The sequence below is a fragment of the Spermophilus citellus genome, assembly GCF_964194105.1.
Source record: "Spermophilus citellus genome assembly, chromosome: 17".
Classification (NCBI taxonomy): domain Eukaryota; kingdom Metazoa; phylum Chordata; class Mammalia; order Rodentia; family Sciuridae; genus Spermophilus; species Spermophilus citellus.
In genome coordinates this window covers 32,847,423-33,107,673 of record NC_138199.1, presented here as the reverse complement: position 1 = coordinate 33,107,673, position 260,251 = coordinate 32,847,423, and the positions used below count along the sequence as shown (strand labels likewise).

General features: G+C 50.0%; 1 protein-coding gene across 3 annotated transcripts; it reads left to right on the top strand.

Moving 5' to 3' along the window:
- The first annotated feature begins 71,013 nt into the window (after window positions 1–71,013).
- LOC308636239 (kinase suppressor of Ras 1-like) lies at window positions 71,014–225,695 on the top strand. 3 transcript variants are annotated; one of them, XM_081271607.1, is made up of 21 exons: window positions 71,016–71,498; window positions 149,727–149,867; window positions 181,964–182,111; window positions 186,173–186,632; window positions 188,994–189,045; window positions 191,226–191,326; window positions 193,691–193,774; window positions 194,881–194,942; window positions 195,045–195,151; window positions 197,987–198,155; window positions 200,444–200,485; window positions 202,562–202,616; window positions 203,354–203,402; window positions 204,165–204,544; window positions 206,327–206,423; window positions 209,368–209,501; window positions 210,158–210,289; window positions 211,354–211,489; window positions 217,384–217,517; window positions 220,828–220,908; window positions 222,773–225,695. In XM_081271607.1, exons 1-21 carry the CDS (start codon window positions 71,292–71,294, stop codon window positions 222,849–222,851), a joined length of 2,850 nt encoding a protein of 949 aa, XP_081127733.1. In that variant the 5' UTR covers window positions 71,016–71,291; the 3' UTR covers window positions 222,852–225,695. The 3 variants fall into 3 exon arrangements, with proteins under 3 accessions (XP_081127734.1, XP_081127735.1, XP_081127733.1); XM_081271608.1 differs by lacking the exons at window positions 188,994–189,045; window positions 220,828–220,908 and having other exon boundaries at window positions 71,014–71,498; window positions 191,237–191,326; XM_081271609.1 differs by lacking the exons at window positions 188,994–189,045; window positions 200,444–200,485; window positions 220,828–220,908 and having other exon boundaries at window positions 71,015–71,498; window positions 191,237–191,326.
- The last annotated feature ends 34,556 nt before the right edge of the window (window positions 225,696–260,251 follow it).

Sequence of the window (260,251 nt, the reverse complement as noted above, 5' to 3'; positions counted from 1 at the left end):
TGAGCCACATCCCCAGCCCCAAGGCCCTGGGTTTAATCCTCAGCACTGCAAACCAAACCAAACACAAAAACAAAACCAACACCAATGGGTCTTGGACTTCCATAGCAGGATGGTTTCACGCCATCCATAGACTTTATTTAGGTGAGCACCTACTGAGTATTAGGTATGTGCTAAACACTGGGGACGCCAAGACATGGAAGCAGTGACCTTCACAGTTCACAGTGCATGCCTCTGTGCTTTTCCATCCCTGGGGAAGTGCATGGACTTTTTTTTGGTAGCACTTGGTCATCCATTTCTCCCAGCAGTCTCTGGTTTCCTTCCCCATTATCTGCCTTCTGCAAGTGCAACCTTGGAGAGTCAGAGAAACTTGCTTTCTCATCATGGAGTCCAAAAGGGTCTCTTTAGGTGCTCTGTGCCACCATTCTTCCTCTCTCTGCCCACTGAGACCAAAGCCTGGACTCCTTCCTGTTCTGGGCCAGGTGTTGTGAGTACATTTACCTGGAGGAGGAGAGACAAGCAAACAGTAAGTGCTTAAAGTGTGAGAAATATTGTGGAAGCTCATGAAACAATGAAGGAAGAAGTTCGCTTCACCTGGGGGGAGGAGGGGACCTGCAAGGCCCATCACCTAAGCAGCCTGGGAAGCCACAGTGAAGGAGGCTACTGAGTGACCACGTGGAGCAGAGCTGCCTCTGTCTCTATGCACAGTGGTGCCTCCAAGGTGAGGCAGCTGTACTCTATTGCCCTCTTTTTTTTAAAAATATTTATTTTGTAGTTTTAGATGGACACAATATCTTTGTTTTATATTTTTGTGGTGCTGAGGATCGAACCCAGTGCCTCATGCATGCTAGGCGAGCACTTTACCACTGAGCCACGACCCCAGCCCCTCTATTCCCCTCTTATATTCCTGTAAATGTGTTTTATTTTTTAAATTTTTAAAATTTGTTTGTCCATTGCTATACTGGCTGTAGAACCCAAGGCCTTGAGTGTGCTAGGCAAGTTCTCTGCCACTGAGCTATAGCCCTGAACCCCTTGTATCTCCGCCCTCCCCCCCCCCACCCCAGTACTGGGGATTGAACCCAACCCCTTTTAAAAAATGTTGACACAGAATTTTGCTAAAGAGCCCAGGCTACCCTAGAAAATGTGATCTTCCTGCCTCAGTCTCCCAAGGAGTGGGATTGTGTACCACTGTATCCAGTAAAGGGCTTGTGTGTGTGGTGCAGGGATGGAATCCAGGGCCTCATACATGCTGGGCAAGTGCTCTACCACTGAATTATGTTCAGGGCCTGTATCTGGTTTTGATAATTATTTGTACTTTTCTGACTTTGTCAGACTTTAGTTATCAGCATGCCTTCCCCACTTACCTCCTCTTCTAAGTTGAAGTTTTCAATTTGCTGTAGGTTAGGAGGTCAGATCATCGTTTCTTACAATAGCAAGTAAAGGAAAAGTAAATAGGTTCTAAGGGGAACCTGAGAAGATCTCTTATGATCTTGTGCAGGAACTTGGGGGTATTGATACTTCTTTTTTTGATACTGGGGATTGAACCCAAGGGTGCTTAACCACTGAGCCACATGCCTAGCCCTTTTGTTATATTTTATTTAAAGACAGGCTGTCTCTGAGTTGCTTGCTAAATTTCTGAGGCTGGCCTTGAACTTGAGATCCTCCTGCTTCAGCCTCCAGAGATGCTAAGATTACATTTGTGTGCCACCATGCTGCCTGGCTATGGATAATATCTTCAAGTTCTTTTTAACTCTCTTCTTGATTTTTCCTATTTGCTTGACATTAGAGTTGCTGAAAAGTAACCTCAGAATAAGTGAGTTGGGACTGCTTTCTCTTTTGAGAAAAAAAAAATTTATCCCAATCAATGTAATTTTTCATATAATTTGTAGAAGAAATACTCCTGTTTGATTATGAGGTGCCATTCTAAACTCCACTTTAAAAAAATTTTTAGAGGGTTTTTTTGTTTGTTTTGTTTTGTACTGGGGTTTGAATCTAGGGTCTTACACATGAACATTCTACCATTGAGCTACACCCCTAGCCCTTTTTAATTTTCTATTTTGAGATGGGGTTCCACTAAGTTGCCCAGGCTGACCTCAAACTTGAGATCCTCCTGCCTCAGCCTCCCTAGTAGCTGAGATTACAGACATGTGCCACTGTGCTCAGTGATGCCTTTACATGTAATATTTACACTTTTATATGAAAATTACCATCCAATGGAATTAATTCTTCTTTCATTTTGTGCAGTTAAAAAATTTTCAACACATGTATAGACTTGTGTGATCACCACCACAACCAGGGTACAGAACAACTCCTAAAACTCCTTGTTCTCTCCCTTTATAAAAACAACCCCCACACCAGCCTCACCCCTGGCCATCATTGATCAGTTTTCCATCTGCTCTAGTTTTGTCTTTTCAAGAATAGATGGAGAGGGCTGGGGATGTGGCTCAAGTGGTAGCGCGCTCGCCTGGCATGCGTGAGGCCCCGGTTCGATCCTCAGCACCACATACCAACAAAGATGTTGTGTCCGCCGAGAACTAAAAAAAAAAAATAAATACTAAAAATTCTCTCTCTCTCTCCTCTCTCACTCTCTCTTAAAAAAAATAAATAAATATTAAAAATTCTCTCTCTCTCTCCTCTCTCACTCTCTCTTTAAAAAAAAAAAGAATAGATGGAATAATACAGCATATTATATTTTTAAGATTGGATCCATTCTGCAATTTGAAACAATATGACCCCGATGGCTTCAGAGACACTTTGGAGAGGAACTTGTCAACATCTAGTAAAAGCTAAGAATGTTGCAGGCATTGTGAGCCAGCAACCAGGTTCCTAGAAAGATCCCACACGTTTGCTTAAGGAACAAGTATAAGAATTTTTGGTGTATATGTGTGGTGGGGGGAGCGGGTGTACTGGGAATTGAACCCAGGGGCACTCTACCACTGGGCTACACTCCTAGCCCATTTTCAAATATATTTGAGATGGTTTCTCACTAAATTGACAGGCTGGCCTTGAACTTGCAGTTCCTCCTGCCCCAGCCTCCTGAACCACTGGACCTATAGACATGTGCTAAGGCACCAAGCAGGAGGTCTTTATATATTCAGGCTACTAACTCCTTGTCAGATAAATGCTTAACACCCACATTCTGTGGGTTGCCATTTCAGTGTTGATGGTGTCCTTTGAAACACACCTTGGGGAAGATTTTAAAGGGCAGGTAGAAGTCAGCCAACCTTGGAGGCAGTGGGGTGAGGGGAAGGTGTTTCAGTCAAAAGAAAGTCCTGTACGTGGAGGGAGATTCAGCAAAAGTCAAGTAGATGCCTCTGGCTACCGAGCGAGTGGAGGGAGGAAGAAGTGAGGCGAGGCAGGCGAGGCTGGAGGAACCGCATAACAAGAGGGCTTGTCACAGGACGCGCTGGACTTCATCTAGAGTGTCGCCTCCCCAAAGAGCTGTCAGGGGTTTCCTGCTTCAGCGTTACCTACCAGAAGTTGTTCAAATGCAAATTCATGCTGGGATTTACAGAATCCGCATCTCCGGGGCGGGACCCAACGATCTGGTTTTAATAAACCAGCGCTGTGCTAAGGGCACTGGGGAGCCCCTGGGGGGTCCCGCTAAGGTTTTGGAAAAATCACTGGTTGGACAGATGACCTGGGTGCCCCGAGCTTGCCTCCGCCCCTATGCTCGTCCAGCCACCCTGTCCCCACCCGACCCAGCCGGAGTTCTGGCCTCCGCGGTTCCCTCGGTGCCCACCCTGCGCCGGCCTCCTTCCCACGGGGTGAGGGGGGGGTCTCGGGTCCCAGGCGCGGAGGGCACCGGCAGCTGCAGCCTGGCCCACATTCCTCTCACTTCCCGCCATTGTCCCGGGTTCCTGTGGCCTCGTCCCCACACTCGCTTCAGGCCGCCCCCCAGCCTCGTGGAGTGGTGACTCATTTCCTTTCTCTCTAGTGACATAATCCTGCCCCCAGCAGCGCCCGGCGCGCTCGGCGACCCGCTCCCCCTCTGGCCCGCTCCGGGTCTTCGTGGCGCTTCTCGGCAGGCAGGGGGCGCCAGAGCCCGCCGCGCCACCCACCGGACCCAGCCCCGGAGCCGCCTCGGAACCGCTCTCGCGCCGGGAGCTGGGGACTCCGAGCAGCGCGGGCGCGGAGGGGGAAACTGAGGTCTGGGATAAGGGGATGTGCCTTGACCCTGGAGTGCGACCCCCGGCTCCCCAGCACATAGGGCTGGTCCTCCAGACCCGATGGCCTCCCTCTGCATTCTCGCCCAGGTTTCTGGGAATCTGGGAAACTGTCCAGCCTGGAAATTTCAGATATTTCCCAAGTCTTAGAGCCACCCGAGGAATGCGCTCCTTTAGGACACGTGAAGGAGGGATGCGAAGGTCACACAGTGAACTGGACCTCAAGCCACCGATGTCCTCACCTACCCCATGCTGCCCGATAATAAATACAAAGGACTTAACCCAGTGTCTGACGCTGGAGTTATTATTATTATTATTTTTAATATTATTTAAATTGTAGTTGGACACAATACCTTTATTTATTCATTTTTTATGTGGTGCTGAGGATCGAACCCAGGGCCTCGCGAGCGCTCTACCACTGAGCCACAACCGCAGCCCTCCCTCCCACCCCTGAGTTTTTATTATTGCTACACCAAATAATCAAACCTCTGGGTTTCCTCATTGTGATAGCATTACAGCTCAGAGCTGTTCGATGCTGGGTCCCCGATAAACTACATCCCACCAGAACTCAGGCTCCAAGAAGACAGGGATTCTGTCCATTGTTTGCCCTTCTCTGTGCACTACCTCATCTATAGCACCTAGACAGGGCCAGAATCGAATAAATACTTGCTGAATGAATGAATGTTAGCTATTATTATTGCCGAGACTGATTTCACTCTAGGATTTCAGGCTTGAAGGACTGGGGGCAGGGGGAAGACTGCCTTAGGGATGCAGAATGCTGAGGTTTGAATATAGTTTGAATATAGTTTTTTGTGTCCTCCAGGGTTCCACGTGTTGAGATTTAATCTTCATTGAGAGGTTTTAAGAGGCTGAGGCTGGCCTCAAACTTTTTTTTTTTTTTTTTTGAGATGGACACAATATCTTTATTAATTTATTTATGTTTTATGCGGTGCTAAGGATGGAACCCAGTACCTCACAAGTGTAAGGCAAGTGCTTTACCACTGAGCTATAACTGCAGCCCCAAACTTAAATATATATATATATATATATATATATATATATATATATATATATATATTTAGTTGTAGTTGGACACAATACCTTTATTTGGTCCCAATAGCCAGCTTGACCCATTTATTTTTATGTGGTGCTGAAGATGGAACCCAGCGCTGGCATGTGCTAGGTGAGTGCTCTATTGCTGAGCCACAACCCCAGCCCCTCAAAATTTTAATTCTCTTGCCTCAGCCTCCCAAGTCCCATGCACCATCATACCCAGCTTGTGATGATATATTGTCCTTAAAGAAAAAGGGGACAGCCCCTGAATGTCCCTGAATGCCCCTTTTCTGCTCCCCCAAATCTAGCCAAGTTAAGAGAAGAATGAGAGCAAGTCTGGGCCAGAATGTCTAGACACACATTATCTTGAAGGACACTGGATTTCTCTTATGCACAATGGAACTAGGACAAATTAGATTCATCTGTAGAAAGCTACTTTCTTGCATGTATACCAGGACAATTGCTCTTGGGATGCTGGTCACACAAGCTTATGTTGATGATGTCACTGCTTCTGCAGCCTAACAGATAAAACCCCTCTGTTAATGGAGACTGGCACAGAACTGAGGGAACTGTGGAAAAGAAATGTGTCACTCATTAGCCAGACACCACTGGACAAAATGCTGGGAAGAAGAAGAGGCACTGATTGGCAAAGCACAGTGAGGGAGAGAGGTGCTATCTGTTCATCATATCTCCATAAATCTTTATTTATGTCTTGTATGTCATCTCTAGGCACTTTCTTTTAAATTTTTTTATTTGTTCTTTTTAATTATACATGATAGTAGAATGTATTTTGACATATCTTACATGGAGTATAACTTCCCATTTTTGTGGCTGTGCATGATGTAGAGTTACACTGATTGTGTATTCATATATAAATGTAGGAAAGTTATGTCCGATTCATTCTACTGTCTTTGCTACGCCCAACTCCCTCCCTTCCCTTCATTTGCCTTTGTCTAATCCAATGAACTTCTATTCTTCCCTCTCTCTCCTTATTGTGAGTTAGTATCCACATATCAGAGAGAATATTCAGCCTTTGGTTTGGGGGAATTGGCTTATTTCACTTAGCATGATAGTCTCCAGTTCCATCCACTTACCATCAAATGCCATAATTTCATTCTTCTTTATGAGCAAATAATATTCTGCTCTGTATCCGTACCACATTTTCTTTATCCATTCATCTGTTGAAGGGCACCTAGGTTGGTTCCATAGCTTAGCTATTGTGAATTGAGCTGCTATAAATATTGATGTGATCTAGGCACTTTCTTTGGGCTTTAGCAACCTATATCACTGTCCTAGCAGGACTGGGGCTATGGCTGTGACAGGTGACTAGAGGTGGGGTCTTCTGGAGGTGATGGGACTAGATAAGGTCTTCAGAGTGGAGCCTTAGAATTAAAGTTGAGGCCTGGGGATGTGGCTCAAGCGGTAGCGCGCTCGCCTGGCATGCGTGCGGCCCGAGTTCGATCCTCAGCACCACATACCAACAAAGATGTTGTGTCCGCTGAGAACTAAAAAATAAATATTAAAAAAAAAATAATTAAAGTTGAGAGGATTCCTGAAAAGAACGTCAAATATTGAAAGGACCTGCTAGGATCTTGGGCAGCACCATTAACTTCTCAAATCTCAGTTTACTCACCTTTAACATGAAGAAGGTGGAAAAAGGCTTCTCCAACACCTACTGGCAGGTCCTGTGGACCTTCCTAGGGTAGAAGAACTTTGAAAGCCATGAATGCTGTAGGTCAGCTCTCAGCTCCAACTCTCCAAATTAACTGAGGCCTTCCACCCCTTGTGGCCCCAGTCCTGGCAGGGGTTCTGTCCAGCCAGCAGTGGTGGGCCTCAGAGCTGACAAACCCATTGAGAATCCCAGCTCCTCCATTTGCTCGATTTGTGACATTGAGAAGTCTGAGAGGCACAGTTTCCTAACCCCAGAATGAGGACAATACCAGCTACTTTGCAGCATTGCTGGGCCAATGGAATGTGACCCCAGAAACAAGGTACTTGTATTTATGTCGTAGGTGGCTTCGTAAATGATATCTGTAGCACTTAGAACGGAGTCTGGCACATAGTAAGTGCTATAGAAAGTTTGCTAGATAAATAACTAATGAGATGTGTAGATAGATGAGAACATACACATAAATAGATGTGTGAATGGACTTGGACATATAGAGGTAGCTCTTTCCTCCTTGGTCTTGCCTCTTTTGAAAACTCTGCCAACTTCTTTGCTTCCCAGTCCTGGACCCAATTTCCTCTGGCCACACTGGTATATTCAAGGTTTGGGGAATATACAGATGGTTCTTATTCACAAAGAAGTTGAAAACATTGAAAGAGATGACCTCCGAGGTCCACACCAGCTCAAACTGCCCGCTCAGCTGTCTTAGAATCTCCTGTGTGTTGGCATCTTTTAGACGTCTGCTCAAGTGAAGTCCTATTTTTGTCTTCCTCACGGCACCAGAAGAGGTGATAGGGACTCAACAATGGAATTTACAAAAAGGAACTGGAGGGACCATGGAAAGTGTTGGGGTTTCCCCATCTAAGTCCTAGTCCATCTGTCATGGGCCCTGAGGTCACATCATAATAATTGCCCTTACTTATTGGATGACCCTGTGTGCCAGGGGCTGACACACCTTATCTAGTGCCACAATCCCATTAGTTTGCCTTAAATTCCCATTTGACAGCAGAGGAGACTGAGGTTGGATGGGTGAGGTGACTTGCCCAAGGTCACATAGCCAGCCAGCCACTGCTGAGTCTGGGATTCCAGACTGATGTGAAACTCCAAAGCCATGGCCGCTAGACTCTGGTCTCCAGACGATCTCCATGGGGAGAGCGAGGCCTGGGGCTTCTCCTGCATGGAGCTCAGTCCAGACTGATGGACCAAGCAGGGAGTGGAGAGTCCCTTTTGTACTTGTCTCCCCCGTGCTCTCTGCAACTGAAGGGCTTTGAAGTATGTGATGAAATTTGTAGCAGGGCTTCCATATCCTACAATTAGTGGTCTCAGTAATCAGCTTGACCCATGCTGGAGCCTCATGCCTGCAGGCCTGGTGTTTGGGAAGACACATGTGAAGTGGGAAGAGGGAGGACGTGCCGGCACTCTCCAGGAGGACTGAGGCCTGTGTTAGTGCTATGGCCTCTGCTCTCGCTGATGCACGGGTCCTGTAGGACAGCTGGCAGTCTGTTGAGACGCTAAAGGCACACCTGGCCCAGGAGTCCCAGAAGCTGAAAGAGGATCCGGGCAAGGCAGAGCAGCTGAAGGCTTGGCTGTGGCCCCACAGCAACAGGAGGAGCTGCAGGTAGGTGACAATCTGTTAGGTACGAAAGTGCCCATCTCGGTGTTCTTAACATTGCAAAACAAAACAAGCACACCAGTCAGCGATGGCTGTGTGCTCAATTACTCCCAAACCCAGCAGATTAAAGCAACATACATTTTTTTTCCCCTCTCATAGTTTCTATGGATCAGGAATCTGGAAATGGTGCACTTCTGGCTCAGGGTCTCTCCTGAGGTTGTTACCAGAGTCATCAGACAAAAGTCTCAGTTCTGGGGATCCCAACAGACCCGTCCTAAGATGCCAATCAAAGAGATGAGCAGTGGTGAGAGGCAAGAAATCAGCTTCAATCAGCGTAGCCATGCACAGAACAAATAGAGAGGTGCAGTGACTAAAGTTCTGTCTTCAAGGGGCAGACAGAAACTTCAAGGTTTTTATAGAAAAGAGGAACAAAGGTAACTGTTGGGGACTGGTATGGCAGGGAAGTTTGCATGGCTGGCAGAGTAGGTCATCTTGGTCAGGTCACGGTCTGGTTGATCATTATCGCAGGACTGGTTCTGTGAATCTCTGGGAAGGTCATCGTGGCCCGAGGGGTCGGATCAAGGGGTCGATTAGGTTCCCACAGGAGATGATTGCTTCTGTGCAGGGGGCAGTCTCCAGTTCTGCCATGGGGTAATTGCCCCCATTTCAGGAGTGCAGTCTCATCAGGGGGTGGTTTCCCTGCCTTTGCATGAGGATACTTTCAGTCCCTTGCATCAAGATGCTTATCAATCAGACCTGTGGTTCCTGGAATACAAGGAAACTGCAGAAGAAAAAGGCTCAGAAGGAAAAAAAAAAAGTTAAAAGAGGTGAAAGGAAAGCCAGGCGTGGTGGTGTGCTCCTGTAATCCCAGAGGCTCGGGAGGCTGGTACGGAAGGATCGAGAGTTCAAAGCCAGCCTCAGCAACTAAGTGAGGCCCCAGGCAAATTAGTAAGACCCTGTCTCTAAATAAAATATTTTAAAAGGCTGAGGATATGGCTCAGTGGTTAAGCACCCCTGGGTTCAATCCCTGGTACCAAAAAAAAAAAAAAAAAAAAAACAGGCAAAAAGAGTCAGAGAGGAACAAAATGTAGTCGGTCAGGTCAGCCACTGGGCCCTGCTTCAAAGTTACAGTCCCGGAGTCTGTTAGGCCGGCATTTATCTGAAGACTGATTGGCCAGGTATGGACACACACCTGATAGGCCCAGCTACTTGGGAGGCTGAGGCAGGAGCATCATTTAAACCCAGGAGTTCAGGACCAGCCTGGGCATCAGAGTGAGACCCCACCTCATAAAACCAAAACGGCTTGTGACTGGAGAATCACTTCCAAGATGGGTCAGTCATATAGCAAGTGGCAAGAATCTTTAATTCCTCCACAAGGCCGCTGGAATATCCTTGAGACATGTCAGCTGATTTCCCCCAGAACAAGTGAGCTAAGAGAAAGCAAGGCAAGGAGCCATGACTTCTTTATGAACTGGCCTTGGTCACCACCATCCAGGATTTCCGCCATAGCTTAATTTTTCTGCACTTCATCCCTGTTCCCTGTGGAGGGAGCTGTGTAAGACGGGAATATCAGGAGGCGGGCTCCGTGGGGCCAACCTGGAGACTGACTGGTTGCTCTGAGGGTCAGAGGGCTGCTCCAGAGTCCAGAGGCCCCAGGGACCTTTACCAGGCAGGCTTGCCTTCCCAATAAGTCTGAGAGCTCTTCAAGTTCACGGACAGGCTCCCGTGCCTGGCTTCTCCCGGAGTCCACAGTACCCTGCTGCTTCAGCACATGCACGTGGAAATTCAAGAGGCATCTCCAACTAACCCCTGCAATACTGAACTTCTGGATTCACCCCCTACCTCCTCCTCCTGTACTCCTCCTATCTCAGGAAGTGGCGGCTGGAACCTTCCAGCTACTCTGGTCCAAATATCATTGCTTTTTTCTTGGTCTCATTTTCATGACCAATCCATTAGCAAATCCTGTTAAGTCCACTTTCAAAATATATCTGGAGTCTCTAATTCTCTCCACCTCTGCTGCCACATTATCTCTTGCTTGGTCACTGCAATTTGGTTGCCTCCTTTACTGGTCCCCCGGCTTCTCTTGCTCCTTAGAGTCTGTGTCCACTCAGCAGCTGCAGGGACGGTGTTAAAAGCATAAAGGTCCTGCCTTTCCTCTGCCCTCAGCCCTGCAATGGCTCCCACCAACTCAGACTAAAAGCCGATCTTTAGGATGCCCTGCAAGCCCTGCGTCACCGGTCCCGCAGCGCTCCCCCTCCCAGCCCTGGCTGATCTCCTCTGTCCCTGTTCTGCATGATTCCCCTGCTCCAGCGCCACGCCACCTCAGCACCGGTGTTGTTCCCTCTATCTGGAATCTCTCCCCTCAGAGACACCAAGGCTCACACTCTCACTCCAGGCTTAATCTCAAATGTCAACTGCTCAGTGAGGTGGCCTTTCCCTTCCCCCTATTGAACCCAACAACCTTCACCGCAGCCCTACCTGCCTTCCTTGGTTTATTTTATTCCTTGATTTATTTTTCCCCCATTGCTACATGATTTGCTTATCTGTTTGCTCGATCTCCGCTTCCCCACCTGAAATGTGCATCTGTCGAGAGCTGGGATTATTGTCTGATTTGCTCATAGTCATGTCCCCAGGGCCAAGGGAGAGGCTGGCAGGTGCTTGGAAAATATTTGTTGAATGATCATCAGGTCCTCAAGACCAATTTTTGAAAGAATAAGTAAAGGGTAGTCATGGGTAATGTTTTACTGCCCAGGTATGTGGTGTTAAATGAGTCACTTCACCTCCCTGAGCCTGGGATCTGCATGACCGGACACAAGTTCATCCTAAAGGATACTGTTATCTAAGACCAGTTTTTCCTCCTCAGTAAAATGGGGACAATCACCGTAAATATTCTAAAAGCATTGTTATAAACGACATGGGCTAAGGGACCAGCCCAGTGCCTGGTGCCTAGACGGTGGTCACAGAAAGGAAGTCACCTTCTCCTCATGCTTCCTGCTCTGGTATGGTCCAACTGCATATCCAAGGCTGTTGGCCACCTGGGATTCTCCCAGAACTTGGGAGTCAGGGGAGGCTCCCAGGGTGTCCCGTCTACTTATAGACTTTCCTGTAGAGGAAGGGGGCTCAGAGGATGCTTCACCTTCTGTGATAGCAGCTCCTGAGCAATGGTCTATCACCTGTTTGCCAAATTACAGAAATCACTCTTTTATCTGGACACACCTTGTAGATAAGCTCATTCAGAGGCTGGTGGCCAAGGACCGGATGGGACCTAGAGACAAGATCTTTCTGTTTGGCCTGCACCACATTTTGAAAACAACAGTATCTGAATTCATCTAGACATTTTAGGAAATCTCCAAACCACAGACCCCCACCTCTCCCGATTGCCTCTCACCCAGCCAGAATAAAGCATTTGCTTTATTTGCCTGAACCCCTGAGCGGGTCACCTTTACATTGCACAGGATGAGACTCAGAGGAGTCCACTCTTTGAGAAGTCACCCCAGACTCTGGCTACAGGGATGGTTTTGGATCTCTGGCCAGGCAGCCATTAAGAACATGATAGCACTGGGCACAGTGGTACACACACCTGTAGTCCCAGCTACGTGGGAGGCTGAGGCAGGAGGATCACTGGAGCCCCATTTAGGACCAGTCTGGTCAACATAGTGAGACTCTATCCCCAAATTAAAAAAAAAAGATCTGGGGATGTAGCTCAATGGTAAAGTCCCCCTGGGTTCAATTCTTAGTACCCAAATAATAAAATTTAAATGAATGAATGAATGAACACAATAGCTTCTACCATACAAAACCTCGGGGCCACTTCCAGCCCCTTCACTTTGATTCTTGACACCCCCCCCCCCCCCCCCGCTATTGTTCATAGTCACTTCCTAATTACACGCACCTAGTTGTCCAAGGAAGGGAAGGGGTTGTTGTCTCTGCCTGTCAGAGTCCTGCTGCTTTAAGAGCCCACCCCCTCTGTTGGGCGCATGTCAGCCCACACGGAAGAGGAACCCTGGACCAGCTGTGTGGGAGACTCATCTCGACCCCACCCCTGACCACAGAATCACACCCAGTTTCTGCTTGTTCTGTTTTTGGTTGTTATAAATTTTATTATGATACAATGCACACGCCCCCCACCCCTGGGAAAGTCATAAATAAACCATTTTCAAAGTGAATACACTTATGTAAACAGCACCCAGATCAAGAAAGAGGGTATAACTGGGTGTGGTGGCACAAGCCTGTAACCCCAGTGACTTGGGAGGCTGCAGCAGGAGGATTGCAAGTTCAACGCCAGTCTCAGCAATTTAGTGAGACCCTGTCTCAAAATAAAAAGGAATTATAAACAGCTCCCTGCCCCATCCCTCTTTAGTCTCTCTTACCAGGATGACTCTTTTTCTGACTCTGTTGCGATTAACTTCCCTGCTTCGTACTTTATATTCACATAATAATGTAATATATACTCTTTTCAATCTGACTTCTTTTACTTAATGCTATGATTGTGATATTTATTCACATTGTGGTTTATTAATTCTCATTGTTGCATAATATTCCACGATATAAACAGGCCACAATTTATTTATTCATTCTAAATGAGTGTTGGTGGACACTGGGGTTGTTACCATGAGGCAGGAGGATGGCAAGTTGGAGGTCAGTCTCAGCAATTTAGTGAGACCCTCACAATATAATTTAAAAGGTTGGGGATGTAGCTCCATGGCAAAGCACTTCTGGGTTTAATTCCTAGAAGGAGAAGAAGAATAGTGTAGTGCTTTGGGGCTGGGGTATAGCTTAGTGGTAGACCTCCTGCCTTCCAGGCGGGAGGCCCTGGGTTCCAATCCCAGCACCAAAGCACAGTGCTTTTGTGAACATTCTTTTGTCTAGGGAACCGTTTGTGCCCATCGACATCGGATGTGGACCTAGATGTGCAGTTGCTGAGTCATGAGCAAGGCGCATGCTCACCTTCAGTAGACACTCGCCATTTTCCACCACCATCACCTTTCTGTCCAGCTCTCTGGCTGGTGGATTGATTGCTCCATTTGTGGCCACGCGCTCCACCCGCTGCCCCAGCTCCCTCTGTTTGGGGTGTATTCTGGAGAACCAGCCTCTCAGCCCCTTGACTCTGGCCCTGTAGTCTTGATCAAGTTTTGTCCTGAGTCTTGCAGCCCTGTGAAGTCCTCTCAGCTGTGCATGAGGACCCCCTCCCAGGAGGAGCACTCTCCCCCGAAGACCACAGCACCCAGACAGGTGAGTGGGCGCCCTCTTCCAAAGCCCTCAGGGGCCTTCCATGGCTACTCTTACTTTGTAGCCACCTGAGGACCCTTCTCAGTTTAGCACGCTCAAAACATTGGGTAGACATAAAAAGTAAACCTAAATGCCCAAACTATAAAACCCTTAGAAGAAAACCCAGGGGGAAATCTTCATGATCTTAAGTTTGGCAAGTTTCTTGGATATGACACCAAAAAACACAAGCAAACAGAGAAAAAATAGTGTATCGATTGTACTTCATCAAGATGGAAGATGTTCATGCTTCAAAGACTTTCAGCCATCAGGATAGTGAAAAGAGAACCCACAGAATGGGAGGAAATATTTGGGAATCATAGCTTTGCTATGGGACTGTGTCTAGAAGCTGGAAGATATGGCAAGTGCTCTCCTCTAGGGACGTTAGAGGGGGTGTGTCCTGGGCAGCACCTTGATTTCCGACTTCTGGCCTCCAGAACGTGGGAGGATAGAGTTCTGTTGTTTGAAGCCACCCATTTGTGGTGATTTGTTATGGTGGCCTGAGGAAATGAACACAGGAGGGTTACAATGATAATGCTGCAAAAAAAATTTTGTTCTTTTTGCAGTACTGGGGATTGAACTCAGGGGCACTCTCCCCTGAGCTACACTCACTCTTTTTAAATATTTTTTGTTGAGACAGGGTCTCACTTTGTTGCCCAGACTGGCCTCCCGAGTAGCTGGGATTACAGGGACAACCAGCAGAATTTATGGACTTTCTCCAACTCCAATCCCCCCTGCCTCTGCGTGGCAGCCTCTGCCAAAGTCCCCTGTTTCCTTACTCCCCGTCTCCCAAAGGACGTCCACCCACCTTTTCCACCTCCTTGCTCTTTTTCACAGTGGCTGTTTCTTCCCGTGGAGACCCAGCCAGAGTCCTGGTGGCTCTGGTGTCCACCATCAAGCCCCGGAGTTGGGGGCTGAGACAGCTTTCCTGGGCCTTGGGAGGAGGGGGATAACGTGAATGCCTATTTTTGCTCTTTCCTGTGCAGGTCCTGGGAATGGCTATGCAGTTCTCCCAGCTGTCCTGGACCCCTCCCTCTCTCTCCTTCCTAATGGCTACTCTAACACTGTTTCACCTTCCAGATAATCCTGGAACCGGCCTGCTTCCCTCCTTCCCATTGCTCCTCCTTGGGTTGAGGTCACAGGGCAAGGGCTACACCTCTGGGCACTGCCAACCCTCAGCCACGGAGAGAGACTTCCCAACAAGGCAGGGTCAGCAGGCCCTGCGCTAGCCCTGCCCCCTCAGGGCCCTCCTCTGCTCTGGGGCCAAGTTGGGCTTTAATATGACTTAGAAGGGTTCCTGCTCTGCCCTCCAGCCTCCTGGGCCATGCAGCCTGGGCTGGCTCCTCTCAATCCATTCTCCCCCCCCCCCCCCCAAGGTTCCTCCACATCACCCTGCCATCACACGGGCTGCTTCCTCTTCCCCAGACCCTCTCCCACCCGTCTGGTCACCCAGCCCACTCTTGTATCCTCAGCAAGCACTTCCTCAGAGAAGCCTGGTGTGACCCTCTGAGTCAGGGTTAGCTATTCCTGCCCTGTGTCCCTCCGGCTCCTGTTAATCTCCATGGTAACTCTATCACCCACTATTTTATGACTGCTGGGGCTTCAGAGGGTGGTTTCCACGTGCTGCTCCTGTTCATCACTGAACTTTTGACTGCCAAGCCCTGGCACATGCTAGGTATTCAACGAATATTGCTAACTCAATTATTCAGCTAATCAGGGAGGTAGGAAGGGATAGTATCCACACTTTAGGATAAGGGTAGAGGTGGAGGAAGAAGAGGTAAGATGAGCTTTATTGGAATATATTCTCCATCAGCATTTATTAAGAATCTTAGTGAGCTGGGTACCGTGGTGTATGCCTGTAATCTCAGTGGTTTCAGGGCTCGGCAGGAGGATTGTAAGTTCAAAGCCAGTGTCAGCCACTTAGCGAGGCCCTGAACAACTTGGCAAAAGCCTGTTTCAAAATAAAATCTATGGGGGTGGGGTTGTGGCTCAGTGGTGGAGCGCTTGCCTAGCACGTGCGAGGCCCTGGGTTCGATCCTCAGCACCATCTAAAGATAAATAAATAAAATAAAGGTATTGTGTCCAACTACAACTAAAAAAAAAAAAAAAAAAAGATAAAATATAACCAGGGCTGGGGATGTGGCTCAGTGGTTAAACACCCATGGGTTAATCCCCAGTACTAAACAAACCAACAATCAAAAACCTTAGCAGGGGCACTGGAAATTAAAATGAAGTAAATTAAATTCCATGAGTGTATGATTATGTCAAAATGAACCAGTTATTATGATTAGCTACAATATATTATTAAAATTTTTTTAAAAACCTTACAAGCTTTAGGGGAACTTATATCCTTTAGGGGGGCATTGGCAGATGATATTAATTGCGCAATTCTTTGACTCCCCGGATGGGTCAGCTACTAAGACAACATATGAGTAAGACAGTCCCTGTCCTCAAAAAAGCTCACAAGCTCATGATCTAATCTGTTGAATCCTGCAGTTGGCCACTAGAATGAGCATTATTTAGGTGGGTTGATCAGGATATTTTTATTCCAAGTAACACAAGACCCAATGGAGCAGGCTGGAGAATACAAAGAAGACTGAAAAGTCAGCAGGGGTAGATCTGGTTTGTGTGTGTTGGGGGTGGGGTGGTTCCTGGGGATTGTACCAGGCAGGGCCTTGTACATGCTAGACAAGCGCTCTACCACTGAGCTACCTCCCAGCCCTTTTCATTTTTTTGAGACAGGATCTTGCTAAGTTGCTGAGGCTGACCTCAAACTTGTGATCCTCCAGCCTCAGCCTCCTGAGTCACTAGAATGGACACCCACAGGGCTTTCGTTAAGTCCCAAGGTGCAGACACTCTGACAAAGGAAAGAGCTGCACCCTGCCTTGAGAGATTTCCTCTCTCTCTTTTCCTTTCTTTCAAGAAAATTTCCTGTCCTTCCCAGTCACTCCGGTCTTTGCCAAGGATCCTCTGGGCTTCAGACTGAGTTGCTGCTTGAAAGATGAGATCAGCTCAGCAGCCCCGAAGTGTCTTGCAGAGCGGGGGCTGGGACCCGCCCAGGGATCACCATAAGTGGCCGGGACAGGCCTCTCTCCTTCCTCTGCCCACACGGCCCGGCCTCCTGCAGGCTGGCGCACAGACAGAGCAGCAGCCGGGAAAAGCACGAGACAGTCTGGTGACCCAGAACGACCCAGGTTTCCCGTCTGGGGCTCTGTCCCTGAGCCTGGGGCCTCTCAGCCTTCACAGGGCCCGGGGTCCAGTTTTCCTGTGGGCTCTGCCCTGCCCTCCCTCCCATCCTGGGCATAGACAGCCTCCTCCCTGGACACAGAACCCAAGCAGCTTCTTCCTGCTGAGCTAGTTTGCATCTGGTCTGGGATTGAATTGTGTCATCCCACCAAAAGATGCATCCAAGTCTCAACCACACTAGTGAAGCTAGGGACTTAGTAATATTATTAAGTTACAACGAGATTATAGCAAGTGAGGTTGGACCCTACGTCGAGGAATAGCGTCCTGATAGGAAGAGGGAAACTGGAACACACAGAGGGAAGAGGATAAGAAGGCCCCGACACACTGGGAGAAGGTCAAGTGAAGCTGAAGGCAGAGATTGGAGGGTGTGTCCTCCTAGCCAAGGACTGTCAAGGACTGTCCACAAGCCTTCTTTCCCAGAGCCTTTAGGAGAGCATGGCCCTGCCAACACTTCGGTTTTGGACTCCTAGACTCTGAATTTTTGTGTTCGAGCCACCCAGTTGATGGTACTTCCTCATGGCAGCCCTAACAAGAAAGATACGAGTAGAAAGAGAGTTAACAAAGGGTCTGGTAGCAGGGAACCATGGAAAGATCCAGACAGTCGTGAGTTGAGAGACGTGGCTCATTCTCTCCTTAGCTGTGTGACTTGGGCAGGTTACCTCACCTCTCTGAGCCTGAGTTTCTGTGTAGTGATTGTCAGTACATATTAGGATCTGTCTAGGGCCTTTGGCTGAGAGGATGCATGTCATCTTCGAGCACTTGAAGGCTGTCAGGAGGACAAAGCATTCACTCTATTCTGTGCACCTCAGGGGAGAAGAAAAACGGAGGAAGAACAGGCCCACATCAGGGCAGAGCTTCCTGTCAGTGAGACCTGCTCAGCAGTGGCCAGGAAAGGTAATGAGCTCCCCGTGACCAGGGGAGATGGCAAAGACTGAAGGATTGAGTGAATGTTGTGACAAAGTTGCCCACCACCCAGGGGGACTCTCTTCTATTACAGTGCTAGGATTTAACCCTGAATTAGGCCCATTTTCTTTCCTTCTTTTTGGTATTGGGATTGAACCCAGGGGTCTTAAACACTGAGCCACATCCCCAGCCCTTTTAATATTTTATTTAGAGACGCGGTCTCTCTGAGTTGCTTAGGGCCTCGCAAAGTTTCTGAGGCTGGCTTTGAACCTGAGATCCTCCTGCCTCAGCCTCCTGAAAGGTTCATTTTCTTAACTGTTGGCTTCATCTTTCCTATCTGTTAAATGGGGTGGGTGGAGATTTGTGAATATTCAATGTGTGAGGTCTTTTCTTCTCTAAAGTTTTCTTTTTTCTTGTGAAACTCTTCATGTCTTGACATCCTCTAGTTTCTCCTAGGGTCATGGGAAGGTTGGTTACTTGGAATCTGGAACAAGGTTTCCTAAATAAACTATGTTGGAATTTTCAGATATCTCTCTCTCTCTCTCTCTCTCTCTCTCTCTTAATTATTTAGTTGCTTTAATTTTTTTTTAGTTGTTGATGAACCTTTTTTTTATGTATTCATATGTGGTGCTGAGAATCGAACCCAGGGCCTCACACATGCGAGACAGGTGTTTACCACTGAGCTCCTCAGATCTCCTTTAGAAATTCACAATTCACCAGAGGCCAAGACCAAAGCTCTAACTGCCTCCCCCAATCTCTGAAGCCTTAATGGGGACCCCTTGGCTGGGGTCCCATTAATGTGACTGACCCACCATCTTGCCCATCATCTCCCCTTCCTGTGTCACTTGGAGACCAACTGCCCGAGTTTGCCAGGAATGAAGGGATTTCAGTGTTAAAACCAGGGTCTGTGCTGAGTCCCGGGCAAGCTGGGATGCGTCTGTCACTCTACTTGGTGATGAGCCCAAAGCAGAGGCTCCAGAGGGGCTTAGGCAGATTTGGGCATAGCACATGGGTCTGCAAGCAAAAGCTAAGGAACTGACTTTTGCCACTGAGTGACATAAGGAGACGCAGGTAGTTCAAGGCCCAGGGACAAGTACAGTCTGGGCTTACAGAGATGCGACTTAGGCTGGATGTGCCTGTCCAGGAAGCCCACGGGGCCAGCAGCATCACAAGGCTCAGCATCTTCAGGACATCATGAGTCTAAACAGGCACCCACCTTCCTGGAGCTCCCACAGCATGGCGGGAGAGCAGCCCTGCCCTCAACTTCTCCAGGGAGGTCAGGGAGGAGGTGAGTGCAAGAGCTGGGGACATACCTCCAGGTGCTCCTAGAAAGAGCTGGGAGAGAGCACAGATAGCCAGACGGCTCTGCAGGGTGCCCACTGGGCAGCAGCCAGGGAATGGAGGGATGCCTGTTGGTACAGCCTGGCTGGAGCCTTGGTCCCTGGAGGCCTGGGGAGGCTTGGTTCCCACAGCAGCCTCTCCAGCCTCTGAGGGAAGACACAGGCCCTCTCCCTTGACCTTTGTTCAGCCCCCACTTCTAGGCTGTCTGGAGTCCCAAGGCACCTGCTGCCCTGATGTCTCTGCAATGCTTCTGGACTTCTCTCTGCCCACTGCTAGGCCAGTACTGGTCCCATTCTCTCTCCGCCAAGCAACTGCCTGGCTCTCGACCCCTCCCCACCAGCCTCTTCCCCAACCTTCCTCCCGTTACATGCCAAGCTGCAGCCACTGTGCAGCCCCTGCCTGTCCCCTGAAGAGTCAAGGGAGACCTCTATGCTGCCTTCTCTGGATTAATTTGAAAATTCTTTAGATTCCCCCACCTCAACTTACTTATTCTTTCTGCCCACTTTTAGTGGTTTCTCTAGGGATTACAATGCATATCCTTAGATTTTCATAGTCTACTTGGAGGTAATAATGCATCATTTCACGTTCTATTTTCCACCATTTACCATTGTCCCCACTTACTGTCCCCTGTTCTTTATGCTGGTCACCACATGTGTTATAGCTACCAACTTTATAAACTCCATAGGACAGTGTTAGAAATCTCTCTTTTCTCCTCCTCCTCCTCCTCCTCCTCCTCCTCCTCCTCCTCTCTCTGTCTCTCTAGGTACCGGGGATTGAACCCAGGGGCACTCTGTTACTGATCCATATCCCCAGCCCTGTTTTGTACTTTATGTAGAGACAGGGTCTCCCTGAGTTGCTTAGTGCCTCACCATTGCTGAGGTTGGCTTTGAACTCAGAATCCTCCTGCCTCAGCCTCCTGAGTTTCCAGAATTACCAGCATGTACCACCACACCCAGCTTCTGGAGACAGCTTCACCTTGAACTTTGAATTTCTCAACAGCTGCTAACTGTGCTCACTGAGAGAAATCCCCAATCCTGGCTTCCCCTAGAACTCTGTAGGCATTCCAAGCTGGGCTCTTGTAGACATCTGATTTTGTGGATGACAGGATATTCTTAGATTTTCAGGTAATGACTCTAGCAACACCTATACCTTGTTGAAGACCCAGTTTGGACAGAGCCTTCCTATTTATTTATTTATTTATTTATTTATTTTTGATGTTAGGCGGGGGATCACATCCAGGGCCATGAGCAGGTTAGGCAGGTGCTCTACCCCTGAGCCACACCCCTAGTCACTGTCCCTTCTTTTCAGTGTGACTATCTTGATCATTCACTGGTTCTTCAGCTGTTGCCTTCAGGTGGCTCCTTCGAGGTCTCTCGTGTGGAGTCTTGTTCCTTGAGCTCTGGTATTGACTCGTCACAGTCAGATTGTGTTCCAAACCTGTGTGGAGAAAGTGGAACCAAGATGGTGGCTGGAAGAGAGGGAGCGAGAACATTTCTAAAGATCTTCATTCCTTTTTGAAGATTTGGGCCTTCATGTGACATCATTTCCCAGTTGCCTGAAGAACTCTCTTTGACGCATCTTATAATGCAGGACAAATGGACAAATTCTTAGTTTCTTAGTTTTTCTCCTGATGTCTTTATTATTTCTTATTCTCCTTTTTCTTCAAACCAGGATTGATCCGAGGAGCACTTAACCACTGAACCACATTCCCTTTTTATATTTTATTTTGAGACAGGGTCTCACTGGGTTGCTTAGAGCCTCATATTCATTTTTTTAAAAAATTTTTATTTTATTTATTTTTATGCAGTTCTAAGGATTGAATCCAGTGCCTCACACAAGCTAGGCAAGTGCTCTGCCACTAAACCCTCTGCCCCACCCCCTCATCTTCATTTTTGAAGAGTAGTTTCTTCTTCAAAATATTATTTTATTTCATATTTTCCATAGAAAAGATAGCTCCAACTAGGAAAAAAAAAAAACCCAAAACAAAACAGAATTTCTTTCATCACTTTGAAGATATTGTTCCACTATCCTCTGGCCTCCATAGTTTTTGATGAGAAGTTTGCAGTCAATTGAATTCTTGATGCTGTGTATGGAGAGTGTTATTTTTCTCTGGCTGCTTTCAGAAAGATTTTATTTTCTTTTTTTTTAATTTTTAGTTTTTAGTTTTAGATTGACACAATATATTTATTTTATTTTTATGTGGTGCTGTTGATTGAACCCAGTGCCTCATGCATGCTAGGCGAGCGCTCTACCACTGAGCTGCAACCCCAGCCCCTCAAGATTTTCTTTGCTCTTCAGGTATCAGTTTGATTTGATATGCTTTGGTATAGTATTCTTTAAATTTATTCTGCTTGAAGTTTAGTGAGCTTCTTGAAATTTTTAAAAATTGATGTCTTTCATCAAATTTGGGAAATATTTGGCCATTCCCCCCCCCCCCAAAACATTTTACCCTGCCTCATTCTTTTCCTCAACTTCTAGAACTTCAATTACATGTGTGTCATGACTTAGAATATTGTCCTTTTGGCCCCTGAGATGCTATTTGATTTGCTTGCTTGTTTTTTGCTCTGTTCTTCAGATTGAATAGTTTCTGTTCATCTGGTTTCAAGTTCACAGAATAGTTTCTTTTTTAAAAAATTTATGTTAGATGTTGATGAACCTTTATTTTTTATTCATTTATTTATATGCAGTTCTGAGAATTGAACCCAGTGCCTCACACATGCGAGGCAAGTGCTCTACCACTGAGCCACAACCCAGCCCCACACAGAATAGCTTCTATTCCCCTATATTCTGTTATTCAATTTATCCCACAAATTTTTCTTCCTGAACTGAGATTCTAAAGGATATTATATATTTCTGTTCTTGAATTTCCATTTGTTTTTTCCTATACCCCACTCCCAATTGTGCTACAATTTAGTTCTTTAAAAAAAGCATTTTTTATTTCTCCAATAAAATTTCCTTCCTATCTTTTCACTCATTCCTGGTCAGAAGGCTCTAATTTTAATAAAGTCCAACTTGTGTTCTTTTTTTTCCCCCCTAGATCATCCTTTTTGTGTGGTACATAAAAACTCATCACCAAAACCAAGGTCTCGTTAATTTTCTCCCATGCTATCTTCTAGAAGTTTCATCAGTTTTGTATTGTACACTTAGGTCTGTGGCCCACTTTGATTTAGTGGCCCATTTTGACTTAGGTTTTTTTTTTTCCCCCACACTGGAAATTGAACTCAGGGGCACTCGACCACTGAGTCACATCCCCAGTCCTATTTCGTATTTTATTTAGGGACAGGTTCTCAGTGAGTTGCTTAGCACCTTACTTTTGCTGAGGTTGGCTTTGAACTTGCCATCCTCTTGTTTCAGCCTCCCGAGCTGCTGGGATTACAGGTGTGCGTCACCGTGCTTGGCTTGATTTAGTTTTTATAAAAGAAATAATATCTGTGCCTAGAGTCACTTTCTCTTTTTTTCTCCCACATATGCAGATTCAGTTGTTGACCATTGTTTGTTGAATGGATTATCTTTTTCTCCATTGAATCCACTGTGTTTTTTGTGTAAGTCTACTACTTCTGGACTCTTGTTCTGGGCCATTGATCTGTGTGTCCGTCTCTCTGCTGATACCACGACGTCTTGATGACTGTAACTTTATGTAACTCTGGAAGCAGGTAGTGCCATGCCTTCAACTTCATTTTTTTTTTTTTAGTGTTTTCATTTTTGGAAGATTATTAATTATTGATTCAATTTCCTTCATAGATATTGGCCTATTCAGTTTATCTCTTTCTTGTGTGAGTTTTAGTAGCTTATATCTTTTAAGGAACTGGCTCATTTCATTTGGATTTTCAAATTTCTGGTTATAACCATTTATAATATTTCTTTGTCCTTTTAATGACCATGGGCTTAATATTGATAGTCCTAATTTTATTTCTGATATGAATAAACTGTGTCTTCTTTCTTTCGTTTCTTGGTTAGCCTGGCTGTTGGTTCATAGTTTTTGGTTTTTTTTTTTTTTTGGTGCTAGGATACAAACCAGGGCCTCATGCATTCTGGGCAAGTGCTTAACAACTAGGCTACATCCTCAGTTCAGTCTATAAGTTTTATTGATATTTACTTATTTATTAGTATTGGGGATTAAACTGGGGCTCTCTACCACTTAGCTATATCCCTAGCCCTTTAAATTTTTCTTCTTTATTTATTTGGAGACAGGATCTCAACAAGTCACCTAGGCTGGCCTCCAATTAGTGATCCTCCTGCCTAAGCCTCCTGAGTAGCTGGAATCACAGGTGTGTGCCATCATGCTTAGCTTATTGATCTTTTCTAAAGAAAAAAGTTTGAGCTTCATTTATCTTCTGTTTTCAGATCTTTATTGTTTCTTTTCTTCTACTTGTTCTAGGCTGAAGTTATCTTCCTTACTTACTTCTTTTTGTTCAGTGTTGGGGACTGAGCCCAGGGCCTCACACATGCTGGGCAATTGCTCTACCACTGAGCCATTTCCCTCACCCTGTCCTTCTTTCTATAGTTTCCAAGGTAGAAACTTAGAATTTTGATTTTAGAACTTCCCCTTTTTTCCCCTAATATATGCATTCAATGGTATAAATTTCCTCCTAAGTACAGCTTTCAAGATATCCAACAAATTTTGAAAATGTGTTTTCTTTCTTTTTTTTTTTTTTTTTTTTTTGCACTGGGGATTGAGCTCAGGGGCTCTTGACCACTGAGCCATCTCCCCAGCCCTATTTTGTATTTTATTTAGAGACAGGGTCTCCCTGAGTTGCTTAGTGCCTCGCTTTTACTGAGGCTGGCTTTGAACTCGCCATCTTCCTGTCTCAGCCTCCTGAGCTGCTGGTTTTACAGGCATGTACCACTGCTCCTGGCAGGATCAGAGATTTGGGGAAGAACTTATGTACGGGATCCAGAGCACCCCCCCCCCCTGTCTTTGGCTCTCTTCTATAGGGTTCAGTGTTTCATTTTCCAGGGGGCTGCTCTAAATTTTGTCCTCTAATTCTTTAGTTAGGAAGACTATAGGTTTCTTACCTGTGCTGCACAGAAGGTGCCCCAACCTCAAGATCAGGGCCATAAAACAAAACAAAAAAAAAAAAAAACGGGTCACTCAGTGGTAGAGCACTTGCCTAGCAAGAGCCAGGCTCTGAGTTGGGTCCCTAGCACTGGGGGAAAAAAAGGAACTCATTACACACCATTCCTTTCCTGTAAGTGCCAACTCTCATCCGGAGCCTGTTTACTGTTGTTCATTTTTTACTGCCTTGAGGGCTTTCTTTCTTCTTTCTTTTAAAATTTTATTTTGTCAAGAGTTGTCATCTGCCAGGCATGGTGGCACACACCTATAAACCCAGCTACTCAGGAGGCTGAGGCAGGAGGATCAAAAGTTCAAGGCCAGCCTCAGCAACTCAGCGAGATCCTGTCTCAGAATAAAAAATAAAAAGGGCTGGGGATGCGGCTCAGTGTCTAAGCACCCCTGGGTTCAATCCCAGTGAAGTGGCACCCCCTTTCTCCACTGAAAAGTCTTAATTGGGCCTCTCCAGAAATCTTCACCATGGCTGATTTTAGGACTGTCAGGAAAAGAGTCTCTGCAGAAGAGTTCAATGTAGATAAACTTCCTATTTTCATGTCGCCCTGTTTACTTGGCCACTGGCCAAGAAGATACCAGCACTCCAGGTGCTGGACACCCCCTTACTAGTTTTTCAGAAACGTATCCAGTATAATACTTTGAAGAAATGTGCAAACAAGGCCTCTGGCCTTGAGCTGGGCTTCACAGAGATGTCTACATTTTTAAGAGAAGTTACCAATTAGGCTCCATGGAAACAGCTGGGAGGGGAGGAAAGAAAGGGGAGAAGAAGCTCTCCCCTCTCAGGTGTTGTCCTTGAAGAGTTAACTTGCACAGAACAGTGAAAGAAAAAGCTGCTTTTATGTGAACTTCTGCAGACTGTGAACTTCTGAGCCCCTCCCCTTACACGCTGGGTATAAAACTCTGAAACTACCTGAATTCGGGGTTCAGGGGATTGATTGAGTACAGCAAAAGCTGTGCCCTCTGAACCTGGCTGCAGCCAAATAAAACTGTTTCCTGCTGTCTTCGGTGCCTGGCCTCGTTTGTTCCTATAACACCAGTACCAAAAATAAATACATAAATAAAAGAAAATAAAGAAAGATTAAATGAGGCAGGTCATGTGAAATTCAGAGGACGGGGGGCTCGACGGACAGTAAGCGTTCATTCAGTGAGACCTGGTGGGGGGGTGTTTCTGCTCTGAGTTGGGGGTGGTCACAGAGGTTGACGGTACAAGGGGACTGGAAACTGCTGGAGAGGTTGGCTCCTTGGGATGTCAGGCTGTTAGGTGGCCTTCTTCTGCCATTTCAACCCCTATGGCAGGTCAGTCCAGCATGGAGGGAGCAGGTCTGTTCTGTGGGTCAGGAAACCAAGCCCAGAGGCCTTTGGCTCTCCTGAGATCTGTAGTACAGGCCGACTCCCCTGGCCAGCTCCCCTGGCCCTGCCTCCCTTCCACCCTGCTGAAGTGCCCATTCCCCTGCAAGGAACCCTGGACAGCAGGCACGGGCACAGGTCGGGGTCAAAAGGGGTGCTGTGAGCCCAGGAGGGTGAATAAAGGGGAGTTTTCTGTTTTTATTTTTCTCTGGTAGGCAGAACAGTTTTCTAGAAGGCACACAAAGAGAGGAGGGAGGGCACTTAAGGAAGAAGAGAAGTGGGGGGGAGGGGGAGGGGTGGGGAGGGTGGGGGAGGGGAGGGGTGGGAGGAGGGGGAGGGGTGCCATGCTGGGATCAGGCAGTTCTGTTTCTGATTTGGAGGTGGATGTGGGCCAGCAGCCAGCACAGCAGCTGCCAGTCCCTCTTGGGGAGCTGGCACCACATTGCGACAGAATGAGAAGGCAGGGAGGGGTTCTGGGGGCCTTGCCAAGGCAAGGCCTGCCTATTGGGCCCTGATCACTTATCCTTTTTTTCCCATGTGTTTAGCGTTCCCAAACCTCCTCTTAGACAGCCTAAGGTTCTCTTTTTCACAGAGGGAGATCAAGAGGCTCAGAGAGGGTGGACTAGGAACCCGAAGAAGCTCAGCTTTGCAGAGCTGGGAGGCTCCTCACCATCCACGCAGCTGCCTCTGGCATCCCAAGGTGTGGCCTGGGCTGGTGTGGGGGACTCAGGGAGCCCCCTGAATGTGCTCTCTCAGTGTCATTTCTCCTACCCCACATGCCAGGCTCTCCCTGGAACCCATCACGCATCCCAGAGCATCCTAGACTGTGCACCAATTCCAGGGGAAACCAGTGAACAAGTGAGGTACCTTCCCACCCCCCAGAGCTCCAGGCTAGCGGGTCCCTGGGGAGACTGCTGGGGGGGTACATTAAATCCCCCCCCCAGCTTCCACACAGTGCACCAGCTCTGAGAGCAGTGAGGAGTGTGACCTCTACCCCCAGCTGTGCCTGTGTCACTCCCCGGCCACTGGAGGTGGGGCCAGGTGCTTTGAGGGCCGTGCTGGGGCTTTCTCAGACCCTGCCTTCTGGCAGGGAGGAACCACAGCTCTGTCCGCCCCTCAGTGTCTTCTGGGCTCCCCGATTGATCAAGATGGCCTCCAGGGCCACCATTTCTCTCCCTTTCTGCTCAGCTGTGTGGGGAAGACCCATCTGCCTCTCGGGGACCATGTCTTGATGTTGCCCCAAAGCCTCCTGGAGGCCGTGCCTCACCCCCGTTGCAGGAGGTTCTGGGTCCATCCGAGGGCACCTTCTCCCTGTGAGCCTCCACAGTACTCCCACATGCCAGACTTTCTGTGGCCATCAGGTTCCAACTGGGACTGCTTCTGCCCTTGCCCTAAATCAGGCAGCGGAAGTGGGTATTTCCAGCTGAACATGAAGCCGAGGCTCTTCCTCAAGTTGATCCCCTTTCCAGGGGACAAACCTTGGAAAAAAGTGAGGAAGAGGAGAGGTCAAAGGGGTGTCCACCTCCATGCTGGGGGAGCCCCTCAAACACTCTCTGAGTCCTAGCTGGGGAGGCAGCTCAGTGGTAGAGTGCTTGTCTAGCAGGCTGAGGCTCCGGGTTCCATCCCAAGCACTTAAAACAAACAAACAAATAAATAAACAACTAAACCCCACCTTTCTCAGTTCTGAGAGTTGGCCCTGGGGTGGGACTTATTTTCTGTATTTGACAAAGGAATAAATGATACTCAGAGAGGTTAAGCAACAGACCCAAGGGTACACAGCTAAGAAAGAGCAGATCTGGGGTTCTAGCACTAGTTCTCCCGGCCCTGCACCACAGTGCGGTGGTTTCTGGTTCTCCCACCACCTTCGCTGAAGCCTGAGGACAGACGTGCCGGCCTCCCCCTGGAACTCCTCCACCTCTCATCTCCCTAAGTTGTTGAACATGGCTCTTCATCTGTTCTACTTCCTTCAGACAGTCAGGGCCCCTCCCCCCTAGTGCTAAAGGAGTTCAAAAAAGCAGCACAGCCCTTGAGGTCACACACAGGCTGGGACCCCATGGTCCAGGTGACTCCCAAAGGGAGTTCTAAGGCTTCTCACAGAACCATGTGGCCTGAGCTACAGAGATTCTGGACGGTGACCAAAGAGAGCCAGGCACTGGGAAAGCAAGCCAGAGAGGGTCTGGAAGATGAAAGGGCCTGAGGGGCGCCAGGGCCACAGGGCTGCCCACATGATTGGGAGGCCAGATTTCTCACCACCCATCCCGTTCCAGCCACGGGCTGCTTTAAGCCAGGGTTATAAATAGCTGGGAATAGAAATGTTGGGTCCAGAGCAGAATTCTTCAGCTTGCTCCTGGGCTGGGAAAAGTGAAGTCGGAGCAGGGGAGGGGGTGGCTGGTCTGGAACCAGGCTTAGCGTTTTCTAGAAAGATCCGTCTCCTCCAGGAACAGCTGTGAGAGATTTGGGTTGTGAGCTGCCCCCCGGGGTGAGCTAGCAGAGGGCCCTGGGGTTCACACCCACCCTGCTCTGGGTACCGAGGGTCTCTGACTCCATCCTGGTTGCTCATGGATCATTCTTCAGGGCTGGGGATGCTCTGCTAGGGTGTTGGGCACTGGGCACATCATGATGCCATCACTCCGCAAGTGGCCATCACACCAGGAAGCATCCTCAGCACTTGATATATAGTGCTGTTGTTGTGTTGTGATTGTAACATCAACAGGGACACAATATCAGTAGCTACAATTTCTTGAGCATTTTTGATGCTTCAGGCACTGGCTTAGGCTCTACAGATTACCATCACCAACACCACCACCCTAATCAGGCTGTCATTTCTAGTTCCTAGTTCCTTGACACCTACTAGGTGACACCTAGTTCCTTGACGCCTATAGGAGACTCTTATATTGTCTAGTTTAACTTAGTTGTTTTTATATTTTTTGTTGGTACCAGGGGTTGAACCCAGGGTACTCTAACAGTGAGCCACATCCCCAGCCCTTTTAACTTATTTTTTTTTTTTTAATTTTGATACAGTTTCACTAAGTGGCTGGGGCTGGCCTCGAACGTGTGATCCTCCTGTCTCAGCTTCCCATGTAGCTGGGATGGCATGCATTTGCAACCGTGCCTGGTTGAACTTAGTTTTTATATTTGTTTCACAAAAAGAGAGATCCTTACTCCCATTATATAGATGAGGAATCAGAGGCACACGGATTAAGTGACTTCTAGAAGTCGCGTGCCTAGTAGGAAACCGATGGGGATTTGAACTCAGGTCTCTGACCCTAAAACCTTAGCTCTTCCCAACATCCTTTCCCGATGGAGAATGGATGATGGAACGAACCAGTGAGGAAAGGACCCTGTGTTTGTCCAAGGTGATGTGTGGGATTTTTCAGGCCCTGAAAGGTCAAGTGGGAGGTTCAAGGTCACGGTGTCCACGGTAAGGTGAGGAGTCCTATCGGCTGGCTCTCTCGCGGTTCCCTCACAAACCTGGCTCCTGAGCTGCCCCGTTTTTTGGCAACTGTCCCGCCCTTACTCATGCCTGAGATGATGGTAGGTTCCGATTTCCATGCCGACTCCTTTCCCACCCTTCAGGGAGCCTGGCGGGGTGCCCAGGCCCGGGCCCTGCCCCTCTCCAGGCAAGCAGCTAACAGCCACCAGCTGCCAGTTACCGATGGCCCGTTTATTATCTCCTTAGAGCTGAGGGCTCTCCAGATCCTGCTGGGCAAGTAGGTGTCCTTGGAGGCCTCAAGGCTGCTGGGGACCTTGGACCTCCCCACCCAGGGCTTCCTGGGACCATTGAGGATGAGTACTATGGTGTGGGGACAGCTTTGTGGCCTTGTGTATGGTATGGGGTGTACCCACCATCAAACCCAGGATGGTCCACCGCTGAGCTACACCCCGTCTTCTTTTATTTTTATTTTGAGACAGAGTCTCACTAAGTTGCTGAGTTGTTGTTGTGTTGCAATCCTCCTGCCTCGGCCTCCTGAGTGGCGGTGACATTAGGACAGAGCCACCTAGCCCCCCCCCCGAGGTCCAGTTTTTGCCCATTTCCCTAGTGGGGAGGTTGGGGAGCTGGCCCCCTGGTCTGCACTGTTTCCTGGGCTCTTAGCTGAGCAGCCCGCCAGGACCCACGACCAACCGTCCTACCCCTTTTTCTGCCTGGATGGGGGGTGGAGGCCGGGGCCTCCTGGGCTCCTGCTAGACTCCCTGAAGGGCGGGACATGGGTTGGCAAGGAAACGAGAGGGTGCTGTTAATCTGAGCCTGAGTGAGGGTGAAATTGGTGCCAAAAGTTTCTGCCCAAAGCATCAGAGCAACAAGGAAATTTGTGAGAGAAAGTCTGTGCTGAAAGCCTCGGAGGCAGGGGGTCTCTGAAGCAGGTCATCGCCGCTGGGCAGGGGTTCCCTGGTGGCAGGTGAGAGAAACCCGACTCAGGGTTGTTTAAGGGAAAAAAAACAAACCCAGGAATTTGTTGGCTCACAGGACTCAAAAGGGCAGGCCACTGCATGGGGGAGGCACCAGGGCTCAAGCCTGCTTCTCTCTGTATGTCACCTTCCATGACAAAGTCCCCCGCTCAGTATCCACACCCCACTTCCTCTTTAATAATCGAACCTCTTTAAGGTTGAGGGATGGCAATGGGCCCATTTACATTTTATAGAGGAATGGCCAATGACATAGACATGGAAACCTTCGAGTGGGGTTTCTAGAATGTTCTTTCTACCTGGAATGTGGGCTCGAGGATTGGTGCTGAGGCAACCATCTTGGGACTCAGAGACTCATCTTGGGCTAAGAGAATCCCAAAGAACTTAGCCAACCCAGGCAATGCCAGCTTCTGGAATTGGTTCCATGTGGAAAGCCACTGTGGTCAAGCCTGCTGCTTGTGGCTAAACTCAGTTTTCCACGGACACACCCTCCCTCTTTGCGATTGTTTTTTTTTTTTTAACTGTCAGTGCTGTCCAACAGCACTGGACTCCCCTCAACTGGACTCAGTTCCTTCGAGCTTTTGACCAGAAAGGAAAAAGAATGTCTCTCCCTGTTCTAACTGGAACACCTAGGGAAGGACTCTGGCCCAGCTTGGACCCATGCACCACTCCCTGGGTGCCAAGGAGACTGGGAAGCAAGGTCCTCCGATTGGCTAAGCCTGGGTCACATGGCCTCCCTGGGGACCCAGCAAATGGGGGTCTGTTGCAGAAGAAGAGAGGAAGGGGATGCTGGGAGAACAAAAGAGAGTTATCAGAGCTGCCACCACTCTGACCACCATGTCAACACTACCCCCAGAGGCTATCGGGACACGGCTTCTGCCCAAAACAAGGTCCACACATCCACCTTGTGGGCTGATGACTATTGAATGATGAAATCCGAGATATCAGGTGCCCACTCCCTGGCCGGGCACATCGATAATGTCCTTCAGAGGAGAGAGGGGGAGTGGCGTGCCCGGGGCTGAGCTATCTGATTGCACATGCAATCCTCCTGGGAAGAAATGTGCAGATTCTCAGGCAGGCTTCTCGGGAAATCAAATCCTATGTCAATCATTTGATATTTGAATTCAAAATGTTTCTTCTCGGTTGAGCTGTCTAGCCATAAATCAGCTGTGGGCACATTGTGTAGGTCTTTGAATCTGGTGACATCTAAATGGATGATGTTTTTGTTCTAGTCGATCTGGTACAAGTATGCGCTGGAGGTTTTGTTCATCTGACTAAAGGGACAGGTATGACTTGTCACGCTCATAGATCTTGGTCTCTGTCTACTAAGGGCCTCTTTCTCTCTGTGCGGGAGTCCATCTGTCCATATGGGGACTCCAGTTGCCCTCATCCTCACATTCAGTATTGTCGATTCTTCTACATTTTACCTTCTAATGGATGTGCCCTGGTGTTTTGTTTCCTGGTCACCATGACCCATTCATAAATAATCAATTTAATGGGACAGAACGTTGGGTTTCTTTTCTCTTTCTCTCTCTCTTTATTTTTTTTGTACCAGGGATTGAACCCAGGGCCACTCGACCACTGAGTCACATCCCCAGCCCTGTTTTGTATTTTATTTAGAAACAGTATCTCACCGAGTTGCTTAGTGCCTCACTTTTGCTGAGGCTGGCTTTGAACTTGAGATCCTCCTGTCTCAGCCTCCCAAGCCACTAGGATCACAGGCGTGTGCCACCGTGCCTGGCTTGGCTACTTTTGTAATAAAACCATTTAAATATAGATAATTGTAAAATGTCTATAAATATACTAAAAACCATTGAATGGAACATCTTAAGAGCATGAATCGTGTGGTACGTGAATTCTATCTCAATAAAGTCTCCCCTCAAAAGCCAATCCTCAAGGAGCTTTGAAATGGTGTTCTAAGGAATTTACTTGGGAAACAAAGATCTAAGTCAGGCCAACTGGGTTCCCCCTGGTGGCCTGGAGGACAAGATTCTCGATTCTCTTCTGGCCCTGGAAGGATTTTTCCTTAATGAAGTCAACAAGATTTCCTTCACCAAGAGGGCCAGAGTCACAGTAAGTGCCCTGCATGACGGCAGTCTCTTTTGACAGACACAGGGACAGAGCCAGGCCTGGGTAAGTGAGGGGCACGTTTTTATCCTCGTTTACCTGTGCACATTGCAGGTCATGAGCACGTGGACATGCTGAGCTCCTCAGACCTGGGCAGCGAGGACAGACCCTTTGGTGCCCCTTTCCACCCTGGGGCCTAGCAGCAGGGCTGGCCCTCCCGGGTGGTACCCTCTGTCCTGGCCAAGGGAGTCAGTCACAAATAGCACAGTCTGGGACACCAGTTGGGAAGCCAGATGGGAATGTCTGGAGCTTGGGGAGGAGCAGGCACCGCTTTGTTCCCAGCCCTGCTGTCTTTCTGGGTGACCTTGGGTGCGGCGATTGGTCTTTCTGGTCCTCCGCATCCTGCTTTGGAAAAGTAGAAGCAGGTTTCTGCTCTTCTCCCTCCATGAAGCCTCTGGGGGAATTCAGCTGGAGACTGTCCAGGTTGGAAGGGACTTGGGTGCTGGAATCTGTTCTCCACTCTCCCAACCAAGTGACCTACTTAAAGCCCCCCAGGGCCAGCAGGCTCACTACCTCCCGTTTCCCAGCTGGGCAGCTGTGGCTGGGGCTATCAGCAGGCCCTTCCTCATATTGGATTGATTTCCATAAAGTCCTCTCCTTGGTCTTAGTTCCTGCTCCTCTTGGGCCTTGTGACTAACCCTTCTGCTATGGGACCCTACAGACCCATTTCATTTGGCCCTCTGTCTTCCCAAGGAGCCCCCAGGTGACCCCACTCAGGCAGCCTGCACATTGCTGCCTGGTTTGGGGCCACATCTGCACCATTCCAGCCCCAGGCTCCTGGCCTGGCCCTCACCTCCCTGGCCAGGGCATCTGCCCCTCTCAGGAGCAATCCCTAGTCACCTGGGAATGCCATCCTCCTTAGGTGGATAGGTGTACATAGGTGGCACCCTTGTCCACCTGGTTCCATGTCCTGATGGTCATGAAGTCCCCTCAGATGAAGTCCCCAAGATGCCTAGGATGTGTGACCTCACCAGGTCCTTCCTCTTGGTCCTCAGGCCCAAGCCTTCACTGTGTGTCACTGTGTGACATCTTGGGCTGCTGCAATGCCAAGCCACCCATTCTGCTAGCTGCCTGGTGAACCCTCCCCGGCTTCCATAAAGGTCCCTCAGCTCCTACCTGGCCCCAGGAGGCCCCGCTTGCCCCACTGTGGCTGGCGCTCCTGGTTGGGAGGGGGTTTGTCCCAGCCTCAGCATCCACATCCAGCACAGGCACAGTGGACAGGGTCCCAGGTCCTTGAGGATGGGTGACCATGCCCGTTCATCTCTGTGTCCATATCTGCTGGTGAACCCCAGATCCACCTACACCCTCCAGGAGTACAGCACGTCCAACTGGCCCTCAGACAGGCTGACCCCCACAGGAGCAGGCGGGACAGAGGGGCATTCCCTGTCTCTCCTGCTAGAAACCACCTTCGATCCATGCCCACCTGTCTGAGGTCCTGGAGAAAGCAATCCCTCGTCACCTGGAAATGCCATCCTCCTTAGGTGGGTAGGTGTACATAGGTGGCACCCTTGTCCACCTGGTTCCATGTCCTGATGGCCATGAAGTCCCATCAGATGAAGTCCCCAAGACGCCTAGGCTGTGTGACCTCACCAGGTCCTTCCTCTTGGTCCTCAGGTCCAAGCCTTCATTTCCTTGTCTGTGTGAAGAGAAGCTGGGGTCTGCCACCCCAGGCTCCCTCACCCTGCCTGCATGGCCCTGCTCCACTGAGGGTCCCAGCCCACCACGGTCCCCGGACGTCCCGCACACGCTGCTGCCTGGGTGAGTCACCGTACCGCGGTGTGTTTATTAGGACGGCAGGAGCTCATTTGCCAACTTTGGAGGCACGGGAGCTGGCTAAGTTTAGAACAAGCCATGAGCGAGAGTGAGGACGCTGTGTTCCCTCTCCTTCTGGCAGAAGAGGGGCCCTGAGCTATTCTTTTCATCCTTAGCTTCGTTTACCACTCGATCTGCCTTCTCCCAACACAACGCCTCTGTAATTAAGGGGGAACACCCCCAGCCAGGTGAAGGCTGGAAAGCAGCCCATCACTGGGACGTTGTAAGGCATAACAAAGGCTCTGGAAAAAAAATAAGATGTAGGTGTGCTTCAGCGGGTGCCCGTGGATGGGATCATGGGGTGCAGGGGCCTCCTGATGGTTCTTGTGTTTTTCTAAGGAAAAAGTGGCTGTGGCTTTTATTGGATTCCTGAATGTGGTTCTCGACTCCTCCCTCAAAGCCGTCCGTCTGAGATGGAATAGGAAATGTTTACCTTGAACCTGCGTGGCGGGGTCCTCCTGAGCTTTGGGGGTTTTCAGGATTAGGTGTTAGAGCCCTCTTGGGGTTTGCATTGGAAACAGAGACCCAGAACCTGGATCAGGCTGGGTGTGCTCCCTGCAAAATCAGACACTGACTGGGTTCAACTTAGGTATGGAAGGGCTGAGTGGTGCTCCTCCCTCCTGTCCCCTTTGTTTGGTCCATGCGCAGTGATTTGCTATTTCCCATCCTGGAGGATGTGCCTGCCAGACTTTAAATCAGGTGCTGCTGCTGCTGCTGTTGGCTGCCTTCAATTAACAGAGCTCCTCCCTGTCCACCACCTTGAGCTCCTAAGTCCTGTAAACTTGAGACGCTTGGTCTTGGCATGAAAATTGGTGAGTGCAGCTGAGGTCTCAGGTCCCTGGTCTGCTGTCACAAGACAAGTGATGTGTTCAGACAAGTGATGTCTACAGCACCCCCGGGGCCTGCTGCCCCGCCCCACAAGGTAAATAGAAAGTTATGTGTATCCTGCCCTAAGCCTCCAGGGTGTGAAATCAGGAGAGGGCAGAGTTCACCTGGCTGGCATCCAACAGTGGTCAGCAAATTCGTTCCTAAGCTAACAATTCTGCCTTCTGTTGTATAGTCTGGCCATTTAACCGATGGCTGCTGTCTGTCTTAAGGGTCATTTGGGATCCAAAGGCTCAGACTCAAGATTGAGATCAGTTACTTGCAGTGTGATCTCTGGGAAGGCACTAAACCATTCGAAACTAAATTTTTTTTTCCAATTTAAAAAATAAAGGGAAGATAATAAATCTCTGCTTACACCCCTAGAGAAGGGTTTGGGAGACAAAAGAACCAGATGTTTATTGACTACTGTGTGTCAGGCCTTCTGTTTATAATCATTGTCCTTTTTTAAACTTTACAGTCTCCAAAAGTCTCCCAGAATTGCTGCAAGAGTCCACTGAGAACCAGAATTCCACAGCCTTCTATGGAGCACTTTACTCTAGGCAAAGGGGACACAGCGGTGAACAAAACAAAGGTCCCCGTCCTGGTGGAGGTGACATCCTAGTAAGAGAGACAGATACTAAGCAAGTGAATATGACCAAAGTCAGGATGGGAGTGGGGATGAGGGCGATGAAGGAAAGTAAGGTGGAAGTGGGCTGGGGGTGTGGCTCAGTGGTGGAGCACTTGCCTAGCGTGTGCAAGGCCCTGGGATTAGCCCCAGCACTGCTAAATAAATAAATAGGAAAGAGAGAAGGGAGTGTATCCTTTTTTTTAACACCTGGACAGGGATTTGACACACTGTTTTTTTGCACACTGTTCTGTGATAGGGTCATGTATCGGAAGTGAATCAAGAAAGTGAAGGATACGAGGTACAGTGGCACAGACCTGTAACCCCTGGTGCTAGGGAGGTTGAGGTAGGAGGATCACAAGTTGGAGGCCAGCCTCAGCAACTTAACGAGACCCTGTCTCAAAATAAAAATAATAAAAAGGACTGGGGATGTAGCTCAGGGATAGAGCACCCAAGGTTCAATCCTCAGTACTGAAGGAAAAAAGAAAGAAAGAAAAGAAAGTGAAAGAGCAAGCCAGCCTCTGGGAGAAGAGAATTGCAGACAGCACAATGGCCCTGAGATGGGAACACATCTGGTTTATTTGAGGAATGGTGAGCAGTCCGTGGGGCTATGGCAGAGGGACCCTGGGAAAAAAAAAAACGATAGGAAGTCAGGGCAAAGTAGAGACGTGGGGGCTTAAGGACCACGGATATATAAATGTATTGCAGTTGTTACAACAAAACAAAAAACCCTAAATGTATTGCAACTAGTGAAGCACTGTGTACATGGGTGCATATTTCCATTCATATGTCTTTCAGAATGTGGAGTCTTTTACTTTTTAAAAATGTATATTCTTTTTTTTATAGAAGTATATTTTGCATACAGTAAAACACTACAGATTATAAAAATGCCATCCAGTGAAACCACCATCCAAATCAAGGTCCAGAACACTTCTATTGCCCCAGGAAGTTCCCTGTACCCTTTCCAGTTGATGTCCCCCTTCCCAGAGGCAAACGTTGTTCTGATTTCTATCACCAAAGATAACTTTCCCTATTGCACTTTGTGTAAATGAAATATAATGTGTTATTTTGTGTAAGTTTCTTTCACTCAACAGCAAACATCAATTTCTTTTTTTTTTTTTTTTTTGGTAGGGGGATTGAACCCAGGGGTGCTTAACCACTGAGCAACATTCCAAGACCTTTTTATTTTTTATTTTGAGACAGGGTCTCACTAAATTTCTGAGGCCTTGCTAAGTTTCTGAGGTTGGCCTTGAACTTGCCTCAATCTCCTGGGTCTCTGGGACTACAGGTGTATGCCTAGCATCAAACATTTGAAGATTCATCCAGGTTGTCACATATAGCTTTAACTCAGTCTTTTTCATTTTTAAAAAAATATTTATTTTTTTAGTTGTAGTTGGGCACAATACCTTTATTTTATTTATTTTTTATGTGGTGCTGAGGATCGAACCCAGGGCCTCACACATGCTAGGCCAGTACTCTACTGCTGAGCCACAACCCTAGCCCCAATCTTTTTCGTTTTTGAGTAGCATTTCGTCGCCCAACACTTGCAATAGTCAATCTTTTAACTTTTAGTCATGCTGAATGATAGGAAGTGCAGTGCTGTGGTTTTAATTTGCATTTCCCCAGGACTAAAGATATTAAGTTCCTTTTCATCTCTTTATTGGTCATTCACATAACATTTTTGGGAAATGTCTGTTTAAATGTTTGGACCATTTACAATGAGGATTGTTTATCTTTTTATTATCTATTGTGGGAGCTCTTTCTGTGTTCTGGATATGAGTCCTTTTGACAGATGTATCTCATGAATATTTTCTCCCAATCTCCCAGTAAAAAAGTAAAATGCTGTGCATTTTTTCTTGCAAATTGTGTCTTTTGACACAATTCGGACCCAGGGGTGCTTTACCACTGTACTATATATATCCCCAGCCCTTTTTTATTTTTTATTTTTGAGACAGGGTCTTGGTAAGTTGCTTAGGGTCTAAGTTGCTGAGGCTGGTATTAAACTTGCAATCCTCCTGCCTCAGCCTCCTGAGTTGCTGGGATTACAGGTGGGCACCACCACACCTGGCTTGATGTTAAATTTTGATGATACAAATTCACTCATTTTTTTAATGGGTAATACTTTAGTGTCCTGCCTGAAGAAATCCTTGGCTACCCCAAAGTCCAGGGATATTTTCCTATGTTTTCTTTTAGAAGCTTTGTAATTTTATCCTTTTTACATATAGGTGTGTGATTCATCTTGAATTATTATTATTTGTGTGTGTGTGTGTGTGTGTGTGTGTGTGTGTGTGTGTGTGTGTGTATGGTGTGAGATAGGGTCAAGGTTCACTTTTCCTCCATTCAGACATCTATTTGTAGAACGCGGAAGTCTTTCCAATTGGATCTCACAGAAAAATTCTCTCACAAAAGTTATGCTCAACACTCTCTCTCCCAGGACCTTCTCTCTCTCTATCTGCCTCAGCCTCCCAAGGTGACATGATGAGGCTGTAAGAGACAAACCCCAGACTGAGAAAAGGAATGTCAGCAACACCAGTTGCCCATCTGTCATTTCATGCAGCCTTTATCTTTCCTCATTGCCCAGCCTGCACTTCACTTCCCAGGGTCAGAGCTAAGGAGGGTAAAGACAAATGGGAAACAAAGCATGGAGCAGGGTGAGTAAAACACAGAAGCAAGGGTTGAGGAAGTCCCCATGGGGCTGACTGAGGGCGGGTTGGAAACTGGCTGATTCTTTGGGCCCTACGACAGTTTGAATGTTTGTGTGTCCACCCCCAAAATTCATGTTGAAACTCTAATGTCATGGTATCAAGAAGTGGGGCCTTTAGGAGGTGATTGGGCCATGGAATTAGCAACCTTATAAAAAGGTTGGAGGGAACTCACTGGGTGCCTCTTGCCCTTCTGCCTTCTACCATGTGAGAACACAGTGTTCACCCTTCTGCCACCTGAAGATGCAGAAAGAAGCTCCTCACCAGGCACCAAATGCCAATGACTTGATTTAGAATTTCCCACCTCCAGAACAGTGAGAAAACAAATTTCTGTTCTTTATAAATTACTCAGTCTCAGGTATTTTGTTATAGCAGCACAGGCAGACTAAGACAGGCTTTCAGCAGAAATCCTAACTTCTACCTTCTGTCTATATTTTTTGACTTGTAGAGACTGAAAAAATTAAGTCTCAGAATTGATCAGTGGGCTGGTGAGACAACCCTTCCTCTCACAAGGCCAGAATACCCTCAGCAGCTGCATTGTGATCAGAACTTACTTATGTTGTCTTATTCCCTGGATTCACCATACCACCTCAGGAGCGCCATACATAGCCTCCTTGATTTCACAAAAATACTGATGCCTGTAATCCCAGCACCTTGGGAGGCTGAGGCAGGAGGATCATGAGTTCAAAGCCAGCCTCAGCAACTAAGCATCTAAGCAACTCAGTGAGACCTGTCTCTAAATAAAATATTAAAAAAGGCTGGGGATGTGGCTCAGTGGTTAAGCACCCAAGGGTTCCATCTTTGGCGCGCGCACACACACATGAATACTGAGGACCCTGGATGTTGAGTTTGCTTCCCAGGACCTCCCAGTTCCCACATGGGGTGTTTGGATTCTCTTTCTCACCCTTTCCTCCTCTCCAGCTCATTTCCCCTGTGGTCCAGCTCCTCCAAACCATTGCTGCTGAAGCAATCACTGTACAGTCACAGTCTTCCCTCCTGAGGACCTCGCAAGCAAGCAAAAAAGATGCATGTGAGCATTCCCATTGCCCATTTTCCAAAAACAACCGAAAATGCCTGTGAAACAAAGAGCTTTTCAGGCGCAACTCAAGAATTTGTTTATATCACATAAAATCCAGTTCAAAGCCACTTCAGCACGTGAGAACATCTGGACATTCCTTCAGACTTCGCTGATGCAACCAGCCCTCGCTGTTCTGGACTGGGGGGGGGGGGGGAGTCCAAGTCCAGGCCACTGGCATTTGGTGTCTAGTGAGGGCCTTCTGTCTGCATCCTCAGGAGGCAGAAGGGTGAACACCGTGTTCTCACATGGTAGAAGGCAGAAGGGCAAGAGGCACCCTGCTAGGTCCCTCCATCCCTTTTATAAGGTTGCTAACTCCACGGCCCAATCACCTTCTAAAGGCCCTACCTCTTAACATTGCTGCAGTAGGGACTTGAGTCACCTTTGGTGACTAAAGAATCACCAGGCCTTTTGTACAGTGCCATACCTTTGCCATGTGGTGCCTTCTGCCCTTAAAGTCTGCTCCCTCGTCCATGTCTTCCTGGCTCCCACAGCTGAGTGCCCTCGTCTGTCTTTCCACAGCCCCTTTGTCCAAACCTCAGTTTCCAGCATCTCTTGGACTCTATTCTTATGTCCCCATTCCCTGTTAGTCATGAGTCCTCGAGACCAGGACCGGTTGTCTTTCACTTCTGTGTCTCTAGTCCCTATCACAGTGTCTGTGCAGTTCGCCCTCCCTAACTGCTTAGTATTAAAAGGATGGGTCAAAGAAGGTGCCAGAAGTATGGAGACACTAGCTGAGTCAGTTTGGAACTTCCTAGAGCGAGAGCTCAAGGAACAGCCCCTAGGTGTTTGCAAGACAGTACCTCAGGCTCTTTGCGAGCCATGTGGTGCCTCCGTTTCCTCACCTGAAGAAAATAGAATAAAAATAGCAACTACTTGGTGGAGACAGTGTAAGGATTGACCGTGTCAGCCCAGGGAAAGCCCTGAGCTCTTTCTGGCATGTTTCATACACAATGAATTTTTATAACCGTTGTAATCATTGTCGCTATCATGATTTATAATGATAGTATCTTGCTTTCATGTCAAGGCCACAGGGTGCTAGGCTGCAGCCCAACTGGCCAACCACAGAGGATGCTCATCCCTGGTACCTTGTTCTCCAGCCAACCTAGAGAGGCACCTGGGCCGGGCAAGGCAGAGGGGAAGGCGAGAGGGACATGAGGGGCTGGCGGCTAATGCGGAGAGTTGCTGAGTGGCCTGGACAAGTTGGGTGAACTGATACTGTCTCACCTGAATGGGGGGAACGGGGAGACCTATGGATAGGACACCCAAGGGCCCACTGGGTGGTGCAATGGCCTCAGAGCTGGACATCGGCAGGCCACAGGTCAGCATTCCTTAGTCTTTCATCAGAACCAGGACTAATTGGTGACTTTTAGTGTTTCAGTACCCCACATAACCCTGGGACCAAGGTCTGTGAATATAGAACTTCCCCTACTCCTTGTTGGGATTTTTTTCCCTAATTTTTTTTTTTCTTCTGCAGTGCTGGGGATTGAACCAGGGCCTCAGCCCTGGGGTTGTTTTCTTAAAGTCGATTACTAAGAAGTAAAATTAGGGCTGGGGCTATAGCTCAGTTGGTAGAGTGCTGGTCTTGCATGCACAAGACCCTGGGTTCAATCCCCAGCACCCCCCCCCCCCAAAAAAAAGTAGAATTACTTCTTGAGTCAAAAGTTGAATACTTTTAAAAAACAAAATTATTTTTCAAAAGTTACTAATAATAGTGTAACCTAAATGGAATCAACAGCTGTGATTTTTTTTTAAAATCTTTCCTAAATTCTTTTCTTTAGGAAATTGTTATTCTTCAGGCCAACTAATCCTGGTGGGCTGTCCCTCCAGCTACCCATTCCTGACCCAGGAATGGTCACACCACCCAAACTGAGACCCAAATAGGCCCAAGTAGGGCTGATCACAATCCTTTTGGGCATGTATGCCTGTATGTATGTTCCTGTTTCCCCAAATGGCTGATCTCCTTCCCTCCCTCCTGCCCTCCCTCCCTCTCTTCCTTCCTTTTTATTTATTTTACTGGGCATTGAACTCAGGGGTGTTTTACCACTGAGCCACATCCCCAGTCCTTTCTATTTTCTATTTTGAGACAGGGTTTTGTTAAATTGCTTAGGGCCTTGCTAGGTTATCTGGACTGGCCTTAAACTTGGTATTCTCCTGTTTCAATCTCCCAAGTCGCTGTGATTATAGGTGTGAGCCACCACACCGGGCAATGGATGATGTTTCTTTTTGAATAGATTCAGATTATACCTCTTTGGAATGTCACTTATGCGCAGTGTGATCTTCTCATTATCCTAGCAGGTGGCACCATTTTGACTTGCCCCATTACTAGGATGTTCATCTTGTCACTTGATTAAGGTGAGGTCAGCCAGTCTTCTCTTTTTTCTCCTTTGTAATTAATTTTTTTTTTTTTTTGTGTGTGTGTGTATGTGGAGTTACTTTGAGAGAATACAAATATCCTATTTCTCATTAAGCGCTCAATTTATGTGTTCACTTATTTAATTGTATCACTGTGGACTATTGCTTCCTATTTTGGCCAATGGATTCTAATCTATTTCTCTTATTAGTTATTTTGATGCTCAAATTTCCCTATATTAAGCTAGTCTTCAAGCCAGTTTTTGTGTCCTTTTGACATGTTCCATTCTTCTTTAAGAACGTCCTTGCTTTCTGGTTTAGTAAGATATTTTGGGTTCATTTTGCACCTTCCTGGGCTCAGCTTTGGAATCAGCCATTTCTCTAAGTCATCTTAGTTCCTTTTAGCATGGAGTTGCACTTAGAAGCCCAGGTCTAGACTCTAGGTGTGCTTATTGTGATTAGGGGGCACACTCCATCTCTGTCTATCACATTCTGAGTTCACATCCTTTTGGGAGTTCTATCATGGACTTCAGAACAGAGAGTCTCTTTCTGGAATTGCAACTTCTAAGCTCAGGTAACCCTGAAGCTATGGAAGAATCTTAGCTCCACAGATGAATGAAGCCAAGCAAAGGCAAGAGGATCCAAGAGGTAGAGAGACACGGGGTCTCATGACACCATTAGATCTGGCCATGCCTGAATAACTTGCATATCTTGGTTCCATTGGCCAATATGTTTCTTTCTGGTCTAAAGATAATATGAATTGGGTCCCTTGCAATTGAAGGATCCCTAATCAACATACTAAGCTAACCAGTGAGGAGGCTGCATCTTGATGTGATAAGATATGGGCTTTAGCTTCTAGATTTGTTCCCCTCCAGTGCAGGATGGTGGGGAGTTGATCTCTGTCTGGCTCCTTGTCTACAAGGAGCAACTACACCATTACCTGAGTCTCTAGGGTCCCCTGTTGTTCCACATGGATATCTCTTGCTTTGCTGCTAGTCTCTCCTGAAATGAAGTTGTACCGCTGGGCATGGTGGCGCATGCCTGTAATCCTAGCTATATGGGAGGCTGAGGGAAGAGGATCACAATTTGAGACCTGCTCTAGTAATTTATGGAGACCCTGTGTCAAAGGAAAAGAAAAGGAGACATAACTTCATGGTATAGGCGAGTTCAATCCCCAGAATTGGAGATCAAAAAGAGAGAGAAAGAGACAGAGAGAGAGAGAGAGAGAGAGAAAGAGAGAAAGAGAGAGAGAGAGAGAGAGAGAGAGAGAGAGAGAGAGAGAGAGAGAGAGAGAGAAATGTGATGAAGTGTGGGGAGAAGAACAGTATTGGCTCCTCCATGGGTCTGTCCCAACATGGCCAATGGCCAACCCTCGATGTCCCATGGCAGTCCGCGGGCTGCAGTGGTCAGCCCCAGCCTTACCGAAGACTTGGCAGTTGGAGGAGGAAACCGCAAGTTTGGAAGAATGACTTTAAAACCACGACTGCTCCAAGTGGGACCCTTGCCACAGCTCCCACCCCAGGCTCCCTGGTGGCCTCTTTCCTCTCTAGGTAGCTGCCTTTGCCTTCTCCCCAGATCAGGAGGTAAACCTCGAACCCCTCTGCTTGATCCGCACCCTCTGCCCTTCAACTTCCTATTTTCCTAGGATAACTAGTTGAGGGGCTGGCCGTTCTCGACAGAAAACACAACTTGGTACTGGGAATACCGTTTAGGATAGAGCAATTGCCTGGCATGCTGGGGGCCTCGGTTTAATCCCCTGCACAGGGTGTTGGGGGCAGGAAGGAAGGAAGGAAGGAAGGAGGGAGGGAGGGAGAGAGGGAAGAAAGACAAAATCAAAGGAAGGAAGGAAGAAAGAGAGAGAGAGAAAGAAAGAAGCAAAATAGGCTGTCTCCCAGATGATCTACGAGAACCCAAGTGTCTGCAAACATGAGCCAAAGCCCGGGGCCTTCCTCATGGAATGACCCTGGTGGCTCAGCACTCTCCGCCCCATCCTGAAGGTTTCCAGGCCCAACAGGACATGAAGAGCCCTCAGCATCCTCCCTGTTATTATGGGGCTGATGTCCTGGGGGACGCTCCTGGATGCCCCTGGACTACCTCCATGCTACACCTACACACTCACAGGCGCCCATACGGTTTTCTCCTCCAAAGCAATGATTTTAAGGGCGCGCAGTCATATCTGTGTACTGGGGGGGGGGGAGCCTGTCCCTAAAGATAACACCAAGAGCAAAATTCCCATCTGAGCCCATCCAAGGCAGCCATTCGGGGCTGGTCCTGGTGGGTGGGTCTCAGCCCTGGGAAGCTTTGAAGTGAGGGTTTTGCCCTAAGAAAGTGACCAAGGCCTCAGACGAATGTCTGGACAAAGTTAAAGGTCCAAGCCCCTGGGCTTCCTGTCCCCTCCCTTCCTCCTCTCTCTAGGGACCCTGGCGAGTAGACAGTTGTCCCCAGCTCAGCTGGGAGGATACCGAGGGGGTGAAGAGGTCTTGCTCTCCAGGGCACCAGGATGGAGCCTCTGTCTTGTCCTCATCACACCTGCAAAAGGTGAGCCGGGCCCCCAGGAAGGGCTGGTCTGATTCTCAGATGCCCACGGAGGCCCTGGAAGAACGAAGCCTCCTACCTGTGCCTCTGGAAAGAAGCCAGATGTCAACTCCATAGGTTGGAATGAAGTCACTCAAGGTCACACAGCTAGTGACAGGCTGAGCCTTTAGTTGGGCCAGCAGCCTCCATAAACTATTTGTGGGGTCTGCAAGTCTCATCCACCCAGACCTGGCTCCCCTATTCTTGCCCTCCAGAATAGGATAGGATAGACAAGCTTCTTGTCTATCCTAAGTCTCTCTTGCTGTCTCTCCCACTTTGTTCCTTAACGCCATGCAGAAGCACTCCTCTGGCAATGTTAGGCCCTCCACACCACAGCCTTCTCTCTGTCCCTGTGCAAGCGAGAAGTCCATCCTCCAGGCTGGGAGTTTAGATAAAACCTTCATTCCAAGCCTCTCCCTGATATCACCTGTGTTTTGCTATTTACAACTGTCACACACCTTTGTAACTAAGTGTTCTCAGCAGATCTACGAAAGTCGCAGAACTCTACCTGTTCTCTCCATCTCCTCTGCTCCGCATCCCACAGGCTCCCTCTGTGGTCACTTCCCCTAGAGACAACGGCTTCCATCAGCCCAGGACAATGAGAAGAACACAAGTTCTCTGGGCACCGACCAACTCTGTGGCTCTGTGGGAGTCTCTGTCCCTCTCTGAGCCCCAGTTTCCTTCTGAGTCTTTGTGCATTGGCTGCTTTTAAGGACCGATTGGGATGTTTCTTTCCCTGTGAAGACATTTGTGTCCTGAGGGAGGGCTCTGTGTGGAGTGTCAGGCCCTGTATCCTGCGAGGCTCTGCAGCTTTCCATGAAGCAGGTAAGGTGTCCCCCGCACGTGCCTGACACACACTGGGTGTTCAAGAAACGGGTGGCCCTCCTCCCTCTCCAGTCTGGAAACCATCTCTTTATATTTATTTCCCTGGAAAATTTCCCATTCCTCTGCAGTTTCCCAGGAACAAGCAGTCTCTGGGGTAGTTCTGCAGATCAGCACACTGCTCTGCAGATGGCAGGCCTGAGATCAGAGAAGCACAATACGGGTACAAAGGCACATGGCGAGCCCGTGGGTGGCGGACAAGAAGGCCCCACGCTGAGCTGTGGGCTCTGCTTCCCTTCCCCTCCCTGTACCCTCTGTCCTGCTTGGACAGATCTGGGCTTGCTTAGCTCCCCACCCCCCATCCTCTCCATACAGGTGTGTGGACTTCTCTCCAACTGTACCTGCTCAAATAAAAAAGGGACCTTACTAACTTGTGCATCCGACAAGTCCAAGGACGGTGCAGGCATGACTGGGTCCCGAGCTCAAACAAGGTCTGCAGGTGGTGGCCGTCTTATGTTTTTCTGCTGCCCTCTCTCTGTTGATTCGAATCCACAGCTCGCCTTCTTCCTGCAGTGAGAATTCTCATGTTGCCCAGTTTTGTTTCCAAATCACTTAGCACCTCAGTGGAGAAGATCACCTCTCCCAGTGGATTCAGTTCAAAAATCTAGAGAAGACTCTGATTGGTCTGCCCGGTCCTGTGCGTGTTCCTCAACCAATCCCTGTGGGTGTGGGTGTGGGCCTTTTAACAGGGCCCTGCACCTGCCCTGGAGCTGGGGGAAGGGGGAGGGGGATGGAGGTGGGGGCAGCTCATCAGCACCACCCTGAATGAACACCCCTCACCCTGGGAAGAAGGTTGTGCTGCCGGCAAGGGGAGGACTGTGGGCTGGACAGAGACAAGCAGGGGTGGTCCTCCCTCCAGTGGCCTGACTTCCCAAGTCTCAGGACCATACCCAGAGTTGCTGGCAGGACCTCCATCTCTTGTTCAGAGAGGCTGCAGGGAGGAAAGAGCATGGTTATTGGAGTCAGGTAAATCTGTGTGCAGACTGTCGTTCTGCTGCTTATTAAGCTGTGTGGGACTGATGACATTATTAATTCCATTATTATTATTAATGTGACTCTGATCACATTCCTTAACCTGTCAAAACTCAGTTTCTGACTGGGTGTGGCATCTCACACCTATAATCTCAGTGACTTGAGAGGGGCCAGAGGACAGCAAATTGGAGGCCAGCCTTAGCAACTTAGGGAGGCCCTAAACAGTGTAGCAACATCCTCTCTCAAAATAAAAAATAAAAAGTGCTGGAATGTGGCTCAGTGGTTAAGTGCCCTTGGCTTCAATCCCTGGTACCAAAACAAAACAAAACAGAACTCCAACCAACCAACCAACCAAACAAACAAAAATCCCATTTCTCCATGTGTGAAATCCAGATAACTGTCTCTACTTCACAGAGCACCATGAGGATGAACCCCGTCAACAGAAGGGGTCATTCATCAGCTCTGATCTCTTGGCCTTGATTCCTGACCTCCAGCTGGACTTCTGGGTCTCAGCTCCTGGGCCCACATGGGGTCTGTCTGACCTTGGATCCCACCTGCCCAACCTGGGGGTGAGGGGTGGCACTCACGGCGGGCGGGGGCTCATTCTGCTGAAGTAGCAGCAGGTGTCGCTGGGAGACGTCGATTTTTGTTTGTTTATTTTTTCCCTCTTGATGCAGAGTGTGCAGTTTTCACAGTGTCACGGAACAAATAGAACCTTGACATATGGGGGCCTTTATTTATGTGCCTGGTTTAATTAATCATGCTTCGGTTTCCGCCGTCTTTCTCTTACCAAGAATGCTATTTTCCTCAGGGATCTCCTTCCTTCCTTCCTCTCTCCCTCCCTCCCTTCCTCCCTCCCTTTCTTCCTTTGCCCTCACTCCTTCTTTCTAGAAACACTCCCCCCGTCCTCACGGTGCCAGGCTCTGGGCTGGGTGCGGGGGTCTGGAAGGGAACAAGGTGCACACAGCCCCTCCCTCCATAGGACAGATGCTAGATGGCCGTCACTTAGGGACAACTGGAGTGAATGCTGCCAAGGAGGAACAAACCAAGCTCCAAGAGGGCAGGTGGCCTCGCCTGGGGTCTCCAGAGGGCTTCCTGGGAGAGGAGGCCTCGAGGCCTGGCTGGAGTTACCTGTGGAGGGACCGATGGAGTCAAATGAAGTGGGAGTTCCCACAGCGAAGACGGTGTGAGGGGCTTGAAGGGAAGGGGATGGGAACCTTCTAGAAGAAGGCAGGGCCAGCCTGTCTAGAGGGAACAGGGCACTCGGGAGAGCAGCTAGGAGGCCCCCAGGGGTCAGATCATGCAGGACCTGAAGGCCATACTAAGGCTTTTGGCCTTCATTCTGCAGCAGCCAGACTCCAGACGGCACTGTGAGGTAGAAGTGGGGACTCTCCCCAGGAGGTGGCACCCAGAGGTATCTTGCTTGTCATTTCCAGCTTGATGAGAACTATCCACTGCTTGTCACAGAGCAGAGTGTCATGGCCCGGCCAGCTCACGGCATGGGTTGCCAGCATGCCCTCTGCTTTCTCTGGTCTTTGCCTCTGGCCAACTGACCCATCATCCCTGCTGGTCCCTTGTCCTGTTCAGCTCAACTCCCTGCTTGGCCCCTGCTGTCTGTGTGCGCCCCACCCCCACCCCGGGTGCTCAGGCTTCACTAGGGAGCTTGGGGGGGGGGGTCGCCGCTTGTCCCAGCTCTGCACTGCTTCACGGGGCCTGAGTCAGGGCCCTCTTACGTTCTCTCTGGGTCCTACAGAACCTTGACTTTCCCAAGCACCCTTTTGTTCCAGATGCTTCTACCAGAATCATTGACCGTCCAGATAACATCTGCTCTCTCCAAGGCCTTGTAAATAGTTTTCTTTGGAGGCAGGAACTGCTGAGAAAAACAGCTGTCTGGAAGGGCCAGTCATCTCACGGAGTGTTTACTGGAAGACGGTCACTACCCGCCAGGCCTGTGCTGGGCCCTTGGAGTGCCCGATGAACGCGGCTGGGTCCCTGTTCTCCAGTGCTCACAGTTTGGGAGAAATCGTGGTGGGAAATGGCCACACAGATGTGCACGGTGTCATGAGAGGAATGATGTGAGGGTGTAAGTTTTCTGGAAAGTCAGAGGAGGAGCCTGATTCAGCCTGGGGAAGCCGAGAAGGCTGCTTGGGGGAGGTGTCCCATGGCTCAAGCTCTGGAGGATTCACAGGAGTCAACCAGGCTGGGTCAGGAGGAGGAAAGAGACCCAGGCAGAGAATTGGCTTGAGCCAGAGGTTGCCTGGTGCACTTGGGGAGCTGTGAGGAGTTGTGGGAGACTGTGGGTAACGATGTCTCTGTGGCCTGGAGCCTCCCAGATGGGAGGATTCTCCGTAGGCTAGAGACAGCAGGCACCTCAGGGGGCACCTGAGCTCTGTTCTGGGCCTTCCCTTCTGTGCCCTCTGAACTTTCCCTGCAGCCCTGTGGCCCAGGGGTCACCTTCCTTTCTGAACTATGTCCAAGCAGGAAGGACTCAGCCCCATCCCCAGCCCTACTTCGTATTTTATTTAGAGACAGGGAGGGTCTCACTGAGTTGCTTAGTTCCTTGCTTTTGCTGAGGCTGGCTTTGAACCCACGATCCTCCTGCCTCAGCCTCCAGAGCCTCTGGGATTACAGGTGTGAACCAGGGTGCCCGGCAAGATTTAGAGCTCTGGATGTGTAACCTGTACTGGAGCCCACAAGTCTCAAAGGAAACACATAAGGGACACTTAAAGACTTGTTCTCTTGTTTCTTTTTCTTTTCTTTCTTTTTTTTTAAACTCATGGTCTCCCTAAGTTGCCCAGACTTGAACTCTCAATGTTCATAACTGGGATTGCAGGCATTCACTACCACACCCGACTGAAACTCATTCTTTTTTTTTTTTTTTTTTTTTTTTAAAGTATAAAAACAAAACACAAGGTACAGCCAGGAGCAGTGGTGGCACATGCCTGTAATCCCAGCGACTGGGGGGCAAGACTTTGTCTCAAAACAAAAAATAAAAAGGGCTGGGGATGCATCTCAATGGTAAAGCACCCCTGAGTCCAATCCCCAGTCCCACAAAAACAAACAGAAATCAGAAAGAAAGGTACAACTAAACATGCATTAATGCAGAATCTGGAAGATGTCACACCATGAGGTCATCAGCTTGGATTTAGCTGAGGAGGAGGGAATGGTGGGTATTCTTTATCTCCTTCTTAAAATTTATCTGTTCTTTCTGAGTTTATGTAATTGGCAGGGACTACTTTTGTGATTAGAAATAGTTAAAGGTATGGGAAGCTTTTTTTTTTTTTTTTTTTTTTCGGTACTGGGGTTTAAACCCAAGGGTACTTAACCCCTGAGTCACTTCCCCAGTCCTTTTTTATTTTTTATTTAGAGACAGGGTCTCAGTAAGTTGCTAAGGCTGGCCTCAAACTTTTGATCCTCCTGCCTCAGGCTCCAGAATGACTGGGATTATAGGCGTGTACCCCCACACCCAGAATGAGAAACATTTTGTAGAAAAAAAGCATAAAAAGCAAATGACATCTATAATAAAAATCTTAGCTTTTTAATAGAACATGCAGAGAAGAAACATGGAAAAGAAATGCACTAGAACGCGAAGAGCAGTTGTCTCCGAGGACTAGTTATTAGGGGACCCACCTTTTCCTGGCTATAATTTTTTAATGTTCCAATCCAGATTTTAATGTATTACCATGAATCTGTTCCATAAATGGCCTCCTAATTTGTCTCCAGATTTCGACCTGACCCACACAAAGGTTTCCCATGGCATTTGTGCTGGAGAAAGCACGAAATCTCCAAAAAAAGTCTCCATTTTCTGTACCTGGTTAAATTTTATTCATCAGTACTTAAGATCCCCTCAATTTCTTTACAGAAAATTTCTGGGTTTTGTTTTGTTTTGTACTGAAGATGGAACCCAGGGGTGCTCTCTACCACTGAGCTACATCCCCATCCTTTCTATTTTTGATTTTTTAAATTTTGGGTCAGGGTCTCAATAAATTGCTGAGGCTGGCCTCAAACTCGTGATCCTCCTGCCTCAGCCTCCCCAGTTACTGGGATTACAGGCGTGCACCTCAGTGCTTGACCTAGAGAAAACTTCTTTCGTGGCTGCTGTAATGTGCCACCCAGACGTCCATTTATTCCAGGACCAGGATCTTTATTTCTCAGCTGCTAGGAGGGCCAAAGTTTGACATTCAAGGAGAATTTCCCTGTGGGAAATGTCCTGGCTGAAAGGAGCTGCCTGGGGACAGTCTATCCCATTTCCTGGTCCATTGGACTGGTAATAAAGGGCAGACTCCTAGCATCGCTAACTTTGAAGAGTCATCTGCCTGAGCTCCGTGTGGGCTTGACCAAGACCTTTGTGGTAGCTACAGTGCACCTCTCTGGGCACTGTACCCAGCTGCCTTCACTCTGCCACCAGGGCTGGTCCTGGGAGCTCTTCCCAAGACACCTCCCTACCCACTGACACCCGACCTCATAAGCCAGGCAGCCTCCCAAGCACATGCTCTTCCCTTTGTAAGTTGTACATCCTCCCCAGGAGTCTGGCCCACATCGGCCTCCTCCATCAGCGGAGGCAGCACAGGGTGGGAGGCCTATCTGAGCAGGGCTGCCTTCCGCCATGCCCACGTGCTGTTTAGAAATCCTTGGTTGAGAGAACAAACAAGTTTATCAACCGTCTAATCCTATCCCTTAGGAGGTCTTCGACTTGACTTAGGACCGTGGGTTGCCTCGTGGGTTCACTCAGTAAATATTTACAAAGGAAAAACTGGATCCCTACCTCTTAACATCAAATCATTCCAGAGGGGTCAAAGATGTTTGTGTGTCAGAAAATAAAAGCAAGAAAGTTCTAGAAAAGAGACCAGTAAGTTTTAGAAAATGATGTTGGAATATTAAGAGCCTTTATAAGCAACGACACCCAGGATGCCACCACAGAAAAAAATCCCAAACCTTTATAAAACAAACCCATCAGGAGCATTGGTGACCCCTACATAAGACAGGAAGCTAACGATCTAATACACCAAGAACCCCTACAAGTCGAAAACTTCAAAAATCCTACAGAAAAATGATCAAACAACATGAAAAAATGACAAGAAACATTATTTATAGCCTATGAAATTCAAAATAAAACAATGATCAATATCATTTGTCTATCAAAAGTGGGGAGTGAGTTAAAAATGACTGATTGGACCCAGTCTTGGCAAGGGTGTGGTTAGATAAGGGATTGCACTCACACCTGTCTGCAAAAATTATCTTGAGCTCTTTAGACAACCATTGGCAATATCTGTTAAACTAAAAACATCCATTGTTTTTTGAGTCCACGATCTTAATTCTAGGAATTTGTCCAAGGGCCTGAGTTCATACAGAATGTGCCAAGTGGAGCATCACCACCTTATAATTCCAAAAAAAGAAATGGGGGTGCTTATCCATGGGGCTTGGTTCGATAAATTGTGAGGGATCCTTAGGACACAATTCCTACACATGCATTTTAAAGAGCGAGGCCCCTCTCTACGTGCTGACATGCACTGGATGCACATTGGTACTATGTATATGTTCTCTATGTACATGGAGAGATGGCCAGATTGAAGGTTGTTGGCATAGGGAAGCTGGAGGCAGGCTAAGTAGAGGTGGGGCATCCTATCTGTATGAGTCTGTTTTCTGTGACTGTAATGAAATTCTTGAGGCTAAATAACTTATAAAGAAAAGAGGTTTACTTAACTTACATGTGTTAAGAGAAAAAAAAACCATGGTGTAAAGTAGACATTTCCCATTTTGGTGGGGGAGGGAAATATGAAGGCATGTGTGCATGTGACAGGGAGTGTGTTAGCATGAGCATCTGAGAAGGCAGCACAAATGTTTACCCAAGATGATGGAAGGATTATGGGCAGCTCGTACTTTCTGTCAGGTCCTTCCTTTGTGTTTGACTTAGTGGTCATGGTTTTTGTTGATTTTGTAAGCCTGCAGAAAGGACAGCGTGTCCAAACATTGGAAGAAATAGATGCATTTCGGGCAATGCTAAGAGTGGCTCATGGAAATAGCAGGAAGAGAGGAGATTGGCCAGGAAGGTAGCCACAGGTGGGCCAGGGTGGCTGCTTGGCCGAGCGTGAGGCCCATTGGTCACCCTCACCTCCTCTGGGACTCTGGGACTCCCTCCTGGGCTCTGCCCACCTCACACTGCAGGACTTCCGGCAGCTCAGTGCTGCTTCCTCTTCTCTCCTCTGGCTGCACTGTCCTCCTCCGAGAGCTCACCATGCTCCTGGCCTTGACAGTTCTCTCTGGGAGGCCCACGGCCACCTTCTCTCTTCTTGGCTCCCTCTGTGCCCAGGCTCAGGTGTGGATGCCTCTCGGGGGGCTCCATTGGGTGAGCATCTCTCTTAGTCCATTTTGTGTTGTAGACAAACATGCCCGAGACTGGGCTGCACAGGAGAGAAAGATATTTGACTCTTGAGTCTGAAGGCCGGAAAGTTCAAGAGCATGTCACCGGCATCTGGTTGGTGTTTGCTGAGGACCTTTGAACATAGCGGAGGACATCACAGAGGGAGACACAGCAAGTGTGCCTGCTGGGTCTCTTCCTCTTTATAAAGTCACCAATGATATCATGGGGGCCCCACCCTCATGACCTCATCTCATCCCAAATGCCTCTCAAAGCCCCACCTCCCGATGCCTCTAATACATGACCTCGGGATTAAATTTCCAAAACATGAGCTTTTAAGGGACACACTCAAATCATGATGGCGTCACCCTCACCACGCCAAAAACTCCGCCTCTGACTTTCACTCCCTCTGCCAGCCTGTTCCTTATGCAGTCTTCAGCTCTGTAAGTGTTGCTACCGTCCACCCTGTGGCCCGGGCCAGGCACGAGGAGGTCTCCTGACTCCTTCCTTTCCTTCCATCCTCCTTCCTATCCATTTACAAAGTTGACCTGTTTTAGCTCCAAACTAGATCTCAAACCATCCTCTTTCTCCATCCGTTGTCTAAGGTGTGGAAATATATGAAGACCACCCAAATGAGCCCAGGCAAGGATTGTTTATTCAGAGGTTGCTATAGAAACTAAGTTATCCACCATCATCTGTGTTTGACAGAGCCTTGAGAGTAGGCAGAGGGGTGGGGAAGCTTTATGATGAAGGAAAGGAAAAACTCAAATGGCCAGAGTACTGGTTGTTGGCATAGGGAAGCTGGAGGTAGCTAAGTAGAAGGGGGGTATCCTATCTGTGTGAGTCTGTTTTCTGTGACTATAATGAAGTACTTGAGGCTAAATAACTTACAAAGAAAAGAGGTTTATTTAACTTACAGTTTCAGAGGTTCAAGGGGATGGTGCTGGCATCAGCATGGCTCTGCTGAGGACCTCCTTGGCTGTATCACATCTTGGTGGATGGCATCCTGGGGGGACAGAGTGCTAGAGGGATAGACTGCATGGTGAAATAGGAAGCCAGAAGGTAATTCAGAGATCAGGCTTATGTTTTTTTTTTTTTTTTTTCCCTTGGTACCAGGGATTGAACTCAGGGGCACTCGACCACTGAGCCACATCCCCAGCCCTATTTTGTATTTTATTTAGAGACAGGGTCTCACTGAGTTGCTTAGCACCTTGCTGTTGCTGAGACAGGATTTGAACCTGTGATCCTCCTGCCTCAGCCTCCTGAGCAGCTGGGATTCCAGGCTTCGCCACCGTACTTGGCAGACTCACTCTTTTATTGCAACCCTCTCATGAGAACTCACCAGGGTTCTCAATAATTACCCCAACTCCTTCTGAGGGCTGCACCCTCAATGACTTAGTTATTTCTCACCAGGCCCCATTTCTTAAAGGTTCCACTCTCCCTTGTAAGATTCCCACCCTGGGGTGAAAATTCCCCCACCCATGAATGCTTGGAGGAAACATTCAAACCATTTCCCAACCACAGCACTATAGGATTGGTTTGGGGCTTGGTTTTATCTGGTTGGTCTTAAATTGAAAGTAGGAAATGAGAAGACAAAATGTAAAGGCAGCTGGTAGTTATTGATCAAGTCCTGGAGATTTTAAATCAATTGCTATAGGAGTTATGGTTTGGCTTCTTGGCAGCTAGCTATAGACTTTAGGTCAAAGTTGTGTTTATTTGTTTGTTGACTTATGTTTGCAATGCTGGGGATGGAACCCAGGGCCTCACACATGCCAGGCGAGTGCTCCACCCCTGTCTCTAGGGTTCCATTTTTATACATGGTTTGGCCATTATCTGTGGGTATGTTCAGTCTCCCAAAAATGGCTCTGGTTGGGTGTGGTGGTCCTCATCTGTAATCACAGCGGCTTGAGAGGCTGAGGCAGGAGGATCGTGAGTTCAAAGCCAGGCTCAGCAATTTAGTGAGGCCCTAAGCAACTTAGCAAGACCCTGTCTCTAAATGAAAAATAAAAAGGGCTGGGGATGTGACTCAGTGGTTAAGCACCCCTGGGTTCAATCCCTGGTACCAAAAAAAAACCAAAAAACAAAAAAACAACCAAAAAGACTATCACCTGTCATGCATTCAATTCCAGAGCCTTCAGATGGTTCTCTCTGCTTCTGTTCATGCTCTTGGGACTCTGATGCCCTTTTGAACTGCTCTGAAGGAGCGCTCCCCTGACTTGCTCACCCCTTCCTCCCTGGCCACCCTCTGTACTCAGAGTCAAGCGTGGTCTCCTACCTGATCCTGTCTCTGGCCTTCCAGGATGTGCCTGCCTGTGCCCACCCGTGCCCAGCTTATTCTGCCTCAGGGACTCTGCCTTGCAGCGGCCCCTGCCTACACTCACCCATCCCCAGGTCTGGGCCTGGTGACCCATCATCCCGGGTTCAGAGAGAATATGGCCTATATAGACCACCCTGTCTGAATTTCCACCCACAGAAATCTGCCAGACCATTCTTCAAAGCAGGTCTCGCTATCTGAAGTTCTCCTGTGTCCTCGCCTGTCTGCCTCCACCAGAATATCAGCCCAAAGTCCATGGCTGACCCTTTCAATAAAGTGGCCCCAACCCCTCCTTCTGAGCTTGCAAGCTACTAAGTCTCTCTCTCTCTCTCTCTCTCTCTCTCTCTCTCTCTCTCACACACACACACACACACACACACACACACAAAATATGTAGAAAAGGTGGGCATCCCTAGAAATGTACTCAAATGTTCTTTTGCCCTAATCCTGGGGACAAACTATATCAGCCTATTGGCCGGGACTCTGCCTATGGAACTCAGAATCCTTGCTGAGGGACATCCGCTGCAGAAAAGGCGATTTAAAGTCACTGTAGGTAGCCTATTTTTTTGTTCTTAGATCATCTTCCCCAGGACCCTTTAGCCAGGTAAAATTGAAGTGGAACCCACCTACCTCTGATTTGGCATCTCCAACAGCCCTGCCCTCCGGCAGGTGAGTCTCTAGAATGCAGACTCCGAGGTGCCAACCACAGAGAGTTCCAGGCGGCTGGTCTGGGTGATGCCTGAGGATCTGAAATTTTTAATTTAAAAAAAATGGTGCCTCAAATAAACAAAAAAGAGTCAATATGAAAAATCAACAGAACCCCAAACACTGTCCCCAGAAACCCACAGCAAATATTTTACCTCTTTGAAATGAGTATTTGGATTTTCCTGGTTTTGTTTTTTTAACAAGCCTGCATGACTATGAGGGTTTCCAGTTTTAGGATTATTGAGTAGCTTCACATGGGGCAAAGGGAGGGTTTAGCTTTCCGTCCTTCCCTGTGTCTCTAAAGCCCCCTCTCCTGGACCTCCTGGAACCACTTCATTCTAACTTTGGCTTAGAACAACATCAGGGATTTGCACAGCCCAACTACAAATGGAACAGTGGCAGACTCCGGTTACAGGTTTTCCTGGGTCGCTTCTCACCTTAGCTAAATCCTTTATCCAGGGTGCATCAGCTTCCAGCTCCCAAACTTTTGTAGCTTCCAGCTCTTGCTCGCTCCCTTCTCCCTGGGTAGGGGGAGAGGTCAACCCTTTCCTACTGTTCTCATGGATTTGGGGGAAGGAGTGAAATTCAGTGCAAAGATTTTCTACCAGTTTATGGCTTGTCTTTTCGCACTTTCTTCTCTTCTCCTTCTTTTTTATTTTAGTACCAGGGATTGAACCCAGGGGCATTAGACCACTGAGCCACATCCCCAGCCCTTTTTAAAAATATTTTATTTAGAGACAGGGTCTCACAGAGTTTTTAAGTGGCTCACTAAATTGCTGAGGCTGGCTTTGTACTCACAACCCTCCTGCCTCAGCCTCCTGAGCTGCTGGGATTACAGGTGCCCAGCTTCACACTTCCTTAATGGTGTCCTTAAAAGAGCAAAAGTTTTACATTTTAAAGTCCAATTTATCAAATTTAGTGTATCACCTATATATAAAATTTTCATGTGTGTATATATTTGAAAATGCTAGCTGACAGGATTTGCTAATGGACTGGATGTGGGACAACAGAAGACTTAAGAAGGAACCCCATGTTTTTGGCCAGGCAGGTGGAAAGTCACAGGACAAGTTGGGGTCAGGGGTCAGGAGTTGGGTCCTCCATATAATGAGCTTGACCTGGTTAGAAATTCACATGGTGGTGGCTGGGGTTGTGGCTCAGCATTAGAGCGCTTGCCTCCCACATGTGAGGCCCTGGATTCCTACTCAGCACTACATAAGAGTAAATAAACAAAATAAAGATATTCACATGATGATGAGAAGCAGCTGGAATCCAGAGTTTTGAGGTCAGCTGACTGATAAGATGGGACTGAGGGTGACAGACGTGATAGTAGAGATAAGATCATATCTGAGATAAAATCTTCCTGGAGCTTGCTTTGTGTTTTCAGCTCTTGTGTCTTTGCAGGAGAGGATTTTAAGTAAAAAAAATAACAAAGTTTCTTAGAAAAAAAAAAAAAAAACGAGAGGGAAAGACCCTCAAGGGAGAAAGTGGGTCCCTCATAGAGTGACAACTTATTTCTTCATGTGTCAGCTTTTGAATTATTTTTTAGTCATCGATGGAACTTTATTTATTTATTTAGATGTGGTGCTGAGAATCGAACCCAGTGCCTTGCATATGCCAGTCAAATGCTCCACTTCTGAGCCACAACCCTAGCCCCCCATGTCTCAGCTTTTGTGGGGGCAGGAGGGAGACTATTAGAAGGTCCCCCCCAAGTATCACCTCTCTCCTCCGGACTGAGAGACTACAGTAGCTAAGAATCTAAGGGCAAGTCTTGGTCATCTTGGCCATGCTGACAGATCCTAATTGGAACTTGCTTTACAGAATTTATGGTTGGTGGGGTCCAGTCTTAATCATCCTGTTTCTTGGATCTGGAGATCTCTGGTCCATGTTACTTGGACAGGATCTTACTTAAGATGGCTTAGCAATTAGGCCTTTTTGAGCAAGTGTGTCCTTGCCCTTTGGTTCTTACTCCCTGAATTTCTCTATCTTCCTCCTGTTGTAGGAGGAATGGGTTGTAGGGCTGAGCCCGGCGAGGGTCCTGAAGCAGCTCTCCAGCCAGACCTCGTGTTGCCCCTGAGGCCAAGCTGATTTGCCCTGGTCTGAGTTTTTCTTTAACTCCTGTCTCCCTGCCCACGCCTAACTGCTACCTAAGAACAGGAGGAGGAGACCAAGGCCTGCAGGGTCTGGGGGCCTCTGCAGCTAGAGGTTGAAAGCAGGAAGCGCAAGAAGAAGACCCAAGAGCAGCTTCTGAGGTGACTTCATCTTCCGCAACTTGGGCTTCCCAGTAATACCCAGGGATTAGCAGTTGACAGTTCTTCCCCCAGGGTGGAGATGAGGATGCGGAGACAGGCCTTGCGAGTGCCCAGGGCGGTGCCTTTCACAGTAAGTAAGTGCTCAGTACCCGGAGACGGAAAGTAACCACCTTATCTGAACCTTCTGAAGAACCATCAAACCTTGCCGGTGGCTCTCGGCTGGGAGGTGACAGCATCTGTGGAGCAGGGTGGAGCCCCATGTGGCCAGGCGGCTAGGCAGCGAAGGATGCCAGCGAGTGGGGTGGAGAACTGGGCACTGCTTGGAGCCTGCTGCCCGAGGCACTCCGCCAAGCCACCAGGTCCGGGAAGCAGGCTAAGCTCCCCGGGGGGTAGGGGTGAGGCCCAGACACCCTCAGGGATGTGGTCTGGCTGAATCCTGTGATTAAGGAGGGCGAGAGTTATAATTTTGCTATGAAACCTCATTTTACAGCCCTGATCCTTGAAGGCTGGATCTAAGGATTAGTCCTTGGTGGCTGAGGCTGACCACCACCCCAGGCTGCATAATTAGTAGAACCCAAGGTCAAATGAAGATCAAACATCACAAAGAACTTCAAGATGGTTCCAGAGGAGTGTTAAACCAGCCCCGGGGTCCCTAGTGCAGGGCCTGTGTAACCAAGTCATGGACCCTGAAGCCGGCCCAGCCCAGCCCTGCCTGGTTTCCCTCTGAAGGATGGGGAAGGGGGAGGTGCTGGCTCTCCATGTTCAGAGAGAACATTCTGGCACAGTGTGGGTAGTGAGTCAAAGGGAGCTGCTTGCTGAGATGGCATGAAGCCCACTTTAGATCCATTGGGGAGGGAATTCAAGGGGAGCAGGACCCTCTCTCTGGGACACGGAGCTGCAACTTCCTCTCTCTCCACACGGCCTGCTCCCAAGGCCCTTTCTGGGTTCTTGGCAGGAGTCTCCTGGGACTGCCATTCTGGGATGTGTGTGTGTGTTCTTTCATTCCACTCCCCTTGGAAGGAAGAGAAACTTCCCCACTGACATGGGGCTGAGGACAGATTCTGTTGACAGCCACATGGATGCCACAGCTCCCCCCTCCCACGGCACCATTGATATCCCTCTGGGAACTGTGGGCTTGGGATGTCCTGTTGAGTCATTTCACACCCGCAGTCCTGGCACACAATGTCAGTGACATTTATAGACCGAAAAAGAACAATACAACTTCAAAAAAATTAATAATGAGCCTGAGTCAGACACAGTGGCACACCTCGGTAATCCCAGCGGCTCAGGGAGGCTGAGGCAAGAGGATCCCAAGTTCAAAGCCAGCCTCAGCCATTTAGCAAGGACCCCGTCTCAAAATTTAAAAAAATATATAAATGGGCTGGGGATGTGACCCAGTGGTTAAATCCCTGGTACAAAAAAAAAAAAAAAAAAAAAAAAAAAAAAAAAAAAATTGCAGAAGACTGTCTGCTGTGGCCTCGAGTGGTAACACTTGTGGTAATCCCAGTGACTCAGGGAGGCAAAGCAGGAGAATCACAAGTTCAAGGCCAGCCTGGGGAACTTAGCATGACCTTGTCTTAAAATAAAATAAAAAAGGCTGGGATGTAGCACGGTGGTAGAACACTTGCCTATCATGTGGGAGACCCTGGGTTCCATCCCCAGCCTAGCAAAAAAGAAGAAAAGAGCACACTGTCTCTGAATGCAGAATTCTAGGCACAATGGCAGTTGTGATGAGTAGGTGCCAGCATCTGTCTCCTGTCTGGGGATGAGATTAGTGTTGCCTCTGGTTCCAGTAAAACAGGTCCTCCCAAATCCCAGACATTATGGAGCATCAGGAAATGTACGAAGTTCCCTTCTCTCAGACAGCTCATAGTCCACTGTAAAAGGAAGAGAAGGAAAACAAACGATTTGAGGACAGGAATGACCCTCCACACTGGGGACAAGCATTGGAGACTTTGGCAGCTGTGAGGAGGTGGGCTTGTGGGGCTGGAGGTGAGGGAGTGGTGCTTCTAGGAAGAGGAACCCCTGTGTCCTGAGTGTGGGTTGGATTGGAGGAGAGAGAGGGATTGCGTGGTAGAGGGATTGCATAGGAAAAGGACAATTTGAAGATCCGTTGGCCTGTGACTCCATAAGCCTAAGGACTTAGGCTATATTTATGGCTGTTCCAAGAATAAAACCCGGAGCTAATACCAACTCCCCATGACTACCAACCCCCTCTGGAAGGTGTGGAGGGTGAGCTGGCTCATGGGTGACAGGACTTCTAGGAGTTAAAAGAGCAAAAGGACTCTAGAAATGCTATGTATTAGCTGGGCGCAGTGGCGCACACCTGTAATCCCAGTGGCTTGGGTGACTGAGGCAGGGGGATCGAGAGCTCAATGCCATCCTCAGCAAAAGCAAGGTGCTAAGCAACTTAACTCAGTGAGACCCTGTCTCTAAATAAAATGTAAAAAAGTGCTGGAGATGTGGCTCAGTGGTCGAGTGCCCTTGAGTTCAATTCCCAGTACTAAAACTAAAACAAAAGCAAAAAGAAAGAAAGAAAGAAATGCTATGCATTGTCACTGTTGTTAACTATATTACAGGTGTGGGAAGTGGCTCTGGGCACTTGGATCCTAGGAAAGTTTGAGCCAGGGCTCAGAAGTTGCTGGAATAACTACAGGCAGGCCACAAAGCAGGGACTCTGGAAAAAGGAAGACTTAGGCTTCAGTGAATTCTCAGAATTATGCAATTATAAAGTCTGAAGAGGGTCTTTCATTTCAACATATTTAGATTTTGTCTTTTGTGGGTTTTTTCTTTTCTGTTTTTGCAGTGCTAGGTATTGAATCCAGGGCCTTGTGCATGTCAGGCATAGTTGTCTACCACTGAGCTACACCCCCAGCCTCTTGATGTCATTTTTATTTTGACTCCTATTTGTGAGAAAGGACACCAAAATCTCTTCAGTGCTTTGATCCTGGAAAGAACATTGAATAATCTGTAATTTCTAGACACTCACCAACCCCCTTCCAAACAACCTGCCATAGACAGCCACTGGGCTGTCTCAATTCAATGCCCCAGTCTATGTTCACCACTCCCTTTTGCTGCTTGTGACTATCAGGAAACTTCTGGAATTGGAAGATCATACAATAGTTATGGAAATGACTGGTATTATTACAATATGTTCACATGCTCCGGGCTCAGAGATGGGAATTTGTATGCATTGTTTACTTAATCCCTGTACCACCTACTCAGGCAATTTACAGATGAGATAAAGTGGTGAGATAAAGTGACTCTGTTAAGGTCACACCTTAATGAGGGTTACAAGTGAAATTGAAACCCAGGGTGCCTCTTCTGCAGCCCTAGTCCTTGACCTTTCCTCAAGCTGCCACATGGAGCCTAGAACCAGAGGGGCAAAGAGATGATCTCATCTAAGTCTTCCATTTTTGGAATTAAATGACAATGACGGGCGACCTTATCTACCTCCAACTACAGACTGCCAGAGTCTCTGCTCAGGTGACTTTCACACTATGTATAACGTACATAAGTATAAATTTAATAGGAAAGGAAGTTTCCTTCCAATAATCCAGTAGAGGGACTGGGGGTATAGCTCAGTGGTAGAGCATGGGTGAGAGGCCCTGGGTTCAAAACCTGGTACTAAAAACAAACAATCAAAAAATCCAGCAGAATATTTATGTGTGTACTGGGAAATTCAGTCTTGCAAAAGTGAAATACTGTTTTTTCACCTTCATCTTGCTATGAGACATTTGCAAAGTCTTTTGCTCTTCATTTCTTCGGCAACTACTTGTTAAGCACCTGCTGTGTACTAGGCACTGTTTGAAGTACCAGGGTTAAAGGAATGGACAAAACTGTCGGGAAGGAAATCCCAGCAAAAGCAGGGAAACAAATCCATAAGGCAACCAGGCTGCCAGACAGCTCACATGGAAGGAATGAACAGGGCAGTATGGCACAGTGACAAGGGCCAGGGGTGACTGTTAGAGTTCAGCCAGGGAAGGCCTTTCTGGGAAGGTGGCATTTGAGGTGACAGTCGAAGAATGAGAAAGCACCATTCTTCTAGTTGGGGTCAACCTGAGAGAGGAGCCAGCAAGAAGTCCAAGAAGTAGTCACTCACCAGAGGGAAAGACCAGCAGAGTGTTTAGAGTCCTGGAAGCCAAGAGGTGGATCTTTTTCTTTTTCCCCGGTACCAGGGATTGAACTCAGGGGTGCTTAACCACTGAATCACAACCCCAGCCCTCTTTATTTTTTATTTAGAGACAGGGTCTTGCTAAGTTGCTTAGCCTTGCTAAGTTGCTGAGGCTGGCTTTGAACTTGAGATCTTCCTGCCTCAGCCTCCCAAGCCGCTGGGACTCTAGGCATGTGTGCCCAGCTAAGAGGATTGTTTCAAGGAGGAGGATGTGGCAGGCTGTCCTTGAGATTTGGAAGGTGGAGACCATAGGTGACTTTAAAAAGAGGAGTATCAGCTGGCTACGGTGGCACATGCCTGTAAGCCCAGCTATGTAGGAGGCTGAGGCAGGAGGATCCCAAGTTCAAAGCCAGCTTCAGAAACTTAGGGAGACCCTGTTGAAAAATAATAATAATAATAAAAAAAAGGACTGGGGATGTAGCTCAGTGATGGAGTACCCCTGGGCGCAATTCCCAGTACCAGTAAAACACACACACACACACACACACACACACACACACACACACACACAGAAGAAGAATTTCATGGAGAATTTGTTGGGCTGTGTGATGGAGACAAAAGGTAAACTAGTGGGCTGGAGAAAGACTGTGTGGTGAAGAAGTTGAGTGCAGACAATTCTTCCAAGAACATTTGCTATAAATGAAGCAGACGCTGGCAGGGGATTTGGGGACAAGGGAAGGTGTACTAGAAAATCTCCTAGCTCTGCCCATTTGTGTCCCACTCTGAGCTCTGGGAGAGGGATCCTTTTGCAGGGCATCCCAGAGACTCTTGCTAGGTCACTTCCAGATGTCTCCAGGGGCGGGGGGCAAAGGCAGGAGAGCAGGAGGCTGGAAGCAGGAGAGGCGGTGTTACCCCCCTCTGCCTCAGTGCGAGTGGTGCCCTGCGCCTACCGTCTCTGGGGGCTACCCAGTCCTACTAGACCCTCGGACACTCTTCTTCCCCTAGTCCTTTTTGCCCAGGAGTTACTACTCCCACCCACCTTTGCTTGTCTCTGGGTGTCTCAACTTCCTTGTTTGTTCCTTCTCTTTGTAACCAGCCCCTTCTTTGATGTCAACTGAACCATCTGAGTGAATTCTAATTTTAGCCTAACAGAAAGAGCGAGCTTGCTTTCTTGCTTTCTTTCTTCCATCTTTCCGTTCTTCTTTCTCTTCTTTCTCTCTTTGTTGGAGATTATCAGAACATGTTTGTGTGCACATGAGCATGACTGGGTAGAAAGGGAGAAAACAATGATTCAGGGAAAAGTAGGATACTTGCTGGACTGGTGGCTTCGAGCCTGCTTGAGAGGGTGAGACCCAGAGTACAGGCAGAGGTCATCAGCCTTAGGTTTGCACAGGATGCCTCTTGTGTGGTCCCAGGAGGAGAGGGGGGACTCACGGGCACAGGGACAGGAAGGTTGGTGGGTTTGGTCTGCTGGCTTTTGGTTTCTCCATGAAGGATGAGCCAGGATCAGGAGCTGAGGAGTGCAAGGTGGTTTGTGGACACACAGAAAAAAAAAAATGCATGAAATAGCCATCCTGGAGAAGAGGAAAATGAACTTTCTAGGAAAGGCTGGTAGGCTTGCCAGGCGTGAGGAATGCCAATTTGAGGTTTGTGGTCATGAATTTAAAGGGCAACCCGTCAGCGGGCTGCACACTTTCCCAGCATCGTTGAGCAGCTGGAGAAGGAGGAAGGTTGGGTTTTGTGAAGGCTGGGCATCAGCCAGGCTCATGTGGTGGAAGGAAGGGGACAGGCTTGTTGGATGTCAGCCAGGGAGTGCTCGTCAAGATGGAGCGTGGGTCTGTGTACAGTAGGGAGGGATAGAAGGACATGAACAAGTGACAGTGACAAAGGTGATAATGAAAGCAAAGGGGCCGGGCACCGAGGTGCAGGCCTGTAATCCCAATGGCTTGGGAGGCTGAGGCAGGAGGATCACAAGTTCAAGGCCGGCCTGGGCAATTTAGCAAGACCCAGTCTCAAATTTAAAAAAATAATAATAATAAAAAAAAATTAAAAAGGGCTGAGGATGTACCTCAGTGGTAGAAAATAAAATTTAAAAAGAAAGAAAAAGGAAAAAAGTGGCTGGTTTTGATGAAGAGGCTTTGGTGGAATTTAGGGGTGTAAAGGAAGCCAGAATCCAGAATAAATGAGCTAAAGTGACCTAGAGATTACTACAAGAGAACACGAGGTGCCAGAGAGCACATGGTGTACCTTGATGGCTTCCCAGGGGCCAGGGTTTTGGGAGTGGAGGAGGATAAATGGTTTGGCTGGTACCTGGAGACACAGAAGGTACCCACGCCAGCTCCTGACCTTTCCTGGATCCGTCTGTCTCTACATCTCCCAGAGTACTTCTGTGACTTGCCAACTTGCCTGAAAAAGCCCGTGACAACGTGGGTGTCTTCAGTTTTAAGGATGAGCAGATTATTTTTCAACCCGGTTCCTCTGGCAGCCTGACCCACAGCCTGGCTCTGTCCACACGGCAGCGGTGGGAGCGATGCGTCTTCTAGAAAGAGCACAGACTGGTCCCACAGTATCTCTCAGTCTCCCTAGAGAGAAGCCCTGCTTTCTTTGCCTTTGAAATGCATTCTGTCCTTTGTGTTTTATTTACTGCTGTGGGTCATCCTATCTGCTTCTTTTCTTGACCCTTCAGGGGTGTCTACCCTGGAAGGAGGGATTATTATACTCTTTTCCCTCTCTCTCTCTCTTAATGTGGTACTGGTGTCAAAATCTAGAGGGGCTGTACCACTGAACTGCATCCCCAGTCCTTTTTAGTACCTTTTTTTTTTTTTTTTAATTTTGAGACAGCCTCTCGCTACGTTGCTGAGGCTGCCCTTGAACTTGCAATCTTCCTGTCTCTGTCTCCTGAGTTGGTGGGATGACAGTGTGAGTCAGGCTTTTTACACTCAGTTTTTAGGGATGAGGAAATAAAACCTCAGGGAGGTGAGAAACCTCACCGTGGCACTATCCAGGTGGGGCAACCCGGTAGGGGAAAACAAAAATAAGTTCCAAATGTAAAATTCTTTGGGAGCAGGGCAGTTAGATGAATTCTGCTGTGGAGAGGAAGGAGAGTGCATGAAAACTAGACCCACAGGAGGAGTCCAGATTTAGTAGGGAGATGGCCGCTGACAGAAGTGAGGGCCTGAGCCAAGACACTGTGACGTGAAAGTGTGACCTGAGATTGTTGAGGAAGGACAGTGGGGATCTCTAGTTAGGCAGGGTTCCTAGCCTTGTCTATAGCCCTGGGATTCATGGCCAGCCTTAAGGGGCCCACAACCCCACTACCCTATGTTTTGGCACAATCTTGCGGGTATCTCTTTATTCTGCATTCTGGAGGGACGCTTTTTAAATTTTCATTAGATTCTTAAACTGGGGCATCTACTCAAAATAGCCTTGAGTAGTAGATAAGCTTGGAGAGGTCAGCAGGGCCCGGGAAGGAAGGGCCTTGCAAGCTCTGCTCAGGAATTCACGCTTCTCTCTGAGGTCCACAGGGAACCCACGGGTTTCTAGCTGCAGAACAACATGGGACAGGCCTTAGGATGACCTCACAGGAGCACTGCCAGCTCAGAGAGGACATCCTGTCATAGACTGTAAAGTGATGTGCAGCTGCCCCTCCGTATTCATGCATTCTGCATCTGTGGATTCCACCAACCTCAGGTCAAAACTATTCTTTTTTTTTTTTTTTTTTTTTTGAGAGAGAAAGAGAGAGAGAGAGAGAGAGAGAGAGAGAGAGAGAGAGAGAGAGAGAGAGAGAGAGAGAATTTTTAATATTTATTTTTTAGTTCTCGGCGGACACAACACCTTTGTTGGTATGTGGTGCTGAGGATCGAACCCGGGCCGCACGCATGCCAGGCGAGCGCGCTACCGCTTGAGCCACATCCCCAGCCCAGGTCAAAACTATTCTAAAAAATTCCATCTGTATTGAATATGTAAAGACTTTTTATTCCCCCCTTAGTGCTGGGGATGGAACCCAGGGCCTTGCCATGCTGGGCAAGAGCTCTACCACTGAGACACGTCCCCAGGACCTTAAACTTTTTTTTTTTTCTTATGGTTATTTCCTACACAAAACAGTAGAGCAATTATTTACATAGCATTTATATTGTATTAGGTATTATAAGGAACCCAGAGATGATTGAAGGAGGATACAGGCAGCTGATGGTCAGAGACCACACCGTATTTTATTTTTTTGCTTTGGAGACAAGGTTTCCTTCTGTTGGACAGGCCTATCCTCTCCAGGAGCCTAGGCCACAGTTGTGCACCACAGCACCTGCCTTTACTATGACATTTTACATAGGGACTTGAGCATATGCAGATTTTGGTATCTGCAGGGGTCCGGGAACTAATCCCCTGAAATTCCCAAGAGATGACCATGCTATTCACTGCTGTAACCCAGTGTGGCTCAGTGCTGAGCACATATTGGGGATTTAATGAATATTTGTTGAATGAATGAATGAGTGAGCACGGGTAGGGGTATGTGCTAACAAGAAAATGGGTCTCTTTAGAGTGACTCCACATATTTCTTGGGTGATTTGACTGAAGAGGGAATCCAGGACCCCAGGATCTGTACCCGCACTGCACTAGCCTCTAACAGAAGTTTGCTGAATCCTGAGGTGATGCTGGGGGTGGTGAGCAAGGAAGACTGGGTGTGGCCACACTTGGTGCCCCCCCCCCCCATGCAAGGCCAAAATGCTTCCTTCCTTCCTTCGTTCCTTCCTTCCACGTTTGACCTATTGGCTTGTCCTGTTGATTCTTTCTCCTGTTCTTGCCCTGGTCATCGCAGCCTCCAAACCAGTGCCATTTCTTCTGCCCTTGTCTCTCTACCATCCACTCTCCACGTGGTGACAAGAGGGATCTTTTAAGTCTTCTTCTGCAAAGAATGTGTCTTTCCACAGACTGAGAAAGCTGTGTTTCTAAAATTTTAATCGACATACTGGAATTTTGCTGAAATGCAGGCTGTGATTCATTTGATCTGGGGTCGGGAAGGAGACTTCATTTCTAACAAGCTCCCAGGCCAGGCGATTGCTGCTGCTCTTGGACCACATTAAGAGCAACAAAGAATTAGAGAGAAGGCCAAACTTCCTCCCCATGTCCTACTTTATCTGGCTCCTGCCCAGCTCTCCTACGTCATCACCAACCTCTGTTCTTTCTCATCACACTGTGGCCACATTGGCCTTCATTCTGTTCCTGGAGTGTGCCAAGTTTTCCTACCTCAGGGCCTTTGTCCGTGATGTTTCCACTGCTTGGAACGACTCTTTCCTGGTGTATACATTGCTTGCTTCTTTTCTTTATTCATGTCTCAGTTCAATAGGCAGAGAGTACTTCTCTGACCATCTCAGAGAATAAAGTACCTCATCCTCCTGGAGACTACCAGGTATTGGCTTTTAAAATATTTTCTTCTCCATAGCATCCATCACTCACTGAATGTATTTTGGTAATATATTCATTGCTTTGTGTATGTTCTGCCTCCACCCTTTCGTGTGTTCCACATGATAAAAAGACTTGGTTTCCTTCACTTGAAGTCTGCCCCTGAGCCTGGCACATAGCAAGTACCCTTTTCATGTTAGTTTGGTCTATGCATGAACGTGTTACTATGGTGACTTTGTTTTCTTTCTTTTTAAATGTTGTGCATGTGGGGAAAACTTAGAGTGACATTAATAGAGGTGCCTGAGACAGAGGGGTGGAAGGAGGGAAGGAGCAATCTTTTTATACTGAGGGTGCTGCAGTAAAGGTCTCAAGAAACTGGAGATGACATTGAACCTAAGAATCAGCACATGATAGTTGCATTCATCTAAGACACTCACTCTGGAAGGTGGGGAAGAGAGTAACTCCTATTAGTTAAGTGAGTTAATGAGACATTTGGAACAGTGTAAGTATACACATCATAAGTATTTATTAAATAAATATGTTGAATGCTTATTTTAAAATCATCACTTTGCATAATTATGGGTTTTTTTTTTTTTTTATACTAGAGATTGAACTCAGGGGCACTCAACCACTGAGCCACATCCCCAGCCCTATTTTGTATTTTATTTAGAGACAGGGTCTCACTGAGTTGCTTAGCACTTTGCTTTTGCTGAGGCTGGCTTTGAACTCATGATCCTCCTGCCTTAGCCTCTGGAGCCACTTGTATCACAGGTGTGCGCCACCACACCTAGCATAGACTTATCTGTTTATCCTCACAACATAGTGTCTCTGTCTTGCAAATGAGGAGCAGTATTATGAGTTGGGAGACTTGCCCAAGGTCATACAACAATTCAGAGACAGACCGACAATCCCATTTCCTAAAAAGCTTTATTCGATGTTGTAAATTCTATCCTGCCCTGTCCCACCTACTGTTAGCACCTGGTATATTGTGCATTCTACTTGCTTATCTGTCTTCTCAGAATGTAAATTCCCTAAGAGGAAAGATCTTTGTTAAGTTCATTGCTATTTTCCAGTGCCCAGAACAGGGCCTGCAACACAAGTAGACACTTAACAAATATGGAATATTTGTTAATTGTTTTAAAACCCTTTCTTCCCCCATCTCCAAGAGGTGGTTCTGTACATGGGAAGGGACAGAGTGGCTGACTGGATATTTAAATTCAGACACAACAGCTGGAGTCCCCCTGAGATGACCAGGGAAGGAGAGCTGGGGCAAGCAGAAGGACAAGTGACCACAGATGTGGGAGCAGCTGCTTGGAGCCTGGTGGAGAGCAGCCGGGGAGCTGGCCTTGCCCGGTCCCCAGCCCTGATGCCACTGCTGTGGTGGCATGGATAGGTGTAGATGCCACAGGCCAGGAGCGGCCTTTCTCAGGATGTGGCTTCCCACAGAAAGTGACCCTAGAGGCCCCATGGCAATTACAAGCTGATGTAAGTGCATAAATAGGCACTTCTCAGGCAATCGCTTACAAATGGAGTCAGGCAGTTGCTCAAGTCTGGCCGCTGGAAGTTCTGACCGAGTCAGTCCCTTGAGATGGTTCTCTGGCCTACTGACCTTCCTGTGTGCCATGGTTCTCAGAGTGTGGTCCCCACACCAGCAGCATCAGCATCACCTGAGAACGTGCCCCAAATGCAAATTCTACCCTCTGACCTAGGAAACTATAGGCGTAGGACCCATCATTGTAGGAATTAACAAGCCTTTTAGGTAATTCTGATACATGTTTTGAGTTTGACAACCATGATTTCAGTTTCTCTTTCAGGGTAATTATTAGTTTGCTGCAAAAATCAGGGTTAGAGGACTCAAATATACTACAGGAGGTTCCCATTATAAAGTGAGAACTGGAGCAGTGATTACTTAGTTTTTAGGTATCAGGGATTGAACCCAGGAGTCCATAACCACTAAACTACATCCCCAGCCCTTTTTATTTTTTATTTTGAGAGAGGGTCTTGCTAAGTTGCTGAGGTTGGTTTCGAACTTACAGTCCTCTTACCTCAGCCTCCTGAGTTCCGGGGATTATAGATATGCATCACTGCACCTGGCTGGATCAGTGATTCTTAATGGGAAAGGACAGAGTTTGCTGGAACTCCTTTTTATTTCAGAAAATCCCAGAAGAGGGGTTGTCAAAAGTGCATTTTAAAGTTACCATAGTTTTTTTTTTTAAGATCTGATATTTAATTTGTTTTGAAATGTCAAATGACATTAAAGGAAGGTATGATATAAACCACCAGCCAGTACTGATTGTTTTAGTGTCTGTAGCTCAAATAAGAATATAATGCTGGGATCTCACGTCCTGTCCCATCCTCAGCCTCAGCCTCAAAAACAAAAAATAAAAACAAACAAAACAAAAAGACTCAACTCTCTATCCGTTCACAGCCCCCCCCACCCCCACCCCAAATGCCTAGGCCTCAGCTGGCCTGAGAGATAAGAGAAACCTGGCATAGGGCCTGCCTAAGAGCTCATGAGACAGGTTGCACAATTTAATGGAGACTTTACTGTGCACAAGGCACTGTACTGTATTTGACTCTGTGAAAAGGGTGCAAAGATAAATTAGCCAGTGGTTTCTGCAATCCAGGAGCTTAAAAGAGATAATTCAGAAGGGAAACATTTCTTCTGGTTGGCAGATGTCGAAAGTACAGAGGTGTGGGACCTTTGATCAGAGCCTTGGTTTTTCAGTATTGCTAGATAACAGAACTTACGCAGCGGACTGATGGCAGAGGAGGGCGAACACCTGGGGTGGGGTTGGTATGTGAGGTAGGAGGCACTAATTCCAGTCCCTAGAGGTACTGCTGCCATGCCCAGGGACTAGTGGGTCCAGGGCCTTATTAGGAGAGCCGAGGTTGGACAGCAACACTTGCTAACGTTTATCCAGTGGCTACATGTGTCAATCACAAACATAATCTTTCATGAGAACCCTATGAGACAGGCACTATCACGGCCCCATCTGACTGAGAGGGAAACTCAGGTGCTCAAAGGAAAAGCATCTGCCCAAGGTCACACACCAGGCAGTGGTGGAGTCAGAATTTGAACCCAGGCTATCTTGCTCTACAGAGCTCAGCAATAAGGACTTGACAAAACTATGCACTGTCTCCCGTGTCCCCGGGCTGGCCTGCTGGGTAGGGGATGGCACACTGATTTTGGTGAGTAAATAGGGTCCTGAAAGTCCTTTCGCCTTTCTTCATGCTGGATCATTCCCTTTAGTGTATAGAATTCAGAATAAAGTGGTACATGAACCAGATACAGGACTTGCCCCTCCCCCCACGGCTCTCCCCCTTCCCCCCTTCTCTCTCCCCCTGTCCCCCCAGGGCTGCGGATCAACCCTGCACATGCTATGCAATTGCTCTACCACTGAGCACACCTCCAGCTTGGGAAAAATTCTTTAAGCACCTTCCTATTAGATGGAGGCCCCTAAATCCACATAAAATTCCGGAACCTCCGCGGTCCCCCATCTTCCAGGGAGCCGCTGCGGCAGAGGAACTGCCGGAGGAACGCCCTCCTCCCGTCTAGGGGGCCACGGGCTGCTGCCCCGCCCCATCCGGGGGTCGCGGGAAGCTCCTAGGCGGGGTTGCGGGGAGGGGAGCCGGGAAGGGGAGACTGGTTCCCCCGACTCTGCGTCTGGGGAGGAGCCGGAGCTGAGCAACGCCTTATCGGGCGCCTGGCGGGGCCCTCTCTCGCCGCTCGTGCCTGTCGGGAGGGAAGGCCCGGCTGCGCGGCCAAGGGTGCGGGCGGGGGCCCCCGAGGGCGCGGGCCAGGCGGCAGGTGCGCGGAGCGGACTACAAGTCCCAGCATGCCTGGCTGCCCTGACCCGGCCCCCGCTGCCGCTTAAAGGCTCCGGCAGCAGCAGCCGTCGGGTCGCCGCGGCTTTCGCTTTGCTGCCGCGCTTGGGCGGCGGGAGGAGCGGACTCGGCGGGCGGCTCTCCTGGAACCCCGGCTTCAGCACCAGCACGGAGGGCGCTCCTGGTCCAGCCTTCCAGGTCGGGGCTTCCCTGCCGAGGCGTCCGTGCCCCCGGGCTCCTCGCCTCGGCCCCCAGCTGCCCCGATGCCGAGGCATGGATAGAGCGGCGCTGCGCGCGGCGACGATGGGGGAGAAGAAGGAGGGCGGCGGCGGGGGCGCCGGGGCCGCGGCCAGCCGGGCTCTGCAGCAGTGCGGGCAGCTCCAGAAGCTCATCGACATCTCCCTCGGCAGCTTGCGCGGGCTCCGAACCAAGTGCGCGGTGTCCAATGACCTCACCCAGCAGGAGATCCGGACCCTGGAGGTAAGGGTCCGCTACTCCAAAGGGTCCAGGACCCCGACTGGGCGCGAGGAGCGGCCCCAGCTCACTCCTTCCCGAGTTGCATCCTGGAACCTGGTCCCCTCCTTGGAGGCTTCCTCCGTCGCCTCCCTCGCTGATGCGGCAGCTGGAGGACCCAGGATCAGCACTCACCTTGGGCAGGATTTTTGGAGGAGAGGGCGCAGACTGGGAACCGGGATGGGAGCTGGAGGAGCCGGTGACCGGCGTGGGCTCCGCGCCGAATTCCCCTGCCAGCCTTCTCTCCGCCCCCACCCGATTTCCAGGGCTTGTCGGGGTCATTGTCCCACTGAGTCATGCACGCGTTGGACTTTTCGCTGTGGGCCGGGGTGATGGGGAGGTCCCCTGCCCGCTGCCTTCCCTCCAGCCCTGGTCCGGTTCTTGTCCCTTCCTCTCCTCCCCTCCAGGTCTTGTCTGTTGCTTTTCATAAAGTGTTTGCTGAAACTGCATTTTTTTGCTGTTCAGGCGTTTGGTGCTTTCCTTTCCTGATGCCACAGCCTTTCATTCCTCAAAATGTAATTACCCACTCCCTCCCCCAGCTCCCCCCTAAACGTGGGGTTTTGGCTTAGGAAGGATTATGCTGGGGAAGGAAGCTTTTGGTGGGAAGATGGCACTACTTAAGGGCTTCTGCTGAAGTCTGCATGGAGTGTAAAGAAGAAATAAGATATGTGGGCCTCCTCTCTCAAATTATAGCTGGGTAGTGCAGCATTAAAAGGATTTGGAAGAATCATCCAGAAGGGTTGTTGGGTTCTCAGAAGGGGGAGCTCCCCCCACCCCTTACACAATAGATGGAAACTAGTGCATTCCCAACTTGCTTTTGTCCAGGGACTGGGAGACCTCTGAAATTCTTGGGGACAGTTAATAGCTGCCCTGTCTTGAAGAGGGGCCTTACACTACCATGCATTGCCACATCTGGTCTCCTGTAGGTCTGGGGATGTTTTGTTTTACTGGATCCTCAAGGCACCCACCCCCTTGTTATTGCTAATTGCCTCTGCCAGCTGTCAGAGGGCAGACGGTCATTGCTGTAATTATTACAAGACCAATCCTCCCTCCACACACACCACAAGCCTGAATCCTTGTTTGATCTGAAATGCTCGGAGTGAGTCTCCCTTAGTTTTATTTGCTTAACAGCTACAAATCCAGGGTCATTGGAAGAATCCAATTAGTGTTGGCTATTATTATTATTGTTGTTGTTTTTATTATGCCTGTTATGGCAGGACTGACCAGGACATTGCTTAAAAAACAAACCCACAAAGCACTCCAACGTGCCTTTCTGTATGTGGACTGCCGTTTTCCAAGTGAAACTGATTTCTTGAACACGGCCAAGTGTGTTTGCCCAGCGAAGTTCAGTTTTTAAGCTGACATAATAGGTGGCCTGTGTGGTTTAGTTCTGGGAGGAGGGGTCGTTGTCCAGCAGTGTGTGTCTGGTTGGACCGCTGTGTTGTTGGGCTGAGAGAATGTTCTCTGTGTTGGCCTGTGTCTGGTGGTCCGCGTGTTGCTCTGAAGTGGTTCCTGGATCCCAGGGTGAATGTAGGAGAATGGTTTGCTGTTCATTCTCTGCAAATGGCTGTTTGTCCTCCAGGTGAACTGACTTCTAGTCTTGCTCATTTAGACCAAGGTGCAGCATGGTGACACCCCAAAGCCTCCAGCTGTTGGGGGCTCAGTGCTGGTTGACTGAGTGGCCTCCCTGATGGGTGTGTTGGAATGGTCATCTCTGGCAGCCAAAGAAGGCCTGAGGGCAATTTGCAGGGTGAATGAGACTAATACCAGCTTTCTGTTCTTCCCACTGTGGTATGGGTTTGGGCTCACCTGCTCCCTGAAAAGGCAGGATCTGGGTTGCTCTTTGGGATAGGAATTTAGACCCTGGAACTAGTTCCTGGGACTGCCACCAGCTAGTTTGGGTGAATCATTTTTTCCTGGAGGCTTAAGCTTTCTTATCTGCAAAATGAGCAGGCTGATGTGGGTCTCTGAGGGCTCCTAAAGCTCTGCCTTCGGTGCGTTAGGGAAGGAGACTCAGTTACATTGAATGAAGCATTGGTGAGTGTTTATATTCATAATCATATTTTAGAATAATTCTATGATCCAGATTTACTAGACTGATAAAGTAGAAGGTAAGTTAATTCCTACAAGAACCTTGACAGGGACAGTGTGGTGAAGAACAGAAACCCACAGCTTTGAAAGCCATCCTGGCTCAGTCTGTGTGGCCTTGGGCAAGTCCCATGACTTCGACTGTCAAACTCCCTCATCTGTAACATGGGGACGGTCTGCTCACACCTGTTGCATCTTAGCTAGAAGCTCCCTGGTGAGGACCCAGTGACATCCATGCCCAAGCCCCTTTGAGAGAAAGGACTTCTTACAGCTGGCTCTGACTTCCTAGAGGTGGATGCCAAGGGCAGGAAGCAATCCTAGCAGCTCCACCCCCAACAGCACTGGAGTGGCCAGGCAGGAGGCCAGGGTCCCTTTGGCTTTCTTTTCTGTGCTGCAGACTCCTCTTACCACTAGGCCAGGCCCCCAGAGACTGTGCTTGCGACATTGGATTCCTGGCTTTTGAAGAAGGGTCTGGCCACAGGGCTTGGCTTATGCAACGACGTCAGACTTGTTGTAGAACCTTAGGAACTGCAGCCCACTCTGGCCCTCATTAAATGAGCAGTTGGTGGGAGAAGCAGCATGTGAGATGTCTCTGGAAGACCCTGATCAGGGGCAGGCTGCTGCAGCCCAAGATTTCAGGTTTCGACAGGCATGCAGGCACTGGTGTGCTTGGCTGCCCGTGACAGCTTTTCTCTGTGGACCAGCTGGATTAAAAATGGTGGAAGGAGGCAAGTGGTAATGGTATACACACACACATACTCTTTTTTTTTTGAATGGATGGACAGGAGACACAACCAGAGTCAATCTGTAGAAAGAGTCGTAGGATTCACTTGATCCTGATCACTCCTGGTGCCTTGTCTCCTTGTCTCAGACCCTTTCAGGGGTCTGAGAAATCCACTAAGGCAAGTGGGATGTTCCCACTCTCCATTTGTGCTTACAGAGGGACACCTGGCCTGCCTCAAACCAGTTCATTCCTTCATCCTCTGCGGGTCCCATCTGTGCCCTGTGCTGGTGAGATAGAGTATGCAAAAGCAGACGTTCACATTGCCTGCTGAGATTCACTTTTATTTTTTTGGTACTGGGGATGGAACCCAGGGGTGCTTGACCACTGAGCCACATCCCCAGCCCTTTTTTTTGTATTTTATTTAGAGACAGGGCCTCACTGAGTTGCTTAGGGCTGCCTTTGAATTCCTGATCCTCCTGCCTCAGCTTCCAGAAATTCACTTTTTTGGGTACATTGTAACTTGCTCTTTCCTGGCAGCACACTAGCCTTTCCCAGATACAGGCTCGGTCCCACCCAGGCTTCCCACTTTGTGCTTATGCAAGCTGACCTAGAGATGTGTTCCCCAGGGGAGAGGACACTGGGAGTCATGGTAAGTATAGTGTAGTTTGGCCACTTCTCTGAGAAGTTGCTCTGGAGCCAAGATGTGCTGGGGGGAGGCGTCAGGTCAGAGAGGCCTGATCTGCACTCAAGTGGGCCGGGCAGAGGTCAGAGCCCTGCTGTTTTGAGGACTGCAGCTTTCCCTGGGCCCTCTTCGAGAGTCCACATAGTGGAACTGCTGGAAGTGGTGAGGGGTGTCCTGTGTCCTCGGATCAGGTCCTTGGCACACAGGGGCATGCTCATGCTGCTGCTGCTTCCTGAATTCCTGCTGGGCTGCTGTCTGGCAAGGGTTCTGAGACGAGTGGGATGCCCTCCTGTCTTGGGGCTTGAGGGGTACTTTTAGTCTAAAGGGGGAGTCACAGAAGTGGACAGTAGTGCCTGCAGTGCCACAGCTCCTGGGGAATGCTGGGAACTGGGTCCTGCACTAGGAATCCCACTGAAGTGTTAGCCAGTCCCACTTCTTGGCTCCATGGGAGATATTCCTAGAGACTTGGTGATTTCTCCCAAGTCCCTTGTCCCTGGCAGAACTGAGACCGAAAGCTGGCTTTCCTTTCCTGACTCAGCCACTGTCCTGGAGTATGGCATTTCTCTGCCATAGTTTTAACCCTCGGCCCGAGTGACTCTAATCATCCCTGAGGGAACACAGAGCTGTAGCACTGTCCCTTTAGGTGCCCACTTTCACCTTGCCAACTTTTTCTGTGGACAAACCTACTTCCTGAAGGCCTGGAGGGGGACCTGCAGTTTCTAGAGGCTGTGAGCTGGAGAGGGCTGGGGGTGCTGGAGGGAGGCCTTTGCATCTCTGCAGCCCAGGGCAGCGTGGGAGTAGGACACTGGGGTTTGCTGCCTGGGGACAGGAGTGGGGTTGCTTCTTTACTTTCAGTGGCCTCGGTTGGCTCAAAATTCTGGGAACACTAGAAGCATTCTCATCCTGCCTGCTGTCTGAGGCTGGAGAGGGGCCGTGCAAAGGTGATGATCCATGGTGACATGGTCTTGTAGAGGTGTGGAGAGGTAGGAAAGCCAGTGGCCATGTCTCTGAGCTGTGCTTTAAAAAAAGGGACATCCTTCCAGAACATGCTGGTTGCAATCTCTTTTTATATTCCACTCAAAGGGGAAGCTGCATAGGTGCCTCTGGGGTTGTGGGAACCCCCTTTGCAAGGAGAGGACCCACGTAGAATGAGGAACATTCTTGGCCACCCCCTGTGTGTCCAGCTCTCTGCTAGGCTCTTGCCTTATGTCACCCTGTTGAACACAATGGTTCTGTGAGATTTTATCCTGATTTTGAAGATGAGGAAACTGTGGCTCTGAGGGATGAAGATACCGAGGAGGTAGTGGAACCTGAGTTGACTCACCTTGGGAGCCAATGTTCTGAACTTTGCAGCTGCCTTTAGACATGGTGGTGGTGGTTCTGGTCAAGATCATGGCTGCTAACACCAAGGAAATTGCCAATAACTAAAAAGGCAGGCCCAGGGGCAGGCGTCTTCATCACTGGGCTGACTGGTGGTCACCCCAGGCTGTCCAGCCTTTGGCATGGGGCTGTGTCCCACATGTCCAGCCCAGCACATCCTCACAGATAGGTTCTGTCCGCAAGTCCTGAAGCACCCAGCCCAAGGCTGGTCTCATTCTGAGAAACAAGAAGCTGCCTGGAGATCAACTTACTCATAATTTTTTTAATGACTCCCTGCCTTATTCTTTCTAGATAATTCTTCTGATAAGTAGCATGTTCTTTAGCATTCTACCTTTAATTAAAATATTTTAAGATGATATAACGTGTTCATGATGAAAAAACAAAATATAAGGTAGATCAAAAAAAAATCACTCCTAATATCACCTTTGAGTTAATTCCTTGAACATTTTGCTGAATTATTCTTCCAGTCTTTCCACTCTCTGCATTTGCATATCAGTGGACACCCTGTGCTTCTAAATGCCTTGCACACGTTGTCTTTCTCAGCACAGTGCCCCGCGGTACCGGTACCGCTACACTGACTGCACTGTGTGGTCAGACCAGACTTCTTCTAACCAGACCCAATCTCGGCTTTCAGGCTGTTTTTTCAATAAACCATTCCGCAACGGGGATCCTCCTAGAAGTGGAATTTGCTGGATCAAAGTGTATGAACACATTTGATGTCTGTCCATTTAAAGTCTCTAGGGTATGACATTTTCCCTGCTTCCTAGTGGGAATGCCAGGATTTATGGAACGGTAGCCTTGATCCATTTATCCTTTTGTCGCTTCATCTTTGACCATGTCCAAGTCTAGGTTTTTAATTTAAAAAACAAAAAACTTTTGCAGTGCTGGGATTGAACCCAGGAACCTTGTGCATGCTAGTCATGTGCTCTGCCACTAAGCTGCATCTCAGTTTTCATTATTTTTTATTTTGAGACAAGATTTTGCTATGTTGCTGAGGTTGGCCCTGAACCTGCCATCCTCCTGCCTCAGCCTCCTGAGTAGTTAAGGTGCAGGCATTTGATCACTGTGCCTGGCATGTCCAGGGGTTTATATAAGAAATGGGATATGACCCGGTGGCTGAGGTCCTGTCAGGAATTCTGGGTTCTAGTTTTGCACTGGCTTTTGTGGAGTTCTGGGTTATGTGTCAAGGATTGTGGGTTCTAGTTTCATGGTTGCCTGCGGCACAGGGGAGTCCCCTTGGCCTGACCAAGTAGAAAGACCTTTCCTGGCTCTAAGATAGCAGAGGGAGGGTTAGGAGGTCTCTGTCCAGGCAGTGCACAGCTCATGGTGAAATCTTGCTCTCTGGACAGTAGTGATGTGCGCTTCACATGCTGCAGCCTGAGTTCAGCAATTATCAGTGTTGATCAGAGAGCCTTTGGGGTGTCTGTCTTTGGGGTTGATTTAGTAGACTTGGGGTTGAACCCTGAAGCACTCTACCACTGAGCCACATTCCACACCTGTTATAGTTTTTATTTTGAGACAGAGTCTCCCTAAGTTGCTGATGCTGCCCTTGAACTCGGATCCTCCTGTCTCAGCCTCCTGAGTGCCTGGGATTCCAAGTGTGCACCTCTACGCCTACCAACCCTTTCCTCTTGCAGGTGAGGAAACAGAAGGTGGGGAAGCGACTTGCCAGGAACACCTGTCAGGGAGAATTCATCAAGGGAGGTTGATAGAGGGGCACTGAGCTGGGAGTCAGACCTGGGGCTCAAGGACTCATGAGTGAGACAGGATGCTACCTTGAGCCTGCTTTGCTGACTGAGGGGGACACAGCAGCCTTCCAGTTCCATCTTCCAGGAACATGGGTCTCCACCTCAAGGGTTTTCCTCCAAGAGGAAGCAAACTGTTTGCTCCTTACCCATCCAATGTCTTAGGGACCCTGAGGGTCAGACAGATTCCTGGAGAGCCCTCTGAGTGTCCTTTGTGGGGGGACCTGGCTTAGCCCATGTGGATTATCTTGAGTCCTTGGCTGTGAATTTCAAGGGCTATTCATTTTTTCAGGGAGATCCCCTGAAAACCTTTACTCCTGTGGGGCCTGGTGATTGTCTTAAAAAATTCCTGCAGATTTTTCGTCCTGCACCCCCCCGCATCTGTTGCTGGTTTTGCTGTCAAGATAATGTTATAAATTCTTTCCAGTGGCTCCCAGGAAGGTGCCACCTTTTCATCCAGTATCTGTGTGTCCATCTTGGCTTTCTTCCTGATTCTAGAGCACGGGTGGAGAGGCCCAGGCGTACTCTGAGGACAGCTGTTGAGATAAAAAAAATGCTTTGTCATTTATTCCCAGGCGTCTGTTTCTCATCAGTCCCAGCAGCCGCCACCACCACATAGCAAACCTACATATTCATGTGTCTCTGTATTTCTGGGTTGTCCTGGCATTTGGGGCAACAGTGCAGATTGCCTTTCCAAATGACGGGGCTGAAGTCATCCTATTTGCTTGCCGCGTTTTTCCTCCCCCTTTTCATTTTTCCACCCTCAGAATAATTGTGAGAATGAATTAAAACTTGTGTTCAAAGTTAAAAAAAAAAAGACAGAAAAAGAAAGTATGCAGTGCATGAACGAGGCCAGCCGTGATTATTAAAGATAATGTTTTGTGCAGCATACAGTGTACACTTTTCTTGGCGACATAACGATCATATTCATGGGGCTTTGTTTTCTGCAAATCTGATGAGGTGAGTTGCTTGTGGGGGGTGGGGCCTTCTTTCACGTGGTACCTGGATGTTTTGAGTGCCAGCACAGCCAATTATTTTATTTTAGTTCTTGGTAACTAGGGATTGAACTCAGGGGTGTTGTACCACTGAGCCACATCCCCTGCCCTTTTAATTTTTAGAGACAGGGTCTCGCTAAGTTGCTGAGGCTGCCCTCAAACTTGCAATCCTCCTGCCTCAGCCTTCTGAGTTGCTGGAGTTACAGGTGTGTACTGCTCCACCTGGCTGGTTTACTTTTAATATGGATAAGCAGGACCGACTTCACTCCTGGTGCACACAGAATTTTTGCGGATAAACAAAAATGAATAAAAAACCCCCCAAAAGTAAAGTTACATGTAATTTTTAAAAAGTGACCCGAGTATTCTCACTCATTCAGCACTGTCTTGAGGACTCTTACCCCAACAAGAAGCCTAGGGACCTTGAAAATCCAAATGCAGCCTTTCCCATACTGTATCCTGCAGGTTGCTCCCGGGAAAGAGGGATTCATATAGTTGAGAATGGGTCGCATTGTCCACCTCACTTCTGGAGATCCTCAGTATGGGGATTTGTGTTTCAAAGGCCCCGAGAATTCCTGCAGTAGGGGTTCCAGACTTACTCATCAGAGGGTCTTTTTCCCCTTTGCATGTGATTGGTGAAACACAATCTTAGCCATGAGTTGGGAAAGATAAGAACGGTGGGCTCAGTCTTGGCTAGTGTTGCTTTTATGTTTTATTTTATGAAATGGGGGTCCCATTTGGGGTTGCAGGCAGAACTGGGCCTGGTGAAGAGAGCCTGGTGTCCCTGCAGACTCAACCAGTCTCGAGAAGTCGATTTTTGGGGAAGGAGGTATTTTACCAAGGGTGGCTGAGGCTCTGAGCTCTTAAAGATGTGGTTCACTTTACCTTTCCAGTAAGAGAAAAACTGTGCCCAGAGCCACTGTGTCCTGCCTTCTCTCCGCCTCAGGTGCGCTTAGTGGGTACCCAGTGCCCTCCAGATCCACCAGGAACACCTCAGAGTCCCTCTGGTGGGCAGAAAACAATGCAGGAGAGGTGCAGATGGCTGGGGGTATGTGTGAGCCCCGGGCTGGGTGGAGGGAAGGGCTGGGCTGCAGACGAGGAATGCTTTTTAAAACAAAAAAGGAAATGCTGGCTCTGAAGGGAGAGGAAAGGAAGCAGCTTCCTGTTGGTGGTGGTGGCTTTTTGGAAGGCGGAGCCTTTCTGGCCCCATGACCAGCAGAGGCTGGGCTGGCTGGGGCCACTCTGGGGGCACTGGCGTTGCGGGCTGCTGGAGGTTTCAGAATGACAAGCTGCTGCTTCTACTCCATCTTCCCCAGATCACTGAGTCAAATGGACCTGTGGTTTTCAAAACAACCCTCTATACCTGTTACAAAATGGATGTGTCATCATCGCTGACATTTACCATGAGCTTACTCCGCTGCCTGGTGCCCTGGGTAAGGGCTTGGTGGGGGCCTGTACCTACGTCTCCCAGCACACTTGGAAGGAAGGCCCTCCCATTATCCCCATTTTCCAGGTGAAACCGAGGTGCATAGAGGTTAAGTGACCTGCCCGGAGTTACACAGCTAAGGAGAGACCGAGCTGTCACTTGAACCTGGACATTCTTAATTACCTGCCTACACCACCCAGCTGGCATTTGTAAATTCCCTTCAGCTCCAGATGGAAAATTTGTTACACAGTGTAACATATTGAGATGCGCCTCCCATGGGCTAGGCGGGTGTCCACCACTGAGCCACCTCCCCAGCCCCAGGTTTTAAAGATTTTTGGTGGCCTTTGGATTCCCCAGGGCAAGCCCAACGCTTGGGCCAGGCCCTAGTGATTCTTGGCTGAAGTTCTTGGGTCTGAGTTTACATTTTGTTTAAACTTTATTATGGAAATGTTCAAACTTATACAGAAGTTGAGAGGGGGTAATGATGATCCCCAGGTGGTGATTCTTCGGTAACCGGCTCTGGCCCATCTTGGGTCATTTAGTGCATTTACATTCCCTGTAAGCCTGGTTTTTTAATTTTTATTTTTGTTTGCTTCTTCATTTATTTATTTTTTTGATACTGGGGTTTGAACCCAGGGGTGCTCCACCACTAAGCCATACCCCCAGCTCTTTTTTAAAAAAAAATTTATTAGATATAGGGTCTCACTGAGTTGCTTAGTGCTTTGTGGTTGCTGAGGCTGGGTTTGAACTTGAGATCCTCCTACCTCAGCCTCCCGAGCTGCTGAGACTACAGGCATGTGCCACTGTGCCCAGCTATTTTTTTTTTTTTTTAATTAGAGGTTGAACCCAGAGGCACTTTACCACTGAGCTACATTTCTTTTCTTTACTTTTTTTTTTTTTTAAAAGACAGGTTCTTGCTAAGTTGCTGAGGCTGGCTTTGAACTTGAGACCCTCATGACTGGTATTTTAAGTGTGTGCCACCGTACCTGGCTTTGAAGGGAACTTCTTTCTTTCTTTCTTTCTGCTGGGGATTGAACCCAGGACTTTGGCATGCTAGGCAAGTGCTTTATCACTGATCTACACCCCCATCCGTTGAGTGAGCCCAGTTTGGGAAATGGTGGCTTTGGGCCTTTAGTATCAAGGACATAGAGAGACCCAGTGAGATCGGGTCCCATCCTCTGTCCCCAGGTAGAGCGGTACCTATCTCAGCAGGCTTTCATTTCTTTATGTATTTTTCTGTAGAAAGATGGTTTTGATCGCCTTCCCTGTTCCTAGGCGTGCTCTGGCCCCTGCCAGCCTGGACAGCTCTCTTCCCTGTTCCTGCAGCCATGCCTGGGGCAGAGCTGGGAATGTGTAAGGAGGCTGGACAGGAGCCCTCAGTCACATGCTGTGACCTGCCCTGCTGTCCAGGCCACAGTTCTCCATAACTCTACTGACCACTTGTTGCTTTATCCACACCACAAGGACGAGGGTACTTCTGCCAACATTTATTGAGTGCTGCTGCATGTGGGCCCAGAAGAAGTGCCTTTGAGTAACAGGAGGAGGCTATTCTCTGTCCATTTCTGAGGTTCCAGCCTGAACCCAGAAGGAGCCTCCTTGTCCTTTGCAGGTCCATCTCATGGTTCTGCTCGGTCCTTCCTGAAATTCTGTGCTCATTCCTTTTCTCTGTGGTCTCTGGACCCCGACAGGGGGTTTTCTTTTGAAGAGTCTGCTGTTTTGTCTTGTGCTGTATTTGTCCGTCGCTCTGTTATTGCAGGCTGACCTGGGTCTGGCCTCCCTGGCACCAGCATGATGTCATTTCAGGAAAGGAACAGTGTGGAGATAGGCAGCAAGGATGTCAGGGTGTGCCTGGGCTTCTGTGGGGTGAGGATGACACATTCATGGCTCACCATTTCATTGCTCTCTCTGTGGCCTTGGGTTCGTTCCTTAGGTCTTTGCACCTCAGTTCAAAAAGGAATAAGGATAGGTTCCTTTTGGACTCCTATGTTACAGCACACGTGCTGCACGGTGCCTGGGACTCAGAAGGAATTCAGATCTCTTTTTAAACCTCCTCTTGCTGAACATTATTCTCAAATACCTTTTCCTGTGTTTCTCTCATTTCCCTTTCGGTCATTTTAATTGCTGCGTGGTGGTCCGGCCAGTGGCTGTGCTCTTCTTTGCCAAAGCATTTCCCCTGTTGCTGGACATTTCGGTTGTTTCCAGATTTCTGCGATGACATAAACAGTGTGACAGGCATCGTTTTCCTACAGGCACCTCTTTATTTTTGTTCTTATTCTGAATTCATTTCCTTGGAAAAATTCCAAGGAATGGAATGACTGGGTCAAAGGGCATCACTTTCTTTCCTTCCTTCTTTCTGTGATAGGAATTGCCAAACTGATCTCCATTTTATGCTTTTTGAATGACAGAGATCTTAAAAATTGGGCTTCTGGGTATCATATATATTAATAATAAGAATTTTTTTGTGTGCGTGTGTGGTGCTGGGGATTGAACCCAGGGCCTCATGCATGGTAGGCAAGTACTCTACCACTGAGCTATACTGCCAGCCCCTTATGTATTATTTTTAATCATTCTTTTAGAGCTGAGTGTGCAGTGGTGCACACCTGTAATCCCAGCAAGTCCTTGAGATGGGAGGATCACAAGTTTGAGGCCAGCCTCAGCAACTTAGTGAGGTCTTAAGCAACTGAGTGAGCCAGGCACTGTGTTAGGCCCTGGGGAAAGAACAGTGAAGACAGAGGAATTTCCTATAATGGAAATCAGCTGGTAGCAGACAGAAATGGTATGAGACAAAGAAAACTGGAAATGGATTGGGGAGTGATGATCATGGGGAAGGAGGTCCCTGCTTTAGTTTGGGTGGTTGGAAAGGCTTCCTTTCCTAAGAAGGGGGGTGCTTGGGCTGAGTTTCAAATAATAATAAGAAGGGCACTGCAGCCTTGAAGGGGGTTCCAGACAGAGGGACCAGCATGTGCAAGAGTCTTGGGGCAGAAGCCAGCTTGGTATGCTCCAGGGCCAGAGAGGTGCCTGGGACACAGTGGGAAGGGAGGGCGTCCCCTCCAGGCCCCTCCCCACCCGCCACACCTCAGTGGTGTTCCAGGCACTGTTCTGGGATATCAGCGAGAAGAAGAAGTGCATTGTGTTCCAGAAAATCACCTCTGCGGGGGAGTTTGCGGATGAGTGAACCCACAGAAGGTGCTGGTGAGGTGCGAATGAGGCTTCCAGGCCCCACGGCTGACTCATCTGTGCACCTAGGTGTGCAGGACTCTGCTGCCAGCCTGCGCTGCGGCAGTGAGCTTGTAAGTTCTGGCAGGTCCAGCCTGGCTGGGGGCACCCTGACTCTCTGCCGGAGGGGGGGGGAGGGGGCCCGGGAACTGAGGTCGCCAGCTCAGACGTGGAGCTGCCGTGACCAGGTGTGAGTCGCTGGCACTCACTTATGGGAAACCTGCCTGAGAAACAGAGGTGGGAAACCCCCTTCTTCTGGGCCGCCCCACCCCGCCTCATTCTTGATTTACAGAGACTTCGCACTGTGGCTCTTGCTGGGAATAGGGTACTTGGGGACATTGGGCTTTGCATGGCTTTCTTCCTTAGGGTGGGCAGAGAAGAGAGTGAGGTTCCAGGGATGCATCTGAGGAGGTGGACTGTGTTCACTTAGGTGAGGGCCTCATGGCATTGCAGCAATAGACCTGCTGGCAGATGTTGGTCGCCATGTTGTTTGGAAGAGGCTGATTGACTCAGGCTGGGGGATGCTCTGATGCTGGAACAGTGCCTGGCTGTCACCAAGGGTCACAGTGGGAGGTGTATCTTTCCCCCCGTCACTGTGTCCCAGGTTCCTTTCTGGCCTCCAGATCTCTTGCACATGCTCTGACATGGTGCCAGCTTTGGCCAGAGTTATCGAGCTCCTTGGATTCGTTGCAAGGGGAGGCTAGATCCTGGGAACAGAATAACTTAGACCCCTGGTCCCTCCCTCCACCTCTGTGGCTAAACCCAGACAGACATGCCTGTTTTTTCATAGCAAGCTTTTTACAAGAGTTCCGTGAACTCTCCTCGGGAATAACTTTGCACACCCACTTTGCGGATGAGGAAATAGGGCCCGAGTCATTCAATGCTTGGGAGAGCTCTCAATTCACATTTCTGTTTGTTTCATTGAAACTTACAGAAATCTGCTTGACCTTGGGGGTCTTGCTTGGGGTAGGAAGAGGTCCGAAAAGGCCTTGCATGGCATTCTGGATGAAATAATGCTGGATGGAAAAGAGTGTAAAAATCTCTCCTTTGTTCCTTACCCTATGAAGGGGTTGAACAGGATGAAAATAGCAATGTGGGGACCTGGGGTAGCAGAGTGAAGGAGGCAGAGCAAGAGGCCATGGACTCCTAGCGGAGAAGGAGGCCGGGGAGAGGCATCCCTGGGAGCTGCTGGCAGGTGGAGGCCTCTCTCTGATTCCTGAGAGCAGAGAGGTTTCATCTCAAAGAATCCTGCCTCTGCTTTGAAGCACTCTGGTTCGAGAGGCAGCCTAGTCGGCAGTACTTGGGCCTGATGGAGAGGCCTTGCGGTTGTCCTTTAAATGTTGGTGGCTTATCGCAGAAGAAGGTGACAAGTCCCTGGGGAGATTCCCCTCAGTGGCCCTGACTCACTGTGGCCGAGGGGATGGAACAGGGCAAGGAAGAATCCATCAGCCAATGGAAACTTGTCTCTTTTTAGGGGACAGGAAATCTTCTCGGTGTGGTTGGCTGGTGGTTTGTGAGGAGAGGTGAGCATTTGAGACAAAGCCCTGAGCTACTCTTGCAGCTACCTCTCTGACACATTTGAGAATTTTAGGAAGTAGTTTAGAAAGAAAAGAAACCCAGAGTCAGAGACGTCACTTACAATACTGGTGCCCAGACAGCCACGCGGGTTGGGATTTGCCATGTGACCGATGGAAACTTCCTCACTTGCTCACTGCCCTCCTGCCTTGGATCCATCAGTCAGAGGGCCCTTCTGACTATTCTTAGACAAAGACTTAGGTGGCCTCAAACGACTAGACCTTGTCTTGGGCATCTGATAGCTTACATTAAACTTCTTCTCTGGCCCTGCTGGGTTTAAGCAGTTTCTTAGGCGGGCAGGATTAATTCTCTGAGCACCGGCTTGCCCAAGCTCCAATCCCATTTGTGACAGCAAACTGGCCCTTGTTGCTCTGTGGCTGCCAAACCAGGCCACTCTTGGGTTCTGAAAATCCGACCTGCTACTCCCCCGGGGAAGTGGAACACCTGCAGGCTCCTGGAGCCCACTGCCCAGCCTCACTGCCCCCATCCCTTTTTGATCTCAAGACGGGCACCTTTGCATTGTCTTTGGATGTAAGACCAGGAAGGTGAGCAATACTCATAGTAGGTAAAAGCACAGGTTCTGGTGCTGGATAGCCTGGGTTCAAACTCTGCTCCCTCCCTATCTATGTGTCTTCGGGCAAGTTGCTTAACCTGTCTGGGCAAGAGTTGCCCCATCTGTAAAATGAGAATCATAATGGGGTTGTTGTTCATGGTAAATAAATGAGATAAACCATGTGAACCACGATGCCTGGCACAAAGTAAGAATTTTTAAAATTAATTAATTTTGGTACTGGGGATTAGGCCCAAGGGCTCTTTACCAGAGAGCTACATCCCCAGTCCTTTTTTAAAAAAATTAAATAAAAAATTTTTTTCTTTTAATTTTGAGACAGGGCCTTGCTAAGTTGCTGAGGCTGGCCTCAAACTTTCGATCTTCCTGCCTCAGCCTCCCGAGTCATTGGGATTACAGGCATTGAGATTAGAGGCCCTGCCTCTGTTCTGTAGAATCCAAAGGGAATTTTGAAACTCAGCCCTTCTTTCTTTTTTTCGGGACTGTGGGTTGAACCCAGGGGCACTTAACCAGCATGTCTCCACTCCTTTTTATATTTTATTTAAAGACAGGGTCTCACTGAGTGGCCTAGTGCCTCATTAAGTTGCTGAGGCTGGCTTTGAACCTGTGATCCTCCTGCCTCAGCCTCCCGAGCTGCCAGGATTACAGGCGTGCCCCCCTAGTGCCTGGCCTCAGCCTTCATTTCTCGTTGACAGTGGAGATTGGGTGCTGGGACCTGACCATACTCTGCAAGGCTGTGCTCCTGACTCATGCATGCTGTGCCTTCTGACCTGGTGGGCAGGTAGCAGACCACAGCCTGCCCCAGGCCAGTGCTCTGCCATCCACTCAGAGTGTCACTTGGGTGAGGCACTTGTTCTCATTCCCTGGGCATTTATTGAGCACCCAGTGTAGTAGCTCATACCTGCACCCTCCTGGTGCTCCTCTCCTCATCCATAACCTTAGGATGAGAGCTCGTCTTTGATCCCTCTCTATCCTTCTCTGGGAGTTTTTCCCTAAGGCAGTAGCTAAATAGAAAAGCAGAATTTATGAGGCTATTTAAATTATCTGTAATACAGAAAAAGAGAAAGCAAGGCTATCCAGTGACAAGAGGACGGTTCAGTGTGCCGAGGCGCAGCACATATGGCTGGGCTGTTGTGCACCTGGATGCTAGTTACGAAGGTTGGGTAAGAGTATGACCATATTTGTAATATCACATTAAGTGAAAATAAATATACAGGAGGCAGAGTTGTGTGCACGCAGCATTTGTCGTTATATAAATTGGTCCAAACGTATGTTGATGGAAAAAAAAAAAAAACAAACTAGAAGTAGAATGAGCTGGGTGGGGTCTGTTTTTCTTTAGGAGAAATTCCTTTCATATTCCATTCATTTGTTTATTTAAGTCATGAAAACGTGAGCGCCCGGCAGGCTGCAGGCTTTGAACCTGTGATCCTCCTGCCAGTGCAGGTGCCCAGGTACCGTGTGGACTGTACTGGGGGCCCCTGCCCCGGACGCAGCTTCTGTGGTTTCTGATCCCGTTCCCTCTCAGTGCCCGCAGATGTGGCCCAGAGCTGAACCTTTCTGGAACAGGATGGAGACTTGGTCTTACAGATTTTTCTCTGGGTGCTCAGGGCTGGATTGAGCCACCCCTGGATTCTGCTGAGCAGAATCTGGAATCCACTGAGTGGTCCCCAGAGGTGCCACCCCTACTGAGGTCAGTGAGCTGTTTCTAGCAAGCTGTCTTGTGGGAGTGGAGGCCGGCACGGAGAAGGTCCCCAGGCGTCGCTGCTTGTACTTGAGTGACAGCTGGGTGCTGTCAGAGGGTTGGGACTCAGATTCCAAGGGGCGCCCCTGACTTTCTGACTGTGGGGCCCTCTGCATGGGGGGGCCGTCCAGGAAGGAGAACCTCAGCTCGGGCCCTGTCTCCTAGATGCCAGCACTCAGAGAGTAATCATTGCCCCAGGAAGCCTGCTATTGGCTAGCCATGATGGCTCTTGCTGCTCATACTCCAAGAAAGATCTTTTTGGGGGTAATTTTTAACTTAGTGACTGCTCTCTACGTTCTGGGCTCTGGGGTAGCACTGAGAATACTGTACCCCACTAGTCCTTCCAGCTGCCAGGAACACCTGGAGTGCTGGTCTCACCTCCTCTGTACAGGAAGGAACTGAGGCCCAGAGAGGTGAGTTGGCCTCCTGCGGGTGCACAGCGGTGACAGGCTGAGATTGACTTGGGGTCTGGCGGATCTGAGTCGTAGCCCAGAGTGGCACAAGTTTAAACTGGCTACACAGGAAAAACTGCAATTCCTGGGACCCTTCCCTGCCTCCCGCTCCCAGCCCTCCCAGAATGCCGTGGCTACCACAGCATTTGCCACACCAGAGGCTTCAGGGACAGCTTCCTGTTCTTCACAAAGGGTGACTAGAGCCCTTTAGCTGTAAGGAAGGATTTCCTCTTCCTTTAAGGACAAAGACTGTGTCAGGACCTTTAACCCAGAAGTTGCAGGGTCTGGCCCAGGGCTTGGTACCTAGTAAGTGCTGAGGCATTGAATGCGGGACCTGGAGCATGTATTGGAATCCGGGTGACATTCCTGGAAAAAAAAAATTACATGAATCAACGCAAAAGACCATGTGGAGCAGGGCTCAGGAGCGTGGCCTCCAGCATTAGGCAGTCTGGGTTGGACTCCTATTAACCTGGTCAAGTTATTTTACTCCTCTGGGCACCAGTTTCCCTGTCTGTGAAGGGGGGGCAGCTGCAGTACCTACTGCTCAGGCTGCGGTGAGAATTAAATGAGTGAATGTTGGAAGCGGTGAAGCAGGGCTTGTGCGTAGTCTTGGTCAATAAACAGGAATCGCAGTCATCGTTGTTTGTTTGTTTTTTTGGTACTGGGAATTGAATCCAGGGGTACTTAACCACTGAGCCACATCCCCAGCCCTTTCTTATGTTTTATTTAGAGACAGGGTCTTGCTGAGTTGCTTAGGGATTCGCTAAGTTGTTGAGGCTGGCCTTGAACTTGTGATCCTCCTGCCTCAGCCTTCTGGGTTGCTGGGATTATGGATGAGTGCCACTGTACCTGGCCTCATCATCATGGTTTTTCGTTACCATGCATGAAAGTAAATGGAGTGGAATGTCTAGGGAGAATGCTTAGCTCCCAGGGTCGATTCTTCCCCTGTCTGTGGCTCCAGAGGCCGGACCTGAAGCCCCTGACTCCCCTGCCTTTCCTCTACCCTTACACAGAGCACATGGGGGAGTGGGGGAGTGACATCCCTTTAGGAAGATTGGATGCATTTGGAGGCAGGAGAGTTTTGGGCAGACCCAGCTCTGTGGCTCTGTGGTCCTGGGCAGGTCCCTCATTTTTTTGAGAGCTCATCTCCTAATCTGAGAAATGAGAAAAACTGTCGCTGGGATCTGGGATCGTGGGAACAAGGTCAGTGCTGTAAAGCGTATGCACATCACAGACCCTGGTGAAGTCCTCCTTCGACCTGGAGGACAGGAGCCGCTCCATCCTGTGTGAACCCCGAGGCCTGGATCAGCAGGAGAGAACCAGTGGGTGGCTGCTTTCTCCTCCGTCAGTGGCACCCCCTCTCTACCCATGTTACCTCTCTTTGCTCTTCCTCTCACTTTGCCTGGAGCAACCAGAAGAAGGTTGGGAAGGTGTCTTCTCCTAGTACAGATGACAGGTATGGGCCACTCTGACCCACGCTGGGCCCATACCTGCTTTTCCTGCTCAGACAACTAGCTCTCTTCTTCCCCTTCAACCACCTAGGACACGAATGACAGGCACTTGGGCTACAGTTGAGATTTCTCTTGAAAGAAGGCACCTCCGACCTGCAGGGGATTTCTCTTGCTGGGACCCTAATGGCGAGGGGCTTCTGTGGGATGGGGAAAGGGCTTCAGTGGGATGTGGGCCTCAGGCACAGGAGGAAATTGCAACCAGGATCCTGACAGTTGAACAGAGGCTGTCTCCAAGAGTTGATGGAGGATGGTGAGGGGTGTCCTGTGCTGCCGGAGGCCTCTGGCTCGTAACATTGAGTTCATGTGCCTTCCTTTGCATCGGCTAGGATTGCTGGGCGTGTCTCAGCCTCTGTGATTAAGGATGCATTGATACTGATGCCGATTTTTATACTTTTCATAACAAAACTATTTTTGACCGGAGCAGTCAATCATGTCTAGCTCTTGTTACTGTTTATATCATTGGCTTTTCTTTTTCATCACATATACTGTAGACCTTAGGTTAGTTAAATCTCTGATCAAAGTTCTGTAGATAACTCAGTTTTGTTGAAAATCCAGGTAGTTTTTTTTTCCCCTTGCCTTAAACTAGATATTTTGTTTTTGGGTCTTTAATACAGTTCTTATGAATTGTGTGTTTTGCTTGCTGTTGTGAGTTACCTCTTGGACCACTGAGTTGGGGGGCATGACCTGGGTCTCCTGGGAACTGGTTTTATCACCTAGTTTCCTTGAGCCTTCGTTTCCTGGTTTGTGGCAACAGGTCGAGGGGATTGGATTGATTTCTTCTGCAATGCCTTCCAACCCTGTGGTTCTGTCTCTCATGGGACAAACTAACAGTAATCTAAGCATCCAGCACGCCTGTGCTGTGTGTTAGCCCTGCATGCCGCTTGTTGTATGCAGGCTTTCCTGTGGTCCCTAGTATGGATCAACCTCAGGCTCTCCTGTTGTGTGGTTGGGGTCTGTGGAGCCCCCAACCTGTCTGCTCCATGCCCTGGTAATTGACAGTGCATGTCCCAGGGCTACCAGCATTGAACAGCCACCTCTATCCCATGGTAACCCATCTGAAGAGGGGTTCTGCTTCATTCTCCTGCCCTCCCAGGGCTGTGGATTTTATTGCTGAAGGCCTGAGCCTGCTGACGGTGAGCCCGGAGCTGATGCAGTGGGCATCCTGAGTGCTGTCATGCCAGTACATTGATGGGATTCTTTATGTCGAACCTCAGTTTTCTCATCTATCAGATGGAGTTGCTCATTTCTCTCAGGATGATATTGGGGGTTAACTGTGACAGTGCATGCAGCCTGCTTAGGAAAATGCATAACTGTTCATGGGGATGATAATAAAGAAGAGTTGCTGTGATATGGGGTAAAGAATATCTGTCTGCAAGAGTGGAAAAGAAATGAGAAACTTAGGAAATCTGTAATCTACAAAACTAATTTTTGAATTTAAAAGATCTAGAATCAATTGAATGAATACCATTTGGCTGAAAATTGGTTGGGATTCTAGGGGTAAGTTCTAGATAGATGCCTTGGAACATGTGAGGTCAACAGGCAGGAAGACATACCTTGCCTGGGGTGAGGTTGGGTCACCAATCCACCTTGGAATTTCAGGGCCAGGGATTTAGGGTAGAGGCCAAAGTCAAGGCTGATATTTCTACCCTCCTAGAACAGCAAAGAGAAAGCCCCATCTTTTGGAGGTGCAGAGGCAGAGAGTGGATCTGCACTTCCTCTCTCTGCTAGTAACTGCTTGTGGGTATTGAGGACCCATTATTTAAGTTTGTAGGATGCAAGTTCAACGGTCATGTGAGTATAGGCACTGAGGATTCCTGTTAAGGACCGACTAGAGCCAGCTACCACCTTGCTGGGTTTTTTGGCCTTTAAAAATATAAAAAACTTATTTGCTATAAAAAATTACTAGTTGACACTGGGCACTCTGAGGCACCTCTGTAATCCCAGCTGCTCAGAGGGCTGAGGCAAGAGGATCACAAGATCAAGGGCAGCCTGGGCAACAGACTGCCTGTCTCAAAAACAAAGCATGAAAAAAAAATGTAAAAAGAACAAAAAAAGAATTACTACTTGAAAAAATGATCACTATATAATACTGGCAGAAAACAAAAACAAACAAACAGGTCATCAAATAGCATGACTTCAGTTAATTATTATTATTAATTTTGGTACCAGGGTTTGAACCCAGGGGTGCTTCACCGCGGAGCCACGTCCCCAGCTTGTTTTATTTTTTATTTTGAGACTTTGAGGTTTTTTCTAAGTTGCTTAGGGCCTTGCTAAGTTGTTGAGGCTGGCTTTGAATTTGCAATCCTCCTGTCTCTGCCTCTTGAGTTGCTAGGATTACAGGTGTGTGCCACCATGCCCGGCTATGACTCCAATTAATTATTAAAAATAAGTGGAGGGGATACTGTTATCCTATGTGCATATATGATTCCGTGACCGGTGTAACTCTACATCATGTACAACCAGGAGAGTGAGAAGTTATATTCCATTTATGTATGATGTGTCAAAATGCATTCTACTGTCATGTATAACTAATTAGATCAAATAAAAAAAATAAGTGGAGGAAAAGAGAAGGAGATGCATAAAGTTGTTGGTGGTGGGGGGCTCATCCTTGAATAGTGGCATAAGAGTCAACTTATTTTCTTGTTGCTTTCCTTTTTTTCACAATTTTTCTTTAGTAATCCTGCATTTCTCATGTCGTGGGGTAAACACACACACACATGTATATTGGTATATATTTTTACATCCATATATGTATTTCATATATATGTGAAATATTTTGGATGGATTTCCATGTACCTTAAGATTTAACAAGCATTTCTCACATTTTATTTTTGTTCTCACTATCACGTTTTAACTATTTTATTGCCCCCATCTCGTCCCCGGCTCAGCACACGCCCCTGCTCACGTGACGAGCCTTGAGTCTACAGATCAAAAAATAACTTTTTTTTTCCAGGTGTGTGAACTAGGAGCCTGAGAACGATGAGGGAGAAAATGGAAAATTCACAGAGCAACTTGTGGACAGGGTTTTTTTTTTTTTGAAGTGAAATTATGTGTTCTTAAAAAATAATCTAAAACCAGGGAAGCGAACGTTAGATCCTATCAGCTCAGTAGTGGGTGACATGAAAAGGACAGGCCCGAGTCCTCTTCCCCTGTGACTTGACATGTCATTTCTTGCGGAGATCGCTGGACTGATTTTCGATTCTAGCTGAAACTCTTCTCCAGGGAACCACGGGCAGAGACCACAGGCCTGAGAGGTGTGCCCTGTCCCTGCTCAGAGACGGGGCCCTGTGACTTCTGGAACAGGTGGCCCAGGCACAAGCCCTGCCCTCCAGAGGCCTGTGGGTCTTGACCTGAGGGTGTCCACTCTGCCCAGACAGATTGTGCTTCTGCTGAGGCCAGCACCTTCGGTGGCTCTACCCTCCAGCTCCTGAAATGTCACCAAACCAGGTGACTGTTGATGGGTAGGCAGACCGGTGGAGGGACAGTTGCTTCCTCAGCCTTTGAGGCCACTCTTGATGCCTGCGGGATGGCATTACCCCTCTTCTGGGTGGCACTGTGCCTGCCTGTCCAGCTGCCTGGCCAGCCCCTAGAGTCTTCATCTGCAGCCACAGTGGACTGTGCCCCCCTGTTTCACGCCTTTAAGCCTTCCTGTCCTATCTTTTTCCTTTGTAGCCCCTGCTCCTCTATGAATGCCGGGACCTCCTCTTTCCGTCTTTCCTCACGGACCACAGCCTCCAGCCGTGCCCCTCTGTGCCTCTGGGTAAAAACATTTCCATCCTGTGCTCCCCACATGGGTACTGTCACTTCCAAGGTGCATGTGCACACCGCTGTGCTGTGCGGTATCAGGGTCCACATGCAGAAGGAAGAGATAAGGAGGTTCTGTTTTCTTCATGCAGCTCCTTTGAGGGCCTCTGGACAGGAACTCGGAGATGGAGAATTTTCTGTGTGTGTGTGTGTGTGTGTGTGTGTGTGTGTGTGTGTGGGATGATTGTGTCCCCACCATATCCTCCGAACCAGGGACCGGTGAGGCCCACCTTGCTTCACCAGAAGTTAGTCTTGGGTGAGAGATGCACTCGCTGGGGAGCAGACCGTGCAGGGAGATTGACCTGGCCTTGTTCAGTCCTGGTGTCTGAGGCCCTGGGGTGCGCCCACTCACTGGAGGGTTTTGTCTTGTTCACACATTTCAGAGGTTGATGATTATAGTGTTTGTCATTTACTTGGTAAATATTTATTGAGCACCTAGTGTATGCCAGTCACCCTGGCATGTATGGGGTGGGGGTACAGAAGGATGTCACTGCAGGGAGCTCTGACCCCTCCCCCTGGTAGAAATTGACCAGTGGATGCTCAGGGAGTGATGGGGAGGTACCTGTGCGTGAGGAGGGGGCTGTGCACAGAGGAGGGGTAGACAGGGCTGGCCCTGGGTCTGAACCTTGATCCTCCCCGGTGTGAAGACATGTGGGACGTGCTGGGCTGGGGGCCCCATCCAGGGAGCTGCATGTTGCTGGCTGTGGCTGCTGGCTGTGGCCGTGGTGTATGGGGAGTTGTCCCTCATCTGTAAAACACATCTTAAAACTCTTTCAAGGCTATGTGACTAGGCCCACCCCCTTTTAATGTGGAATAGGGGAGTGAGCCCAAGGGTGCTCAACATTCCACCACTGAGCTATAATCCCAGTTCCCCCCCCCCCCCCAAAAAAAAAAAAAGAAAAACAGTGTCTCTCTAAGTTTTCCAAGCCGGCCTTAAACCTGGGATCCTCCTGCCTCAGCCTCCTGAGTGTCTGGGATGTCAGGTGTGTGCCACCGTGCTGGGCTGGGCTAGACCAGGTCCCATTAACTGTGCTCCCCTTCCTGTGGGATTTGGGGATGGAGTGCTACTCTTGCTTTTACCAGGGAGGAGACCTCCCAGTGAGGATCATAGAATTTCCCAATGAGGGAGAGTGGCCGAGCCTGTCTTGCCCACTTCCCTAGCCCAGCGGCACTGCCCCTGCCAGCCAAAGGGTCCACGGAGTCCTTGGGCCTCTGTGGCTCTCCATGAGTGGCACTGAGTTTGCTCATCCTGGGCTGATCACTCATCTCTCCCACTAGGACCTCATCTCTCAGGCTGTGAGCCTGGTGTGGTGTTAACATGTGGGCTGATGAGGTCATCAAGGCCCTCGGGCTCAGCTGCAGCAGAGATGGCAGTAGCAGCTGGGCTTGGTGGTACACGCTGTGATCCCAGTGACCCAGGAGGCTGAGGAAGGTGGATTGCAAGTTTGAGGTCAGCCTCGGCAATTTAGCAAGGCCCTAAGCAACATAGCAAGACCCTGTCTCAAAATAAAAGGGCTGGGGATGTGGCTCAGTGGTAAAGCACCCCTGGCTTCAATCCCTGGTATCAGAATAAGGGAGGGGACAGTGGCATGGATGGATGCTTCTTCATGAGGTTCTGGGAACTATCTGCTCTGTCCCCCTATCTGCCTGGCTTGCCTGCTTGGGCAGCTCCCTTTTCTGGGGTTCTGATAGATGGACTTCTGAGTATGTGAGTGGGGAGCAATAGGCCAGGGCAGAGTGGATGTAGATGTAAGGAGCTGGGCTCCTGTGGACAGGGCTGTGTCTTGCCCAGTGGGTGGGGAACGGGCATTGGAGCCAGATAGGCCCCAGTGTGCCATTTGCTAGCTCTGTAACCCTGGATGAGTTACAAAGCCTTCATTTCCTCCCCTGTGAAGTGGGGTGATCCCAGACGGGAGAGGGGCCGGAGAGGGGCTGCATGCCGTGAGCCCAGCAGTGTGCCTGGCACGTGTTACTGTATTGTAAATGTTCTCCAAAGGTTAGTTGTTCTAACTATTTTTAGCCCTCCCACCCAGCCTGGCTCACAGTGGGGTGGTATTTGTTGAGAAGAATGTCTGAGCTCAGGGTTATTAGCATTTGTTAAATAGGAAGTATTAGGATTTGGATTGAGTTGTTTCTGGCCATGGATCAATGGAGCAGGTATGGTGGAAAACCATCCTGTCTTCTTGCCTCCCCCTGGCTCGGAGGTGTCATGATCCTCCTGCACACCTCTTCAAGGATTTTCTTCAGTGTAAACACACGGACACGGGTAGAATTTAACAAGGGTGGTTTGACCCATTTGCATGGGTCTGGGATCCTTTGGCTGGTGAGCTGGGGAGGCTGGTGTTTGGCATGAAAGCATCAGGGTAAACACTTTCCCCCCCAGAGTGTGGTTATGACTGTAAAGTGGTCAGCATGTGGAACTCCCCCAAGTGGGTTTGCTGGGGAGTGGTTTCCTGGGAGGATCCCTGCTGAGGGCACAGGAATGGCCATGCAGGTTGCTGCCTGGGGTGTCAGGATGGGAGGTGGGAGGCACAGAGCCAGGCACCCACCTGGAGGCCTAGCCCCCAGGGAAGAGGGTTGCACTCTCTAGAGCTGAGAACTCTAATCTTGACTGTGTCCCCTACCGCGGCCTTCTTTTTTTTTTGGTTCCAGTGATTGAACCCAGGGGTGCTTAACCGCTAAGCCACATTCCCAGCTCTTTTTATATCTTATTTTGAGACAGGGTTTTACTGCATTGCTTTGGGTCTCACTCTGTGGCTGAGGCTGGCTTTGAACTTTCCATCCTCCTGCCTCAGCCTCCAGAGTTGCTGGGGTTACAGGTGTGTACTTCCACGCCTGGCTTAACTGTGTCCCTTGACTCCCTACCCTGGACTTGTGGGTCCCACCCTTGGTTCTCCCTGCTCCATCTGTGGCTGCAGGAGGTGGGGAGGGGCATCAGGAGGTGTGACCAGGCCAGCAGGTAGCTGGTGCTCCTTGGGGTTCAGAAGCCTGGGAGTCCCTGGTTGAGAGCAAGAGGTAGAGAACCTGGCCTGCAGGCTGGACACTCGGCTTCTGAGTCCCCCACTCATGTGCTGTATGGCCTACGACAGGACACTTAGACCCCCTGCGCTGTGGCTTCTTCAGCTACGAAATGGGGAAACTGACCCTTTGGGTACTTTCCCGATCTGTGATGCTGAAACACCCTGAAAGATTGCCAGCTACCGTCGTGTGTGTGTGTGTGTGTGTGTGTGTGTGTGTGTGTGTTTAAGGGGGCAGTTCATGCATGTGGTAAAAGATTTTGAAAAGTTATAAAAGGAAATAGAATAAAAGAGGAAACCTTCTTTATATCCCAGTACATATACATCCACAAATAGGCACATATTCCCACCTTTAAAAAATTTATATTGTGAAATATTCAAAAGCATGTGCAAGGGTTGGGGCTGTAACTCAGTGGAAGAGTGCTTGCCTAGCATGGGTGAGGCACTGGGTTCCATCCTTAGCACCACATAAAAATAAGTAAATAAAAGTTAAATCCTTTTTTTTTTTTTTTCAATCCCTGGGAGTACCAGGGATTGAACTCAGGGGCACTCAACCACTGAGCCACGTCCCCAGGCCTATTTTGAATTTTATTTAGAGACAGGGTCTCACTGAGTTGCTGAGTGCCTCACTTTTGCCGAGGCTGGCTTTGAATTTGTGATCCTCCTGCCTCAGCCTCCTGAGCCACTGAGATAATAGGTGTGTGCAGGGCGTGGAGAGGGTGCTACTGGGGACGGGGCTGCAGGCTGCGCTCCAAGAAGAAAAGTTCCTATTCTTTGATGATGCCATGTCCCTGTGAGGGTCTGGGTCTGCCCTTTTGCTTTTCTTCGTCTTTCTGCAGAGGGGCCTGTGGCAGGAGAGGTGGTTTGGGGTTCAAGCCCAGGGCACTTGTATTTTTGAGCTGAGCCTCCCATTTTTCCTTTCCTGCTCCATCGGCCTCTTCTTCATTTTCTCTTTCCCTTTTCTCTCTTCCCTTTTGTTCTTTTTCCTTCATCTGCACCATAGACTAAAATTCCTTGTAGCCTGGTGGATTCTCCCATCCACGGGGACAAAGATCTGACCTTTCCTTCCTCTGATTGGAGATGGTGCCCATGTGAGATTATGGGTGGTGGAGCTCAGGTCAGGGCTCAGGAATTGGGCTGTGGCTCCCTTTGCCTGTCTAGGGTTGAGCTGGTCTTCTGCATGGGCCTTCTTCCTTCCTCTTGTTCAGGGTGTGAGGCTGGGAATTGGGGAGGCCAGAGCTGCCCAGAGGAGCTGGACAAGGATCAGCAGCAGGAGTGGGGCCTTGGGGTCTGGGAGCCGAGTGGCTGAGAGGGTCTTGAGATGGGAGGAGAGGAGGTGTGGCCACCTTCTTAAAATTACAATGTTCTCTTGGTTTGCCAATCTGGGCAGAAAGGGGTCATTAGGAAACTTGTCGCCTAAGGTTGGTTTCAATAGGTTGAGATCTGGAAGTGTGTGTGTCTATCTATCTGTCTGGCTCAGGCCCCTCACTGGAAGGTTTCAGTGGCAGGGCAAGTGCAGGGAATTGGACGTCAGATCACCTACATCCATCCTGGTTTCACCTCTTACCAGCAACTGGGGAGACCTCACAAAAGTCCTTCTAAGTCTCAGTTCTTGCATTTGTAAAATGGGGCCGTTGAGAGGATTGGATGAGATTCTAAAGCATTAAGCACACAGTAAGTGCTGCACAAATGCCTTTTAGGGTTTTGTTTTTTTTGGTTTGTTTGTTTAAATGTTCTCTATAAAAGACGGTAATGCACTGGTTCACATATCATGGAAAAATAGTTTAATTGTGAAATGACCCAGAAAGTTTTACGTGAAAGTAACTTTCATCCTCCTGGCTGTTAAAACCCAGGTGAAAGTGCCTTGGAGTTTGTGCAGTGCTTTTTTGAGCATTTTAGTTGGAACAGTCCTTCTGTTTCTCCAGGTGAAATCTCATGGGGGAAAGCCGCAAGGGGGATGAAGCCAGGCTGCACTGGCTGAAAGGGTGGGTGGGTGGTGCAGCATGCAGGCAGCAGAGGCCCAGGGATCTTCCCCCTGGCCCCTGCACCTCTCTCCTGTGGTCTGGGGAGAAGTTTGCAACTCTCATATGTGGTAGAGTTTTGCAAATTTTTGAATTGTGATTTGAGAGTTCTTATGAAACTGAAAATGTAGATTCTTAGGAATCAGCAATCCCAGTTGGACTCTGACGGCTATAGAAACGCGTATGCATATCAGTATATACACAGAGCTGTTCATTGTGTGAAAGATTAGAGATGCCTGAATATCCAGTAATGGAGAAAGTCTGAATCAGTTCATTTTTGGTGGTTGGTGGGGGGGTGCCAGGGATTGAACTCAGAGGCACTTGACCACTAGGCCACATCCCCAGCCCTATTTTGCATTTGTTTAAATTTAGAGACAGGGTTTACTGCTAAAAGTGAGGTTTTAGCACCTCGCTTTTTGCTGAAGCTGGCTTTGAACTCGTGATCCTGCTGTCTCAGACTCCCGAGCCGCTGGGATTATAGGTGTGCACCACTGCGCCCAGCCTGAATCCATTTTGAAACACTGTACAATCATAAAATGGATGAGACAGCTCTATGGATGGTCTTGGAAAATTTTTCATGATAGAGTAAGTTAAAAAAAGAACACACACACACAAGATGCAGAACTTAGATATACAGTATAATCCTGCTTTCTTTTTTGTTGTATGGGGGATTGAACCCAGGGCCCAGCATGCACTCTACCTACCACTGAACCTCAGCCCAATTCTATTATTATTATTTTTGGAAATAGGGTTTCACTATATTGCCCAGACTGGCCTTGAACTCCTGGCTCAAGAGATCCTTCAGTCTCAGCACTGCAAGTAGCTGGGAGTATAGAAAGGTGTCACTGTGCCCTGCCCAATTCTGTTGTTGAAAAGCATCTGTATGCGCGCCTCTGCCTATGTGAGCATGTGTAGATACACACAGATACACAGATACACAGCTCACTAGCTCAGGAACCAGCCGGGAAGGTTTCAGTCCAAACTGCCAACAGTACTTTATTTTGGGGGGATGGAGAGGAAGCTGGTGTATTTTTTCCCTCCAGCCCATAAAAGCTTGCTACATTGAGTAATTTTACTTTCTAGTTGATGTTCCTCCAACTGAAAAAAGATGTATGCAGATCATCTTAGAGCTAAGAAAACAAGTCCCAAGAGGGATAGGTGGGTTTGCCCGGGTGGTGCAGGGCTTTGCTGGAAGAGATTGCAGGGTCCCTGATGTCATCAGCCGGCTGAAGGACGCTCGCCCAGGCCCCTTGCTCCTGCCTGGTTGTTGCCCCCCGCGGGCTGGCTCTGTGGGCTGCCTCCCTGCTGTGCTCAGCTCACCATCTGTTGAGGAAGCAGTTGATAGGCTGCTGGCACGCCTGCCTCCCATGTCTAATTTAGCAAGCCACCTCTCTCAATAGGCCTCTGCAAGGCTATGGGATCACCCTTTAATTATTTACCAGGGTCAGCCACCTGATGGAACTCCTATGCTGGAGACACATGGTACTGACAAGCAGATTAGTTGCACGTTGCCGCAACAGCTCCGAGTGGGTGGCTTCAGAATAGAAATTTGCAAAGCATCGAGGAAGATAATTTTAAACATAGACCATCTAGAGGCTGTGGTTCCAGGTGACCAGAGCAGGCAGCGGCCACACACGTCAGACAGCTTTGCTCTCCTGGCCAGCTTGGGAGGGAGGGGTCTCCTTGGCTCGTTTCCACATTGCTCTTATGTCACACCTGTGTCTTCCCACAGCCATGTTCCTCTGGGAATGCTTGGGCATCTATTGCAAGATCTTTTCCAGAGCCAATAGACTTGACCCAAAGACTAGCCCAGCCATGTCACCTTGAACAAACCACTTGCCCTCCCCTGGGCTGAGTCCCTGATACTCGTAAATCTGGGGATTGGGAGTCTTGCAGTTCTAGAACATTCCGAGAGTCGTAAGCCCATATGTGCTGTTTGCAGGGAGAGAGCCATGAGCTAGACAGAGCCCCAGAATTTGAGGTGCCAGGTGTTGGTGCTGGCCACAGGCAGAGAGGACTGAATCTACCTCTGTTGCTTGTTTGCATTGAGATTTGGGCCTGGAGTAGGAAGGAGGTGGGGCGTATTTAGAGCCTGGGCTCCCCATCTGCAAAACGGGGCTCCCTTTACTTGCCTTGTAGAACAAGGATTTGTGAAAATGTGGTTCAATTCCTGACACGTGGTAGGTGCTTATTAAGTGGTGTTAAGCAGTCGGTACTTGCATTCCAAACCCGGCTTTAGGTCTTAACTGGAAAATATATCCCATGTAGGGAGGGATATGGGGGTGATCTTGCTTTATAGACGCTGCCCCTTGGAAAACGTTGGTGGTGGGACTTGCCAGCCTTACCCAAAGCATGCTGATTGTGATCAGCAGTCACTGTGCCCTTGACCATGTATGACATAGGTGACAACTCCAGTCTTTAAATCTCACAAAACGCTATGAAGTCATAGTCACTATCATTGTTCCCGTTTTATAAGTGGAGCTTATAATCGAGGCTTGGTGAAGGGGTGTGGGTGCCCAAGGTCACGTGGTCAGTACCGGGGCCAGCTAGGCCTGGGGCCACAGCTCTCAGAACTCAGAGTCCTCATTCTTAACTTCGTGAACTTTTCTGGATAGGAAGGGCTCTGAGAGATCAAGAGGGGCTCCTGTTTTGAGATCATGGCTGTGAAACACCTGGGCCAGGGAGGAACTCATGCTCTTGAATTCTTTAATCCAGTAGATTTTCTGGGTGACATTAACCATCAGCTCCACACAGTCTTCTGGCTTGTCTGTCCCTGAGAGGCAGTGGGGCCCCATGACCCACATAGGCCAGATGATTCGGGTTTTTTTTTTGTCTTGTTTTATTGCAGGTGACCTTGAATTACCTAAGACCCAGGGAGATGTGTTCTTAATTTGCCCTCTTAATAGTGCTGATTTTCCCTTTCTACTGGATTTAAATAACTCTTCCTTCTGTGTTGCATGCACTTAAAACGCAGCATCACACACACACACACACACACACACACACATACACAATCCCAACCCTAAACCCTAATGAGGGGGTATGGCAAAGACGGAGGGGCACTGAACAGGAAATAATGGGCTCCTCCTAGCATTCAGAGCTGTGCTGGTTATATTCCAGAGCAGAGGGGAGGATTTTTGCCTGCTGCTGGAAAGTTAAAAAGCAAATCACCCTCTACCCACCCACCTACCAGCCAAAGGGTTTAGCTGCTGATTTTACTCCCTTTAATTTGAGGTCTCTGAGGCTCCCCTTTGTGATGTGATTGGCTGGGCCGTCACCCGGGTCTTCCTCTATGTGGCTGGGGAGCAACTTGAGGATCCTGAGGCTGCTTAGTTTTGTCCCTACCCCTTGGACCACTTGTGGTCACTGTGGGGTTTCGATGTCTTTGGTGGTTTGGGGCAGAGGTCTGGAAATGCTTGGGGTGGGGGCGGGGGGTGGTCTGTGATCTGGACTCTTTCCCCTCCTCTGTTTGGCAGCAGGGGGAAAAATAGAGAGCTGGGTGCTATAGCTGGGTGCCATGGCGCATACCTAGAATCCTCAGCAGCTCAGGAGGCTGAGGCAGGAGGATCTTGAGTTCAAAGCCAGCCTCAGCAATTTAGCAAGGCCCTAAACAACTTTGAGAGACCGTGCCTCAAAATAAAAAGAGCTAGGGATGTGGCTCAGTGGTTGAGTGCCCCTGAGTTCAATCCCCCCCCCCCCCCCACACACACACATACACACACACACACAAAATGTATACAGAGTACTTCCAGGAATAAGGAGGGAGGTTTTTTAAGGGTGAAGTTTGAGGGTGAAGAGGCCAGGGGGTTTTCTGCAGGGAGTGTTAGCGGGTGGGGACAGTTGCACAGGACGACACTATTCTGTGCTGAGGTTACAGGGGTGGGAAGTGCGGCTTGATGGGCCAGTCCAAGCAGGTGAGCTCACTGGGCCTGTGAAGGAGGGGAGGGAAGAACGGCAGGTGGCAGTAACTGGGAAATTTGCCCTTATCTCAGGCATTAAAAAAAGCAAAAGAGTTCCCCAGAGTCACGAGACTGGTCAGCCTTTAAGTGGACACAGAATGTGGGCCCCCGATTCGCCCCTCCCTGGCTCCAGCAGAGCGCGTGTCTGCTAGAGGCTGGCTGGGGGCTGGTGTCGGAGGTTTCTGGAGACGTGACCGAACAGGTCTTTTAACTTGAGTTTTAAAACAATGAAGAGCAGGAAGGAGATTTCTGGCATTTGGACAGTTTAAAAAACCAAGTAGACCAAAAAAATCTTGATGGAGCCATTTCCCCGATGGGCCGGAGACCTGGTCTACCTTGATTTCCTGATAAGGAAGGTTTTTCTGAGAGTGCCGTTGGGTGGTGTCCCTTTCCAAGTTCTCCAGGAAGCCTAGTTTGGACCCTGGCCACTGACTCAGTATGGCCTGCTGGGTGGCTCCCTGTGCCTGCCTGGGAGGTGGCCCTGGCAGTGTCCCTAGGCCCAGCCCATAAGCAGGTGCGCCAGGTGATCCTGCTCCCATTCAGCGGCTGGAGAGACAGTGGAGGGGTCCCTGCTGGGTCCAGCTGGTAAGTGGAGCCTCCAGGAGGGGGAGGGAGAGAGGCCCCAGGTGGAGGCCAGAGAGCCCCAGGTGTGCCAAGGCCCCAGGTGTGCTGAGTGGGCGTGGTTTCTACGAACAGCAGAAGGCCTTTACCTGTTGGGCAGGGAGAGACGCTGGCGGAGTGGAACTTGGCTTTGGAGCAGCCGGCTGGAAGCTTGGCTTCAGCTGGGCAGGAGCCTGAAGCATCTTAATGTAAAGTGCCTCGGCACTCTTCGGCTTCTGGGGGACATATTCATCTACTGTGCCTCTTCCTTGTCCCCCAAGGTCTCTAATACTGATCTCACTTCCCTGGCCTTGTCCCAGGTCTCGGTTGGCAGAAAAACCTAGTTTCTCTGTGTGTGTGTCTTTGTGTGAGACTGTGTGACTGTGTTTCTGTAGTTAAAAAAAAAAAAAGTCCAAGGGGGGAGGTGAGGCACAGCCGGCAGCCCGGACCAGGGGGGCTTGGACCAGCCCATTCTGGTACCTGCTCCAGTGATGTCTTAGGCCTAGTTCCTTGGTCTCTCTGGATCTCCCTGGGATGCAGCCCTCTTGTCTGCTTCCAAGGGTGCAGATGGGCCACCAGAGGAAAGTTTGGCAATCATTTCCAATGTCCCTTCCAGCTCTAAAATCCTGTGAATAGTGTCGTCCTGTGAAACTGTCCCCACCCGCTAACACATGACTGCCAAGCGGGTATTTTAATTGCTGTGGGTTCAGAATAACAGGGCAAGTTCTCACAGTGTTCATGCTGCTGATAGCAGATCTGCGGTGGCTTCAGTGTTCCTGTAGCTGTCTCTGATGGGGGCAGACACTCCCTTCCAAGCCTGGAATCATCTATATATGTTAGGTTGGATCACATTTGTCCATTATGGCCAGTAACATTTTGGTGCCTTTGGGAGGCAGAGGGAGCAGGTTGGAAAGCGCTTCTACTTGGGGATGGGATGCCCTTGTCAGCGAGCCACTTTTACGGGTAGACAGCTCCTATATGGTAAACGCTCTGGAACCTTCTGAACTCTGCTCCCAGCCCCATGAGGAGCCTCAGGCTCTGGCTTATTGAGACCTCATGGCCCAGTGGTCAGGCTTTGCACTTTGAATCCCCTTTTGCCAACCTCCTGGGATAGCCAGCCTTTCCTCTAATAACTGCTTATTTTGGGTGAGATACTTGGGCCTGGGGGTGGGGGTGCTTTGTGTTTGCCTGAAGGGGATGCCTCATCTCCAGTGACCCAAATAAACCAGAAAGAGGCAGCCATGAGGCTTCTTTTGTTTGTCTCCAATTATGTTTAATAGGATGGGAACCAGGGAGAGGAAGCAGAAGAGATCATTCTAGCTAATAAAACCCTGTTTCCTTTAAAATAAGAAATCCTAGAACTCAAGAGTTGAGTTTTACAAGCTAGATCATTTGCTGCCCTCTTGCTCTGTTTGGGCCAGCTTTGTGATCGAGTCTGCCTGATTTTAGGGCTTTTGCCCTTACACCTGCGCCCCACCCCCCACCTCCCTAACAGAAGGCAAAGGTGCCTGCCCAGCTGGGTCTCTGGTTTGCAGGGCCACTCTCAGGAACTCTGGAGGGGACTTGCAGATGCTGTGGCCACCAGCAGGTGAGGCTGGGGGGATCTCAGGACTGTGATAAAGCCCTGAGCCTTTGACACTATTTCAGAGGGGCTAATGGTCCTCAGGATTCCCATTCCCCTGCAAAGCTTGGTACCTTTTACTCCTGGTAGCTTTGCAGACTGTGTAAAGACTAAAACTGTGTTGGGGGAAGAATCCTGAGGGGCTGGCAGCTGCTAGTGAATTTGCTAGTAGTCACAACTGTGCCATGTCACTGTCTCAGGTGAGTGTGTGGGCCAGCATGTTGGAACTTTGGATGCAGCCACCCAGGCCTGCCTTCAAGGTCAACTTTGTCAGACCCACAGAAAGTTTTCTAAGCCCCTTGTTTGTGTTCATTTTTTGTAGAAACAGGAAGTATTAGATCCTAACTCCTAGAATTTCTAAGGGGCAACAGTAAGTAGGCTCCTCCCTTTTGGGAGAGGGGCATGCTGAGCTGTTCCTTGAGGTCAGCAGATGAGCAAATGTTTGGTCCTCAACTCTTCTCTCTCTTCTTCCCCCTGCCTCCCCCTCTGCAGTACTGTGGATTTAACCCCAGGACCTTGGCTAGGCAAATGCTCTACCACTGAGCTACACCCCAGCCCTTATTGTGTTTTGACAAGATCTTGCTAAATTGCCCAGGCTGGCCTTGAATTTGTGATCTTCCTACTTTGGCCTCCTCAATAGCTGGGATTACAAGTGTGCCACTGTCGGTGGTCCTCAGTTCTTTCATTTGTACCATTTTGTGCTTTGGGATAGCCAGTGCTTGCAATTTGTGTCACTGGTAGTCCCATTCCATTCTGTAACACTTCCATAAGGGTAAAGCATGTCAACCCCATGCAGAGACCCAGAGGCTAAGTGGGGGAGATTGAGTCTAGCTCACGGGTGAGATTTGCCACCTGTTAAGCCACCAGCAACCCCAGTGCCTTTCACTTCTCAAAATGGTTGTCATTTCTGGCACACAGCCAAGGACATGCCGAAGGGTAGCACCTCAGATGATTCTAGATGATGCTGGATGTGGCATGATTATTTTAAGTCCCTTATGAAGAAGCCGTCTCCGGCTAGCCCCCTCCCAGTCCAACTGGCCAAACCCCTTTTGAAAACCATTTGTCCCATTTCCCACAGTCAAATGGCCTCTAGAAGAAACTCTGAACATGACTTTCTTTTTCAAAAAGCAAGGAGTGGAGACTTGGAGACCTCAGAATCCCAGCCTTCTGCAGGCAACAGGGTCCAAGAGATACAATAATCTTGTTGCAGTTACACTTGTTCTCATGTAACGTTTCTTTCTTTCTTTCTTTCTTTTTTTTTTAAAAGTGAATAGATTTAAGAAAAAAAAAAGTTAAATAACCCTTTGGGAGCCTAGGCCCAAAGCAATAAGCAGGCAGTATTGGGGAAACCTGCTTGGAGTGGGAGGGCCCACGGTATGTTAAGGAAGCACTCGTTGTCAGTGCCTGACCGAGCCGAGGTATCTTTCTGGAAAGCCTGGCAGCTCAGTGCAGGCACACCCAAGAGACTGCCAGGGCGGCGGTGTCTTTCCAGGATGACAGGCAGGTTCCCACAGGCGTTGCCACCACCTGGGGAGCGTGTGTGAGCCCTCATGCGCTCAGCTCAGCGCTTCCCTGCAGCGGTCACGCTCTGGTCACGCTCTGCGCTTGTGAGGGTCTGCAGCCCCCTACCCCCCACCCCCCTGCACACACACCTGGCCAGGTCACTCTATTCAGGAGAGTTTAACCACAGGGAAGCAGTCAGGAGTTTCCCAGGGGGGGAAAAATCCCCTGTTACCAAACCCCCTTTGTAAAACTGTTTGCTCCATTTTCTGAAGCAGTCCTGATCATTATCAGGATTGCCTGGGGGACAGAGGCCCAGGCTCTGTCCCACTGTGGCCTTTCATGCCCTCCAGGTGTCCCCACATGCCCTGGTGTTTGAGCCTGTGTTGTAGGTCGGGATCGCCTCCCCCCCACCCCGCACTCCTGCCTGGCCAGTGGGATCTCAAGAACCGGGACATCAGTTGAGGTCTGGATCCCATCTGAGAGGAGCCTACCAGAGTCTGGGGTGAGGCCTGGACCCGGGAATTCTTTTTAAAAATTATTTATTTATTTTTGTGGGTGGTGCTGGAGATTGAACCCAAGGCCTCGTGCAGGCTAGGCAAGTGCTCTACCACTGAGCCGTACCCCAGCCCACACTGGGTTTTTCAAAATGGTCCCCAGGGGGATTCTATTGTGTGGGCAGGTAGAGACCCATTGCTGTAAAGACTTAGGAGAAACTGTGGGAATGTTCTGGATAAAGAAACCAAGGCACCCATGAGACATTTAAAGAAATGACTGGCTGCAGAGGAGAGGCACAGAGCCGAGTTGGGGGTTTGGAGGAGGCCAGCGGGAAGCAGGGCTGGAAGGCAGGTGGGCCCCGGGGAGTGGGAGAGCCGCCCCAGGCTTGGAGAACAGGCTCCGCAGCAGGGGCCACGGCCCTGAGAAACGCTCCAGGCACCAAAAGGGCTCTTGAAGGTTTGTTCAGACCAGGAGGAGGAGGAGTGGTGTTGAGTCAGGAGGTGGAGGGCTCAGGAAGTGGAGGCCACAGGGCATCTCTGATTTCTGTTAGGTCCCTGGGCAGCAGGAGTGACTAAGCCAAGAGCGAGAGGAAATGGAAGCAGAGATAAGCGCAGAGATGGCCAGAAAGCACGGGTCACCCCATCCCATCCCCAGGACTGACTTCCCCTGGTGACTGTGAACCTGGTCATTGTCCTCACAAGGTTGCTATGGGTCAATTTAAGGAGGAAGATCGAGGCCCTGGAAGACTGGAGGAGGGCAGAAGTTGTCTTAGCTTTTAAGAAGTTAGGAAAAACTGAATTCCAGACACCACAGTCTGTACGCTTGGGCTCCACTTCCAAGAAATTTCCAGACATCATGGTGTGCAGCTGCTTTGTGAGCGTGTGTGGAGCCTGGCTGGCTCAAGGCAGTGACTGCTTTTCTCTTTTCAGAATGAGATGTACCAGGCTGGCTGTGCCTGTTCTGGCAGGTAGCCAACCACAGGACTGCCCACCAACAGGGACTCTGTGCCTAAGGCCCCTTGCAGAGTGCTGGCACGGTGCTTCTGGTATTTTTTTTTTTTTTTTTTTTTGTACAGGGGATTGAACTCAGGGACACTTAACCACTGAGCCACATCCCCAGCCCTTCTCTATATTTTATTTAGAGACAGGGTCTTGCTGAATTACTTAGGGCCTCGATAAGTTGCTGAGGCTGGTTTGAACTTGAGATCCTCCTGCCTCAGCCTCCTGAGCCGCTTCTTCACATGCCCCCAGGTGGAGCCGAATGTGGCTCAGGTGGCACTCATTGTGACTGTGAAAATGCCTGTTGAAAGATGTACAAATGGGGACTGAAGGAAATGCTGCTGTGAATCCATCCATGGATTCCAGAGTGAATCCATCTGCCACTCTCAAAGCAGAAGGGCCCCTGAACTTTGATGTAGGAGGGGGTCTGATGAGGTCCCCTTTTTGGAAGGGAAGCATAGGGGACCTGTCTCAAGATCATGACGATGGCAAGCCCCGGGTTCATTTAGATGACCTGGTATCACAGGGCGGCTTGGGGAACTGGTGGAGATGGTAGGAGCTGAGTCATTTGCCAGATCTGTACCAACATGGCTGCTGTCTTGTCAGTGGACCTGCCGGCCTTTTCCATTCTGCACCATTACATGCATAAAGACCTGAATAAAGGTCTGTTTCCTAAAGACCCAGGTCTGCGCAGGCTCAGCCAGGAGGGTGACCACGAGCTTACAAAGAGCACCCGGGTCAGAGGCCCTGCAGCTTCGAAGTGATGCCCTTGGAGTCTTCCCTCTAGCATTAGAGTCAGAAGTGGCCCTGGTGAGCTTGGACACCATGAAAGCAGATGCTGGAGGTAAACTGTCCCAAGGCCACAGTACGTGGCAGCTGTGTAAGCACTGCTGGAACATCTATGGTGTGAAAAGACTCAGATATTAGCAGCCATGGCCCCCCCGCTGACTCTGGGAGGTGTGTCTGCCAGCAAAGCCAAGAACAACGGAGGCCTTACTGGTCAGAGGTCTGGTGTTCAGAATTGTCAGTCTGCCCCCTGCCCCTGGGCCAACCAGGCCTCATCTGGGTGCTCATGTTTTATTTTGGATACTCCTTTTTATTTGTAACGGATCTGGGCTACATTAGAGACCATTGTTTTGAAAGACTATTTTTAAAAGCTCTAAATATAGTATTTCAACAACAGAAATGTTAGGAAAAACTGGGGCCTGTCCTTTGGAAGAGATGCCGGCAGTCCTGGGTGATAGGGGAGCAGAGGTATGAGGAACGAGAGGAGGAGGTTTGCAGAGGGAGGCTGATGGCCACCACTTTCAGAGGTCAGGGGTCTCTCTGGGGAGGAGGACAAAGGGAGCTGCCAGGTTTTGGTCCCGGCTCTGCCAGGCCTAGTACCTGCCCATTTGCACAGGTGAACTCTTGACTCTTCAGCACAGCGTTACCAGGAGCAGATCAAACTTAGTGGAGTTGCAGGATGCAGAATTCCTACAAAAGGTATGCAAGTTCTGTACTGGCAATGGCTGGCACCTTCCAGGCCCTTCCTCTGAGCCAGGCTTTGTACTAAGGTGACACTGTGTGAACTGCAGAATGCAGAGTTCAGGCCAGAGGCTGTGTGGAGTCTGTGAGCTAATTGCAGATGCTTATCGCGCCTTCCCTCCATGCCCAGCTCCTTTCGCATGGTGTCCCGTATAATCCTCATTGCCGCCCTGCGAGGCACCATTCGGGCTGGTTGTGGTTGCTCTGGAGGGAGGACATTGGCCCAGGCTACAAATTAAGTCATCGCCCATCATCGGGAGTCACCATAATCTTCATTGCCATGATCCCAGTGCCAGGCACAGCCGAACACTTTGTGTACACTGTCATTAATCTTCATAATAACTCTGTGGAGATCTGGGGATTATTGTCCCCATTTTGAGGTGGCAGACTTGAGGATTCAGTGAGCCACTGTAATACATCATACCGATTTCGTGCCAGTGACTAAGGGCTGTTCCTCAGGGTGGGCCACGAGGGGTTGCTGGGCTTGGTGAGGCTGGTATGAGCTGGGCTCCTGCCTCCACGCCCGTCTCCTGGACTGGCGCCTTCATGCAGGGCTCAGACTGCTCGGCCTCAGGTGACTGTTGGCCCTGATGGATGATCAAGGCTGAGAACTTGGCAAAGCCACATAGCTAGGAAATGGTAGAGTTGGAATTTGAAGCCAGGTCTGCTGATTCCGGAGCTGGTGCTCCTCTATCAGGGCAGAAGAGAGACAACCATGTGCTCATCAGACTGTCCAGTGTGGCCTGGGCCATCCCAGGGCATGCCTTTGGAAGTGGACCCGTGCACAGAAGATGTCCCCCTAGCCAGTAGGGGAAGGTGAACTTGGTGACCCCAAAGTGCCCCTCCGCTGGTTCTCAAAGCCCATGATTCAAGTAAGTTAGCTGTAAAACCTTAAAACCTGATGCCTCCTGCAGATTCTTTTCCTTTTGCTAATTTAAAATCGACTTCATCTTTCCCTCCCGCCCCTCCCCGCCAGCCTGGGTGAAAAGGCAGGGGTGTGGATGCTGGGGGAAGCAGGGAGCGCTGGCCATGTGCAGCCTCACAAATGGTCATTGTATGCTTGTGGGTGACCGAGTCCCTCGTCAGGATCCCTCTCGGGGCAGATGATCCTTTATCATCTCTCCATGCTTGCCCACGTGAGGGTCAGCAGGTTCCTGGACCTACCTCCAACGGCTGGCATAATAATCGCGATTGGCATAATAATCATGACTGGCATAATTGCAACACCAGATGTTTGACTTCAGTCATTGGGGACTGGGGTGCAAATAGCAAGAATTCTGTACCAGCCTTGGATTCCCTCTGGGCCAGGATGACCTTGGGTCAAGGGAGTGGCTCCCTTGGCTCTCTGGGGAAAAAAAGAAAAAGAAATCCACCCCTGGCTGTCCCGCCTGGCTGTCCCCACCTCTTCTCACCGACAGCAGCAACAGCACTGATAGTAACAGCAACCCAGGGAGGCCTCATTACTCATGCCCGAGCACCTTCGCCCTCAGCCTGTGCGCCTGCCTGTGCCCAGTGCTTTCCAGCCCTCCCTTGGTTGAACCTTTGAGGTGGTCATGTTACTGTTCCTATTCTGCAGATGAGCAGTATGTCTATAAGATGGTTCTGAGCAAGAGACCTCAGGGAGTTCTCTTGGATGTCATTATTTTCTGGGCTCTTCAAGAGAGATTATACTTCTTGTAAATCTAAGCAGAGGTTCTCAACTGGGGTGATTTTTTTTTTTTTCCCTGCAGGGGACATTTGGCAATGTATGGAGACACTTGAGATGGTTACCATTTTGGAGGAGGAGAATTTGTGGCTGGTATCTTGAGGGTAGAAGTCCAGAGATGCTGCTTAATATCCTGCAATGCACAGGACGACCACCTATAACAAAGAATTATCTGTCCCCAAATGTTAATAATATGAGGTTGAGAAACTGATAAAAAGAGAAAAAAAAAAAAAAGCTGTAGTCAACCTTTCACCCAGTTTGATACCATTAGTGTCTGTTCCAGCCGCATTGTGGTCACTTGTGCAATTTACCATCTCCTTCTGGTTCTCTTTCCACTGAGCACCTGGTAGGAATGAACTTTCCTACCTTCAGTTGAGGTATGGACACATGCATGGGCCAGTGAGCTATGAGCAGAGAGTACCGTGACCCTTGGGGTGGAGACCTTGCAAAGCTCTTGTAATTTGCCACATCGGTTTCCCTTTGGGTCCCCAGAAGGTGGAGCTCAGTCAGCCAAGTCCTCTCTCAGAAGGGTGGGTAGAGCTCCAGGTGGACTCACAATGCACGAGTGGTTTGAATGAGGTATAACCTTTGTTGTTTAAACCGCTGATGTTGAGGGTTATTTGTTACCGTGGCACAGCCTGTCTGATCCTCACAGATAGCCTCTAAATATTAAAAAAAAAAAATAGGAGTTGGGCATTGGGGTTAGACAGCTGGCTGTGGATGCTGCTTATGGATGTTCTGGTACTCCAAGTCTGTGATGCCCAAGATAGTGTGCTTCACCTTGCAGGGAGTAGAGAGATGCTGGGCAGTTTGCTTTGTAGAGGAAATTGGAAGAGAGTTTAGAGGATCAGCCAGCCCTAACTAGACCTCCTGAGGCTTAGTGACTTATCTAGCCATCTGCAGGTCCCCTGCTAGGATCTGACAGCTACACCCAGACCTGGCTTTGCAAGGCTGGACCACACTCACCCGCACTTACCCAGTTCAGTAAGTGGTTTTAAATCAGTTGCTGCTTTGAGGGCAAAGTCCATCTTTACCTTCCCAGGGCTTCTCGCAGCATCTGGCATGGTCATGTTTGTTGAGTCACGGGTGCAGGGACAGGGTAGAAAGTGGGCCATGGCAAAGTGCACCTAGGGGCCTCTGAGGGCTCTGGGGGAAGAGAGGACCTGGTGGCCAGCAGGGACACTGGAGCCACTGAGGGTGGGTAAAGAATGGGATTGGGCCCGGACGGGAGGAAAGAAGGGCAGGGCATCTCCCGTTTCTGAGTTTCAGGTGTGTAGGAAACACCCCAATCCCGAGGAGCTTAGTGAAGGAGTCCTGTGGGATGGGGTGTCCTCTCTTTGGTGAGCACTTGGAAGGACCTCTGGACTCCCTGCCTTGGCCTGGACAGGCACTGCCCTATCTAAACAGCACGTGCCCTGGGAGGGGCCTCATACGGGAGGTAGGCTGAAGGCTATTGATTCTGCTCCTCTCCTCAGAGGATTGGGTCTGGTCATTTAGTGCCAGGAGCAGGCTCGTCCTGGCGCTGAGCCACATGTCCCCAGCAGTGCAGAGCACAGTCAGGTTGAGTCCTGCTCGCAAGTGCCTCAGTGTTCCTGTCTATAAAACGGGTGGGACTGGGATGCTCTCCTTACCCATGTGCTGTAGCACATGGGTGAGCTTTGCCCTGTGCAGCAGGGTGGGAAGCACTTACAGGTTGGAAGGAAGGAGGGAAGGAATGAGTGACATTAATTTCCAGCCACTCAGTTCAGGCCCTAGAGGAACTATTCCCAGGCATTGGGATGAAGCCTGGGAATGACTCAGATAGCACCTGTCCAGTGGGTACGACTGGCTATGGGCAGGGGCAGTGCTAAGACATACTTCAATGGGATGGTCTCTGTGACCCTGTGGGAGCTCACCTCCCTGTTCTAGGTGCTTGCAGCTTCCGGGTCAATCCTAACGGGCTGAGGGCTCCTTGATGGACCTCACTTGCCCAGCCTGGTGACCTCTCCCTTAGTGCCCCCAGGCCTGCGTGTGTGTGCTTCCTGCCAGTCAGCCCCCTCCCTGCCCACTGCCCTACTTAATCCTGAGGATCGGCTCCTCATCCAGGAAGGTTCCAGCAGTCTCCGCCTCGGCTGGGTGATTCATTCAGGTGCCTGCCACGGAGAGTTGTTATTACTGCCGTCAGAGACACAGGGTGGCCAAAAGGCTAGGAGCCCTGCTCTGGAGCCAGACTGCCTGAGTTGGAGTGCCACCCTCACGACTCCCTGGCTGTGTGATATTGAACAAATCATTCATCTCGCCGTGACTCAGTTACCTTATCAGTAAAAGACAGGAACCTGCCTCAATGGGACTGTTGTCTGGGTAAATGAGTGTATGTAGAATCTGCAGAAGGCTTACACCAGGGCCAGGTGCCATGAAATGTTAACTATTAATATTTTTATTACATTTCTCCCATTTTGTGTCAGGATTGGTGTCCCTGAGCAGTTGCCACCAGCCTTGTCTGCACCTGGTTCTTTGACATAAATAATTGATGTGTTTTCTTTCTTCCTTGAAGCACCTTCCCAGGGCGGTTCAGGTCTGGACTCCTGGCCTCAGGAAAGACCAGGCTGGCTGTATGCACAGTTGGTTTTCTTGGTCATACTCTCATTTTTTTCAGAAGGTAGATGCCTTTAAAAAGGATGCATTGCGGGGGGTGGGGAGGATGCATTTCATCAACAGCATAACACTGCAAAACTAAATTGACTTTTACCCGCCAACTAACCAAACTGTTTCTACATGTCCTTGTGTAAGCAGGTCGGCAGCTAGTAATGGATACTGAGATTAAAGAGTAGAGGCGTTTGTTAATGTCACCACCCCCAACCCTCCCAAACTCTCCAAACCCCCAGATTGGAAGGCAATAGTAAATAAATTTAAATAAGTTTGGGTTCTGGGGTGTGGTGGACTCTGGTCAGTTTGGCCGTGGCCCCTTGCTGGCTGGGCCATCTTGGGCAAATTCATGTTGCTTTGGGGAGATGGCTCTCTGTATCTCAAAGCATGGGGATAATGCTATTCTAACTCATGATTTTGCTGCAATAATTCAAACAGGTAGAGTAAGTAAAAATTCTAGCTTCCAGTTGGGCATGATGGCACATGCCTGCAATCTCACATGCCTGCAATCCCAGTTAGTCAGGGAGCTGAAGCAAAAGGATTGCAAGTTCAAGGCCAGCCTCAGCAACTTAGCAAGGTTGTATCTCAAAATAAAAGAGAACGAGGATGTAGTTCAGTGGTAGAGTGTCAGCCCAGCATGTGTGGGCCTCTGGATTCAATCCCCAGTAATTAAAAGAAAAAAATTAACTTGGGATGGCTGTTTAACAAAGTTTACTTTTTAATTTTTTTAAATGTTTTTAGTTGTAGTTGGACACAATACCTTTATTTGTTTATTTGTATGTGGGGCTGAGGATCGAACCCAGGGCCTCATACATGTGAGGCAAGTTGCTTTACCACTGAGCCCCAGTCCCAGCCCAAAAGTGTGCTTTTTACTAGTCTTAAATGTTCACAGTGACGTTTTAAATGACTACTTGAGACTCTGCTGTCTACATACAACTGAATTTATCTAACCTGTGTCTGTGATTTGGACATTTCGATTATTTCCACTCCTCTCCCCTCTGAGCATCACTCTGGAGGGAGCATCTTGGGAACCAATGACTGTGAGTCCCCCAGAGTCAAGCCCTTGGCGTCACTTGGTGTGCCCAGGTAAGAGGTGACCCAGAGGCCTGCTCAGGGTTAGCCTTCATCCCCTTCCTCCCCCCCTTGCACCCACCTGGGATCCCCAGGCTGTGTTGTTCCCTTTTCTGGTCTGGGTACTGGTTCAGTTCCCTGGGGGCACGGGGCTTTGGGCTCTACAGATGTCATGGAAACCCCCCAGCCCTGCCTAACCGTGAGGAGGGAGGAGGAGAAGGCTTTTTCATAGCCAGACACACAGATATTTCCTGTCAGCCCCAGCTGTCTGAGAAATCAGCCCCTTTGGGAATTCAAGAGGAGCCCCACCTCTTTTGAGGTTTCAGAAAATGTGAACAAGAGCAGGTACATGGATTTGTACATGGATTTTGTGTATTTTATTCAATTGTAGGTCAATGATACTTTGAGTGTGTTTGTTTAACTAAAATATATCATTAAAATTAACATTATCATTAGTTATTTCAGCTTGTAATACAGCTACTAGAAAATGGAAAATTCCATAGGGGCTTCCATTATACTTTTTCTTTCTTTCTTTTATTTATTTTTTGTTTTTTTGGTACCAGGGATTGAATCCAGGGGTTTTTAACCACTGAGCCTCATCCTAGCCCCTTTTATATTTTATTTTGAGACAGGGTCTCACTGAGTTATTTAGGTCCTTGCTAAGTCGCTGAGGCTGGTTTTGAACTTACAATCCTCCTGCCTTAGCCTCCCAAGTTTCTGGGTTAACAGGCATGAGCCACGGTACCCAGCTCTGTTACACTTTTGCCAGACGGTCCTGTTCTAGAGGGTGTGGACTGGCTGCTGCTGTCCTGTCCTATGGAGAGGGGAGTTTGGCTTAGAGAGGGGAGAAGTGAAACCCACCTGGGCATTCCCAGCTCCTCCTGCCTGGGGTCCTCCTGCTCCCAGACCTGCCACCCGGGTTAAGAAGGAGCAAGTGCTGAGGCAGCCACCTGGTGTTACCTCCGGGGTGTTAGGAACAGGAATTCTCTCCCAGTGGGGTGGCTGGGTTAGGGCGGACTTTGGGAGTATAGCCATGGTCTTGAGGGTGTCGTACTGGACAGAAGACGTAATGAGCCTTGGCTGGAGTCCTGGCTCTGGGCAGTTAGAGTAATAGTGCCCTCAGTTGGGTGCCTGTGGCCTGCCAAGCCCTGTGCTGGGCACTCTGTCCTCCCCCTGAGCCTTCCCACCAGGCCAGGAGGCACCGTGGTACTCATGTTGAGGATCACTGAGGTCCTAGGTGGTGACAGACTGGCGTGGAGTCCTGCTGTTCCGTAGTGGACACCCAGTGTGATTCAAGGTCCTGCTCTTTGCTCCACACCATTCCTCTCTGAGACCAGCCTCCTCTATCCTTCCAACCCCCACTTCCTTGTGAAAACAAGCGGGCTGGACCTCTGCTCACAGGTGTGGAGCAAGGGCAGGACCAGCCACCACCTCAGATTTCAGGTACCTGTCCTGCAGAAGGGACAGGTTCACTAGTGTCCACAGGCCTCTCTGCTGTGGTTAACCAGGTTTAGGCCTGAATTTTTCCCAGACCCACAGAGAAGCCACGTCCCAAGAGTCTGGGCAGCCAGTCCTGAGCCCCCTCTGCAGAGGGAGGGGGGAGGCCTTGTTTCCCACATCTCAGGCATTTTCCTACCACCTGCTTTCTGCACCAAGTTTAAAAGCACTGATCAATATTTGTTAGAGACCAGAGGCCTCCATGATGTGGTGTGTGTTGGGGGAGGAGGGACAGACCTAGCCTTGGCCTCATTTCATTATCCAGGGTCCTCAGATGGGGCAGATTTGGCTTCCAGTAGTGGAGGTTGTTGTGTGGTCTTGGTTTGGGGGTTTGAGGACAGTACCCCCAGGACCAGCCCGTCTCCCTGCCCCTCCTCTTGGCATCTTGGGGAGTTGAGCAATCTCTGCCTGCACATATCACCTGGCCCATTGCTCACAGCTTGAGGCTGCCTGAGATGACCTCTGTAGATTTCCAGTTCCCAGCTGACTTCTAATCCTGCCTCCTGATAGCTGTCTCCAGGACCTCTGGCAAGTCTCTCTGTCTCCCCAGGCCTCACTTTTCCCCATCTGTAAAAGGGGAGTCATTGGTGAGATCAAACACACCCCAAAGAGTTATAAGGTCTAAGAGTACATGAAAGGGCTTGGTCACCAGGAAAACGTATGGCACCAGTGGGAGTGGTCATCTCACCTAGTTCCAAGGACATTTGTTAGACATGGAAAGACAGTGTTAGGGCTGCATAGCTCAGTGGCCTTAGTTAAGGTAACTTAGGGGACACAGCCTCTCCAAGTCTCAGTGTCCTCGTCTGTAAAATAGGCTTGTTGAGATGACTTGACTGAGATGTAAGTGCCTGGTCTGGTCATAGCAGATGCTCAGTCACCACCTTGTTTTCCTGAATGTCTGGGTGGGGCTGTGATGGAGAGGTGGCTTGTCTGGTGTGGCTTTATAGTGTACGGATTTCCTGGCTCACACATTTATATCCTCCTCTGAGCATCCTGTAGTGACTCTCCAGGCATGCTTCTGCAGTGTCCAGAGCTGCTACCCCATGACAACGCACACAGAGGGCCTACATGTCCCTCAGTGCTCTCTGGCATCTCAAGAGCAGGTAGCATGGTTGTTGTCCCTGTCTTAGAAGACAAAAGTCTCAGGAAGTGGGGATGAGCATCTCCGTGCTCACACAGCTCTTGGATACACCGTGTCGAAATGATAAAAATACACTTGATGTCAACCTCCTCTGTTGTTTACTCTTACTCGATCAAACAAAGCTGGGCACAGTGGCTCATGCTGGTAGTCCCAGCTACTTGGGAGGCTGGGGCAAGAGGATTGCAAGTTCGAGGCCAGCCTCAGCAACTTAGCAAGGCCCTAAGCAACTTGGATCCTGTCTCAAAATAAAACGGGCTGAGGAGGTGGCTCTGTGGTTACGTGCCTCTGGGTTCAATCCCTGGTACCAGAAGTGAGGTCAGAGATTCGAGTCCATTTTTCTCTAGCAGAATGGTTGCCTGTGAAGAGGTAGACCAAGAAACATGTTGGGACTACTGATTGGGGCTGGCCACCTCTGGGGAGTCACATGGGTGTGGGACTGTCCTGCCATCTCAGAGCCAGAGAAGACCTCTCATCTCTCACCCTGAGGCTGAGTGCCTTGAACTTTCTGGGAGGCAGCAGGGCAGTGGAGTCCTGCCAGCAGGAGGGAGGGGAGGGGAGGCTGGGTACTGAGGCCGCCAGGACTCCACCAGGAAGAAGCCCAGCACCCATTCATGGGCACTCGGGGTCTAGACCTGAGACAGGGAGGGTCACAGCTTGCCCTCTGGAGCTGACAGACACCCTTGTGAGGGGCTTGCGGATAGTTGGGCCATGATTCCTGCAGAACCCCAGGGTGGGTTGCGGTCGGGGTGCATGCTCCTGGGCCAGCTCCTGGATTGGCTGTGGCTCACAGAGGTATCTCCATAGAGACAATGATTTAAAACTGGCATGGTCAGCCATAGCTTTGGACAGGGAGGGGTCCTGAGGCAGGGTCCTGCACCCCAGGGAGAGGCATCCCCCTGTGAGGACTCGTGAATTCCCTCCCTCTGACCAGTAAGGCCATTGCTGTGGTTATGGCAAGGATCCAGGTTGGTTTCCTGATGCTACTGAAAATGGGAGTTCTTCAAACTGGTTTTTGATGTCAGATAAGGACAGGCTTCCTGAGCCAACAGATACCCAAGTGCCAGCCTGCTCCCTGGGGGAAATGCACTGGGGACCTCCGAGGCTAACAGAGCCCGCCATAACACGACACCGGGGCTTTCTGCGGTTGGAAGCAGTCTTGTGTGCATTAAGTTAGCTTGAGCCCCCTCTTGGGGCTGGAAGTGGGCCAGATCTGGGCCCCTCGTGTCCCTGCTCTGGGTGCCCGCCCTTGCTCTGTGGACGCCAGCAGGACTTGCCCCACTTTCTCCTTGAAGCAGCTAGTCGATGGAGACATGTGAGTGTCCCAGACTGTTCTCTTCCTTCCAGAACTCGTAATTCTGATCCAGGGACAGATGAATTGCTGTACCTTTGTCAGTTTCTGGCTGAGCATAAAGGTGAGTGAGAAGGGTGCCGGGCACCCCGGAGGGGTCCTAAGGTAGCTGAAGATTTGGGCTCACTTCAGTTGTACTGCGTCCCTGCCGTGGGCTGGGTTGTACCCAGACATCATTCCTTTTCCATTTTATTTTTAACTGTTGATGTTGTAAAATATAACACAGATTCAGGAAAGTATGCAAGACATGAACGTAGTTCCGTGAATTACCACCAAGGGAGAACCCTGTGACCACTGTCCATTAAGAGTCGGACCCTGCCAGCTCCGCCCCAGTCTTCCTGATTGTCAGTCACTGCCAAGAGGAACCTTAGCCTCTTTGGGAATCACTGCCTTGCTTCCCCAAACACTGGGATTTAGTTTTGCCTGTGTTCTGGGCTTTTGTAAGAGAATCATACAGATAGATGTGTATGTGTTTGGCTTCTTTTGCTCAATATTGCTTGTGAAACCCATGCATCTTTCTTTTTAGCTTTTTTTGGTACCAGAGATTGAACCCAGGGGGCACTTAATCACTGAGCCACACCCCCAGACCGACCGACCCACCCACCCTTCCTTCCTTCCTTCCTTCCTTCCTTCCTTCCTCTTTCTCTCTTTCTTTCTTAAAATATTTTATTTAGAGAAGGCCCTCACTAAATTGCTGAGGCTGGCTTTGAACTTGCGATCTTCCTGCCTCAGCCTGCCTCCTGAGCCACAGGGATCACAGGTGTGCACCACCACGCCTGGCTTTCCGTGCATCTTTCTTGCACATCCTTGCATTTGTTCATTTTTACTGCGGTGTATTATTTTAGTGAATGATTGGCACACTTTTTACATCTGTTGTTTTGATGAATATTGGGTTTGTTTACAGTTGGGGTTTTTTACCAAAGATTGCTGCTGTGGTCCTTGTTGGACGCGGTTCTCGGTCCTGCCTCTGTGCGCACGCGCATGCGCACTCGTGCACACTTGCTGCTGGAAGCAGGTGGCAGTGGAGTCGCTGCATCTCATTCCGTCCTCACATCAGCCTGTGAGTAGGTGGGGAGGGGAGGCGGAGCTGAGGGGTATCTGTGAAGCCCCTAGGGAAGTTTTGATGTATTCCTTAGATCACCTCTGAGCTCCTCTTGGGGACACGTCCCTTTTCCAGGTGTTGGTGGGTGGGAATCGAGCGCTGGAGCTTGTGGGCTGCTCATGTGTGGCCTCTGCAGGTGGTTCGGGTGTGGTGTGGGACAGGTGGGAGAGGCTGGTGAGGAGGCTGCAGGGCTGAATGGGAACACGACCTGTCTATATAGTCTTCCAGAGTGGACCTGGGCGCCCCGACCCTTTAAGCCATGGTGTCTGCCTGTAGGGTTCCCTCCCCATGGCCCTGGCGCCCTTCCAGGGCATCTAGTGGAGAGTGATCAGGGAGGCCCGGGCCTCAGCCGAGTCTCCTGGCTGCTGCTTGCGGGGCAGCTCAGCTCAGCTCCTAATGTGTTTTCATAATCAAAGCAGAAAGGCCCCATTGTGGCACTCACGCCCTGGCCATAAAGCACTTTTTGTTTTCTAGCAAAATTCCAAGTTGCAGAAGCAAGTCAGCTTAGCAGAGACACAATACCAGCTAATGGCCGTTTGCCACTTGCAACAACCAGGCAGGCTCCCGGTAAATAACAGTTAGCCAGCCTGTGTTTATTGGGGCACCCCAAAAACACACACAAAAACACTTTGCAGACTACCTGCAGTGTCAGAGTAAGATATTGGGAGTGGTGTTTATCACCCTGGAATTATAATCTGATATCAATGTGTCAGGGTTCATTTGGCTCCATATTTCAGAAATTTGAATCACACTGGGTTAAACAAGGGCTTCTTTTTCTCATGAAACAAGAAGCCCAGAGGTAGGTATTCCTAGGGCTCCGTGGGGCCTTCTTCTGCTTTATCATCCTCAGCACACAGCCTCCTGCTCTCAAATGGCTGCTTCATCTCTAGACTTCACATCTGCATTCCAGGTGGGATGTTTAGGCTTTTGCCAACTGCCTATTATCCATTTTAATGAGGAAAACTAACTTCCTGGAAGTACCAAAGCATAGGCTTCCCTTTACATCTCATTATCTCAAACTGGATCGGGTGGCAACCACTGGAGCCTAGGAACCAAGCCCATTGTTACCTGAACAAAATCAGGACTCCCCAGAGTTAGGGAAGCAGGGGAGAGTGGACACAAGAAGGCAGCCAGCCGACACAGGGCAGGTGTCACGGTTCACTGAATAAAATTGACAAGGGAACAAGATGCTTCCCAGAAAATTATATTTCCTTGCTAACGGAACATTATTCCTGTAAGCACCAAAATGCCTTTTAATCATTCGGATTGGTTCAAGAAGGCTCATGTATTTTCTTCTGAATAAATTTAATGACTCCCCCCACCCCTGCCTGGTGGCTGGGCAGCTCTGTGCACTCTGTTGAAGGTGGTTTGTGTGGTCACTTCTGCCCCAGAACCTGGGGTCTGCTCTGTAGTTTCCCTAACTTCTTTCATTGTTGTGCCGGGTCTTGGGGCTTCTATAGTTTTGGGGTAGGAGAGGCAGGTAACCAAAAGTGATGGACATGCCTGGGGCTGGGGTGGGCAAGGCTTGGGTAAAAGCATGAAGGGCGTCCATTTGGTAGAGAACCTTCTTGAGTAGGCTGCTTTATCGGCTTCCGGGCATTCAACCCTTTTGGTTTACTAGAGAAGAGAATTAATTTCTTCTTATATCATAGGATATATTTAAATGCAGGGACAGTTTCCTTTTGTATACTCTAATTAAGGTGATGCTGGACATTTTTTTTTTTTTTGGTATTGGGGATTGAATCCAGGGGTGCTCTACTACTGAGGTACATCTCCAGCCCTTTGTGTTATATTTTTGAGACAGAGTCTGGCTAAGTTGCGGAGGCTGGCCTCCAACTTGCCATCCTTCTGCCTCAGCCTCCTGAGCCACTGGGATTACAGGTGTGTGCTTCCGTGCCTAGCTGGACAGTGGTTTTGCATGGCTGACTTCATGCTGATTTTCCCATCACCCCTTGAAATAACTCCCACCTTCCCTCAGTGGGGTTTTCCATTACCAGAGGAAAGCCCCACTTGCTAAGCACAACATATAGAAAACCTGGTTCTATCTCATTGAGGCCTACCCCATCCAGGCAGTGGCCAAAGGAGAAAATCAAGAAAAGGTAGCTGTGTGATGCTGAGCAAGTTCCCTAACTTCTGTGTCTATTTCTTTATCTGTGAACCGGGGAGAATAAGGATTACCTTGTGGCCATTGTGGTCACTGAAAGACGCAACTGGGAACTAGTTAGTGAGTGAAGTGGTGCCTTGCAGATAGTAAGTGCTTAGTAAAAGCCGCCATAGGCCTTCACGGTGGGGATATCTGATGGATCGGGCTGATCTGGGAAGGCGTCTGCAATGAGGCCAATCTGAGCCATATTTACCTGATGACAGAGGTAAATCTATTGTTGGGACAACATGGGAGCAGATGTCCCAATGGGCCGTTTCCCTGTTCCCTTTCCATGGTAGTCCAGAGTGGAGTTCCCCTCCCCCACCTTCTTCCTCCCTTCTGTACTTTTCGGATCTGATTATCAACTTATAATATGTTCATCAGGACAATTTTGAAAAACAAATTCACAAAAGAGAATTCAAACATCAATCTTCCAACAACACATGCGCAGAGAGACCGGGTGGGGCCAGCAGAGGACCCCCTCTGTGCCCCCAGCTTCAGCAGCTTGGTGAGACCCTAGCAATGCAGCAAGACCCTGTCTCAAAAAACAAAACAAAACAAAACAGGACGAGGCACTGGCCCTTAGGAGTCTCAGATAGGGTCTCAAGCTCATTGAGGGAAAAAAATGTTTAAAACCAGCTGAGCTGGGTGGGTTGGTGCGCACCCGGGGTTCCAGGCATTCAGGAGGCCAAGGGAGGCAAGACGGGACATTGCTGGAGCCAGGTGTTTGAGACCAGCCTGGTGACCCAGGGAGACTGAGGCCTGAGTCTCAAAAACAAACCAACCAAAGCAGCTAGTGCAGAGGGTTGTTGGGGATGCTTGTGTTGAAATCCACTGGCCCCTAGGGGAGCCTGGGGGAGGGGCTGGGGCTGGGTGCTGGGCAGCAGGGCTTCAGGGCCAGGGCGTTCCAGGCAGAGGTGGCGAGGAGCCTGGGTGGATTAGGTTAGCAGCAAGATGAGGCAAGAGCTGCACCTTCCCATTCCCCAAACCATTTAATACTGGGCGGGGGAGCTGCACTTGAGAAATTTGGCACTGAACTTTAATATTCTTAAAGGAAAAGGAGGGGCGGTGCTTGTTTGAAAGCACACATAGGTTTCTTTCTGGAGAATAAAAGATTTCCTCCTGAATCATCGTAGAGTTAGTTGCTGTTAACTGGCCTTTGTAGTCTCCCCTCCTGCTAGGGACCCAGAGCCTGCCTGTGCCAGGTCCTCAAGAGCTGTTGGGGGATGGGGGGTGGCCATCTACATATAGTTGTTGTTCTTTGCTGATGGGTTCTGTTTGAAGGCAGAAGTGAAAGTTCTTCGCAGACTCGCCTGCAATCCCAGCAGCTCAGGAAGCCGAGGCAGGAGGGTTGCAAGTTCAAGACCAGCTTCAGCAACTTGGTGAGACCCTAAGCAACACAGCAAGACCCTGTCTCAAAAAACAAACAAACAAACAAAAAACATAAAAGGGGTGGGGATGAGGCTCAGGGGTTCAGTGCCCTGGATTCAATCCCTGGTACCAATAAAAGCTCCTGTCTACATTATGCTGGGAAAGTTCCACATCCAATTGTCTACTGCAGGGAGAGAGTCCTTTAAGGGAACTGAACCCAACCCAGACTGGGTTCTGTGGTAGGACACATGATCTGTAGCCTATGAACGTAGTCCGATAGTGTGAAGCAGTCAGGGCTCAGATGTGGCATGATTTGTCCAGGGTCATGTGGTCTAGAAGTGGCAATGGCTTGCTTGACCCTCAAGCCCTGGCCCTTTTGCTCACTCACTGAGCTGCAGGGTCACTTCTGGGCCTTGCAAGCTGCTACTGCTGCTACTGCTGCTGCTGCTGCTGATAGTGGTGGTGAGGTTTATGCCCGACCAGAGTCTCCCCCAATTAGCAGCTTGCAGTAGTCAGCTCTGGCTGTGGTTCTCCTGTAGAGAGGGAGGTTTTGTTTTATCACAATTGTAAGTCACCTGGATGGCACCACCCCTTAGCATTCCCAGAGAGCAGGAATCCAGGAACCACTGCCTTTCCCCTGGCCTTGGGTTCCCATTCTCCAGATGCAGGTCCAGGCCTGTGCTATGGGCCTGGGCGCAGCACTGGGGCAGGATCAGCCACACCTCTCTGACTTCCAGAGGCAGGCAGACAGAAAGCCCTTCTAAGGTCGCTGAGTTCAACAGCCTTTCTCCACATACCCATTTTACAGCCGAGGAAACTGCGTCTCCTTCTACCCTAAGTGTTTGGTGAGCCTGTGGTGTCCGCACATTTCCTCTTTGACCTGCCCACAAAGGGTTTGAGGCCAAGAACAAGGGACCATGGTGAGGGTCAGTCAGTCTGCCCCTCTGCAGAGTTGCAGGGCTTTGGCTTCTCCCTAAATGTCCCCCACACAATCTGGCCTCAGATGTCACCCGTAGACCCTGCGTGTGAACATTTAGTAGTGTCAGGTTGTAGGAGAATTTTTGTTTTTTCAAGTGCTGGGGATGGAACCCAGGCCTCCGGCATGCTAGGTGAGCGATCTGGCACTGAGCTACACCCCCAGCCCGTGTGTGTGTGTGTGTGTGTGTGTGTGTGTGTGTGTGTGTAGGGGGCTAGGGGTTTTCCATGGTTAAAATCAAACAGAAAGCAAGGAGCTGTAGTAAGCTTTAGGATCCCTTGAACTCTAAACCTGGGTGGGGGTGGCTGCAGCCAGGAGGGACCCAAAGTCAAGGACCAGAGGAAAGTCCAGCTCAGGCTTTGAATCTATTATTTCCAAAGGGCTTAGAACGCACAGGAAGGGCTGTGGGCGCTAGGGTGTTTGTTAGATAAAATGAAAATAAATAAATAAGTAAAATGCTAATAATGCCACTGGCCCCAAAGTCTCCTGTCCCTGCTGGCTTCCCCCCTCCACTGTGCACCCACTCAGGGCATCACAGTAGAGCTTTGTTCTTCTGCCTGCCTCTTTGTCCAAACAAGTGACCAAGTTTCTCAGGGCCCTGCTCCCTCCAGTTCCTGCTGTCCTCCTTTCCCAAGGGAGGGCCGTCCTGTCTGGTGGCTGGGAGGGGACCCAGCCTTCGCCCTGTGAGTACCCAGTTTCTAATGAGCAAATCCAGTGAGTTACCCCTGCTCCCTTGATTGGCTGTGGGCAGGTGGACCCTGTAAACTTCCAGAGCAGGATTCCCATTTGCCTGTCTTCTTGACTGGAATCTTCCTTAAGCCCTTGCATCCCTGGGAAAAGAGAATAAGTGGTTATGGGCTGGTGGTCTCTGGTCTGCCCCTTCCTTGGGCAAGTTCTGGGTCAGTCTGTAAGATGAGATTCACAGCCCCTGCACCCGAACATTGTTCAAAATAGTGGTTCTTAAAAAGATCAACAAGTGGGGCTCGGTGGCACATGCCTATAATCCCCAAAACTTGGGAGGCTGAGGCAGGAGGATTGCAAGTTTGAGACAGCCTCAGCAACATAGCAAAATCCTGGGGCTAGGATTGTAGCTCAGTGGTAGAATGCCCTGGGTTCAATCTCCAGGACCATCAAAAGGAGAAAGTGTCATTTGTCACCCCCACCAGTAGGGAGACAGAGCTTAGGTAAAATTCAGTCTTTCATCCTCTGACCTCCCCTCTGACTTGCTTGTTATTTTCCATTGCATCTTCTCACAGAGCATCGCAAGTATCTGTTCTCTTTGTTGCAGAGGGCAGCTTCCACCTTATGGCTGTTGTCCTCCTGCACGGTGCCTAGACAGAGCAGGTGTTCAGTCAGTGGAGTGAAAGGGTGGATCCACGCTGTGAGCGTTGGGCAGGGTGGAGAGTCTGTCTCCTGAGCCCCTGGCTAAGCGGGTGAAGGCAGCTGCGCTCTGCATTTGAAGCACGTTCAGATGAAAAATGTGTGCACGGCCAGGCGAGTTGCACAAACAGGACAGGACAGGGCTGTGAGTGTGAAGACCTGCTTCTTAAAAATAAACAGCTCCAGCCCCCCAGCCCCACCCCGTCCTGCCGCCCAGCAGCTGGGTTTTGCATCGAGCTGATCCAGTATTCCTATCACAGCTGGAATCTGGCTTGTTTGGAAATAAACAAGTTGGCTCCTCTCTCTCTGCCTGGGACTTTCCTTTATTAGGAGACACTCTTCCAGATGAGCTGGGTCTGCAGCCACCTGTGAGCGCCGAGGAAGGGGACAGGCTTTGCAAGAAAGAGGCCCGCACACCTTCCACCTGTTTTCAGGTTGGCATTTGGGGAGGGCTTAGGAAACAGGCTGGCCATGAATTAATTGGAGGCATGGTGGATGCATTTTTTTTCTCCCAGAATGCTGCGCGAGAGCCCGTTTCCATAGCGCCCAGGACGCCGCCGTCCACAATGTGACCTGGGAAGGCTCCTCTCTCACTGGGGCCTGCAGGAGGCCCTGGGGTTCCCGATGCCAGGGGGGGTCCTCAGGGTAGCCGAGGAAGCTAAGGGTGCCCGTGCCCAAAGGTCCAAGGAAGTGCTCAAGCAGCGGTCACTTTAGCATTTTCCATGATTATGAAAAACCAGAAGCAGCCTGAATGCCTGCGGGCAGGGAAATGCATCCGCGCGTGATGGTAGAGTTACAGCGGTTAGTTCAGCAGCCACCTATTTCTTGCATGAATTAGCCTGGCTACCTCCAAGAGAAAGATTGGTAGAAATATTCATTCAGAATATATGCAATAATGATTTAAATTCAAGTCAGAATAAATGCAATAATGTTTTAATTTCTGTAAGAGAAAACAAACTGTGTAGCTAAAATAAATAAATAAAAAATAAATAAAATCCCAGATAGGAAGGATATATTTGCAGGTTGGAAATATTTTCTTTTAAAAAAAAAAAAAAAAAAAGAGTCATGTTCCAAACATCAAGTTGCTTGGAGTCTCATTAGCAAATAGCCGTGAGATTCCAGAAAGGGAATATTGATGTTATTATTGACCCAGACAAGGAATTCAAGAAGACACCCATTTGGATGGTATATTAGTGAAAATGGGATTCAGATAACAGCAGCACAAACAAGTTAGTTTATTTTTTTCACACATTAGAGACACCTGGAGGTGGGAAGGATAAGTTGGGTGTTAGGTCCACAAAATCCATCAGGAAGTGTGATTCCTTCCAGCTCACCCCTCTGCCATTCCTTGTCCTTATGTTCCAAAATGGCTGCTGGAACACCAGCTCTCATATCATCTTTCTAGGCAGCAGGATGATGAAGGGCTAGAGGAGGATATATCTTTTAAATATTTGATTTGAAATCACCACATGACAGTTTTATTGACATGGCGTTGGGCAGATGTGAGTCACATAGCTAGGAGCTGCAAGGGAAGGTGGCAGTGGGCCAGCCGCACATTGGCATTCTGTGAGGAAGAAAGGCGAATGGGAATTAGGAGGAAACTAGATGATGGGAGATAAGAGCGAAGGTGTGTGGCTGGGGCCTGTTGAGTCTGAGGTGCCTCTGGGCCACGAGGGCTGGAGGTTCGTGTGGGACTGGAGAGGGCTGGGCTTGGAGTTCTGACTCAGGAGGTGTGGGCATGTGGATGGTGGTCGGAGTCCTGGGGAGGAGGCTGCTGAGCTGCCCAGGGCAACCGGGCTGAGAACCAGGGTGGGCATGTCTGCGGGAGGAGGAGCCTCCTGTGCCAACTGTCCCTCGAGGCCAGGCAGGGTTGGGGCAGGAGTGGGGACAGACCCTGGGGCTTCTGCAGGAGGAGCTTCAGGGGAGTGGGACGCCCAGATGGAGGGGGTCTGCACACCTAAGCAGTGACAGGGGTCTCAAGGCCTTGGGTGGAAGGGAAGGGGAGAGGCTGGAAGCTGAAGGAGAGTGTTTCTTCAGACCAGGGAGACTGGGGGCAGGCTGGAGGCGGAGGACACCTGGTGTCTCTCCCAGTCCCTTTAGGAGGCTGGTGGCAACAGGGGAGGTAAGGAGGGGAGGGGCGGCACTTGGGGGGGGATCAGTGGACTCCACTGTCTCTCATGGGGGCTTGTGGAGCTCCTGTCCCAAACCAGGGCACTGGCCCTGCACTGGGAAGAGCAGGATTAGGTTGGAGTGTGCAGAGCTGCTAAGCCGAGGCGCCGAAGGCCCAGCCACCTACAGCCTTCTGCTTCCTCCAGGTAAGGACAGGAGCAGAGAAAACAAGTTATGGGGACAGGAGGCAGCAGGTGGGGGTCAAGAAAAGGGAAGGGGCTATGGGGCCTGGATGGTGAGGTGCGTTCAAGGAGGGTCCATAGTATTTGGCATACTGTGTCCTAAAAAGTGGAGAAGGGTGGTGCACATTTTTAGAACTATTTCCACTAGAAATGCTGAACAACCAAAGAGCCGGTGGCCCATGAAGTGGACAAGGTCAGAGCATTTTCCCACCCCTCCGAACAACTGATGGTTTTGGGCACAGAGAACCAGCACTCACTCAGCCAAATCAGTGCTTCTGGGCCTCAGGGCTTGCATGGATTTTTCTGGCTGCTCATTTACTATTAACTGGTACCCACTTGTTACTTGGGAGGCAGGGGGGCTGGGTGGATTCAGGCACCAGCTCTGCCTTTTACCAGCCTCTGGCACGATGGAGCAGTATACGGTCAGGCAGATTGTGCACTGTACAAGGGGTGAGGGAATGCTGAAACGCAGACCACTCTTATCACCAGGCACATGTGCCTTGTGAGTCTGGGCAGAGGGAGGGATGCCCTCTTCCCTTCTTCATGAAGACACTGGATGGGCTGGTTCTGGCTCTGACCTTGGGCAAGTGACTTAATCTCTGTGCATTGGTTTCTTCCTCTGTTGGGAGGATAAACAAGTTACAGTAAGTGAAGTGCTTGGAGCGGTGCCCAGCCCGGTGGTAAGAACCATGGTAAGGATTAGCCACCGTGGTTATGTTTAGAAGTGGGGTTTGCTGAGCCTCCTGGGTTTTCTGGTTTGCCTGCGCCTGACATTTAGCAGGGGGTGTGGTCCTTGACGGCTTACAGTTTGGTTGCTGAGCTTGCATTTCCTTGCAGAGCATTCTTTCTAAGCCTTCCGCTTTGCCAGGGCGCTGCTGCTTACTCTGGGGACAGCCGACCTTGGCATTGCTGGCGTCCTCTTCGTCCAAGAGGATGCAGTGGTTGGGGAGGCCAGGGAAGCTTGCTGTGTAGATGTTTACCTAAGTCTTCTCCCCAGGGTCAGCCCCAGGGTGGGCTCCAGGGAAATGAAGCTCTGCTTCACGGAGGGTCGGGCCGCATCCTCCTGCCATCCAGATCCACGCCGGAGCTACTAGCTCATCCATTCTTTTTAGCCCCAAATCAGATGATAGAAGAAGCTAATGTCTTGGGCTTCTATCAAAGGCTTTATCCCAGTTGTCCCCATGTTTAGAAGAGGCATTGTTTCCATGTTCCTTTGATTTGGGGATTTCATAGTAATTTTTCTGAACTCAGGATGCACCGTGTGATGTCTGTTTTTTTTTTTTGGGGGGGGGGATTGAACTCAGGGGCACTCAACCACTGAGCCACATCCCCAGCCCTATTTTGTATTTTATTTAGAGACAGGGTCTCGCTGAGTTGCCTAGCACCTTGCTTTTGCAGAGACTGGCTTTGAACTCGCGATCCTCCTGCCTCAGCCTATAATCCCAGTGACTCCGGAGGCTGAGGCAGGAGGATCACAAGTTCCAGGCCAGCCTCGGCAATTTAGCGAAGGTCCTAACCCAACTTAGTGAGACCCTGTCTCAAAATAAAAAAAAAAAATAATAATAAAAAGGGCTGGGATGTGGCTCAGTGGTTAAGCACTCCTGGGTTTAATCCCTGGGACCAAAAAATCAACCAACCCACCAACCCACCAACCCACCAACCCACCAACCCACCAACCCACCAACCCACCAACCCACCAACCCACCAACCCACCAACCCACCAACCCACCAACCCACCAACCCACCAGGCCAGGATGGCTGTTTCTTCACCCAACAGGATTCCCCCACTTAGTCTTCTTTCAGTCCAAATAGCAGCGCTGTATGATGATAAAAGCAGTATCTGTTCTTCCTAGAAAATACAAAAAAGTAAAAATATCAAATAAAAATTCTCTGCTTCCAGTGTTTGCATTTTGATATGTTTATTTTGCTGTAAAATATATGTTGACCTTCCCTGCCCCCCCCCCCCCAAGAAGAAAATGCTCTAAGGTCAAAGTAAAAAGGTACCTGGTGTGGGCTGTTCCTGTCCTTTTCTTATCTGGAGCTGTCAACTCGCTGCAGATAGTGTCATGTCATGGTTCTTTTAAAACAGGGGTTTTTTTTTGTTTTGTTTTGTTTTGTTTTGTTTTTAGTTGCCTCACAGCTTTCTGCCCATCAGTGGCTCACCTACTTCCCCCTCGGTGCCTATTTTAGGCTGTCCTTCCGTGAATGGCTGTTTCTTTAGAATAAATTCCTAGAAGGGGACTCTTTGAGGGTCAGAGACCGCATGTCACCTTGTAGAGCTCTGCTGCAGGATCAAGTTTCTCTACTACCCTCCTGGGAGGCGGTGCCCCTCAGGGCTCCCATGGCCACCCATCTAGACCCGAAGTCACTACTTATGTCACCAGAAACCTCTGCCTGGGTGTTTGCACTTGGTACTTCCTTTCTTGTCAGTGAAATGGGAAGGTTTGGTTGGATCACTTGTATTATAATTTTCTTTTTTTTTTTTTTGGGTTCCAGGGATTGAACCCAGGGACACTTAACACTGAACCACATCCCCAACCTTTTTTATTTTGTATGTTGAGACAGGGGCTTGCTAAGTTTTTTAGGACCTTGATAAATTGCTGAGGCTGGCCTCAGACTTGTGATCCTCCTGTCTGGGCTTCCCAAGTTGCTGGGGTTACAGGCGTGCACCACTGCGCCTGCCTGTGCTTTTCTTTTGAGGTGAGCATGGCCATCTTCTTGGCCTGTTTTCCTGACCTCTTTCTGGACTCCCACTAGTTCTCCAGGGCTTACTGCAAAGCCCAGCTTTTCCACAAACTTGCTTTGGTTTTCACTCTTGAATTCCCCCAACATTGAGTATTATAAGACCTTTGCCAAATACCCTCTTGCATGGTCCCTTGATAATCTTTGGTCCCTACTAGTATCCAGGGTTTTTAGGGCGGCAAGCAGATCTTACCTATTTCTGAATTGTTTGACCTGGTCACCAATAGGGATTCCAGACTCTTGAAGGACAGACAAACACATGCTGTTCATTTAAAAAATAAATAAATGAAAAAAAGCCCCACACGTTTCAGCAAAATGAGTCTAATGCCACATCGTCCAGGTCTTCTCTTCCTTCCCTCCTCTTTCCCTGGGAATCAGTGAGGTCTCGCTCTAGACCCAGCAGGGCAGGTGAGGGACCTGGAAGTCACCCCTGGTGGCAAGGCTGGACATGGGGCTGAGCTCAACTCCTCTCCAAGCCAGACGACGATGACCGGCCATGCAGAATCTTCTGCCCCGCTGGAAAAGAATCCGCCACGTCTTTTTGACAATTTAAAATGTATTATTACCAGTAATAGCCCCATAAAACCAGTGCATGGTAATTACAGAACACTCAGAAAACAGAAAAGTAGAAGAAAGAAAATGGTTACCTGTAACCTTCCCATGTCAGGGTTAGCATTTCTTCTTTTTCTTTTTTTGGTACCAGGGATTGAACCCAGGGACACTCAACCACTGAGCCACACCCCCAGCCCTATTTTATATTTTACTTAGAGACAGGGTCTCGCTGAGTTGCTTAGGGCCTCGCTTTGGCTGAGGCTGGCTTTGAACTCGTGATCCTCCTGCCTCAGCCTCCTGAGCCGCTGGGATTCCAGGCGTGTGCCCCCACATCCGGCCAGGGTTGGCATTTATCCAGGGTTTTCATTCAGATGCATTCTCGCAGGCAGAGATTGTTAAGAGTCATTCCTACGTAGATGTGGCCATGTGTCAGGCAGCTCCCTGTCTCGCCTCTTGTCATTCAACAGAGTAACACACACAAAAAAAACTTCCTGTGTTTTTGTAAACTTGTTCGGTGGTTTTATTGTATTTTATTAAGTGGTTTTACCATGACCCACTTAGCGGTGCCTTCTGTTGTTGGTCCTTGGGTCAGTCTTTTCCCTGGGTGGCTCTTGTGAGCAGCCCCTGCATGGACAGGTTCCCGCACAGCTTGCTTGGGTGGCCCATGCCCGCCCTCCCCTCCCCTCCCTGGGGCCAGCGCCCCCTTGGCCTCTGGGTTCCGTTCTCAGTATCTGCATGTAGCAATACATTGAGAAATGGCTTCCTTTTTCGGGAGGAAAACTCAAGTTCTTGAGCCTCAAGGAGGCCACACACAGGAGTGCAGACTCATGCTTGGCAGAGTCAGGCTCTTGGCCCCTCCTTGCTTCCATGGTGAAGCTACAGCAAGCCAAGGGAGATAGGTGGCCCTGGTCACATGCTCCAGGTCCCTGCAGGGATCCATGGTGAACACTTGGGTCTGTCTTCTGTGTGGTCCCAGATGTGGCTCCTTCAGGGGAACTCTGCTTCCTCAGTTGTGTGGACGTGTCTTGGGGTCAAGGGCCACCCTCTGTGGGGGCTGCTGAGACGGAGCTGTCCTGAGCTTGCTGGCGGGGTGCTGCGCTCTATAGGCTGCTGACCTCCAGAGCCCACCTCCTCCAGCAGCAGCCTGCCTGCGTCGTGGGGCTTGGACTGCAGAGGGGCATCGCCCAGGTTCACATCTACCCCTGTGTCTGGCTCTCCTCCCTCCGTGGGGTAGCAATGACTGAGCTCTCTGGATGGAGTGAGTTTGCTTTCACACCTTCTTAAAACAGTCTTTAGTTCACTGAATGGAAATAGGCAGTTGGCGGGCTGTTCACCCAGCAGGAGGACCTGGGCCTCTGCCCTGCAGCCAGGGGGAGCCTGCAGAGGGTCCCCAGCACCGCCTTCTGATGCTGCATGATGTGACCAAGTGGCTGCTGGTCCCTGACCCTCCTTCTCCCCATTGGTTATTTATACATTTGTGTGAGATGACCTTGAAGGCCCTTTCTCATCTTAGCACATTCTAGGATTTGGGGGTTTAAGATACTCCTGATATCCAGTCCTGCCAGGAGTCCCCGCTGGTGGTCACAGTCCTCCGTGAGGGCTGCACAGACAGGATAGGAGATGCAGAGCCCTTTGGGGTTCCTCCAGTTTTCTCTCAGCACAGGTAGGTCTCCTGCACCTGGAGGGTTAACTCGAGTATGAGATCCGGGTCATTTGGGAACGGGCCCGTGGAAACATGAGGTGTGCGCTGTCTGCTGGCAGGAGTGTGGCCTGGGTGTGGGCTGCTTGCTTGCCTGGAGGTCTGTGTGTGAGCAAAATCAGGTCTTATGCAAAATTGTGTGTGTGTATGTGTGTGTGTGTGTGTGTGTGTGTGTGTGTGTCCAGATCCTTGTTCTGGTTCTTTCTGCCATCCGGTAGGAAGGAGTAGGATGTGACCTGCAGGCCCCCTGAGGAGATGACTGCTGCTGGATTCTCTCCCAGGTACTGCTGGGGCCTCTGGGCCTTCTGGAAGGTTCTGGCTGGGTTAGGGGACAGGGTCTTTGTGCTGTGTCCATGATGAGTCCCAGTGCCTCTGGAGCACAGGCTGTGGCCGGGGACCTCCTGTTAGGTCCAGCTCAGCGCCTGAGCCAGGAGGGGCAGTACGGAGCATGCACATCTGCTAATGTGAGCTGGCTCTGGTGCGGATCAGTGGGGCAGTGTTGGGTTGGTTCCCTGACCTCTGGGTCCTCCTTTGTAAGTGAGAGTACCAAGATGCCAGCAATGGCCTGGTGCACTGAAGGTGCCCCCACATCCCAGTCACTCAGGGAGGTGATATGGCTTGTGGTTAAGAGCGTGGGCCTTACTAGCTGCGTGACTTGACTTTCTTGTCCTTGGTTTGGGCGCGTCCCAGGGGTCTGCTCAGAGAGTCATGCGAGTTGGTGGAAGGCATTTAAAGCAGAGCCCGGCATATGATGAGCGCTTTATCCCTGTGAATGTGATGATCTGATTTCTGGGAGGTTGGCAGCCTGCTGCCTGCCCTGTCTTTATTTCGAAATGGATTCCTTCTGTGTCCGGTTGGAACTTGTCCGGGCTAGCAGGTGTGTGCACGTGTGCGTGTGTCTGTATGTGTGCATGCGTGTGTGTGTGTGTGTGTGTGTGTGTGTGTGTGTGTGTGTCTTATTGAGCTGTGTCACCTCTGCCCAAGGTCCTGTGAACAGCTCCTGTTTCAACCCATGGGCTGGATCCTCCTGGCCTGGCTTCTTTGGGCTGTGTGCCTCGGTAGCTGTCCTGGTTTGCCTCGCTTGCAAACAGGTCACTCTCGGGGCTTTGGTCTGGCGTGGCTGTTGACCTGCTCTTGGCCTCTTGAGAATCAAGGGAGTTTCAGGAAAGCCACCCTGGGGTGAGCACATTCCAGCCACACCCAGCCTCATCTGCCTTTGCCCCGTCAGGAATGTGTGAGGGTAGCTTGGAATTTGCCATGTCAGTGTGCTCACCCAGGAACATGTTTAAGATCTTAAAACTCAGTCAGATTCCAGCTGCCTTCAAAGATACCTAGAGGTGGGAATTGTCCTGGCAGAGGTGGCTCCCAGTGCTAACAGTCTCCCACGTCTAGTGCTAATAAGCACTTTACGTCTCCTGCTTCCCCTGTTTTACAGATGAGGAAACCGAGGCATAGAGGGGTGGAGTAGCTCACGCCAAGTCAAGGCAGCTTGTCAGTGGCAGAGTTGGGAAGTGTCCTGGGTCTGCTGGATTCCTGACCGAGCACCTGACTGTCCATCCCTCATAGGCTTCTGGCTGGTGCTCCTGGGATTGCCCAGCAGTGACATTGTGTTATCAGAACACTTTCTCATTCCCCCTGATGATCGTGTTGGTGACAGGAGGCAGTGACAGCTGATAGCCCGGGTGTGAGGTGCTCCGGGAAGTGGTGCTGTCGGCCTTGGGCTGCTGCTTGCTGGAGAGGGTGCCTGGGGTTCTTTCCTCTCCCAGGCCTGGGGCTGGCTCCGTTTTGCTGCAATTCCATTCCTGGGGTTTAGGTCTTTTCTACAAAAATCTAAACCCCACATGCTTTGCTGCCCAGATAAAATGGTCTCACAAGGAGAGAGCTTGGAAGATTTTATAATAGAGGAGGCCATGGCTAGTTGAATGGCCTTCGTAGACTCCTTCCAAAGAGAGGCAAAGAGATGTCCCTGTCAAGAGACCCTGCCTTTCTTCCCTGCGTGGGACTCAGTGCTCAACTGTGGACTTGAAATCCTGCTTTCCTTGGGGCTGGGGCTGGGGCTGGGGCTCAAGCGGTAGATCTGGGGCTCGCATGTGTGAGGCCCTGGGTTCAATCCTCAGCACCACATAAAAATAAATAAATGACTAAAGGTATTGGGCCCATTGACAACTAAAAATGTTTTTTAAAAAATAAAAATCATGCTTTCCTTTGGGGGAGGAGTGTGTGGTGGATGTGACGCTGGTTCTGTATTGGATGGCTTTGGCTGTGCCACTTCTGAGCCTTGGTTTCTTTCTCATCTGTATAAAATGGTGATGGCCCGCCACAGTGGCACACGCCTATAACCCCAGCAACTCAGGAGGCTGTGGCAGGAAGATCACAAGCTTGACGCCAGCCTCAGCAACTTAGTGAGGCCTTGTCTCAAACAATAAAAAGGGCTGAGGATGTGGCTTACTGGTAAAGCACCCCTGGGTTCAGTCCCCAGTACCAAAAATAAATAAATAAAATGTTCTAACCATATTTGGGATGAGGATCAGATGAGATGTCTCTCTAAAATGCTCCTAAAGCTGCAAGAATGGATAGTCCCGTGACTGGTGGGTCACTTTGGTCATATTTGAAATGCAGCGAGGGTGTTTGGTGTCAGAGGGGCTCCTTAGGCCTCAGGTGCACTGTGGATTGCAAACAGGGTGCCGTCAGCCCTCGTGTGCAGGGTGTTTGTTTCCATGGTGGGGTGCTCTACCTGTCCTGTGGGGAGCCTGCTGACACACCAGCAGATCCATCCGTTGACAAAGACCTTCATTCAACCCTTTGAAGTCTCCCCTGCTCACCTGGTCTCCCCGTCCACAGGCAAAGGCATGACCTTCCCCATGATTAAGGCTGCAGTGAAGGAAATTGCAAACAAATATTTGCTGGCCACCCAACCTGCATTCTATCATTTTGTCTGCTCTGTGATCTTTTGAGGCCAATCTTTCCCCCTCATTGACTGAATGAGGCTCAGAGACGTTTGGTCATTTGCCTCCCTGTGCAAATGACAGTTGAGAGTGAGATTTGACCTTGGGTCTGTCTGACTCTGATCCCTGTGATCTCTCCAATTGAGATGAGGGACATGGATGGGTCAGGGTCTCTGAGTCTGTCTCCCTCTCTTATAGGTTGGGGAGGCGTGGTCAGCTCCAGCCTGGAGAAGGCCCTGAGGAGTGCGACCACTCTGGCAGGTGCAGCTGTGTCCCGTCCCCGTCTGATCCTGCTCTGGGGCTACAGGGGAGAGTGGAAGGCGGCCCTGATGGAGCAGTATCTTTTGCTCTTTAGAAGTTCAAGGTCCCCTCTGCCTGGGAGGGGAGCAGGTGCACTGCTCAGCTGTGGAGGAAGACCACCTGGGCAGTTTGCTGCCCCTAGGCTGTGCCCCGCCAGGCCAGGCCTGCCGCCAAAGGCCTCCTCTCCCACAAAGCGCCAAGTTCTAGTAAATCAAGCAACAAGCTGGGCTCTGCGTGGTTGGCTCATTGGCTGGAGAAACTCAGCGCTTCGGCTTCCTGCATTCCAGGGGACTGGTATGCCAGAAATTCCCTGGACAAGCAAGAAGGGAAGTCTTGTCTTCATAGTAAAAATGCTAATAAAACATCTCTTGAATCTGCCCCTTCCTTTCCACCCACACCGCCACTCGCTAAATTACTTTTTGTTCTCATCATTTGCTGAATCTCGGTGGCTTCTTAATTGATCTTCCTGTCTCTCGATTCTCCACGCCCACTTCCATCTGTCCTCCACACGGTTTCCAGAATGATGATGGTTCAGATATTCGAATCTGATCTTCCGGCACTTCCTCCCCACATCTGGGAGACAGAGTGCAGATGCCAGGAACTACCCAGAGCTTTCCAGGACCTGCATGAGCTGGTCCTGGGCCCACTTTGCTCTTGGTCCCCTCCCCCTCCCCTCTACACACTATACCCTTAAAAAGAAAGTTCCTTCCCGACTGTGGTCCCCCACCCCCCACCTGTGTGTGCCCCTCCCCCACCCCACCATGACCCTTTGAACTCATTTTAGGGATCACCTTTTCTCTGAGGCCTTCTCGGGGTTCCACCCACTCCAGCCTTCTGCTCTGGGCAGTCTCCTGGGGATCGGCGAGGACAGAGACCTGCGTGGCACTGAGGTGGTGGCCTCCAGGTAGTGTCACCTCTCCTGGTCTGGCAGGTCGGAGGAAGCCCCACTTATACACCTGATGCCTTGATGGGGCAGCTGGCAGGCTGGGCTCAGCTGGGGTGCCCTACCTCTGCACACAAGCTCCTTATGGCCTGGGTTCCTGAAGACTCTGGATCCTGGTGGACCAAACAGCCCCAGACCAACTTAAGATTTCCAGGGAGAGGAAATAGACTAATAGACTACGAAATACTCGAGGGCCATCCTTACTCCACCAAGATGGTCTATGCTTACATCACAGCCTCAGACGATCCTGCAGCCCCCTGATGGGGAAGGACAATTCTTAACACCCGTTGCCAAGAGCAGGGGCTCTTCCCCCATCCTTTTTCTGTAGCGTGTGCAAGACCCTGAGTGTCTTGCTTCATCCCACCCCGACCATGTGCACTGCTGGAAATCGAGTCACCCACTGTCTAAGAGCAGAGGTGCTGGAGGGAGGGGTGTTCCCAAGCAGCAGAAATCGCATCGGGCTGGTTAAAACATCAGTCCCCTCTTTAGTCAAGCTAATGTCCTCTACTCCAGGTCCTGTGTAATAGACATTAAGGTGCTCTAAATGGATTGTAGTACATGAGGGGCCTTTTTTTTTTTTTGAGTATTTGTAATGCTTTTAGCCTGTTTCCTCATCTGTAAAATGAGATTAGTAATAGTACCTGTCAGAGGATTAATGTGGTTATTAGATAATACGTATGGAATGCATACCGCAGCCCAGCACAGCGGAATGTCAATTAAAAAAAAAACAGTCGTGGTAAAATTAGAACTGGAATAAAAAGAATTAACTCAAAGGCGGATCTTAGATTTAGACAAAAAAGATCACACTGTGAAACTTCTAGGAGAACATCTTTGTGGATATGGGCCTGGTGAAGATTTCTTAGGAGATAAAAAGCACAAAGTAAAAACCAACAAAAAGACTGATAAATTGAACTTGATAAAAAATTAACTGCTCCTTGGAATTTTGAAGAACTTTTGGAAGAATACTTTTGGATAGCATGTGCCCCGCCCCCCCAAATGAAAGGAGACCCTCTTTATCCTCTTGTAGGTTTTCTGGAAGCCAACAGGAAACATTAGTCTTAGAAGGAGGTTTGGAATAGAGTGGCCTTAATAAAGGTTAGAAAGGACTACTTTTGTTGCAAATTATAGAAATGTAACTTAAACAGGCCATTATGTTTCTCCTACAAATAAGAAGTTTGGAGTTGGTGGCATGCCTGCACTGATTCAGCACGAGTGATGTTGGCAGCAATGATTCTCTGATTCTCTTGGCTGTTCTAATGGTTGCAAGACAGCTGCTGCCGCTGTCCGTCTTCGAAGGGAGCGGGTGGTGGTGGGCCGCCTTAGAGATTGTGCCAAGTCTTCTCCGCAGTTCCCCAGCAAACATAGCCAGAGCTGTCACATGTAGGGATATTGGAAGTGGCGACTGGGTCATCATGACAGCCCTGCTGGGAAACCACCCAGATCAACTGTATTGGAATCTCTGAGGCTGGGGCTGTCGGGCCTACAGTGTAGGGACTGGCTGAGAACCACGGACTCAAACCAGTTCACCCCCGGCCATGGTGCTGCCCCAGACACAGGTTGGCTCTGTGAGCGGGGAGCAGCCAGGAGTGAAGTGGATATTAGGTAGATAATGAGCCATGCCTAGGGGGCACCCATTATCACTCAGGAGACTTGCCTTGGCATTAGTGTCAGGCACTCACCTGCCCTTAATCCCTGTCCCCCTGCACATCCTTTTCTGTGATGACTTCAGTTGCTAGGCAAATAGTCACGTGCCCTGAAAGGAAGTCCATTTCTCTGTCCAGCATCCTGCATGATCTCCTCCTCACCTACTTGTGGCAGGTGCTGATTGGTCAGAGTTTGAAGTGCCTTGCTTTCCCTCATCCCTCTCTGGAAGGGAGACTTGAGACAGGTCGGGGCAGGCTCCATTTTTGCCATTAGGTGTGGTCTCGGCCTTTTTCTGGGTCTCTGCTTGGTACTTCACACCGGGTCCCTTCCACTGTGGAGGGTCAGGAATTCTCCAGGATCATCTGTTGTGACTGAGGAGCTCAAGAGTAGACCAGCTCTGTGGCTGTGTCCTGTAGGCCTGCTGAACTTCAGACGGCCACGTGGAGCCTCTGAATGGACACCCAGGCTCTGTGGATGAGGGATCTGGTTATGAGCCCTGACACCTGGGCCACTGTCCCTTTGGTTTCCCAGCAGAAGCACTGGACACTGAGGCCGCTGTGTCATGGATGTGCAGAGGGTGGGCGTAGCCCTCCGACCGCTGCGTGGCCTCCCACATCCCTCAGCCTGGTGCCTCTGTGGACATACCATGGCCCCCACCCGTGAGTCCCTCAAGCTGTAGACCATGTGATGGGACCACCACTGGGGAGGATACTTGCTGGCTGTTGAGTGACTGGATGAAGGATGGACGTGCTTCTTCCCTCATATTGTGCAGTCACTTCAGCCCAGGGGAGTTAGGGGGAGAGTGGGTGTCTTGTTTTCCCACTGTTGACTTAGCCCACTTTGTCCCCCTGGTCCACAAGGACTGCTGGCACTAAAAACACAGAGCAGGTGCAGGGCTCATCCTATTGAATTGAGGCAGGAAGCAAACTTTGAAAGACCCAAGGCAGATTATTTCAAGGTCTTTTGAAGGTCAGTGTTGCTTTCTGAAGCGCATTTTTATGGGCGGAGGCAGTACCAGGGATTGAATTCAGGGGCACCCAACCACAGCCCCCCCCCCCCAGCCCTATTTTGTACTTTATTTAGAGGCAGGGTCTCACTGAGTTGCTTAGCACCTCACTTTGCTGAGGCTGCTTTGAACTTGCCATCCTCCTGCCTCAGCCTCCTGAGCTGCTGGGATTACAGGTGTGTGTCACTGCACTGGTCTAAGAGCAGTTTTTTATTTGTTTTGCTGTTGGCTTTTCAGGTAAATGCTGTCTTAGGACATTTAGGTCAGGCAAATGCTGTGTGTGTGTGTGTTGTGTGTGTGTGTATGTGTGTGTACTGAGGATTGAACTCAGGAACGTTCTACTGAGCCTTACCCCCTGGCTCTTCAAAATTTTTTAATTTATTTTTGAGACAAGCTTGGCTAAGTTGCTGAGGCTGGCCTTGAACTTGTGATCCTTCTGCCTCACCCTACAGAGTCGCTGGGATTACAGGTGTGTGCCACCTTACCTGGCCAGGTGACTTCCTTCTTAGAGTCCTGTTGTGACTCACAGACTCCATCAGCATGAGACGGAGCAGCAGGTGTCTCCAAGGAAAGTCTTATCCTTGGCCTCCCCCCTGCCCCGCTCCTGTCCCAGGTTTCCTAGGAAACTTGGTGAGTGCTTCTATCCCACCGGGCCTCCTTTCCCTGACTATGAGGGTGCTCCTGGCGCACAGGAGCTAGCTGACTTATCAGTGCTTCAGGACAAGGTCCCTGCGTGCCCACCCCCTGGCCCTGGCATGCACTCACACCCATCAACAAAGGCCAAAGAGTGACCTGGCTTTGTCCCAGCCTTGGGCAGAGGCTCGTATCTGCAGCTTGTCTTCAGGTCTGGAGTTCAGCCCTGGGGAGCCCGGGGCAGGGCGGGGAGCCCCAGTCCCAGGGTCCCAGCTGCGGCTGCTCTCACCCCGGCCTCCTTGGGAACGTCTCCGCTTGTGGTCTGGGGCAGACTTGTTTGTTTGTGTTTGAAGTTCCCCGACTCCAAGTTTGACGTCAAGGAGGATTGCTGGTGGGAGGCTTGGCAGGGAGGCTGCCTCTGCAGAAATGCACACGTTTGGCAGCTTCCCCGGGAGAGCAGCCGGAGGGTGGCTGTTGAGAAAGGCTCGGTGTAGGGACCGAGGTTGCTCCTCCTTTCTCCCCTCATCGCCCCACTTTCCCGGGTGCTCCCTCATTCTGCCCCTGAGCTTGCTAGCGTCAGCCCCTCTGGGGACCCTCAAGGGGTGCGCACAGAGCCCAGGGCGGCCTCTGGTGCCCTCTGAGTGTAAGCACGTGGTCAGTCAGCGGCACGGTGACCCCCAGGGCCTCCTTACATTCTCAGACATCATTTTGCAACAAGTTGGCCGTGGCGTCCAGGCCAGACTGCTTAGCTGGCTAGGCTGGCTGACAGTCCCCAGGAGCACCCTCCAGCTTTGGGGAGGAGATGGAGGACGTAAGGGAACATCAACCCTGAGGCCTGGGCAGGGCAGCGGGGAAGGGAAAGGGACAGGGGCCGCAGCATCAGGGACCCTGCAGGGATGGCTGGAGGAAGTCCTGAGAGCTTTGGGGACTGCCAGAGGTTTGGGATGCTACAGATGGGGACTTGGCACTCCCAAGGACCATGGGGGTGTCCACTTGCCTGAGAGGAAAGAGGCAGGGTCCTGTGGGTGCTGGTGAGCTGGAACTGGCCCAGAAGCTGTCCCTGCCTGCTGGAGCACTTGAGCAGACTGAGAAGAAAGGGGTGCCTGAGCAGGCTGGCCACCAGGGGCTGCACCTCACTCTGCAAAGACGGCTGGGGTCTTGAAACGGGTGGCCACAGGACCAGGCAGGCTGGTGATGGTTTTCATGGATTTAGTGCTCATTTGGAGTCCAAGGCTCAGGTGTAGCCCAAAGGTAGGTCCTTACAGGTCAGGGGCAGTGGCCGTCATCTTGTTGTGTGACTAGACCCAGGAGGGCGTGGTTTGCCAACTGGAACAGTCTGCGTATTGCTGGATTTGGGGCTTGGGGTTGCAAGAGAGGAAGGTCCCCCCCTTCCGCCTTCCTGCTTGTCCCATTCAGAGCAGTGTGGACGAGCTAAGGGCTGTAAGTTGCAGGGGTCATTATTTTGGGAGATGGTGTGGCACATAGAGACAGGAGCATTTAAATTAAATCCCTTCTTTAGCCACTAGACTCAAAAAAAAGTCATAAAGCTCTTGGTGCCTTGGTGCCCTCATTTGTAAGATGGACATAATAAAACACACCCGTGTGTCTTGGGGGCTTTAACCCGTGGTTTCACTATTTCTCAGTGACTAATAAATAATAAGCAGCGTGTCATGGTGCCGAGATGGGACTCAAAATGGTGTGCGTCACCACCTGCAGGGTGGGCAGGCCTCCTTAGCCCTGATGGCTGCCTAGCACCCAGTGTCCCCCTGCTTTGCTCTCAACCTTAAGTACACAGATCTTGTCAGAAGCCAGGAGGGGTCTATAATGTTTTCAGTTACACAGGACTGTATTTTGTGAAGGGAATGAGGGTTATCAGGGACATGGCCAGCTCTGAGGTTTCTGAAGAGTAGGATGTCACCATGTGCTGTCAGACACCTACTCTCATTCCTACCTCTAGGAGTTGTCATTGAGGATCTATGGAGAGAAGGGCTGTGGGACTGTACAGATGGACATTTATTTATTTGTTTGTTTGTTTTTGGTGCCAGGGATTGAACACTAGGGGTGCTTAACCACTGAGCCACATCCCCAGCCCTTTTTAATAGTTTATTTTGAGACAGGGTCTCACTGAGTTGCTTAGGGCCTCGCTAAGATGCTGAGGCTGGCCTTCAACTTGTGATCCTCCTGCCTCAGCCTCCAGGGCCTCTGGGATTACAGGCATGCACCACTGCATCTGGCTGATGGAGCTTATTAACTCTACCTGATTGACGATTGAGTATCGACATGATTTCCATAATTGAGGGAGTCTGCTGCTATACATGGGAATCTGGCCTCTGTCTCAGCCAGTGCCTGGGATTCATTTGTCTTTTTCAACATCTGTCACATCTGTCGCCACAGATCAATCTCCTGCCCTGCTTTAGAGACACAGAGACTTGGGCCACTGAGCGGGTTCTGTAGCAGCCTACGTCCAAGGCAGCATTAAGGTTACAAGCCCATATTATGGATTTGTGAGTTGTCACCCACAGAAGGGACCTCCCCGAACCAGACCCTGCAATTTCAGGGTAGAGTTTGACTTGATTTGTAAAGTGTGTTGTCGGGAAAGAGGTATTTTCTGCAGAGGTGCAAGAAAGCCTGGGCAAGGTGTGACCCGGTGACCCCACCAAAGGTCTGGAGGCTTCTGTTCACTGAGGAGGAGGTGGGCTGAGCAGGATGGTGCTCATGGGGTCCAGTTTCAGGGGCTCTTTGTGTGCTCTGGTCGCTGAACCAAGCACTCGCAGACTGGAGTCTGCAGGGAATTCGGTGGTCCACTTCACAGATGAGGAGACTGAGATAAATTAAACTAGTCTCTGGGGCTGGGGCTCAGCAGTAGAGCGCTTACCCAGCACGTTTGAGGCCCTGGGTTCGATCCTCAGCACCACATGAGAATAAATAAGTAAAGGTATTGTGTCCAACTACAACCAAAAATTAAACTAGTCTCTCCCACACAGCTGGTAACTGATGGTGCCCAGGGTGGAGCAGAGGTCTGCCTGGCAGCCGACCCGCTGCCTCCTTTTGGGGGAGTGTAGCAGTAAACTAATGGCGTGGCAGGTGCAGCAGGAGGCGTGGGCACACCGTGCTCAGGGGTGGCATGCTCGCCTGTTACCACTGACCCCTCGTCCAGTCTGTGACAAGGGCTGGTCCCCAGCCAGCCATCCACCCTGTGGAAGCCTGCAAGAGCCTTCTGCTGGGAAGCCTCTCCCAGCCGTCATGGCCTGTCTTTGGGAGGCAGGGTGGCCACTGCTGTGGCTCCAGCTCTCTCTGGCAGCCTCCAAGACGTGGGTGGTTCTGTGGCCTCAAGGAGCTGGCCTCCCAGATCAGCTTGGAGGGAGCAGGTGGGTCAGGCCTCCATGTCTCGGGGGATGCTGGCAGTTCCAGGAGCAGCTGCTTTTCCCTGTGGAAGTTTCTCTCGCTCGCTGGCGTGTGCTTGGGTGAGGCCTGGCTGGTGTCTGCTCTGCACCGAGTCCGCTCTGCTAGGCCCATGCTTTTCAGGGATGATCCCAGGTCTCACCATCATTGAAGTGATGCTCTTGGCAGCCATCATTGGGGAGGCTGGTGATCAGATCATGCTTGGAGCTGCTGGAGTGGCAGGTGACATTCGAGGTTGGTGAGGAGGCCAGATTAGGGGTGCAGGTGCTCTTCTGGGCAAGCAGCATTCCCAAAGCTGATGACATTCCACAAAAGGTCACACCCTCTAGTGCTGAGGGCAGAGGCCAGGGCCCTGAGGGCCCCTAAGGGCTCCGGTTCCCTGGAGCTAACTGGACCAGCCCAGGTCCTGCTTTTCAAATAAATGAGCCTGATCCCCGAGTTCCACCTGCATCATCCCCGAGGCCACCACTAGCTTTCAGCATCCTTAGCATCTTAGATATGGGCTTGATCCTGGGCAGGAGGTCATAAGAGGGGACCTAAGGACAACTTGATGAGGACACCACCCTCCACAGCCACCACCAAACAGGCATCTCCCTCAATCCAGGTGTTTTGCTGAATATTTTACATCCATATTCTCTCCGGTGAGCGGTCACAGCAGCTTTTAAGTAGATCAACCCTATTTTACAGATGGAAAAACTGAGGCCGACAGGTTGGCATCTCTTGCCTGTGCAGTGGCGAGGGGCTTTGAGCTAGAGGTTTTCCTCCCGGAGCTGTGCTGCCTCCTGGGTGTGACTGAAGTAACCAACGGTGACGTGGGGGACCTTTATTTTTCTTGCTTGTGCCGAGCACTTATGTAAGTGGCAGCTCACTTGGCCCCACTCTCTATAAATTGACACTCTCTTTATAAGTGAGACTGAAGTTCAGCTAAATGTCAAAGCTCGACCGGAGCGTGGGTGTCGCAGTCAGGCTAGTTTCTGTGCACGGTGGATTGGGCGGTACCCGCTGCCCGCTCATGGGCTCTTCAGTTTTCCCTGGAGCCGGGCTGAGTGGCGAGGGAGGGGTGGGTACACGCTCCCAAGACAAGGCATACTGGGGCCGGGAGACTGCTTGAGCCCAGGCCCCCCTCTGCAGCCAGAGTCCTCCCGACCCCCTGACTGCAGGTCCCATTGCTGGAACCAAGGGTGCTTTTCTATTGGGGAAAATTGATATTTTGGGGGTTTTGTGGTTCAGAGAGGACGATGCTGCGGATGGAAGCTCTCCTGGTGGGCCCTTGGGCTGGCCTGGCTGGCTCCTCTGCCTTTTGTCTGGGAAAGTAACCTTTGGTCCATCTATGAACACCAGGGCTTTCTGCAGAGTAAAGAACAGTTCTATTTCGCTGTGATGGGGAGCCGCTATGCGCCAGGGATCCATCCTTTGGGAGTCAGGGGAGCTGTGCTCCTCAGCAGAACCCAGGTTTGCAGGTGGCAGCCGCTGCCAGGACTTGAGACCCACTAGCAAAAGGGCCACCGTGCACTGGCGTCTTCCCGGTTCCTCGGCGTGGCTGGCCGGGTGTGTGCATTGTCTGGATGCAGTGAAGAGTCAGCTCGTGCTCTGCACAGACCTGCCTTTGGGCCTTCCTTGGGCTCTTTAGCAGGGATCTCTAAAAGTCTTTAAGAAAAAAAAAAAAGGGACAAGCTGAGGGCAGTGTGCACACCTGCAGTCCCAGCAACCTGGGAGACTGAGGACAATCACAAGTTTGAGCCCCCCTGGACAACTTAGCAAGATGCTGTCTCAAAATAAAATGTAAAAAGAGGGTGTTGGAGATGTAGCTCAGTGGGACAGCACTTGCCTAACACATGTGAGGCTCTGGGTTCAAATCTCCCACATTGCAAAACAAATCACCAAACAAACCTCTCATTCCTTTTCTGGGGAACTTGTTGTGGTGTTTGAGATGCTCACGCCCCTGATTCATCATTTTCCCACTGGGCATTTGTTTTCCCGATGGCATTTTGATAAACCTGGAACCTGTCTAAGCTCCAGCATGCATTGCGTGTTCACCTCGCCATCTCATTCAACCAAGGGTCTAAAATAGCAAACAGTGTGCCAGGCACTGTGCTGCTTCTTGGGGGATCTGGTGGTGACCTGGAATTCAGATTGGGGCCTCTGGTCTCTCCAGGATTTCAACTCAAAGAAGGAAGCAGACAGGTTAAAAAAAAAATTAGAACTGACATTCATAATCTAGGCTGGTGCCTGGAGGGTTGTGGAAACTTCCTGGAGGAAGGGGTGTCTCAGCTGAGTTGGAGGTTGAGGGACCCCTGGAAAGAGCCTGTCTGGCAGGGGGATGAGTGTCTTGAAGCTGCAAGGGATGATGGGTAGGTTGGAAGGGCCTGAACTGGAGAAGACCTCGTACTGGCCAAGCTAAACTGGCTGTTGTGTGTATTGGCCAGCCACGGCCAAAGTCTTGTGCAGAACAGATATGTTATCAATCCCTCCCAGAGGGGTGGCCTGAGAACCCCCATGCTGGTGACAGATGGATCGCGCCAGGAGCCCAGCCTTTTCAGTTAATGTGGAAATGACTGGTTTTGAGTTTGCAGTTGTGGCTTCAGAGCCATCGGGAGCAGAGGGACAGACTGGCTGTGGGAAACACGGGGACAAAGCGCGTCTCCTTCCTCTGCTGTTTATGAACACGTGTCGTGAGCACGTGTCACTGCAGATGTAACGACAGGCACGTGAAGACAGATATGCATGGGGAGGACACAGTTCTTCCTCTGATGGATGATGGGGGACCTGACCTTCTCATCTGGGGGTTTCCATCCTAGAGTTCAGTATGAGCGAGTCATTCCTGTCTTGCAGAGGAGTGAACCAAGACTCAGAGAAGCGAATTAACTTTCTTGAGGTTGCACAACCAGTAAATGACAGATCTGAACCTGGCTCTGCTCAGCTCAGAAGTGTGTGTGGTCTCGTGCCTGGGAGCTCAGGTCTGTGCGGGGGAACCCGCTGAGAGCTGTGAGGCCCACCACTGTCCGGGCAACTGTTGCCAAGAAGGGAACGAAATTCTAATCCTGACTGGGCCTGGAAAGTGTTTGGTGAAGGGAGGGTCCCCTGGACAGAAAGGACATTTTGAGCAGAGGCCCCAGGGTAGGAAACTAGGCAAGTATTTGAGGAACAGCTGGTAGGTGGGTGTGTGCCTGGAGGTGGGGCAGAGACAGGGGTGGAGTGGAATGGAGATGATCCTGGTAGGGGAGGCGGGGCCCCAATTTTGGAATTTGCCTCTGGTTATACTGGGAAGGATGGGTAGGAACCTGAAAGACAGATGTGAGTCCCCCTACTTAGACTTTCCGGATAAAAGTGACATTTGTGACAATTATGTTTATCCTGAAGAATGTTCCCAGAGGCTCAGGTTTCCTCATAGACTAGCAAATGGACTTCCCATGTGGCTACTGGTAGCTGTGAGCCTCAGCACAGAATGTTGGATTAGCAATGTCTGGTCACATTGGAAGCCTGTGCAGTGTTGGATTAGCGATGTCTGCCCTGGGCGGCACTGGCTCCAGCGGCAGGCGTGCCCTGGCCTTGCCTCTGTGTTGGTGCCCTTGCCACCCATCAGAACCATACAGCAGAGTGTCCCCTCTCTAGCAGTGGCTCCCAAGTGCTCCTGACCCTTCTGGCACCCTGAACGGAGCAGGATTTACAGGGTTTGCAGCCAGTGACCCCAGGAGGGCTCAATCAGGGTTGTTAAATTGGAGGTAGGACCAAACTGGAGTCTGGTGGAAATTCCAGAAAGGGTGACATGGTGGCTGGTTTTTATTGTCATTGTATGTCTCATTTCACACATCTCTTTAACCATGGGGGTTCTCCGTCTGGGGTCTGTGGGTAGAAATTAGGGGGGTCCATGAAGATGGATCAGAAATAAAACTGCACCTTTATTTCCCTTCACCTTACCTGAAGTTTAGTCTGTCATCTAATCAGGTTGTAGGTGACAAGGTACAGTCAGCAGATACCTGGACTCCGCCACCAGGAGGGGTCCCAGATATTTTCATACCTTGTTACAGTTGTGAAAAAAGCTATCTGGCCCCAAATTTTGTTACAACTATAAGACTCACTGTTAGATATTATTAAGCTGGGGCTATAGCTTAGTTGGTGGAGTGCTTGCCTCGCATGCACAAGGCCCTAGGTTCAATCCCCACAATAAACAAAATAAACAAAAAAACCAAGAAGCTTTTATTACTCCATCACAATATTAAGTAGTATCTTGAAAAATAAATTTAAATATAACTGATTTTTGTTGTGTGCATTTAACAAGTATTGTTCTGCTGGGTGCTGAGGTACACACATTTTCCCAGTGAGCCAGGAGGCTGAGGCCATAGGATCTTAAATTTGAGGAGAACCTCAGCAACTTAGCAAGGCCTTTCTCAAAATAAAAATTAAAAGGTCTGAGGATATAGCTCAGTGGTAGAGCCCTCCTGGGTTCAATCCCTAGTACTATAAAGTGAGCGGGGGAACAAACCTTGTTCTTAGAGATAAGGGCCTCCCCAGACCACTAAAGGTGTTCGTGGTCCCAAAATGATTGATTGTAAACTTCTGTCCTTATTGGGAATTGGGAGCCTTTTTAGATATTTGAAATATAAAATTATTATTATTATTTTTTTCTGTATCAGGGATTGAGCCCAGGGGCGCTTAACCACTGAGCCATATCCCAGCCCTTTTTTGTATTGTATTTAGAGACAGGGTCTCATTGAGTTACTTAGGGCCTCCCCATTGCTGAGGCTGCCTTTGAACTCAGGATCCTCCTACCTCAGCCTCCTGAGCTGTGAGGATTACAGGTGTGTGCCACTGCACCTGGCTTAAAATGATGATTTTTTTTTTTTAGCGTGTGCGTTAACAAGAGTCCTTGTTCTTTAGAGAAGTATACTGAGAAGTTTGTACATGAAAGGAGAAGGGATGAGTTAGCCAGACAGCATCCTGCTGTCCAGGGTAGTGGGACCTGGGAATGTCTCCAAGGGGCAGATTCCTGTGTCAGACTTTGAAGGTGGCGCTTACCTTTGGGGGAAGCTTGGAAGTCAGGCCACTAGAGTCTTGTCACCACCTCATGAAGCTCTTACTGCTCTCTGGGTCACTTCATCTTGGTCAAGCCAGGCGGCTCCCTGGTTCTCTTTGGGTGGTGAGCTCACTTCAGCCTGCCGAGTCACCTGGCTGACCTCCTGCTGGAACAATCCCATCTGTACAGCCAGTCCCAGGTGTCCCCTCCTGTGTGTCTTGCCACCACCTCCCTCCATCCAGCATGGGGCACCCGTTGGAGCCATTGCTTGGCATTTGGCCTCAGTCTGTCCACTGTCTGGAATTTGTGAACTTTTCGGGTGTGAATCCCCGAATGCATACTTAGGGACCCGGGTCCGGGGCTCTCACCAGCGGTCGCAGCCAGCACTTTGGGTGGTCAAGTGCACGGGGTGTGTGCTAGGTGCTGTGTCCTCTTAACTTCCCCGAGAGGGAGCTTCTGTTATTATCCCATTTTCTGGAGGAGGAAACGGAGGCTTTCCCGGGGTTAAGTAACTTGTCCAAAGCCACAGCACCTGCGTGTGACTGAGCCCTGGATGCCAACCCTGGCAGCCTGAAACTAGGCTGAGTGTCCTGGTTGGAAGGTGGCCCGTCCTCCCTGAGCCCCCACATCTCCCACGGTGTCCGTTTCCAGCTCTGCTGCCCCATGAGGCAGAGGGCCTGCGTCCGTCTAACCAGGTTCTGTTCTGACCCTTCTTGCTCTTTTCCTCCCCAGGGAGCAGGGGCCGGAGGGCAGGGCTGCACTGGCCATCCTCGGGTGCAGCAGCGGGTGGTGGGTGGCTCCTGGGCTCCTTGCCTGCTCCCCTGGGCCCTTCTTCCCATTTGCTGTGTGAGTGGCCACAAAAGGGACCAGGTCAGGCCTGCCCTGGGCCATGCTCACTTGGGGCTGCCTGGTGCTCCTGCCACCCATGGACATGACCTCCCTCTCCTGGACTCCCCACAGGCGAAGCTGGTGCGCTACATCTGCAAGCAGCGGCAGTGCAAGCTGAGCGTGCCCCCCAGCGACAGGACCCCCGAGCTCAACAGCTACCCGCGCTTCAGCGACTGGCTGGATACCTTCAACGTGAGGCCCGAGGTGGCGCAGGTACACGGCTCAGGGGGCGGGGGTGAGGGGTCAAAAGAAGATGCCTCGCACAAACCCTGGGCGAGCTTCACCCAGGCTAGGACCAAGGGAAGATGCTCTCTGATCTTGGGGAGGGGATGGCAGGAGGGGGTGACAGCAGCAGCCGGCTGGGCCCTAGTGTCAATGTGGTTCCAATAAGTGTCCTGGGGGCTACAGCCTTATAAATAAGGTAGCCTGACTGAGTTGGTCATGCATTTGCTTATCACAGTAACAATAGCCAGTTTTTTTGCAAGCTTTGGCTGTGAAGCAGATGCTACCTAGTATTTAAAAACATAGTATCACTTCTCACAAAAACCTATAGAGAAGTTCTTAACATTTTTGCTATTTTGTTCTTGAGGAGATGAAAGCACAGAATTATTAAGCAACTTGTTTAAAATCACACAGCTGGTAAGTGGTAGCTTTGGAGTTTAGAAACAAGTCTCAGTCTACTCCTCTGCTACACCATGTTGTCTTCCTCCCTTTATTTTGTCTTCTCATGCAACCCACCAACCTACTGATCAACTACTACACACGGAGAGTGTGCAGTGCCAGGTATCAGGGGTAGCAGTGCTTATGGAGCATAAGAAAATCAGGGCTTGGCAGAAATATTGTCCCCACTCAGGACTTGTCAATGCACTATTTTCATACTAAAATTAAAATGATCTATTCGTGCTGGGAGTGGTGGCACACTCCTATAATCCCAGAGACTCAGGAGGCTGAGGCAGGAGGATTGCAAATTTGAGTCCAAACCTCAACAACTGAGCTGTCTCAAAAATTAAAAAAAAAAAAAAAGTTTTGAAAAGAGCTGGGGGTATAGCTCAGTGGTGGAACACCCCTGGATTCAAATCCCAGTATTTGGGAGAGGAAAAAAGAAAAAGAACAAGAAAAGTTGGACTCTAGCTGTTGTATGAAAAAATAACACAAATTCATTATATATGGATACTTTGAAAAACAGAAAGAGAAGGGGACATAGTCACTTCTTCTGTTCCCACCACTCAGAGAAAAATAAGTAATTAATTAATTACAAGACAGGGTCTTGCAGTGTTGCTCAGACTGGCCTTGAATTCCTGGGCTCAGATGATTTCTCCTGCCTCAGTCTCCAGCCTCAGTCCCAAGTAGCTGGGACTACAGGCACATGCCCCTGCTCCCAACTTATATTTATCATTTATTTATTAATGTTTTATTGAGTGCATATGATGATATGGGTTAATTCCAGCTGCTGGCTGTTAGATAGAATAGTGGTTAGTTTTGTTTTCAATGCTATTCGAATTCTTAGGAATTTTCCCCAGGAGAGATTCTTGCATGGGAAATGACACCAACATAAGAGGTTTCTGTCGTGGGGTGGGGGCGGAGTGGGGGTTCCACAGGAGAGTTCTGCACTGACATACCCCTGAACTCTCCTAGCCCCAGCAGCCCTCATGACTGTGGCGTGGGCCAGTTCTTTAAACACAGGCAGAAAGGGTGGGGCTGATGTGAAGGTCAAAGGAAACTGCTCTGTGGGACAGAGGTTCCCTGAGCTTTGGCTACCAGCCAACAGTTGTGTGCACACATGCGCGCGCGCGTGCGCGCACACTCACACACACACACACACACACACTCACACACAGTTTGGTAATGAGCTACATCTCCATCCACCTCCCTACCCATCTTCTTGCCCAATAGTTCTCTGCCACACAGGAAGAACCTGTCATGAGAGTCACAGGTTCAAAGTCATGGTCTTGGAGACTTTGAAGAACCAAAGGGCTCCTCCTGTCCCCCAGCCCAACACACCATGCTTCCTCCCTCCTTGAAATCTCAGACAGGAAGCGCCTCTCCTCACATTCACATCAGTGCTGGGGGCTGGGGTCCAGTGACAGTCACAGAGCTCATATCAGGGACAGACGTGAGGTTCAAACCCAACATGCTGGACTCCACACTGGGCCTTTTCACCTCCTGTCTTGTCCAGAGCCATCTTTGCAGATGATCTCACCCCCATGGGATTGCGTAATCTCCAGTGATCTGCGAGGTGTAGGAGACTCAGCTCCTTCATGCCGGTCCTTGAGAGAGGGGTGCGGTGTTTCTGGGATGATGGAGGCTGGCTGCCAGGACTTCTTTGCCCTGGAGAGCTCTGTGGTGGCAGTCAGGACTGGGGTCTTTTCATTCCAGGCCTGGGTGTAGCAGATTCTGGGCCAAGCGATGTTTGAATCACAAAGTCATACGCCGATGCGGCGGAGTTGGGTGGTCTATGAGTTCCTGCCAGCTCATTTGGATCCTGGGGTCAGGCAGGCCATGGAGCTCAAAAGCCGGGTGGAAGCTGGGAACCAGGATATTCCTTGGTCAGAGAGCTCTGTGGGAATGGAGGGCCCAGGAGATACAGCAGGAGCACCTCCTCCTGCCCGGTGACCTGTCTACTTAAAGATCATGGAGGCAGCTCAGGAATGAACATGTCTCCAGCAGGCTCTTGTTCTGTCCCTGACATACCCAGGTGGATGCTGTCTTTTCACGCTCTCTCCCCATGTCAGTACATGGTATCATCACCCACCCAGTTGCTAAAGCTACAAATGCAGGAGCCATCCCTGATTCATTGCTTGCTTACCCACAGGTGCAGTACTGGAGCTGTGCCCAGTGTCTGTCTCCTGTTCCCCTCCTGGTACCAAGGACAACAGGAGGAAGCTGGGCTGGGCTATAAAACCTGCCTGAGGTGTCTGCAGACGGTGGGCCCAGCAGATTTTTACCTGGGCTTTTTTTTTGAGACAGGGTCACTATGTTTCCCAGGCTGGTCTCCCATTCCTGGGTTCAAGCAATCCTTCTACCCCAGTCTTCTTAGTAGCTGGGACTACAGGTGTGCCCTTGCTTGGGTTTGAAAAGCTACAAGCACCCATCCACTGTGTTTTTACTCCATCTTTCCCCAAACAAGCTTTTGTGATTTGGGTTGTTATTCAGTGTTACGTGATTTATTGTGCTGCTCAAATTGTTCCAGTTGTGGCCATTGAGAGCTCTTTCAGGTTGGTTCCTGGGTCCTCTGGCTTGGTCCCCCTTCATTCTGTTTTGGTTTGGGGGCATTTCTTCACTTTCTGATATGACCACACGCTATAGCCTCATCTCCTATTTTCCAGCTCCCGGAACCACCTATTTCTCCAAAGAACCCTAGGAGCCATTGTTGTACTTTTGCCATTATTATTATTTCTTAAAATTATGGTAAAACACAAATAGCAAAATTTACCATCTTCATCGTTTTTGAGGTCACGGTGCAGTAGCATTAAGTACATTCACCTTGTTGGGCAGCCATTGCACCAGATATTTTGCATCTTGCCAAAGGAACCATCTCTTCTAAAATTATCAGAAGATATGTGTGTATCGTGGGGGGAAAGTAAAGCCAAGAAGGAGATAAGGAAGTCCCTCCTCCCTGTTCCCAGGAGTTTGCTCGTCTTTCTGAATATTTTCTGGCCTCACTTTCCTCTGTGTATGGTCCATTTTGCCCACGTAGGGGACCAGATGTGTGGTTCTGAAACCTGCTTCTTCCCCTTAATGGTCTATATGTTCTATGATCACAAACTCTGTTACTAAGAACATCTTTGTGCACCTGTTGGAAGAAAACCCTGGAAGTGAAATTGCCAAGCTGAGTTTTAATAAATGTTTCCAGAGTCCTTTACAATACTCTAAGACAGTCAAAGCAATCTTCTGCTCAGCCTTTTAAGGCTGGTAGTATGGAGAGAGACTCTCATGCCATCTGTACCTGGCCTGGACAGTAAGCTGCATAAAGACCTTTTTCCCACTTGTTCTTGGTTAGGAAATAGGTAGGACCTACCCTGTCCCCATATGCTCCGTAAGAAACTTGTAGGCCCAAAGGGATGTGGTGGTGCATGCCTCTAACCCCAGGGACTCAGGAGGCTGAGACAGGAGGATTGAAAGTTTGGGGTCAGCCTTGGCAATAGCAAGACCCTGCCTCAAAATAAAACATAAAAACAGGGCTGGGAATGTAGCTCAGTGGGTAGAGTGACCCTGGCTTCAATCCCTAGTACCAAAAGAGAAAAAAGAAAAAATTGTAAAATTGTGTAGGGGCCATGTACACAGAATCAATCAGAGAGGCAGAGGAGAGACCAGGGTCCCTGGGTGTGTCGAATGGTTACTGTGGTGCTCGGCCCTGATTCCAGCCTGCCCGCCCTGCCTCAGGAACCCCTCCCTGATGCTTGGCCCTCGTGGATGGCATGTTCTCTACTGTGTCCAACTGCCCCAGAGCCTTGGAGGCTGAAGAATAAGTGGCAGTGTCTCCCTGGCCTGCCTGCCCTAATTCCTTATTCCACCTACTGCTTAGAAAGCCGGAGAGTCCCCAAAGGGCCAGCAGGACAGCTCAGCTCCCCTGGGGGGGGAGATGCCAAGGTCCTGCCAATGTCCAACCCTGGTGTCTGGGTCTGCCGTGGAAGGGGCTTTCCCTTAGGGAAAGCTTCAGAAAGGACCTAATACCCACCAAGCTCTCCAGAAACCTAGTCTGGGAAGAGATAGGTCCCCTGGGTCTCTGTGGGGCAGCTGGTCTAGCCTGGAGGATTCTTCTAATCTGGCTCTCTCTGCCTGACCCTGAAGTTTGGCCTGAGGACAGGCTTCTCCAAAGCAGTTCATTCTTCAGAGCTCAGCTCTCTGAAGAGGTAGGTGTGTGTGTGTGTGTGTGTGTGTGTGTGTGTGTGTGTGTGTGTGCGCGTGCGCGCGCGCATGTGCAGGAGCAGGGTTTGGAGCAAAAGCTTCTCCAGGATCAGGAGAGAATCTGGGGGATAATGGAAGCCAGGAGGTATGGTGTCTGTTCCTCCCTTTCTAGGCAAGAAATACATACCCCTGGCTACAGTTTGTAGCATGGCCACGGTAGATCCTCCTGGGGAAGTGCTGCATGTAGACCAAAGGTGCCTGCCACCACCTCCTGGAGTTATTGTCCAGTGGAGCTGGGATGGCCCTGTCCATCTGTGCCTGTGGATGACCAGGCACGGAGTGCAGGCAAAACCCGAGATTCTGTGGGAATCTAGAGTGGCCCCTCTGCCTTATATATCCCGTGAGCTCTTAGGCAAGTTACTTCATCCCTCAGGGCCTCTGTTTACCCATATGAGGTAGTTTGGGGAGGCCACGTAGGTTGGCATTTTCCCCAAACCCTCCAAATGGCGGCTCTGCCTCGTGTGTCTATTCTCCCATAAATCATCCTCCACTCTCCTTCAGAAGGGCCCAGGTAGCAACCTGCTGTCCCATTGGGATCCTGCATAAACCATGCACCCTGTGGATGGAGCAGGGAGCTCTGCCCCACAGGCAGAATGCGGTCCCCCACCCCCAGTCCCCAGTGCCCCCAAATCAGGCTTTTCTCTCACTGATTTTGAGCAAATCCTCCTGATGTGTTTTCAGCCAGCTTTTCTTTTTTAGCCCACGTAAGAAATGATCAGGAAGCAAACAGATACCCACAGACACTGAGAGATGGTGTTTTCAACTGTTTTCCACACCCAGTGAGTACAGGGGTGTTAAGTCAGCAAGCAGAAGCGCTCCCTGCACAGGGAACCTCCTCTGCCAGACCCCTTCATTCTTGTTGGTCATTTGAACTGACAGTACCCATTTGTTCCCTTCCTGGTTTTTGTTGGCTAAAACAGGGTCATTCAATATATATCATTTTGCAGGGTTTTCATCTTAGTCTTATCTTTGTACGAGTCTATAAAAACTCAGCTTCAGCTGGGCACGGTGGTACATGTCTGTAATCCCAGTGACTCAGGAGGCTGAGGCAGGAGGATTGCAAGTTCACGAGGTTGGTCTTAGCCGTATAGCAAGGCCCTCAGAATCTTAGCAAGACCCTGTCCCAAAATAAAAAGTCCTCGGCATGTGGCTCAGTGGTTAAGTGACCCTGGGTTGTATCCCTTGTACCCAAAACAAAACAAAAAAATTCACTTTGGTTCTTCCTTAACAGGAGAATAGTAAGAGACTTCTTCAAGATATCCTGTGGTGAGCTAGAGGGTGATTCAGAGATAGAGCACTTGCTTGGCATGCCCAAGACCCTGGGTTTGAGGCCTGGTACCATCCCAAAACCCAAACTTAACAAAACCCACTATCTTGTGAGTGACTGGGTGGTGCCCCCTGCTCATAGGCAGGGGCCTGTCCCCGAGGAGGCCGTGTGCCTAGCAGCATGGCGCCAGGCATGGGAGGCCATTGGCAAATATTTGCAAGGTAAAGAAATGACCAGAATGAACGGCAGTCACGGTGGGGTGAAGTCTGGGGAAGCCAGGCTTAAAATGAGGTCTCTCTCCCAACCTGGCCATCTGCCTCCCAGACCCGTGAAGTCTGGCCATTTCCTTTTGCCCATCTGTCACTGCCTTCCACACCATGGAGTGATTTGCCCCAGGTTGCTCCTGAGGCCTCTGGAGATGGCCCCTTTGTTCTCTGTTGTTCTCGACTCTTCATGGTTTTGTGACCACATCTGATTTTTCCCTTGGGAAGACACATGTGAATCCCACACAGGTGAAGCCACTCGGGTCCCCCTGTTTCTTCCCAGTGTTGCCTTCCTGGTGTGTCCCTGTCCCTGTGGGGTTAGCTAAATAGCCCCCCAGCTTTTGTCCCCAAGTGGGACAGTTGTTTGTGGTGGCTTTCCTGGAAATGTGCCTTTTCTGCAGACGAAGAGAGGCAGCGTGTGGGGATGTGGTCACGGGAGTGATGGTGGCACTTGTTTCCCTCGGTCCCCACCTGAGTAGGACCTGTCCCCTCTGGCTCAGAGTCTACTGTGGTGATTCTGACGCATGTGGCCTCCGGCTCCTCCTCTCTTCCTTCATCTGTGGCCTGGAGACCGAGAGTGTGGGCGTTGGGTTCCTGTACCCAAGGGGGGCCGCTATCCAGCAGAACTCCCCACAGTGCTACAGAGGCTGTGCGTGGCCCTTTCCAGTGTGGGGGGACCCTTGAAAGGTGCACAGTGCGACAGGGAACCTGAGGTTTGCGTTTTATTATATTGTGATGGATTTTAACTTAAGTAGGCATCTGGCTTGTTGCCACACTGGGCAGTGAGGACTAGTCTACTGGTGGGGGGCCCTGAGCCCATGCCTGGGGTGCCCCAGTGCTCTCCCCAGTCCCATAGCTCCAGGCTGGCACCAGGTACCATGATGGCAGACTCACCCTGGGCAGCCAGGAAAGATGTCCCTGAGAGCCAGGAAGGGAAGGGAAGAGCTCCCAGATGAGGGAACAGTCTCTGCAAAGACCCCGAGTTTGAGAAAGACAGAGCTGCCCTCCCAGGAAGCGCGGGAGAGGAGGCTGCCTGGGAAACTGGGGGGGTTCAGGGAACTCTGGGTGTTGAGCGCAGGGGTTGGGCTTACCATTGGATGATTGAAATGTGTGTGTCAGAGCGTGAGGGAGGAGGAATGAATACTGGAATTGTTTTAAGGAAAATAAAACTCCTACCAGTGAGAAGGCAGGTTCACCCTGGGGTTGGGTGAGGAGCAGGGGCCTGTGGAGGCAGGGCCCGGCCTGGGGGCAGGCGGAGGACTGTGGGATGGAAAGGAGGGCGAGGGGGAGTCTAGAGGCAGGGTCCTCGCCTCCCTGGGGCACTGTGACAGTTTCCAGCTCCTGCTGTGCCACAGGTTAAATCATGGCTTCGGGTTCGGGCTGCAGCTGGGGATATGAGCTCAGCGCCCACTGGCAGGTAGCCACTTTTTTTTGCCTCCAGCAGTTTCTCTGTTGGAAGTTGCTGAAGGAAGTGTGCAACGCGGCTGGGGTCAGGTCTAGGAGGCAGAGCCCGTGGGTCCCACCACCTCGATGCTGGTGGCTTTTGAGCTTAAGATGCCCCCCAGTCTGGTAAGGGTTGTTCTTTTTTTCTTTTTTAATCGTGGGCCTGACAGGCTCTTTTCTCTTTGCCCTCTCCCCTGTCCTTCCATTTCCAGGCTTAAAGGGAGGCCTGCTCTTGGTACAGAGGGGAAAGCTACCTGATCTCTGCCACCATCTTGGATTCCCACTGTCTGGGAGTCCCTGGCTCTGTGTGGGCCCAGGAACATAGGCTGTGCAGGGGGAGAGGATCTGTAAGATCGAAACCAGAAAACTGCCCTGGAGTTGGGCCTTGGGGTCACACCTGTACCAGCACGAGTCCTGTGGCCTGCTACCTCTCTTCCTCACAGCCCCTTCCCTCCCCTCTGACAGCCAGTGGCCCAGCTGGCTTTTTGGCAGTGGGGAGCTTCCTCCTCAGAAAGCAGCACACACCCCACCAGCCTTGTGGAGGGATCTGGATGTCAGCCCCAGCCACTTGGGCTGCCTGGATGCGGTATTGTGTCCTAGTACTGAGATAGCAGTACTAGGTGCTGGATTTTAGTACTATCTCAGCTTCCTGGACCACAGAGCCCTCCCCATTTAGGATGGGGGAGTGGAAACCTGAGAGGTGGACTGACACGATCCTGTCACTGAGTCCGAGAAAAGCTGACATTGGGATGTGGAAGGAACGGGGCAAATGGAAAGGTCCAGATTTTCTATCTACTACTCTGCTTAAGCCTTGTGCCTGGGGCAGGGAGGGTGGAGATCCTGTGGTCCCCATTTTATGTGAGCCCCAAACTGAGGCTCAGAGTGATTTGTTGGCACCGTCTAGTGAGCTGATGGCCAGGTGAGAACTTGGGTGGTTGTGATCCTAACCCTGGTGTCCTTCTCCCCAACTTTGTCATTGGATATCTTACCTAGAACAGCCCAGTTGGGGGCTACTGTGTGTAGTCAGGTCATTGAATCGGCTGCCTCTGGTTCAGATTCTCTTTCCTTTCCCTCTCACCCCTCCTCTCCTTTTCCTTTCCATTCTTTCATTATCCATCCATTGGTCACTTCCCTTGTGCCAGGTGCCCAGATTACTCATCACAGGGGATTCACTGACGGCTGGGGGGTGGCACATGTCTGCAAATGACCACAGCACAGAGCTGACTGATGGCCCCCAAGGGAAGAAGGGATGAAATGCAGCAGGTCCAGAGCCAAGGGCCTCCTCCTGCACCCTCTCCTGTTCCTTCCGTGGCTCATTTGTTGAGTGTGCTGTTAGCACTGATGTTTGCCAGGCACTGTTCTAGGCACTGAGCTCCTGTCCCAATAGGAACCTGCATACAGCACTCTGTCCAGTTGATGAAGTCACTAATATTTCTGATTCTGAACCAAAGTACCCCTTTTAAGCTTCTGAGGTGGGGGAGCCACTAGTTTCTAGAAATAGAAGTCCTGCTCCGTGGTTTGGGGACGGTTAATTAGCTCCCCTCTCCACTCCTTGCATTTCCTGGCTGCTGAGTCCCATGCACAGAAGCACCTGGGGGCAAGGATCTGGCTTTTTTTCACTGTGACTCATTCTCAGTTCTGGCATGTACTAGGTGTGCTTGTTGAGTGCTTGGTTTTCGTCACTGTGACCCAAACACCGGATCCAGAACAACTTAAAGGAGAAAATGTTTATTTTGAGCTCACAGTTTCAGAGGTTTGGTCCATGGTCGGCCGACTCCATGGCTCCGAGCCCAAGGCAAGGTGTAGCATCATGGCAGAAGGGACAGCAGAGGAAAGCTGCTCGGGTCACAGCATCTGGGAGCAGAGAGAGAGAGTGAGGAACCAGGGGCAAAATATAATCCCCAAGGACATGCCCCCAGTGACCCACCCCCAGCCCATGCCCCACATACCTACAGTTACCACCCAGTTAGTCCATTCTAATGATCAGTCCGTCAAATGCATTAATCCACTGGTTAGTTTAGAGTACTGAGCCAACTCCGGGGCCATTTCCTCTGGCTTCTAAGCTGATAGCTCATGTTTGCCCCCCACCCGCCCTTCCTGGGACCACCTCAGAGGCAACATTGCTCTGCAACAGATCTGACGATCCAGATTATATTGGGAATTTTTTTTATGTCAACACTGTTCTGTTTGAATTATTAGAAAGCAAAAGTCTCTTTTTTCATCAACTTTCTTTTTAAAAAAAAAAAATAGCTGCACTTAAATTCTGGGGTCCCCTGTTCCCAGCAGGAAGACTTTTGGGCAAGAAGCAGGGTTGAAAAACAAGATTGCTGTGACATGACCTCTGTAAGTAGATGGCGCAGGTCCTGGCCTTGGGAGGCAGATGAAATCTGCTGTTTGCCAGCAGTGTGACCTTGGACAAGTCCCTTACCCTCTCTGCGCCTGATTTCTCCTCCAGCAGTTGTTCTAGCTAGAAATTTAGGAGTCATTTCTGATTCCGTCTACTTCCTCCACCCCAAATTCAAATGGACTACCAAATCCTGCTGGCTGGATTTCCCAACCCATGTCCCAAATCCATCTGAGTCTCTTTGTCGTCCCCGCCGCCTCCTCCATTGTTCCAGTCACTGCTTGGAGCTGATCACCTACATCATTGTCCCCCAATGACTTTTCCCTTCCCTGTGTCTTCATTCTTCATGAATTAAGAGTGATTTCTCTTAAAAGCCAAACCCAGTTAATCTCATTTTTCTGAGTTAACCTGCTTTACTGGTGTCTTACTGTGCTCAGCGTGAAGTACAGACCTGTCCCTGGTACCCTGGAGACCCTGAGGATTTGGGGTCTTCCTCCTCCTCCCCCATCTCCTCCTCTCCTCACTCTGCCTCTGGCCGCAGAATCAGTCAGGCTGTTTCCTGTCTCAGCTCAGGGCCTTTGTACATTCTGTTTCCTCCTGGAAATTCCAGCTCTAGCCTCAGAGCTCATCCCCTCATCCTCTGCAGGGGCACCGAGGTCAGCTCCTTAGAGAGGCCCCATATCTAAAATTAGACGCCTCTCACAGCCACCACTTTTCTCGTAGTGTGTTCTTTCCATTTTATCACCTATTTGCAGATCTCAATTACATATTTAAGTTAGTGTAAAAAATATATATTTTTTTTATTCTGTGGTTTTTATCACCATGTGAGCTCCCTAAAGCAAAAGACTGTTTGGGTCACTGTTGTGCCCCCAGAGCTGAGTGAAGTGCTCACACTTGGTAATTGGTGGCTCCTCATTGACTGGATAGATGAAAGACTGGTGATGGACGGGTTGCTAGGTGGAAGAGTGGCAGGGTACCAGGCACAAAATAAGCACTTACATAGTAAAACTTCATATTTTCCTCCTCAGTCAAAATTTTTCCATAGCAAGTTCAAGTACCACTGAACTTAAGACAGAGAGTTTGATGAGCTTAGATAACTCAAGTTATCTGGCTGCAGGGCTGGGACAGTGCTGTTAACATGTGGCTTTGGATAGTCCACCCCACGTGGCAGGCACGAAGGGCACAGCAGCCTGGCCTCACTTCCTTCCACTGTAATAGTGCCTATCCATAAAGAGCTGCTGTCCCCAGATCTATAGCTGCCAAATCCCAGGGAAGTCTCTGATTGGCTTGACTCTGGTCACATGAGCATACTGTAACACGTGAGAAAGACCCTAGATGCCTTAAAGGGCTCGGCCTTGGTGGAGAGGACTGAAGGCTCAGGGCCACCTGCACTCAGAAGTAGGTTCTTAGAGGAAATGACAGAAGGAAGGACAGAACGAGGAGGCATGGAGACTTTCTCAGATGCTGCTGGGGATGCAATGGCGCATGTCTGTAATCCCAGTGACTCGGGAGGCTGAGGCAGGAGGATTGCAAGTTCAAGGCCAGTCTAGGCAACTTAATGAGACACTGTCTCAAAAAGGGCTGGGGATGTGGCTTAGTCGTAATATACCCCTGGGTTTAATCCCAGGACTATAGAATTTTAAAAACTGATATTGAAAAATCTCAGATGCAATAATAGCTGCTACTGTGGCTTTGCGGCACCCTGTCTCAACCATGTCCAAAGGGGAGGGTCACCTGGGAATCTTGGGTGACAACTGTGTCTCCCTTCTCCCATCAGTGAGCAGAACTCCTGTGTCTGGTTCAGAGACGTCTGTGGAAGGCCCTGCAGCTCTCAGGATGGCTTCTGTGGAGATCTAGAACTTGATAGGGGAGCCCATCCCCAGGTTTTGTTTTTAATAACATTTTTAATTTTCCTTACTTGAAAATAATCTTTATTTTAGAAAATAGAGAAAAGCAAAGAAAATAAGACTACTGTGGTGCTACTCAGAGACAATCATTGGTTATTGACGTCTTAGGTTGTTTTCTTAGCATCCAGTAATTCACACGTATGCTCATGTTCAAAAATGTGAAAAGTGTAGAAAAGAATAATAGCAGCCATTTATTGACAGTTTACCTCATAATATTACTACTCAGAGAGGAAAAAAAAAACTCTATAAACACGGCACATTTCCTTTATTGGAAATGTTTTTTCCTTCCTCTACTGTAGTTTATTCATGAATTTATGCTATAATTATTTAGTGACTGCTCCCAGGGTGCCCAGGACGGAGCTGTGAGGGTCCCTCAGGGTCCCATTCAGTCCTCCCTAGAACCCTCACGAGGCGACGCTGTCATCTTCAGTGTGTGATAGAGGTAGAGAAACTGAAGTGCATGTCACTTACCTGAGGTCACCTAGATGGTAAGAGGTGGAGCCAGCAAGTCTGGCTGTGAATACGAGTCATTTTCCTCGTATTTTCTGTCCCCCAGTCCTCGTGAATAGGACCATGTGCACATTCCCTCTCTAACGCTGGAGAAATTTTTCTTTTTAATTTTATTTTTAAAAATTAATTTTAAAGTTGGTTTTCTAAATCTAACTCACATTCATTGTAGGAAAATCCAAAAAATTCACAGAAGCTTGAAAAAGAAAACGAGATTCCCTACCCAACCCTGCCAGGCACGGCCCGCCAGCGCCTCACTCTCTTGACATTTCTTTTCTGGTTCACAGAAAGGCATGGTCACCGTTTCCGGGGTGCCCTGCTGGCACCTGGACGGCTGAGCGTGCTCTTCATGGCCGTCTTGTGTGCTGTCCAGGGCACGCTGCAGGTCACAGGGTGCTTCCTGTGGGTGTTCAAACCACCCAGCCCTGACTAAGGGAGAGGCTTCAGGGGGCCTGGGTGGCAGTTGGAGCTCATGTGGAGGTGGGGGGTACCCCAGATGACTCACTGGGAGGAAGAAGATGACAGTGTTCCTCGTTGACTCAGGCCCTTCTACTTTTTTGGAGGGAGGTGGCAAGGCAGGGAAAACCTCTCCATCTGGGTCCCAGCAGCCCGGATCCCAGCCCCCTGCTGCGAGGCCGCCAGGGCCTGCCTCACACCCAGCACCTGCTCCGGGAGGTATGTGCTGACTCCCCAGCTCCCAGGCGCAGACTATTTTTGGCTGCAATGACTGTTCACTATAGTCACGAAAACACAACTCCCCCTCCGTGCCTTGCTTTTCCCCAGGACACAGCACTGGGGGCCGGGGCTGCACAGGACCCTGAACTCGGCCCCCTCACAATGCATTGTCTGTGGAGCTGGGTGATGGCCAAGGCATCCAGGGGCACCGCGGCCCCCCCACCCGTCTTGCTGCGAGAAGCCCCAGGCCTGAGCCAGCCTGTGCTGGAGGAGGGTTGTGAGGTAGGCACTAGGGTCCAGCTTCCCCCAAATACCACCATGGGTTCGTGTGGCTGGACTTTGAATCCTTGCTTTGCCAACTGGCTGTGGAACGTGTTTGGGCAAACCTGCATCGTAGGGTACAAGTAGACTTTCCCCTTATCCCGTTCCCTGGCTTATGATAAGGTGACGGGGGAACAATCTAAATCTTCCTAAAGCAGCCCTCTCCCCCATTGCTTCTAGTGAATTGCTTTTGATGTTTTTTTCATGCTTCTAGTTGAAATAGGTTACACGCTTGTTTGGGGCCTGCTGTGTTCAGAGAGCGCAGGAGCCACAGCTGTGGAACTGAGCAGCTCTGCCTCCCTGGCTGACCAGGCCAGGGGGACAAATGGCATGCTGTGCGTGTTGCCTTTGGGGCGACTGGACCTGGGTCCCAATCCAGGCCCTGTCACTTACTCGCCGTGTCTTCAGGTGACTTAATCTCCCTGAACCTCAGTTTCCTTGGCTACCAAGCAGTTGTGCTTGTAAGGGTCCGGCGAAACGTCAGAGTAAGAGACCACAGAGACTGTCTTATGCAACAGCAGAAGGGAGGGTTTATTTGGAGACCAGCATGCTAGGGCCCAGAGCTCTCTATAGCAAAGAGAGATAGAGCCCTGAGAACAGCTTAAGCAGAGCTTATATACTTTCCTTGGAGAGGGCAGGGAGAGAAGTTACATTTTGTAGTTTGGCAGTTGGGGACAGCACATCCTGGGAACAAGATTAGCAAACAGTGTTTTGTTAAGCATATAGAGAAACGGAGTGACAAGTACCTATTTTATTAACCTTTTATTCCCCACTTCTTCTGGCTACTTTTAATCATAAAAGTGATCTTTGGGGGGTGTCACATTCCGTGTCTGTTAGTGGGGTATATTGTTGTCTGATTACCATAAGTTTGATTTGTCTAATTTTGGGCTTGGAGAAAGGAAACTACACGGTTGAGTAAACAGGGTCCTAGAGTTAACAACAATATAAGAATTATTAGAGGACCGGCCAGGGCTGATAAAAGCGTAGTTAACCAGGGGAATGTGTGAACCAAGACTCATACCACCCTTTTTGGGCCTCTTTCTCTCTCTGATGCTCTTCAAGGCGTCTTCCTAGTTTACTCATAGATTTTTTACAACTCCAGTATGGTCGGCATAAAAACAACATTCTTCCCTCAATGCAGCACAAAGGCCCTCTTCTCTCATGAAGAGGAGGTCCAACCCTCGCCTGTTCTGTAAAACAACTTCAGAGAGAGAGGTTAAAGATTCCTGCAAAGCTGTGATGGAGGTTTCTAATATCTTTAAGTTTTGGTCCATTGCTGTTTCTAATTGGGTCATTTGTTGTGTCCCACGGACCAGGGCAGTGGTCCCTGTGCCCACCCCTGCAGCAATTCCCATTCCTAATAAGATGGCTAACGTGAGGGATACAGGTCCCCGGCGGAACCGGGTTGTATGTCCCCTTATTTGATCTTTAAATGAACCTGCGTCATGATAGAGCACTCTGGGAAACATCTGCACCATTATACAATTAATCACATCTGTTGACCATTTTAGGAAAACATAAATAATGTTTAAGTATATAGAATTATATTGTTGTAGGGATGGACAAGGCAAGGCACCTAAGATAGCACTGAAGACAGGGAAACAGTTCTATTTGGTTGCAACTGGATTCAGAGAGCATTGCTTCTGTTGTAATCAATTAATCCCCTGAACCCCAAGTTTAGGTAGTTTTAGAATTTTGTACTCAACATGTAAGGGAAGGGGCTCAGAAGTTCACAGTCTGTAGAAGTTCACAAAAAGCAGTTTTTGTTTCTGTTTTTTTTTTTTCCTCTGTTCTGGGCAAGTTAACTTTTTAAGGACACCTGGGAGGGGGAGAACTTTTTTTTTTTTCTTGCCAGCTATTACCATGGAGCCCAGTTGATAACTTTTTTATCTTAGAAATGTAGCCATCTCTGTGAAGCCCCAGCTCAAGGCCAGAGGCCCTGTTCACATATTTTGTGAAAAACTAGTAAGGGGGTGTCTAGCTTAGGAGTGCTGATTTTTCCAGCCAGTGGCCAAGTAGAACAGGGCAACATGAAAAGAGGAAGTTTATCTATATTGAACTCTTTTATAGGGACTCTTTTGCTGAAAGTCTTAAAGTCAGTCATGGTGAAGACTTCTGGAGAAGGTCAGTTAAGACTTTTCTGTGGGCCTGGTATAGAGGGGGAGGACGGGGAAGGCGGTGTTGAGAGCAGCTCCGTGGATTTGAGAATGAGGAAGGATAGATGTAAAAGAATAATGGGAAAGGGGTTTGGGATTTTCCTAGCAACAAAAACTTGAGTGGTAGAACAGGTAGAGTAGAGGGGAAGACTGGAGTGAGTGAGTATCCCAAAAAGCCTGTGAGGGACTTTAAATTTTTAGTAACCTGTTTTCAGTGATGACAAAGCAACTTTAAAGGCCATTTTCATTATATTTTGGATAGGGGTCTGAGGGCTCTCCTCAGCTGGTTTGAGCTTTGGGTTAGCTGGTAAGAGGACCCGGTGTGGGCACTGACAGGAGAAGAGAGGAGTGAATGGGTGGAGAGATACCTCAGTACCTGTTACTTCAGCAAGGGGGCAATGGTCTGAGAACCGGCGGAGGTTTGGGTTCCATCAGGTAGCCCCTGTATGTTCATATCCTTATGACTTATAGGAGAAGTCGGTTTTTCCCCCACACAGCCATGACTGTTTGTGGCTTTGATAGTCCGCCGGGCAAACATAATAATCTAGGATAGTCAACCTACATCTGGCTCGCGTGTCCCTACATCCATAATGTTTGTTTCTATTATCTATGGTACAGAAGGGATTTAATGGAATTTTAGTGGGATCCTCTTCATCAGGGATACCCAATAGGAAAGACCTATAGCCTGCTGACAAATGTCTGGGTGGAGAGATGGCCACCAGGTCTCTAAGGGGGCTGTATGTGAGATAGATCATACTTTTTGTCCAGTAGGATTTGTGATTAGCCATCGCTGTTGTACGGGCTGATGAGGGTTAGGACTACTGGTGGTCAAGGGGAGAGTCTATAGCCTTATCCACACGGCAAATACGCAATTTGAGAGGGTTACTAGTTTTTTTTAATTTTTAGCCAGAGTCTGGACAGGGCGCAGGCTTGAGATGAGAGTCATGGATCCAGGAAGTGATTCCGTTTACCTTTACCGCTGTAGGTGTTATAAGTAGCACCTGGTATGGTCCTTTCCAGCGGGGTTTTAGGGATGACACCTGATGTTGTCTTACGTAGATGAAGTTTCCCACTTGATATCGGTGTGGAGTCCCTTCGTCCCTAGGTTGGTAGGCAGTGGCCAGCTGTTTCCACAGGTATCGCTGGGTTCTTTTAAGAGCTTTAAGTCTGTCAAGCAAGGGGGTGTGGAAGGAATTGTTAGGTCTTAGAGTTGGGGTTAGGTCCCTTACTGGAGGAGGGGCACCATAGAGAATTTCATAGGGGGTGAGGTTACACAAAGAAACAGAGGGAGTATTTTTTGTATGAAACAGTGTATAAGGCAGGAGCATAGTCCAATCTTTTATGCCGGTCTCTAAGCTTAATTTCGTTAAGGTCTCTTTAATGGTTCTATTTATTTTTTTTTATTTGTCTTGAGCTCTGGGGTCTATAAGCACAATGTAACTTTTAATTAATCCCCAGGGTCCTGGTTAACCTCTGACTTACCTGGGCCACGAACACCGGTCCATTATCAGACCTTATTACCTTAGGCAGGCCGTATCTTGCAAAAATATCTTCCAGGATCTTCTTGACCACCTTTTGTGTCGTTTCTTTTTTTGTGGGGAAGGCTTTAATCCATCCTGAAAATGTATCTACAAAGATTAGGAGATATTTAAGTCCATACCTTGCTGGCTTAATTTCAGTAAAGTCCACTTCCCAAAATTGTCCTGGTCTGGTTCCTTGAAGGTGCCTTCCTGCAGGAAGCTTGGAAGGGTAAGTATTAACCAATCGATAGACCTGACAGGCTTTTGTTACCCGTTCAGCTATTTCCTTTTGCTGTGAGCCAGTTAGTGGAAAACTCTGTTCTTGATCCTTCAGGAATGCCTGCAGTTTCTTTGAACCAAGGTGAGTGAGTTGATGTACATTTTTAATGTAGTGTAAGGCTTTCTGAAATTGCAGGCTGGGCTCAGTAAAGTCGAGGAGTTCGGTGTCTGTGTCCTTATGTTCCCCCGGTGTGGAAAGTGTTAACATGGTTACTCCGTTTAGGGCTGTCAATTTAGCCTCTTCATTTGTCCTCTTGTTAGATGGGGGTGGTGTTTGCACAACGGTTTGTTTTCTGGGCTCAGTGAGCCATCGTTTACCGCCCCTAAGGGAATAGTCCAGGAAGATTACTTCTTGCCGGCAAATTTGGGCCTTTTTGGCAGAAGCTCTAAACCCGAGTTGAGCAAGCTCGGATAATAGTGCTTGGGTCCCAGACTCACAGTTTTCCTTGGTACCGGCTGCCAGTAGCAGGTTATCCACATATTGAAGCAGGGTGACTTCGGGGTGCGTAGTTCTGAAGTTGTTGAGATCTCTGTGGAGGGCTTCATCAAAGAGGGTGGGGGAGTTTTTGAACCCCTGTGGGAGTCTAGTCCAAGTTAGTTGACCAGATGTTCCGGTTTCTGGGTTTACCCATTTGAAAGCAAACAGCAACTGACTATCTTTGTACAGAGGCAAGCAAAAGAAAGCATCTTTTAAGTCCAGAACAGTATACCATTTTCGCTCAGGGTTCAGGATGCTAAGCAGATTGTACGGATTAGGTACTGTGGGGTGAATGTCCTGCACTCTGTTGTTGGTCTCTCTTAGGTCTTGAATGGGGCGATAGTCCCCGGTTCCTGGCTTTTTTACTGGTAGCAGGGGAGTGTTCCAGGCCGATTGACAGGGCCTTAGGACCCCTAAGGCCAGATATTTCTGAATATGGGGCCTTATCCCATCTTTAGTTTTTTTTTTTTTTTTTTTTTTTTTTTTTTTTTGCTCAGAGGATATTGTTTAATATTAATTGGGGAGGCTGAGGTTTTTAACTTCACTGTTATTGGAGGTTGTTTTACGGCTAGGCCTAACCCAGCAGTTTCTGTCCAGGCATCTGGGTAATCTGTTATCCATTTCTGGGGTAGCTTGCCTGTTTGATCAGTCTTGGGGGGGTGTGAAGAGTTGATGTTTATCTTTTACTGACATAGTTAAAGCCATGACTATAGGAGTTTTTACTGAAGGATTTAGAAATTTCATTTGGGGGCCTTTAGGGTTAAAAGTTATTCTGGCCCGGAGTTTGGTGAGCAGATCTCTGCCCATCAATGGGGCCGGGCATTCTGGGATCATTAGGAAGAGTGATGGATTTTTCCTTTCCCCAGGTCCATGGGGTCCATGGTCCTCTTAGTTGTCCAAGCCCGATATTTACTGCCATTAGTCCCTTGAACTAGAGACCTTTTAGTTGATAGAGGGCCCAATGGGGCCTTAAGGGCTGAGTATACTGCCCCTGTATCCGTTTCAGAGTTTACTGGGGTCCCCTCCACTTCAAAAGTTATCTTGAGCTCGGGGAGGGGATCCGAGCTCCGACTTTCCTAGTCATCCTCCAGAGTTAGAATGGCTGGCTGGCGTGGCTGTTTCTTTTTAGGGCACTCTTTGGTCCAGTGTCTTTTTTCTCTACAGTAGGCACATTGATCTGAGGTCAGAGGTGGCTTTTGGCGTGGGCCCAGGTATCCCTTTCTGTCTCCCTGTCTCTTAACTTCTGGCCTATTTGTTGTTGTAACCAGGACCTTAGTCAATGTCTCAGTCTGTCTTTTGCTTCTTTCATCCTCCCTTTGCTCCCTTTCTTTCTCCCTCCTTTGTTCCTTCTCTTCCTCAGTTTCTCTCTTATAGTATACCTTCTCAGCTTCTCTGACTAAATCTCTCAAAGTCATATCTTGTAATCCATCTAAGCATTATAATTTTTTTTAATATGTAGGGCAGGTTGCCCAATAAAGGCCATCGTAACAGATGCCTTTTGATCCTCTGCCTGAGGATCAAAAGGAGTATATTTCCTATATGTCTCCATAATTTTTTTCAAAAACATAGAGGGAGATTCATTAGGCCCTTGAATAATCTCTTACCTTGGCCAAATTAGTTAGCCATCTAGTGGCTGTTCGGAGACCCGCTATTAGAGCCCGGCGATAAGTGGACAGATGCTCCCTACCTTTAAAGGTGTTGGGGTCCCAGTTGGGTTGGTTCAAGGGGAAGTTGTGTCGGTCACCCATCTGGTCCGAGGATATTTTTTTCTAGCTTCCAGGAGGATGCTCTCTCGTTCCTCTGTCATGAAGAGAGTCCCTAGGAATTGTTGGCAGTCATCCCAAGTAGGCTGGTGTGAAAACGTCGGCGGGTTCTTTGAGTTCTTTTAGCTGGGCCAGTTTTTTTCGGGGAGGAGGGGCTGTGTGTGCCATGGGGGAGTCATTTGGAGGGCACTGGGCCAGCTCAGCTTCCTCCAATGGTGGAGAGGCTGAGTCAGCAGCAGGGGAATCACTTAGAGGGTGTTGGGGGTTGGGGGATGAGGGCAGGGGATAAGGAGGGGGAGGAGAGTCCAGTAGAGTCAAATCTTGAGATTTAGGGAGAACAGAGGGTAGAGGAGGAGGAGGAGCAGAGGGTTTGAGAGACAGAATCGTGGGGGAAGGAGCAGGAGCGGGGGCAGGGACAAGGAAAGGCTTCACCCATGGAGGAGGAGATTTGCAGAGGTCCTGCCAAGTTAAGATATACGGCTGTTGATCTGGATGGCTATGTGGCCCCAGCTGAAAAACAATATCTCTGACTTTTTGAATCAGTGGGGAGTAGAAGGATCCTTCTGGAGGCCATCCAACTCCAAAGGCGGGCCATTCTGTGGCACAGAGAGTCTGCCAGGTCCGGCGTTTTACTGAAAAAGAAAGATTTTGAGCCCTTATGCGGACTTCAGTCCAGTGATCAAGGGTCAGGGACAGAGGTGTGGAATGACTCTGTCCCATAATGAAAGTTACTTGAACAAAGACAGGGACAATACAAACGTGACACAAACACGGACACACAGTAAACAGTAAACGTGTAACACAAGTTTAGAGGCAAAGATTAAAAACAGTGAATTCAACCTGAGAGAAAGAATAGTTGCCGGCAAAACCAGACGGGTTGGCAGCAGAATACAGATGAGGGCACCTCCGTCCCTCCCAGATGGGGGCACCTCCGTCCCCCCCCCAGAGTCTCTCAAAGCGTCCCTTGAGAGACGTGGCCTGTGGCTTCAGGGACACGTCTGTCCACCACCGCCAGGGGGAGCTCACACTCTCCACTGACAACCACACCCTGCCAACCCAAACCAAAAAAACCAGAAGGCTCTGAGAGCTCACGCTCTCCGCTGAGCCAAAACCAGACTCTGAGCGATCGCAAAGGAAAAACAAGAAGGAGAAGAAGGAGGAGGAGAAGAAGAAGAAAGGCGCCTTACTTACCCCCCTAAAGGAGTCTTGTCGAGGTCTCCCTGTCCAGTGATGCGCAGTTCCCGGCCAATGCACCAAATGTAAGGGTCTGGCGAAACGTCGGAGGAAGAGACCACAAGAGACTGTCTTATGCAACAGCAGAAGGGTGGGTTTATTTGGAGACCAGCATGCTAGGGCCCAGAGCTCTCTATAGCAAAAAGAGATAGAGCCCTGAGAACAGCTTAAGCAGAGCTTATATACTTTCCTTGGAAAGGGCAGGGAGAGAAGTTACATTTTGTAGTTTGGCAGTTGGGGACAGCACATCCTGGGAACAAGATTAGCAAACAGTGTTTTGTTAAGCATATAGAAAAACGGAGTGACAAGTACCTATTTTATTAACCTTTTATTGCCTTAGGCCACTTTTTGAGTGGCAGTAGTACCAGTAGTTGTCGTTTGCATGATTAGATGGATTGAAAAATATTTTAAAAAACTGAGTAAGAAGCAGTATGTCTCAGCTGGTGTGGGTCTTGGATCTGCTCTCAGAACCTGGGTGTTGGAAGGTAGCTGGTGACACGGGGTTTGGCATCTGTGTACCCTGTCACCAGAGTGGATGGGTAGGGCGGAAAAGGACATGGAGTTGGGGGTTTCTGTCTGCTGCTTATCTGCTGAGCCACCCAGATGCTAAGGTCTTGTCAGGCTCTGTTAGGGACAGCCCAGGACCTGATTGCCTCTGGATTGCGCAGGGCTCGGGGCCCATGAGGCAGGAGTGTGGCTTGGCATGTCCCAGGCAGCAGCTGCTTTGGGCGGTGATTCTCAGGCAGGTCTCGGGAATCTTCCCTGGCTTCCTGGTTCCATTTGCTCAAAACACCTGGAGGAAGGAGACCTTTACATCTGGGTAGGGAATGTCTCCCTGGCTCTTGGTGTGGGTTCCTGGCAAAGACGTGGGGATCCTGGACCTGGTCCTGGTGCTGTTGTTTTGGGTGACCAAGGCAGGTCCCCTCCCTCTCTCTGGGCCCTGGTTTTCTCCTCAATAAAATGGACATTGGACTAGATTTTCTCAGAGGAACCCTTTGACATCTGCCTTTGATTTTGGCCAGTGGTTTCTTCTCAACCTCTGGGGTATCCACTGCCCCCATTTTTATGCCCGCAGAATCTGGGAGCTATAACAATGGCTTCCTGGCTTGGGTCCTGGCCACCTGCTCTGAGGCTCCGTCGGGCTCTCTTGGCTTTGAGGCCAGTGCTCCTGTGGGGCGGGAGTGGTTTTCATCATTTCTGGAAAAGTACAGAGAGGACTGCCGACCTCCTGGGTCTGCTGAGAGATCTGAGCTCCTGGTGGACACCTGCGGGGGACACAATGCAGGCTTGTCTGCAGGCAGAGAGCCTGGTTCTCAGGTCTCAGCCCTGCGCTCCCTTCCTTCTGCCCAGCCCTTCCTGGACAGACAGACAAACCCCTCAGAGGACCGACCTCACTTGCTGAACACTGGACCTGACTCTCTGGTGGAGGGGTCTGATTTGGTTCCTGCAAGACTGAGATTGGGGCCAGGCCTGTGACCCAGGCCTATTTGCCACTGTGGGCGTGCTGGCACAGCTGGCCCCGCTGGCTGGATCCAGAGCTCTCGCCCTGCAGCTCTGGAGGAGGCAGTAGGTAGAAGACGGGGCTCGCGGGACTCTTTTTAATGGTGAGTTTGAATGGGGGCGAATTGGAAGGGGGAGACATTGGGGACCAGTGAGAAATAACCATGGCTACACCTGTGTATTTCTGTCAGGGCCTTACTTGACCCTCAAGAGAGCCGGGGTTCCCCTATAGAGCCACATTTCAAGCCAGATCTTCCCCTTACAACCTATGTGTGGGATTTGCTGGCGACAATCCCAGATTCCCCTTTCCTTCAAGGAGAAGCGTCCTAGTGGGCCGGGACAGTGTATGATCAGCTGCTGTCTGTCACCCTGCTATTCTGTTGCATCAGAAAGGGAGTCAGGGACAGGGAGCCACTGCTGTGGAGCAGACAGTGTGGGGAGGGGCCTCTGAGCCCAGGCCTGCTCTGCCCCAGCCCTTCTCCAGCCTCCTATTCTGTCCAAGAAGGGACTTTCCCATTTGCCAGTTCCCAGAAGCCAAGTGTCACCCAAGGTGTTAATGTTACTCTTTGGCTGCAGGCTGACCATCTCATCAGGACCCCTGTCTTCCTTTTGAATGTTTCAAAGTATGTTTTTAGGGCTGGGGATATAGCTCAGTTGGTAGAGTGCTTACCTCACACGCACAAGGCCCTGGGTTCCAATCCCCAGCATCACACACACACACACATACACACACACACACACACACACACAAACACACACATACACACACACACCAACACAAACACACACACACACATATACAAAAACACACAAGAATTGTTTAAAAATTTTACAGTAACCCCCCAAAAATAAACAAACAAAATTTTTGGAGTATCTCATTTTTGTCTTGCACCTTACTGAGGGGTTTTGTGTATAATAGTGTTTCTTTCAATTTTATATCTGCAGTCATGCTCAGTCTGGGGAAGCCCACCCGCCTCCTCCCTCTATTTTGGGAGGAGCCTGGAGATGTGGGGAATCATCAGCCCCCCACGCTGGGGTGTATGTGTGTGTGTGTGTGTGTGTGTGTGTGTGTGTGTGTATGCGCACGCATGCTTCTCTCATGCTAGATGTGTCTGGCCGTTTGCAAATGGTAGCCAAGACAAGCAGTTTTACAAGTGTGTGTTGATGACACAGGTGACGGACTTGGGCTGCCTAGGTGGCAGTTATGGGGCTGGGTAGGAGCCTGTCCTGGGTGTTCTTCCTGCTGGGTGCCCTGGAGGAGGCAGGGGGCACGGTGGGGAAGGGTCAGTGAAGCCCAGGACCCATTGTGGTTGGTGGGTGTTTCTTGAGGCACTGAGTGACCCAGTAAGTACATCCAGGGTCAAAGAGCTGTGGCCTGTGGGCCAGATTTTGTTTTTCTGTACACTAAGAGTGTTTTTCATATTTTTAACTGGCAGGGGAAAAAGCAAAAAAAGAATATTTTGTAACACATGAAATGATATGAAATTCAAGTTTCGGTGTCCCTAAATGTCACGGGAACATGGCCACACCTGTTTATTCACATGTTGTCTTTGGCTGTTTGGTTGTAACCATGGCAAAGAGGAAGAATGGGCCTTTCTGTGTCGGTGAGGGGGCCGGGAGGCAGCCCCAAGACAAGCTTTCCAGGAGGTGACAGTGGCCCTGGAGGGAAGGTGGTGGCTTGGGACAGCTGGCAGCTGGAGATCTGCCCCAGGCTGAGCTGGAAAGCACCAGCCCCCACCAAAGACCAGGAGAGGAACTGTGGGCAGCTCTGAGGCAGCTGGAAAGCAGGGTGAGGGGGGTCCATGGAGAGAAGGCCTCTGGGGAGCCCCTGCAGCTGCTGTCAACCCCACTGCTGGACGACCTGACTCTAACTGACCCTGGTTAGGGCAGTGTGGAGTCAGAGAATCCAGGTGTGTCCTGTGAAGCCAGTGGCTACAGAGGCACTCTGCCCTGAGAGTCCACTTCGTGGAGCAAGACAGTGGCACCAGGCATGCCTCAGCCTCACCCATCATGCTGTATGGCCTCGGGCAAGTTACCCACCCTCTCTGACATACATACCTCAGGCTATTTTGAGGATTGCATTTGGTGATCTTTAACAGTTCTAACAGTGCCTGGCACCTAGAAGGTGCATAATCAATGCTCATCACTACCCCTTTCTTCACCCCTCCCCTTGTCCTGCATCCCTCCATCCTCGCTGCTGTGCCATCTGTCTGAGACTTCCAGTTCCAGCTGTGGGTAGTGTAGGCCATACAGCATGACGCCTGGAGATAGCCGGGCCGTGGAGGTGCCCATGCATCGGGGCTCCCACGCTGGGGCACCTGTTCTCCAGCTTGGGCGAGGCTGGGGTTGGTGAAGGAATGTGGGTCTCACATGATGACAGGCCCAGCCCCAGGACACAGCCCTGCCCTGCCAGACCTTCTCTACCCTGGGCTACCTCTGCCGGACTGCATGCCGCACCACCTGATGCCCTGCGAGTGGTCCCTACCCCTGCGAGTTCTGATTCGGCTGGTCAGAGATGGGGCCAGGGCACCCGGGTTCTTCTTTAAAAAAATCTTTCAGGAAATTCCAGGGTGCAGCCAGGGCTAAGGGTCACTGATCTTCCCTAGTGAAACCCACTCATTGTGTAAATCGGAAAACCAAAGCCCAGGGAGAGGCAGGGTGGTGTCCAAGGCTGGGGGGCCGGGGGTGGTCCAAGCCTGGCTCTTTTCCCTGCCATGCTGGCCGATGGGCAGTGGGTGGGCCGCTGGGGCCTCCTGGGGGTGAGATGGTGAGGAGGCTGGGCCCAGAACTGTCCCCAGACAAAGCTAGTGTCCCCAACTTGCTGCTGATCTCTGTGGAAAACCCTAAAGGCGGCCCACCCTGCTGACTCAGCCCCTCCTTTACCTTCCAGAATATCTGACCGTTATCATCCAGGTCTCCTCCTCCTCCTCCTCCTCCTTCCTCAGTGCCAGGGGTGGGAACAGGCAGAAGGAACATCTGCTCCCTTGCCCCCCTCAGAAACAGCCCTTCCTCTCTGCCTTCTCCTTCCCCAGCCTTAGACAAAGGCACAGGCTCCCTGTGGCCGCCCGTGGGGCTGCCTCACTGTTGTGACCTGTTAAAGACCAGCAAATGCAATCCCCAAAAGTTCCTGGGGACTATTTAAGGGTCTTCTTGGCCCTTTAATTCTTCAACAGACAAGGAGGCTGGGGGATGCACTGCCCACAGCCCAGGGGTCCAGGTGCCAAATGGTCATCAGAGCAGCACCCGTAGACGCGGAGCCCTCACCCTGCTGGCTTATGTGCCCCAGTCGAGGACGCTGACCAGAAACGCACAGTGTGGATCTGCACCTTGCCTTCCCTCTCCCGGCTCCCCTCAGTCCTGGCTTGAACTGTGACATGTCTCTGTGACCCACACCCAGGCAGTGAGGCCCCTGGCACCACAGGGACCCACAGTGAGTGTGGATGGCTCCTGGTGCCAGTCGGCACAGGTTTCTAAGTATAGACTCCAGTCTGCCCCGTGGCTGCTGGTAAGTCCCGGGATACCATCTGATACCCGGGGTGGCCTGTGACACCAGCTGCCACCAGCTGCTGAGGGGAGGGGTCACCATGTTTGGCCCAACCCATCCCCACTGTGGAGAACAGAGACCAGCAGTCTGTTATGGCATGGCTTAATTGTCACAGAACGGGGAGGGGGGGGGGACCTCAGGGCTCAACGGGCCCCGCTCTCTATCACTATCAGAAAGAAGAACTCAAGACCAGCTACCGGAAAACACTGACTGTGGTTGAGGGAAAGAGGCAGAGCTAAGCCAGGGAGGCTGGGCTGCTGCCCCCCTCCCCACTCCTGTGCTCCCAGACAAACCCTGAGGCACATAGGGGCCAGGGCTTCCCCCAGCAGGCTGGACACCTGAGCCTTTTCCTCTTGGTTTCTACTTCCAGTTTCTTCTTTAGACAGAAAGAAGGTGGGCACTGGTTCTTTGGGAAGTAGTATGGACTCCCAGCCTCAGTCCCTCCTGAATGCCAGGGCTTTGAAATGACACAGTATCTTCTGTGAGTTTTCAGGCAGGGGGGGGATGTCCTCCCAGGGTTCAGGGCCTTTTGGTGGCTAAAGGCCCCCCAGTCTGGAGAGGGTTGCTGAGTGGCTTCACCTGTGAGCGCACCTTCAGCGGAAAGCCAGGCTGATCCCAAGCTCATCTTCGGCGAGAGGGTCTCCAGAGAGGCAGACCTGGCTGTGCCTGTCACTGTGGGGTATAAGGTCTGGGGAGTTGATTCAGGGCACAGTTGAGCCACGATACCAGGGGGCCACTCCTGAGGGTAGGGTTGCTCAAAGACTGGGCTAGCTGGAGGTGCAGGCAGTTAGGAGGTGTTTCTTCTTCATGGGCTGGTTCCCCTGGTTCAAGCATGGCTGCCGGCCCTGTGTACTTTCCACTCTGGATTAACTTTGGGTCCCCAATCAGTCCTAGGAGTCAGGTGGCCTTCTGAGTGCAGTTTCCAGGGTGGGTGGCTCACCATGAAGCCTGGCCACCCAGTGTACCTGCTGCCGGGTGAGGTCACAGATTACACTGACACTCAGAAGACATCGCATTCTTCCTATGGGGTCTCCAGACCTAGTGGCTCCCTGTAACCCATGGACATGTGACTTGTTTTCTCTGCACAGATTTGAATCAGTTGCCATTATGTAAAAATCAACCATTCGAACATAAAAATTCAGATTTCTTTAATGGTGTAAGGTCTGGCACCCCGCCTCTGCCTCTTGTCCCTCCAACACTGCCTCTTGTCCCTCCAACACTGCCTCTTGTCCCTCCAAAACTTGAGCAAGGGCAAGGGTAGGTTTCTCATGAGCATTGCTGTTGCAGCTAGTCACAGCAGAGAGTGCCTGCATCTCCTTAAAAAGATAGATCCAGGGACTGTGCATGTTCCTGCTGGCCCCGTTTCTGCCCAGGGACTGGGACCAAGGTGTGTGGGTTTGTGATCCTTGTGGTACCAAGTGACCGGTTGCTGACAGTGGCCCGCTCCATTGACTGCAGCTTCTAAGGAGAGCAGCGATGTCCCCGCTCCAATCTAATCATCCAGCTGCAGGAAGGAGGGATTGGACAGTGGAACAGTCACTCAGAAATAATGCTACTGCTCTTCAGTGTGGATGGTGCACTGAGCACTCTGATTTCATTGATGAGGGAAGGTGTAGTTCAAACCCCAGGAAGCACCAAAGGTCTAAAGGCCCTGCCTGGGAGATGCAGAGCAGCGCCCATTAAGGAGGGTCTTAGGTAGCCATTTTCCCCGGCACCCCTGCCTACCCCCCAGTGAATTGGAGCAAAAAGTGGAGGCAAGGGAGGAAAAGAAAAGGTCACCCTTTGCCTTATTTGAGGAGAGAAGACTGATTCCCCAAATCCTCAGGGGAGTGAGAGACATTTTCCAGCTAACTTGAGACTACAGGGAAATATTTTTCATATATATATATATTTTTTTTTGAAGAAATGGATTTGAACACATTGTCTTTTTGTGAGTGGGAAAGGTTGGAGATTGGACCCAGAGATGCTTTAACACTGAAGTACATTTCCAGTTCTTTTTATTTTGAGACAGGGTCTTGCTAATTGCCCAGACTGGTCTCAACCTTGTGATCCTCCTGCCTCAGCTTCTTGGGTTACTGGGATTACAGGTGCATGCCACTGCGCCTGCCTTCTATCTCTCTCCTTGAGTCAACTTGCATAAAGGGCAAAGAAACAGTCCATTTTATAATGTAGTTCTTTTGAAAAGTGGGTAGAAATTAATTGCTTCAATTTACTTTGGAAAAAATAATTTCCTCAAAGAGGGAACTACTGCATCCCAAGGCTTCAATTATCCAAGCCTGGGATAATTGAAGGAGCTCTGGGATGTGGCATGCCTGGGCTTCAGGTCTGGCCCCGCCATCTACTAAGTCACACGAGGTCTCAGTCAAATGGACTGAGCGGCAGCATCTTGCTGAATGGTTTAGAGTGGGGGTAGTGTACACAAAGTGCTGGGAGGACGGTGTGGCAAATCGTTTTTAGTAATGGATTTAATTATTTTATTTGACAAATTGAAACTTGGTACAGGCTAGGCAGGAGGGGAATAAAAAGGCAAAAAAAAAAAAAAAAATCCCTGTTTGCATTTTAGTTAGGTTGCAGTTTGTTCCTGGGCTCGGTTCCCTTAAGCAGATCTCTCATTTTCCAGAAAGTTTCTGAGTCCGTATAGCCTTGGAGAAAATGCACGTTTGTCCTCCTTGGCGTGCATGGGCCTGTGCCTGCGTGTGGGTGTTTGTGGGTGACAGGTGGAGGACAGCCCATCCTGTGCAGGGTGGAAGGTTGCCTCGTGCAGGTGTGTTAGGCTGAAGGTTATTGCTGATCTTGCCTGATGATATTGCCAAGTTGGTTTTCATGGCCAGATGTAGAGGGAAAAGATGTCAAAACTGTGTTGTGATGAAGAAGAGGTGCTGGGGGAGATAAAGGAAGGCAGTGGTGGAGTGGAAGCTTCTGGGTCGTTATTTAATCGCCTGCCCCGTTTATGCTGTTCTAATTAGTGCTGTCCTGGGATGGATGCGTCCACGCGTGGCTTTTGGTTTTATCATCTGAAAGGATTTCTGACAACCAGGGGTTTTTATCCCACTGAAGATGTACTTCTTGGTTCTGTTCCATGTCTGTTTCTCCTTGGCTGAGAGTCTTGCCACAGCTTTGGCCAGGCACAAAGACAACCAGCAGAGTGCTGTGGGGGGAAGGAGCAGGGCAGACCCATGCTGTGGCCCTCAGGCTCCCCCGGATCCTTATCAGGCTCAGTTTGACACTTGGGTCTGAGATTTACAGTACCTTGAATAGACTAACAGTGAAATTACTCTTTTAAAATAAAATTAGAGGGCTGGGGATATAGCTCAGTTGGTAGCGTGCTTGCCTCGAATGCACAAGGCCCTGGGTTCAATCCCCAATACCACCAAAAAGAACAGTCTAAAATAAATTAGAGCCAGGTGACATGGCACACACCTATAATTCCAGTGGCTCAGGAGGCTGAGGCAGGAGGATCGAAAGTTCAAAGCCAGCCTCAGCCAAAGCTAGGCACTAAGCAACTCAGTGAGACCCTGTCTCTAAATAAAATACAAAATAAGACTGGGGATGTGGCTCAGTGGTTGAGTACCCCTGAATTCAATCCCCAGTATCAAAAAAATAAGTAAAATAAAATTAGAAGCTAGGCATGGTGGCGTGCCTGTAATCCCAGTGCCGTGGAAGGCTGAGGCAGGAGGATCACGAGTTCAAAGCCAGCCTCAGCACTGTAACAAGGCCCTCAGCAACTTTATGAGAATCTGTCTCTAAATAAAAATACAAAAAATGGCTGAGGTCATGGCTCAGTGGTTAAGTGCCACTGGGTTCAATCTGTGGTATCAAAAATAAAATAAAGACACAACTTGCTAAAAAAAAAAAAAGTCATTGAAAATCAACTTAAATTCTCAAGAGCTATGACATTTATAGGATCATTTGCTATAAGGTATCTGGCCTTCCCTGTTATAGAAAATCTAAAAAATAAACAAGGAAAGAAGGGGAGAATCTAAAACCCCATCCAGCCATGTAGCTCTTTGCATTCTGTCTGTACTCACCTGTATCTTTGTGTTGTTGTTACTTGTTTGCATGACCTCCCCCTCCTCACTCACCCTCCAACCCACGCTGGGCTGCGCTCCTGGTGGCCAAGGACCTGACTGGTTCTCTGGATCGGCTCCAGGCTTTTTTGTACCTGCTTGAAAGAGGAAAGGCCTGAGGTTTTGGAGTCAGACCTGACGCAAATATTCATCCTTTGTATTAGTTTTCTGTTGCTGCATAAGAAATTTAGCAACTTCAAGCATCACATATTTATTTATTTATCATTGTTCCTTTTTTGCATCACGTATTTGTTAGCTCACAGATGTGTAGGTAAAAGATGGACAGGCAAATCCAGACCAGCTCTGCTCCCTTCCCTGCTTAGGTATTTTTACAGAACTAAACCAAGTATCAGCCAGGCAGGCATCTTTTAGGGAAACTTTGGGGGAGAATCCACTTCTAAGCTCACTTAGGTTATTGGTAAAATCCAGTTCCATGTGACTTTAGGAGCAAAGTGAAATTTCCTCTCTGACTTCTGACGGTTTCTTGGAATAAACTGAGAGAGACAGATGGAATTGGAGAAAAGACACATGAGCTGATTATGTGCACAGAGTCAGTCACATATTGTACTTATCCACTAGCCCAAAATGATTACGAAGCTTCTATCCCCCTTTGTCTGTAGGGGAAGGGAAGAATGGGGAATGCAGACAATTTTGAGAGATCCTAAGAGATAATTAGGTGAATCGATGGTCCCAGAGACAAAAATTAGCTTGCGAAATCATTCTCTTTGAAATTTGAGTTAAGCCCAAGGGATTGACATCCTCTTGCAGTGGAAGGCCACTGGTCACTGTCCCAAGTCCTCTCATCTGAAATAGATGGTGGGATTTCAGATGGGGACAGAGAGAGCAGTGGTCTCTCTTGCAATCTGGTCTTAATGCAGATAAGGGAACTCAGAGAACCTCTCTTACATCTGGGTGGGAGAAGCAAGCCAAAGTTAGAGGAACCTGGATTCGGAGCCTGCTCTTAAGACCTTTTAATTTCCTTCAGATCAAATTGCTCAGCATGGCCTAAATAAATAGTAAATTGCAAAGCTATATATTGAGAGTCTCCAACTCTGAGCCTCAACATGACTGTATGTTCAAGGCCCCCATTTCTTTGTTGACTGTGTCTACCGGGTATCACCCTGTCTCCTAGAGGCTACATGAGAGGCCACCTGATTTCTTCCCTGGTTCTCCATCTACAATGTCCACACCAAGTTCTTCTGTGTTATGAACCAGAGAGAACCCCTTGCTTTTGAAGGGCTCTTGTGATGAGCTCAGACTTAGTTGGACAGTTTCCCTTTGGGCATGTAATGTAATATAATCAGGAATAGCACCAGGGATGGAGGTCTTAGGACCACCTTAAAATTCTTCCAACCAATTGGACACAATAGCACATGCCTGTAATCTTGGGGAGCCTGAGGCAAGGAGGATCGCAAGTTCAAGGCCAGCCTGGACAACTTAGTAAGACCCTCAGCAATTTAGTGAAACCCTATCTCAATAAATAAATAAATAAGAAGGCCTGGAGACATAGCTCAATGGCAAAGCACCCCAGGGTTCAGTCTGCAGTATAAAAAAATTTACAATTCTTCCCCTCATCCACTTTCTTCTCCTTACTACCTGAGTGATTCTGTCTGGGTAATGTGGCTTCTCTGACCCTCAGGAGTTAGAGAGCCCAGTGGATGATCTGACTGCATTAAATAGGACCTGTCAGTACCTGGTGAGGGTTGTTTTTTCTCCTTATTTTGCTAAGCCAATTTTATTTGAAACCCATGCTGTTGGATTCAGATGCAACACAGTTGTGAAGGGCCATCTTTGCGTTCTAAAAAGTCGTGACTATTTGTAACTTTCCTTTGCCAAAGAATAACAAGAAACTAGGACAGCACGCGCCCATCCGGACCTTTCTGTTGCCCCGCCATCCCACATGCCCCAAAGCTGGTGTCTCCACTCAGCTGCTGTCTCTGGGAGAGCGGAGGGTGGGGGTGAGAGCGCTCTGCCTGTGTCCACAGACAAGTGGTGGCTTCTGGGCGGAGGCCCCACCAGCAGCTGGCCCCTGCCACTCAGCCGGAGGAGGCCTGGCCAGGCGGAGGAAGCTGAGGCGGGTGGTGAGGCTTGCCTGCTCACCCGGCTCTCTGGCTGTCCCTTCTGTGCCTCTCAGGAGATCCCTCGAGAACTCACCCTGGATGCCCTGCTGGAGATGAAGGAGGCCAAGGTGAAGGAGACGTTGCGGCGCTGCGGGGCCAGTGCCGAGGAGTGTGGCCGTCTGCAGCAAGCCCTCACGTGCCTGCGGAAGGTGACAGGCCTGGGTAGGTGGGCCCTGCTTCCCTCCCCTTGCTCCAGGCCTCCGCACCTGCCTGCCTCCCCAGGCCTGGCTGGTTCTGGGGGGGGGGGGTGAGACCTCTGCGGAGGGGGGCAGTGGGGCTGGGCAAGCGTGGCTCAGGGTGTCCAGGGCAGCCTGGAAAGGCCAGGGTAGAAGTTCAGAGGTGTGTGTTGGGTCTGGGCCATGCCAGAGGCCTCCCAGGGTCTGTGGGTTCTGGAGCCCAGGTGATCTGGCCACTCTCAACCCTGGAATGCTTTAATGGTTGTTAGGAATCCCTGACCAGCGCATGGGGCCAGCCCAGCATGATCCCCACCCTCTCCTGGGGACCCAGCAGGGTCAGGCCTGGTACCTTCCACCAGCTTCCTGCACTGGAGTCCTGGGTATCCCCATCAGCTCCTCCCCAGCTCCGGGTCCCCATCAGGGGGCTGAGCTTGTGTGCAGAAGACCCACACTGCTATGAGCTTAGCTGAGCCAAGCACAATTAGAGAAACTGTAGGGCTTTTCAGCTGGGAGTGTGTGCAAGACTGTCCCTGGCCAAGTGTGTAATCCTGGCATTAGGACTAGGTCCTGGGGAATTATTTGCAGGCTTTCTAAAATCTTACCTTGGAAACAGCTTCAAATGCCTGACTTAACGCTCCTGCTGCCACACAGATAAAGCTTTAAAATGAGCCTAATGAATGGAATTAGGCCCATTTTTAATTATCTGAGCCGCCTGTCTTATCTCCTGCTGCCTGAGGCTTAAGAAAAGCACTGAGGTTTAGATTCTCCTTGATTTTCCCCCCCCAGAGATGACTGGGTTTAATTTCTTCCCTGGCCGCATTATACCAAGTCCTCTGAACACAGAATGTTGTGCAGAGAGTTTCACTCAATGAAGAATATCTTGACACTCCAGGCAGCTGCTGGACATAAACATGATAGAGGCATGGTTAGCATTCTTGCCCTCATATTTTACAGAGGAGGAGACAGCCCAGAGAGGGAAGAGGGTGTGGTCAGGGACACACAGCAGTTTGTATCAGAGCAATGGTTGAGCCTCAGACTCCAATGGTGGTGGAGAGTAGGACTTGCCTCCCAAACTGAAATCTTTGGGGTGACTCATCAGCCCTCCCTCTAGGATGCCTGGATTTTAAAGAACTGTAGAGGAGCCAGCTGTTGAGTGGTAGTGAACCATTTGAGTCACAAGAGCTGCTGTCTGCCTGTCCCAGATGCCAAGATAGGGAGATCACTAATTTCTTAAGCACCTACTGTGTGCCAGGCACGTGGCTGCAGTTCAAAGCATTGGCAGCATCTGGTGAGGTGTCTGGGATCCCAAACCTGGCATGGGCCAGAGATGAACCTTGAACTTTGGTTTCTCCCTTAGAGGGCCCTTTGTCCACTGTGACCAGGAAGCGGACCTGGAAAAGAGATCTTGACCCTTTTGTTCTGAATGGGGAGACGTTGACCCTTCAGTTCTCCCCATCTCTTACCTGGACCTTTTGCAGGTTCTTTCTTTCACTCAGTCTCATCTAGACCCCTGCATCCTGGGCTGGGATGTGCCCAGGATGGGGGCCTGTATCTGCCTGATTGTGACTGTACTTCACTAGCACCTGCGTGGGGTGGGGGGGATTGCATGGGTGCCAAGAATGTCACTTGATAAGGTCATGCATTCAGAGCATCTTCAATGTACCCAGGCTAGTCCTAGTAAAAATGAGCCATGAAATTCAAGTGGCCTCTGCGTGGCCACTTACAACTCATGCTCCTTGTTCACTTGTTTAACCTCACTGTGCCTCAGGTTCCCCATCTACACTGGAAATAATAGGTAGCAGCAGCCCCTTGCTCGCAGGGTTGTTGTGAAGATGAACTTAGTGAAGGGGTTATGCTTAGATTCCCTTTCCAGAGTTAGACCTGTGGAGTGACGGAGGAAAATGTTAATATCATGTCCCTTGTGGGTGTCTTGCCTTAGGCGAGTAAAGGGCAGTTCTCTATGCTGGTGAGTAGAGAATGATCATTCCTGCCGATCTGTCCCATGTCCACAGCAGACATCACTAATCAATCCATCAACTCTTCTATTGAATGACTCTTGTCATTCTCAAGCAGCCCCACTGCCAATCGACTGCCAATCGGTGTTGCCATTCATATCCCTGATAGTGATCCAAAGAGGTGGTGATTAAATAGGCAATTTGAAGAATTTGGAGTTTGTCTCCTTTGGTGGCAGACTTGTGCATAGATTCATGGGACTTAATTTTTCATCCTCTCAACAAGATACGTGTGCCTGTCGCCTCCACTAGGCCAGCAGATAGGCTCAGCCTTCGCCTCAGCTGCAGTTCTAGAGGACCAAGCCCCACGGCAACCGAAAGGCTAACTCATTCTGTCCCGTTGTTTCAGTCAACGTTTTCACTGCTACAACCAAAAGACCTGACAAGAACAGTTTTAAGGAGGACAAGTTTATTTGGGGGCTCACAGTGTCAGAGGTCTTGATCCATAGATGGCCAGCTAGATTCTTTGGGTCCTGATGGGAGGACCCAAGGTGGAAGAGTGTGGTGGAGGAACCATGGCACCACAAAGCAGAGAGAGAGAGAGCTGTGCTCATCAGGATAAAACATATACGCCAAAGTCAGGCCCTCAGTGACCCACCTCCTCCAGCCACACCCTACCTGCCTTCAGTCCCTGCTAGGGGGTGAATGCACTGATTAGGTTAAGGCTCTCATAACCCCATCATTTCACCTCTAATTCTTCCTGCTCTGTCTCACATGAGCTTTGGGGGGACAACTAATGTCTAAACCATAACACCAAGTGACTCATGACTCTAAAGTCATACTGTGAAGGCGGAGGGTAGGGGGCAGGCAGGCTCCTTGCAAAGGTGATGAAACTCACTAAGAAACTCTATGAATTGTGAAAGCAACACCCCCAAGCCACAGGGGGCCATGTGGGTGAGGCTTGACCACCTCTGAGGACCAAGAGCTCATTGCCTCCAACGCTGTTCCGCTGTGTCCAGCCTCCCCAGCGCTGTGGGAAAGGCATGGTGTGTGGTCAAGATCAAGGGGTTCAGCTCCCATCCCCCCACTTTCATAGCTGTCTGACCTTGCTCGGTGTCCGTGGCCTCTCTAAATCAATCATAGGGACCTCTCCTGGACACCAGGGTGAGGAGAGCACTGCGGGGAGGACCAGGGGAATGTGAAAGGTCTCCACGTGGAAGCTCATTCGGTCTTGAGCCAAGGTCCCCCTTCCTGTCCTCCCATTTGGTCATGTGGAGAGAGAAGTACCTTCTCTTTTCTCTGAGAGCCTCTTGAATTTGCCCCCTGCCCTTGACCCTTCAGTTCTCCCCCTCTCCTATTGGATCAAACCTGAAGTCCTTAGCAAGACATCTGGGGCCTTCCTGAGCTGGCCCCAGCTGGGCTGACCTCTCCATCTGCATCCCTTACCCCTCCTGGGCTCATCCGGAGCTCTTGGGCACACGGGACTCTGCAGTTACATGGGAAGGTGGCAGTCCTCGGGTGCCTCTGCATTGGTCTTCCCCCCGGCCTGGTAAGCCCTCACCTGCCTGCTCAGCCCTCACCCTCAGGCAGAGGGAGCTTCCTCCTCCCGCATAGAATGCCGTACATCCCTGTCCCATTTCACAGCACGCTGTGTCTCGTGTCTGTCACCCCCGTTGGTCTCTTCAAACTTGGGGTGTCTTTTTCTGTACCTTTAAACCCAGCAGCCAGCACAGTGCTGGGATGAATGGACCACCCTGCCCTTCCCTCCACACCCCCCCAGCTTTCTTTTCTAAGGTAGGGTGGGTTCCCAGCTGGCTGCCCCTAGATGCGACAGTAAGATCCCTGCACAAGTCCTTCCATCTCTGGGCCTGTTTCCCCTGGGCACAGCGCAGACAGCAATTCCTGGTGGGCAGCTTCAGGCTGAAAGTGTTGTGGGGATGTAGGAGGCTCGGAAGCCAGGTAAGGTGGGGGCTGGAGCCATCCGCTGAGGACTGGTGCCACCTCAGACAAGTGCCAGCCTCTCCAGACTCTGGCTGTTGGATCTGTAAATCCCTTCTGTCCCCAGCTGGGTGTGACTCGACTCCTTGGCCCACAGGAGGTGAGCACAAAGAGGACTCAGGCTGGAGTTCGTTGGATGCTCGGCGAGAAAGTAGTTCAGGCCCTTGCGCAGATGCCCTCCCACCTGCCAGCCTGCCCTGGCTACCGGGGAGCTCGCAGCTGGGCCGAGTGGGCAGCAGTGGCCAGGGCCCTCGCTCCATCTCCGTGTCAGCGCTGCCTGCCCTGGACTCGCCAGCCCCTGGCCTTGGAGAGGGCCTCTCGGACACCTGTATCCCCCTGCACGCCAGTGGCCGCCTGACGCCCCGCGCCCTGCACAGCTTCATCACCCCGCCCACCACGCCCCAGCTGCGACGGCACGCCAAGCTGAAGCCACCGCGGACACCCCCGCCGCCCAGCCGCAAGGTCTTCCAGCTGCTGCCCAGCTTCCCCACGCTCACCCGGAGCAAGTCCCACGAGTCTCAGCTGGGGAACCGCATCGACGAGGTCTCCCCGATGAGGTGAGTTTGAACTGTGGACAGGAGAAAACCAACCAACAGAGAAGAGTATAAATTTAAAATCGGAAGGTACCCCCATCTCTCAGTCTGTCCCCTCATACTAGATTAGCAGTTTGGATTGAAGCCCACTAGATTTTTTTTCTTTACATATACACACAAATGAGATAGTGCCGGGTATCAGTCAGGGTAGGCTGAGTTAGGCTGCAGTAACAAACAGCCCCCAAATCTCCAGGGCTTCAAACAGCAAACGTTTATTTCTCATTTGTACTACTGGTCCAGGTCACAGGCAGGCCACTATAGCCATGAAAAAAGTGCATTCTAGATGTTGTGCACTGGCAATTAAGTACAGTTGGATTTCTGCATCCCGGAGTTGTACATCTGAGGATCCAACCAATGTGGGATTGAGAATGTTGAGAAGAAGAAACTTATCTTGTTGCTAATGTATAGTATGTAGTTAAACCTGTGATGGTTGTGTGTGTACTAAACATGTATAGACTTTTTTTCTTGTAGTTGTATGAGGTATGATAAGTAATCTAGAGATGATTTAAAGTATACAGGAAAAAGTACATAGGTTAAGCTAGGTATCATGGTGCTCCTGTCATCCCAGCAACTCAGGAGGCTAAGGCAGGAGACCTACAACCTCCAGGCCAATCTCAGCAACTTAACCAGAACTTGTCTCAAAATAAAAAATAAAAAGAACTAAATAAAAAGAACTAAGTATGTAGCTCAGTAGTACTGTGTTCAATCCCCAGTAACCCCACCACCACGCCCAGAAGGGGAGAACTAGAATATTTGGCTCAAATATCTTTATTATTTATTTTTATTTCTGTGTATTTTGAAGAAGTGGTAGTCACATGATCCAAAAATGCAGTAGCACTATAGCCTCATGTCCATCTGTCACTCAGGGGTGCATGGTAAAGTGCACCCCCACCATTTTTTTTCTAAATATATATTTTTAATTGTTGATGGACCTGTATTTTCTTCACTTATTTATTATACATGGTGCTGAGAATTGAACCCAGTGCCCCACACATGCCAGGCAAGCGCTTTTACCACTGAGCCACAACCCCAGCCCACTCCCACCATTTTTACTGAGTAGCCTGGCTCCTCTTTCAGGGACCCAGCAGGTTGTCAGTTGTACGTATTAGCTGTCATAATTCATATGACCTTGTTTTAAAACCTTGTCTGTATGGCACAGTTCTAACTTGTCCTCTTTTGAGGGACCTTTAGATCACTCTCCTTTTAGCTATTTTAAAGCCCACTCCTGTCCATATGCCTTTGTGGGCAGGACTGAGGGGAAAAGGGCTGTTTTCTTTGGGTCCCTCTTAACTTTTTGTACCCCCGAGAGCTGAGGCACCTGGCTTCTCTCCTTGGCACAGGCACCCCTTTTCTAGAAGGTTCCTCAGGCCCTGTTCTATCGTGGGCAGTGGAGTGGGGCTTGCTCTCCCTATCCTGAAGCAGGGATGGACCCTGGAGAGCTCTGATGATTTTCAATGCACCAGAGAAATCACGTGTTCCCTATGCTGCTGCTACTGAGCAGGCTGCCCTGCGGGGCCTGGGTGCCCTGCAGATGTGGCTGAGGAGCTCAGTGGTAACTACCATGTGGGCAGAGGGGCCTCACGGTGGACTCAAGCCAGAGCTCATTTCTCATGTTCTCTTGAGAAGAGGGTTAGGAGGCCCTGGTCCTGTTCCTCTGATACAGTGGGGTACAAGGCGTCAGGCCAGTGACATCACTGACCTTAGATCCTAGGAGTCTTGAGTTCAGCCACCCTCCCCTGGGCCACCAGAACCAGCACGGACACAGATGCTCAGGCCACCTTGGTGAGCCCAGAGGGTAGATGCAATGTCCTCCTTCCCCCCCAGCTCCTTGCATCCCTGGGGGCAATGGCAGTCCCACAAGAGGCATTGCTCAGAGTATGTTCCCCCCTGGCCCTTCTTGGGGGCCACCTTCCTGCTCTGCATAGCTGTTATTCCTGTCCTCTTTCCTAGCCACAACTTGGCCAGCAGACCGGCCCAGCTTAGGGGTCATGTGACTTAAGACTCCATGAAGCTCGGTTCCTCGGCTATGAGCTGGGGTGGCCTGTCCCATGCTGGCGAGGCTTCGGGAAGCTGACACATTAGAGTGCCCAGCACAAGGTGGTGTTTCAGTGTCCCCAGGAGTGCTCTCCTGGCCCTTCTTATCGAGGACACATTCTTTCCACAGAGCCTGCAGCAATTCCCAGTCATCAGCCAGCCTGGCCCCAAGCCAAGCCTCTGTCGCTGGTCCCAGCCCCTGGCCTGCTCCCTCCCCAGGGGTGGTGTTCTAGGGACATGCTGAGCCGGTGTGGTGACATAATCCCTCTCTCTCCTTTTTGTCTCCTCCAGGTTTGGTAAGAGTGATTCATTTTCATCCCTTCTGCCACCTGGAGTCCTGTCTGTGGTGCTGTCCCCATCGGGGGTGGACGTCTCTGACCCTCTCTTAACCTTCGTGGCCTTTCCATAGTCCAGAGGCACTGGCACTGGGAACCACTGCAGGGAGTAGTTACAAGACAGGTGGCCTTAAAATGAGCGGCTGAGAACTGGGCGTGGTGGCACAGGCCCGTCATCCCAGCCACATGGGAAGCAGCAGCAGGAGGCTCACAAGTTCAAGGCCAGTCTGGGCAACTTAGTCTCTTTCTTAAACATCTCATTCCATACTCCCCATCTGGCTAACCTCCACGGGCAGTTTCTTTCCCTCTTACTACATCCTTAAAAAAGAAAAGAAAAAAGGAAGAGTGCTGGGGCGTAGAGCTCATTGGTAGAGTGCCCTGGGCTCAGTCCCCAGTTATGGGGACAAAAATAAAAAATGATGGGCAGGCCTTAGCCCAGCCAGTGGCTGCTCTCTGGGAAGTAGAGGCTCTAAGAGTGTCACAGTCCTCCACAGTCCAGCGGCGAGTCCTGTCTCCACCCTGCTATCTCTGCAGTGACCTCTGTGGTGGACACTTGCTCTCTGGGCTGCTCTGATAGAGGAGGGAGGTGCCATTGGCCAGGTTCAGGTGGACGTCAGCTGTCCTCAGAGCCCTGGCTGGTGTCTCAGAACCCCACCGTCCAGAAGAGGGACATTGCTTGAGGCAACTCGGACTTGGAGGGTGAAGATGTCCTCCCAGGAGGGGAGGAGGAAGACCAGACAACCCTGGACCCCCTTTTCCGCCCCTCCACCTCCAGGTTGGGCACAGAATCTGGCATGTCCTGCAGGGCCTCTCGCGCAGCAGAGCCGGGGAGTCGGCCATGCCTGGCATCTGCTTTTAATTGAGTGGAAATGCAGGGGTGCCTGGTTTTGCTTGAATGAAATAGAAGTTTCTTTTCTTACCATCCTTAGCTGGCTAAGGAGAGTGACTTGGGGGCAGGAAGGGCCCCAGGAGGAGGCAGGGTTGAGGAGGAAGTGACAGAGCTGCCGGGAGCTGCTGCTGGAGCCCCAGGGGCAGGGCATATGAAAGGAGAGAACCTGCATGTCCCTGTCCCCAGGGAACACACAGGAGCCCCCAGACCCTTAAGAAAACCTCAGAGAAATGTCCAGTGAGTCCCGTCCGCAGACAGCCTGGGCCCTGTCATCCTTCTGTTGCTGGGGTAACACCGGAACCACAGAAGCAAGGCTATTAGGCCTTCAGGGCCAATAGTCCCATCCAGATCAGGAGCAGGGACGCCTGGCATGCATGCCATCTCATGTCCCTGTCCCCCACCTGTGGCCAGTGGTACAAACCACAGGTTATGTTCAGAGCCAGATAGTTGAAGACTCATTTGCCCCTTGTCTGTCTCTCAGGCTGGCCACTAGCCCCTCCTAGAGCCTGTGTTTTGACATCCTTGGGTTCTCATGGGACCCAGGGTATGGAGGGACCCAGGGGGCAGTTGAGAGGCCCTGTGGCAGGTGAGCCAGAGAGCCCAGGTGATAGGATTGTGATGTCCTGATCTTCAGCCTTTTGTCCCCATCAAAATCCCCTTTGTGTGAGAAGGACTGGCACTCAGTGAGCGCCAGCTGTGTATAGGGCAGCCTTCAGTGACCCAGACCCACCAGGCCTTCAACACTGGTTCTTAGAGGGACCCAGATCAGGAGAGGCGTCCCCAGGATGTCCTCCGTGGAGGCAAGCAGAGGGGCATCTCAGAGCCTGTGGCCCTTCTCTCACCAAGGAAAGAGAGTACCTGGGATGTCCCCAGAGCTCAAACGGTAGGGCCCCAGTGGAGTTGGCCACATGGGGCTTCATCTTGTCCTCGCTCTTTCTGTCTGGATCCGGCTGGGTGGCTCTCAGGAGTGTGCCCAGGGTGCCTCTGGAGGAAGGGTACAGGCTGAGCCTCCACCCAAGGTCAAGGTCAAGCTTCCACTTCCACCTGTGCTTAGCCTCCTGCCTTCAAGGCTGACCCCACGGGGACACAGGCCGAGCCCTGCAGAGGCAGGTGGCAGCTTCCACCAGAGTATAAGCCCAGTGTGAGGGAGGTGACATCTGTTCCCTGGCCTAGCTGGCCTGTCCCTGTCTTGATAGGTGTTGGTTCAGGTCAGCATTGCTCTACTGTGTGACACCTAGCATCCCTTCTGGCCTGTGACCTCTGAACTGCAAGGTCACAGGTGTAAGCTGTCCTAGGCAGAGCTTCCTCAGCTTGCCCAACCTGACCTCTTTCCCTGCAGATCTTCCACATGGATCCCCACAGATGGTACGAAGGGACATCGGCCTCTCGGTGACACATAGGTGAGTCCAGGTAGGGAGGCGTGCAGAGCTGGGCTGGGACCAGAGGGTGCTGGGAGGCCCACTGACGGGGGCATCTGTCCTGGCCTGGGTTTCTTTGCCCCTAGCCTGCCTGCCTGTCTCCTCGAGTGCCATAAACCTGCACCCACCTCATCGCCAGCCATATGGACTTGCTGGGCCCTCCCCTGCCCCTCCTGTGTCTCTTTCCCACTCTGATGAGGGAAAGTGCCCTCTCCCCTTCCTAAGACATGGGTCCCAGGATGAATAGGGTCAAGTCGTGGGAAGGAGGAGCCGAGAGCCTCTTTCACACCCTGTGACGTCGTGAGGTCCTGGGCTGGCCACCCATCGGGAGCTTTGTGGAGCTTGCAGGAAACCCACATTCCCAGGCCTGCTCCTCATCTGGATATTTAACTTTCGGTAACTGGAGCTCACAAACGTAGAAGAGGGCTGATGTGGGCCCGTGATGTGGACTGTCCAGAGGTCTTGGCCTCAACGCTCCTGAGGCTGTGTGTTCAGGCCCCAAAGGTCTGGGTGGTATCTCATGGCCCCTGGGTGGCCAGCAGGACACTGTCTTGGGACGCCCATGCTCTGGCTGTCCCTGTTAAAGGCTGTTGAAGCGTGATAGGGAATGTTCTCAAGGGTGCTGCCCCTTGCCAGGGCCTGTTGTTTCCCAGAGGGCAGCTGCAGGTCCCCAGGATCAAGCACCGTGTCTGAGGTCACACTCAGTGAGACAGAGCTTGAGTCCAGAGACCTCTGCATGGAGCCTTGTCAGAGCTGGGACACCTGTGCCCAGAGCCTTGACAGCAGGGCCCAGGGCACATATGAATAGGGAGGCCAGGCCTGTCACCTACCTGTCCAAGCTGGCTTCTGGCCTGTGTACTAAGAATCCTGGGCCTGCCTAACTCCTAGGTGTGGTCATAGTGACCAAGTGAGCTGACGTTCAAGGACACACAGCAGACACGATGCTACTCACATTCCTCCCAAAACGAAAGATCTGTCTGCTCTTAGGTCTCCCCCCGCTCCCGCTGTGTGCTGGCCTAGTGTCTTTTTCTGGAGGATTCCATCTGCTCCGATCGCATCCTGCCTTCTAGGCTACCTTTTGTTTTTTCAATGTTTTAAGCTTGAGACTGAAAAGGCACTCATGTGTTCAAAATCTAAGAGGTTTAAAAAGGTAGACAGAAAAGTCCTCCCTCACCCCTGTTCCTGGCTCCCCAATTTCTTTTGTATCTATCTCCTAGAGAGATTTTATAATTACCAAATATGTATATTTGGTTTTTTGCTTTTTATTTTACACAAATAACATATATTATACACACTATTTTGTACTTTGCTTTTTTTTTTTTTTCTTTTTACAATTACGTAATTTGGGGCTGGGACTCAGTGGTAGCACACTTGCCTGGCATGTCTGAGACACTGGGTTCAATTTTCAGCACTGTGTATAAATAAATAAAAAAAAAGGTCTATCAACAACTAAAAAAATATTTTTAAAAAAATTACATAATTTATTTAGAGCAAAATGCACATGTGCATTTATGTATGTAGACCCTGTTGAGACCAGGCAGATGCAGATACAGGAATTCCAGCACACCAAAAAGTTTGCTTTGGCTCTTCGCAATTGATAATGTCACCACTGCGCAATCACTACTCGTGGCTACTGTCATAGATGCGTTTTTCCTGTGCTTGAACTCTGTATTAATGGAATTATATTAACATTAAATGATATTAGACCTTAATTTTATCAATGGATGATGTGACTGGAAGCTTGCTCTCTATTTGCACAAAAGGAGTTTCCTGGTTTTATTTTCTGGCTGCAGTGTTCTTTTCTTTTTTTTTTTTTTTTTATTAAGGGACAATATTCTATATAAATTCAGTCCTTTGAGATATTCTTGATGATGTCTTTCATTTGTTTATTTATTTTTAATATGGTGCTGAGGATCAAACCCAGGGCCTTGCACATGCTGGGCGAGCGCTGTACCACTGAGCCCCAGCCCCATGCAGTGTTCTTTTGTATGGCTGGAGCCTGCTTTAGTCAGTCACTGGTGATGGCCACAGGTCATTTCTGGTCTTCCTGCTGTATTCATACTGCAGAGATGCCTTGCTGATTTGACACTTGGGGGAGGCTCTGTAGGTAAATTCCTAGGACCTAGTTGCTGGCTTAAAGGGGAAGCCCATGGGTGATTTTGATTGCTGTTGCCAAATTCAGCACCAGTGACTGCACCAGTTGGAGAATGTGGACACTGGTGACTTTGTGGCTGGGAAATCTACTTGGTGGTGGTGGTGGTGGGGGGTGACTAATGGTCCCTGGGAGAGGTTTCCTGGGGCTCTGGGATGTAGCCCCGGGAACCCCTCTGTGTCCACCCGCTGCAGGTTCTCCACCAAGTCCTGGCTGTCGCAGGTCTGCCACGTGTGCCAGAAGAGCATGATGTTTGGAGTGAAGTGCAAGCACTGCAGGTGAAGGCAGAGGGTGGGAGGGAGAAATGCTTGGAGTTCAGGAGCAGTCCTGATACTTCATCCATGGCCTCAGGTCAAGTCCAAGGTCAAGAGTTCCTTATAACCTGCTACCCATAATCCCATTCAACACACCAGGCCTCCCTAGGGGAACTGAAGTGAGGCACCCCTGCAAGAAGCGGGTATTTGAGGTGGGCTTTGAAGGATGAATAGAAGTTTAGCAGTTAGACTAGGGGAGAAGGAATCCAGAGTCCAGGAGGAAAGTGGGGCCTGTTCTGGGAATTGTAGGGAGTTCTGAAGTTCAGCCTTACACTTCAGCACATGAGCGGTCGGAGACCGGCAGGCAGGGGTAAAAACAGAGTTGGCTTCTGAAGGGCAAGAGTGAGAAGAGAATGTAGATTCTGTACAAAATCAGCTTTATTTTCTCCTAGCATTGTAGTTTCTAGTGGGAAAGAACGACAAGTGGACAGCTGATGACCCACGGCTCAACCCACACTGTTCCCTATCTTGGCTTTAAATGGGGGACCTCCGGCTTTCCTACCTGTTCTGGGTGGAGAGCCCTGGATGACCCCAAACTCCACACCGCCCTGCAGCTGCAGTGTAAAGTTGGTGTGGCGCCAGCTGTCAGCCCATTTTACTGATGAGAGCACTGAGGCTGGGTGCCACCAGCAGAACCCAGAGAAGTAGCCAGCTCTTTTCATTGCTGAGCTGAGAGCTGACCCTTAGGCCACACAGCAGGGGCCTGAGTCCAGGGGCTGCCCTTGGGACCCCTAGGGCCTTTGGGTAATGCAAACATTCTCATTTGTGTTTTGTAAGTTCAGATTTGCCTCAAGCTTTCTGAAGCTGGGTGGCAGGTCATCTTCTCTTTAGATGGGAGGAATACATGTGTGACCTGCGGTGAGCCACAGGGGCCGCGAGGAACCGGTAGAGGACTGCAGAACATGGCAGGCAGCCGGCAGTGGCAGCTGCAGTTAAGATGGAGTGTTGTAATCTTTGGAGCTAATGTTTGTTGAGAAGTTTGTGGAAACTGAGGCAGTGGGGGTGAGAGCTACACAGCTGCTCTGATGACGTGCACGCCCTCCCAGCGCTGACTCTGCCCCCTTTACCAGGTTGAAGTGTCACAACAAGTGCACAAAAGAAGCCCCGGCCTGTAGAATATCCTTCCTCCCACGTGAGTGCCCCGCCCTCTCCCCTCTCCCTGGGGTGGTGGTGGTCTGGAACCTTCCTTAGCCTGGTGTGACCCTGCTGATGGGATTCCTCCCTTTTCCAACAGTAACAAGGCTCCGGAGGACAGAATCGGTCCCCTCGGACATCAACAACCCTGTGGACAGAGCAGCCGAACCCCACTTTGGAACCCTCCCCAAGGCACTGACGAAAAAGGTAGGGTCTGGTGGGGAGCTGCCCGCTCCTTCCTGCAGGGCGCCCCCCAGTGGAGGCTCGGTGGGGATGCAGGACCGGGGCTCCAGGCCGGTACCTGTGGCTGCGGTTGCCAGGAGGGATCCTGTCCTGGCCACTCAGCAGGCTCCATGTTCTATCCAAATGGTGGTTGTGCAGCTTTGGTTCCCACGCCCTTTCTTCTCCTCTGAGCCAACATTTCCTGAGCACTTACTGTGTGCCAGGAATTCTCCATTGGTGATTCCTTTGACTCTTAAAATAGCTCTGAAGGGGCCTGGGGTTGTGGCTCAGGGCTGGAGTTCCTGCCTGGCACGTGTGAGGCACTGGGTTCCATCCTCAGCACCATATTAATTAATTAATTAATTAAAGTTTTTTTTTTAAAAGCTCTGAAAGGCACCTGCTGGAATTACCTGCATTTTCCTGCTGGGGAAGCTGAGCCCAGGGTCCCCTCTCAGGCCTTTGTGCCTTTTTGCTATGTCTTCATGTAATGGGAGGAGGGGTCCCTCTGGCCTCTTTGGTAAAGGCTCGTGTCCCATTGGACGGCCCCACCCTCAGGAGCTGATCACCCCTCCAAGGACCCCACAGCTCAGTACCATCACCTTGAGCCAGGAGTTCAGCAGCCGTAGCGGGACATTCAGGTGCTGGCAGGGCCACCACCCTGGGTGTGAGTGGCGGCAGTTCGTCCTCTTCGCTTCTATGACCTTGAGTGAGCTGCTTGACCTTTCTGAGCCTCAGTTTTGTCCTGGGTGTGAAGGGGGGTCATGGTGCTTCGTTCACGGGGTGTCCTCGGGCGGTGGGAATGTTCACAAGGTCACACGTAGGGCTGGGTACTGTCTGTCACCTGTTATTTGTTTCCGGGCCTGTGACAGACTGCTGAAATTCTTAAAATATCTTAGTGTCCTCCAATGCCAGCCCCCCTGTTCCCACCCTGTCCTCTCCCCTCCGGCGCCTGGGGCCCCCTCGCACAGCCCTCACCCAGGCTCAGTCACAGCCTGGCGTGTTTGCTCCTGCCTGTCCACCCTCAGCCGCCTGTCAGTGCAGTGTCCTCTCCAGGGCCACCTCCGCCCGCCCTCCTGCGCACACAGCTGGACCCGAGGCACTGAAGCTGGTGCTGCCAACGGTCTCTCTCACCACGCCCAGCGCAGCGAACCCATAGTGTCCTTCTGGGGTCCTGTTTGATCGTTGTTATAACACGAGCTGCCAGTTGCTAGGGGCACTGGCTGAGATGGGGTTCATCCTACTTCTCTCTGACCTCTTCTTCAGCCCCTTCCCCCTCCGAGCACCCCATTCCATTTTGGCGCAGATGCCCTGGGAGGCCAGGCAGTATCTTGCTCCCCATGTTCCTGATGCCTGCCTTGGGAAGCATTTGTATGGATCATCAAGTGGATACCCCCATTTTATGGGTTTCACACTGTGGCTCAGAGAGGTTAGGTAGTTTGTCCAGAGTCACACAGCTGCTGAGAGGAGGAGCTAGGACTTGTCCTGTCCTCATTGCCACTGTTGAAGCCAGGGATTAGTGGAGGGTCTTGAGCCTTGGAGGATGAGCAGGAAGAGTGAGGGCTCAGTGGACCAGTCCAGCCTTCTCCTTTAGTTGGCACTGCACAGGGTCGGCTTGCTGACCAGTGAGGCCCACTGCACCAGCTCAGGTGGGCTCCATCACGCTGTGCATCCCCCAGTCTCCAGGGCCTGCTGAGGACACAGGTTGAACTTGGCACTTGGCCCTATTTTGAGCAACTGCCTCCTACCCTCTGAGGCGCTGTGTCCAGGAAGCACTGGTTAGCCAGGTCACTGATGAGCCGCCTTGAGCCCTGTGCTTGCTTTGGGGTGTGAAGGGAATGACAGTAACATTGAAGTCGGGACAGCAGTGGGAACCAGGCCCGACCAACAAACCAGCTCCTGTGGTCACCTTCTGGAAGCTTCATTCCAGCTCTGGAATTCCTGACCCTCCAGGATGGCTGGTCGCACCAGCCCAGGGTTTTGCGCTCTCGGGATTTTGCAGCCGTATCTGCACCGAGAGTCCCAGTACACTAAGGACAAGGTCTGCAAAGACAAGGACTGTATGCTCCTCGTTTTCTTCTTACTTCTAGCAGAGCCTGGCACATAGTAGATGCTGCATGAACTTTTGTCAGAGTCTGGATTTAATTCACTTAAAAAACAAAACAAAACAAAAACCTACTCTGCCCAACTCAGAGCCAGGCAGGCACTGGGGTGGGAGAAATGTCCATCCAGCAGACTACCTGAGGACATCTGCAGTTGACAAACTGCAGTTACAGTGCCCTGAGGAAGAGCTGCTGGGAGCTATAGGAGGAACTAGAGGAGGAGCATGGTCCCAGTCAGGGTCCAGGAAGGGCCTCTGGGAGGAAATTGTGTTTGAGCTGAAATAAGAAAGATGAACAGAGCTGGGCGCAGTGGTGCACACCTGTAATCCCAGTGGCTCAGGAGGCTGAGGCAGGAGGATCGCAAGGTCAAAGCCAGCCTCAGCAAAAGCAAGGTGCTAATAATAAGCAACTCTGTGAGAACCTGTCTCTAAGTAAAATGCAAAATAGGGCTGGGTATGTGGCTCAGTGGTCGAGTGCCCCTGAGTTCAATCCCCAGTACCCGCCGCCCCATCAAAAAAAAAGAAAGATGAACAGGAGCCTTTGAGAGCAGGGTCTCTGTGTGCGGCCATCTAATAAGACCTGGAAAATTTTAGTGCCGAGGGTGGGACCCTAAGGGCCCCTGGCTGGGCTCCTTTGCAGTGGGAAAGTGGGGGCTCCTGGCATGTGGGGGGCAGCCTGGTGGGGCAGTTCAGCCCCCCATTCCCCCGCTCTGGTCCTGCAGGAGCACTCTCCCGCCATGAACCCCCTGGACTCCAGCAGCAACCCCTCCTCCGCCACGTCCTCCACGCCCTCCTCGCCAGCGCCCTTCCCGACACCAACGAACCCCTCCAGCGCCACCACACCCCCCAACCCCTCGCCTGGCCAGCGGGACAGCAGGTTCAACTTCCCAGGTACCACACTGCTGGGCTTCTCCGGGTTCTCAGGGGTGCAGTCAGAAGACCCCTGGCGGGTTCAAGGTCGAAGGCCGCCACTGTCTATGTGACGCTGACCTCAAGGGCAGGAGCTCTGGGGTTGGTGAGGCTGCTGCACCCATTTTACAGATGGGGCCACAGAGGTTCAGAGATGAGTGGTTGCCTTGAGTTTTACAGCCTGTAAGAGGCAGGGCCAAGCCCATGCCCCCTGACACACAGCAGGCTGAGTGTTCTTGGCCTAATCCCCACACTGTCCTCCTGTGCTGTGGTGGCTTCTGCTGGGCATTATCACTCACTCAGGGTGGGCTTCTCAGCCCCCCCATTGGCATAGCAGGCAGCATATTGAGCCAGAAAGCCTAGGACAGGGCTTTTGGACCTGTCACCTGCACACTCCACAGTTAGGGCCAACTACCCAAAAGAGACTTCTCACTTCCTTCCCATAAAACAAGGAAACCATGTCAAGTTAGAATTAGGTGGTACCCCTGGTACCGATGAGGACACCGAGTCCCCACAGGGGTGCTGGGGGAGTAGGCCTGAGCCAGGCTGATCTCTAGTGCTCCCCACAGCCCAGGATGCCCTGGGTCTGCAGAGAGCAGCCAGAATCTCTATCCTGCCAGAAGCCCAGCCTGGGTGTCCTGCCTCTCCCAGTGGCAGAGCCAAGCCTGTTCACCGCTGTTGGGACTCAGCTGCTGCCTGGGCTCCTCTGGCAGCTCCTTGTGCCCTTGTCTCAGCCTCGGTTTCATTTGCAGTCCCAGAGGAAGGCAGGGGAGCGACTATGACACTCCTGTTTGCTCCAGGCCCAACGGCAGACCCTCCGCCCTCTTGCACTGAGGGGTCCAGCCAGGCCCCCATCATGATCCCACCAGCCCCAGGCCCAGGGGGACAGAAGTTCAGCTTTCTCTGTGCCAGGAGATGCCCCTGGGGCTGCACCCAGCCAGCAGCAAGCCAGGTGACTTCACTGGTCCATCTCACCAGGGTCCTGGGGACCTCGTTCATGGGTGGTGAGACAGATTTTGTAGGGCTCTTTCTCATTGGCTTATTTCTTTAATATGCACGTGGCTGGGTGTCTCCGGACACGGATGCCTTGTCCCAGTGCCCCCACCCCTTCCTGCAGTGCAGCGACGGCCCATTTGATTTACCTCCTCTCCTGTTCTACTCTGTCTTTATTCACTGAAATCATCCCTTTTCAAAACCACCTAGTTTAGCTTTTCCTAAAAGGAAGGGCCTATTTGAAAAACAATAGCTACAGGAAAAAATCCTTTTTTGTGATATCAGCCAACCCCTGTCCACTTTCACTGATGTCCCATAAGGGGCTGGGCCTCATTGTCCCCTGCGTGGGGCCTTACTCTTCCTGATCTCTTATTGGACCACTGGGACCCACCTCTCTGGGGCTGGGGTGGGACAAGAGTTAACCTGGGGAAAGAACTGCGACTCCTGCTGTCCACCTGCCCTAGGCTGCGTAGGAACAGTGTCGTTGGCCTTCAAGGGTGACCCTGGGAAGGTGACCCTCATTTTCTAGTGAGGCAGCTAGAGAGGTTAATCGACTCCCGAGGTCCCAGAGCCCCATGGTGGAATGAGGTTGCCTTAAGTTGCGGGGCAATGGCACACACCCGTCATTCTAGCAACTCAGGAGGCTGAGATGGGAGAATCACTTGAGCCCAGAAGTTCAAGGCCAGCCTGGACCACATAGGGAGACTCTGTCTCCAAAATACAAAACAAATGAAACAAGAGGAATAATTCCATGTCAGATTCCAGAACCCCAGTGCATCCCTTAAGAGACATGTCTATGGGAGGAAGCAGGGGATGAGGTTGAAGCACTCCAGGGGTCAAGGTGGGCTGAAGTGTAGGAGGCCGTTCTCCCACACGCGACACTGTTAAAACTGTCTCAGAGCCACCACGTTCGCTCATTGTCTTCCCTCCTGGGCTCCCGTGCATTCTCCAGAGCAGGAGAGGGGGGGTCCTGGCTTTTTCCCAGAGCAGATTGCTGGACTGGGCTGTGTATCAAGGTGACACTGAGCCAGGCCCTGGAATCCCGGTCCTCCGGAGCCCCTGTACCCTGGGGCTCCTGGGGCACCCATTTCTTTCCTCTTTGCCTCCCTCCTGCATGGCTCAGCCTGTCCTTGCCAGGCCCACCTCGGGGGGAGTAAGCTGGGCAGGACCGTCCCAGCCCAATAACCAGTTCCTGTCTCCCAAGCCCACGTGTCCCCCTCCTCCCTTGCTGCGTTTGCTGTTCTGTGTGTGTGACTCACCTCCTCTTCTGTTTAAAGCTGCCTACTTCATTCATCATAGACAGCAGTTTATCTTCCCAGGTGAGTCCTCTGCATGTTTCCACTAACTGACCCCTGCCAAGACCCCCCTATCCACCCCCCGACACGGATGCCCTCTCTCTGGGTGCTTGAGTCCATCATGGCTGAGCAAGCAGGGGCAAGTGTCTAAGAGGAGGGCCCTTTGGCTGGACAGTGCCTTGCTGAGAGGGACCCTGGAGTCCATCCACTCCAGCCTCTTGCAGATAGACTTCAGGCCACTCATTAAAGGTCACACCGCCAGGAGGTAGCAGAAGCAAGGCTAGAACTTGGGTTTGCAGAACGAGGGGAGAGGGCTTTGTTGTTGATGCTGCATGAGCACCTGTTCCCATGTCCTTCCTTATACAGTGAGAGGGAAACACTACTTAGTTTTACAGAAGGGAAGCCATTGGGGGAGGTCTGCAGCCTTTGTTTGGTCAGCAGGCCTCACCTTTCTGAGCCTTGTCCCACAGTGCCACCTGCTGGCCATTTTCGGGACTGCCTCATTGTGCAGAGTTTAAAGGAGAGAATCAAATAAAGACAATCGATTGATTCTCCTTCACAAAAATTGTTTTGCACACCCTGGAAACCTTTGTGCCAGCCTTTGCATCTGACCATATTCCTGCCTCTAAGTGTTTTATAATATCAGCGCTTTCTTCTCCAGCTGAAGACGGCAAGCACCTTCTGTCTGTAGCTGGTTGTTTATTCTCTGAGTTAAACAAGACTGTCTTGAAGTCACAGTGTTTTGGTTATTACGGGATATTTTTGTTCCCCATCTCAGCTCCATTAGGGAGTTGGCTTGGAGAGCTTGTGAGTCCTTACCCATGTGGCTCTGCTCGGGTATTTGCAGGCCAGCAGCGGTCAGGACCCAGGGTCAGCGTCCATAGGCGGCCCTGTGAACAGCTGAGCTGCCTTTTACGGTTTTGTATCTGATTTTGTTGTCCCCCTCTATGCCTCCCCAGAGCCCACCTAGTTGCTACCTCTAGGACATGTACAGAGGAGTGTCCCCAAATTGGGAAAATATTGTTCTTCTAGAAGCATCCATTTTGTCCTGGAGATGTGTCAAGGGCAGGGGAAGGAAATGCTTATGAAAGCAAAAAACGGAACATGTTTGGGGGCAGAATGCACAACATTCTTAACTTTTTAAGAAAAAGTATGAGCCTTCAGAGATGTTTGCCCTCCAACCTGGGCTGTTTCTCCCCAAATCTCCCAGTCCCCTCTCCCTAGGCATGTGCTAATCTTCTGTGGGAACATCCAAGCAGGGTTGGGTGGGTGGTGGGAACACCAGGCCACTCCTGGCGTCTGCAGACGTGAAGTGGTGATGTCTAGGGAGGTGCTAGCAGAGTCTCCCGAGGTCCAGAGCCCTAACTGCACAGTTGGGGTGTATGGGTGCATTGCCCTGATAAGAAGGCCTACAGCTCCCTCAGCTTCTCCAAGTCTGGGAGGACCTAGAGATGCTCACGCCTGGTTCCTTTGACCTTGAGAGAGAGCTTTGGAAGAAGCGCAGGGCAGGGGAGGTCTCATGGCTGAGCAGGGAGGGTCTTTGTCCAAGGCAGAAAAGGGCTGTTGATCACTTGGGCCACTGCCTTCTCCAGGGATCATAGTCTCTGTGTAGCTCTTTGTTCCCATGTCGGCCCATCTGTTCTGGAAACGCCCCAGGCCCGGGGTCAGTCTTCACTCTAGAAATTCCCAAAGCTGCTTTGGACACCAAGTGTCACTAAGGAGCCCACAGGCTGTCCTGGAGACTGGCTCTGCCTCAACCAGGAGGTCCCTCTGGCCACCGGCCCCAGCCCTCGATGGCCCCATTAGCTTTTCCACTTGCGTGCAGGGTGGGTTTGACTTCGGGGACTGGGGCTCACCGAGGCGGCGCCCTCTTTTTCTACCCCAGGTCCCTTCCTGGGATGGAGCTCTGTGGACAAAACCACGGGCTGAGAGCCTGAGTCTGTATCAGGTTTGAGAGATGAACCCAAGTTGGTCCTGGGAGAAGTGGCCTGGTGGACAGAGGCAGCCACTCAGGGGACATCCGCTTCCCTGGCTTCAGGCCGGTGTCTCTGGAGACATGGAGCAGGGGTCTCACACCTGTGTTTGTTTTGTTTCCTCCAGACATTTCAGCCTTCCCGCCGCCAGCCCCGCTCCCCGACTCAGCCGACAGTGCCCGGTAGGCGCCCCTTCTCTTTCGTGAGGCTAAACCCCAATCCCTAACCCCCACCCCAAAACCTCCGACCCTCCCGTCCTGGACAGCACCGTGTTCCCGAGCCGGCCAGATGGAGAACTCGGGCTCACTCACCTGTGTTTTATTTGCCCTCTATCAGCACAGTTAGCATGGGGTGGGGCTGCATGTGACCCAGGAGGGTGGACAGAGGGCACTCAGCGTCAGAGACCTATTGGAACTGGCTCCATCAGGGCGTCCTTTCTCCCAGTTGGGCTGTGCTGGGTGCCGACTCCCATCGCCTCCTGTGCCCTAGTCCAGTGAAGCTGGCATCGCAGTCGATGTCATCTGAACCCACAGCCAGCTCAGGGCCACTAAGTTCCATAAGGTCACACAGGGAGGAAGTGACAGCCAATTCTCCAAGGCCAGGCTGTTGGATTCTAAGTCCTTCCTGTGTGTACTCTGAACCCATGTACGGAGTGACAGATCCGAAGGGGCCTTGATGCTTATGTCCACCCTCCAGCCTCTGTCACCTTCCTGCACACTCAAGACAGGCTGGAGAGAAGGCTGAGGCCGAGAAAGGTGCACCTGGTCCCTGGCCTCTGCCTGTCGCCACAGCATCCACCCACAGATGGCTGAGTCGCAGTGAAGGTCCAGGCCTGCTTGGTGGCCTTTTGTCTCAAGCCCAACCGGGGAGTCCCCTGCTCAGCCCAGAACCTCCTTAACCAGGCCTGTCTTACTCTTAGGCTCGATGACCCACCCAAAGCTGATGTGTTGGAGTTTCCTGAGGTGGAGGTAAGCCAGGGTGACAGACCCACAGATAGACTTTACTTTCCCCTCTCGGACCATGGAGGGCTCTGGGGAGAGAGCGGGTGTCTCGTCCTGGCACGGGCTTCCCAGATGCCTGCAGATGTGCAGAGCAGGGAAGAATGATGAAGGATGCCCCAAACAGCCTTCCTCTTGCTCTTCTGTTCTGGAGGCTAACTGGAATAAGCTCTGGGGTCTCAAGATCCCCATTTCCTGTCCAGAGCCCTAAACTCAGTCTGTCTGGGATCAGGTCAGACGTCTTCAGGTGTCAGCACTTGCCAGGTGATTCTGATTGCGGGCAGGTTCAAGAACCTGTCCACTGAACTGAAGTATAAACTGAGCCTGGATCCCTTCTGTGCAGAGCAGCGTAGGGTCTGTTCCTGCTGCCCAGGGAGAGTCAGGAGCTCTGTGTTTAAACAAGAGAATATCAGAAGGGTGGCTGGGTTACATCCTCCACGCCAGGGATGTCCAGGCCCTTCCAAAACAAATTAGATGCTGCTCACGGGTGAATCTTGGGGCGTAAGCAGGATGAAGGATCTGGCGGTCACTTGGGTCAGCAGTCAGATTTAGTGGATGAAGGACTCTGAGGCCCAGCGATGATAAATGACCTATCGCTGTCCTCAGCAGAGCAGAGTGGCAACTAGATCCCAGCCCTCCTGACCCTGTGCTTCTCCTCCCTCACCTGATGGGGGCCCAGGGACAGAGGAGAGAGGACCTGGACCTCTCCATGTTTTCCCACTTCCTTTTCAGGCTGAGGAGCCAGAGGCTGGAAAGTCAGAGGCAGAAGATGACGAGGACGAGGTGGACGACTTGCCCAGCTCCCGCCGGCCCTGGCGGGGCCCCATCTCTCGAAAGGCCAGCCAGACCAGCGTGTACCTGCAGGAGTGGGACATCCCCTTCGAGCAGGTGGAGCTGGGCGAGCCCATCGGGCAGGGCCGCTGGGGCCGGGTGCACCGTGGCCGCTGGCACGGCGAGGTGGCCATTCGCCTGCTGGAGATGGATGGCCACAACCAGGACCACCTGAAGCTCTTCAAGAAGGAGGTGATGAATTACCGGCAGACGCGGCACGAGAACGTGGTGCTCTTTATGGGGGCCTGCATGAACCCCCCCCACCTGGCCATCATCACCAGGTGAGCTGCCCGGGAACCCTGAGGAGGCAGGGAGGTTTTCATAGAGGCATAAAGGAAAAAAAAAAACCAATGGGAGTAAATGCCCCACTCACATAGCCCTAATGTCATTACAAAAATAAGTGAGCTAGGCTGGTAGGTGCACACCTGTAATCCCAGCAGCTCGGGAGGCTGAGACAGGAGGAGCACAAGTTCAAAGCCAGCCTCAGCAACTTAGCAAGGCCCTAAGCAACTCAGGGAGACCCTGTCTCTAAATAAAACCCCAAATAGGGCTGGGGATGTGGCTCAGTGGTCAAGTGCCCTTGAGATCAGTCCCCGGTACCTAATAAATAAATAAGCTGATCTCTAAGGATACAGAAAATTCCAGTGTTCCATAAAAGGTACAAAGTATAATCCAGTCTACTGCCTCCCCCCGCAACTGGGCACTTCTCCCCCAAGATGGATAAACACCAGCATACCTTCCATTAAAACAAAGGAGTAGGCATGTGCTCATGGAGTTTTTCCTTTATAAAAATACACAGGAAAGATCACACTGGTTCATACTTGCTTTTTAAACTTGGTTACAGTTCTGAGGTCCACTCTTCTTTCTCTGTGCAGTGACAGTGCTGGGGATGGAACCCAGGGCCTCATGCATGCTGGGCAAGCACTTGACCTCTGAGCCACACCCCAGCCCCTGCCACTCTGACGTGTACCACCCATTTCTACAGCAGGAAGTGCCCACTGGTACCCTGCACCCACAGCAGTGTCCCCTCCCTGGAGCAGCAGGGCTGTAACCCTGGACCAGCTTTGCCCACAGCATCTAAGAAATTGTCGTTTACCTTAAAATCAGGAAAAGCAATATGAGGTCATTAGAGAAATTTGGAAATATACATGGAAGTTTCCAGAAGAATCTAAGCATTGCTTTATTTCTATCAGGCCAAGAGATCCCTCAGTAACATTCTGTTGACACTCCCCATACCTGGACCCTGTGCTTGGAAAAGCAACAATGTAATGAACAAAATAAAAATTAATTTCCATTTGGCTTCTATCAGAGGTCCGAGTACCCACTCCCCAGGCCTCCTGAGCAGGGAGCCCTCCCCAGGAGCATGCAATTCCAGCCAATGTGGGACAACCTGATGCCTAGGGAGCCTGGCTGTGGTCACACCAGGTGACAGTCCCCAGGGTCACCTGCCAATGTCCGTCCATCCATTCATTCATCCATCTTCCCTCCTCCTCTCAATTCCACGAGAGATTGGAGTCAGTGGAACAGGGGAAGGAGCCACCCGTTCTCTTAGGAGACCCAGGACACAGCTGCTTTGCTGGATATCACTCTGATGCCCCTGACAGCTGTCCCACTGTCTTCTCCCTAGTTGCACATTCTTTATTTAAAAAAAAAAAAAAGGCTCTGGAATCTAAAAATAATAAGAACAATAATGAGCATCTTTACCATGAACCTCAAAGCCCTTGTGTGGCCTCTTGTGTCCCTCAAAGGCCCGGTTCTCCCCTTTTGAGTTTTCCTGCTTGTGGTCCAACCTTCCTGCTGAGGACGGGCTGGCTGCCCTGACTCCTGGGAGCTTTGGTGAACTGTTTCCTCGTGCAGGGTGGCAGGCCTCTGAGTGTGCAAGTGAGCGTGCTCCTGAAGGCCTGCCCACCAGGATTGGTGTCGGGCTTGGTGAAGGTCATTGATGTTGAGGGGTGGCGAGTACTGAGGAGGCAGGTGGGCCCCGTCCCCTCCAATGGCTCCACAGGGGTAGGGTCAGGCTGTACAAGCCCCAGACCTCTGACCGACCCCACCACCCTCGACAGCTTCTGCAAAGGGCGGACGTTGCACTCATTTGTGAGGGACCCCAAGACGTCTCTGGACATCAACAAGACGAGGCAGATTGCTCAGGAGATCATCAAGGTAAAGGGGTGTGCAGCTAGCTGCTGGAGGGTGGATTTCCGGCTGGACCCAGAACACCTGTCCCCCTCCCCCGTCCTGCTGTCCCTGCTTGTGCCAGGGTGCTTTGGGGTGCTCTACCTCACCTGCTAGCTGGAGCTCCCAAGGTGGGGCCCACCCTCTTCCTTCTCAGAGTCAGAGCTGTTCACTTGGTCAACATCGATAGAATTAAATTAGTTGGAGAGGTTCTCAGTTATGTTCTGAAGACAGTTTGGCTCCTGTTCACACCAGCTGTGTGACCTTGGGCAGGTTGTTGCGCCTCTCTGAGCCTTGTAAAATGGCGATATCAATACACCCTCCTTCATTGGATCTGTGCAAGGATGAAATGCAGTCCTCTGTGCAGAGAGAATTTGGCACAAGGCAGGGCATTTGTTGAGGGTATATTTGGATTGGTGACTGAATGAGGGGACTGGGATAAGGGGGCTGGTATTTAGCTTCTGGGGCACAAAGGGACCCACACTTTCTGCCTTAAAGTTTCCACATCTAAATTCTTCGAGGGCAGGCTCCCTGGGCTTCCTTTCATCATTTCAACAGTAATTCCTTAAAAGTGAAAGAAAAGCTCATTGGTTGCTTTCTTTAGCAACAAAGAGGCTCAAATAAAAATTAGAATACTGATGGATGGGACTTCCTCTCTCTCCTCCGTTTGTGCTAAAAAGCTTTCTTCTACCAGCGCCATCAAGTTTCTGTTTTGTCTTTCTCTCCTCCTTGTTCTCCTGCCTGCCCCCTTCTCTCCTCCCCTGTTCTGACCTTCAGTCCATTTTGTGCACGTGGGATCAAAAATCACAGCGACATTTGTGGATGAACCAAGTTTGCCATGTGATATGTCCGCGTGGCTAAGCACAGGCCTGTGGGAGCTGGGGGAGGTTTCCTCTTGCTTCCTGCAAGTCCTCCGCCCTCCCCACTCCCCCAAGCCCTCTCCTGTCCTCCAAGGGCTGGGAGGCTGCCTGGCTCCTGAGTCATGATCAATGACACCTGGAGATTCCAGGAACCAGGAGGAAAATTACTAAAAGGTTTCAGAAGCGGCCTCTGCTGGCTTATTTGATTTCTTTCCTGCTGCGAAACCATCTTCTTCCCCTTTGGGCCTTCCGGCCACAAACTTCCTTCATACAGTCATCTCCGATGCTCTGGGGGGTCAAGCTAAATAAAAGGGGCCTAACTGTTGGTTAGGAGAGGGTCTGAGGTCAGGAGTGGCTACGGAAACATGAAATTCTGGGAAAGGAGACTCGGTACTCCAGACCCGACACTTTTCATCTTGTCTTTGTAAACTGGCCTTTCTCAGTCTGTGACACCTGTTTTGTAAATAAGCCTCAGAGAGAAGGTGAGCTGCTTGAACTTAGGTCCACAGCTGGTCCCTGTCTGGGCCTCTGTGTGGCTCCTGGGCAAGGCGCGGGCCTTGGTTTGGTTTGGGAAATGGGCAGATGTTGCATTCAGATCAGGGTTTGGGGAATGAAGCAAGCTGTTCTTTCCCGGAGCTCCCTGTCCCCCTGTCAGGTGACCGCTCTCAGCAGGCCTGGGGGTGGAGCCCCAGCAGCTGCACACACACCCCAGGCCCTTCCAGAGGGGAATCGCCTTGTTTAAATTCTCCAGCGCCCTCCGGACCCACCAGGACTGCGCTCCGGCTGGGGCTGAGTTGCTTCTGGTTCTGCCTCATGGTTGGTTGATCCTCTTTCCTAGATGTGGCTTGTTTGTCCCTAGACGTCACCCTCAGACCCCTTTGTGGCCTGGGACGTGTCTGCATAAGGCCTAAAGCTCCCTTGACTGTGGGAGGTCAGGGGGATTTTTATCACTTTGACCAAAATACCTGATAGGAACAGTTGGGAGGAGGAGAAGTTTGTTCGGGGCTCATGGTTTCCAAGGTCTCAGTCCACGGTCCCCAGACTCCCTTGCTCTGGGCCTGACCTGAGCCAGGAAACCGAGGGAGGGAGGGAGGGAGGGTAGGAGTCACTGCCTCAAAGCTACCACTGAACCTTGCTGCTCTGAGGACTGTGCTTCCAGCTCATGAGCCTTTGGGGACATTTCAGATCTGAACCATAGCAATGTCTTCTTTCCGAGCCGGAGGGGGTCCATTTCAGCCTTGGTGCCTCTCCCTGGTCCCCAGGGTATTGGGCTTTGCAGGAGGCCTGGGCTTGGGGGTTGAAAACAGCTTTGACCTTGGATGAGATCACTCTGTGTCAGTCACCTGTATTCCATGCATCTGGCCCATCAGTGTCCAGTCCAAAGAGCACTGATCAGCAATTTCCCACCTTGCACTTGACAGATGAGGAGACCGAGGCTCAGAGAAGTTAGCACTGCGTCCAAGCTACACAGCTAGGGAGGGAGAATCCAAGCAGAGATGGACCGTGAAACCTGGATTACAGTTTTCATCCAGGGCTTCTTTGGCCACAGCATGAATATTGGGAATACCCAAATTTGGGGACCCCTCTAGAAAGGTCTCTCTGTCTCCCTTTCTGAGCCCTTGCCCCACCTGAGAGCAGAGATGAGCTGTGTAAATCCTGATAGAGACTGTAGCTCATCTGGGCCCTTTATGGCCTAACCCAGACGGTGTTATTTTTATGTATTGTATTTTATTTATTTAGCTAGCAGTTCTGGAGATCAGATCAGGGCCTCGTGCATTTTGTACTACTGAATTACACCCCAGCCAGCATTGTTGATCTTTATATAGTCAACCTTCCTGACTCCCCACCAATCACCCTATCCACATCTTATCCAAGTGTGAGGTGGCTATTTGGTAGCCCAATGGTGTAGAAAGAGTATGCGCTGGCTTAGAGTCAGATCTGAGCTCTGCTACTTAACTGCTGTGTGGTTAGGGGCAAGTAACTTCCCCTCTGAAGCCTCCCGCCCAGGGCCTGGCCCAAGTTGGAGCTCAGTCATCGTCACTTTGTCTAATGTGAGGCTTGCTGTCTTCCAGGGCATGGGGTATCTTCATGCCAAGGGCATCGTGCACAAGGATCTCAAATCCAAGAATGTCTTTTACGACAATGGCAAAGTGGTCATCACAGACTTTGGGCTGTTTGGGATCTCAGGAGTGGTCCGAGAAGAACGGTGAGCTGGCCTTGGGTGTGTGGGTGGGACGGGAGAAGCTGGCGTGCTGGGTGTATTTAGGGTTCATGCACATGGCCCTCCCCACAGAAAAGCCCAGGCTGGTGTGGTCCTGCCCTGTGGTTCTGGTCCAGAATCCCATCTGGTGATATTTGAGTCCCTCCTGGTGCTTGATTCACAGGGAGTCTGGGTCCCCTGACTCATGTGTCGCCTCACTGCTCACAGAACTGGATGAGGGACCAGGGTCACGTCCCCATGATGAGGAAGAGCTTCAGGTTTTATTTCCTCTGGTCTTGAAGGGGGCAGGGTAGGGAGAAAGGCTGTCTCCCCACACCAGAGAGAGCGGCAGCTGGGCTGCAGGGCCCCGCAGGCAGGCCTGAGACCCGGGCAGACTGTCCCACCCTCCCAGCAGAAAGACTTGGGCACCTTCACGTGCAGGTCCCTGCCAGTACCGTCCTTGGCCTGCTTTCCTAGAGGAGCCCAGGTAGGGTCCCCGGGACAGTCGCTAGAAGCATCGTGTAGGAGCAGGAGCAGCGTTCTGTGCTCGGGTGCCTTTTCTGCACAGGGCTGGGGTGGTTTGCTGACCTCGAGGCAGATGTGGGCAGGGCAGGTCTCTTTGCTGCCCACTGAAGGGCCTGTGTTCTCATCCTGGCCTCCAGGCGTGAGAACCAGCTCAAGCTGTCCCACGACTGGCTGTGCTACCTGGCCCCTGAGATTGTGCGCGAGATGACTCCCGGGAAGGACGAGGACCAGCTGCCCTTCTCCAAAGCCGCGGACGTCTATGCATTTGGGTGAGCAGGCCCCCGGTGCACCAAGGACAAGCAGGAGGGCCCCAATCTGGGGCAGGAGGCTGAGGCAGGAGGATGGCGAGTTCAAAGCCAGCCTCAGCAATAGTGAGGTGCTAAGCAACTCAGTCTCTAAATAAAACCCAAAATAGGGCTGGGGATGTGGCTCAGTGGTCGAGTGCCCCGAGTTCAATCCCTGATACCAAAAAAAAAAAAAACAAAAATTAGTTTTAACAATCAGTTTATTTAAAATATTATCATTTTATGGGTTGGGGTTGTGGCTTAGTGGTAGAGCACTCGCCTAGCACATGCGAGGCCCTGGGTTCGATCCTCAGCACCACATAAAAATAAAATAAAGATATTGTGTCCATCTATAACTAAGAAATAAATATTTAAAAAATGTTATCATTTTAATGTTTAATCAATATAAAAAAATCAAGGAGGTGTTTCATATTCTTTTTCCTACTAAAGTCTTCAGACTCCGGTGTGGGTTGCTAAGCAGCCTCATGTGGCAGGTGGTCCCCACGTTGGACCGTGCAGATGTAATTAGTGTCCCTGTCCCAGTAAGTTGAGAACGCTAAGGGGATTTGAAGAGGCCGAGGAAGGCTCACCCCCAGCCACTCTGCACTCTCTGGGGATGTCTTTCCCAGGGGGGTCCGTGAGGGCCAACTCTCCTCCCTGACCGTGAACTGTGTCATTGCCTAAACATGATGTGTCCCTGAGCTGGGCGTGGTATTTTGTTACTACTTCAACATCCTCATGATCCAAGCATCCGCCCCTCTGGTTGGGCAGTTGTGTGCCAGGATCTCTCAGTAGAGAGTGGCGAAGCTGGGCTCCTACTTGGGCCCTACTTGGGCTCCTACATCTGTCCTGCGCTGCCTTGGGCCTCTCACCCCCATCGCAGCAGGCTGGGAGGGGCCTCATGGATGCCATCACACCATCACCCAAAGCCTGGAGAGGAGGAGAGCTGGAGAAGGGTGCTGGTCCTCAGGCTTGGCTCCTGGCTCTGTGGCAGCCAGGTCTCTGGCCATGGAGCCCCGGGCAGGAGCTCACCTATGGCGACCCCACAGGACTGTCTGGTATGAACTACAAGCAAGAGACTGGCCCTTTAAGCACCAGCCCGCAGAGGCCTTGATCTGGCAGATCGGAAGCGGGGAAGGCATGAAGAGAATCCTGGCCTCCGTCAGCCTGGGGAAGGAAGTCACCGTGAGTAGCCACCCAGAGGGACGCAGGGCTAGAGGTTGGACTGGGGGGGTATGACCTGGCTGCCCCTCCTTCAGCCATCAGGGAAGAGACCACTCGTTAGTGGTCTCAGCTCTGCCACCTGAGGTGTCAAATTAGACGCTAAAAACAATACTCGCTTATTGAAAATGAGGGAAAGCAGGGAAGCCTAAAGAAAAAAATAAAACCCATCCTGTATCACCCCACGTTAACTTTTGTCTTCATTTCCTTCCAGTCTTTTTTCGGGGGGTGGAGATATAGTCTTGCTAAGTTGCTTAGGGCCTCCAACTTGTGATCCTCCTGCCTCAGCCTCCTGAGTCACTGGGATTATAGGTGTGCATCATGGTGCCCAGCCCCAGTCTTTCTGTTTTTTTTTTTTCCAAAGATAAAGTTTTTAATTATTGGTGAGATGAAAAGAGAGTAAATTCTTATATAATACTTATATGAAAGAAAAATTTAAAAATCACCACTGAAAATTCAAATAGTGGGGATAAGCTTTGGCATCAGACCTTTCTCCATAATTGTTGAGGGGCCGGCTCTTCCAGCATTGGCTGTGGGGAGCTTGGGGGCACGGAGAAACCCTTCTAGAGACCATTTCAGAGAACTGCATCTGCTTTATTGCACGGCAAAAGATAGCTTTCATAGTGGGTATGTGCCAGTTTACATAAGACAGTCACGATAGGCCAGAGGTGATACACAACATATCATATTACGGGAGTCCAGACACCAAGGGTTCAGAAGCTGCCACGCAGGCTGGCTGTGTACCAACAGGGGAATAACTTCCTGTCAAAGGAGCAAGGAAATTGCTCTTGCTAGTGTTCTGACAGCACTTTGTCCCCAAACATTGCATTCTATGTTAGGACATCTCTGCTGCACCATGAGCAAGATAAGCCTTCCTCCAGGAGGGTCCAGAGTCAGGCCCACCAACACCTAATGGTTTTCTTGACTGCTCAAGAACAAATCGAAGTTTCCATGACAAACTTGTTCTCACAATGCTGAATTTCATAGTTGCTGAATTCTCATTTTTGAACGGATTTTCTTGAATGGTTTCCTTGCACTTGTAAGTCTCCCGGTCACAGCACAATCTGTAAACTCCTGGCCTCGGCACTGTCGGTGTGATCAGGGATAAGCATGTGTCCAAGTTCATGCACCAGAGGGGACAACACAGCCCTGTCATTAGTAACTCCCTCAGGTATCTGGGCAGCAGAGCAGTGGAAACAGTCATCTAGGTTTAGACCTCTGGAGGCTGTGAGTTAAAGTCATGAGCCATGTTGGTAGGATCATCACCTACAAATTCTAGACAGAGTGATGAATTCAGCCTCATCTTTTTTTTTTTTTTTTTTTTTTTTTTAGAGTACCAGGGATTGAACTCAGGGGCACTCGGCCACTGAGCCACATCCCCAGCGCTATTTGTATTTTATTTAGAGACAGGGTCCCACTGAGTTGCTCAGCACCTCGCTTTTGCTGAGGCTGGCTTTGAACCCTCAATTCTCCTGCCTCAGCCTCCCAAGCTGCTGGGTTTGCAGGCATCAGCCTCATCTTCCTCCAAGACCTGCTAGATCTCAGTAGATTCCTTTATGGACTGGTAGCAAGCAGCTAGGGCATCTTCAGAGGGCTCATTTAAAATGACAATTTGTTTGATTCACTTGGTTTCACAGAAATACCTGTCATCTGGTTTAAGTACACCATAATTGTACAGATACGCTCCCCCAAGAAGGACATCAAATGCTCATGCACAGCTCCAACACCAGGCTTTGGCCCCTGGATACCCCTGCAGCTCAGGTGCTGGGCAGGCTAGGTGACAAGCACCTCCCCACCCCTGGAGTGTCCTCTGGGCCTTGCTCTGGGCCTGAGTCAGTCAGAGGCTGCCTTCCCCAGGAGGTGTCCTTGGGCACCTCAGGAAGGTCGTGGTGGACTCTGGACATGGGGCTGGGCTCCTGGGGGTGACTGCAGACTCCTGCCTGGGCTCTGGGGCAGCTCAGATGGTAGCCGGAACAGCTGCTGTCAGTTCACGACGTCTCTTCTACATGACATTTTATTTTGCTCATTATCTCAAATCATTAGAAAATCCTATTGTCTGTGTGGCCTCTGGCTGCACCACCATGTCACTGCCTCTGTCACTGCCTGTCGAGGTTATTTCTAATTTGACCTTTATGGTAATATTCAGAAGGACGTCCTTGTGTAAACCAGAGTGTGTGAATGTTATATCTGGGGAAAAAAAAAATTTTTTATCAAGTTCTCCTGGCGACCACCTGGGTTCCCCTTCTGCACACTTAGCACCTTGGAGCAGAGCATCAGAGCTGGATGGGGGCCGCAGGAGAGGCAGGGCTCAGCTACAAGTCAGAATCATCTGGCAGCTTTGTAAATACACCAGGGTCAGGGCCTCCCCCACAGGAATACGGATTTAATCAGCCTGGGATGAGACTAAAGTCATAGTTAATTTATTTTTATTTTTTAGAAAAGCTCCTCAGATGATTCTGTAGCATAGCCAGTGACCTGAACTAATCGGAAGGCTTTCTTTCAGTGATGAGGGATTGGTACTGTTGGTGAGCAGCCAGGGTCCTTCCCGGAGAAGCGATCCTGTCCAAATATTTTGCACTTGAATCTGATGACAGACACTCCAGTAGAACAAAGTAGATCAAATGTAGTGTCATTTTAAATGAGCATCTTCAGATGCCTGGACTAATTGGAAGGATTTCTTTTAGACCAGAGTGTAGAAGCTTTCTAAGAACATAGATTGAAGCCAGGTGCAGTGGCGCATGCCTGTGTTCCCAGCTATTCCAGAGGCTGAGAAAGGAGGATCATAAGTTCTAGACCAGGCTTAGTAATTTAGCAAGATCCTGTCCCAAAATAAAAAATTAAAAGGACTGGGACTGTAGCTCAGTGGTAGAGTCCACCTGGGTTCAAGGCTGTACCAAAAAAAAGGTGGGGAATTAAAGCCAGGTGGGTGGCACATTGGGATTACATTTTCTTCTTTGTGGGCCTAGCTCTTGCACTCCATCGATTCTCAAAGGCTCCCAATTTTATTGGCTTCACATTTGGACCATGACTTTCCTGTGAAATTTTAGGTTTTTCCTGAAGTTTTTTTTTTTAAGTTTTTTTTTTTTTTTTGTAGTTGCAAATGGACAGAATGCCTTTATTTTATTTGTTTATTTTTATGTGGTGTTGAAGATTGAACTCAGTACCTCATGCATGCTCTGCAAGTGCTCTGCCACTGAGCTACAGCCCCAGCCCCTCTTTTTTCTTTTTTGTAGTTGAAGATTGACAAAATACCTTTATTTTTGTTATGTGGTGCTGAGGACCAAACTCAATGCCTCACATGTACTAGGCAAGCTCTCTACCACTGAGCCACAACCCCAGCCCCTCCTGTAGATTCTAATTGCTTTTTTACTCTCCCCAATGAGGATTCCCTGTGTAGTCTGTGTAGTCCAGGCTGACCTCAAACTCCTGGGATTGAGTGATCCTCCTGCCTTGGTCTCCTGAGTAACTGAGACTACAGGCACCACCGGGCCCAGCTTCTTTTTTTCTTGTTGAAAGAACAGACAGTTTTACCATATTCCTGAGGGGTTTCTTTTTGAGGGGCAGGGTACCAGGGATTGAACTCAAGGGCATTCGGCCACTGAGCCACATCCCCAGCCCTATTTTGTATTTGATTTAGAGACAGGGTCTCGCTGAGTTGCCTAGCACCTTGCTTTTGCAGAGACCGGCTTTGAACTCTCGATCCTCCTGCCTCAGCCTCCCGAGCCACTGGGATTACTGGTGTGTGCCACCATGCCCGGCTCCTAAGGTCTTTGTATTCCTTCTGCCTTTTTTGTTTATTGACTGGCCCTGTACCATACTTCTCTTTTTTTAATTAATTTTTTAAATTTATATATGACAGCAGAATGCATTGCAATTCTTACTATACATATAGAGCACAGTTTTTTTTTTTTTATTGGTTGTTCACAACATTACAAAGTAGAGCACAATTTTTCATATCTCTGGTTGTACACAAAGTATACTCACACCCATTCGTGTCTTCATACATGTACTTTGGATAATAATGTCCATCGCATTCCACCATCATTTCTAACCCCCTGCCCCCTCCCTTCCCTCCCACCCCTGTCCCATACTTTTCTGATGATTGTTTCTGATTATTTAAATCGATGGGATTTCAGGCTTGCTGCAATGCCATGGTCCTTCTGAGTTTTTTGTTGTTGTTGTTGTTATTGTTGTTTGTGATTCATTTCTGGGTCACTTGCATGATTCTTCATCGATCATAACTTTCCTCCTTTACTTTTCCTCCAGCAAAATGAGAGTGAAACTGAAAGACACTGCCACATCTTTAAATCCTTGCGTGCCTAAAAAAGTCCTTATTTTCTCTGCACGCCATGAGAAGAATTCTAGGTTCACAATCATTTTCCCTCAGAACACAAACGTTTGGCTCTGCTGTCCACTCACACCCAGTGCGTTATTGAGAAATCTGCTGTTGGGCTGATTCTCAACCTTTTAGAGATGCTCTGTCTTGTTCTTTCTAGAATCATCTAGGATCTTTTGTGTATCCTTGCTATTGAAACATTTCATAAAATTTTTTTAAGGGAGATTTTTCTGTTGGGCCTTTTCAGCTGAAGATTCCTGTTTGCTTTGAATGTTTCTGGGAAATTTTATGTTTTTCTTTGATAACTTCCTGCCCTATTGCTTGTTTTCTCTGGTGGAAATTCCCATTGGGTGGAATTCGGTCCTTCTCAATGAGTCTCTGTCTTTCATACTTTTGATCCCTTCCTATCTAAAAGTGTCCACAGCCTGGGGAATTTCCTTGCTTTTGATTTTCTAACACTGCTCCTATTGGGGTTCAGAAATGATGTTTTTGCTTTTAAGCACTTTTATTTTTATTATACCCTAATCGTTTTAGTTGCTGATCTTGTTAAGATATGCATGACAGTAGCGTGCATTCTGACATAGGATACATACGTGGAGTAGGACTTATTCTAATTAGGATCCCATCTTGTGGTTGTCCGTGATGTGGAGTTTCACTGGTCGTGTGTTCATATATGAACACAGGAAAGTGATGTCCAGGTCATTCCACCGTCTTTCCCATTCCCATCCCCCTCCCTTCCCTTCCTTCCCCTTTGGCTAATTCTGTGAACTTCTTTTCTTCCTGATATTTGTAAATGGGTAGAGGACCTTCCTTACACATACACTTCTGGAAGGCAGGGTTTTGTTCTGATTGTCTCTGGTCTTTCTCTGGAAGCACCCCATGGGGTCTGCTGTGTTTTGGATCACACTCCTGCCGTGCTGACAGCCTGTGTTGCTATGTTGAGTGTCTGTGTCCTGCACTTGTGTGGGCCTGTTGTCCCACGGGGGCATTTCCTGAATCACAGGCTGTGGGTGTGCTGTGCGTATACGTGGATCCAAATGCCACAGTGAGAAGGGCTTTCCTCTGCTGGCTCTTAGCTGCCACATGTGTATTAGGCCTTCTTGGGGACGCCGAGGCCCCTGCCTCAGTTGTCTCCATTGCAGCCCACCCTGCACAATATTCCGAGCACCTCGCGTGTCACCTGTGAGCACTGTGCCTTCCAGTTTCCATCTTCCAAGAACCAGCCCCTGACCCTGCCACTTCTCTTTCCCACCACCCCACTGTTCCCCTGTTATTTCAGGAGTGGGGGGTCTAAGAAGGAAGGAGAGAGCTGTCAAGTTCATGCATTTTCTTTTAAACTGGAAGTCTAAGAGCTCTTCTGAAATACGGTTATTTCTCAGCACTCCATGTCACAGGGTGCTGGGGGCGGGAGGATACCAGCGAGGTGCTTGAGAGCATTGGAGGGTCCCTTGGTGGAGGGCCCTGGCCATGCCCCCTCCCCTCCCACCAGCTCCCACAGCACTGAGGGCAGCTCCGTTTGCAGGAGATCCTGTCTGCCTGCTGGGCATTCGACCTGCAGGAGAGACCCAGCTTCAGCCTGCTGATGGACATGCTGGATAAGCTGCCCAAGCTGAACCGCAGGCTCTCCCACCCTGGGCACTTCTGGAAGTCCGCTGAGTAAGTACCCCTCACCGAGCCAGACCTGCCAGCAGGCCCCGGGCCTCACCTGGGGTCCCAGCAGGCACTTTCTGCTGGGCCCAACCCCCTGCTCTGGGAGTGGTACAGAGCACATTAGCCCCAGGGATGCCAGGGTTTCGTTTGCCAACTTTATGTTGAAGACTCCCTTTGACAGGCAAACTCCCCCAGTTCACACCCGGGAACATCCACATACCACTATGACCAGGTGAGGCCAGGAGAGAAGGTTCTGCCCTGGGAGGGGCAGGAGGGCGGGTTGGAAGTCAGAGCCACGTGGGTGCTGAGTAACCCCACAACAAGCAGAGCCAGGATCCTTAGAATGGCGTGACTCAGACCTGGTGCTCAAATCAGAGGTGTTGAGCATCAAAAACTGGCCCCAGGTCACTCAGCCTTGTGCCCCAGCCTTGTGCAGTACCTGGATGCCTGATGCCCTTCCCCTCTTTATGTAATCACAGGACCTTTGTACCCCGGGCCTGAAGGTAGTCCCTGCAGGGCAGAGAAGCCACCGTCACCTCTCTTGCATTCTGTTTTGTTCCCTTCCTTCTCTCTCTCTCTCTCTCTGGTGGCCTTGCCCAGAACACTCCAAAAAAGACCTCTGCCCTGCCACAACCTTTGTTGTGGGGATCTGGGGCCTGAATTCTGAGCCTCATTTTCTACAACTATAAAAAGTGGAGGCTGGATAAGATCCAGGGAGCACAAACTTTTGCTGAGAGGAGTCATCTGGTCAATATTTTAGACTCTGCAGGCCAAGAAGGAAGTTCAGATTCTAACCTGACATTGGCATTCGCAGTGTGCAGAGCGTCTCTGTTACCACGACTCTAGGGCAGGACCCCCCATTGTCAAGATGGAAGCCAGCCAGCTAGCTGTGGGCCAGCTGCTCTTGATCATGGAAATCTGAGTTTATGTCATTTTCATACATCGTGAAATATTCTTTTTCCCCCCTTCTACCAACCATTAGAAAAGTCAAATCTTCCTTGGTGGGTGGATTATATAGAAACAGGTGGCAGGCCATAGTTGACAACCAGGCTGGGCTCCTGGATTGAGATGAATAGTTTTAGATCTTTTTAAGGCCAAAGACTCTTTCTAAAAGTGAACCCTTCCACAGAGCCCCAATATTTAAAAGAAATAATTGCAGGTTCAAAGCCAGCCTCAGCAAAAGCCAGGCGCTAAGCAACTCAGTGAGACCCTGCCTCTAAATAAAATATAAAATCGGGCTGGGGATGTGGCTCAGTGGCTGAGTGCCCCTGACTTCAATCCCTGGTACCAAAAAACCAAAACAAACAATCAATAGATAGATAGATAGATAGATAGATAGATAGATAGATAGGAGCGCCCTAGATGGGGAGTAGAGGGCAAGAACCTGGTGGCTAACCCCCCTGCCAAGGCTGCCCTGGCCCCCAGCCCCTGTCTCCACCTAGTCCCTGGAGAAGCTGCAGGCCCAGAGCTCACCCCTGGTGCCCAAACGTGTGGTGGTAGCATTCCTCTTTCTGGAACAGGTCAGAGAGGCCTGCCAGGGATAAGTCTGTCATATGTTCTTTTAAAACCCCTTGGCTGGGCACGGTGGTACACACCTGTAATCTCAGCAGCTCCGGGGGTGGAGGCAGGAGGATTGCAAGTTCAAAGCCAGCCTTGGCAAAAATGCAGAAGGCACTAAGCCACTCAGTGAGACCCTGTCTCTAAATAAAATACAAAGTAGGGCTGCGGATGTGGCTCAAAGGTCGAGTGCCCCTGAGTTCAATCCCCAATACCTCACCCCTGCCAAAAAAAAAAAAAATGAATAAAACCCTTTGATCAAAACCTTAGCTCATGGCTCTGTTTGGCTTGCCCGTAGTTGGCCATGTCCTCTTTTGAGGAAGCACCAAACTAATTAGGCCCCAAGCCTCAGGTGAGGATTGGTCCCAGCATGAGTCACCCCAGCAGGGTACAAGTGAGAGAAATTACTGAAGAAAAGCAGTGAACTTGGCTGCTTTAGGCCAGAGGTGGGGGTGCTCTGGAGTGGGCGGCGATTGGGCATCTGGGAATATCACATCTTGTAATGCATTAGGTTCAACATTTTGATCTTAGGATGGGTCAGGGCCCAGTACAGGTTGGGCATCTCATACCTGAAGTGCTTGGGACCAGATATATTTTAGATTTTGGCATTTTTCTTTTTCTTTTTTCATTTTTAATATTTATTTAGTTGTAGATGAACACACAGTATCTTTATTCATTTTTATGTGGTGCTGGGGATTGAACCCAGTACCTCACACAGGCGAGGCAAGCACTTTACCACTGAGCTACCTCCTCAGCTAGATTTTGGCATTTTTCAGATTTTGAATTATTGGCACAGACTTTACTGGTTGGGAAGTTTCAGATTCTGGAGCATCGGTGATTTCAGATGAGGGGTGCTCAGCCTGTACGGGTGGGGGTTACAGTCTAGCCGTTGGAGGTGTGAGCTCGAGCCCACCCTTGCTGCACACCTGAGGATGCACAGGTGGCCCAGGCTGGGCCTCCACCAGTGAGCAGTTTAATCATCTCATCAGATAAGACAAGCAGATGTGCTCCAGAGAAACCTCTATGCCACAGGACTCTGTCTTGTCCTTGTCCCGAGTTCCTAGACCAGTCGCAGGAACAGAGTAGCTGAGCAACATATGTTTAACAGGTGCCTGAATGAATAAGCAGATGGTCTTATCAGGCCAAGTGACGTGAAGGCACACAGGGCCCTGTAGGAGCGCCCCCTGGAGGACTGCAGGAGGGGTCCCAGAAGACAGTCATCAGAGCTGGGTCTGAGCGGGAACCAGCTGGGCAGGGCACAGCGGCAGCAGGGTTGAGCTCTGATCCACTCCTTCAGACCTGGGGCCTCTCTGCCCAGCCCGGGCCCTGGCTTTCTCCTCCATGGCACAGAAGGCAGACTAGGTGGGCTCTGGCATTCAGGGGATGGTTCTTATTCCCTGAAAAGCAAATCGCTCCCCCTTTTCATATCACAGATGGGAAACTGAATCACAAAGGGGGGAACTTAACTTGCCCAACGCTGTGAATTCCAGCCCTCGGAAAGGGAGGTCCAGGACCCCAGTGAGCTGTCCGACCTTCCTGTTCACCACGGCCATTCTGCACGCACAGCCTCTAATTCTCATTCTCTCTCTTCTTTCCCATTGGCCTTATTGCTTTTTTATTTTGGGGGGATGGCGGATGTGCTGGCCGGTCCTGGCCTCTCCCCCTGCCCTGCCATCCTGACTCCTCCTCCTGTCTGCCATCCGCGCTGGGCTGGACCGCGCTCTCCCCACTCCTGGTGAATGGCCGTGGGCACTCCCAGCCGCTGGCGGAGCCGCTACTACGGGAAAGGACGTTACGGCCACCCTGACTTTAAGAACTCCTGTCCAGTTCTGGAGGAATAGTGTGTTGCTATCGTTTCTCTCGGTCCCCGCCTGAGTGTGGCTGCCCCTTTGTACCCCTTCTTCCTGTCTCTGCATCCGGCCTTCTGCATCTCGGCTTCTCCTAACCGTGTCATTGTGTCCCCATAATCCAAAGTGACACCCCACAGCCGAAATGGCCTCCAGCCAGGGCCCTGCAGACTTGTTTCTCCCAGTGGAAGAGAGAGCCCCACCGCGCGTGACCTGTCCCTGGGTGGGAGAGAGCTTGGATCATTGACCTCCGCTCCCAGGGCCCCTCCTCTGGCCAGAGGTCAACAAAAGGGAATCCAGTGAGCGGAAGTGGTCAACGCCAAGGTGTCAGTTTTGATAGTCAAGGGCTAAGAAGCCTCTATGGACCTGGCCTGGGACAGTTGAGGAAAGGCTCCTTGTGGCCAGGGTCCCTTCCAGGCTTGCCCTGCTGCCGGCCTGAGGGATGGAGTCGGAGGGGTCCCTTTCTCTGCAGGGAGGAGGATCCCCTGTCTGGCTGCCCTGGGGGTCAGCTCCCTGTGGGCTCTGATTCTGACCTGCTCTCCCTCTTCTCTGTCCTCTAGGTTGTAGGCCTGGCTGACTTGCATGCCCAGGGCTTCCTTCCTCCTAATCGACCGCTGGGCTCTGCGACACTTCTGCTAACACTCAAAACGCCCAGCGGGCACTAACCCAGGGGATACCATCTCTGCTGCTCCAACTTCTCTCTCCAGACTTGCTCTGTTTGTTTTTAAAACCAGCCCCCTTCCCTTTCCACGTGGCCTGTGTGTGCCTGGGTAACTGTTGGCGAGGATCGAGGATCTCACTAACCTGGCTCCCTGCTCGGGGTGGCCCAGCAGCTTCTAGCCGCTTTCTTGGACGTGGTGACTCTTCCTCTTGTCCTTCAGAGGGCTGACTTGCTTCTGTCTGTCGGGTGGCCCTGTTCTCTTCTAACACCTGAATGAGCCTCCTGCTGACCGGTCACAGCACAGGGGCGGCGGGGTGCTTGGCTTCTAACCCATGAGGATCCTGTCCTACAAGGAGTGGAATGACTTCAGAGCTGCCCCAAGACCAGCGCCAAGGAGTCCTCTCTGGGTTCCTGTGTCCTCTGTAGACTTGGGGCAGTAGACACTCAAAGTCCTGTTGCCTTGACAGACTCCTGCTCCGAAGGGCTGGGTCCTCAGCAACACACTCTGAAACGTTGTCCTAAAGCAGAGCGGAGCCTGTCTCCAAACAACTCCACTACCCGAAACAAAGCTGCTTCCCCAGCCCAACCCCACATCTTCTCCCTTCACATCTGCGGGGAGCTATATAGATGGACCCCAGGTCAGCATTCGTCGGGGTGGGGAAGACGGGCCACTGTGCTGCTCACTGGATGCAGATGGCCCCCACCCTCTGTGCAAGGCTGTTCATTTTGGATCTCTGGAATGGGCCTCTGGGAGCCTTCACCTCAGTCTGCCTCCCAGGTGGCCCTAGTGGACCCAACATTTGGTCACCATTTGTAGAAGGAGCTTTTGTGTCACTCCTGGTGCTGGGGCTTAGGTCTCTCTTCTTTCCCAATTCTGCATGGACCAAGGGTGTTCTCGGGAAGCCAGTGAGGAGCTGTTCAAATGAGCCCACAGCAGTTACGGCGCACCCCAGGTACCAGGGAGTCAGAGGTGCATGAGCCACGTCGCTACCCCCAGGAGGGAAGTGTGGCCGAGGCCCAGGACTTGGGGGACCAGGGGCAGCTCTGCCAAGGCTTTGGGCTGAGCAGTCATTGTTGCTCCTTGGTGGGGGCTGGGTCCTCTGCTAAGCTTCTGGAACTAGCCTGTTCTTTAACCAACACCCCAGTGTTGGACAAGACCAGCAGGCCGTAACCCGTGTTTTTGTTCCTCTTCGCAGCATTAACAGCAGCAAAGTTGTACCCCGCTTTGAAAGGTTCGGCTTGGGCGCCCTGGAGTCCAGTAATCCAAAGATGTAGCCGGCCGTGCGGTTTTTCGACCACCCATTTCTTTCTTTTGCAAATGTGTTTCTAAAACACACCAACAACCACCACGACAGAAATAAATAAATAAAAATCAAAACACTCCACCTGCCCAGCGCTGCACACGAGGAGCACGAGTCCTCCATTCAGACTGTTCGTCACCAAGACGCGTGGGCCCTGGAGATGGAGCCACACACCTGCTATTTGAGATGATGCCACCAACAACCAGATCTGTCTGACTGACAGTGAATGTTTACACGTACGTCTCTGCGGAGCGGACTTGAGGTTTTACAATAGGTAATAATAAACAGTCCATGTGTAGGGGCGCTGGCACCTTGGGGTGGCGGAAGTGGCTGTCCCTTGTGGAGGACTTGTAACGGTGAGGGGCCCAGGGTTGGGCCAGAAGGAGGAAAAGCATCGTGATTATAGCTGTTCTGGGGGAGGCGGCCCATGGTGTGACCTGGCCTCTGCCTTGGCCCTAACACCCATCCATAGGGAGTCTCCATCCCTGGGATTCCCCCCTTGTCCTATCAAAGGGACATTATCCCTTCCTCATTCTGCAGAGGAAACCCTGGCTGGGAACCAAGCTGGATTTACAAGTGTTAGGATTCCCTGAAGAACTTGGATAGACCCTGTGACTCCCTCTAATCCAGGCTGTTTCTGTTGCAAAAGTAAAGGCAGAACCCAAACAGCATCTGGGTGGTTCCTAGCTAGGGTTTCTGCTACGTGGAGAAGAACTGTCCACACACCGTGGAAATGTGTTTCTTGAAGCCCCCAGACAGGCACTTGTGGTTTTAGACACATCCGAATGTGTGACTGACATCTGACCCCAGGGCTAGGGTCAGCCTGGTAGCTGCACATATCACGGGGAGTTGGTGAGTCAGAACAAGGAATATGGTAAAGGGAGGGGGAAAGAGACAGCCAGTGGGGGCCCGAGCCCCGCTTTCTGGCCACAGGGTGACCCTGGCACTTTAGAAACCCATCCCATCCGTTTTACTAGAAGGTTCCAGAACTGCCTGCCTCTTCCACCTTCCCAACCCTATTGAACCCCTTCACCCATCCCTGACTCCTCTCTCTGTGCTCAGAGCTGAGACGGGGGCATGAGGCAGTCCAGCCTTTCCAGTTAGACCCCCAGGGAGCCCCCACATCTGCAGAACCTTCTCTGGCAACATCAGGCCTTTTACTTGTGTCCATTCAAACCAGCGGCGGAGGGGTGGGGGGACTGGATTTGGGAACACCTTTGATGTGATTGAACCCCACCTGTCCTCTGTAAAACTATCACAAAGAAAAGTGCCCAATGGAAAAGAGGCCTTTAAGTGGAGGTTGGGTCTCATGGGGCTGCACAGACAAAGGAGAGACGAGGGAGATGGGGTGGAGATGCGACGGGATTGAGGCCTGGAACCTGTGCTTCGCTCTGAGCTCAGACAAGGGCAGCCATGTGGCTCCCACCTCTTTCAGTTAGCCACCTAGCAGAGCCCCAGGTCTTCAGAGCCTTCCCTAGCACCAGAGTCAGGTCCTAATGTCACATAGGACAGGCCGCTCTGATCCAGAAGCTAGGAAACTGCCTCCCTCTCTCCAGGCCCTCCACCCCACCCTCTTTGGGAGTATGTGACAATACAGCGGTGCAGGGTACCGTGGGACTGTGACATCCTTACTTTTTTTGGTCATTGTGGGCAGGAGAAAGAGGAACTGTAGGCCACTTGGGGTCAGCTCTGTCATTGTGTCTGCCTCCCTGTGACTTCCCCACTTCAAAGCCATGTGGCCGCTGCCTCTGTGGCTGAAGCATACCTACAGCACCCCAGAGGGGACTGCAGATCCCCCCAACCTTGTGCTGCCAAGGGCTGGTGGACAGCTGGGTGTGTTGGGCTCAGCACCTCCCCATCCCCCTCAGAAAATCAATCTCCCTTTGTCTCGTGAATGTCAAGGTTCAGGGGGCTCCCTCGTGGACTTGTGCAAGTGCTGGGGACCCAGAGGTAGGAACAGCCACAGTCCCTGTCTTAAGGAACTGACCATCTTCCGGGAGCCTGGTATCCACCAGGAACCCAGAAGCCTCTTGGCTCTGATGGTAAGGCTAAGGTGCTGGGGGTCCTCCTCTTCCCCGCCAAGGCCTGGACAGCCTCTGGCTCTCCGCCAGCCCCCTCTGCACTGCCTGTTGTTTAGGAAAATCCTCCACAATGGTCCCCCTTCTCCCTTTTTTTATTTAAGTGACTGTGAATTGAGGTTAGGAAGACGAGCTCACCCTTCTGCGTGCCCTCCCCGTCTGCCTTGGAAACGCATGAAGGATGACAGATACTGTGAATTCAGTGCTCACGGCCCACTGTGAAAGGGATGGAGAAGGCCGAGGGCTCCCTGGGGCTGCAGAGGTCCCCACTGGGGTCCAAGAATGGAGCCCAAGAAACTTTGGCCCTTCCAGGCACCCCTAGTTCCCAGCCTCGTCTCCGAGGCCTTTAACCACCAGTCTCTAGTCTCCCCAGGTTTCTTTGTGACTCAAAGGTTGAATCCTGGCTAGTCCTGAGCAGCGTGTAGCAAAGTTGACCTCTCCATGTCACCAAATCAAAACACCCTGTGCCATCTCCTGGCATTTCTTCCTGTGGTCCCTGAAGGGAGTGAAAAGCCCTCTCAGGCTGTTGTTGTGGAATGACTTGGGGACACAGCGTTGCTCAGGATGTCATCAGTATGTATGCACCTGGCGTCTTCCATGGCCACAAGGCACACATTTTACTTTTTTTGTTTTTAATGTGATGTAAAATTTGTACAGTAAAAGTTTTTATATTTTCTATCAATTGCGTTTGTCTTCCAAAAATGCTATTAATTTAAATTAAAATGGTTAGTATTAACAAATGTGCTGTCTCCACGTTTTGATTTTTCCCGTCTTTGTTTTGCCACTGGTAAGAACACACCCTCCGTGCTGAGCCAGCCCTACAGGTCTGCAGTTTGTGAGTGAAGGAATACAAGGAATCCTGGGGCTCCTGTGTGCTTTGATCAGTTCCAAATGAGAGTTGGGGACCTCTCGTATGATGGCACAGGGTGACAGGAATGGAAGGGTCATGGGTGTTTAAACACCTCACACATCAAGGAGCTCCTTCTAAAGGAAGAGAGAAGACTTACGCTTGGACCCCAAGGGCAGGTGTCTCTGGAGAGGGAGGTGTCGAGGCCCCTGATGCACAAGGAGAATCACCCAACCCCACAGTAAGAAGCTCTCAAGTAACCTGAACCCAGTACGTCTCCCCGGGGCTGAGGTGACCTTTGCCTTAGAAGCCTTGGATGAAGGGAGCAGCCTTTGTGTTCAGAGAGGTGCTTGGAAGCTTGGTGCAAGGATAACAGGTAGAGGAGTGGAGGAACCATCATATGTGGGGCCCCTAATCTGAGCTGGGGAGTTGTTCACTGAGCGTAATCGTCCTTTATTCTAATCCTGATGACAGGGCCTTCAAGTAGGCATTGTGATATTTTCACTGGGCAAACAGGTAAAAGAAGGTAAGGTAGTCACCTGAGATCACACAGCTGTGGGACAGCCAGTCCAAGTCTCGGCTTTGACCTCCTCCTTATCTGAAGTCAGGGAATTTACTAGCCAGATATTTATTGAGCTCCTAAGGTGTTCAAAAGATAGTGCTGGGCTGGGGTTGTAGCTCAGTGGCTGAGCACTCGCCTCACATGTGTGAGGCACTGGGTTCGATCCTCAGCACCACATACAAAAATAAATAAATACAAAAAGATATTGTGTCCATCTACAATTTAAAAAAATTTTTTTTAAAAAGAAAGTGCTAAGGGATGGAATGTTTTTCAGAACAGATCGTAGGATAGACCACAAAATTTAGTCTCAATAGATTTAAAAAGTTAGCAAAGTATTTTACCTGACAACATGGTATGAAGTGAGAAATCGATAACAGAAGACTGGAAAATTCACAGACTTGTAAAAATTAAAGAACATGCTCTTTTTCTTTAATATTTATTTTTTAATTGTAGTTGGACACAATATCTTTATTTTACTTATTTTTATGTGGTGCTGAGGATCGAACCCAGGGCCCCACACATGCTAGGTGAGTACTGCTAAGCCCCGAGAACATGCTCTTAACTAATGGATCAAGGAAGAAATCACAAGGGAAATTAGAAAATACTTGGAGACGAATGAAAATTAATACAAACATACCAAAATTGATACGATGCAGCAAAAATAGTGGTAAGAGGGAAATTTATAGCCATAAACACTTAGAGCAACCTAACTTTACAAATTAAGGAACCAGAAAAAAGAAACTGGGTCAAAATTAGGGAAAGGAAATCAAGATTAGAACAGAGATATTAGAGAATAGAAAAATGTTAGAGAACATCAATGAAACCAAAAGTTGGTTCTTTGAAAAGATCAACCAAAGTGGTAATCCTTTACACTGGTGGGGGCAGGGGGAGAAGACTAAAATTAGTAATAAATGTGGAGACTACAGATTCTACAGAAATAAAAAGGAATATGAGGCAGTATTATGAGCAATTGTATGTCAATGAATTAGATAATAGATGAATTGGACAAATTCCTAGAAAGACAAAACCTATGAAGACTAAGTCACAAAGAAATATACATGTGATAGACCTATAACTAGTTAGGAGATGAGATCAGTAATCAAAAATCTCCAGGTAGGGCTGGGGTTGTGGCTCAGAGTAGAGCACTCACCTAGAACATTCAAGGCCCTGGGTTCGATTCATCACCACATAAAAATAAATTTTAAAAAGGTATTGTGTCCAACTACAACTAAAAAATAAATATTAAACCAGGTAAAAGTTTTGGACCTGATATCTTAGCCTGTGAATTCTTCCAAACATTTAAAAGGCTAATGCCTATGCTTCTCAGTTTTTTTTTAAACTGAAGAGTAGGAAATAATAACATATTTTGTAAAGCTACCATTACTCTCATATAAAGCCCATACCAAAAAAAGAAAAAAGAATAGTCCAGTATTCTTTATGAAAATTGACACAAAAATTCTCAAAATACTAACAAGCCAAATTTAGCATGCTAAAAGATGAGTCACCATGACCACATGAGGTTTATTTCTGGAATCCAATAAAAATTGGTCAGTGTAATGTACCACACTAACAGAATGAAAGAAAAAAACACATTATCATCTTATCACAGAAAAAGAGCATTTGGCAAATTTCAAAACCTTTTTACTATAGAAATAATGTAAGAATAAAAGGAAACAACTTCAACATAATGAAGTCATATTTAGAAACCCACAGAAAAAGGGCTGGGTGCTTTCCTCGAATGCACAAGGCCCTGGGTTTAATCCCCAGCACCACAAAACAAAACAAAAAAACAGAATTCTCACTGGTGAATAACTAGAAGCTGTTCCTATAAGGTCAGAAAGTGAAAAGGGTGCTCATTTCCAACATTTCTATTCAGCTGCTGGGAGTTCTTGCCAAAGCAATTAGGCAAGAAAAAGAAAAGGCATCCAAAATGGGAGGGGGGGGAGCAGTAAAATTAACTCCGGTTATAGATACTATGTTATATGTAGAGAATCCTAAAAATTCCATTTGAAAAAGTTGATAGCACTAATAAATAAATTTTTTCAAGGTAGCAACATACAAACAAAAATGGACTGCATTTTTTTAATATTTATTTTTTAGTTGTAGTTGGACACAATATCTTTAATTTATTTATTTTTATGTAGTGCTAAGGATTGAACACAGGGCCTTGCCCATGCTAGACAAGTGCTCTACCACTGAGCCACAACCCCAGCCCTGGACTGCATTTTTATGTACTAACAATGAACAACCTGAAAAGGAAGTTACAAAAATATGATTTCATTTATAAAAAATTATTCAAAAAATAATTACAAAATTATTCAAAAAAGAATAAATACTTAGGAATTAAGAAGGTAAAAGAGGGGCTGCGGTTGTAGCTCAGCGGTAGAGCGCTTGCCTAGCATGTGTGAGGCACTGGGTTCGATTCTCAGCACCACATAAAAATAAAATAAAGGTTATTGTGTCCACTTACAAGTAAAACAAATAAAAAAAGAAGAAGATAAAAGACTTATACAATTAAAACTACAAACATTGCTGAAAGAAGTTAAAAGGATATAAATAAATGGGAACACATCTAATGTATTGATTGGAAAGATAATGTTAAGATGTCACTAGTGTGATTCGGATGTGTGTTTTTGTTTTGTTTTAATTTTCTGGTGCTGGGGATTGAACCCAGGGCCTTGTGCATTTGAGGCAAGCACTCTACTAACTGAGCTATATCCCCAGCCCCAGATGTGATCTTAAGGAACTCCATAGCCCAAACAATCTTAGGGGGTGAGGTAAAAAGAAAAAACAAAGCTGAAGAACTTGTATTTCCTCATTTCAAAACTTATGTCAGGCTCCTTATCCCTTATCCAAAATACTTGGGGCCAAAAATACTATAGATTTCAAATGGTTCTGGATTTTGGAATACTTGCTTATGTGCAATGAAATATCTCAGAGATGGGACCCAAGACCGAACAAGAACTTCATTTATGTCTCATATGCATCATGTATGAACACATAGCCTAAAGGTCCCTTTACACAATAATTTTGTGCATGAAACAAAGTTTTATGGTGTGGATTTTTTCATTTGTGGCATCACAAAAGCACTCAACTATCTTCAGAAGATTTCAGATTTTCAGATTAGGGATGCTCAACCTACAAAAAGTTACAATAGTTAGCACAGCATGGTACTGGCACAAAGACAGACATGTAAGCCAATGGGCCAGAACAGAGACCCCACAAAGAAGCCCCAACATGCATGGCCAAGTGAATTTTTTTTGGGGGGGGTGAGGGTGTGTACCAGGGATTGAACTCAGGGACACTCGACCACTGTGCCACATCCCCAGCCCTATTTTGTATATTATTTAGAGACAGGGTCTCACTGAGTTGCATAGTGCACACCATTGCTGAGGCTGGCTTTGATCTTGGTATCCTCCTACCTCAGCCTCCCAAGCCACTGGAATTACAAGCCTGCACCCCAGAAGGGAGGGAATTTCCTCTCCTTTAGCATCACAGTTGCACTGTGGGGGATGTCAACCTACCTAACAGGGAGACTTTCTGGAGGAACAGGGAATTAGAATCCAAGATATGCATGCCATAATGGTTAATGGGAAGATCTGGGGAGGTTGAGACAAGATGATACTTTTAAAGGAAAAAGGAAAAGTGTATGTATGTGTGTGTGTATGTGTGTGTGTGTGTGTGTGTATGTATATAAATAATGGTAGTAATAACTATAAGGTCAGGCAGCAGTGACCAAAAGGAGGCAGATTTTAAAAGGCCGCTGAAGGAGGCTTTATTGAGATTTCACTCCTGGGCAGGACCCTTAGGCCAGCAGAGTGGGTCCAAGGAGAAGCGCACCAGGGCTGGACAGGACTGGAATTTTATTGGGCTTAGGGCAAGAAGGAGGGCTTGGGACAGGAAAAGGGTGTTTTTAGAGTCCCTTGTCCTACTGGGGTTGGTTGGGGGTAGCTGGCTAAGATCCAGGATTGGCTAGGAGACCCCACTGATTGACAGGCAGTTCCATCAGTGCCTGATCGGTGTTTCTTTCGTGTGTGGGTTGCTTGGTGCTTTGTTCCTGAGCCACCTCCATCGACCTAACATTTTTGCAGTGAATTTCATCTGGCTACTTCCTGCTGCTAGGGGCACTGGGGGGAGGAGGGTGGTTTGGGTGTCGGTTTGGTGGGTAGGCAACTATAGGGGTGTAGGAGCATCTGGTTGTAGGTCACTCTGGCAATTTCACCCATGTGCTTTTGGGTGAACCTGAGGAGGCAGGGAGTGATCATTCATAGAAGCTCTATGACTAATATAGGAGTGAGAACGGGAGTCAGCCATGTGGTGAGGGTTGAGTTTAGCCAGCCTGGCCAAGGGTCATTTGATTGTTGCTGTTTAAGCCTTTCACCCAATCAACAGAGGGTGTCGACATTCTTTTTGACCAATCCAGTTTCATTGATATAATAGCAGCATTCTTCTTTCAGGAATAGACGGGTTCCTCCTTTGTCTGCTCTCAGGAGGTCTAGGGCTCCACGGTTCTGTAATGAAACTTGGGCAATAGATGTTATTTGCCTTTGTAGGGAAGTGAGACAGGCAGCCAATGCCTCTACCGCTTCCCGAAGTTGTTGTTCAAGCTTCTGAGTAGTCATTACTGAATAACCAAGTCCTCCTGCCCCGAGTCCAGAGGCAGCAAGGGAAGAGGCCAGGGAGAGTCCAACTACTACTGGTAGAAAGACGGCCCTTCTTTTCCTGGGAAGGGAGGTAGTAACAAGCCATGTTAACTCAACCTCACTGTACAGAGTTAATTGAGGGACCACGTTGGAAAGAACACAAAACGCAAAGGGCATGTTGAGGCTAGGATTTTTTTTTTTTTTTTGTAACGGTACCATTGCACCAGAAAAAAAAAAAAAAAAACCTGGAGGAGCAAAGATTGGGGAAGAAATTTGAATGATCTAGTCAGTCACAGGGTGCTAAACCAGAGGAAGTGTAGCAGCAGAGGAAATTCCCTGATGGGTTACGAAAAAGGGGTATTTTCACCAGATCTCAGATAGGAGGAGTCTGAGGGCCCTCCTCAGCTCGTTTGAGCTTTTTCCAATATCAGGGGCCGATTGAGTAATGAAATGGGTTGCTAACACTGTAGCCCCGGAGGGAGACTCAGGATCCAGCTTAGTATATTTGGCGAGGGCCTCTGTAAGGCGGTTGAGAAATAAGGCTGGATTCTCCTCTGGTTCCTGGGTGATTTCTCTCGGCTTATTAAAGTTAACCACCTTATTGGAAACCGCCTACTATAAGATATTGGACCATGTGAGTGCAGTGACGGCGACCTTGTTGGCCATCTTGATAGTCCCAGTTGGGATCAGTTAGGGGAACGGCGGCTTCACCGGTGGGGAGAGTCAGATCTGTTAGACAAATTTGATCAGCATGATCCTGTGCGGCCTGCTGGATGCAAGCTAGATCAGGAGTGAGGGTGGAGGACAGAACGACATAGACATCATGCCAGGTTAAGTTCATAAGTCTGGGAGAGGTATCGGAATTCCTTAATATAAGTTGAAGAGTCAGCAGAGAAGGACCCAAGGTGCTTTTCAATCTGGGAAAGATCTTGAAGTGAGAATGGGATGTATATTCGGATGATCCCTTCGGCCATCATGCACTTCCCTGAGAGGACAAAGGAGCTTTGGGTTAGCTGGTAAGAGGGTCTGGTGGGACACGGTTTGGGCACTGACAAGAGAAGAGAGGAGTGAGTGGGGGGAGGGGGAAGGGCTTCTCAGTAGAAGAGGTGGGCGGAGGAGTCAGGGCTGCAGGAGAGGAGGAGGGAGAGGAGGGGGAGAGTCCTGGAGCGGGGGAGGAGGGGCTGTGGTAGCAGGAGGAGGGGCAGGGGAGGAGGGAGAGGATTGGCCTGGGTAGGGAGGGGGAAGGCAGGAAGGTGGGGCTGAGGGCAGCTCAGGTGGATCTGAGAATGAGGAAGGAGAAGTAGAAGAACAATGGGAAGGGGTTCCCTAGGAAGGAGAACTTGAGCAATTTACCTAGAGCAGAGGGGAGGATGGAGCAGACCTCAAAAAGCCTGAACGTTTCTGCCCACTTCCCTGCCCACTTCCCTTTCCGGCGACAGAAATTGTCCAATTCAGTGAGGCTTTAAAAATCAAAAGTTCCTCCTGGGGGCCATTGTGACCCATTGTCTAAGTCACACTGGGGCCAGGCCACAGTGGAGTAAAAGACCAGGTGCTTATGGAGGCGTACATCTGGAGTGAGTCTTAACCTGGCAAAATTTGAATATAGACACCCAAGAGAGTTTGGGGGTCTAAGGAGGACTCGGTGCTTCCCATGACCTTCCGACACCCTCGGGGGTGGGTGGGATCAGAAAAAGGCATCATGCCCAAGTTCTGATGGCACTCAACCGAGGATAAGGGCCAGGCGGGGGGTTGAGGTGTCCCTACAACCCACCAGGGGCCCAAACGGATCAGAATGGCTCACACAAGGACTGGGCCATCTCACAGTTCCCGGGGCAGACAGGGTTCTATGGTACGTGTGTGACTTATGGATAGACCCCTGGGGACAGAGAGGGGCTGGAAGGTCAGGGGAAACAAGGGAACTTACCCCACTCCTGTCGGCCCCGGATGAAGGGAGAGGGAAGGAGCAGTTTAGGAATTTCCTGGTTTGTTTGAAGTGGGGAGGGTGGACCTCAATCCCCAGATGGAAGGTATGGAAGAGGCCCGAAAAGCCCCCCAGGGTTTCGGCATCAGATGTAAGGTCAGGCAGCAGCGACCAAAAGAGGCAGATTTAAAAAGGCCACTAAACGAGGCTTTATTGAGATTTCGCTCCCAGGCAGGACCCTTAGACCAGCAGAGTGGGTCCACAGAGAAGTGCACCAGGGCTGGACTGGACTGGAATTTTTATTGGGCTTAGGGCAGGAAGGGAGGGCTTGGGACAGGAAAAGGGGGTTTTAGAGTCCCTTGTCCTACTGGGGTTGGTCCAGGGTTGCTGGCTAAGATCCAGGATTGGCCAGGAGACCTCGCTGATTGACAGGCAGCTCCATCAGTGCCTGATTGGTGGTTCTTTCACGCGTGGGTTGCTTGGTGCTTTATTCCTGAGCCACCTCCATCGACCTGACAGTAACTTTTATATTATTTGTATCTTTTTTATTTGTTCTAATTAGTTATACATGACAGAATGCATTTGGATTATTTGTATCTTAACAATAACAAAATTGGACAAAAATGTGCCAGGCAGGGTGGCACAGGCCTGTAATTCCAGCAGCTCTGGAGTCTGAGGCAGGAGGATCAGCCTCAGCAACGACGAGGCACTAAGCAACTCAGTGAGACTCTGTCTCTAAATAAGATACAAAATAGGGCTGGGGATGTGGTTCAGTGGCCAAGTGCCCCTGAGTTCAATCCTTGGTACTCCCCACTCCCCAATAAAGGGGGGGGCGATGCTGGGGATGAGGCCAGGGGACAAAAAACTACAGTCAGTACAGGTCATAAAGGATAGGATCAGAAAGATGGGGGTTGATTCAGGAGGAAATGAAATGCTAATACCTTCAGGATGCCCCGCCCCCACTGTTGCCACGGTGACCGGGCTGTTAATGAATGAAGGCCTCCTGGGCCCCTCCCTTCCTTTCTAGCCCAGGATCACTCCACCTTTCAGGTCCTTGCCCACCTTTTGGGTGGCTTGTCACAAATGTACACTGGATGGGGGGAGGAGGAGAGCAAGAGAACAAAACAACTCTAAAATGTATAAAAGGGGCAGGTCATTCCCACTTCCTGGGCCACCCAGCTCTGGAGTCTCTGCAGAGAGCCCTGGCATCAGGGATGGGGCTCAGTGGTTAAGTGCCTCTGGGTTCAATCCCTGGCACACACACACACACACAAAACAATAATCAAGACAGCAGCTACTTGAATCTGTCCCCAGGAGAGCGGCTCAGCAGCTGGGCAGCAGGTTGCTGGTTGCTCAGGCAATTGCCACAGCCGGCCCCTTCACTGACCAAAGCCGAGGGGTGCTGCTGGTCAGAGGACACACGGGGAGCCGGGCTGCTCCTGGTGCTCTAGGTTCTGCCTGGCATGGGCCTGGGTGCTCCTCTGCTTCTTAGGTTTGTCCCTTACTCAGCCGGTGGGGATGGGGGAGCCCTAACAGAAGCACCAGCTGCAGAATCCCCGGTGCCCAGGGCCCAGCAGAGCGGAATGGATGCCCTTTCCTGGGGAGTGTTTATGGAGCAGAGGATCTTTGCTCCCTGAGAGCAGGAACACAGAAGAGCATTAGCTGATGGACCCTGACAAGGAGGGAGGAGTGGCCTCCCAGGGCAGGCGTGACCTCCCTGTGCAAACAACACCAGCTGCCCTCAGCTGTGACAGATTCTTTGTGGCTTACGTGAGAACTGAACCCAGAGGTGAGTTCCTCTGAAAGTTGCTTCCCTCAGGGCACCTTAGTGGGTTCACAGCCTCACCAGCTCTTCTGAATGAGCTAAAAGAGCTCTGCTGTCTCCCCACTAGTCCCCTCCCATCACGCATTTCCGCCCCAGTCACTTGGTGTGTGAGCCCCCCCCCCCAGTGGTTCTTTTTTTTGGTGGGGGTTAAGGGGGAGTTAAGTTGGAGGTGCCTCTCTTGGGATATAGTGCAATATGTTTGTGGGGTTCACAGCCACTTCTAAGAGTAATCCAGTTATCCCCAGCTGTCGGCTTAGGACCCCCTACTGGACACGCCTCCTGCCCACAGTGCCAGTTCACCTGGGTTCAGAAACAAAGATGATCGACCGAAGGATGGTGTCCCATGGCACCCAGCACCCAAAAAAGGATCTATTTTCTCTCCAGAGAAGAGGTCTGATCTCCATCACCTGAAGAAGCAGTCAGAGTGTGCAGCTAAAGAAGTGGTATTGAGCAATTCATGAAAAAAAAAAAAAAAACATGTTTTTTCTGGGTTGTAGGATACATGGGGTATGGTCAACTTTTGAAAAAAGTGTAATCTATTTTGATTTCTTTGCTTATTCAAATAAATATTCACTTTAGTATCTGGTTTTGCATTCACCATTTTGTACATTTTTTTTCTAAAGAGAGTCACCCAAATTATAAAAATTTGGGGACCCACAAAACCTAGAAATGCCCCTAACAGAACCCCCATTTTGTTTAGAGTGGCAACAGACCCAACGAACAGACTGTTTTTCAGTCTCCCTTGCCGATATGAGTAGTCCCATGACTAAGTTCTAGAAATGGAGTGAGATAGAAGTGCTTGGGGCCTCCGGGAAGTCGACTGGGAGAGGGGGAGCCAACTGATCTGAGAGGAGTGCCCTTTGGCTTCTCCCTTCATGCTCCTTTCTGCTGCCTGGAATGTGGTTGTGATGGCTCACTCAGACTGTAGCAGCCCCTGTAGTTCATGAGGTAACACACTCAGGACGGTTCAGACGCAATTAAAAGGAGCTGGAGTCCCGAAGGGTAGTGAAGCCGCCTCCCCAGTTGTAAATTACTGATATCCAGCCTTTTTCGTTGGAAAGAAAAACTTAATCTCCATATTGGATGTTTTTCTGTTAACGGCTGCCAAAATTGATCCTGAATTGTCCAATCTTGAGAAAGTCACGTCCCCTTTCTGTACCTCGGTGTCCCCATCGGAAAACTGAAACGAGGCAGATTTCCTAAACTCGTGGTTTTAATATTTCAACCATGTATTACATTTCTAAATCTTCCCATTCCGTGTACCACCAATACTATCATTTAATCTGTTTCTTTAAATCGATCTGTACTTTAAAACATTTATTTCATACTTTGAACAAAATGCCAGGCTCCTGTAATAATTCTGTGAAGATTATGTTTTCAACTTTTTAAATTTTAATTATTGGTGGTGATACTGGAGATTGAACCCTGGGATGCTTTACCACTGAGCTACATCCCTGGCACTTTTTATTTTTTTGAGACAGGGTCTCACTAAGTTGCTGAGGCTGGCCTTGAATGTGCCATCCTCCTTCCTCAGCCTCCTGGGTCACCGGGATCACAGGTGTGCACACCACACCTATCTCTGAACATTTCTTTTTCAAAGAGTGCATGAAATGACTCTTTTATTTCCATTTCATGTGTCTTTCTTCATTAAAACAAACAAAAAAAAATGTTTAAAGTGATTTGACCCAAATAGCCCCATGGGGTCTGCCCTAGCCACACATGGGTGCCATCTGGACAGGTCCCACCTCACCCTGCTCCCTGTGTTTAATTTCAGCTATTTCAGAACCACTTGCACACGGAGAAAGGGCCGATGGGACTGGCCAATGAGAAGGGATTAACTTAGAGATGCTTGAGATGCTTAGAGATGGGCCTGCGGTGTCCCCCCTGTGGCTGCCACAGATGGGTGTCTGCTGGGACCTGGTTGCACATCAGACCACCTGCTGTCTCGGCCAAGTCAAATGAGCTTGGCCGGCTCTAGTGCAGTTCTTTATCACGAATGATAAAAATTTGTTTAAGAGCTCTTCCCATAACACCAGTGGCCAGTTACCCAACCTCTCTGTCCCCATGTCACCACCCAGGTCAAGCTGAGTTCCCACCTCCCAGCCCCCTGCTTCTCGGCTCAACTTTTCCAGTCTGTTCTCCTTTATGCTGCTTGAAGAATCCTTCTAAAACACAAAGCATGTGACCTCATGTCTCTAACTCCTCTCGGTGCTCAGGAGAAGATGCTAGCTACTTGGCCTGGTGCAGAGGGCTTCCAGATTGGGAGCCCCGGGTTCCCCAGCACCTTCTGGCCAAGTGCCTCCCCCAAGCTAAAAGCTCGGTCCTTGTCCCTGATGCCAATCCAATAATGAGAACATGGTTTTGAGAACAAATAAAAAGGTTTATTGCTTTGTAGGCAAAGGAGAAACACAGGGGACTCCTGTCCCAAAGGCTGGGATTCTGCCCAGCCGCAGGAACAGGGGGCTTTTAGAGAGGTGATTCAGAAAAAAATGAGACTAGGGAGGAGAGACAGAAGATCAAGGAGGAGAAAGTCACGGAGAAGAAGTTTGGGAAAAAGGCAAAAATGTGTAAGTTCCCAAGTGACAAGGGATACAGTCAAAGCATCAAGTGAACCCCTGTTACATCAAGACCTCTGCTCCGCAGTTCTTCTCAGCTCCACCACGGCCTCACCCTCCATACTAAAACAGGGAGGTAGACATAATCTAGGGAGTGCTCAGACCACCATTCCACCAGCTTCTTCGTGCCTGACAAGCATTAGCTCATTTCCTGCTCACAGCGACCTTATAAAGTAGGCCTGTCATTAGCTCCATTTCACAGATGGGGAAAGGGAGGCTTGGAGTGTGAATTAGCTTTCCTGTGTTCACCCAGCTGCCACAACCCCCTCTTCCCCACTTTGCATAATAGAACCTAATTTGCATAACCACCAACCCTAATGGCTCACAGCCCTCTGGAGGGCAAAAACATCAACCTGATCTCCAGTCCTCAGAGCAGAGCTCAGAGCCTGGCCCCCAAGGGTGCGCCCAGCCAGTGGCCACAGCACAGTAGCTGTTTCCTCAATGGAGTTTTGCTTTCCTCTTGCATTAGAATCCCCCTGGGCCCTAAGGAGGACTCATGGGGATGTTGCTGAAAGCTAAGTCCTTGTCCCCATGCCACTCTAATAATAAGGACACGGTTTTGAGAAAAAGGAAAAAGAAGCTTTATTGACTTACTAGCAAAGGAGAAGCACAGGGGACTCCTGTCTCAAAGGCTGGGATTCTGCCCATCTGCAGGAACAGGGGGTTTTTAAAGAGGTGACTCAAAGGCTACCTTCCACGTGTTCTCTGCTGGAGCTGTGATTCGCTTGATCACTTGGGAAAGTCATTTCTGAGATCTGCTGCCCTCCCCAGAGTCTGGATTCCTTGTTCCTGTGGTGAGGGTGCACTCAGGGACAGATAAATCTGCCTAAAATGGGGAAGAAAGGGAGGAGCAGGGAGATGAAGAGAAAGGAACATGAAGCATAAGGTGGGCCACTGTTGCAGGAAGGCCTGTGAGTGGGTGCAAGGACTCCCACTTGTGTGGTCCCAAGAGAGTCCCCAGCCACATGTCCCTGTGGCCATCTATTTTTGTAGACTAGGGCTCTTTTTTCTTTAAGATGTACCCCAAATCTGTCATCTTTGGGGCCCCCAAACCTGAGTCTCTATGGGATGTTGGTTAAAATTGCAGATTCCCAGCCCTGTCCCCAGGGCACCACATCATGGGCGATTCTTAGCTTGTTCCTCTTTGAGTCCTGCCAGGCTAGAGGCTCTTCCCGATTCCCAGCTGGCAGATTTGCAGGAGGGCTCATTGGAGACTTGGTGCCCATCTGGGGTCTGATCTGCTCATATCCATCCCTCCCTGTTCCCGGAAAATAGCTGATGCCTGCAGGAGGGGCCCCGAGCTCTGAGGACTTCAGTCTCTGTCCTCCTGGCCAAGACCTGTTAATCTGCTGGGCCTTGCTGATGGGAGTTAGGATGGAGGGAGGGGGAAGGGTGGAGTGGGAAGGGCAAGGAGGCCAGCTGCGGCAGCCCTGGACCCTGCCCTCTTCACGGTCTCTGCTGTGCCCCTTAAGGGGTCCTGCCTCCTTTTTCCTCAGAGCCAAGGGTCCTCCCTCCTCCTCCTCCCTCCCATTCTGTTGGGCCTCTGATTCTGGGGGTGGGACAGAGTGACTCACAGCTGTCAAGGTGCAGGAAAAATAGGCTACCTGGAGTTGACTTCTCTGGGTGACCCAGAGTCACTCCCAGAAAGCTGGGCGGACTTTCGATTTCCCCGTAAGTGACCCCGTGTGGGCCTTGCCAAGAGGAAATGAGGAGAAAGGAGCCTCAGGGCTGGGGAGCGGAAACCCAGGGAATTCTGTTCTTCAGAGAGGCAGTGGGAAGAGCCTGAAGCTGGAGGAGGTTCTCTGCAGTGCAGTCCACACTCTTCACTGAAGTCCCAGGGGGAGGTGACGGTCTGGATGCTGGAAGGGGGTCCATCCAGGCTGCGGGAGGATTTGAGGATTTCTTTTTTTTTTTTTTTTTATTGGTGGTACAGGGATTGAACCCAGGTGCACTCTGCCGCTGAGATACATCCCAGCCTTTTTTTTAAAAAACTTTTATTTTTAGACAGGGTATTGCTAAGATGCTGAGGCTGGCCTCCAACTTTGATCCTCCTGCCTCAGCCTCTTGAGTAGCTGGGATTACAGGCTGGGGCCACACGGCACCCAGCCCCAGGGACTTCTTATGGCATAGTCTGTGGTTGGTGATAGATGGTGTCTCTGCCTTCATTCACTCTCTGCTCACAAACACCAGGGCCTTTTTAAAATTTTTGAAATATGCTTGAGCCTCTCCAAGCCATTTTTTTTTAAAGCTAAGGTATATTTTACAGTTGAATTGGAAAGCACAGATCTTAAGTGTACAGGTCTTTGCTTTTGCAGTGCTCAGGATGGAACCCAGAGCCTGGTCTTGGCTAATATGCTTCAGGACTGACCCCGGGGCTGGGTGATGGCATAGCTTGGGATCTCTCCTCCAGAAGAATGGGGAGCCCTACACAGAGTGGCTAGGAGCATGTCAGGGGCAGGCGGGCAGCAGCCCAAGAGGGGGAAAGGCTGAAGAGAAGAATTTAATTCAATGTAAACAGGTGCAAGAGTCAAAGCCCGGAACAAGGCCACGTCTAGGGGACATCCTTGGGCGTTCTCAAGATGTGAAGTGTAGTTTGGGACAATCTTATCTAAGTCATAAGGGACAGGGACACCTGAGGTTTGTCTGCTTACACAAGAAAGGCAGGAGAGAGGCAGCAGGCAAGATCTCATTCAATGAATTCTGTTCTGCACCAAGCGCCTTCCCCGTCAGAGAGCATAAGTCCAGGGAGCATTGACCAGGAGGGGACCTAAGGGGCCCTCTGGGTCACTACTGGGATCAACTATTTTGATCTCTTACATGTACAGAGACACATGCATAATTTAATTGCATGGTACACTTAAGATTTGGGCTGACAGAAAGTGCCTGGGTAAGGCCCAAGAGGGATAATACCTGACTGGGACCTGGCAGTGGTAGATTCTCAGTCTGAGACCATCTGACTCACATTTTTAAAAGTGTAATTTAGTAAAATACACCTAACGAAATTTACCATTGAGAAACTGATGTGACTCCATTTTTGAGAAACCAGCCTCTACCTCAGAGCAAAGCCTGTCCAAGGAAGAGGGTGTGACCCTTGTCTTTGGAAAAACCCACAGAGCACTCCTAGGCACATTCCCACCCTGCTGAGTTGTTTATCTATAAATAACAGGAGAGATCTGCTGCACCAGGTGTCCCTAACTCAGGCTAGGTGAGGACCCATAGCAATCCCCTAGCAGCCACCAGTCAGCATGAGACAGGGAAAATACCTGGGATGCCAGATGACCCCCAGTAGTTTATGGTGGTTGATAACATGTTGGGAAACCATGTAGTTCAGCACGTACTCCCTTGTGCCTTAAACCAATCAGTTCAAACGAATCCCCCTCTTGTACTAACCAATCACCCTTACCCAACTTGATCCAGCTAGTGACTGTGCTAATCAATGTTAAGAGTTGTTTTATGGTTTTCCCGCGGGGTGTGAAGACTTGCTAAGAGATGCCATGATGCATGTGAAGTCCCTGCCTTCCCCAAAGAGTGTATAAAACTGCTGCAAACCCTGGCTCAGGGCCTCTCAGTGTCACCAGTTGCTGTGTGCGTGGAGGACCGAGCTAGCTCGCAATAAATGCCTCTTTGCTGCTTACATGGATCTTGGTCTCTGGTGGTGTTTTGGGGATCCCGAACTCTAGCATAACACCCAATCTTGATTTTTTTTTTTTTTAATTTGGTACTGGGTTTTGACCTGAGTCATATCCCCAGCCCTTTTCATTATTTATTGAAAGACAGCATCTCATTAAATTGCTTAAGGCCCTCCCTAAGTTGCTGAGGCGGGCCTTGAAATTGCGATCAGCCTGCCTCAGCCTCCCAAGTTGCTGGGAGTTTTTTCCTAGGAACCATCCTCCTGTCTTCCACAGAAGCTGTACCCTCTTACATTCCCACCCACAGTTCAGGAGCTTCCTGTTTCTCCACACCCTCACCAATAGTTCTGTTTGCTGTTGTTTGTTTGTTTAAGTTGTAGCCATCCTAGTAGGTGTGAGATGTCAGATTTGCAGTTTGAAAAGACCTGTCAGTCCCTAGAGCTGAGAAGCCAGGGCTGCAGGCAAAGACCTGGATGCAAGCTCTGAGAAGGAGCGTCCCTGAGGGCTGCCTCTCACCAAGCTCAGAGCTACCCAGGAGTGCACTGTGGCTCAGCAGTCTGGGGAGCTGCCTGGGTCAGAATCCTCTGGCCTGGCACAGTGCCTGGAAGGCATTGCCCTGATGCCTTGATTAGTCCAAGAACACCCTGGCATGTGGGTTTGACCGTGGACCCTCCCCAGGCTGCCTGGAGCAGCGCCCCGGGGCCCTCCTTGGGGACTGGACTCACCAGTGAGGTCGGTTACTGTGACTCACCTGCAAAGCACAAGGTTTTGCAAAGGTATTTGTTTTCTGGGCCTCTCTTAGGCTCTGGGAGATTTTTTTTTCTCCTAATGGTGAAGCCGTCGGACAAGGCCATCAGTGTAGGTCATAAATGATTGAGTCAGAAAGATGGGGGCGCTGGTTCAGGGGGGAAAATGAAATGCTAATACTTTCAGGACTCATCCCCCTTCTCCAGGGAATTGTTCCTCCTCACCAAGGGCTGTTAATGAATGAAGGCCTCCTGGGCCCCAGGATCACTTTCCTGCCCAGGATCCCTCCACCTTTGGCCCACCTTTTGGCCAGTAATCACATATGCAAGATGGGGGGACAGGTAAGGGCAATAGAACAGAACACAGGAGAGGCAGTGGGGGAGGGGAGCCATCTCCATAAACTTACCTGAAGTCCCTCAGGTCCCCAACACGCCAGTGAGAAGAAGAAAACTTGGGACGAGCAGTTAAAGCACCCACTGGAAACCATCTCCAAGGCACCAGCGTTGAGAAGCACCCAATGGGAGGTGTCGGGTGAGGAGGGGGGCACCCTCATGAATGCATTAATGTGGATTATGAAGGGCTGTGGCCCGAACTCCATCCCTTGTCCCCACTCTTGCCATCTCCCATCCTCCCACCTTCCACCTTCTTTCAAGAGATGATATAGCAAAAGGCCCTCACCCAATGCCAGCGCCTTGTACTCCCCAGTCTCCAGAGCTCAGAGAAATAAATAGCCTCCACTGTTTATGAATCACCTGGTCTATGTGTTCTGTTATAGTGCCATGAAAGAGACCAAGACCCGGGTCCCACAGGCACTGAGTGGCAGAAGGTGCCTCAAGCCACATGTATGTTTGCACCTCTTTTCCTCCTCGAGTTCTACTGAGATGCATCAGGGTTTGCAAAGACTGACTTCTAGGAGAGGGTTGGTCCCATAGACGGAGGGCATATGTGTCCCCCAAACCTTCCACCCCATGTGCCCCTGGAGTGATCAGAATTTTGAATGGATTTAAGGAGACAGCCCAGTGGGAGCAGAAAGGAAGGGAAAAAAGAACACACTAGGATCTTGTCACTTTTAGGCAATTGCCAACTGGTCATGATTTGGAACAACAACAACTGAAACTCTCACTTGGAGAGTGAAATAATTCAGCTCGGGAGAACTGCTTGGGTGTGACATAGTCAAATGTCTACTTCTTCGTCCCAGCTGTTCTACAAAGAAAATCTAAGAAGTATAGAGGGGCAGGACACCCCCACTTCCTCGACACCCAGCTCCCTGTGTTTCTCAGGTGTTCAGTCTTCACTTCTGAGGAAATGGGTGATTCTCATCACCAGCATCAACAGACTTTTCTTGAGATATTGTTTACCTAGTTTGCTGAGGTTTTAAGAATGGAAATGCCTGTGAGGCCACCACCCAGATAAGGTCTGGAATGTAGGCAGCCATCAGAGGGCTCATCTGTGCCCCTCCTGGGAGGTTGTTCCCCTCCACCTACTTTTTGTAGCTTGAGGGTTATTCCATTGGACAGACACCACCATCATCTCTCCTTTCTCCTGTTGGGGACCATTTGGCTTGTATCCAGTTTGGTGCTGAGATGGGTGAAGTCGTTGTGAACTGTCACCAGTCACGTAGGTCCTCCATTCTCTTAGGTATATATTTAGGAGTCATTTGGCATTTGTTTTTTAGGGATTGGCTAGCTTCACTTAGCATAATCTGCTCTAATGCCATCCATTTCCCTGCAAATTCTATGATTTTGTCATTTTTTTATGCAGAGTAATACTCCATTGTGTATAAATGCCACATTTTTTTTTTATCCATTCATCTATTGAAGGGCATCTAGGTTGGTTCCACAGCCTAGCTATTGTGAATTGTGCTGCTATAAACATTGATGTGGCTGTGTCCCTGTAGTATGCTCTTCTTAGGTCTTTTGGGTACAGTCCAAGAAGGGGAATAGCTGGGTCAAATGGTGGTTCCATTCCCAGCTTTCCAGGGAATCTCCATAGTGCTTTCCAAATTGGCTGCACCAATTTGCAGTCCCACCAGCAATGTATGAGTGTACCTCCCCTCCCCCCATCCCAGCCAGCACTTATTGTTGTTTGACTTCATAATGGCTGCCTTTCTGACTGGAGTGAGATGGTATCTTAGGGTGGTTTTAATTTGCATTTCTCTGACTGCTAGAGATGGTGAGCATTTTTTTCATGTACTTATTGATTGATTCTATATCCTCTTCTGAGAAGTTTCTGTCCAAGTCCTTGGCCCATTTGTTGATTGGGTTATCTGCTTTTTTGTTGTTTAACTTTTTGAGTTCTTTGTATACCCTAGAGATCAGAGCTCTATCTGATGTTTGAGGGGTAAAAATTTGTTCCCAGGATGTAGGCTCCCTATTCATCTCGCATATTATTTCTCTTGCTGAGAAAACATTTTTCAGTTTGAATTCATCCCATTTGTTGATTCTTGGTTTTAACTCTTGTGCTATAGGTGTCTTATTAAGGAATTTGGGGCCTGCCCCCAAAGGATGAAAATGAGGCCAACTTTATCTTCTATTAGAAGAAGAGTCTCTGGTCTGATTCCTCAGTCTGCCAACTTGAAAGGTGCAGAAACACGCTCCCCGTGGGAAGCAGCCCCTCACCCCTGGAGCCACCATCCACCTGGGGTTTCTGACAGGAAGAAGCCCAGAGGCCCCCACCCCCGCCAGCTGTCAGTAGTTTGGACACCTGGGAGCTCCAGGTCCAGGGGTAGCTCCATTCCCACCATCATAGCAGGCCCCCCAGCCTGGAGCAGCCCCAGCCACTCAGCCCTTGGTGCTGACAGACATAGAAATCCCACCGTGGGGGCCATGCCAGCACCTGTACACATTCTGCTGGCAGCCAGGCTGCAAGGCCCACTGCAGCAACCACTCCATCAGCCTCTGCAGCTGCTACTCAGAGGCCAGGGCCTGCGATCAGCGTTTGTCCCAAGAACAGGCAGCCCCAGTCAGCATGGGACAACCAAGTTTCATCCCCCTTAATGCTGCCAGTGTCAGTTGCCTCAATTGCAACTTGAAGGACAGATTTGTCCCCAGTTCTTCCGTCTCCCATGGCAGAAATGGGCATCTGCTAAAAAAGTAGAGGGACCCCCCAAACCAGAGAACACCATGGGGCAAGCTTGGGACAGAACAGCTCCAGGGCCTGCCCCTAGGCAGAGCACCACCATGAGGACTAAGGGAGGGAAGGGAAAATACAAACCAGGGCAAGCAACCACTGATGTTTGTGCAATTCATGCCATCCCCCAAAGCCTGAGCATGCAGAACCCCTGAAACTCTCCTAGGGGGAACCATCACCATCTTCAGAAAGGCCACCTCGACTTGTAAGTTGGTCCCCATGCAATCAAGGAACCTGGGAGCCCCAACTAGTTCCCGGGTCTCATATCTGTCTTTGGGGTTCTGTTCATCTCCTCCCCAAGTGAAGGAAAGAGAAGCATGAGACAGCACTTACAGGGTAACTGGGGCTCCGACATATTCAGCGCCACTAACTAGACCATCCCTATAGTGGTCACTTTACAGGGGACAAAAACCAACTCTGTTCTTGGAGCCATGAGGGCCACTCCTTTAAGTGCCAAAAGGCGCCCCCTTACAGGAACCCTGAATTCCACCTGGGAGCATCAATACCTCCATGAACCAGGCTGCATATATTTACAGAGGGAATCATATCTCCCATTTCCCTGGTGGTAAAGGTGAGGCTCTGGGAAAGGACATGAATTATGAATTAGCCAAGGTCCTGCCTGAAAGAGCTGGGACTGGAATTCTGGAAATCTGGCTCCAGAGCCTCATGTGCATAACCCTGCAGGGGAGGCCTGATGCCGGGAGATTGGAATGGGGGGACACATCAAGTTGGGGTGGGGGGCTCAGAGAAGAATGAAGAGATGGGTGTGGCTGGGGAATCCATCCAGAGGGGGAGACCAATAGGAGAGGGAGGGGATCAAGTGAGGGGGCTGCATGAGCAAGGCCAGGCAGCGGGAGTGTGTGGGTCAGGCAGAGGAATGACCTGTGAGCCGCTGGGGGTGCAGGGATGGAGGGGGACGGGATTCAGAAGGAAAAGAAGGTTGGGCCACACCATGGAAAGAGCCAGGTCTGGCAGGGAGACACCACCCCTCCCAGCTCCATCCTCCAACTGTCTTTGAGTCTGTGCCTTGAACTTCCCCAAATCCTCCCTTCTCACCACCTCCACTGGCCCTATTCCACCCCTCCCAGCTCTCACCTCCTCCCTGTCTCACCCATAACAAGTCAAAAAGCTCAAAGCTGCTGGCCATTTCCATGTAGCTCTTTTCCGTGCACCTTGTCCCCACATCTGACTTAACTTGAACTCCAGGTCGGCTCTGTAGGGGCAGTGGTGGGTGACACACAGGATCTCCCTGCTTTAGAGCTGGAGAAACTGAGGCCCAGAGAAGTAATTCCTACTTCTATTTCAGACCTTGGGCCATCACCACCTCCACGAAGCCCTCCCTGCACTCTCTACTACCCTGTCAGGCCTGGTTTTGGGTTATTTGTTCTCAGAGGACCAAGGATCTTTGCTGTAGAGAACTGGCCTCAGGTTGCCACTGTCTATTCCTTCACATGGATTAGTTTATGTCTTTCCATCTCACTTGGCATGCAGGAGACACTGGAGAGACACTGAGCGACTGAATGACAGTTTGGGCTCTTGTGACAAGTAACAAGAAGAGGTGTTAGTAGAACGTGGATGGGGTACCACATGGTCCCCACTTGGGGTATAAAAAGTCTAGGAAGCTTCTATAAGTGGGTGATGACCTGGTTGGAGCTTGAAACCTGAGTTGCTGGTATCAGCTGGAACATGCAGAATGGTACCTGGCAGGAGGTGAGCCCCAGCTCCTGTCACCTTCAGGCATCTGGGTTCAGGGTCCAGTGGTCTAGGTAGCTGGGAATGTGGGCCTGTGAAGGCCTCTGCCCCAAGCTCCATCACCCCAGGTGACCTTGAGGCAGGCAGGGTGGCACACCCTTCCTCTGCTCACTCCCCTTTGTCCAGTGGTAGCCCAGGGGCATCTGACTCACCTCCTCTTTGCCCCACTTCCCCAAAGTGAGATTTATTTTTAAGTCACCCAAAAATGCCTCCAGCCTTCCTGATTCAGCCACCCTGTCCTCTGTGATTCTCTTGTGAAGGTCCACTCAGGGTCCCTGAAGGACTGCAGCCCATGCACCTCACTGGCTCAGCTCACCCACCCCACCCTGTGGCTCTCCACTCTCCCCCACCAGGTGGCAGAGGCCTCTGTTACAGGGCTGGAGGTCTTCCCACCAGGAGTCTAGAACAGGCTTACTTATGTACAATAGTAAAATTACGTATTTCATCCCATTTTTTTCCTGTTCTTTGACAAAACAATTCTATTTGCATAAGACTAATAATTCAGTGACCTCCTTAAAGGCCATTTTTGTCTTGATTCTGGCCCATACAGAGGCCATGCTCTGTTAGACTGGGAAATTAATTTTTTCTTGGTCTCAGATTTATAGCTACAAGCAGAGTACTCCATGAAAATTCTTTCTAGTGAGTAGTCTAGGCTTAATATTTCCCATACTTACAAATTACGAAGGAGACCTTCCAAATATTGTGGTTCCTCTGTGCACCGCATATCCCTTCTCATTATCTGGACCACAGGTCAATTTCAAATTTCCCCATCCAAGCAAATGGCCGAAGGGCAGAGAACTCCAAGGTGCTCAAACAACAAGGAAACCAAAGAGAGCAGGCCAGGGCCTCTGTGGTAGTGAGGCCTGACCAGAGAGCCAAGTAAAATGAGAGCCTCCTGCTCCCCAACTCTGAGGGCAAAGCTGCCAGGGAGTGGGAGGGAAGGGGACGTCCTGTCTCTGAGCCTCCACTTTGCCCCAGGATCACAGAGGTCAGTGTGAGACCTGTGCTGTGCGTCTAAACAGGCTGCCACCAGGTCCCATGTGGGAGAAGGTGGATGTCATCTTAGCAAAAGAGTTTTCTCTTGGAGCCACAGGAGTGGGTCCTGCCCTGGAAGAGGATGGTCTGGTGGCTGGTCCAGCAGAGCTGCCAGGGTGAGAGGCCAGCACAGATGTGCACCAAGACGCAGCCTTGCTCATGGTGGTGCTGGTGCCCAGAGGCGAACTTGGGCATTTCTGCTTGGGTGGGCCCTTTGGGGATGGCACTGAAAGGAGGGGCCTACGTGTCTCCAAGATCATGGTTGCTGTTTGTCCTGTGTAACTTGGTCACCATGGAAATGCTCTGGTGGTGGGGGCCACAGAGAGTCAGGCCCAAGCTTGCCTCATAGGTCTGTCTGGGGCTCGAGGGTCCCTCCTCTTAGAAAGGAGATGCTCATTACCCACAGGCTGCTCCCAGGATCTCTGCTCCCAGGTTCCACTGAGGACACTGCCAAGGGCATAGACATGCAAGTTGGTCTTTCTGAGGTGTTGCTGGCCCCTGCGTTGAAGTTGGGGATTTCTGCTTGGATGGCCTTTGTGTCAAGCACTAAATGGAGGGGCATCGATGACTCCCTGCTCATGTTTGCTGCTTGTCTTTTGTCCCTTGGTCACTGGAGGTGCTCTGGTTAGAGGTGCTGCAGGTTTTCATGCTCCAGGCTTGCTGTCAGGTGCTTGGAGTCCCTCTTCTTTTGGAGCAGATGCTCAGTGCTCCAAAGGCCAGTATCACATCTGGAGGGAGGTCTGCAGTCCTAGAAGCCAGTGATGCCACAGCATGGACTTTCAAGTGCAGGTGGCCTTTTTTTGGGGGTGGTGTTGGTCCCCTGCATTGATCTGAGGGGTTTCTGATTGGGATTACTTTGGAGATGGCACTAAAATTAGAAGCACCCATAGCTAGGGTGTCATAGCAGGTCCAAAGCTGGACCCATGGTGCCCAAGGCCTGGAAAGACCCACAGGGGAGTGTAAGCCAGGGCAGTCCCTGGCAGAACCTGGACTCTCCAGCCTTTGAATCCAAAGGTGCCAGATGCCAGCTTTGCCTGCCTTGAGGGTAGTAGTTGTCAAGTGCTTCACAGTCATTTCACGGGAGCATTGCTGGCACAGTCAGGCATTTCATTGAGGTGAATCCAAACCAGGGGAGCAGGTTTTTGAGCAGTATTGGATGTGGGGATATATAATGTGATTGGCTTTCTAGAAGGTAACCTCATTGCCATGGTTCCTGATGGGCACTGCTGAAAATACAGAACCATCTGGAGGACTGAAAATTTGATGAGTCATTCATTTATTTATTTTTATACCAGATATTGAACCTGGGGGTTCTTAACCACTAAGACACATCCTCAGACTTTTTTTTTTAAATATATTTATTTAGAGACAGAATCTAGCTAAGTTGCTTAAGACCTCTCTAATTTGCTGAGCCTCGTTTTGAACTCCATATTTTCCTGTCTCATCTTCCCCAATGCTTGGACTACAGGTGTGTGCCTCCAAGCCCTGCTGGGCCTTTCATTTTGGCCATATCTGAGCCTCTTAGTACTTTTGTTAGGAAATGGCCAGGAGGAGGGAGAGTGGATCTTAAATGGATGGTTTGTTACTGTAAAGGGTTAGGGATTATGGTTTGAATTAATATAACAGTCTTCTTAATAGTGTCCTGAGCATTTAATTTACCCATATTGACCCTACCTCTCCCCCTGCCCAATGCCACTGTGGATCACTGAGGGTTCTCTATGGTCCGAGTTCAGCCACAACCCTTTTCTTGGTTACTTCTCATAATGACACACCCATGAACTGCACACCTTGACTGGTAACTAAAGCTTTCCTTGGTGGTGCTTTCAAATAGGAAACTATAAATTTGTTATCAAGTGACTTGTCTAGAAATCATTTTCTTCCAATGTTCCAAAGAGGTCAGACTGGAAGAGGACCTAGTCACTTGCCATGCTGACCTTCTTCAGGTGTTCCAGCCCCTCAGTGATTTCCATCAGTTCCCCCTCTTTGTAAAATCATGCAATAGACTGTGCTTGGGGAAGCAGCAGGCTTAGGATTGAAGCAGGAGTTCAATTGAGGTTTTCAGCAGAGGCTATGATAGGAGTCCTCAGTGCTTCCCCAGTGAGCTTGCCTTTTAATAGCAGGTAACCCTGGGAACGGGACAGCTATCAATAACTAATAGGTATCAGTACTCACATGAAACAGCTGATGTGCTGTGTTCACCAGCCTATTCTTTTTTTTTAATCCTGGTTTTTAGTTGTCAATGGACCTTTATTTTATGTATATATATGTGGTGCTGAAGATTGAGCCCAGTGCCTCACACAGGCTAGGCAAGCATTCTACCAGTGACCCAAACCCCAGCCCCATCAGCCTATTCTTTAAGAAGAAAGGATGCTCTTAACCTGTTAGTGTCAGGAAAGCCAAAGGAGCACCTGTACTAGTCTCTGGGGAGTAGTAGCCTTCTAGGGCAGGCTCCCTGGCTGTGTGTTAATTAAGTGTCCTGGTTCATGTGGGCAGCATGAAAGTCAACCTCAGTGTGAACTGGAAAGCGCAGAGCTGATGACCAAAGAGAGCTGTTCTTTGACACTACATTTCCTTCATCTATCGTGTTTAGCATGAGGAAGATGTTTTTTTTTTTTTCCTTGTGGAAATTGAGTTAATAGGTGGTAAATTAATATCTTAGTTGCTTCTGATGTGGCTGAGGAGCACTTTCAAGTGTTTAAAAAGCTGGTTTCTGTGTATCAGTGTATAGCCAATTGCAATTTTTATGAAACCTTCTCATAGGCTGTTTCTGGTTTTATTGAGATTTTTTTTAGCATTGTGAATTGGATGAAGGAGGACATTTTCCCTTCTTATAAATTGTTTTGTGGAATTTTGAGATTTGGGTTTTTATTTTAAGACATTTCATTTCCATTTGAATAGATTCACATTTGAAGGGAATAAATCAAATAAATCAACCAGCCTTAAGAACGTGACATCTTTCTGATGGATAGAAGCAATTCAAGGAAGAATAAGGATGATGTCTTTTAGAAATGCTTTAGGGATATTTGTTTGGGGGTCAATAAATAACATGCTTAGAGTTTAATAAATATTTTGTTATGTCATCATAGTTTCTACATTTTTGTATTCTAGTAGAATTTTATCGAGTTTTAATATTTGTTTTTGAGCAGACATCTTTATCTTGAGAGATCATTTAGTGTTACTTTTCAAAATTTGCAGCTGTGTAAATCCAGATGCTTGGTGAAGCTGCTGTGGTGTGAGGAAAGCCTCTCCTGTTAGGCCAGGAGCCTGTAAGGCACCATCAGCTCACCCACCTGCTGTGTATTATAAGCAACAGGAAGTAGCACAGAAGCTGCAAGTGCATTTAGGTCATTTGGAAGTTGAATTCTTGTCATAATTTACTTTGCTTAACATATCTTCTCCCCTTTAGTTCTTTCTTACAGTAATTTGAAGCTGATGACTTTACTGGTATTTTCAGGAGAGCATATACAATTAAAATATTTTTAAATTCAGTATCAGTTCAAAGAACTTAGCATCACCTGCCTCTCACCTTTGGTGGGAAGGCAATGAGCAGCCACTTAGCTCTGTGTGCACAAGGACGATGGTCCTGAGTCTCCTGGGATGGCTAGCTAAATCTGGAAGTTCCTTAGGAGATGGAAAGACATCAGCTCCTCATGTTCCATTCAAAGTGAGCACAGGGCACTCAGTGAACATGCATTAGGTTAGTGAGTGTCCCCTGCAGGGACTGGTCTCCTATTCCCTTTCCAGACCTCAAAGCTGAATTGTCTGTCCTTCTCTCTGCTCCAGTAGCCTCAGCTATTGAGTACTATTGCCTCTGAGATGCTTCTTGTTCATACTACTGGGATCTTGCCTCCAAAGTTTAGTTGGAAGAATAGGAGGAAACTGTTGCTTTAAACTGCACACAAAACAAAAGGAAGTGGCTTCGCCTTTCCCTAAAGACATGGAGAAAGAGAAGTCCGTTCCCGTGGTCATGGCCATGCTATGGAACAAATTCTTGGTCACTCCACACTGTTGAGAGCCACAGCCAAAGGGGCCCCAGCAAACTTCCAGCTGCCAGCAAACTTCCAGCTCCCGGCTGATGATTGGCTCACAGCAGCCCCAGCAACATCTAGCTGATTGGCTCCTCTGTGGTAATGTTCATTGGGCTGTTTCCCCGCCCTTCAGACTGCCAGCTGATGATTGGTTCACAGCGGCCCCAGCAACATCTAGCTGATTGGCTCCTCTGCGGTGATGTTCATTGGGCTGCTTCCCTGCCCTTCAGACTGCCAGCTGATGATTGGCTCACAGAGGCCCCAGCAACATCTAGCTGATTGGCTCCTCCACGGAATTGCTCATTGGGGGACTTCTTTGGCTCCGCCCACGCAACCCAGCCAATCGGCCTCAAGAACAGGAGGATTGTGGGAGGTGGTGAGGGTTGTGTGGGGGTGAGAGGCTTGTGGAAAGCCGGTGGTGGCAGTTGGGCTCTGAGGTTTTTTTCCTGAGGAGCTGTTTTGTTTGGCATTTGTAGTTCTAAAAATAAAGTTAGTTTCTTTTGACAAGTGGCTCCTGAATTGTGCCCAGCCAGACTGCGGCACCACACCATCCTTGCTTCTTATATGTTTTGTGCATCAGTGAATTTTTTAGCCCAAGCATTTTCACCTATGGGAGGGGTGTAGAAACGGAGGCACAGAAATGCCAGCTCCTTGCTATTTCATGGGGTCCTTGGGTCTCTGCCTGCTGCCCCGCCAACTTTCCCCACAAACCTCTGGAATTTCAGCAGTGCCCTCTGCTCTGGGCCTGTGGAGCCAGACTAAGACTTCCCATGACTCAAACTTGGAAGTGATACCCCATGAGGCTTGTTGATTTCTATTTCTTAGAAACCAGATGCTGATCTGGATCCCCTGAGAGAGGAGGGAGCTACAGGCTTTGGGCACAGGATGCTGTGGTGTTTGAAATCCCCTGTAGTGTACCCCATCATACGATCAGAAGAGACATTGGGGCAATTTGATTTCTCACAGGAATTAGAATTCTATGGCAAAGGGGAGGCTATCTCTGAAAATAACCCTCCAGTGATGAGAGTGGGGACCATGGCCAAGAGAGGAGGTGACTTTCCCTCTGTCACTGTGGGACTCAGGTCATGGTAAAGTTGCATGTCATCCTTTGTCCCTTACCTTCCTATGTCATGTACTCTGTATGTTTGTGCATTAGAGATGCATGACAACCTCTAAAGCAGATGTTAGAATGACCCCTGGGGAACATGTTGAGAAGCTATGGAGGCCCTGCAAGGCACAATGACTTCCTCAGGGCCACACACATACCCACCAGAAGGGTAAGGGTCTCAACCAAGCTCTGTCTCCCCAAACCAAGGGAGCTGGCTACACCCGGGCCTGTGTGAGGGCCTGATCCAGGGTGTGTTGGTGTAACTGGGTCCACCTGTGCCTATGTCATGGGAAGACTGCAGCCCAGTGGGCCATTGGAACCATCTTGTGTGAGAAAGGGACTCAGGAAAGGACTTCCTGAGACAGTGACCTCACTTCCTTGGCCATGGAACTCACAGAACTTGGAACCCTGGTAGCTAGGCACCCACAGTCCCCAAAGAGTCCCAATCTACTCACTGGTGTTGAGACAGCAAGCCCAGAGCCATGAGTTCTTGTTGTCTATAGATCTGTGGTTGCTTAAGTCTCAGGGCTATTCCTGAGTGTGGAGGTGCTGGGTCAGCGGTGTGTCCCAACGACTCTGGCAATTTTTCCCAAGGAGACCAGAAGTGAGACAGGACAGGGCACCACAGGTGTCCATAGTTTAACCCACATTCAGATTCCCCTTTCAAAAGTGCCAGATCTCACCAGGTGTGTGTGTGTGTGTGTGTGTGTGTGTGTGTGTGTGAATGTGTGTGTGTGTGTGTGTGTGTGTGTGTGTGTGTGTGTGTGTTTGATGTCTCCTGAGAATATGGAGGGAAAATATTTTGTTTTGACTGTATGGCAGTGATTCCTTTTGCAAATGGCTATCGTTTTCCTGTTTAACTGTCCCTCGTTGATTGCCCATCCTAGGGAGAAGATGACCAAGGTTCATCAGTGGATGTGTCCTGTCTTGTGGAAACCCACACAGCACTTCTCTGGGAGCTCGAGGAAGGCCTGGTGTCTGCACTGCAGCAGGGGAACACCCCCTATGTCCATGGGGGTTTGTATTTGTACTAAGATTTGGCCAGTACCCAGAAGGCTCTGGAGCTGCTGTGTAAAAGGTGTGTATCACCTCCAAGCCCTGGCCCGTGGCCATCTCCTGGCCTGGTGTTGGGAATGCTGGGCATCACTCTGAACCTCCATCAGCTCTGTGGAAAGTAGGGTTTTTCAGAGGAGAACTCTGCCTGGGTGTCTAGAAATCCAAGTAGGATGAGCCCTAGGAGTGTTTGCCTCAGAGTGGTCCTGGGATACAGGCTGGCGATGGCTCTGGCCTTCCCCTGGGGGCCTGTCCCCTCCCTGAGAGGAAGTTGTCTGCCTCAGACCTCACTCTTCTGAGGCCTCAGGAAAAGCAGTTTCCACATTTGGGAAGGAGTCTGTGGGTTGCATCTGGGAGGGTTCCAACCTGCATGTAGACGGAACAGGGACCCCTGGGGTCAACTAAGAGGGTCCTGGCCCTGAGGTAGCCAGGCAGCAGGTGGTTGGGTTCATTCATGGCTCAAATATATATGAAGCACCTACCTTTGGCAGGCACTGGCCTATCATTTAGGAATCAGTGCAGATAAACTCTCCCAGCCCTCCTTAGCTCCTGTTATTGTCAGTAAGTTAGTCAAGTCCACCAGGCATCTCGACAGATGAGGGACACAGGATATTAGAGGTCACAGCCTCCTGGTCTTCTCTAGGTATGGACGCCTCCAGCCATATGTTGAGGAGAGGAGTACCTTCAAGACAAGAAGTGAGTGGTCTTTGGGCCAAGAGGGAGGGCTCCTGTCTCGAGAGTGGTCACTTGAGGGCTGCTGTAGAGGATGGCTGGGCAGACCTCAAGGTCTACCCTGTTGTTTCCCAGCAGAGGACAGAGGTCTGGGGCTTACTCTGTAGAAGGAACAAAGCAAGCTGTGGTGGAATTCTGGGTACCCAAGGAAGAGAGGCGTGGCTGGAGCCTCAGAGCCAGGCCATTTGAAAATCCCTCTCCAGCACAGCCAATCCCAGCCTGGATTGCCCATGCTTCTTTGTATAGAGACTGGACAGCAAGTGAAGTGCCACTGTGGATCACTGAGGGTTCTCTAGGTCCGAGTTCAGCCACAGCCCTTCTCTTGGTTACTTCTCATAATGACACACCCATGAACTGCACACCTTGACTGGTAACTAAAGCTTTCCTTGGTGGTGCTTTCAAATAGGAAACTATAAATTTGTTATCAAGTGAATTGTCTAGAAATCATTTTCTTCCAATGTTCCAAAGAGGTCAGACTGGAAGAGGACCTAGTCACTTGCCAGGCTGACCTTCTTCAGGTCTTCCAGCCCCTCAGTGATTTCCATCAGTTCCCCCTCTTTGTAAAATCATGCAATAGACTGTGCTTGGGGAAGCAGCAGGCTTAGGATTGAAGCAGGAGTTCAACTGAGGTTTTCAGCAGGAGGCTATGATAGGAGTCCTCAGTGCTTCCCCAGTGAGCTTGCCTTTTAATAGCAGGAAACCCTGGGAATGGGACAGCTATCAATAACTAATAGGTATCAGTACTCACATGAAACAGCTGATGTGCTGTGTTTACCAGCCTATTCTTTTTTTCAATACTGTTTTTTAGTTGTCAATGGACCTTTTTTTAATTATTTATATACGGTGCTGAAAATTGAGCCCAGTGCCTCACACATGCTAGGCAAGCACTCTACCAGTGACCCAAACCCCAGCCCCATCAGCCTATTCTTTAAGAAGAAAGGATGCTCTTAACCTGTTAGTGTCAGGAAAGCCAAAGGAGCACCTGTACTAGTCTCTGGGGAGTAGTAGCCTTCTAGGGCAGGCTCCCTGGCTGTGTGTTAATTAAGTGTCCTGGTTCATGTGGGCAGCATGAAAGTCAACCTCAGTGTGAACTGGAAAGCGCAGAGCTGATGACCAAAGAGAGCTGTTCTTTGACACTACATTTCCTTCGTCTATCGTGTTTAGCATGAGGAAGATGTTTTTTTTTTTTTTTTTCCTTGTGGAAATTGAGTTAATAGCTGTTAAATTAATATCTTAGTTGCTTCTGATGTGGCTGAGGAGCACTTTCAAGTGTTTAAAAAGCCTGTTTCTGTATATCATTGTATAGCCAATTGCAATTCTTATGAAACCTTCTCATAGGCTGTTTCTGGTTTTATTGAGATTTTTTTTAGCATTGTGAATTGGATGAAGGAGGACATTTTCCCTTCTTATAAATTGTTTTGTGGAATTTTAAGATTTGGGTTTTTATTTTAAGACATTTCATTTCCATTTGAATAGATTCACATTTGAAGGGAATAAATCAAATAAATCACCCAGCCTTAAGAACGTGACATCTTTCTGATGGATAGAAGCAATTCAAGGAAGAATAAGGATGATGTCTTTTAGAAATGCTTTAGGGATATTTGTTTGGGGGTCAATAAATAACATGCTTAGAGTTTAATAAATATTTTGTTATGTCATCGTAGTTTCTACATTTTTGTATTCTAGTAGAATTTTATTGAGTTTTAATATTTGTTTTTGAGCAGACATCTTTATCTTGAGAGATATTAGTTAGAGTTACTTTTCAAAATTTGCAGCTGTGTAAATCCAGATGCTTGGTGAAGCTGCTGTGGTGTGAGGAAAGCCTCTCCTGTTAGGCCAGGAGCCTGTAAGGCACCATCAGCTCACCCACTTGCTGTGTATTATAAGCAGCAGGAAATAGCACAGAAGCAGCCAGTGCATTTAGGTCATTTGGAAGTTGAATTCTTGTCATATCTTTACTTTCCTTAACATGTCTTCTCCCCTTTAGTTCTTTCTTACAGTAATTTGAAGCTGATGACTTTACTGGTATTTTCAGGAGAGCATATACAATTAAAATATTTTTAAATTCAGTATCAGTTCAAAGAACTTAGCATCACCTGCCTCTCACCTTTGGTGGGAAGGCAATGAGCAGCCACTTAGCTCTGTGTGCACAAGGACAATGGTCCTGAGTCTCCTGGGATGGCTAGCTAAATCTGGAAGTTCCTTAGGAGATGGAAAGACATCAGCTCCTCATGTTCCAATCAAAGTGAGCACAGGGCACTCAGTGAACATGCATTAGGTTAGTGAGTGTCCCCTGCAGGGACTGGTCTCCTATTCCCTTTCCAGAACTTAAAGCTGAATTGTCTGTCCTTCTCTCTGCTCCAGTAGCCTCAGCTATTGAGTACTATTGCCTCTGAGATGCTTCTTGTTCATACTACTGGGATCTTGCCTCCAAAGTTTAGTTGGAAGAATAGGAGGAAACTGTTGCTTTAAACTGCACACAAAACAAAAGGAAGTGGCTTCGCCTTTCCCTAAAGACATGGAGAAAGAGAAGTCCGTTCCCGGGGTCATGGCCATGCTATGGAACAAATTCTTGGCTACTCCACACCATCCTTGCTTCTTATATGTTTTGTGCATCAGTGAATTTTTTAGCCCAAGCATTTTCACCTATGGGAGGCGTGTAGAAACAGAGGCACAGAAATGCCAGCTCCTTGCCATTTCATGGGGTCCTTGGGTCTCTGCCTGCTGCCCTGCCAACTTTCCCCACAAACCTCTGGAATTTCAGCAGTGCCCTCTGCTCTGGGCCTGTGGAGCCAGACTAAGTTAGACTTCCCGTGACTCAAACTTGGAAGTGATCACCCATGAGGCTTGTTGATTTCTGTTTCTTAGATACCAGATGCTGATCTGGATCCCCTGAGAGAGGAGGGAGCTACAGGCTTTGGGCACAGGATGCTGTGGTGTTTGAAATCCCCTGTAGTCTACCCCATCATACGATCAAAAGAGACATTGGGGCAATTTGATTTCTCACAGGAATTAGAATTCTATGGCAAAGGGGAGGCTATCTCTGAAAATAACCCTCCAATGATGAGAGTGGGGACCATGGCCAAGAGAGGAGGTGACTTTCCCTCTGTCACTGTGGGACTCAGGTCATGGTAAAGTTGCATGTCATCCTTTGTCCCTTACCTTCCTATGTCATGTACTCTGTATGTTTGTGCATTAGAGATGCATGACAACCTCTAAAGCAGATGTTAGAATGACCCCTGGGGAACATGTTGAGAAGCTATGGAGGCCCTGCAAGGCACAATGACTTCCTCAGGGCCACACACATACCCACCAGAAGGGTAAGGGTCTCAACCAAGCTCTGTCTCCCCAAACCAAGGGAGCTGGCTACACCCGGGCCTGTGTGAGGGCCTGATCCAGGGTGTGTTGGTGTAACTGGGTCCACCTGTGCCTATGTCATGGGAAGACTGCAGCCCAGTGGGCCATTGGAACCATCTTGTGTGAGAAAGGGACTCAGGAAAGGACTTCCTGAGACAGTGACCTCACTTCCTTGGCCATGGAACTCACAGAACTTGGAACCCTGGTAGCTAGGCACCCACAGTCCCCAAAGAGTCCCAATCTACTCACTGGTGTTGAGACAGCAAGCCCAGAGCCATGAGTTCTTGTTGTCTATAGATCTGTGGTTACTTAAGTCTCAGGGCTATTCCTGAGTGTGGAGGTGCTGGGTCAGCGGTGTGTCCCAACGACTCTGGCAATTTTTCCCAAGGAGACCAGAAGTGAGACAGGACAGGGCACCACAGGTGTCCATAGTTTAACCCACATTCAGATTCCCCTTTCAAAAGTGCCAGATCTCACCAGGTTTGTGTGTGTGTGTGTGTGTGTGTGTGTGTGTGTGTGTGTGTGAGAGAGAGAGAGAGAGAGATGTCTCCTGAGAATATGGAGGGAAAATATTTTGTTTTGACTGTATGGCAGTGATTCCTTTTGCAAATGGCTATCGTTTTCCTGTTTAACTGTCCCTCGTTGATTGCCCATCCTAGGGAGAAGATGACCAAGGTTCATCAGTGGATGTGTCCTGTCTTGTGGAAACCCTCACAGCACTTCTCCGGGAGCTCAAGGATGGCCTGGTGTCTGCACTGCAGCAGGGGAACACCCCCTATGTCCGTGGGGGTTTGCATTTGTACTAAGATTTGGCCAGTACCCAGAAGGCTCTGGAGCTGCTGTGTAAAAGGTGTGTATCACCTCCAAGCCCTGGCCCGTGGCCATCTCCTGGCCTGGTGTTGGGAATGCTGGGCATCACTCTGAACCTCCGTCAGCTCTGTGGAAAGTAGGGTTTTTCAGAGGAGAACTCTGCCTGGGTGTTTAGAAATCCAAGTAGGATGAGCCCTAGGAGTGTTTGCCTCAGAGTGGTCCTGGGATACAGGCTGGCGATGGCTCTGGCCTTCCCCTGGGGGCCTGTCCCCTCCCTGAGAGGAAGTTGTCTGCCTCAGACCTCACTCTTCTGAGGCCTCAGGAAAAGCAGTTTCCACATTTGGGAAGGAGTCTGTGGGTTGCATCTGGGAGGGTTCCAACCTGCATGTAGACGGAACAGGGACCCCTGGGGTCAACTAAGAGGGTCCTGGCCCTGAGGTAGCCAGGCAGCAGGTGGTTGGGTTCATTCATGGCTCAAATATATATGAAGCACCTACCTTTGGCAGGCACTGGCCTATCATTTAGGAATCAGTGCAGATAAACTCTCCCAGCCCTCCTTAGCTCCTGTTATTGTCAGTAAGTTAGTCAAGTCCACCAGGCATCTCGACAGATGAGGGACACAGGATATTAGAGGTCACAGCCTCCTGGTCTTCTCTAGGTATGGACGCCTCCAGCCATATGTTGAGGAGAGGAGTACCTTCAAGACAAGAAGTGAGTGGTCTTTGGGCCAAGAGGGAGGGCTCCTGTCTCGAGAGTGGTCACTTGGGGGGCTGCTGTAGAGGATGGCTGGGCAGACCTCAGGGTCTACCCTGTTGTTTCCCAGCAGAGGACAGAGGTCTGGGGCTTACTCTGTAGAAGGAACAAAGCAAGCTGTGGTGGGATTCTGGGTACCCAAGGAAGAGAGGCATGGCTGGAGCCTCAGAGCCAGGCCCTGTGAGGATCCCTCTCCAGCACAGCCAATCCCAGCCTGGATTGCCCATGCTTTTTTTGTATAGAGACTGGACAGCAAGTGAAGGGGAGAATCCTACCCACACATGTGCCTCACAGTTTTGCCCCCTTTGCTCTGCTGCTTGTGACCTGCTTGGACACTCTCTGGGAAGCCCCCCATGCAGGGGGCCTTTGGAGGTTCCAGCTGAAGGAGAGGCCCTTTACAACATTATCTTCCAGTTGGTACAGGTGGTGAGCCAAGCTGCCATCCCATTCTTTCAAAGTCAGCCACCTTCCCGGGCAGCTACATAAAATTCACACACACACAAATGGCAGAGGCAGGGGGTCAAGAAGCGATTAGACCAGAAGCCTCCACTTCTAGAATGTTTACTCGCTGCCCTAGTTCTAAAGTCCTTGAGTGCACCTCTCACATGTGAGCACCTGCGCATTGTGCCAGATGCCCCACCACAGCGATCCTCCTCCTCCCACTAAAACTGTCTATTTTATTTTTTGTGATGGTGGTTTTTTTAAATGTCTGGGATGGCATTGTAAGTATTTTAGTAACAAACATTTATG

What these genes read in the sequence shown, in the direction of transcription:
- LOC308636239 (XM_081271607.1), top strand. Translation starts at nt 71,292, where the DNA reads ATGGATAGAGCGGCGCTGCGCGCGGCGACGATGGGGGAGAAGAAGGAG. An exon ending in TGAGGCCCGAGGTGGCGCAG is followed by an intron (nt 149,868 to 181,963) that starts GTACACGGCTCA and finishes TGTGCCTCTCAG; the next exon opens with GAGATCCCTCGAGAACTCAC. An exon ending in CAGCAGGTTCAACTTCCCAG is followed by an intron (nt 198,156 to 200,443) that starts GTACCACACTGC and finishes TTCTGTTTAAAG; the next exon opens with CTGCCTACTTCATTCATCAT.